Below are 288,358 nucleotides of genomic sequence, written 5' to 3'. Positions count from 1 at the left end.
GCACATAGTTTCTAAACCAGCAATTTCACTGTTATGTGACCTTAAAAAGTATTACGCATATGTACAGGAAAACAAGTATGAAAATGTTCATAGTACCTTTGTTTTCGGTAGCAACCACTTGAAAACAATCCAAGTCTATTAACGTGAAAATAGACAAATAAACTGTGGTGAAGTCATAAAATGGAATGTTATGCAGCAATGAAAAAAGTCACACCTGATAAAATGAATGAAAGCATACTGTTGAGTAAAAGAATATGTACAGGGTGTCATACTAAAATATGCAAGATAATACTTGCATATAATATTTAACAGTACACACTTATTTAGTATAAGTATGAAAACATATAGAAGGTGTCAATCAATGTTTAGTGAGTCTAAGGTAGGCAGAAGTTGCAAGGCAGAGTTGTAATTCAACACCAGCAAAAATCCCCAATTTGAGGTGAGGTAATAAAGGAAATTTTTTTAGTGCAAAAAGAGCTCAATTGTGATATAGCACAGCTGTAAAATAGCTCAATTGTGATACAGCACAGCAGTGGAAACAGCAGGAGTGTGAGACAACCCCTGGGCCTGGTGGCTCCAGGCCAGTGCCTTTTCTGGCTAGACAGCTCTGCCCTGCTCTTGGCTGCTCTGCACTGCTCTGCTGCTGGCCAGTCCGCTTTGAACTGCACTGGTGTACTCTGCTGTGTGCTTTGGCCTGCTCAGCTCTGTGCCAGATTGCTCTGGCCCCCACTGGTCTGTCCTGCTCTGCTCCCTCAAGAAATCTTCTGTCTTTCAGCTCAGCCAAGGAGATGCAGTATTTAGTCTTCTGAGGAAAGGGGAAGTGTGCTCCCAGAGTTAGAGGAGAGCTGGCTTATATGGACAGAAGTCCCCACAACTGGTCCCTGTTGGTCTCCAAAAGGCACTGTCCTAACTGATCAAAATAGAGCCACTCTACTGGTAGAGCTACGCAGCTCCGACTGGATGGGAAAAGCCTCAGTCCCACTGGCTGAAATAGGAATCTAGAACCTCCTTTGAAAGGGCCAGCTCAGATGGCAGAAACACAGTGCAGGCAGGCAGTTTAGTTCAGGCTTCTTCCTACAGAACAGTTTGTGTGAGAGGCCCCTGTGTAGAAACAGCTACTGGCTCTGTTTTTTTATTTTTTCTTTTCTGTTTGTTTGTTTGTTTGTTTTTAATTTGAGCCCAGTTAGCCAGCCACCAGGAGCCCTTCCTAGTGTTTTCTTTCTCAGGGTTCACAAATGTTAAACAACACACAGCATAGTGGTTACTTGAGGCCTGATCTCACACGATGAGACCATGAAGCCACACACAAACGGGCTCCGTCTGTATTGGTAATGCTTTCTTTGTTTAACTGGGTAGTAGATACAAGGGAAAATAATGTATTACGTTTATGTTTTTGTAAGTGTGAAGTATGTCATAACATAAATGGGTAAGCAAAATAAAGAAAACACCATGAAACTACAAACCAGAAAAGGAAAAAAGTGTGTTGAACATTACGGCCTAAATGAGCCTAAATGATTATGTTGGCCTAGTTATAGCTTCGAAAGGTAGATTTTAGAAGAACTAACAAAAAATCTTTCAAGAATAAACAAGGGAAAATGTTATTTTTTATTCATAAATCTTTGTTCTTATCAATCTGGGAGAGGCTCTTTTCCAAAGAAGACAATCAAATCACTTATCAAAAGGATATTTTCTCTCAGTTTTTGTATCATTGATGAACATCACCTCTTAAGATACTTTCTTTTGTCCATGAAAAAATTGAATTCATTGCCAAAGCAACACCTGTTTCATGTAAGAACAACTTGGTTTACAGCAATACCCATATTTACAAAATGCATATCTCTCAGACAAAAAGATATGTGTTAGGATATCAATTATCCTCTCTCCAAAATTGTGGAATGGAAAGGAGTTGAAGCTGGAATACAAGGTTATTCCTCTCCTAGCAGGGACTCCTTGGAGAAAGGATTCATTCATTCCCTTAATTCCACTTTGGAGACTTCTGAAGTAAAGAAGACGTAACCGCAATAATGAGATCATGTATTCAAAAGAAATGCAGGCCACAACCAATAGAATGGTTTTTTTCTGTGTCGTGTTTTAAGAACATGTGTTCTTTGTTTTTAAAGAAAAAGCCAGCATGAGACGAGAGATGCAATTTTGGTTTAAGAGGTAAATTTTAGCTACATTAAAGTGGTGATCTAATACATAAATCCTATTGTCTATTCTCACACATACATATACATCATATAATCTTAACTATAAAGCAATATATTTCATGGTAAAAGCATATGTTAAAAAATGCATATATGTAAAAGAGGCAGAAAACAGAAGATATATGAATGTCTTCTTTGAGCCAACCTACAGAATTGTGCATGACAAGATAATTTCAGAAATTCTATTTTCTAAAAGTACTCAGATGATACATGATTGAAAACAACCTAAACAATTAACTCCTACTCATGCTTCAGAGTGAAGCTCAGGTGAAACCTCCCTTGAAAAGCTGTCCCTAACACCTCCTTCTTTCCAGAGCCCAGAGTGGGCAACTCTTTCAGCACCTGCCCAGGCTCCCCTCTATTGTGCAGTAACACCGAAGCTCCATAAAAGACTTATGTGTGAGTCTGTCCCCTCATTAAAGCACGAGTGCCTGGGAAATGATCTGTTCCAGGGTCCTCAGCAGAGCTGGGTGCCTGGCACTTAGTATTTACTCAACAAATGAATGTTCATGTCATCTTTTGAGATATATGTGTATTCCAGATCTGCATTCCTATGAAGATAAATCTAATTAGGATCTTATTCTTATCTGGGGAAAAATGTTCAAGCAAGGTAAGGAAAAAATGCCCAATTCTCAACAAGATGTCACCATTTTACATTTTCATTACCCTCTCTTCTGCTTCTCTAGCAGAGGGGCCCTCTCTGGCATAACCAGCAACAAACTGTCAGTTCTCTAATAGAAACAGCAGTTACTTTTCTACTTTCCAGAACATTGTGTTTAAAATATACTTTAAAAGAAGTTAGTGAAATATGCCAACGATATAAATTTACCTTGATGTATGTATATCTTAGCAACAGAGATATGACCTGATTCAACATTCATTAAAATTTTATCTTGAATAATTTTTGATATAATTTCCATAATACACCTGAATTTTGTCACAGTATGGAGAGATACATACAAAAACTCTGCATCTCAAAAAGTGGAATAAGGGATACATTGAATTATGTATTATACAAAAAGTGACAGATGGTATTATAGAGGATGCCGAAACACTGGTATTTATACAATAGCATTAAATGCATTTCTCTAGATAAATGAGGTTATTTGCAGGTATGACGCACCTAACCCTGAAATAATGGCTTATTTTAGGTTTGAGTGCATCACACAGATTATTTTAGAGGCTGCATCTGTCAGAATGAAACTGATGTGATGCAGGAATCTAAAAGATATCAAAAAGAATTCCATGTACACCTAGAAATGTGGGAATACAAAGAGAACATAGAACTAAAAGATAGATTTTCTCAGTGGTAAAAAGGGAATAAAATAATAATTGAACTTCAAAGAAAACTGAGAGAAAAAATAGGATTTGAAATCATGGATGTAAGGCACTTAAAAAGCATTCATTCCATGAATAAAGAACTCTACCCAAGTATGACAGTTGAGAGTTTACAGTAACCCATTAGTCAGTATAATTTATTTTAAATATAAGAGACCAAAATAAACCTCTGGAGAATGCAACTTATTGATTCCACACAAAATGCAAAATCATTCCACTTTTTGCTTTGTGTTTTAAAAACCCATCCTTTAAAAAAGCCAAGGAAGCCCTTGCTGGTGTGGCTCAGTGGATTGGGCGTCAGCCTATGAACCAAAAGTTAGCTGGTTTGATTCCCAGTCAGAGCGCATGCCTGGGTTGTGGGCCAGGTCGGGCCCCCAGTAGGAGGTGCATGAGAGGCAACCGCACATTGATGTTTCTCTCCCTCTCTTTCTCCTTCCCTTCCCCTCTCTCTAAAAATAAATTTTTTTAAAAAAGATATTTTTAAAAAGCCAAGGAACATAAATGAAATCTTTTCTTTGTAGCTTTTGTTATCCAATTTATTTCTCACTTCTGCTTTCAATTTTTTTATGAAGAAACTGAATTCTTATTTCTTCAAAGAGATTTTTTCAGCATCTAGCATGAAAAAACTACCCCCAATGCAGCCCAATGACCAACATTTTTCTTGTAACTTCAAAACTTTATTTGAAAATTCATGGATTATTTACATTGAGAGGAAAAATAGATATCAAAGGAATATAACATTTTTATCACATTCTTTATAATTTTTGCATTTTAGGAATTGTTTTCTTCAACATAAAGCCCATCTTGGACTCAGTCTGATGTTTCCCCAAGCCCTCTGTGCAGAGATGAACTTGACCTCATTCCCAGGATGAGGTTTAGAAGGGGACATTCTGCAAGTCATCAATCACTTACTGGTGTAGTAAAATTTACCCACTCCTTTTAAAGTGTAAATAAAACACCAAATTGAAAGAAAAATACTTATTTTGCATTTGTGAAAATTTTTGATGATATAGATTTACAAGTACCACTGTTTTATTTTAAATAATGATTTAAGCTTTATGAAACATGTTTTCAAGTGTATCATTTATGACAAATATCTTCAGAACAAAAATAATTGCTATAAAAATAAACCAGCATGTTAGCAAAGAATAAAACCCTTTTATGTCTTCTCTCTGGTTATCCTGCTTAAAATGTGATGCTAAATGCTACTCCTGGATACCAAGAGCAAAAAATCCAAAATAGAAAAGAATAAAGACAGAGATTTTATATATATTTATATATATAAAACTTTGAAACAAAGATTATGAATGCACTGATCAAGCTTCCTCATTTTAACGTGTTTGTATTTTCGCTCATGATTTCCCACAAACAGCTGAAAATCCTAGTGGAGTGCACAGAGTTATTTTGCACTTCTCAACTGCACTATTTCCTTCTCTGAATAAAAATGAAGCATGAAGCATTAACTTCATTGAGCAAAAATCTGTATCACAAGAATTCTTTCCTGTTTAAATAGACTTATGAAAATATACTCACTGTCACCAATCATCAGAGAAATGTAGGTTAAAACCATGATTAGATATTACCACACACATGTTAGAAAGGCCATCATCAATAAATCAACAAACAACAAGGCTGGAGAGGATGTGGAGAAAGCTAAGCCCTTTTGCACTGTTGGTGGGAATGCATATTGGTGCAGCCACTGTGGGAAGCATTTTGGAGATAATCTCAAAAAGTTGAAAATAACCCTGGGTGGTGTGGGTCAGTGGATTAAGTGCAGGCTGCGAACCAAAGGGCTGGCAGTTTGATTCCCAGTCAGGGCACATGCCTGGGTTACAGGCCAGGACCCCAGCAGGGGCCATGTAAGAGCCAACCATACATTGATGTTTCTTTCCCTCTCTTTGTCCTCCCCCTCTCTCTAAATAAATAAATAAAATTTAAAAAATTGAAAATAGATCTGACTTTTGACCCAGCAATTGCACTTTTGGGAATATATCCAAAGGAACCCAAAACACTAATTCCAAAGAATATAAGCACCCCTATGTTCATTGCAGCATTATTTACAATTGCCAAGATACGGAAGCAGCCCAAGTGTCCATCAGTAGACAAGTGGATAAAACAAGTACAGGACATTTACCCAATAGAATACTACTCAGCTGTAAAAAAGAAGAAAATTTTACCCTTTGCAACAGTATGGATGGACCTGGAGAACATTATTCTAAATGAAATAAGCCAGACAGAGAAAGACAAATACAACATGATTTCACTCACATGTGGAATCTAATGAACAAACCGAACTAACAAGGAAAATGGGGACAGACTCATAAAAGCAGGATGATAGCTGGGCAGGGTAGGTTAGGTCATGGAGGGATTAGGCAAAAAGGCAAAAGGATTCATGGACATGGACCGCAGTGTGGTGATTGCTGGAGAGAGGGGTGTATAAAGGGACAAAATGATAATGGAATAAAAATACAATAATGATAAAATATTACATGTTCTGTTTTTTCCATTTATTTTTTTATTATAGTAGACATGAATATTACATTAGTCATTAGACGTTCATACACCTCACGAAGTGATCACTCTGATAAGTCAAGTACTCATCCAACATCATACTTAGTTATCACAGAGAAAACTATACGAGAAGATTACATGGTCTAATTTATGTGTTGGGAACCTGTTAGAATCATTGGTGTGAGACCAATTACATATACATCAAATTGATTATTATAAAGCAGCAGATAAGTAAGTATGAAGATCAAAATAATTCTGCAGGGCTCTTTTAATAGCAATATAAACTGAGGCAGACATAAATTGGCAGGAAAATTACAAACCAAAAACATCCATCTTTACATTTTTTTAATTTATTTATTGTTAGAGAGGGAAGGGAGGGGGGAGAGAGAGAGAGAGAGAGAGAGAAACATCAATGTGCGGTTACTGGGGGTCATGGCCTGCAACCCAGGCATGTACCCTGACTGGGAATCTAACCTGCGACACTTTGGTTCACAGCCCGCGCTCAATCCACTGAGCTATGCCAGCCAGGGCTACTTTGTAATTTTTCGAATAAACAGTCAACCCTAATTAACTAGAGGATTCCATATATTTGAATTTACCTAATCACTAAAATTTATGTGACCCCAAAATGAATATTCACAGTGCTTTTGCAGTCATGCACAGACGTGCATGGAGTTTCAAAAAATCTGTCACCCAGCATGAATGCTCCTACCTGATATCAAACAAGGTGACTCTGTCTCTTGTTTCAGATCTCTTAGTAAACAAGTATCTTTTTATGGTCTAGTTGCTTGACAGTCTTCACATTTTTATACTTTTGGTTGGTGATTTCACTGTTTAAAATGACCCCTGAGCCCTGAGTGTAGTGCTGAAGGGCTGTTTAGTGATCCTAAGTACAGGGAGACTGATGTGCCTTGCAGAGAAAATATGTGTGCTAGATAAGCTTTATGCAGGCATGTTATAATGCCGCTGGCCATGAATTCAATGTTAATAATCAACAAGATATATTATATCCAGTTTCTTTAAGAGAAACACATAAAATATGAGTATATTTATCAGTTGATGATAATATGGCCAGAGGATCTCAGAAGCTAACCTTGTGTTTTCAGTGTCCACAGTGACTGTATGGAATGCATCTAATGTGAATAGTGAGGATGACTGTGCTCTGAACCACCAGTTATCTAATGGCTGCAGCTCCAGTAGGTTTTCCCTTACTTTTTGAGTCAGTTTTACTCATTTAAATATATTTTGAAAATTATCCATTTTATAAATTTGTTTTGCTACTGTAGAGTTTTTTTAAAATCTGTGGTTGTAGCTTTTGTATTTATTCCTAATATTGTTCAATTTTGCTTTGTTTTTTTCCTTGATCAATTTTATCATATTATTTGCCATTCTACTTTCAATAATTTTGATTTGGTTTTATAAAACCTCTCTATTATTCCTTTATATTGCATTTATTAACTGTTTTCTTTTAACTTTTTATTTTAACCTACTTGGGCCCTCCTGATTTTTCATTTTTTTAAGTTTGTAAGTTGACTATTGCATTTCTTTATTTGTCTGTTTTAGCATATAAAATTAATTATAAAAATTTTTAATGTTTTTATTTTATATTTTATTTTCTTATCATTCAGTTATAATTGTTTCATAATTCACATTATAATTTTCTTTTTGGACTATAAATTTTTTAGAAAGGATGTTTTCTGTTTGTTTTAGATTCCAGACATATAGAAATTGTGATTTCTTTTTGCTTCAATTTCTAAATCTATTGCATTGCAGTTATAAAATGAGGAATGCATAATAATGATTTCACAGATATTTATTTTGGGTTCTACTCTTGGCTCACTTTTCTTTTTTTTTTTAATCCTTATGCAGAGCATGCTTATTGATTTCAAAGAGAGGGAATGGGAGGGAGAGAGAGAAAAGCAGTGATGTGAGAGAGAAGCACTGATTGGTTGTCTTTCACCCAACTGGGGACCAAACCCACAACCCAGGCATGTGCCCCTTTTTACTGGTGACCTCTTGGTTGGCAGGAGGTCACTCAACCAACTGAGCCACTCCAACCAGGGTGGCTCAGTTTTGTAAATGTTCCAATTGTTCTGGAGATGAGTGAGCATATTCTATGGATACATGATTCTATATACATTTATAAAACATGATTAATTATGCTATTAAATTTTAAATATTCTCAGTAATTGTTTTTGTCTGCTTGGTCATTCATTGTCAGAAAAAAAGAGTATCAGAATCAACTGTTAAGTTTAGGGATCATCCTGGTTAGGTTTATCATTTGATTTGATCATCATCCACACACCAGAAGATTGTGGGTTTGATTCCTCTTCAGGGCACAGACCTAGGTTGCAGGTTTGATTCCTGATCAGGGCATGTGCGGGATGCAACCAATTAATGTTTCTCTCTAATATTGATGCTTCTCTCCCTTCCTCTATCTCTAAAAGCAATGAAAAAAAAGATCAGGGATCTGTTTGTTTATCTTCTTACTTATGTCTATAGTTTATATAAGAGGTCTGTCCAGAAAAAGTCCAGCCATTGTTAACATAAAGAGAATGGTTTGTGAGACATGGATATAACCTGGCACTCAAGGAGAGTGGACTGAAATGTGCATGCATGAACAATGATCATTTCACTGTACTAGTCTGTGGGGGTGGTAGATGCCATCGAGTGAGCACATGTACTGTGTGGCCATCACATTCAAAATGACTGAGCAAGTACAGCAACGAATCTACAATGAATCAACATGCTAAATTTTGCATTAAGCTTGAACATTGCTCTACAGAAACTATTCAGATGACTGAGAAGGCCACAGCTACGGGCAACTGATGAAGGCAGCTTCATCATAACAATATGCCCGCTCATGCATCACATCTCATGCAAAGTTTTTTGTCAAAACATAAAATCATTCAGGTGACTCAGCCTCCCTGCAGCCCAGATTTAACAACCTGTGACTTTTGGCTTTTCCCATAACTAAAATCACCTTTGAAAGGGAAGAAATTTCAGACCATCAGTAAGATTCAGGAAAATATGATGGGACAGCTGATGACAGTTGGAAGAACTGTGTAAGGTCCCAAGGTGCCTGCTATAAAGAGGACTGAAGCATCATTGTCCTATATACAATGTTTCTTGGATCTTCTTCAATAAATATCTCTATTTTTCATATTGCATGGCTGGATACTTTCTGGATAGCCCTCTTATTTTGGAAGTTTGTGTTGATTCTCATTTTAGATATTAAATGTTATCTAATATCTTTCAGAACTTATGGAGATGATCATATTATTTTTCTTTTTTGTACATTAACAAAAAATTTGGTAGAATATCTTTTTAACACTACCTCATCTTAAGAACTGGGGTTTATGAGGGTGAGTGAATCTGTATTATTTGTTTCTGAAACTCCCTTTGTTTTTACCATGGCAACTATGCTGGTTGGGTTATGAAACTTTATTTGAATAAGTTGTGTAATTTTTATAAATCACATACATGTGAAAAGGTAGTGTTTTCAGGGTACAGATTTTTACATGTACTTTATCATTATGTTACTTAGCTTATGCAAGAGCTGCAATGTGAAATAAATCCTCTTGTTACTAATGTCTTTCTACTTTGTAATTCCAACAGGTTTTTGATATATTTTGTTTTTTCAATTACTTCATTTATTTCTTGTTTTATTAAATATTTGTTTATTTTTCAACTATAGCTGATATACAATATTATACTAGTACCAGGTGTATAACCCAGTGATTGAACATTATCTAACTTACTAAGTGATCATGCTGATAAATATAGTACCCATCTAATACCTCATATAGTTATTATAATATTATCGACTGTATTTCCTATCTTACTTTACATCCCCATGACTATTTTGTAACTACCAATTTGTACTTCTTAATTCTTTCACCTTTTCTACCCATACCCCCAACCTTCCTTCCATCTGTCAAAATCCCATCTCCAGCCACCCTCCCCTCTGACAGCCACTAATTCCCTCTGTGTCTATGAGTCTTTTCAATTTTCTTTGTTCATTTATTTTGTTGTTTAGATTCCACATATCAGTAAAACTATACAGTATTTGTTTTTCTTTGACTGACTTATTTCACTGGGCATAATACCGTCTAGGTCCATCCATGCTGTCACAAATGGCCAGATTTTGTTCTTTTTTTATAGCTGAGTAATATTACATTTTATGTATATACCACAGGTTTTTTATCCACTCATCTACTGATAAACACTTGGGCTGCTTCCAAATTTTGGTTATTGTAAATACTGCTACAATGAACATAGGGGTGCACATATTCTTTCAAATTAGTGTTTTGGGCTTTGAATAAATCTCCAGAGGTAGACTAATTGCTAGATCATAAGGAAGATCCATTTTTAATTTTTTGAAAAAATCCCATACTGTTTTCTATAGCAGCTGTACCATTCTGCACTCCCCCCAGCCATGCACGAGGGTTTCCTTTCCTCCACATTTTTTGCCAACATTTGCCATTCATGGATTTATTGTTGATAGACATTCTGACAGGTATGAGGTGATATTTCATTGTGGGTTTAATTTGCATTTATCTGACAATTAGTGATGCTGAGTATCTTTTCACATGTCTATTGGCCTTCTGCATGTCCTCTTTGAAGAAGTGTCTATTCAGGTCCTCTACCCATTTTGTAAAATTGGATTGTTTATTTTTTGGTGTTGAGTAGTATATGTTCTTTATAAATTTTGGATATTAACTCCTTAGAGATATATCGTTGGAAATATGATGTCCCATTTAGTAGGTTGTCTCACCAATTTTTTGATGGTTTCCTTTGTTGTGTAAACACTATAGTTTGATGTAGTCCCCTTTGTTTATTTTTTCTTTTGTTTCCTTTGCTCAAGGAAATATATCAGAAAAAATATTGCTAAGAGAAATGTCAGAAATTTTACTACCTATGTTTTCTCCACAATTTTTATGGTTTTGAGTCTTTAAGTTTTAATCCATTTTTATTTTATTCTTTTATATGGTATAAGGAGATGGTCTAGTTTCATTTTTTTCAGAAGTGCCTGTCCAATTTTTCCAGTATTTTTTATTGAATAGACTATCTTTACCCTATCATATATTTCTGACTTTTTGTCAAATATAAATTGATCATAAAGGCATGGGTTTATTTCTGGGCTTTCTATTCTGTTCCATTGATCTATGTGTCTGTTTTTATTCCAGCACCACTTCGCAGCTATTTTTAAACTGTTGTTCTTTCCTCCTTAAAATATTTGTAAATTATTTTTCCCAGAGACTGTTTCATTTGTAACATGGAATTATGTGTCTACTTCATCTGTAGTATTCCTATAAATACAACAAATTTTATTTCAAAATCTGACAAATTCCTGACAAATCTAACCACTATTTTATAATTGTTCAATAACTGATTTTAAGAGGCTATCATGAATGTATTAAATTATCCCAAAGGGAAAGAAGGGTTACAGAGGCCAAGAAGTAAAGAAGTCATTCTTTTTAGAGCCTTTTTTCTAAAAATACAGGTAACTCCTTTGACAGGTAGCTCATTTTTTTATTCACTCTAGTTCTCTTCACTGTTCCATACCATATACAGAAACAGGTTCAGTCAACAATTGTGTTCAACTGTGCAAAAGGACAGTAGTTGATTAGTAGTTAAATGTAGTCCATAGCCAACTAATTGTGTCTATTTTTAACCAGTAAAATTATAAGGAAGGCAAGGAATTATTTGTTAATAATAATCCATATTCAATGTTGAACATAAATAGATTTGATTAACTTCCTAGACTGCTATAGATAGTTATACTCAGTTTGACCCAGAAATCACATCTGTTGGCACCCTCACTAGGCTTCTTATAATCACATAATCCATGTTCTGTGCTCGTATTTCTTTATAGTGAGCCTCTGTGTTTGATGTTACATCCTCTTTGACTTTTGAGAAAGAGAAGTCATCACCCTCTGTCAACTTCCTGCCACCTCTCTACAATTGCCACATTATACGGGATCTTCTTCATCCTAGACAGATAGTCGTTACTCTTTCTTTTCAAAGCCATTGTCTCCCCATAAATCAGCAAGCAGAAGGAATATGTGTGACAAAAAGTTATGTCTTCCCTAAAGCCCAACTGTACCAAATTGCTGTTGCATTTAATTGTCACCGTATGAAAAAATAAACCCCAGAATCTCTTGTCTATCTCCCTCAGCTTTGCCATCCAACTGCCTGTCAATCTATTTTCAGACAGGAATTTACAGTACTTCTTGTGAAGATTTCTTTACATAAATATTTTCTTTTCTTATTTTGTGCCACATTTTTCTTCTTATTTTTTAAACCTTGTTGCCCACACTGAAAAGCCCATTCTATCTGGACCCATTTAAAAACAATTCAACAGATGTTGCTCCCATCAGTGTATGTTTCTGTTTCTACACAAGAACAGAAAATTGGCTGAGAACGTCTTTGCTGACCTTCATTTAATGCCAGCACCATCGATACTTTCCTCAGAGTGCACCTTCCCATCCGTGGCCTCATGGTAAGCAAGTGTCATGAAGATACTAAATTATTTCATTTCATGTCACTTTTACACACATCCCCTATCTGGTCAGCATGTACAATGGTTGTTCTTTTATAGTGTAACTGTATAAAAATACTGTCACTGGATCTTTTGAACATTGTTTTGGGGGTTTTTGTTTGTTTGCTTGTTTGTCTTTTATATTATGTGGTGTTTTCCCCTAGTGTCTTCTCTGGACATCTGACTTTTCTGAAACAGAAATGATAATATCTGAAGAGAAATAATTCCTGGTGGGGATTTCCTCACATCAAACATTTACAAAAGCTTGATAATAGTATTTATAACTCACTGTACAATTAGTATTTATATGATTACAATAAGGGCTTGTTTCAATTTAAGAATATGTATGATGAGTAATTAAAAATCTATATAAGCATAAATTCAATTTTGCAGATATTTCATCAGTTCAAGTCGCTAAACATCCACATTAATTTTTTATATCATTTCACACATATTTATTCAGTTTCTACTGTTTGCCCTATACTTCAGCTAGATCCTTGAAGAAAACCAAAAAAAATGCCTGTAAGCTTCCTGCTTTTCAAGTGTCTGGCTGCTAGTCAGTGAGACATAAATGCATATAGTGTAAACAACTGAGAAATACCATTATCTGTTAACATTGTCTATATATGGAAGATTTTCATTACAAGGAACCAAAAAACTAATGTAGTTGCTCAAAGAGTCTGCCATTTGCTAGTTTCAAGGCTAATGTGTCCTTCAATGTAAAAACATGAAGCATGGTATAAAATGCTGCTTTTCTTTGGTATTTAAGTACTATATTTCAATATAGTCAATGTTTTAAAAACATTAAATGAATGAAAAACTGAATGAATATTGTTATAATTTAAATATGATTATTTCACTAATGTTCCATAAGAATCCACATAAGTACTACTTACAAAAACCTTTTTAAATATATGAATTAAAGTTTTACTTTTATCATTATTTTTGAGAACAGTAAAATACATCCCATTGACATTTAAATATTTCATATAATCAGGTGCATCATAACCAAATGGTAACCTTGCCTTATAGCCAACTCAGTAACTTCAATTTAATAAAATTAGCCTTCTACTCCTGAAAGTTCAAAAAAAATATGTTCACTCAGAAATATAAGGAACTAGATCTTTGAGTTTTCAGTGTGAACATATGGAAACTCTAGGCCTGCAAAAATTCATCTATCTTAGCTAAAACTAAGAGAGAAAAAGGCACATTTTTTAAACTTTCAAATTATGAAATGTATTGTTTTTGTATCATTAGAAGAGGTTTTCTTACTTGTATGTCTTAAATAGCTTAAGAGCTTATGATGTTGGTGATGGTTACAAGGATTTAAAACAAAACATTTGCCAGCAAAACATAAATGAACCATGAAGAGTGGACAAAATTCTGGCTGTATTCTCACAAAGCTGGATGGGGCTTTAGACTGAAGGAAAATGGTTGGATTTCAGAACTTTTTAGAAGTGAAACTTAAACACAAAATGAGGTCTTGATTCTAATGAAACAAATTGTTGTACCTCATTGCCACAGTGCCTGGCTGAAACTCTTAGGCGGGAAGACACACATTTTTCACTCAAACGTTATTTAAAATTGAATTCTAATAAAACACAGAGCAAAACCTGAAATATTCCAGGCTATAACTAGATGACCAGCTTCAGGAATGATAAGATTCCCACCTGGGATAGACATTGTATTTCTTGAATGAATTCGAAGAGCCAGTGGTAGTTTGGTAGCCTTCCTTTTCATCAGAGTCATATTGCATAATTTGAAACATTTCAACTGGAACAATATCACTAAGCTTTTCTAGTGGATGAATGAATTGTCTGACCGAGTCAAAAAAGTCCAGTGCCTTCATACTTAGGAAATGTGTTCCTATCACAAATTGTACTTCTAATCCAGAAAAACAGCATTCAAATGTTTTCAGTTAAGATGCTTCCACAAACACCTGTCAACATTATTGCAAAGCTCTCCTAGTATGTTCCAGAACCACAGTTTGGCCAACATCTCTATGGCAAATTGAGCTAAATAGAGTCAATGATAGAGAGTAAAGAATTCAGAGATGAATTCTCTGACAAGAAACCAGCCTACGCAGGGTCTTGTACACCCTTGAAAGGACCATTGCTTTTGCTGTAGTAGTAAAGGGAAGCCGTAGTAAGGTTTAGAGAAAGGGAATGACTTCATCTAACTTACTTTTTAAGGTGTCTCTCTGGCTGCTGTTCATTCAGCTATCTTTTTTTTAAAGATTTTATTTATTTATTTTAGAGAGATGGGGAAGGGAGGGAGAAAGAGAGGGAGTGAAACATCAATGTGTGGTTGCCTCCAGCATACCCCATACTGGGGATATGGCCTGAAACCCAGGTATGTGTTCTGACTGGGAATCAAACCGACCATGCTTTGGTTCACAGGCCTGCGCTCAATCCACTGAGCTACACCAGCCAGGGCCCATTCAACTATCTTTCAGTGGCTACCAGTAAAAATTAAATTCAGAGTCTTCCACCTGGCCTTCACTCTCCTTTACCTCTTTTCATCACTAATCACATTTGAACATTGTCCAGAACTGAAAGGACACATATGGCAAATTCAAACAGTATCAGTAACTGATGGGCATGTATTAAAGGGACTGTTTACAAGGTTATGTGAAACTAATAGTCAATGGAGACATCCCCCAGGTCTAGTAACAGCAAGGGGCTCTTACTACCACCAGATCTAGAGGGGAAAGGTGAATGGTGTTTACTGGAACCCAGAAGTATTTTCTGTAGCTTTAAGAGAGAATACCTTTAAGAGCCATGTCTTTAATCACAGAAATGCAGACAATCTGCCGCAACCTGAAACAAAACCCTTGTTTTGTTTCCAATGTGATTGATATATTAGGCAATGATTTGAGCATAAGTGAATTTCATGTTTGCTTATGCACAATTTCACACATGAGAAATGCTGGGTGAACAGAGAGGACTGCATAGGTGAACGGTGCAGTATAGGAATACACAAAACGCACACATGCACAGACCTCAAATATCTACCATCTCAGTTCACTGTGTGTGTTATGAGCCATGCCCACTCACATGTGGTATCAACAGGTTTTCTTCTAGCTCTAGGTAGTCCTCTTCTGCCACTTTATGATAACTCACATTCTGCAACTTTTCCAATGCCCACTTCTACAAGCAAACTTCAAGTCCTTTCCAAGATAAAGTGCCTTTATTCATTGTAATGTGTGTGTATTTTTAACCATTGAACATGTGTAAATATGCCCTACAGTTTTTATTAGGTTCCCATCTTTGTGCATATGTGTGTGTCACTGACAGATTCTGAGTACTCTGTTCCTAAACACATCTCTCCCACAGCCCTGTGGATTTAATCACATAATTTTTTCACAGTGCGGTAATTTTTAGCACCTCAGATGTCCTAGGACAACAAAGTTGATTGTACATACTCATATCTCATCACATTCCTCTTTGCAGTTTCAGCCAATTCTTCTTACTGGCCAAAACCAACACAATACTAAAGCACAGAAGCCCACTCATGTGCTCCACAAGGGTCAGCCTCCTGGGTGCGGGGAGGAGGAGAGTGGAGAGGGTGTCTGAGAAGGCAAACTGAAAGTGTGCAGCACAGAAACCTTCTTCAGTTTAAAAATTCTTTTTTGTTGCTTTGTTTTTATGTCTAGTGCCTTGGTATTCAAAATGTAACACCTTCTGAGAGCGTGTTAAAAATGCAGAGTATTGGGCTTCTCCACAGAACTACTGAATCTAAGTCTGCATAACAAAATCTCTCAAGTGATTCTTATGTACATTAAATTTTCAGAAACACTGTTCTTGAATCTTCTTATTTGGTTTTTCTGTCTCTAAGTCACTGGCCACACTGCCTTGCTATATCTTTTCTTAGTGTTTCTTCCTCTTCCAACTCAATAAAAAATTTTCAAAGTTGCATTTGACCACAACTGACCTGTAACCCAAAGAAATTTCAAAGGTGGAGTGAACTTGGACTTCAATGATATTGTTTCCAGCCTAGTAGCTAGCTCCAAGAATACTGCCAAGCTAAATAGTGTCTGTTTCCAAGATACCAGATCAAGAGCGTTAGAGTCAATCTTAATTTATGCTGACTCAAATACCAGATATTGTCTATCAGCTTGCAAGGAAAATAACATGGGACCCTTAGGCAGATCAAAAATTATAAACACGATTATAGGTATATGTATATTTTAACTTTTTAATATAGCAAAGCTTAAGAAATTTATCTGGCTACAAATTCTTCTTTGATTACATTCAGTATATAACTTTATCTTTCTACTTTATTTTCAATATCTGCCAATGGAAAGCAATATGATCTTCGCCTTCCATCCTCTCCATCAACTCTCCCAGAAGATTCTCCTGGTCACCTATTCTCAAGTCTGTAGAATTATGTTTGACTCATTTCTTTTTCTTGATCTCATTCTTAGAAGCCACATAATCATTGAATCTTAGCAATCCTTCTTTTTCAATGCCTCTTATGTCCTTTTCATCCTTTCCATTTCCAGTTCTCATTTCTTCGTTCATAACTCATCACCACTTACCTTGGGACACATGAAGAACCTCCCGGGTGGTCTTCCCATTTATTATTTTTTTACATCAATAAATATAGCCAAACCTCCAGGGATCATCATTGTCTCCAGAGTAAAATCCATACCTGCTCTGAAGCTCATGATTTCTGATCATTTGGACCCCAACTAGCATTCCAATTTTACAATGGAACCTGCACAGTGTCCTCCATGGTTCATCATCAACCACAGGTGAGGCCACAAGACTCTGTAAATACATCCCTGAGCCTACATAAGGAAAATGATGGAGAACTGGGCATCTAAACTTGTTCCTTTTACCTGTTCTCCTTAAAAGCAGTCCATTTACTTCAGACATGGTTTTCTAGGTTGTCCACCTCGATTTTTAATTGTTTTTGTCCTTGGTGCCAATTTTTCCAGTACTTCTTGATACCATGCTTCAAAGCACAGATTTTACAAATCATAGCTATACCTCCTTCAGGACTCAACGCTGGGAAACCTCAGCTCAAATCAGTACACCTAGACCCTTCTTTTCTGTTACTGAAAAGGAGATCTGGAAGCCTTATGTGCAGTCTTTTCTACTTCTCTATTTCTTTAAGTCTCCATGAATGGAAAATGCTCTCCTTTCCTCACTGAATACACAAATCATATTGACCTTCCAAGAACCTGCTGAATTTCATTCCCTCCATAAAGAATTGAATTCCACACTACTTCAGCAAAACCAGTTATTCCTCTTTTCTTCCCCTCCAGATACTTGTTTATTTTTACATGAGTATTTATTTACTGTTAAGATTCCTATGATTTTACAATATTGGCTGAACTTTTCCTGAATTTCTTAACTCGGGTTTATGGCTTATTAATCTTAGCAAAGCCATGGACATAGTCTAACTTCCTTATATGCTTTAGAGGTGTTGTATGTGCTCAGTAATACTTGCTGATTGAAGCCACAGTGACTTCTCTCAGTTGTTTAATGGAAAAATCTATTTTTTTTTCTTAATGGAAAAAATAAAGCCTGAGCACTGTGGAGGAACATGCAAATATCACAATACTATGCACATGCTAAGAGATTAACAATGCTTTTAAAAGTTGCCATTAAGGACCCACTTCAAGTCTACTTTTCATTAAATGTTAATCCCACAATTGCCTTTTCCCTGTCCATTCTCTGTAGTTTGTCTCCAGAATGCTATTTAACTTTAACCATTAGAGACCAGGTTAAAATGAACCCATTATTAAATTGGCACTGAAAAGTTGTTAATGCTGCTTTTTAGTGCAAGGCTTTCAATCTTAAATATATTAAATGTGTCCAATCCTTGTCTACTTTAGCTAATTGTTCATAACTTTTTTCTACAAAAACTATCATTTAAATATACATGCAGATATAGCTATATTTTACATACATGTTTATTTAATTTGTATGCATGGGTAAAATAGAAAACAGGTGGTTTCAAATAAGTTATAATAAGTTTTGGTATAATAAATGTTTCAAAAGAGTTTCCAGTATTTGGAATATTAGCTTTAATATTTAATAAATTTGAAATGGACCTGTAACATTAGTAAAGTTTATAACAAACAAAATATTGCTGTGGTTGATTTTTATTTAATTAAAAAATCTTATATACTGCTTACTAGGGGTGCGACACTGTTTTAAGTTTACAAATATTAACTCATTTAGTGTTCATAACTATGTCATGACCTAGGTATTATTAATATACCCATTTTACAGATGGGAAATCTGGCACAGCTACTTGATGGCAAAGACAGGGTTCACACTCAGACTGTTTGGCTTGTCTAGCCTTTTATCCATTACACATTGCTGCTTCTCTTGAGAAATAATGAAATAAGGTTATGGGATATCTTATATATACATTTAAAATGTTCCTCTATTTATATCCAAAGCCATTTTCTATATACAGAATATCATATATCAGAATATTTAAACATGACACATTAGAACTGCATAAACTCAACATTTAAATGAAGGGATCATTTTTTCCCATTATGCTTCTCATTAATCCTTTAAATGAATTTTTATTTGGATTTTAAATGTTGTTTTATCAATAGTGTCTTCTATATGGATTTGTCCACAGTGTAATAATGGTCTTAATTTAAATTTAAGTTTTATGTATAGTAAAGTGAAACATATGCATAATTATAAAGTCAAATAATTTTATAAACATTTTAATAGATGACAGTGCCCTGTCCCAACCTTTTTAATCCTTGATTTTGCTTTCCCAGAAGCAACTAGTTTAGAATTATTCTGTTTCCTCTAGAGTTTACCTCATCTTTAAGGAACCTGATTAAATTATTATTTCTTTTTTCTCATTTGTTTTAGGTTTTACCCATTGATATTGTGACAGATGAGGAGGTGTTGTACTTGTGGGGAAGCTTAGGGAGTGGCAGGCTTCCCTCTAAGGAAATGGTGTGGGTCTCAGTCAGTGTATTGGGGATCTCTAAACTTAGCACCTAATAGCTTCACCATTCTATTTTGTCTCTCCAAGGAAAATTTCCTACTCTCTTGTGGGAGTGGGGAAAGTGAGCAGTGGAATGAAGATATCGGCATGGGTGACCCCTGAGGGAATGGCAGTTGGGAAGTTTCACTGTTTACTAAGTAGTTTTTATTTAACTCTTTTATTTTCAGTACAGTACCAAAATTTTTGTCTGACATAATATCAAAACACCTAGACTCCTTCTTTTCTAAACTACCCAGAGCATAAATCTCCAGTCCACTATCAATGGTAAAGGAAGTATGACCACCCAGCAATGTTGAGAACCACAAAGTGTCTTTGGGAAAAAAAGTAATAAAGTTTTATCACATCTGGGATAAAACTCAAACTTCTCTTTATCAGGGTGATTTTCTAACCACCCAATCTATAGTAGATCTGAATCAATCATAGCTCTTTTCCTTCCCATCTTCCTCCATCCTTCCGTCCCTTCCTTGCCCTCTCTATTGGGATGTAAACTTGTTATGGTCTTAGAAACCACTCCAGCACCAGAAAAACATTTAGTACATAGCTGCCACTCAATAAAAACATTTCGAATGTTTGTTAGTGAAAAGAAAGCTCACGCATTGAACTCAAATTTCCTTTACCAGTGCTTTGCAGATGTTCTCTCTCGTTTGCTGGGGGTGAGAGTAGGCACTTCAGAAACTAAGGTTTCTTGCTTCTACCCAGATTCATGACTTATTGCTATGCAAATCCTTCCTCTCTAACATAAGGATGACAATAATACCAGCATCCTTGAGTTATGGGAGGATCTCCTGGCTACCACTTAGAACCCATTCCACAAGTGTGCATGTCCTGCCCTATCTCCCGTGATTAGGAACAAATGAACTTTAACTTCTTGATCCTATCTGTGTAAGTGTGAAGTGTGAGTCTTCTCAGTATTTTTTCTCCCTCTATTTGCCATTAGAGTTCTGACTTTCTCCAGCCCACTAAGGAAGTTTTTGTGTTGCTATGTTAGTTTTTTTGTTGTTGCTTTGTTCTGTGTGCTTGTTTTTTTTTTTATTTCAACACTGCAGATTTGGAAGAAAATTCAAGACATAGAAAGATTATAATTTTTCTGGTAGATTGTAGCAAGAAATACAATGGATGTAAAAAAAGAACCATGTTCTATAGTGCCCTGTGATAGTGAAAGTGGGAAAACAAGGCTCAACAGTAATTTAGGAGGGGAAGTCTGTTTTTAAGGGTTCAGAAAAAGAGAAATTGAAAGGACAGAAAGTCATGAATGAGGGAGTCCTGAGAGCTAATATTTTAAAAAGCTGATGCTTGTTACATGCTTACAATGAGCCAGTTCAATAAATCTCACTTATTCCTTATAATATACCTATAACATAGTATGTTTGAGATGTGGAGTTTCAGAGAATAGGAGATAACTTGGAATTTTTATAAGCTTTTCTGTGAAACATGGTTCCTTCCTTATATTATTCCACAGAAGTAAAGAAACAATAAAATTCTTGCTTACACAATACATCTCTAAAAGAGAGATTACTCTGAGATTGACCTATATGGTCACAACTTCAAAAGATTGATCAATTGTATTTTTATTTTTTTAAATGCCATTCTTTTTTTAAGATTTTATTTATTTATTTTTAGAGAGAGGAGAAGGGAAGGAGAAAGAGAGGGAAAGAAATATCAATGTACAAGAGATACATTGATTGGTTGCTTCTTTCACACCCTAACTGGGGAACTGGCTTGCAGCCTAGGCATGTGCCCTGACTGGGAATCAAATCGTCAACCTTTTGGTTCACAGACTGTCACTTAATCCACTGAGCCACACCAGCCAGGTCAAGATTAATCAATTTTATATAGATCTCTTATTCATTAGTATTAGCTATGAATACAACAGACCTACTATTTGCTATCCAATATTAGTTATTTTTTTTACTCTATAGGAGTGAAAGGCCTAATTTTAATAATTCTAAAAACCAAAAAACATCCAGAAGATTGACTCAAGTAAATTCTGGGAGTTATGCCATGGTCATTCTCTGTGGTGGGTACAAAATTGAAAACAAAAGAAAAAAGAAAAGTTTTGTCTTTTCAGTATTTTGATAATATAATTATTTTTATTGTTTTAAAGATTTTATTTATTTATTTAGAGAGAGGAGAACATAGGGAGAAACACAGGGAGAGAAACAGCAATGTGCAGTTGCCTTTCATGTGGCCCCCACTGGGGATCTAGCCTGCAACCCAGGCATGTGCCCTGACTGAGAATCGAACTGGCAACCCTTTGGTTTGCAGCCCATGCTCAATCCACTGAGCTACACTGGCCAGGTGATAATATAATTATTAAACTGAGGGAAAAGACTCTATATTTTAAAAGAAAGAGAAGCTACAAATTAAATTCAAATTTTATTTCAAATTATATATATATATATGTTAAAAACCTGCTGCTGGAATTAAATTAGTTTTCAATTAATTTCTCTTTCATTGTATTTGCTTTGAACCTGTGGAAGACAAAACTTCATTGATAATAATCATTTTTCTTTTAGGGCTACTATGCCTAGATAATAGTATTAGTATTTGACTATCCAGTGCTGTAAACAGATAGGTATATACACACCTCAGAGAATCAAGAAATATACTCTAAGATATATACTTGTGTACTTGGGTAGTTTCTTTGTGCTTTGGCTACCCACAGGTTGTCTTGTTTACATGATTTGGTTTCTTTCTTTCTTTAATTGAATGAGTAAAAAGCACTAGAAATTTTAAGGGGACAGCTATACTTCAGGCCCATATGTTATCTTATTAGGTTTGCCTTTTAAAGTGTGCTTAATTTCCATTTTCATTACAAAAGAACATGTCTATCTCCTTGGATCTCTAAACTTATGTGTCTGGGAGTTATTTTAATTCATATAAGTGCAAAAATAACCCTTTTTATTGCACCATTTTCAGATTACTGAGTATTTTCCTACCAGTTGTCTTTTCCAAATAATAATGAAAACAAAAGCATAGCTTTGCATAACACTCATAATTTCAAATAAATTTCACATACCTTGTCTCATTTTCTCCTTCCAAAGCTTTATGAGGTATGGAGGCTGGTATTATTTTCCACACTTTATAGATAATGAAACTGATGTACAGAGAGTATAACATACTTGCCCAAGGGCATATACCTAATAAATGATAAAATACAGCTATGACACAAAAAAATGTGTTTCTCTTTTTGAATCCACAAAATAATAAATCATGTGTGTTTTTCAAGCCTTAATTCTTATTCTAACCAATATTTTACTATTACATTGAACCAAATGTTTATACTAATGACTAACAGTCTATTTAACGGTAAGCCAGACTCTGTAGTTAGAGATGCCTCAATTACCTTCTAAAAGAGAGATCATGACAGAATTTAACTCATGTGAGTTATTATGAGAATGAACTCAGTTAATACAAGTAAAAGGCCCTCTTTGTGAACAAACCTGGGTTAGAACCTTGGCTTTTTTGTACTAGCTGTGCAAACCTGGGAAAGTTAACCTCCCCTTCTTGAATCTGAAAACAAAACAAAACAAAACAAAACAACAACAAAAAACCCCTAGCTCACAGACTCTTCAGAAAGTCAACTGCAATAATATATACAGAGCTCCAGTGCAGCCCAAGTATCGGGTAAATGGTAACTGCTGCTGCTGTATCCCAAGTATTAGTCCTTGTCAACATCGCCACTTGTTTTTTTTTATTTGTCTGTTTGTTACTAAGTGCTGTGAATCAGGATTTCAGTCCAGCATTCTCTTCATTGATTAACATTATTAGGGACTTTGGGGCTAGCTGTGCATCTCGACTGAAAAGTACTGAACTCCTTTTCACCCACTTTTCCCCCATTTTGCCCAGAGTATAGTGAGAAATTTTTCAGAAGCTTAGTAAGAATAATCCTAGATGTCTGTTCCATCTATTTCATTCCCACAGCACTTAGTCTGTACCTCTGTAACAGCATTTATGGTAAGTTTCTGTTTTTACTTCTATCATCTTGAAATCAGGTAACAGCCAGCAGGACTATGGATCCATCCGGGAGGGACCCATGGAACACGGCTCTGCACAGAATTTCAGGACCTCGTGTCCATGTGGCAGCTAGAGAACCACAAAGCTGTTACCAGAATCAGCCCCTTACATGAGTACACAGTGTATACTCTAAAGCAGGGTACCTAAAGCAAACAGAATAAAGTTAAGTGGCTGGAGACCGAGACCTTAATCGTAATAGGTCAGAAACTGATGAATCAAAAATTGAAACCCAATAGGATTGATTTAGTTTATGAAAGGAAGGTGAAAGTGGAAAGCTTCTCTGAGCTAGAATCTGAGTAGTGTCTGATTAGACGTTTCATGTACCCACTGGGGAACAGAGCACCGATGCACAGAAGGGAGCAATTATGTGTCACTCATTCTGGTCTTCTAGGATATGAAATGAAAAGCCTCCTTCACAGCCACGTCAATCCCACCTGCAGGTGTCTCTGAACTTATTACTGGAAACTTGTCATGTGGCCTTTTCCTCCCAGGGTATTAACAAGATTCTTTGCATTTGGTGGAGCCTAAAATTCTCCTGTGCATCCGTGAGAACAGGATGGGCTCTTCAAGCGGTCCCACACACTCCAGTGAGAAAGTCTCATTAACTGGATAGGTTTTCTGTGTATGCATTTTATTGCTATTACTGTTTTCTTTTCCATTTTTTACTTTGGGATATAAACTTCCGTTCACAGACCTCTTGTCATTTATTCCCTCTGCCCCTATGCCTATCTGGCTTACACTTCTTCCAACATGTCTAGGAACAATTCACCCTTTTAATGAAACAGCATTTCCCAAAGGTTTCCTTTCAGCTTTTCCTCTAGCTTGGAGACGAACTTGCATTTGCAGCACACAGAGCCAGTGATTACCCAAAGTAAAAATACACGCATAGTACATAAGCTATAGATCACTGGAACAGATGCCATCACGCTCAAATGTAATGGGTCTCAAGAGTAATTCTTTAGCTCCCATGATATATTTCTCCCTATAAATTGTGTGGGAATTGCCTCTTTGTAGCTCCTGCTCCCAGAGGGAAGAGCTACTTATAACTACTTATTACTTACTTAAGACTCATTCTCTCCTACTTGTTAACTTGCAAACCTGCTGTAGAATGTTAGCTTTAAACAAGATTTCAATCCTGTCTCTAGCACCATCACCCTCAGAGCATACACAGCAGATGCTTGCAACAGAATTCACCTCTCTCACGGGTGTTTGGCCTGCATAGTCACACATAACTGCCTTGATTTCTTGGCTTGTGACATTTCCTGCTTCTCTGATGGTATATGGAATTCAGAACTAGAAAAGACTGTCAACACAAGTATAAATTGACTACTGTTTTCTTGGTTACTTGCAGAAGAGAAATGGGTATGATGCAACAGTCTTACATGTATTAGAACTTGAGTTTGAGAGAATGGTGCTCAAAGAAACTCCAAGGTTTTAAGTCAGAAAGTACAAGTAGATACAGCCCACATACTATTAAAATTTTAGACAATCCTGAAGCTATTTAAATATCATTCTACTCGTCCCAGAGCTTTGGAGCCCCTAACACTAGCTGACGAAGACAGTCGTGCCAAATGGACATCCAAACTGAACAGTGTAACCCAGTGAAATTCTTCTGAGAAATTTGGAGTACATTTTTTTATCAGTTCATGCTATGTCATACTACAGAAAAATTGTAAGAGCTGCTGACTTATCAGTTGGTGTGTTGATTAATGGACCTATTGAATGTGGATATAAATGTCTACAATCTCTAAGAGATACCATAAGAGAATTTCCCAGTCACTTTGATTCCAGATGATAGGCAGCAAATTCATCACTGCGTTCTAATCACCTGTGTTTTAATTCTGTTTGACTTTCAGTTTTCATATAGATATGAGTATATGAATACATATTTCTCTTGCATATATTTCTATCTCTAATACTAAAAATAACTTACATTATACAGTTAGAGGACTTCTATTAGTTTAAAAATTAAGATGTTTTCTAATTTTTTAACTATCTGCCATTTTTAAGTGACAGGTACCAGTATTTTACTCTAGTCCTTCATGTCCTTCTCTTATTATTCTCTGTTCCGCTTTTCTCTCTCTTCCCAACCATCCTCACCCCCTTCTACTACCAACCATCCCAGCTCAACGAGACAGTGATGCCTTCCAACCAGCAGCAATCAATGAGAGAATCCAGCATTTCTGAGCTTCACCATCTCCAAACCAGAAATGCTCACTTTCCTTTAAAGAACTTATGTTAGAAAAACAAAAGATGCTCTTTTTAGAAAGATTTTATGTATTTGTTTTTAGAGAGAGGGGAAAGAGAGGGAGAGAAACATCAATATATGGTTGCTGCTTGCACTCCCCCAATAGGGGACCTGGCCCATAACCCAGGCATGTGCCCTGACAGGGAATCAAACTTGCAACCCTTTGGTCCACAGTCCATGACTCAAGCCACTGAGCCATACTAGTCAGGGCCGAAAAGATGCTCTTTTAACTAATGCTACAATTAATCTAGAGCCAAGGAAAAAAATGCTTTATAAACATTACCAATGATCTATTTCCACAAATGAACAGAAACAACTACTTTCATACCTAAATAATCTATTTACAATCGAAAGCTAATGTTGGCTGACATAATTAAGTAGTTATCACCTTACTGTGTGCTTGTTCTGTGTCAGGCATTGTGTTAAGCAAAATACATTATTTTATTTAATCCTCACTACAATGCTATAAAATCATTGTTAATAGCATTACCGTCATTTCTAAAATGAGGAAATTGAGATTTAGTATGGCTAAATAATTTACCCACAGCCAAAAAGTTAGTAAAATGTAAAATTGTGACCTAGATCAGACTCACTTTAACACACATGGTTCAAACCCATGTACTCTATCCAATGCCTTCAGGACTTTTTTTCAAGACTTTCAAAATATGTTTTGAAGTAAAAATGAAAATAAAATTTTTGGTAAATTGAAATAATGCACTTTCTTTTGGGCCAAATTCTATTTACAAATAGAGCATATTCTTCTCGTTTTCTTTTGAAACAGAGCTCCACAGAGATAAGAAAAATAAGAAAAATTACAATCATTTGTTCGGTCATATTTTAAAGCAAATTTCTGACATTATATCACCTCAATTGTTAAATAATTCTGTGAGTATGTCTACAAAATAGAGACATTTGATTACATAACACTACTATTATATCTAAGAAAATTAATGATAACTTTTAATATATAGTAATTGGTCCATATTTAATTGTTTTCAACTTATGGGCATTTCTATCCCAAGCAAGATAGAGGCCAAATGAGACTCATGTTCCATAATTTAATATTTAAAATGTTATAATAATTACTTAATCACTAAATAATTAATAATTTAAACTATATATCAAACTGATACATTATTAGATATATTGTTTTTCTTCTAAGTCAGCAAATATACTTTTATATAATAACACAATTTGAAAACTGTACAGGCATGATTTATATATGACTGAAATTTTTAAAAATATACATTTTTAAAAGATGCCAATGTAGTTGTTACTGCATATGTCCGAGTGTTTCTTGGTTAGGCACACTTGAATGTATAATAAAATACAGATATACATAATTTAGAAATTAGATATTTATTAAAGTTTATTTTTCTTGACAAAGTTTTTCTTGATTTTACTTTACCAGAAACACTGATTTTTATCATTTTGATTAACATTGCTTTTAATTGATGGGAATGAGTTCAATAAATAATGGCATTTCAAAAATATATAAAATTTTAATATATTTTATCAAATGTCACATTTTTTAATTAAAATTATTTTATGTTTTCTAAAGAAGTTAGTTTTCATAAAATATTTTGTCAACTATTAAAATTATAAAATACATAGTAAAATTAACAAATATTAAAATTTCAATCATTGCTTAAAGCCTGATATTTGTGTTTATTTCTTGAAATTATAATTAAGTAATTATTTTTTGATAAAACCATAACTATTCTCAATTCCTGCTTTTAATGTCTACCTTGATGCCAATGTAAAAAATTGGTGTCACACTTCACTTAAATTACCTCTAGGTCTATGTGTGAGTATATCAAGTTTCAGAGTTGCTATTAATGGCTTCTTATTATAAAAATGTCTGTCATCATGTGCAGCTCTTGTAAATTTCACACTATTTCATTAGTATCTCCAGAACCATGAATTAGAACAGGAAAATAAGCAAAACAAAGGACTCTCATCACTGCTGAGAAACAGTTCTTCATTATATTGTAAAATCTATTGCAGTCATGCTATCTGGAAGGAAGCATTTGACAAGTTAATTAATGTGTCTTTTCTGCCAATGAAGCACTTCTGCCTCTCAAATCCTTCTTGTACTATAAAGCTGTGTCAATTTCCGATGTTCATGCAGGCATAATCCTCAAGTCTTTACCACATTTGGAGGCTGTCTTCTATGATTTTAGGATACAAGACTAAAGACATGGAGAAGCTTTTCCCTGGGGCCTGAATAGAATTGGTCACAAGAATAGATATTTAGAATTATAGGCTCTGTCGTGCTAGTGCTGAGTGCCAGCTCCCAGATCTCAAGCCAGATCTTTGATTTTGTTTGTGGTTGTGTTTTGTATGTTTGTGTTATACGGGAATATCTGACTTTCTGGCCTAAGGAAGGCCAGAGTTTTGTCCAGTCCAAGAGTTTATGGGGTTGTAGATTATTTTCAATGTCACAGGAGCATCTGTTGAAAGTGCAGCCTACCCCTAAATCTTGGAAATGTCTCTCCATACTGTTTCAAGTTTAATCTAATCAGGACTTCCATATATGATTTATTTTTGTCCAATTTGTTTGGCAATGGTATGTAATATTTCAAACCCCGTCTTTACTTTGCTAACCTAGAAGAGTAAATCAGCTGTGGAGCAGCGTCCATTGGGTCTCATCCAACACTGGACAATCCGACTAAAATATACTTACACCATAAAAAAAGAAAGAAAGAAAGCTGTTCATCACTTCTTCTATGCAATTTTATTTTCCTTTATACCAGGAAAACTCATCAATACAAAAGCAATAAAAGAGATTTTAGGAATGGAAATTACTCTGAAGATTTTTCAAGCGAATGCTTGAAAAATAAATTTAAAAAGACACCCATTTCCATTCCAAAAATGGAAGACTTATTTTCACCAAAGGAAAACAAGTGTGTGTCAAATTGCTACTTAATCCTTGTACAGGCAGAATTCAATCAGGGCAAGGTGCCTGATCAAATTGCCATGATGATCTATCGAAGTTATAAATATGACAATTCCTACCACAGAAAGAAAAATGGGCTATCAATACATATGAGTATATGAGTATTGAATGTGAGAAACAAGTTACAAAACTGTCTATTCTGTTTCAGAATCTACATTGTATTAATGTAACATGAAAAGCTTCATGTTGATACAGAAATAATTCTGTTGAAATGTGTGCATGTATAATATGCATGATATATATACATAATGTTTGTATATATACCACAGATATACATACATACATATACACACATATATATTTACATATATATGACTATGTTTGGGTAGTGTACCAGAAATGTTATACAAACAATCTGAGTTATACTAAAGTACAGTAAAAGTAACAGATAAAGGCACTCATTTGTAAGAAAAGGCAAATATGTAAATACATGAAATTTGGAAAAAAAGATTACATAATTACATTATGCAATATTTGCAAAAGTTGTAGCCATGAATATGGAGACTTAATTTGTAAAGTAACATAAAAAGAATACATGAAACTACAGGGCTTCCTTAATTATCAAAAATATCTTTTGGAAGTTAGAGAAGTAGGAAATATAAGGCAGCAAAAAAAAAATCTCTTGTGAAACGAGCTAGTAACAATTAGGGCCTTATAAACAGCATCACCAGTTCAGAGTACCAAAATATTTCCTCTACATGTTTCCAGATTTGAATTTCAAGAAACCAGAAGGAGAGTATGAGTCATTGAGACACCCTGCTTCAGGATCCCCTTAGGTTTTAACTATAATAAGTCTTCACCGAACGTCATGATTGTTTCTGGAAGCTGAGACTTGAAGCAAAACGACATACAACAAAATCCGTTTTACCAAAGGTTAATTGACACAAACACAAGTTAATTTCCTCGGGCATAATACTTCTGATCACAAAAATATCACCAAACTTCTAAATAAAGACCCATAATGTGTAATATTAAACATTGCAATAAATGTGAGTTATACACACATTTAAGAAAGATTAATAAAAACAACTAAGATAATTATTTTCCAACCTTTTATTCTAGTTCAGGGTTGCAGGTGGCCAGAGCCTCTTCCTGCAGCTCGGGGTGCAAGGTGGAACCCGCCCCAGGCAGGATACTCTTCCAAAGCAGGGTGCACTGACACACACACACACACACATGCTCACTAGACTAGGACCACGTAGACACAGCAGTACACCTTATATGCACATCTTTAGAAAGTGTGGAGGAAGCCAAAGCACTCCAGTAAAAAGCACACAGAAATGGAAAAAAACGCACGAACTCCACACAGATAGTGACCCAGCTAGGTATTGATCCTTTTTTTCATCAATGTTATAATGAAACAAGGTTGAGTGAACATTATTCAAGGAACTGTTGTACTAGAAAATCCTACATTTTGCTACACTTGGAGAAGAACAAAAACATCTAATTTCCTGTAAACATTTTCTTGTGAGCCGGGGATTTGTAGTTGTTTAACTCCTCTGTTATATGTCTTATTTGCACCCACACCTGAGATCCTATGCACAAAGATGCTCAACATAACTAGCCATCAGAAGGATGCAAATTAAAACCACAGTGAGATACCACTTCACACAGGTCAGAATGGCCAACACTAATAAACCAACAAACAACAAGTGCTGGCGGGGATGTGGAGAAAAGGCAAGCCCAGTGCACTGTTGGTGGGAATGCAGACTGGTACAGCCACTGTGGAAAACAGTATGGAATTTCCTCAAAAAACTAAAAATGGAACTGCCTTTTAACTTGGCTATTCCACTGCTGGGATTATACCCTAAGAATCCTGAAACATCAGTTTAAATGAACCTATGCATCCCAATGTTCATAGCAACATTATTTACAATAGCCAAGTGCTGGAAACAGTCTAAGTGCCCACCAGTAATTGAGTAGACCAAAAAACTGGTATATTTACACAATGGAATACTATGCAGCAAAAAGAAAGGAGGAACTCCTATGTTTTGTGACAGCATGGATGGTACTGGAGAATATTATACTAAATGAAATACGTCAATTGGTGAAAGACAAATACCATATGATCTCATGTATAAGTGGAATCTAATGAACAAAATAAACTAATGAACAAAACAGATCCATGGGCATGGAAACATGGTGCTGACTGACAGTGACCAGAGGGCGGGGGGGGGGGGGGGAATGGTGGAAAGAAGGGGAAGGGACTAGACAAAGAATGTGTACGAATGACCCACAGACTTGGACAACAGAGTGAGGACTGACTGTGGGAGAGGGAAATGAGATGGGCAGAGGTGGGCAAAGGGAGAAAAACTGAAACAACTGTAGTAAAATAATAATTAAAAATAATTAAAAATAATAACAATAATATGGTAAGTGAAGTTTCTTTTCCAATCAGTTAAGAAAGTGGTGAGACTATTATCCCACTCTAATAATAACAAAAAGAAAGATAAGCTACAAAAATCACACTTTAAAAACTCATTGAAGAATTGAGGACACAGTAGATCCCTGGAAGTCTCAAACAGGCTGCCTAACGTCAGACGGGTCGCCATCTGACATCACCAGAGGAGGATCCGAAAAGAAAAAAAGGTGGTAAATACCAGATGCTACTGAGATGAAATCCACAATGGTGTCACCCATGACCTGTGATATATTCTTTCTTGCATGTAGCTTTTTAACATTCCTTTGTTGTCCACTAAGTTTGTGCATATTAAGTCACTGAATTTTATACTATAGTTTATTTCAGTTCACATATTTTGTCCTTCCCTTCTCTTACCCCATTTTGCCTTTTTCTTTCCTCTCAATGTTTTCATTTAAAATTTTATTTTCTCTCTTGCTACAACTTGTTTGCACTCCACACTCTTACTATTTCTCCCCCACCAGCTCTCAAAACGAGTTTTCTTGTCAATAGTGGCCTCACATCCTTTTCCCTGCTCTTAAAATACCGTGTTCTCTCTCCACCTTTAGCAATCTTTGGTCATGGGTTGTGGATAGGGTAGTTGTTGCATTTTTCCAATTTTATCTCTAGATCTTCACTAATTTTGTATTTCAAATCTCAAATGTTACCATTCCCTTCTAGTACTCTTTTTTTTGTTTCAAATTTTAATTTTGCCCTGTCTTAGCATGGTTTTTTTTCATTTTCTTTTCATCCTGCTCTTTTTTTCTTTTTTCTCCTCTTTTTTTTCTTTTTCATTTTCTTTTTGTCTCAAATTTTATTTTCCCTGTCTTAGCCTGGTTTTTGTTCCCCATTCTTAGTATTCCCTCTCCCTCTATTATCTCAAAGTCACTCCTCATTCCTCTAGACACCTCTTAAGCTTTTCTTTCTTCCTTTTTTCTTTCTTATTCCCATCCCATCTATATTAATTTTAGCTCATTTGTTGCTGATAGTTCTGTGGTGGATTTTTCTCTTTAATTTGGCTTCTATTTTTATTATCTAGTTACTTTTTTCTTCCTTCTTTTTCTCTCTCACTTCATTTTAATTAATATTAATTTATATTATTTTAATTTATGTTTAAACTTAATAGTATGTGCTTCTCTTTTCTTACTCCATTCCATCTTCTTATTCCTGTTTTTATCTACGATGTACATTTTACTTTCTCTCTTCACATTGCTCTGATTCCCAACTCTTATTAGTGTTCCTCCCTCCCTCTCAAAATCATTTTTTTCAGTAGCTCACCTCATATTCACTCTCCTTTTTCATAATAGTCTTAATCTCTTTATACTCTTATTAATACTGGTTCATTTGCTATTGATAGTGGGATTGCCGCGGGGAATTATTTTTGTGAATGTGGGTTTGTTTCCATGGCTTCGTGGTTTTGTTCTGGCAGCACTTGCACAACAGCATACAAGATGTGGTGGGTGGAGTGACCCTCAGTCAACCAGCTGGAGGGAAGAACCCACCAAAGAACAATCCAGCAGCAATCAAACCCAATTACATCCACAAAGCCAACATAAAAATGGCATGAAGGGCATCCCTAGAGTATCAAGTTCAGGAGATCAAGGAGACTGCACCACTGAATCTCACAGGTCTCCTACCATAGAAGTTCACACCACAAAGTCAGGGAGTCAGAACAGGTCAACTTAAAAAGCAGAAGCAAACAAGAAGAGTTTCCCCAAAAGTGGAAAAACAAAGAAACAACCCCCTATCAAAAGGGATACATAATGTTTTATTTCTGTAGAGTATTCCATTACACAAGGGAATGCTATGTGGCAGAAAGAATGAAGGAATTCCTACCCTTTGCAACAGCATGGATGGAGCAGAAGAGTATTATGCTAAGTGAAATAAGCCAGGAGGTGAAAGATGAATACCATATGATCTCACCTAAAAGTGGAACCTAATCAACAAAATAAATAAGTGAACAAAGTAGAACCAGAGACATGGAAATACAGAACAAACTGATAGTGACCAGAGGGGAGAAGGGAGGGGGATAACAGGGGAAAGAAGGGGCAGACTCAAGTCAAAGAACAAGTATAAAAGACCCACAGACAAAGACAACAGGGAGAGGTGGAGGCTTGCAAGTAGAAGGTGGGAGTGGGTTGGTCAGGGGAAAGTAATGGGGGAGGGATGGGGACAACAACTGTAATTGAACAACAATAAAAAAATACTGAAACTGGAAAAAAAGATTGAGGACATAACCTAAAACTAACTTCCAGGAATGCCAAGTCCTTCACACAAAAGAAGAAAGCCATGGCTGCTCAGTGAGAAAATATACCTTGAAAGTAAGATGCAGGTGAAGCATACATAGGGTAGAAGTAAGGGGAAATTAGACAGAGACTTAAGGAATTGTTAACAGTGATATGTAAACTGGAATGACAGATTAGAATCTGGAGAACCCTATCCACAGACCAAATCTGCATCCATCTGCAAATTCTCACTCATTAGTATTCACCAAGTGCAGGGAGTGATCACTAAAAACAGGGGGAGTGGTGGCAAAGAATGAGAGCTACAGAGATAGATCCACTAATGTGCAGGGCTTCTTCCAAGTATAAATCTCCCTCAGACGAAAGTTATTAGGGGAAGGAGTCAGAGATAAATTAATTATCTAAGGAAGTGGGAAAAGTCAAGGACCTCACACACACACACACACACACACACACACACACACATTTGCGGAAGACATCTGTATTAATCCTTACATTCCATCCTGTTGAGCTAGGTATGGCTTCAGAATCTTTTTCATCACAGCCCCTGAGACAGACACTAGTATCACAGTGAGAAACTCTTTGCCATCCTTGTTCTGAATTTCCATTAGTGTGACCTTGCTTGATCAAGATCCTGTAGCTATAAAGTGAAGGGCATAATATTTATGATTTAAATCAAGGAGTGAGGAGTACAGTACTAAAACCAGCATGGCATCTTCTAGCTTCAAATGACACAGAGACTATGTGAGTTAAAATGAATTACTGCTTGCTAGGCTTTGTGGGTGCATTTGGTGATGTAGGCAGAATGTGAACAGTGATGCATCATTATTTTCAAAACATGTTTATTTGTCCACCGCTAGCATACTGGAAAAAAACAGGCAGGATTTCTAAAATGATACTCAATTCTGTAATTCAATCAAATATCTGGATTTAAATTAAAACAAATATCCTTGCTTTTTATATTAAAGAGTTCTGTTTTTAAATAATCACTTTCTAAGCACTGTTTATTCCTTGGACATAGGTGTCTAATAAGCTCACCCCAAATTCAAAATGCTAACATGTATTGCTAATACAGAAAACTCAATTTTTAGAACAAAAATGATTATTTGTGTAGCTAACCAATCATCTCTAGTCTGATTTCTTGCCATTCTGAAATTCAAATTCTTTTTTCTCCAAGGTGACCGATTTAGTAGATAGTAGTAGCCCTCTGGTCTTCTCAACTAGAAACAATCCCCTTGTTGCAGATCAGTTACTCGTGCCAATAGTTGTTACATAAAAATGCAATGGCTGTCTGTGTTGATAAAGTGGAAAAGTCAGACGAGAGTGATTGAGTCAGAGAAAGCGATAATCAGAGGAAGGAAAAGTAGATCTGCCATTTGTATACTTGTACGAATTGTAGCAATGAACACCCAAGCAAGAGAGAATACATTCCATTTCTTAAGTTCTCTCACAAATATTAACAGATTTTTTTGTTAGCTGAAAGCAAACAACCAATGAAATTTTAACTATAGAGTTTAAAATTTAAGATATTGAAATGTACTAAGATTAGAGAAATTCATATTTCCAGATTTCTCTTGCCCTACTCATTACAATTGGAATCTTAATACAATCAATTCAACTCGAACAGGAACATTTTTAAAATGTTTGATAGCTCGATATTTACTAAAATATTATTAAGCTTATTAATAATACACTAAAAATCTGTCAAATTCCTTTAAAATGCAGGAAAAATTAAACTTTGCTGATTTTGGCAGATGAACACATATGTTAAGAAGCTGGCTTATTGAAACTATCCATAGCGATTTGATACCTTTTAATAAGGATCCATCAACTGACTTTAGATGTCCTCAATCTCTCCCTTTAATTTGGGTTTTTATGGCTCATAAACATGAGTATTTTCCTCTGGGCAAAAAAAGCTATATTCTTTGCCTCTTTGTAGTAAGTTTGGGGCACGGTGTCCATCTCTGACCTGTTTGTTTGCAGAACCGCCCTTTCCCAGGTCAGCTCTGCGCTGCAGGCCCTGACCCCTGCAGCCTGTCTTGCCCAGGCTTGCAGTAGTAGTTTCAAGCTAGATGTAGCAAATGAGAGCTACTGAAAGGATATTAGGGGAGGGAGAAGAGGAAAGACCATGATGGCATTAACACCAGTAGCTACAACCCCTGCAGAGCTCCAGATCCCACAAGACAGCCCCACCATGATTTCAGCTTCCAATATGTAAAGTGACCTTGACTCTGGTAACAGCCTACTCTGACTAGAGGGTGCAAGAGTTCACTGCTGTTGTTAATCCCTGAGGTGCCTTATTTTCCTTTGTTTGGTTTCTCAGTTCTTTTATCACTTATGTAATATCCCATATTACATTTCTTATAACCAATTGTTTATTTTGAGCCCTTAATGTAGTGCCTTTCTATCTGACTGCATTCTGATTGATAACGCCATATTTTCATGTTCTAACCAAAGTAATGCAAGCAGAAGTGATGAGCGCCATTTCCATTAGAACTTCCCATATGGGATCCTTACTCCTTTCCCCATTCAGCTGAATAGTAAGGGAATACTCCTTACCCAACTGGCACACATTATGTTTTGACATAAGCAGGAAATTCACACTTATTATGTTTCTGGGCTTTTAGGGTGTGTGTTACTGTACCCATCATTTACCTTAATTGATACAGATGCCTTCCTGCTTCTTTAATTCTTGAGTCTCTCTACTCATATACAGAAAATTATTTTTGTATAGATGTTTCCTAATATCTAAAATTAGAGTTTAATAACATTTACCAGAAATATGATATTGAATTAATTCTCCATAGCTATCTCCAGGAAACATCATTTAAATGGTGGAGTTACACATTAGTATATCTCATGTGTTCTTTAAGGTTAATCTTCCAAACTAACACATTGATTTAAACAAAATGAATTGCTTTTTTCTTATGTATCAGTAAGTGTAGATGATTCCGTGTTAGTAGGGTATGTCAGGGGCATTCGGACTTTTTTTTTTTTCATCTTATTTTGGAAGTCTTGTTTTCTTGTCCTTAGATTCATTGTCAGATATGGCATCTCTCCACACTCCAGCCTCAGGGAAGAGGGAAAGCAAGAAGCAGGTATGAAGAGAAAGGTGGAGGATTACTGAAAAACTAAAGCCACGTTATAACATACACATTTTAAAATCGTATCTTGTTGATTTCATGGACATGGACAACAGTGTGGTGATTGCTGAAGGGAGGGGATATAAGGGGACTAAATGTAATGGAAAATATAATAAAGATTAAATTAAAAAATAAAAAAATAACAAGCTATCCATTAGATGATGTACTACTTATAATCACAAGGGGAAGATGTTCCTGATTAAACTACAGCATAATGCTTTCTTATTATGCAGAATTTTTACTTTATGCTCATTGCAATCATTCTTCTAGATTTATTTATATAGACATTTTAGCACATGCGTGCTGCTCTGTTTGCTGTCTCTCTATGTATACAATAATTCTTTGTATTAAGCCTGACTCATAGAGTATTCTTCCTGATGATATTTCAGAGCCAATTAAATTTAATGTATATACTACCAACAATGTCAGCCATTCCATTGAAATGATGATATTATGAGCAGCTGTAGTCAATTTTCACATGAACACTGAATAACTACTAGATAACTACCGCTATCTGGTTAACAGTGATTAAGGTGCATCCCAAATATAAAGGTGTTCAAATGTTAAAACAAAAAGTTCACCTTCAAATGAATGAAATAAGTAATTATCAGGTATCACATGTGTGCTCCCACTGTCCCCCTCTCCACATCCACTCATTTCTGTTAGCTATGTCTCTTTTTGAGCAGCCCAGGTTTTGTGAAGAAGGAGCACATCATCTTCTTTTAAAAGGTTCAAATTCACTTTTGTTTTGTGGTGAATATTTACACAATTTTGATCCATTGTTTCCATTTTCAGATGCCACCTATAAGCATAGCAAGGTAGAAAGATATATGGTAACAGAATGGAAAGTAAATAATATTTTGACAGCAAAATATAGAAAGATGTGGTGATCAGCAATTGAGATTTAGAGGGAATGAGGAAAGATGGAGGAATATTTAAGATCACTAGATCCCTCAATATACACTGTGAACATACTGTCTAATAGTGACAAATGAAAAAAGCTTACTGTATTAAATTAATCTTTAAATTTAATCAAGAAACTGAAAAGGAAAAGCATGACTAGCAAAAATATGGGCTTGGAGCAAAGGAAGAAGAGAAACTAGACCAAGTAAACTGAATTCTTCATCTTGAAGTATGGGGGATTAACAGGTATAATATAAAGCTATTTCTTCTAGGAATTAGGTGAAGAAAAAGAGAAAAAGAGCTTTTTACTTTTTATTGTGAAGCCTCTATTGTTTTCAATTATTTATTTATTTTTATTTCTTAATTTTAGTGATTACATTTTTAAGTTTTTTCATTCCTTTCCAAGAGTAACTGTTTTTAATGATCATTTATTGTTTGCTCATTTTACACTTATTTTTGTTATTTTTTTTTACAAATTCTATAAACATTTAATGTTCTTCTTTATCTGATAACTCCAATCACTAAAGTCCTTAGAGATTATACCTGATTTTTGGTTGCTTGTTTGATTTTGTTTTTGGTTTTATTTGAATTGTGAGTTCATATTTTTTCATCTAATTTGGGGGCAGGATTTTCCTAAAGGCCAAAATTGGGTGCACTTTTCAGGGACACTCTTGACCTGGAACCTCATTAGGCTCATTTAAAGGTTTCTTCTGATCTCCGGTGTTGCAGTAAAACCCAGTCTTGGTCTCGTGTTTCCAGAGCAAGTCAGTGTATACCCAGCAATAAGATTTCCATTCACAGGCTTCAGTTTATTTTATCTTCAGCAACATCACTTATTTTCTATGATCCAGTGATTCAAGAAATATACTGAAAATGTATTTTAGCTTGAATTTTGTTGTGTCAGAGTGGGAGGGTCTTTTGTAATACTCATCAGCTGTATTGGTAGAGATAGGGAATATTTAATTCTGTAATGATTTATTAGTTATCTATCACCATGTTAACCAACTCAGTGGTTTAAAACAACAAATATTTATTAGCTCACAGTTTCTATTGGTTGAGAATTTCAGCAAGGTTTCACTGGCTGTTTCTGGCTCAGGGTCTCTCACAAGGCTGCCATTAAGGTATTAGTTGGAGCTTCAGTCACTTCAAAGCTGGCCTGGAGGGAGATACTCTTCCAAGCTCAATAACTGACTGAAGTTTTCGTTGGCTGTTAGACAAAATCATCAGTTCCTGGCCACATGGACTTTTCAACACTATGAAAACCGGCTTCCCGCGGAACAAATCAGAGAGAGAATAAGCAAGGAGGGGAGCCACAGTCTCTTTGTAACCTAATCTTGGCAATGGCATCCCATCACTTTGGCCATAGTCTCCTCAGAAGAGAGTCATTAAATCTAGCCCACACCAAGGACTACACAGGATTAGAACGCAGAAGTCACTGGGGGCCTTTTTATAAGCTGCCTACTAATAAGGGAGAAAATTTGGTATTTATATAAATCACTTGCCACTATTATATAATAGTCCTTGGGTCCTTTTTATTATGTAACTCAACTGTATTTCCCTCCACGTATCTCTTTCATTTTGTTCTATATGTCTATAAAACCATCTTTCCTCTATAAGTTATATTTTCATTATGCAACTCCTCTTCCATAAGGCTTTTTTTGGGGGGCTCTCAACTTATAACCTCTACTCTGTTTTCCTGATCTATTTTACTTGATCAACCTTATTTGGTCTTCTTCCTAGGCAATATTTTCTCCTTAATGTGGAATGTTCCTTGTCCCTTCCCTGCCTTTATTCAGGTTATTTAACATGCCTGCTTGGCTTTTCCTATTTTGAGCTTCTTAACAAATATTCTCATAATCTTTCAAGATCTAGTTCATCCCATCTCTTCTACCTAGGCTTTCTCTGCTTCCAGCTCAAAGTGATGTTTTATTACTTATATCAGTTATTTGACAGCTAATCACATACTATTTTGTGACAGTTTTTTTATGAATATTGCTTTCACCTTCCACTGATAATTCATGTAAATGTAATATTTTGTCAGCAAGATCATTAGTATCTCAAAAGCAGGAATTGGTTTTCTAGAATACTTGTATCAATCAAAGTGTACCTAGCATAGAAATGTCACTCAAAAAAACATCTGAAACATTGACTTATAGAAAAAGAAAATCAAACCTTCACCATTAAATCCCCATTTAACTACTAGCCACCTGAGGTATAACCTACCCAATATATCAACAAACCATTTTTTGTATTTCAACAAAATAAATTATTGATTATATAGGCAAATATGAGAAAAAATTCTATCAAACCTAAAACAACAATTAAAATTAATAATGAACAAAAATTGATGATGACTATGTTGCAAAGTTCACACACAATTAAAAAGAAGCTTTAGGGATATCAGACTTGATGATCAACCTTTGTGATCTTTGTTTTCACAACTGGAAGTGCCTAATTTTTAAGTGTAGGCATCCCTAAAGATAAGAGAGGAAAAATGAAGGGGCTAGTCACAGTGCACATAGAACATGAGTAGGAAATAACCATAGAGGATTCTAATTTATTGAAAAGAAAAAAAAACAATAATCCGATTCTCATTCAGGAAGCAAGGACCAGGCTAAAATGTTGGTAGTCAAGTTCCCTTAGATACGTAGTAAGCCAGTGTTACAGCCTCACTGGGACATGGGCAGGGATGGCTTGCATATCACCTCATTGTAGGATGACCCAAAGCAAAACAATAGAAACTGAAATGATAGGTTAGCCATACTTTAAGTTTAAAAGCTCCTTTTGAAGAGATCTTCACAAAGTCTAGAAAGTTTTCAATTTTATTTCTGTTATAAATTATGCTTGAGGAAGTCACAGCAGGATACTCGGGATCTAATGCACTTTAAGAATACAGAGGAACAGCACAAGGAGGAAAAGTAAAGTTTTCCCTTCCTGAAGTTTCACCTTTCTAGTTTTGAAAAAGAAGGAAACTCTGACTAGGTTACATTGCGTGAAGTGAGTTGTCCAAGCACAGAGCATGACTCACGGCAAGGCTAAGAAAAAAACATGGGTTTTATACCCTAGAAAACATTTATTTAGAATAAAATTTTAAAACCTATGTGTAATTTAAACAGTGTTCTTATAAATTTATTAGTGTCTCTCTGAAAAGTTTATTTTCTTTCTCTCTCTTTAAATTTAACTCATAAAATGAGAGCAGATAACAGCTAGTGGGGAGGTGATTAGGGGGTAGAGGGATTGAGCAAAAAGGAAAAAGGACTCATGGACATGGACAACAGTGTGGTGATTGCTGGGGTTGTGGGTGGGTATAAGGTAACTAAACGGTAACAGAAAAATACAAAAAAGATTCAATTAAAAATGTATGGTAAGCATTTGCAAGAGTGTTATGCTAAATAAGATAGCATTGACCTCAGCATATAGAGCCTTAAATAAAGAGAGCTGCAAGGAGAGGAAATGAAAATGGGGAGGAAAAATTAAATGAAGTTAACATTTATAATTTTGATACAGTTGAACTACTCTAAAGGCCATTTATTTTTGAGGACTTTATCAGGTAGTACAAAGAATTTAAGTTATAAGGTTAGAAAATGAGTTCAAGTGACTGGACTGCTCTGTGAGGCCTAGGTAAGTCACTTAGTCTGAAGGTTTAGGTCTTCTTTTTAGGTGTAATTAGCACGACATTGTATTAGTTCAGGTATACAACACAATGATTCAATATTAGTATATATCTGGAAATAATCACTACAATAAGTCCAGTTAACACTTGTCACTATACATAATTACAAAAAAAATTTTCATGATGAAAATTTTCAAGATCTACTCTCCTGCTACTTTTACATAGATACCTCATGCTAACCAATCACCCTAATGGAGCTCCTCTTGCTACTTCTGAATACATGATGCAATATCATTGTCTACAGTTACCCTGCTGTGCATTATATACTATGACTTATGTATTTCATAACTGGAAATTTGTACTTTTTGAACCCCTTCACCTATTTCAACAACCACCCTACTACCAACTGCAGACATCCATCAATCTCTTCTCTACAGTCATAAGCAATTTTTTTGTTAGCCTGGGGTTTTGTTTTGTTTTGTTAGATTCCATATATGTGAGATCATATGGCATTTGTCTTTCTCTGTCTGACTCTTTCACTTACCATAGTGCAGGATTTTATTCTTTTTATGGCTGAATCATATTCCATTGTATATAGTTACCACATTTTCATTATTCATTCATCCATTAATGGACATTTCGATTGTTTCAATGTTTTGGTTATTATAAATAAGCTTAAAGGTCTTTATCTATAATTTAGGTTACAATGCAGCCTAATAAAGACAGTGTATGTAAAAATCATTTGTAAATTATAAAGTCTAAATACATACTAAGCCATCTTTTATGTTTTATTTAAAATATAAAATGAAATTTTATATTTTTTCTCTAATGAAGAAAAAGGTAGGAGCTAGCTCTAGGCAAAACTATAAATTAAACCAAATTAGATTTTGTGTTTCACCTTTTTTCATTATTTCTCACCCATGTCTGCTGTTACTGTGAATATTCAAATGCCTTCTTCTATCACCTCCTCCCTTTTCTACACTCAACTAAGAAAATGTGTCCATATCTGTATATACATATTCCTGTATTGCCATGTACAGACAAAGGCTTTTGGAAGAACACAAGATCTTTCTCCTGGCAGCAGTTCATTAAGAGGCTCCAAAACATAGTGTCCCCTTTGCATATCCCAGAAAATTTACTAACATGAACAGACCATAGACAAGGCGAAACAGAAGACACATCATGGAAGAACAGGAGTTTGGGGGGAAGTTAAAAGGTTTTGCAGCATTACACCCAGAATAAAACACCAACCACTGGCATGTGTCCTACATCTCCTTTCTTTAAAAAGAAAAAGAAGATTTTATTTATTTATTTTTAGAGAGGGAAGGGAGGGAAAAAGAGAGAGAGAGAGAAACATCAATGTGCGGTTGCTGGGGGCCATGGCCGTCAGGTATGTGGCCTGACTGGGAATCAAACCTGCGACACTTTGGTTCGCAGCCCGCACTCAATCCACTGAGCTACACCAGCCAGGGCTCTGCACCTCCTTTCTATTTTATTTTTCTAAACTATTTGAAAATCATTTCTGGGCATATGGCTGTATTTGTAGGGCTCTCATTAACGTTAATGGAGTTCAACACTAGAATCACTAGAGTATTTATGAAACAAACTTGCCTAATATGAGCAGTATTCATTTTTAAACATGGAACTCCAAGTGGTATTAAATGGCAATTTGAATTAAAATATAGTTCAGACAGATTAGCATGTATATGTTGAATGATTGCCAAGCTATTTTCACTTTTGTCTGGGAAACATTCTAACTCTACGAAGATCAACTTTTTCTACAATATGCAGAAAAATTAAGTGAAGTAGTAAAAAGCAGCCCACTATAATCTGAGTGATTTATCCTAGTGATGTTATTAGATTTAAGCAACTTTAGACTCCAGTATTTTTCTGATTACCATTTAAAATGCATTTTAATAAAAACAACTACACACACCAACTAAGACTTCTATGCCATTCTTGTACCAAGGAATCTAATAGTAGTATTTATGTAGACTACAGGGGATCCAGCATTTTTTCCCTACCTTATATATGTTATTTCCAAAACCACTTGTTTCTAACCTAAAATATTATAATTTTGACAATAGTGAAATAGGTGAATACTTTGTCAATATGTTTATAAATTTTTCATGTACCATATATAGCAGGTTCTAATGAATATTTATGCTCATAACTGAAATTTATAAGTGATGATATACTTAACAAACTACATATCAACAATTATAACTTGTTCACTGACTTTCAATAGTCTTGTAGCACTTTTAAAATTTCATTTACTGTTGTTTATGTGTCCCTTTGTTGGAAATGTGCTACAGCTATCTCCAATAAAATATGCTTATATACAATAAATTCCCATTGACATTATGGAAGTTTTCATTTTTATGTAATATTCCACCATTTTTTAAAGAAATAGTTCCAATTTTTATTCATAAAATCAAAACAGCAAAAATAGATTTACAGAGCCACATGTCAACAACAACACACTAGGGAAACGAAACATTCCAGAGACATCTTAAGAAGTTTCAAAGGAATACACATCAGTCTAAAAATCTACAGTTAAACAGTGGTTGCAGTACAGGTTACATTTATCCCTGCATGCTCTCAATAAGTTCTTCATTATGTTTGCCTTTATCTTTCCCAGGTTGTCAAGATTTGGATTTTGCCCTGAAGTTTTGTTTTTTTTTCCCCCAGTGTTGGTCTAGATTTAGCCTGGAGATAAAACACCTTGTTTGGGTGAATGCCTTTGTAGACAGTTGTGCTGTTAGCATGCCTGCTCACGCTGCACCCCCTCGATGCAGACAACATATCTGTTTCTGTACACCTGGCCTACCTTGACAGTTTGCTGACCTTTGTAGTCTCCTCAAACCACCTGGACCTCATTGTCCTTGCAGATGGGAATGGAAAGGATGTTGTACTTCTGGTGCAGCTCCTTGGAGAATGAGATTGACAGATCTTCCTGTGCACATGAGACATAGTATCAAAGTGGTATTTAAGGTTTTTGCTGCAGTCCAAGGTCATAAAAGGGTTGAAGTTCATGGTGACCAACTACCTAGTGCTGGAAGTGTTCTATTCCACCATTGTTTTGACAGTTGTGTAGTTTCTCAAACATGGCTGGCTAAGTGTTACGATTTTTTATTTATTTCCAGTTGTACAGATTTCATAAGATCTTGGCAAGCACCCGTCTTTGTGAACTAAAATTCCTATGTGGACATTTTATTTGAAGATGTGAAACTCTTCTCCATGTCTTTCAAACCTCAGTCTTCCATTGTCCACATTCCTTAGTCCCCAGTTCTTCATGTGAAGATGTGAAGTCCTTCTTCTCCAGTTCCCTCATTCTGCCTCTCTGTCCAGAAGCTTTGCCATTCATCATACTGCCTGGAACCACCTCAGCATTGAATAAATTTCACTGCCTGCTTTCTTATCCTCTACATCAGCACTCCTGAGCTCTGATGGAGAAAATCACACAACTGCTCAGATCGATTCCAATTCCAATTTACTGCTTCCACATCCACTGGGTACTCACATCTGTAGGGCAAGCCTTCTCTGCCCTAGGCACCCTCTCTCTCTGTCTCTGACTGGCAATTTCAAATGTTCTCCCTGTTCTCACACCTCCCACCCTACCTCCTGATCTATCCCTCTTAACACAAAACCTCTCCTCCTATTTGCAAAGAGAGAAAGAGAGAGATTCTTTTCACCCTCCTTATTGTTGAGCTCTCCCCTCTCCCTTACCTGGCTGCTCATCCTGTGCCCTGGACCCCTGATGTCTGACCTCCTCACACTCAGGCCTTTCAATCACCTGCTTTTGCAACACCTCTGTTCCTCTTACAGTGTCCTTCCCACTAGCACTTACTATAGGACAATTGTGGTATGAATTAGGCAAAAAGTAGTGAGCATAGAGAGAAACTGGTGCACAGAAAAGGGAGAACTAGTCAAATTTTGTGTTTAATGTGAAATAATGTCATAAAAAACTATATATATAACTATATAGAGAATATATATATGTGTACGCATATACACATGTGTGTACATATATGTATATGTGTGTGAATATATACATGCATGTACACCCCTATACATATATATAGAGAGAGAATATATATACAAATTTTGTATTGTGTATGTGTGTATGTATGTGCATGTATACATAAAAGTTGTGTGTGTGTATACATAATACTCAATTTGTACATACCTACAGCTTGGCTTGAACAACTGGGGAAGTTTGGGATGCCATTTTCTTAGATTCACAGAGATCCAGCAGAAGGTAGATGTCTTTGCAACAGGCCAGATGAGTGCCCAAAGAAGTATGTTTTGACCACATGAATTTTATGACCCTAGAGCATGTCTCAGTGGAAATATTTAGTGAACAATCATCTGTGTGGCTCTGAGTTTCAGCAGAGAAAGCTGGGCTATAATTCTGGAAGTTATCAGCATACAGATGGTAAATGAGTCCATGTTAGTTAGTCCATTAATTCATACAGGGAAAATATTTAACATAAGAAGAGAAGCAGACTGAGGGTGTAATCCCCTGTAACTGCTTTAAAGGGATAGTCAGAGCCTGTTGATTGGAGACTGAGAAAGAACTGAACACTGTAGGAAGAAAATCAGAAAGTGTGATGTCACAGGAGTTGCAAAAGGGAAAACTGGGGGAAAGAATAATAAAAAGCATCACACGAATGCAAAGGGTCAAGAAAGAGTAGGATTAAGAAGCATTTATTGGATCAGTAAGAAATTGTTGGTGGTTGGGCAGGACTGTTTTAGTAATTTGGGGATGGGGTAAGATGTAAGAAATTGAAAAATGCACAGGAAAAGAGTAAGTGAAAGTAACTATTATGGGAAAGATCCAGAAAGTTTATGTTAAGATGGGTGAGATTTAGGATGGTAAGTGTTGGTGGGAAGAAAGTCGTAAGAGGAAGAAGGGAGTAGAAATTAAAAAAAAAAACAGAAAGGAGAGGGCCTGAGTGTGAAAGCAAGTTCTCTGAGGAGGTCATGTGTCTGGGGTCCAGAACACAAGTGGGGCCAGATGGACTTGGAAGGAGGGACAGCTCAGCAATAAGTAAAAGCTCCGCTCTCCTCCCTCATCCCTCCCCTATCTTTCATGCTTCCCTCTAGTTAGACTAGAAGGAGGTCTTATGTTGACAACGACAGATCAGGAGGTAGGGTAGGAGGTGAGGGGAGGGAGATGACTACTGAAATTGTCCATTAAAGACCGTGAGAAGGGATGCCTTGGAAAATCCTCTTCTAGATTAGTTAGAGTTTCTAGCTTGTCTGCTTGCCCTCTTTGTGGTCCTTCCATACTACATGCTGCAGCCAGGAATTTCTAACCTCCCGAGTATGACCATCACAATGTGGTCCCTGCATCCCCTCCCTTGCTACTACTAGCTCTGTCTACTATCCCAGTCAAACTGAACTCCTTGAAGTGCTCAGCATGTGTCCTATTCTCTTTCTCAAGTCTTAGCACATGTGGATACCCCTGTCTAGAATGCCTGGATCTGCCCACACATCCTGCCCTCTTTCTCCTTCTCCTATTTCCCCAGTTTTAATTTGGAAGCTATCACCTGCAGATCTTTCTGCTACATACTCTACCATGGGGTAGTTGCCCTCCACAGCGATCCCACAGTACTCTATGCTTTCTCTGTGTATTAGCACATGTACTGCATCATGATTTTCCACTGAGTTGTTTTACTTCTCCTATTAACATCATGGCAAGGCCAGAATAAGTGCTAAGTAAACAGTTTGGAATGAATGCATAATGAAGACATCCCTCAGATAGTATTTGTCATACAAGTGTTTATAATTTATACAAGATTCATTTTCAAAGAAATGTGAAAGAGAAGGCAAAATCTGTGTCCTCTTTAGACAAAGGAGTACTATACCCATTTTAAAGCAGAGAATCTGAACATGTGATAATTTCTCAGCATGAGGAGCAGACAGAGTGTATACGGAACCTGGACATGGTTTAAGACTGTTATACTCAGGAAGGTCAGGAACTGGACATCTCTTGCTGTTGTCAGTAATAAGGCCTCCCAACCAGTTGGGACAACAGAAATGCCAGAGGTCACAGTATATTGATGTGTGGCTCCTGTTGTCTAGTTTGGAGACTCTCTCTACTAAACATACATTAGATTAACAAAAGAGAGCAGTACAATTACCTTCTGCACAAATATATGACCATCGCTTTTGCAGGCAGCTGAAGATTCAAAATATGCTGGACAGCTTCTTAATTACATGTTACACTTATTTATCACTTACTAAAATATTTGAATTCTATTATTCATTTTCTTTCTCCATTTTAATATATGGAGTACAAAATTATTCAACTCAGTTTCTAAGCCAGACATAATTTTAGTATTTTCAGCTTTAAGGAAAGAGTCTAATAGCCTTTTGCAGCCCTTTTCCCCACCTTTCTCTTCTTCTGGTGACTGACCTTTCCTATCTATAACTCTGTCTAGAGCCTTTAGGTCTATTCAGGGATTATCCTGGTGACTTCTTATGTCAGTACAAAAGTGTCACACAGTTGTTGTTTTTTTTAAAATCATGGAAGTGCTATTACAACCTGGGCAAAAAAAGAAAAAACTGACACCTTCCTCACCATGCTGCAGAGATACCAAACAACTATCCAGCCTCTATCTTTACAAGTGATATTCTATTTTCTGCTGAATTGTCCTACTTGTCCAGCCTAACTTGTTGAGACAGAATAACTTACTACCTACCATTATGTAGAGTTGCCAAAGAACAAGAAACCAAGTTAAATTTGAAGTTCAGATAAACAATGAATACAGCGTGTCTCATTCAATTTTAGAATATACTTATACTAACAACCTTATACTAACACTTACTGATTATCTAAAACTCATATTTAGCGGGGCATCCTTTAATTTTATTGGCTAACTCAGACAACCCTAACTGTAAAAGCTGCGTCCAGGAAGAGACTACAGCAGGAAAGTCTAAGCTACCCAAGTCCAAGTTCAAGTCTGAGCCCAGCCTCCTCATATTCCTCTTGAGGGAATAGAGGTTCAGAGTTCAGTAGCTTGAACAAAGACACACAGTAATGAGACAGCAGAGCTGGGGGAAGTCTCAGTTTTGTCATTGCAGTTGTTAGCTAAAAGCCTTGTGTTCTCAAGATCTTAGTTTTTAAAAAGTGGAATTTTTTTCCAAGATGCCACTAAAAAAAAGATGGCCAAGCTTGGTTGACTGGAAGATGCTTACAAACACTAAGATAAACTAAAGGTCATGTAAACACCTTCCTAATTGATTTGCATGTAATACATTCCTAAGCAAACAGATGACTAACCCAGAAATTAAGATAGAGAGATGAAGGTACATCAGGAGGACACAGGAAAGGGAGTTAGTGGCTCTAAGTGTCTACATGGCCCTGGAAACAGAGAAGCCCCTGGAGACCCTAAAGTCTTCTCTTCAGAACTGCACAGAGGCTTTAGATCTTGGTAATGGGCTCCATGTGGCACAGCTGATATCAATGTATAGGCACATTGGAAAACAATCAACACAAAATCATGTACATGTCATTGCATTTACAAGTCAAGGCAACTTATTTGTGCTTGAAGGCAACTGTCTCTTTAAGGGCAAAACCTGGGCCTGCTATGAACTCTCACTCTACTCCCCCACAGGTAAAACATCATCTCTATGACTCATTATATTTTCCTAATGTGCAATGTGATTCTAAAGCTATAAATCTCAAGACTATGATTCTCAAGATCACCCTCCCTTGCCCCCGGGACTCCTGAAGAGTGCAGTCATTGAAGAAATCAATGGAAAACTGTTCTAAACAAACAAAAAAACAAAACAAAAAAAGGGGCCTCATCATGCACAAAGCTCAGAACCTGGCTGAATATATCCTACAAGTAGGCTGAAAAGATACAGCTTTCCTTAATCTGGAAGTGAGAATACAGCAGGTAGCCATGGGCTTTGGAACAAGAAGCAGCAGCAGGTTTGCATTGTGCTGGTGGCTCGAGCGAGGTGATAGAGACAGGTGCAAGGGAAAGACACTGTGCATAAACAGCAGCACTCAGCGGCTATGTAGACTGCATAGAGAACCTAGCTTGGAATTAGCCAGCCAAGCAAAAAGAAGACCCTGTCCACTAGTAAACATAATTAATAAAAATTAAAGAAGACAGAGAGAAATGGATTATGGGTTAAAAGGCATAGAAACAATAGGGCTGAAACTCAGAAGCCGTCTATAAAAAGAGGCAGATATGGTGTGCTGGAGCCAATTATGCCCTGTGCAGTGACAATGGGGAAATTTATACATGGGCATTGACAAGAGATTCTAATCATTGTTCTTTCTAGGACTATGACACAATACTTCCCTGCAAAGAAATAACCTAATACCTGTTGACTGACGTGTATAAGACATTAAAGTATGTGATATATTTAACAGTTTAGGTGGAGTGAGAGCCAATGTACAAGCGCAGCACCGCCCACTACCTCAAGCCCAGCAGACGAAACACGACAGGAGCGGTACAGGACCAACCCACTAAAGCTGCCTGCAGAGAAAATGGCGTGTGGCCAGAGGGACAAACCCAGAAGTAGAAATGGAAAGAGGAGTCTGCCATAATTTCCCCATATCTAGAAGCCCTACCTATCTAAATCTAATTTAGAAGAGAAATCTAAAAAGTTCCTTTCCAATTATGTTGATGCAGAGAAGAGAAAAAATATATGAAGTTTAAATAATATTTAGAAATTAATGCTCCAAAAGCATGTGTATTTTTTTGGTTTGCTTTCTGAATTTTCTTTTGAAAAATTCAAATCCCATCTTTGCAGTGAGCTAAAGAGTTTTGTTTTTAAACCTTGGTCTTGATAGCCTCAAACAAGGTTGCTGGAGCTAGGACAGGGAATGGGAAAGAGATGCCAAAAGAGGCAAGAAGGATGGCAAGGTAAACTTCACCCACTTTCAAACAGATACTAATAGCTATTTGACCAAGCACAGCTATACTTGGAATTTGCAAAACTGCCTCCAGCGGCTCCACAGGACACCCACACACGAGTGAAAGCCCCAAATGCAATAATGAAGCCTCAGACTGCATCCACAGGGATAGTGCCTGAATTTGCTCAACGATATAAAAATTGCTCATTAATTTGCTTTTCCTACAACTTCAAGATAAGGACAAACTTGAAGCAATCAGTGTTTGCATGGGCAAGCAGATAATTGCTTTTGCACTTTAGCAGGAGGTAATTGCTAAGCCTGTTCCAAAGAACAGAAGAGAAACACGTTTCTTGTATTTTATGTACCAGGAGTTTTGCAAATTCCAGATAAAGAATTTTTTAATATATTTTTTATTTTATTGATTTTATAAAGAGAGAGGAAGGGAGGGAGAGAGAGGGAAACAGCGATTTGTTGTTCTACTTACTTATGCACCAAATACGTTGTTCTACTCACTTATACATTGGTTGATTGTTGTATGTGCCTGACCAGGGATCCAGCCCACGGTTGGTGTATTGGGACACTGTCCTAACCAACTGAGCTCCCCAGCCAGGGCCCCGGTAAAGCATTTTAAAGACAACTGATTATGAAATTGCCCTGTACATACAAAAGAGCCTTCTTATTTTTGGCTTTGATAAAAATTATTTTATTTTTTACTGCAAATTTTATAGTCACTTTACAAAGGATATGTAAAAGACTGATGAGGATAATATCAGAAATAAGTTTATGGTATATTTGTGTGTGTGCTGGTTTTATAACATTGAGCTCATATGAAAGCCTTCTGATATTTCTTTGTAAAAATTCATACTTAAATCATAATTCAAGACAATATTCATTTTAAAGTAGTATATATATAAACGGTTTTAAAGCATAAAATTACCTTAGTAATCAATGAATTAAAAGCCTAAATCCTACAGATAAGGAAATTTAGCTGGTTGCCAATGGAAAATCCCAAGTCCACTCTTCTGGCTCTGAATCCAGTGTTCTTTCTAGGACTATGACACACTGCTTCCCTGAAAAGAAATAACTTAATACCTATTGAGTGAGGTGTATAAAATATTAAAGTATGTGATATATTTAACAATTCAGGTGCAGTGAGGGCAAAGCAGGTTAACAAAAAGCAAAACACTATGAGGCCTGGATTATCACGGCTCCTGTGTTCAGCAACCCAAGAGAGCCTCAGCTGGTGGTTTCAATTAGGGTCATCTGCAATCTTTATTCTTTCCCCCTGACTTCATGCTGAGTGATTCTGACCAAGTGACCACATTGGTAACTGTCAGACATGATGGTCTCTAAAATGGCTTCTACTGTAAAACACTCACTGCCCACTGTGTGGTCATTTTCTTATGCATCTGAGTACTTTCCTCTTCATTGACTCACCAGGTAATGGGTGTCAGAGATTCTGGATTGCATTTGCCTGGTACTTGCGAGAAAATATCCTACTCTCTTTTGGTGCATGAGAGGTCTTTGTACACACCAACAGAAAGTGTTTTAACTACATTTCTACAGGGACAACCTTGCTTTACACTTCCTACTCTTGACATACTTTTTTATGTTTTCTGGAACAATGACCCTTGGTGCATTACGTTTTTGTGTCAATTATTTTGACAACTGAAAGCAAAATTCAGAAAGAGGCTTCTAATACAACATCACTTATTTTATTTTTAGTTCACCCTGACTTGAGCTTAAAAACCACTTATGATTATAAAATTAAATAAATATTGAGAAGTTGCTGCATACAACAATGCAGGTGTGGCTCAGCACAATTCCCAAAGATGCCACTCACTTCATAATAGATGAGAATGGTGCCTGCTCCAGAGTTGTGTCAGGCATAGTCTGCATGGCCATGCATGATGACATCGCTTCCTTGGGGCTAATTTGCCTATATTTACAGAGTACAAGAGGAAATCTCATGTATTTTGCACTCTTCGCCAACTACTTACTCTTTTACCCCATTTTGCAAACTCTTTCCCTGAATCTCAAATATACAGACTCCATGAATAACAAAACCACAACTACTTGATCTGTGAAGACAGGGAAAACATTCAGCTCACACCTATGAAAAGTAGGGATCCAAGTGGGATGTTAGAGGTTCAGATCCCCAACCAGGAACACGAACAGACCACTTGCAGATTCAGCCTCACTTTCTTCAGCTGTAATGTGAAAGTAGGAGAACGTGACTTAATCTCACTTAGTTAATACAGTGAGGTAACGAAACTGAAATCATCCAACACAATCCTGCCAGCTACCAGAGGGGGCAAAGACTTGAGTGGGTATTAGAGATCCTGAAGGAATTCCCAGGAGAGACGTGAGATTTAGACCACTTGTTGACTTAAGGACCACTATTCATTCATTTATGTTAACCTAAGGGACCCAAGCAGAGCAGTGGAAACCAATGTCTTTACTTCAGGAGAATGGGAAAAATGTATTAAAAATTATAAGAGGCATATAAATTAATAATACACATATATAATCAACCTCACTTGTACTCAAGGGAATATAAATGTAAACATCACTGGAAAAAATATTCCCACCTCTCAAATTACCAAAGATGAAAAAATTGATGTTGAGGAAGTTGAAATGAGATTCTATACCACAGCACCAGCAGGACTGTAAATTGGCATCATTTTTGAGTAAAGCAAATGGGACAGAAGGATACTGGACTATTCAAAAGTTAGTGATCTTGGTCTTAGAAATTCTACTTATCAGAATAATCATAAATAAATTAGCTGGAGATGTATAGAGAAAGATATGCATGGAAATACATACACTTGGAAAAAGGTGTCCAAAAAAAAAGGAGTCTATCCCTTTAATAAAATTATGGTATATCCATCCAATAGAACTTGCAGAAAAGAAATAACTTTTTAGCCGAATATTAGATGGCACACAAAATCCACCCTACATAGTTTTAAGTGGGTTAAGCAGACCAGACTTCCAATTAAAATAGTCATCATATTGAGTGTACTTTGTAAAAGATAACTATAATCGCAGTAGTATAGGGCAGTAGCACTATGACTGGACTATTTTTCTGAAGTTCAGAAATAGGTTAAATTAAATGATGGTGTTGGAAACCAGGACAGTCATTACCTTTGGGGACTAGAAAAGGAGTAGTAAGTAGGAGGATCTTCTAGGGTACTTACTTCTTTCATTTCAGTCGTGGTTACCCTACTGGGTTCACTTTGTGATCATTCATTGAAAACACTCGCAGTTTAATTCATTTTTCTGTGTGTGTGCTATATTATAATAAAAAGCGATACATACATGATTTGTTAAACTATAAAGAAAAAGCAAGGGAATTCATGACACTGGTTAGAGCAATGCAACCCTACATAGGTTTCTAGTGTATTCATACTGTTCCACTTCTTAAATTGTGTGGCAGATCTACAGCTGTCTTCCTTAACATATGAAAACAAAATTTTAACTGCTACATACATGTATTTTAGAGCAAAAAGAAGTTTCAAAAATGTTCTTTAAAAAATAAAAGATAGTTTATAAAGCCTATTTATGTAAATTAGTCCTGTGTGTGTGTAAGACACAGAAAAGAGGCACACCTATTTTTAAATGTATTCATAGTAAAAAGCTTATGAAGATATACACTGTTTAGTCTTCCTCTTTAAAATACAGGCTAATTTTATGTGCATCTTTTTGTAGTTTCCAAATTATTTTTGACCATCATATTACTTTTGGAAACCTAAATGAAAAATAAAACTTTTTTTAAGATTTAAAAAACATTAGGAGCCATCTCTGAGAAGAGTCACTTGAGCCGTCAGTGGCAGAGCGGCCTATGGGTGGGGCCGCGCACGCGAAGGGGTGGGGCACAGAGGGTGGAATGTGACGTTTGGAACCTGGGCACCCCGCGAGCCCGCAGACCGGCGTGGCTGGTCGGATTGGGACGTTTGGACCCTCGAGTAGGCAGATGCTGTAGCTGGGAGGAGTCCAGAGCTTCGTCGGTCCCCGCTTGGCTGAGCCACAGCTGTGGAGGTAGGAGGAGATTCAGGTATACTCAAGTGGACTGAGCTTCAGGAGAAAGGTGGAGTAAGTTGGGGGAAAACAGCAGCTCCTGTCTTCCTTCTCAGGGGAGGAACCAAGAACAACGTTGCTTATAATGAGCCTAATAAGTAGCCAAGAAATCATTTTCTGTAGGTAGAAGAGAGGGTGTTTCAAAGTGGGTTCCCTGTCCTCTACACAGTCACACCCTATCCTGTTACCACTTTGAGGAAGCAGGGAAATCCAAGATTCTATTTGGTTTCCAAGTAACAGATTTTTTTTTGTTGCTGTTTTGGTTTTGGTTTATCCTTACATACCTTAATAACATATATAATTTGAGGACTTCTACCTCTGGTCAAGTGAAAGATGACTATTTCAGAGTCCAGAGTTTTCTGTTGTTGTTGTTAATCCTTTGTGATATAGGCTGTTGTCTCCTTAATTCATACTACTGTGGACTGTAGATACTGAATATCACTAAGTAGGGTAGAGAGACAATCTGAGCTCTCTCTAATCACAGAGCTTGTCTTCAACTGTGTATTATCAAACACCGTGCCTGGCACGAAATGTGTTCCCCGAGAAGTTTGATGTATGTGAGTGAGTAAATGAATGAATGAGTGTTTTTCACAAGGAGTCTTTTGATCTGGCAATTCCACTACTTTATATCCACTGATTATACCCTAAGAGTCCTGAAACACCAATCCAAAAGAACCTATGCACTCCAATGTTCATAGCAGCATAATTTACAATAGCCAAGTGCTGGAAGCAACCTAAGTGCCCATCAGTAAATGAGTGGATCAAAAAACTATTGTACATTTGCACAGTGGAATACTATGCAGCAGAAAGAAGAGTTGCCTTCCCTTCATGGTAGCATGGATGGATGTATTATGCTAAGTGAAATAAGCCAGGCAATGAAAGACAAATACCATATGATCTCACCTCTACGTGGAACCCAATCAACAAAACAAACAAGAAAGCAAAATATAACCAGAGACATTGAAATAAAGAGCAAACTGACAGTAACCAGAGGGGAGGTGGGAGGGGGATAATGGGGTAAAAAAGGGGAAAGATAGTCAAGGAATATATATGAAGGACACATGGACAAAGCCAAATGGGGGTAAGATGAAGGGTTGGAGGTGAGGATGGGTGGAGCGGAGCAGGAGAGTTTCTGGGGGAAAATGGAGACAGCGTACTTGAACAACGATAAAAAAAAAAGTTTCACATCCCTTGTCCATTAAATATTTATAGGTATCAGTAAGAGTCTCAGTTTTTGAAACACCAGCAAAATGTTTGCCATTTTAGTAAGCTACTAGTTTGAAATAAATAAATAAAAACTTACTTGTTATTGATAAATATTTTTGTTTAACCCCTTATTGTTAAATGTAATGTGCTAATAATGTTTTACAAACCAAAGGGCTTTGGAACTTTCAAATTTTACTGATAAGACCTCAAAAGCCATACAGGTGCTTTCTTTTAAATATTACTTACTGCAGGCTGGATGGACTGTTTTTCACCAAATGGAAAAAATGACTTCAATTAGGACCCAATGATAAATTTCACGGGATTTTTTTTCTTCATTTACGACAAGAGCTCAAGGATTTTTGTAGAGGGAAAGGTAAATAAAGGAAGAGGATTTAAAAAACACCCTGGTAGCACAAGATGGGCCAGAATCCTTCCAGCCACCCAACTCAGGGTGGTTTTCTGCATTGTCTTAGTTTGAGTAAGGAATGAGATTGATTCTGAGAGAAAGGAAGTCAACTGCAGGCAACACTGCGTTGTGTAGTATTTCAGAGAGTTTGAAAATCGTTTTTAAGTCTCTTTTTCAAGTTCATAGAACCAACCTAAACTGGTGAGTTGCCATGGTGTGCAACAAAAATACATAATCAAGATAGAACTTAAACTATTTTGTTTCCAAAGTGGACTTTTCACTGAAGCACCTTTTCAATCTGTTGCTCATCAGTGTTATTATATCCAAACGGCTAAAACTTCCAGTCTGGTCATTTTCAAAGATATTTCCAAAGAGGAATAATTTTAAAAGCCATTCAGGAAAAAAATACCCTTTTTTTGCTACCATTCAGAATGGAAAGTAACTACTTATGACAAAAACTGCCCCTAAATTCATAGTTATTTTTCTGAGCAGTGAAACCAGAATGCTGGGAATTGATTACAACTGAAAAGAAAACAACAAATGAACATGAATCATAATCATGAGATACAGGACCTTACAATGATCTCCAGGCATAAGCCCACAGTTTATTTATTATTCTTCTATAACTGCAGGTGAATATTTTCTGATTGAGACACATGATGACTAAAGGCCACATTTTTCTACATAGAATTTGACTGCAATTTCTTTCTTTTTATTTTCTTTTATGTGACACATCAGTTGAAAATAGATTAATTAGTAGGTACCCCAACAATGGTAGGCTATGGTAACAAAAGCCACACAACACCATATGCTCAACGGTTTTAAAATCTTTTTACAATGGAGAGCCCAGAATATTGTTATTCAACTGCTATAAAATATATTGAGTCATCTTCCTGGAAAGTAACATTCAAGCTGTAACATTTTGTACCCATGAAGAGCCTTGTTGAATCTTTTTCAGGTATGTTAATAAAATAAAATATTATAGAAGTCTAGCTTAAAGATCACTGAAGGAGAGGCTATAACTTACCACAGCTCTGGCTAAATTTAAAAATACACATGATGAATGAGCATAAGCCAGGTGTCCAATAGAAAGAGCATTTTTCTAATTGTCTAGTTTTAAAAAAATTGCTGAGTACTAATAACAGCCATAATAAAATGATGATAACAATAGCATAATAATTAACATTTATTGGACACTTACTGTTATCAAGTACCCATCTATTACTATTCTTAAAACAAGAGGCAGATATTATTACTATTAGCCACATTTTATAAGTGATGAAACTGAGAACCCAATGGCCATAAATGTTATCAACATCATTACAGATCCTCTATATGATGGGAAAATTGTTGTAAAGTAAGGGTGATAGCAAAGATTCAGCTTCACCTCTATACAGGCTGTGAGAGAAGTAGGTTTACAGTTAATAAGTATGCAAAACACAGACTTTATTCTTGTATTATTATTTAGTAATTATTATTTTCCATGCAATCAAATGTTAACCTACTTTTTCCCCACCCTGAATTTTAGAACACCTTAAAGAATATAAATGTGTTCACATATTTTATGATATGATATACATCTGTGTATACCTATGTATAGTTATTATGAAATATTCAGGATTCATGTGTTTGAACTACTAATATTTCACAAATTTTAGGCAACTTCGAAAGGTCATTGAGCTGATTTGACACTGGACAAGCGTTAGAATGTGTCCCTTTAACCTTAATGAGTTGAAGCTGAAGCTGAAGTCACATTGCAATCTAGAACTGCATGACAAGTGGGAAATTCATGTGGTTTTAAGTAGATCATTTAAGAGGAAATATTTCAGGAAGATTAGTATTATAATCACTGAATAGAAATAGAAATTACTAATAGAAATCAGAGCTCTTAATTTCAGTTCTTTTTCATGGTCGAATTAGTTCTATCTGGCTATTTACTTAAATAAGTTATATTAAATAATAAATAAGTGATAAAGCTAATAAATTGTTGATAAGTGAGTTAAACTTAATAAATAAATAATATATATTAAAGTTAAAATAATAAGATTTATTTACTTTAGATTTCCTTAAGTAATTGTATGAATACCTTTCAAGAGTGAGCATTAGTATAGGAGTCAAAATTTTAAAAGTAAGATTGAATTCCTTTTAACAAAGGAAGAGAATTATATATAACTCTTTTTGAGCTGGGATTTTTGAAACATGTTTGAAAATACAGACTTGGAAATGTTGGTTTGCTCTTCTTCAAGCAGCTTTAGCTTGTATCTGTTCAGAAGACAGCTTCACATGTTAGTTGAAAAAATGATGGCACTTCACCTGGTCTTTTATTTCTCTGCTAGAATAATTTTCCTTAGGAAATTCCAGGTTGTAGGTGTTCATCTGATTTTACATGGTGAATGCTTCAATGAATACTCTCCCACCAATTATCATTAAAATCACTATTAGCCAGCACAATTCAAGCAGAAGCATTCAATGCTGTCTTTAAAGATCAACTAAGTTATAGCATGAGAAGTCATTGTATTGTCACCTCCTTTCAAAAAAAAAGTGTGCTTCAAGTTGTTAGAATTCAGCTCAATTTTGTTAACTTGAAGCTGTGAGAAGCAAAATTATGACATAACAACTGCTTCACATCCATCTTCACAAACTTTTGGAAGCCTACATTTAAGCCGTGGAAAGAGAGGGTTACCTCCATACTGTTGCCCATCTCTGTGGTGGGCGGGAGAAGTGGAGACATGCTGGGCAAACGGTACAAACTTCCAGTTATAATATAAATAAGGTCTGAGGATATAATGTCTAGCATGGCGAGTGTAGTTAACAATAGTGTATTATATACTTGGAAGTAGCTAAGATCTTAAATGTTCTCATCACACACAAAAATGGTAATTATGTGAAGCAGTGGATCTGTTAACTAACCCCACTGTGGTAATCATTTTGCAGTTATGTGTATCAGTAAAGCTGGAGAAAAAGAAAGGATTGCAATAGTTCCATGGCTCCACAGTCACCTCCCAGCCTAACATTAACTAGCCCTTTACTTTTCGGAGATGATTGTGTTGTGGGGTGTGTGTGTGTGTGTGTGTGTGTGCGCACGTGTGTAGTCCCTAAGGGCTACATCTCCTCTCAGAGATGAAGAGGAATGGAGGAAGACATAGAATGTATCTGCATCTCCTTAGGTACTGGGAGCAAAGCTTAATTAAAGACTCTCAGAAAATTCAGACCTCAGTTAATTCCCCCATCTTTCATACTTATTAATGTAGTTAACAATGAAGGGAAGGAACATCATGTTAAAAAGGGTCATTACAAGACTGAGGGGCAGGACTAGCTGTACATTCAAAATGATGCCATTTATGAATTTAAACATTTCTACCTACGTATAGAATCCCTTCAGATATTAACCATACGTGCATTGACAATTCCAAGTATGTAGAAAAGGAAGGATAATCTATCACTTATAGAAGCATTATGTTCTCATGCAGTTGCCATTTATTCCCATTTTCCTCCCAGAGATTCTGCCATCTATGGCCCTTCACGTTACTCTGCTGTCCCAGAATCTGTTCAGCTAGTGCCCACATGAAACTAGTCATCTGGCCTTGTTCTTGTCTTCCAAAGGCAGGTGACTACCTCATGTGTTCAACTTGTATCTCCAGCTCCCTAATTCTCAATAGCTTTTTATTCTCCAGATCTTTCATATCTATAATATGCTCTTGGAATCAATGGAATGGAGTTGGGGCATGAAAGGAGGGAGGTGTAGTTTGAAAAAGTCCTTCCAGGAGCCTGATTCATCTCCCTCCAGGGTTCAGAACCCTGCTTCAGTTTGGGAAATTCATAGGAGGAGACGTTGCCCTAGGCTGTTACAAGTGTAAAGTGAGGGGAGAGGAAGACAAACGTTTGTTTTCATAGCAGAATTCACTGAGTTCTTAAGGCTCCATTTCTGCTGATGTTAAAATGTGGCAGTAGAGAGAGGGACTATTTAAACTCGTCACTCAGAAATAATTCAGTAATGATTTACAGTAGCTTCTTTGGATAAATATTTAATAAAATTGAGGCTCAAATTCTTTTTCATGTCTATTTCTCCAACTCAAGTAGTTACCTTTTTCTTGCTCTTCCCAAGATGGAGAACAGTAGAAACTTACTTATCTCCATGGCAACCGAAATGGGAAGGGGCCTTATGTCAGTGGTTTTCTGATCCACACTGGTCTCTATGGAGAAATCCTTTTCCCTGCCTTTCCCAAAGCTGAGTGTTGACTGAAGTAGGGTTGATCCTGAGGTCATTGATCTGGTTATCAGGCCACCATACTTACCAATGAATATAACACCAGTTGCACGAAGATGAGAGCAAGCCCAAAGGGGCTTTTTCCCTTACCATAACTAAACTTTAAAAAATTATCATTTCAGCATGCAACTTCCGCACGTCCAGTGCAGTGCAGGTTGTTTAGGCTCCTTGTGCCCTTCAGAAGCAAACACAGACAGAAAGTCTCTTCCACCTTACCCACCGTACACACAAGTATGATAACTCCTTAGCCACTTGTATGAACTACATTTTATGTGTTTTGTGTGGTTTTGCCCTCCCGAAGAGTTTTGCAAACAAATACCTACTAATTTATTGTCAAATTCTTTCCCTGCCTTAGTACTCTCAGAAAATACAGGTGTCTTAGGTAGGCGAGTAAAGGACATGCGTTTAAGAAACTCTTGTTTTAGGGAAACAAGTTTTTTGATATGTGAAATTGCAGGCTGTCTGGACCTTCAATTTTCTTAATGTAAACCTTTTATTGATGTATAAATGCCTTTAATAAAACACAAACTGTAAATGTACAACTCAATATTTTTTATTAACACACTTGTGTAACCAGCTCTCAGATCAAGAAGTGGTGATGCCAGTAAGTCCAGAACTCCCTCCTGGCCCATTTTACTCTTCTAACACTGCACGTTTGTTTTGCGTGCCTTGACCATTAGCTTAATAAATCATATAGTATTTGTTTTCTTGTATTTAGCTTTTTTCCTCAACATTTTATTCGAGAGCTTCTTCCTTGTGGTTGTTTGCTTGTAGTTTTCATTCATTTATTCCCACTGCCATATAATGCTTTGCATTGTATAAATATGCTACCACTTAATTTTCTACTGTTGATCGACATTGAGAATATTGTCAGCATTTTGAAGTTATGGATAGCCCCACTGACAATATTTCTGTCTATGTATTTTCTTGAGCATATGTATGCATTTCTTCTGTGCCCGTAAGGGGAAAAAATTGTCCACATAGAGACTATGGCAGGAAGTAGGTGCTACCGAACAATTTTCTAAACTGGTTGTACTAATTTGTATTCATATCATCGGTACATAAGAGTTTCAGTTATGCCATATATTTGCCAACATTTGGCACAGTCCATGTTTTTAATTGTTATCATTTGATGGGTTTGGGGTTATGTCAGCCTTGGTTTTCAATTTACATTCCCTTGATGACTAATAAAATTGATAACTTTTTCATAAGTTTACTGGCCATTTGGGGATCTTCTTTTGTGACATGTCTACTACTGTTTTGGGCCCACTTCTCTACTAGGTTATCTGTCTTTCTTGCTAACTTATAGAACGCTTTATGTATTCTTGTTATGAGTCCATGTAGAATGTATGTTTTGTAAGTATTTTCTCCCATTCCATGAATTCTCTTTTCATTTTCTTTGTGGTATGTGTTGATGAACAGAAATTATTATAATATAATACAACTTAATATGCTTTTTTGTCTTGCCTAAGAAATCTTTGCTTACCTCACAATCTTGAAAATAATCTATATTTTCTTCTAAAAGCTTTGTTGCCTTTTATAATTAGTTTTGCAGTGCATTTTGAGTTAATTGTTGTGTAAGGTAGGAGTAAAATTTATTTCAGTTGACTTTTTCAAGCACCATTTAATGGAGAGGCCATAATTTTCCCCATTACATGGTAGGATCAGTCTTAAATGAATGATAATTTGTGTATTTATCTACCTCTGGACTTTTTATTCTGTTCAAGTGGTTTCATTATTTATTCTTGCACTAAAACCACACTGACTTAATTATTATAGCTTTATAATAAGTCTCACTATCTGGCTGTTTACATCCTTCAGCTTTGTTGTTCTTCAAGTTTAAATAGGCTATTCTTAGCTCTTTGTATTTCTATATAAAATGTGAAATTTGTTGTTGTTTGATTTATGATGGAGCCATGGTCAATTTTTGTAAAGATTTCAGGTATACTTGAAAAAGAACATATGTTTTGATGTCTTTGGTGCAGGATTCTATGTATATAAATTTGGTCAACTTTACTACCTGTGTTGCTCAGAGCTTCTATGTCTTTAAAAGTTACTATTTTTCCTTTTCTTTATTTTCTTTTTCCTTTTTTGAAAATTAGTTATTGAGAGAGGTAAATTATTAAAACTTTCAACTATGAGTCAAGATTTGTCATTTTTTTGGAGAAATGTAAATTTTTGCTCTGTGTAATTTAAAGCCAACTTATTGATAGAATTGTGCTGTCTTTTCTTTGTATAGCTCCATTTTTGTTATAAAATATCCTTTCATGTCCATTGAAATAGAGTCAGAAAAGAGAAACTAGATTAAGCAGATTAGTATAGAGAATAGTTAACTTGATTAAAAAGTGGTTAACTATTAAAATAAGTAGAAAGAGAACTCCAAGGATTATAGACATAGAACCTGCAGCAAGCGGATTAATCCTTTTGGGGCTGAGAGGCAATAAATTAATAACTGGCACCCATTCTTTATGTCTAGTAATGCTTCTTGCCACAAAGCCTGCTTTGTCTGGTAGGAGAAGAGCCCTCCTGTTCTCACAGTTGATGTCTGCATGCTGTTTATTTCTGCATGGTTATGTATAGACAACCTTCCTGTGTCCTTATATTTAAGGGATATCTCTCGTAAGCAGAATATAGTTGGGGATTGTATTTATTTTTAGTGTGATAATCTTAGATTATTAATTGGAATATTAATACTGTTAAATCTAAAGTAACTACTAATCATTTTGGTTTATACTTACCATATAGCTACCTGTTTTTTTAATTGTTTTTCTTTATTTCTTGCCTTTTTCTGGAATTAATCAAAATACCTCATTTTCCTCTATATAAATTTGTTGTTACACATTCTATCACTCTTCTTCAATTTTTACCCTAGAAATTACATGAGTTCTTAATTTATTACAATCTAATAAAAATACTATTTTTAACAAATTCCTAATAATTTTAGATCATTGAATACTAAACTTTATTTTCCCTCTCATCTTTTACATTGCTGTTGCCATTCTTTTTATTCTACATATATTTTAGGCTTGGCAGAGACATGTCTGTTATTGTTTTATACCGCCAAATGGCAGTCAATATTTCTTTTTATATGTATAGTCTTACATATTTACTTCTACTATTGCTTTTCATTCCTGACTGCAGTTCTCTCTTGCTTCTTCTTCATTCTCTGTGGTGCTTCTGCGGTTCTCAACCATACTGCTTTTATACCCTCTCACTGTGTTCCACGTGTCTCTAAAGTTACTTTTTTTGTATTTTCCATTGTTTTACTTCTCTGCTTAAATCCAGATATTTTCTACTGACTTTCTTGAGTTCACTGTTCCTGCTGCCACATCTAAATCTGTTGTTTAATCCACATAATAGGTTAATTTCAGATACTGTATTTCTCAGTTCTAAAATTATTGTTTGACTCTACAAATTGCAATATTCTGATAAAATTCTTTCCCATCTCTCTCCAGCAGAGTTGTTTTAAATATAGAAGTTATTTATCAAACTCATATATTTAATCACCTGTGACTGTGTTTCTATTGTCTACTTTTTCTTTTGGTTTTTATGTTACCTTGGGAGTATTTGGAGGCATATTTGATAATTTTTTATTAAGTGCTACACATTGTATATTAAAGATTATAGAGGATCCAGATGATGGATCTTTCTCCATAATGGAGCCATCCTTCCCTTCACTAGGCAGATAATATGGTAGTTTATCTTAATCAGGGACTGTGCCATGTGGAGACTTCAGTAGCAGCTCTGAAGAGAATCTACCTCTAGTTCATCTGGTTCTCAAGAGTTTTCAGCTGAAAGTCTGATGTTTCTTTAAGACCCCTCTTCCTGTGGATCCTTGTCTTACAAGATTGCCAAAACTTTATATTGCTTTTCAGAGGCTTTCCATGTAGGTCTTTAACATTCTGTCCCACATAGCCCCAGAAATTATCTTTTTTTTTTCTGGTGGTAAACATTTCTGTCCTTGAGGCTCCTGAGATGTCTACCCAAAGCTGTGCTGGTTTTAGTATCACTTAAAGGTGCATCTCCTTTGGCGAAAAGCTACAATTCTCACCCTTCTCCCCATGCTGAATTGGCAAATGCCACCAGGATAAGTATAGCTGTAAAGCACACTCATTTTAATGCAAGAGGTGTACTCTCTCCACTTCTTGTCACCTCCCAGATCTCCAGCACACTCAGACAGATGATTGGGTCCTTTCTCCTGCTTTTCTACTTGTCCCCAAGGGCAGTGCTCATCTGATACAAACTACTCTACCCACAAGCAGAAGGTAACAAATAATTAAATAGTTCAAATGATATAATTTGTCAGGTTGAAATTGCCCATCGAGTAATTTTAAAAGTATGATACATATCAAATTTTTTTCCAAGCAGTTGTTTGGCTTCATGTCCTCTTTTTCTGAGATCAGTTGGAATGTATTAGTGAATGATTAATATGCAATCAGTTTTCAAATATTTCTCGACTTCATAAACCTGTAAATCTTTATTAAATGTCATTGAAACTTGCTTGAAAAAAGAAATTTAAAAATTTCTAAACTATTTTGATAGCTCCTCTATGTTGATTCCAAATTAGTATCTCCCACAGACAAATGCATTTCTGCAAAATAAATATTAGTGCTTACACTAGAAAAAGATTCAGAAGAAATCTTCAAATAATAGTACTAGAAAACTAAACAAGTAAGAAATTAAATCATTATTTTTCTTTACCTATTGTTTTTGATTCAAGGAGAAGGGACAGTGCAGTATGAATGGGAGGGGAGGTCCCGGGTCTGTCTTTGCCCTCTTACCTGCTTTTTATATTCCAGAGGAAAACAGAGGGAAGCTGACTACACCTTGAAATGGGGCTGTGTGTTTCAAACCCATAGAGTAAGAGGGGATCTGTGCTTTGTGCAGCCTGAGCCCTAGGCACTGGGGTGAAGAGAGGATGTAGGCTGCTTACGGCTCTGTGCCTTTCCCTGAGCAGGAAGGAAGCCGCCACAGTAGATCACACATTTGTAAACCGAGCCTGCTGGCTTCAAGAAGGAAGGCAATGAAGTCAAATTAAATATTAAGTCCTCTATGCAAAAATAACTTAGACCAATATATATACAAGACAAGTATATGCAAGAACTAAATAGTTCTGTTTGAAAGACTTCACAGTTAAATTATCTTTGGTAAAATACCAAACTTAAAATCCTGGAAAGATCATTTAAGCCCACTTTTGGCTCAGATGTTTATGATGTGAAGTGGCTTGGCATGAATAGATAAGTAGATAAATAGATCATTTCTATATTGCTCTATCTCTCTCAATCTCTATCTATCTATCTATCTCTTCATCTATCTATCTATCTATCTATCTATCTCTATCTCTGTATTTATTTCTGCTAGGTTCTATGGTAAAAGTGTACAACAATATGCCATTAATCCTCAGTCACATTATATTTAAAAATCCCATTGAACAGTTTCTCAAATGTTAAAGATGAAAGTTATTCTTTAACTTCTGAAAGGAGTCAACATTTTATGGATTGTTATGTTAAAATGCATTATAAACATATTAGAAAATATTAAAATGACAATGGTGATCTTTTTTATATGGTATGTTTGGAGATTAGGGACCTTCTATGTTTACTTTCTGCCTGTCTGTACCCCACTCCAAAAGACAGTTTACAGAGATTTACAAGGATCTTATGTGAAAATAAACCTCCAGTTCAGCTTCAGGGAAAAATAATTCAGAAGCTGTCTCATCCTCATAAGATGCCTCAGGTTCCATTTGTGGGATAAGAATGGCAGATATTAATTATTCATGCGTTGGCCATGTTGCACCCATTTTATAAACCATGCAGTGTTTGGGGGGGAGTTGTATGACAACAGCAAGACGTAGATCAGCAATTCCTGTTGGAAATGGATGTGCTTTTCTTTTACTAACTGCTTTCCTGATACAAATTTCTAAGGGAACAAATGTCTTGAGTTAAATCTTTAAGTAAATATTAGTTACTAACTTGTTTAAATTTAGAAAGAAAAATGATACATATGTGTGTATGTGCACATAAACAGCCTCACAATATAAAGCAAATCACCAATTATTGTAATTTGTTCATGATATAGTATATATACTATATTTGATAGCATAACAGCTCCCCTTGTGGAGAACTTATGTGCCAAATAATGCATTAGTACCCAACACATGTTGTTTTGTTAATCCTTCAGCCATCCCTGTGAGGAATGAGTTAGTGTTTTATGGATGAGGAAACCAAGAGCCATCAAAGTTAAGTAACTTACCAAATATTTCTTCGGCAAAGAAGAAATAGAGTTAAGATTTGAACTCATATCTCTCTAAGTTCAAAGTGTGTGTCCTGTTTTGTTATCCTTTTTTAATCCTTGAGTTTGGAAAATCCTTCCAGAGAAAATAGCAGCTCTGATCTCTTGCTCCCAAGCTCCTATGAAGCACGATCTATCTCCTTCATCTTTGTAATCCCCCAGACACAAGCTCAGTATTTTTGCCTAGTAGAAACTCAACAAGTATTTGTTGAGTAAATGGATAATGAATGTCTACCAATAATCCATCCTTATAACTTATTTTTAGGCGAGGTAGCATATAGACTGTAAAGTGTTTCTTTAGCATCAACAGCTAATGCAGCCTCTGCCTCTCTGGCAGATTGCTTCTCAGTGTCAGCCAAGGTACCAGTTTTACATTAGCAAAACAAATCATATGAATGCATTGGCCCGGGCCAGCATGGTCACAAGACCACTTCTATTAGGCCTCCCTGGAGCAGACTGACCATGAACATGCTTAGGGAAGCAGCAAAGCAGCGTTACCAAAAAAATAATGTTATGGAAAAACTTTGTCTAACATTTAATATTTTAAATTAATTACCATGATAATAACTGAACTTTGTTGATCACTTAAAATTTTTATTTTATGGTTTGGTGTTGTTTTTACTAATACTTTTCATGTCAAGGGGTTGGAATGGGAGAATCAGGAGGTAATGCATATTCCATACAAATTTTAATGCTTTGGACCTCTTATATTTCTAGTATAGCCCTCTTCTGCTTATTTAACATGCAAATTCCTTTGTACTACTTCAGACCTAGTAAATCAAAATCTGTGGGACCTGGAACCTAAGGAGCCTGAGACAATTCTGACGCATACTAACATAGGACCCATCTAAGCCTTCTAATAATACCATAAATTGGGAAGGGAAAAATCATCATTTGCAATCATCATAGTTAAGATTGGTTCAGGCAAGGATCGTCTGTGGATGATAAATCAAAAGAGGGACATTAGATGAGGAGTATAATAATTGCATGTTCTCAGAATGTCTCCCCAAAGACTGATGATAAGTTGCAATTGGAGAGATCTTTAACTACACTCTGAAAAAAACTAGATAACATTTTGACCAGGTGACAAAATTTGGCATCTCCAAAAAAATGCAAGTGGATGTGTGCCTTTGAATGTGGTACCTCAAGAAAGACACAACATCATTCTGTAATATTCTGACTGGGTACATTTTAACTTGGATGTAATCATGTGGAAATATCCAACAAACCCCAAATGAGGGAGATTCTATAAAAGAGCTGGCTCATACTCTTCAAAAAAGTGCTGATATATGTAAGACAAAGGCTGAGAAACTGTTCCAGAGTAAAAGAGATGAAAGAGACATGACAGCTATATGCTAGACTCATTATCCTAGACTGAATCTTTTACTAGAGGAAAAATTACTATGAGGACATTATTGAGAAAACTGACAAAATTAGAAAAGAGAATATAGATTAGATAATAGTATTATATCATTGTCAACACCAGTGGACTGTGTTACATTAGAGAAATATCCTTGATCTTAAGAAATATGCACTGAAGTAGTAAGAGGTAATGAGGCATGATATATGCAACCTACTCACAAATAGCTTCAAAAAATAACATAAGTTATTTTTTGTTATAAGTTATAAGTGTGTGTGTGTGTGTGTGTGTGTGTGTGCACGTCTGACCTCTACTACACACACACACACACACCCATATATCAGGGAGAGAATTATAACTGTGGCCAAAATGTTTAAAATTATTAAATATAGGTAAAAGGAAACTGAGAGATTTAAATATTATTCTTAAATAACTTTTCCCTAAATTTACAATTATTTCCAATAAAAAATTGTGTTTTTTAAGGATACATTTTCCACTTCTGGGTAAATTTAACTTCTAGACATGTTTGAGAACAACTAGTTAAGTAATTTAAAAGTAGCTCAAAAGGTAAGGAATCTTCACGGTTTCTGTTCATTAATTTTGTGAGTCTCAGAAAACAAAGTGCTGAGTCATCCAGTATATGTTTCTTCATTCAGAAATGGCAATTTTGACAACCATTTACCTTGTGTACTGTGGTGCAATGCAGTGGGGTGATGTAGAAAGAATTCTGAGAGCTGTGGAATGTGTTGAATAACAGTGATCTGCTCTGTGACTATAGCTGGTCATGTCTCCTGGCCAAGACTCCATTTTCTCATTAGAAAATAAGGAGATTAGATTGGACTATGTTGGAATCCTTATCATCTCTACCTTCCTACAATTCTGAGTTATAGTTTAAGAAGTAAAATATGAAAGTCTGAGAATGAAGAACTGTATCAACAGAATTAAAGAGATGATTAAAGTTAAAGAAAAAAATGTTTTTCTCTACACATCTATACAGTCTTAGCCTCTTTGAGAAAGACAGAGCAATGTTTACAAAAAAGCAGATGATTAAAATTTTCTCTCAGGAAACCCAGGAATTTGGCAGCCGGATTGCATTTATGTTTCAAGAATAAATGTAGCCAAAGGTCTCTGAAGTACATTGGAACATTACTTCCTTTGCCCTCATATTCCTGTCACAGCAAATATGTTATTGTTTTTACAATCAAATTAGATTAAGGATTCTAGGGAAGTATAGTTGTGTCCTCATGGACCATACTTGTAAAGGTAACAAGTTTTACCATTATAATTTTCACAAAAAGGTCTGATTTTTCTGAGTTGCTTTTGGTTCTGAATAGCCCATACTTTATGTCAACAAAGAATTGGGAGAATTATTTACTTCCTAACACAGACTAAAATAAAAGAGATCAGGGTAGCTGCACCATAAATATTGTTGGCCTAGAGTAGCAAATAAATACAGAAGAAAGGAATGAAGAGAGGGAGGGAGTGAATTAGGGAGGAAGGAAGGAAGGATGGAAGGACAGAAGGAAGGAAGGGAGGAAGGGAGGAAGGGAGGGAGGGAAGAAGGAGAAAAGGAAGGAAAGAGAGAAGAAAGGAGGGATCGAAAATTGCCTGGAGAAGCTTTCCATGATGAAGCTAATTCGTAGCTTGCTAGCTTATATTTAGTTGACTCCCAACTAAACTGACTTAATAAGCTTTTGTAATGTGGTACAGCAAGAAATAAAAAGATAATTTTGATTTTTTCATTAAATGTAGAGTAAGATAAGATACAATCTTTTCATTTGTCCAGTCAACAGATACTTATTGTATAGGTACTCTGTGCTGAGCACAGTCTGAATATATAGCAGGGAACTAGGGTACATTCTCTCATGGAACTTAAATTATTATGGAGGAAGATAAATGTGAATAAAATATACCTAAGTAAATATTGCTGTGATAAGGGGGAGGAAGATAGATGTAAATAAAATATACCTAAGTAAATATTGCTGTGATAATGGGTATGAAGAGATTTTGAATCAATAAAAGACTGAGGGGTGGTTACTTTAATTCATCAGAGAAGATTTTTGGGGAACAGACATTTAAGTTATGATGTGAAAAACAAAGGAGTGAACATTCCAGGCCAACTAATGCAAAGGCTCCTAGCTGGGAAGGAGCTTGTTAAGTTAACAGAACAGAATAAAAACCAGGTGGCTGGAACATAGACAAGGGAAGAGGGACGTGTGACAAATTTTTAGAGGAAGCAGAGGCATAAAGGATTTGTATCATAGGTGTTGTGGGCAGCCATTAGAAGGTTTTAAGTGAGAACTTGTTGGGGTCTGATTCTCATTTGAAAGGATGACTGGGACTGTTGTGTGTGAGGGAGCAATTAAAATTATCTAGAGTGAAATCATGGGGTTGTGCAGGAGGATATTGTCATGGATATGCAAAAAGGTGGATCTTTGAAAGAAACAGGCTACAGGGTTTGATGATGAAATGGAAGATGGTGGTGAAAGAAAGAAAGAGAGATAAGAAAGAGAAGAAGGCAGGAAGGAAAGAGGAGAATAGGAGGAAGGAAGGAAGGGGAAAGAGAGAGAGAGGGAGGGAGGGAGGGAGGGAGAGAGGGAGGGAGGGAAAGATAATGGAAGGGGAGGGGAGGGGAGGGGAGAAAGGGAGAAAGAAAGAAAAGATAGCTTATAAATTTCTGTCCCAGCCAACCTGATAGATGTGGGGTCATGTACTGCAAAGTTGAAGACTGGGAAAGGGGCAAACTGAGGAGATGGGAATTAAGGGATCTCTTTTGAGCTTGTTAGTTTTAGAATGCATATTAGTGCTTTCCAAATAGATATGTCACATAAACATTTGGCATTCAATTTTGAAATTCTGGAATATGTAAGGGCTACAGCTACAACCCTGGGAGGTAAAAGCACATGATAGTATGTGAAGTTATAAGCCTGGACACATTACCTAAGGAGAGAATATAGTTGGAGAAAACAAGTAACTCCAGCTCTTGGATGGGACAGAAGAGGAAGAGTTAACCCAGAAGACTGAAAATGGGTGGCCAGTGAAATGACAGAAAAATCGGATGACCTTGGTACTGCAGAAGGTGAGCAAAAGGGTCCCACAAGAGAAAGTGTCATCCATAAGGATCGCTGCCCCATGAGATCTGGCAGGTGAGAGCCACAAGATGGCAACATGAAAGTCATTGATGACGTGTCCATGAGCAGTCTAAGTGGAATGAATGGAAGGGACTGAAGCCTGGAGAGAATAGGTTAGGAAGAGACTGTGTGATGAAAAAGTAGACACAGAATATTTTTTAAAATTATTTTCAGTCACTTGGCAGTGGAGGCAACAGTGACGTGGGAAACCAGCTGGAAGGAGAAGTAGAGGAAAGGGAGTTTGTATGCTTGTTTGTTTTTCTTCAAAGAAAAGTGTTGCTAGAGCAGTGTCTGCAATAACAGGACAAAGCGAGAGAGAAGAGGTGATGTGGAAAGGTGTCTGTTGCAGGAGCACAGTCATTGAGAGGATGAAGAGATAGAATCCAGATGGAAGATTTAGCCTTTGAAAGAGCGGAGAGATGTTCTAGAAGGTTGTTTGTGTAATTACCTCACCTCTTTTAATTTATGTGCCATTACGTAAGACATCTCATCGGATTCTCATATGATTCTTGTGTATTAGGTCATTCCCATTTCTGAAGGAGGGAAAATGTTTAGAAAGGTTGGACAACTTCTCCTAGAACATACAGTTAATGAATAGTAAATATAGAATTCAAACCTTTCTTGCAACTCCAAATTTAATGCTCTTCCAACTACATAATACCATGATGAAACCGCCTCTCTAATGCTGACTCTGATGCAGCATGGCAGTTTTCACAGTGTACCAGGTACAAAGACGTACAGTTGCTTCGATACCATTATTCCCATTTGGTGACTCAGTGATCAGCAAATGGTTTGGCAATTTTAAGTTTGAAATCCCTGGAATCCCCTCATGTGGAAGCGTAATGTCTGCATCATTTTATTTCAGAACGTATTGACTGTTGGAATCTAATAGGGCCATACTTACATTTGCAACTAAAGATTTTATTTAAAAACATTAAAACCTAACCCTTTTCTCAACAGATTTAGTTCACATACATGCTAAGCATTAATTGCCAATTTGTTACCATTTTAAAAGGAGTCCCACCCAATAAAATAACAGTAAAGTTAAGTAACCTAGTTATTGAATTAATTTAAAAAGTTTTAAGGTAGAAGTACCAACGTTAATCTATGATGGTACAGTACACAGGAATTTATTACCCTGAAGTCCAGAATGCTGTGCATATTAGCCTTAGGTCTGGTAAACACTCTTGGTGATCACCTCCAGGTTGTTTAATCTCTTGGTTTCCCCATTAGTAAAATGAGGGTAATGACATTTATGCAGAAGTGTTTTGAGAAACAAATGTGATAATCCAGTGAGATAACTTTGTAAACTGGGAGTACCTGTTGGTTGTAATTATTATTCTTATAACACTATATGACATGTTTATTTGTGTTTTTTAATGAGCATTGTGCACCAAATTCACTCTCCCTTCTGATAATAGTGCTTTATGGGTATTTAGATAAAGGTAAAGGAAAATTTCTTGCATAGGGACACCTCCCAGGCAGCCTCTTCTGAAAAGCAAATCTCTAGAAACTGCATCAGCCCCATGTTCCCACGGAAGCATGTCCATCAATGCTACCACAGTACTCCCTGCAGCCATGCACGTAACTCAGTAACAAATGTGCACTGGGGGTCTGTTATGTTCCAGACTCTGTAAGAACTAGAGAGCAGTACAGAAAAAGGATTGTGGTGCATTTCCGCCTCAGCAACTCACAGTTTGAGAATGTCTCCTCTGTATGAAGTTACTTATCTATACATTGCTCCTGCTCACCCTCACCCCTATTACCAAATATGAGCTAGGGAATGCCAATACCCCTCTTATTCATCTTTAGTTTTCTTCATAATATGTAGCACAATACATTGCTCATAGTAGGTGTTCAATAAACAATTATTAGATGAAGAAATATTTTGTAGTGTGTTTTTAAAATATATTAAGGTATACTAGTGGACTAACAAGCAAGATGTTTTTCCTTATAATGTCTCTCTGGTTACATTTAACAGCAAGATAAAATTAGATCTCTTTTTTTTTTAAGAAAGAAAACCATGGCAACTGTGATGTTGAATGTTTCAGAGAGCACATTTTTTAAGGATGCTCTTTTTCTGAATTTCCCATGTTTGAGCTGCCTATTTCAATTGAAATTTTAATAAACAGTTTGCAGTACTGATAGCCATATAGACCACTGATTGTATCTATGAAGCAATAGAAACTCCCACATAGAACAGAATGCTTGATGAAATGCTTGGAGAAAAAAATACATGTATTAAAAAGCCATTGAATCAATTTTAAATGGTCCCCCCCAAAAATGATTGAACATTAACCTCTCTTTGTTTCTTGTACCTGTATTTATTATAAAACCTTGGAAATTTTTCTAATGTTTCATATCAATATTTGCTGGAGATCATTTTTTTTTCTCTGTGTGGAAATCAATTTTACATTGCTGTCTTCTAAATTAAAGAATGGACTTTTTGTTTTTACAGAATGTTATCAGTGAATACTGTCACAGTTTTCTCTAAAAGTATTTTTACTGAAGTAATGATTAAAGTGTAACTCAGTGCCTCAGGAACACTGACTAATATTATGTTAATCAACTTGACTACTAAAAAAAATAAAGAGGTTGATAGTTTAAATCTGGTTGGTACATGATTCATTTGAACTATCAAAGAAGAAAATGTACTTTATCCAGGACCAAATTTAAAACAAATAAAATTCTAGAAAAACACCTCAGAAACAACTGTTAAAAAATTTATAGGCCATACCTTTAGGAAAATCCAGTTTTGTTTCTCTTAAAATGTGTAAATTAACCTTAATTCATACCATCCATATTGATCAACATGTATTGAATGCATACTCTATGCAAACCACTAAACTAATGTCAAGATAGGTAAAGCATATTTCTGCTTTAAGAGAGTTTATTGGAAGAAATAAGTCATTCAGACATAATGGCAATGTACAAAATAAGTGCTATAAATGCCATTGGTATTCTGAGGAAGGAGAGATGGATAACTTCTGGCTAGGTTTGGACAGGTACAGTGAGGTGGGGACAGGAAGATGGAGAATTCTTAGTAGACAGACTGCATACGAGTATCTTTTGGAAGAAACAAGAATTTCAAATTGACTCCAGAGTCATCTACATAAGAAGTGCTCAGTAGATCTGGAAACACGCATTGGACTAGGTGGCAAAAGGCCTTGAAATCCAGATTATTTAAATGGAGTTTAATGATTTTTCAAAAGCTGTTAAGTGAGCAATTTCATAACTAATCTGCAGATGGGCACCAATTTTTACAAGGAACAAGCTCTAAATCTGAGGCTGAAGTTACTTGATTTGTGAGCAACATTGAAATATACTGGTTGGTTTGAGCCATGTTTTTCCAGCCTGCACATTTAGGCCACTTTTAGACATTAGGGTATTTTAGACATTAGGTAGACATTCTGGGTTGTTGAAGGGGCAACAATCCAGAATAAATACCCTATTGTTTCTCAGAAAAATTTGCAATAATTGATCTTCTAGGTGTTTGAAATGATATATTTTTACATACTTATTCCCTCTTGAGTGCTCTATCTTCCAGGTACATTTCCCCCTCCTCTATTATTGTTTTTTACACAAATCTGCACTGAAAACCAAAATTGTGATTTCTACAGAGATTTAAGGACTGATGCACAAATACTCAGAAGCCTGTTTCATAAAAACAATAAAACCTTCCTTCTTGCCAAGAAAAAAGGTGTGGGGAAGGATGGGGGACAGATGGGAGGAAGACTGGTCTGGGGGAGTTTGAAGGAAAAATAAGCAGAAGGTAGGAGGGAAGGAGGCAAGGAAAAAGATTGAGAGAGAGGGAGAGAGGGAGAGAACAACTACCTTCTAGAAGAAGTGGTTATAAAGATAAATTTATACATTTATATGTGTTTAAGAGGTACAAAATACATGTGGCAAAAATAGGTAATGCTACTGTAGGTAGGTAATGCTAAAAATGTTACTAGGTGCATTCATACTTCAGTACTCATTGGCTTCAAACCTCCTCAAACATGGTACTTGTTGCATTTTGATGAGAAAAAATGTTTCAGCACTCAGTGCTTGCTCCGGACTCATCACAGTTGCTGGAGCTGAGTCATGACACCACCCTGCCAAACTGAATTTCTTATAGGAAAAGTTCGTTTGGTATTCGTCAGTGTGGGCACTCATCCAAATTAACAGTGAGTACTGAGGTACCACTATATAACCAATTACAAATAGTCTGACACATTTTAGCCACTGGTGCTTGAAGTAGAGAGTTCAGAAAAGACACCTGGGACATGTCATGAAAAGTTTGGAATGGCTCACCCATTCCAGCAACATTTCCCGTTTATCTTTTTGCAGTCTATTTTAAGAATGAATATGAATCAGAGATCCTTAAAATCAAGTATCTTGAGCTTTAAACAGTTTTCAAGAGCTTCACATTTCTTTTGCTTCACAGATAGCATTGAACCAAGATGGGGATATATAATTTCTATAATATTCATCAGAAGCAAGCTGTATTTGGAATTTAGCCATACTGTGGTATATAAGTTTTACTCAAAAATGCATATGACACTTAAAAAATCATGCAATGCATGTGTGGGGTGTTGGGATTATGCTACAATTGTTTCTAAATCTCTGCTACTAAAATAAAGTTATTGGTATAGATGCATATCCCAAGTGTCCATCCACCAGACATCTTAATTCAAGGACTGAAGTTAACTTTTACTCAATTTATATATGGGACAAGAACATAAGATAGAGTGAGGGCCAAGGCAGATTTTCCCTCACTACTCCAACTAGCCACATTAATGGTCCAAAGATACATTGGATACCAGCAATTACTCCAAGAGAGTTAAAAGAACACACACACACACACACAGGGCCTTGATCAAAGTAAAGCTGTGTGGTTGGGGTCTGTGATTACCATTCCTGGTAATCTCCTTCATTGTTAAGCATAACACACAACTAATCAATGTAAATCACTGGGGAAATATTATTCTAGTACTAAACTTTTACAAATTAATATCCAAGATGGTTGTTACTGAAAGTATTGGAATGTGATCTCACTAATAAAATAATATAGACCATCACAGTAGATTTCTTGACATGCCCACATTTGACCTTAACCTTTTCTGATGACACAAATATGTAATGATAAGGAGGAAAGTGCCTCAAAGGCTAGAGCCATATGTTATTTTGTTTCTTCCTCTATTATCCTTAAGAATTACTAAGGAAGGGATCCAAAATGGCAGCAGAGTAGATACAAGTTATACTCACCTCCTCCAAGGACCAAACTGGAATTACACTAAATTATGGAATAATCAACCTGAATAACCAACTGAAGAATAGCAGAGTAGAAGTCTTATAACCGAGGATTTACAGAAGAAGCCGCACTGAGACTGGTAGGAAGGGTGGAGATGTAAAAAAGACTGTCCCGTCACCTGTGTGTGGTGGTTGAGAATATGGAAGGACATCACAGCTGCAAAGTTCCTCCTGAGGAGCAAGGAGTCTCAACTCCAGGCCAGGCTCCCCAGCCAGGAGCACCAGAGCTGGGAAAAGGAGCCCACATAACATCAGGCTGTGAAAAATCAGTGGGGATTCTTTGTGCTAAGGAAAGACAGCAGTCTGCTAGAAATCCAATAACCTCTTAAAAGGCCAGTGTACAAAATCACATTCTCAGGCACTCACCCACAGCAAAGCTAAAAGAAGGCAGCTCTAAGAAGACTAGAGTCATACAAGAAAAAAATGGGTAGTGTGGCTCTAGGGAGGGCCTGCAGGGATAGCCACCAAGGTCTCTCTGCTGAGTCCTTCCCTCATGCCACCTACAAATGCCATCTTTCCTGGGTCAAGCACTCCCCTCCACATAGCATTAGCAAGGGGGAATCCACTAACCCTCCCCACAAACACTCCATGTAGCTCCATCCTGACAAGTTCATGCCCTTTAGAGGACTCAGCTTATTGAGGTCAGCCTAGACCCATGATGCAGACTTTTTTGGAGGACCCGTGAGGAGGTCTGGGCAGACTCGGAATGTCAGAGATGCACATAGGAAGAGACTGAGTTGTTTGGCTATAGGATGGGGGCCATTAACTGCCCCCCCAACCCAATCCACACTGCATTCCCTGCGAGATCCACTCATTTTACACTCTTGACTCCCAGTGGACCCACCCTGCCATGCTTGCACCTTAGAGGAGTCAGATGGCTGCTGCCAGCCTGGGCTCATGGTGCAGACCTTCTTGGAAGGTTCTTGAGAAGGTCAAGGCATACTCTAGGAGAGATTGAGTTGTATAGCTCTAGGTTGGAATATCTTTCCCTCACATGCTTGACTACCACCACCATTCCTGTGCAGAGCCCTCCCTTCAGACAACTTAATCTTGGTCTGTTTTGGCCTGATGAACTTTGCTGGTCTCAACCTGATGATTCCCTGAGACTCTAATCAACCACAAAGGTAAACAGGTACCCAGAAGCAGGTGGCAGTTAGCCTTGATGTACCCTGAGAGGCCTCAGACTCAGCAGTGGTGCTGAGTTAGAATCTGTATCATTCTGGTGAACACCACTCACCCCTACCTGATGACTCACTGAGAACCTACCTAATGAATCTTGCATACTTCCAGAGGTTCATTTAGTGACTGAGCCTAACAGGCAGCCAGGAGGAAGAGGTGGATCTTGAGATGCTTTGGGCCTTTTGTTGACTTGACATCAGGCTTAATACTGCTAGAAGCTGACCTCAATGCACAGCTTAATCTCTTCCATGCATACCCAGGCCAGAAGAGACAGCCACAAACTATGGATTGCTTTGTAACTCCAAACAGCTGGCCACAAATAGCACCTGACATTGACCCACACTTGGGAGTCCCTCCCAAGAGGCCCCAGGAGAAACCCACCCAGTGGCAGGCTTTGGACCCCATCACAGCATGATGCAATTAGCTCCACAAGTGGCACACCTAAAGGAAGATCTTGACAGTCACCAGCTGCTACTGGGGTGAATTCCCTTTGTGGCATCAACACTTGCATGCAGCTTATAAACTGTGGCCAAGGTCAGTCCTCATAGCCAGGCTAAGAGTCAACCCATCCATGGGCAGACCAACATCAGTCAAGATTCAACTACAATAGGAGGGTTCACATACTCATACAAGGGACATTCCTGGAGCACCTAGCTCATATGATCAGGGTAAATGTGTCACTGAGCCCTACTAGACACCTACTATATAAGGCCACTGTGACAAAGCTAAGAGACATAGTAGATCTACCTAATACACAGGAACAATATGGACAACTACCAAAACAAGAAGACAAAGAAACATGCTCCAAACAAGGAACAGAAGAAATCTCCAGAAAAAGAACTAAATGAGATGCAGGCAAGCAACCTACTAGATAGAGTTCAAAACAATGGTTATTAGGATGCTCAAGGACCTTAGAGGAGGAATAAATAAACTCACTAAGAACTTAAAGAGTTAGTAAGCATGAAAAGTGACAGAGAGGCCATAAAAAAAAAGGACTAGTCAAAAATGAAAGAGTGTAATATCTGAAATAAACTAGAAGGAATCAACAGCAAGTTAGATGAACCAGAAAATCAAATCAGTTATTTGAAAGACAGGGTAGCAGAAAACACACAATCAGCTTGGCAAAAAGAAAAAGAAAAAAGAAAGATAGTTGAAGAGACCTCTGGGACAACATTAACCAATAACATCTGCATCATGCTGATACTACAAGAAGAGAGACAGCAAAGGATGAAAAATCTATTTGAAGAAATTATGACTGAAAATTTCCCTAACTTGGACAAGGAAATAAACATACAAGTCCAGGAAGCACAGGGAGTTACAAACAAGATGAATCCAGAGGTCCACTCCAAAACACATCATAATTAAAATGGCAAAGGTTAAAGATAAAGAGAATATCTTAAAAGCAGCAAGAAGGGACAGTTAGTTTCCTTCAAGGAAACTCCCATAAGACTGTCAGTTGATTTTTCAAGAGACATTTCAGGCCAGAAGACATTGCATATGAGATATTCAAAATGATGAAAAGCAGGGATCTACAACCAAGACTACTCTACCCAGAAAGGATCTCATTTTTAATGGAAGTAGAAATAGCTTTCTAGACAAGAAAAAGCTGAAGGAGTTCATTACCAACAAACCAGTCTTACAAGAAATGTTAAAGAGACTGTTTAAAGAAGGAGGGGGGAAGAGGGACATAATTATAAAAAATAAAATGGAAATAAATAGTTATCTATTAATAATCACTTTATGGTAAATGGATTAAACACTTCAGTCAAAAGGCATAAGGTAGCTGAATGGATAAGAAAACAAGATCCCATATATATACTTTCTACAAGTGACCCATATCAGAATGAAAGAATGAAAGTAAAGAGATGGGAAAAGACACTTCATGCAAATGGAAATGAAAAAAAAACTGGGGTTGCAATACATGTACCAGACAAAGGAAATTTTAAAACAAAGGCTATGTGAAAAACAAAACACATTACCTATGAGAAAGAAATCAGGTCAACAAGAGGATAAAACTTTCATAAATATTTATGTACCCAACATAGGAGCACCTAAATATATAAAGCAAATCTTGTGGATATAAAGGGAAAATCAACAGTAGTATAGCCATAGTAAGAAATTTTAACACTTCATTGACATCAGTGGATAGATTTTTCAGACAGAAAATCAACATGAAAACAGCAACCTTAAATGGTACACCAGACCAGAAGGTAATTGGTATCATCAGAGCACTTTACTCCAAAACAACAAAATAGACACTTTTTCAAGTGCACATGGAACATTTGCTAGGATAGACTGCATGGCAGGACACGAAACAAGTCTCAATAAATTTAAGAAAATTGAAATTGTATCCGTATCTTCTACTAAAATTGTATGAAACTAAAAATTAATCACAAGAAATAACACAAAAATATGGAGGCTAAATAACATGTTACTAAACAATGAGTGGGTTAACAGTGAGATCAAGGAAGAAATCAAAGGCACCTTGAAATAAATAAAAATGAAAACACAACAACCCCAAATCTATGAGACACAGTACAAGCTGTCCTAATAGAGAAATTTATATTACAGGCCTACCTCAAGAAACAAGAAGAATTTTAAATGAACAACCTAATCTTATACCTAAAGGAACTGGAAAAATAACAACAAACATAACCCAAAGTGAGGAGAAGGAAAGAAATAATAAAGGTCAGAATGGAAATAAACAAAAGAGGCTAAAAAATAATACAAAAGGTTAATAAAACCAAGAGCTGGTCCTTTTAAAAGATAAGACAAATAAACCTTTAACGAGACTCATCAAGGAAAAAAAGTGAGAACCCAAATAAATGAAATCACAAATGAAAGGGGAGAAGTAACACCACAGAAATAAAAAGGATTGTAAGAAAATATTATGAATAACTGTATGCCAACAAATTGGACAATATGGAAAAAATGGATAAATTCCTAAAAACATACAATCTTCAAGAAGAAACAGAAAATGTGAACACATCAATTAAAACTAACAAAATTAAAGCAATGATCAAAAACTCCCAACAAACAGAAGTCCTAAACTGGATGGCTTCACAGGTAAATTTTACTGAACATTCAAAAAACTAACATCTCTCTTACACTATTCACAAAAAACATTCAAGAAGAGGAAACACTCCTAAACTCATTTTATAAGTCCAGCATTATCCTAATTCAAAAAGCAAATAAAGACACCACAAAGAAAGAAAATTATAGGCCAATATCCCTGATGAACATAGATGCTAAAATTCCCAACAAAACACTAGCAAACAGAATTCAGCAATACATTAAAAAGACTACACACCATGAACAATTGAGATTTATTCCTGGGATCCAAGGTTGGTACAATCTCCACAAATCAATTAATGTGATGCATCACATAAACATAATGAAGGATAAAAATCATGACTATATTAATAGATGGAAAGAACACATTTGACAAAATCCAGCACCCACTTATGATAAAAACTTTCAGCAAAGTGGGAAATAAAGGAAACATATGTCATATGGCCATATGTGATAAACACGCAATTAACATGATACTTAACAAGAAAAAACCAGAAGTGTTTCTCTTTAGATCACAAACAAAAATGGGTTGTCCACTTTCACCACTCTTATTTAGCTTAATACTGGACATCCTAAAACAGCAATCAGACAGGAAATAAAAGGCATCCACATTGGAAAAGAAGAAGTAAAACTGTCATTATTTGCACATGATATGGTACTGTATAAGAAAACCAACCCTAAAGATTCCACCAAAAATCAACAAGAACTGATAAATGAATCAGCAAAATAGAATACAAAGTGAATATTCAGAAGTCAGTTGTATTTTTATATACCAATAGTAAACTATCAAAAAAAGGAAACTAAGAAACAATTCTGTTTATAATTGCACCAAAAAATAAAAATAAAATACCTGGGGACAAATTTAACCAAGGTTGTAAAAAACTTGTACTTAGAAAATTATAAGTACTGAAAAAAGAAATGGAATAAAATGCTTGTAAATAGAAGCATATACTGTACTCATGGATAGGAAGAATTAATATTATTAAAATGTCTATATTACCCAAAGCAATGTATAGATTCAATGCAATGCCTATCAAAATACCAAGGGCTGATTTCACAGAACTAGAACAAATAATCTAAAACATCTTCATAGTGTGGGAAATGTAGAAGCTAAAGAACTTATGATACAGGGACAAGAACTAAAGGGGGGAATGTGGGTGGGAGAGGGTGTGAAGGGTGGAGGGGAATGAAGGGGGGAAATGGGACAATTGTAATAGCACAATCAATAAAATATATTTTTAAAAATAAATAAAACATCTTCATAGAATGACAAAAGACCTAGAATAGCCACAACAGTTTTAATAAATAACAACAAAGTTGGAGCCATCACATTCTGATACTGAATTGTACCTCGAGGCCACAGTAATTAAAACAGCATGGTACTTGCATATAAACAGATACATAGATCAATTGAATGGAATAAAGAACCCACTGGAATGGGAATAAGTAGGAGAAAACTGTACTTGAACAATGATTAAAATAAATTTTTTTTTAAAAAAAGAACCCAGAAATAAGCCATACTTATATGGCCAATTAATGTTTGACAAAAGACACAAGAACATACAATGGAGTATAAAGACAGTTTAATAAATGACACCGGGAAAATGGATCATATACATGAACATGAAAAAAATGACACTAGGAGCCATCCCTTTTCAGTGAGGAAACTCATACTGACCATTACGAGCTTCCTAAACACTGTCGGCCAGGGAACCTTTGCCAAAGTGAGGTTGACCCGGCAGGTTCTGATCAGGACGAAGGTGACTGTCAAAGTCATTCATTGGTGGGGCTCCTCCAGACTTTTTTGAGAAGTCCACTGTATGAAGGGCTTAAATAACCCAAGTATAAAGTTATTTGAGGCGCTTTCCTCAAGGAAACATTATTCCTCGGCCACAGGACTGAGAGGGAGACCCCAGCCACGGTCCAGCAGCTGGTGTCGGTGGTAGAGTACTGCCACTAGAGGGGCATTTCCCACAGGGACCTAAAGCCAGAGCACACATTTTGAGATGCTGAGCTGAATGTAAAACTTGCATGCTTTGGCCTCAGTTGTGAATTTACCAGCCATAAGCTCAGCACAGTCTGTGGCACCCTCGCATGTCACCCCAGAGGTCTCGTGGTGCCAAACGTATGATGATTGATTGATTTTTGAAGCCTAGGGGTGGTTCTGTACAGGATGGTGACAGTAAGGTTCTATGAGGACATAGTCATTCATTGGAGAGGACTTTTGGGAACTGAAGCAGCAGATAACTGAGTAGGCACATCCATCTACCATACTTTAGGTCAAAAACTTTTTTAAAAATGATGCTTGACCCCAGCAAAAGAAGACTCTTGGAAGATATAATACAGGACCCGAGGCTTAACATGGGCCAGGAGGAGGAACTCAGGCCTTATAGAGAGCCTCCCTGTGATGACATGGACCCCCAGGTAACAGAGATAATGAGGAACTGGGGGTTAAGAGGGATGAGATCCAGGGCTCAGGGACAGGCAGAAAGTACAACAATTTCATGGGCATGTACCTAATCTTGAGAACCACGAAAATCAAGATGAAGGGCTGCACCATCAGGGTAACGCCCTGCCCCTAACAGCTGTAGTCCTTCCCCAACCTGTGAGGTTCAGCCTGCCAGTCCTCTCACCAGCCTGGAATTGAGGATGACTATTTCTCTATCCAGCCTGGAGTCAAGGGTCACCATTCCTTCACCATGGTCCTGGGGGCTCCCACTCCTCCCAAAGCAGCAACAATGGTGGTGGAGCCCCAAAGGGAACCAACAAGGAAAACTTCCTCTGTGCTGGGAAGCCTGATGTTGGGACCCCAACTTTTCCTTCTGGCACAGCCAGGGCTGGCAGAGGTTGGCTAGAAGGGTCTTCAGTTTCATACTAAGACTCATGTGCTGTAGGCCATCTACCAAGAAACAGCATCTCAAAAGGACAAGAGTCAAGCCATTATCATTTCTAAAATTGTAAACAACCAAGGCAGGGCCACAGTCAGACTCTGGGGAGGCCAAGCCACACTCTTTGCATTTTAAATGCTGAACTTGAAGGTGCTAAGCTCCAGGGAGGCCAGGCACATGGTAAGATCAGACCTAAACAGTAGCAGGTGACAGCAGTGACAGAAATACTCTCTGTGTGTGCAAGGACCCTGGGTGAGAGACTTGGTCCAGTGGACAACAGATGTGTGCAAACTGCTGTGGCATTCTCTGCTGGGGATTCACAGCAGGAGGCTTACAGGAAGGCCTGGAACCCCCTGTGGGTCAAGACGAGATATTGCCTTCCCTACAGATCCACCCCTCTGCCCCCGCCCAAATGAAACTTTAGAGACTGAATTGTTTTTCCTGGGGCCCCATTTCCTCCCCTATTCTTTTCTTCCATGTTTGTGAAGGTGCTTACTAAAGTATTCAGTTCTTTCAAATTTTGTAATAAACTTGATACTCCAGAAAGATGTATTGGATACTGTTTTTCACCCTCCTTGCGTGAAATTGGGGCTGTGCATCTTCAAAGGAAAGAAAAAAAGAATTGCTGGGTCTGACTTATTTCACTTAGCATAATGCCCCCTAGGTCACAAATGGTAAGATTTCATTCTTTCTTATAACTGATACACCACTACTTTTTTATTCACTCATCTATTGATGGACACTTAGGGTGCTTCCAAATCTGGGCTATTATAAATAATGCTACAATGGATATAGGGATGTATATATCATTTCGAATTATTTTGGGTTTCTTCAATAAATACCCTGAAGTAATTATGCTGGATTGTAAAATAGTTCTCTTTTTAATTGTTTAAGGAATCTCCACACTGCTTTCCACAGTGGGTGCACCAGTCTACATTCCCACCAACAGTGCAGGAGGGTTCTCTTTTCTCCACATCCTTGCCAACACATGTTTGTTGACTTATTGATAATAGCAATTCTGACAGGTGTGAGGTGATATCTAATTGTGGTTTTAATTTGCATTTTTCTGAGGACTGGTGCCTGAGCACCTTTTCATGTCTGTTGGCCATCTGCATGTCCTCTGTGGAGCAATGTCTATTGAGGTCCTCTGTCCATTTTTTAATTGGATTGTTTGGTGGGGGAGGGGTTGGTGTTAAGTTGTATGAGTTCTTTATAAATTTTGGATATTATCCCTTATCCGATATATCGCTGGTGAATATCGTCTTCCACTCAGTATGCTGTCACTGTGTTGATGGTTCCCCTTGCTGTGCAAACACCTTTTAGTTTGATGCAGTCTCATTTGTTTATTTTATCCATTTTTCCCATGCATAGAGAGACAAATACCATATGATATCACTTATCTAAAAAACAAAACAAACAAACAAAACAGAAACAGACTCATAGATACAGAGAACAAAATGGCGGTTGCCAGGTGGGAGGGGTTATGGAGGCCAGGTGAAAGGTGAAGGGATTAAGAAGAACAAATTGGTGGTTACACGGTAATCATAGGGACGTCAAGTAGTCACAGAGAATATAGTCAATAAAATTATAATAATTATGGTGCCAGGTGAGTACTAAACTTATCTGGGGAATCACTTTGTAAGTTATATAAATGTCTAACCACTATGCTCTATACCTAAAATTAATATAATATGAAATAGCAAGTGTAATTAAAAAGGGAAAAGAAAAAAAAAGAATTACTGGGTCTAAATTCACAGCATTTTAAAGGTTTTCTATAGGCAAACTGCTGTCTTTCAAACAAACAAATGAAAATAATCAATGACATTAACATAATCATAAGTTTTGAAAAGCTGCTCCAGACGTTGTTGTTAGTCAGGATCTTTTCTCACTGTTACCATTCTCAGCCTTTCTTGCTTGAATTTTGTTCTTCTGTTTGTGTAAGTCTGCCATTGTTTCTCCTATTCTGGAGAGCAAGGACGTGCCCTCAGGCTAGGAGGTGGTGAGTGGAAGTTTCAGGGACAAAGGAAGTAGCAATCCAGGTTCTGCTAGTGACCAACAGCACTAGGATAAACAACCTACCCTCTGTATCCAGTTTCTTTGAAAAACGTGGTGTGGTCTTGTTTACCCTACAGAGTTGTTTCTGGGACAGAATTTGACAGGTGACAGAGTTTTCAAAAATAGGACCAACCATACTACATAATTGTTAGATGTTAGGACTTTTTTATTTTGAAACTAATCTGGAAACAGAGATAGTATGCAGAAACTTTTGAATCAAAAGGCTGCTAGTTATTTTTTGAACAATGGTGATTTAGGAAAATGCCTTGTCTTCATATAGTATACAATATTAATGTCATTGCTACAAAAATATTAATACGGCAGAATCAAAGTAAATGTGTAGTTCCACATTAATGAAAGGTTGAAGGTCATGTCCTTGTGCTTTCAAGTGAGGTCTGAATAATAGTTATCTTTAAAATGGTTTAAACTTGAGCTTCTTATTACTACTAGAAGAAATACATTGAGAAAACACTGTGCTCACAACATTTCTGAAAGTTTTTCAGGGGAAGCAGCTGTGGTTTCTTTAGACTCCCAAGTCTATTATGCAGGTTAGCAGTATATTTTATAATGAGTTCTAGACCACCTGCCTTTCTCAGGAAATTAATATCGAGATGGATTTTTTTTTGTCTTTTTTGTCCTCAATGGCTGTGTATAAGGTTTTTCTATTTAGTGAGTTTGGGTACCCCATAAAATGTTCATTCAGTGTTGTTCAGCTATAGATGGTTATTTTTTAAGATGTTGCGTAAATGTGTTTTCAACAAATGCTTGGTGAATTCTGAGAGTGAAACACGCACTTCCTTAGTAAAACAGTCAGCAGATAAGATACATACAGTTTTACTTTAAGAACAATAAGCGCCTCTAATGAATAAAATAATGTTTTAAATAATTTTGACTTTAGTCTTAAACCATTGGAATTTCAAAATATTTTCATTATTCTTCTTCTTCTAACCCCTACAGGAGTTTCAGGGGAGAAATCAATGGATTCCGGCAGCAGTAGGAGTTTGGAGAGCACAGGAAATGCGGTCTGTCCTGATCAGCTGGTTCCCAAGATAAACACAAGCAAGAAAATGTCCTCTTTAGCAAACCCGCCCAGCATCCTGGAAATACCACAAGCAATTAAGAAAAGCTGTGGAGGTAAACAGGTAGAAATCACAGTCGAAAGAGTAAAAATGGCAAAGAGCATCAAAGAAAAACAAAACAATGATTTAGAGAAACTGTCCTTTAAAAGGAAGGCAGAAGGTGAAGAAAAGCCAGCTGGGAGGAAAGAGGCAAAGGTCATGGAACCTGACTGTCCATTGGTCACCTTGCCACTGCCTCACATCCCCTTGAAGAGCATCATGGACGTGGAAGTGAAGTTGGTTTATGTCGATGAAGAGGACGTGAGCTACGAGTTTGTGGAGGCCTTTACAGCCACTGGGATTCGGCCAACATGCCGAGAGGCTGAAATAGTAGACCCTTTGCACATACCTAATTTCAACTTCCTGCCTGAGATTGACAAATGGCTTCAGGTAGCCTTAAAGGACGCCAGCCTGTGCTACAGACAAAAGAAATACGCTGTGGCGGCGGGACAGTTCAGAACAGCACTGGAGGTATGGGATTAAAGGAAATATAGATGGGTGAGAGGAAGCTGTGAAGTGAAAGTTGTGATTACATTGAGCAGCTCTGACCATAGTGCAAGGAATAGTGATCATGGGGTGAGAAATACTGAATGATAGCAGGATTATGTGGTTCCCGGTTTACATAAAGCAAATGAGTTGTGCCTGCAAATTAAAATACCTGTGTACACTTGACATTCAGAAATCACCCCAAAAGCATACTTCATGCTTTTTCTCTGATAACAAACCTTGAAGTGAATGATAACATATATAAAAGTGCAATTGGTTTTGTAATTTAGATGTACACCTATAAAAGCCATAACATTTTATTACAGTGGTGGTGGGTAGAATATAGATTCTCTAGAAATAGGCAGTTAATGAGTATACAAATTGTCCTCTTTTGATGTAGTCTTCATGATTAAATGTAGCCATCTTTTTAGCATGAGCTGATAATTTATACAGGATGTTTATTAAACAAAATAAAACCATTTTACTTTATCATCAAACTTCATTTTCCTTCCCAGTCCAGTGAGCTTTATGAGTAATGATTTTTTTTCTCTCTGAAAGCAGGTAAGTTGGTCAATATCTTGGTATAAAGAAATAGCCTGTGGACTAAAATAAACTTGAAAATCACCACTAAAACACAAAAGAGTAGTAGGAAAAATTGCTTCATCTCATGACTCACTGAGCCTATAAAAGGATCCAAGTGTGTAACCAGAAGTCCCACTGGCCTGGCAAAATGGGGGAAATACATATTTCATTAACTACAAAAAAAATTCAGTGCATTGTCTATACATGCCTGGTGGCCACTGGAGATATAATAAATGAGGTGACACAGGGTTCCTTCCCTCTAGCAGTCTGATGAGGGAGACAAACCAATAAACAGTGAAACAAAGATAGTATGTATGAGTAACGACTGATCCACCACAGGACAGAGGGCATGGGCAGGAGTCAAATGTGAGATGTTTGTGATGTAGATTTAAAAAGTAAAGTATTTCCACTGTTACTGGCAGGTTAAAATGACTATATCTACAATGAATTGTTAGTGCATAGTACTAGATGGTGCCCCTAAATACTTAGAAAGAAACTCTAAGCACAGAAAGGGAGGCCCAAAGAGATATGAAATGATAAGGTAGAGCACAAATAGATACATCTATATATATCTCTGTCCATAAAGGATTATTTACACAACGAAAAGAAGAGTGATGTATTGTGTAAAAAATACTCCCCCACAAAAACACAGCTATCCACAAACCACTGAGAACCCTGAGCTGTCCTTTGAGCTAAAGACAAGAAGCCTCTGGCTGAGAAAGTGATGTTAGAGAAAGACTCAGGAGGACCTTGGGGCACCTCTGCTGGGGCCATTTTCAGCTATTGCCCCCCCCCCCAGGGAGTGCAGAGGGCATGGTTAAAGGTGTAATTTTATAGATTAAAAAAATAACCATTTGGGCAATGAAAAAAGAGAGGAATAAATAAGAAAGAATATAAACTTCAAATTAAGCCTAGCTAAGAAGGAAAAGATATCTGCATTAACTGGAAGAAAATAATCCGGTTTTTCCATAAAGCCCAATGTTTAAAACTGTAAAAATTGAATCAGGTTTTAATGACCCCAAGATATAATTGTACTGGAAAATACTTGTATTCTGACTCTCTCTTATGAACATTCATTCTCTACCTTCCATCCCTCTCTCTCTTTCTCTCTCTCTCTGCCCACCGCCTCCCCAAAGTTTTTAGGTAAGTGTTGGATGCTGACACTAATTACTGGTAATTAACAAAGGTAATTATTTTGAGACCAAAACTTAGCTTAGACATCTGGTCTAGCTTTTGTCTCATTATCTTGGGAATTAACTTTGAAATCTTACCTAGAATGTCTCTTAATAAGCCAAAGCTACTAGGAATAGCAAAGATTTTTAACCTCTTTAACCCTTTCTTCTCCTGAATATAACTTCTCCTAAGTTTAACTTCTTTAATACTTAGTGTCCTCAGGTATTATTTAATGCATCTCTCTCTTTTCCTTAGGTCGTAGCATGGTTTTGAGTAAGTGAGGATAGATGACAAAGACTGAGGCATAATGATAAGACTCATCCCTGAAGGATAGATGCATCAATGAATATTTCAGTGTGTAAAAGTTTAGGTTAGGTTTCACTGCAAGTGACAGGAAAAAAAACCATGAGTGTCTAAAGTAAGAGAGAAGTTTATTTTTTTCTCACATAGATGTAGGTAGAGAGGCAGAGAGGGGCAGGTACGGTGAGATCACCAGGCTGCCTAATCCTGTTTTGTCCTTTAAGATGTGGTTTTGATCACATGATCCAAAATAATAGCCCCAGTTGGTGTCATTGTATCCACATTCCAGACGGGCAGAGGGGAGGAAAGGAAGTACAGAGGCAATTTTGTCTCTGTAAGCATACTTCAGAGAAGTTGCACACACCATTTTCATTTTTCTCTTCATTGACCCAAATTTAATGATGTGGCCCCATAAGCCTCCATGAGGTTGGAAATATTGTCTTTATTCCACATGCTCCTAATATTCAGGAGTCCCATGACTGATGAAGAGGGGAGAAGAGATATTGAAGGATAACTAGCAACTTTCCATTAGAATGCTTGTTATGGGAGGCATTGTGAGTGTACAAAATGCTTGCCAAAGGGATGATATAAAGACAGCTGTTTGGATTATACAGAAGACTGATTGTGCATAAAGTTAACACCACAAAAAAGAAGCAGAAAAATAAAGATTAGGAAAGGCTCTGGAGATTTGTGAATATTTATTAATTGACGTGATAATTTCCAGTGCATCTAATAATCCCTTTAGGAACATACTGCTTATATGTTAGTTTCCTTGTGGTCTGACAAAGTATTAACTCATTTTGTTTATATAATATAGGCATTAACCAGATACATAAGTCTATGGTAATGTTTTATAATGATTAACATAAAATAGTGTGCAATGACAGATGACGACAATTTAGCTTCCAAAAACCAGGCAACTTGAATATTTTAGGATTTCAGACCACAAGAGGAATCTATTAAATGTGCTTACTGAAACTTATTTAGTTGTGTTTTCTTTGTACTGTGTAAAACTAAACCAGTTGTGTAGGTAAGATCAGTCCTTAGCTCTATGAGATTAACTCATAAATCTTTGTAACATTTTACTGAATTCAGTCATTCGCTCTTGTGTTCGTAGTCACCTCAGAAGTCACACTAGTTGGGCAAAGGTATAAGCTGAAGATAGAAACACAAAATCATAGTAAATTACTTTTTCATGCCTAGATGCTATTCCCTGTAATTTTTGGAAGACAAGTATATAAATTCACCCACCATAAAAATAGTAGGTTATCTATAAGGAGGTATGTAAGACACTGTCCTCATGTGGTTGTATTTGCATATTAGGTAATACACACTACTTTCAATAAATTGCTTAGCTGTTAGTAAAATGGAAAAAACTAGCTAATAAACATTTGTACTGCACTTTCATAGAAAGGATAATAGTTATTAATAAAAACCTACAGGAAAATTTAAAGGTGTGGGAATGTACTAATCAGGTTTTCTTGTCACTTATAGGAAAAACACTCATTCTAAAAGATTCTTCTAAGTTTGCGGCATGCAACCTAAACAATATCATCATTTCAACCTTACTTGTAGAATTGAATTCGAATTAGATCTATACACACCCTTCAAAATTCACAGCTTCAAACAATCCCACTGAGCCAGCCAAAGAAGACAGAACACAGCTTATTCCTTACCAAATGGAACTTTCAATTCTGATTTCATCATGTAGGAACCCCTTGAGGTACTAATATATTTTTTTAATATCTTGGTGCTTCAGTCACTGATCTGTGAAGTTAGAGTAATAACTCACATTTATGGAGCTCTTCCTACAGGTCAGATACTGTATTTTACATTCTGTGAATGCTTACACTTATTACTCCATTTTATTCTCATAACAAGCTTATAAGATGGGGCTATGATTATCCTTGTGTTACTGATGAGAAAACTAAGGAAGACAGGTTAAGTAACTTGCACGAAGGTAAACAGCTAGAATGGATAGAGGCAGGAGCCAAACCAGGGTCATCTGGCTCAGAGCTCACCAGCTTAACCACTCTGCCTTTGCTACACTAAGTGAGAGTTTGTTGGAAATCCAGAATTTTAGACTGTGCCAGACCTGCAGAATCAGGATCTGCACACTAAGAAGATCCTTAGTCGTTTTTGTGCGCGCTGCAGTGAGGAGCGTGGCGCCATGTGATATACCAACATGGATTTGCCCTCCAATTAAAGCTTTGCAGTTTGGTTCTGCATTTAAAATGCTGTAGTCCCCTCACTAATTTCATAGGAAATAATTCCCTTTTGAGCAGTTTTTTTCTATAACAATGGTTTAGAATTTTGGGATTTCAAGGGCCCGAAAGAAATTTTTTTTAATATTGAGGAGGAAGATTACCATTGTATTTGTATTGTGCAAGAACGTTACAAAAATAACCATCTATTACCATCATTTCATAAAAATATGGGGCAATTTGCCACCAATGAGATAGAAAGAAAATAGAAAGTACATATTCTCAACAAGGGTTTTTAAAAATAGATTATTTTAATTTTAATTTGATGAAAAGTTGACTAAATTTTAAAATTATTTTTATTTCTCCTTGTATCAATACAGCCTCAGTCTGAGAACCAGCTTTTGGGAATCCCTGTCCTAGAACTCAGTCCATTTATGGTAAACGCTAGGCATCCAGGACGAATGAACCTGCACACGGCCTTCTTATGAGATTACTTCCAGTGTAATGGAATTTGGTATGAGGCAGGTCCATTTGGGAGCCCATCCAAGGGGGTTTATTTAATGAAGTAGCAAAGATATCTCATTACAGGGCAGCCTCACCTATAATTGCTCTGCTGAGAATAATTCTGTAGCAGGTCTCTAGGGCATAAATATATGGACATCCCAGAAAGCTTAATTTAAATGGATTCTAACACAGATAGTTCTCAGTGCAACTTGATCAAGAAATCAAGAGTTCACCAAGTTTTCTGAGTGCCTGAGCTATCTTTTTGCACATCTATGGACTTGCGTGTGGATTTAGTGTGTACTTCTTAACTCCTGATGGGGTCCAGGCCCTTTTACTCAGGTAAACATCACAATAACGCCCAAGGGCAGGTATTTCCCCTATTTTACAGATAGAGAAACTGATGTTCTAAAATGTTTAATGAAAAAAAAAAAAGACTACAAGCTTAAGTGCCACAGCTAGTTTGGGGAAGGGCTGAGACTGAATTAAGGTGCCCTGATTTCACACCTGGAATTCTTACACTATTGTTTCTCATAGCTTACGGTGTGTAATAATTGCATAGGAATAGTGTTAAAAATGAAGATTCTGATGGGTTAGGTCTGTGATGGGAAACCAGATGCCTCATTTTAAAAACTTCTAAACAATGTCCATGCTGCTAATCCAGGGACCACTCTGAGTAACAGGGATTCATGCCACACCACTGGTAGGCTCACAAATGCCTGCCACTGACCCTCTAACAAGTTAGCAATGAGTGCTTCCATGTAATATCCAGCTCATACAGCCCCAGGTGGCCACGTGGGTCCAGAGCTGTGATGGACAGACACCAAATTTGGCGTTAGATTATCTGTGTTTCATGTGGCTTCTGGTACCAAATTGCTATGTAACTTTGGAAAAACTTGCTCAACCCCTGAGAACACCTTTAAGTAGGAATGATAACTAATGCCCAACAACAAGGTGCCATCACGTAGGGCTGCTTGAAAAGCATGATGAGCCCTCCACGCAGGTACAAGTTGTCATGTACTTCTCAAGTACCGCATTTCTCTGTCGCGTACATATTTAACTTAAAACTTTAGCACCCCCAAGGATTCTGCCTAATTGAGTGTTTATCAACATTCGTAATTGTTTTAACCCATATCCCTTTTTCCTTTTGATTAATATTAAAAATATATCATCTTCCTTTAATAATGTTTGAAATTCAATCGAAGCAAAAGGTCAAAATAATGCATTGCTTTCTACTCTATTCCCTCTTTCAGAAGCAATTATCTAAATCAAACACTAGTTTGAACTGTTAACTGCTTTTGACAAATATGTAAGCTTTCACTTTAATGCACAAATTGTGCTAGAAATAATTCACTTTTTCTTAGTTGTCAGGTGTAAAGTGACTTGAACTCTGTATGTTCAGGATTAAACATTTAAGATTTTAACTTGTTAGTTCCTGTCTTTGTTCAATGTCCTTTGTACAAGGACATCATAACTAATAAAGATTTGATGATAAAAGAGATTGCTTTAATGTTAGCAAATTTACATAGCAGGAAAATACAAAATGGATACTTCTCTTAACCTCAAAATTAAAATAATAAGATTAGATAGTTAAATAAAACAAATCTCTAGAAAAGCAGGATTTGCCATTATAAGAAAAAACTACTTTAGTCCCACTAACATTTACTGGCATTTGCAACCTGACATAGTGCTAGATACAGGGGCTGCAGATACAAATAAGACACAGTCCCACCCTCAGGAGCCAAAAGTTAGAGGCAAGGCATATGGTCCTGCCGCCCGTGTGCCAGGGCTTCATTTGCATTTTCTGGTTACATTTTTTCTTTTTAATTTACTGTTATTATTATTTATATCTTAAAAGGTTTGTATTTGAAATGTGTCCTTTAAGTAGACATAGAAAAGGACTTCTAACATTATTTCAGTGTCTCGTCATTAACTCCAGTGACCATCACACTGATTCTGGTGCAATTAAAAGGCAAAGATTTAAGCTACACAAAGGAGAGTTGATTTTGGTTAAAGGAACACAGTATTTTTCAGGCTGAGTATTATTAAGAAGAGATGGGGAATGGGAAGAATGTCTAAGGTGATTCCCCAATTTGATGGGCCCCTGTCACCCTGATGGCCTGGAGCCCCTGCGTGCCTACCATCCGACTCAGCTGACTCCTGTTAAGCCCTCTCCCCTTCCTCCACGTGAGCAGACACTGACACAGCAAGGAAAAGAGCAAAGACCCTGGTCTGTGCTCAGCACCCACAACAAGGGAGAGCTAATGGGATTAGATGCAGGGAGGAGGGGAAGAATCCAGAATGCGTGCTGCAGGGCCGGCACTGGCTACTTGAGTTTCCTGTAGAGGAGAAGAGTGGGAGAGGGGTGAGTAGGAGAATTTTCAGGATATAAGAGTATATACTATAAGTTGTATCACTGTACAAATGAAAGAATTACATTTGATATAAAAACATGATGAAACTCGTAGATTCTTCACATAATTACAGTCACCTGAGGGAGGTATTAAATATTACGTGAATGCCCAAATTTGCCCTCGGAGAGTCTGATTCAGTTGTCAGGATTAAGACAATGGCCGTGCCTGGGGCACTGCTATTTTTAAGTTTCCAGGTTATTGTATGGAGCAGCTAGCAGTTGAGAACTGCTAGCATAGAAGACACGCATCACTTCCTTCTTTAAAATATCCTACAACTGGTTATAGCCCACGTGTGCCTTTTTAAAAGGCATTAAGAGAACTAAAATCTAAACATTCGAAAGCTATTTAAAAGCATCAAGAAAAAATGTCATTGTCATGAAAATTTATTCTTTAGAAATTCACGCTTAAAATTATCTTATATTTACTTAAAAGCCAAATTACCTTAGTGATGACTTTCTTATTAACACTAAGAAATAGATTGTTATGAAACTCTACTCAGTGGTTAGTATATGTCTCTGAAATTTTGAATTTGTTTATTGGTCATGATCTCACAAAAAAATGAGTTATTAATCCATAGGAAGCTAACCAAGGTCTCTTTCCTGAGCAGGATTATTGCCATAGTTACAGCTGGTCGTTATGGGTTTGAGTCTAATGACAGTAGATATTGGTGTAGTTTTTATATATGGTTCACTTGGTTTGCAATGTTGTGAGTCAAACCCTGATCGACCCAGTCACTGAAGTCTTACACGACTTGTTTTTCATGTTGGCAATTCCCTGTGGCAGGTAGCACACATGCACACAGAAACACGATTCTTATCAAAATACTGGATAATGTTGCCCAGCATTTCTCCCACTATCCAACTTCCTAAATTTATTACAAGATTTCTAAAGCCAAGTGAAGTTCAAAACAGTAGCTCTCTCTCTTTCCTTCACCCCTTTCCAGCCTTCATACACAAAATACTGTGATATTTAAACAGACTCTGTAGGTACTGAGTAGATGAGATCCACTTGAATTTATTCAACAAATGTAACAGAGTGAGGTTGTGGCTTCTCTTTTGATTCATATGCTCTAGAAAAAAATTAAGAGAAAACTTTTATTTCAACATCTAATAATTATTTGTTTAATTCTTCTGTTGCCTCATTGGACATTCACTAAAATACAGAAGACTGTTTTCACCTGGGAGTTGATTCCGTTCCTATCAGAAAACAGGATGCAGTTAGGCATCCGATAACTTTTTAAAAAAGGGAAACAGACAGATTTTTATTGCACTGTCTCAGTGTGGTTTCCTTATTTTGTATGAATTGCTATGAGTACCTGTAACACTGGATTCATACATATTTAAGTGCCACTACCAAAGTATATTTTATATCTAGAAATAAGTGACTTCTGGAGTACTTGTTTTAGTCTATGGTGATGGTGGTGATGATAATGACAATGATGATGATGCTACTAACCTATAAACAATTAATCATTGTTTTTTGTGGGGTAAGTTATACCAAGAAATCAGCCACAAATTATTAAGTTACCACTTTCTCATTAGTTTGTATCAACCTGTTGGGTAACATGGGAGTAACAGCACAGTATGTGACAGGGCTTTGGTTCTGTAGGAGTGAATCAAGCTCTAGACAAAAGTGGTGCAAGTATACGGCAATTCAGAATTTACCATGTGTCAGTGATGGTTAATGGCTTTGTAGAATGAAGGTTTAGGATGGGAGAGGTTGGTGGAAGTTGTGATACACATTTATCAGCATGAACTCTGCAGCATGCCCTTTATCTATATTAACTCCTTTAATCCTCTCAATAACCCGGTGGGTTAGGAACTATTGTTATTCCCTATTAAAGAGATAAGAATGTATAAAGTACTCATGAAAATGATGAGAGGATTTGGGGTGAATTTAGGGATTTGACGGGACATCAAAAATAAATAGCTGAATGGAAAAGTGGAGTGCCTGGAGAGGATGGAAAAGAGTACCAGCTGTGAGAGGAACATTACTGGCAGGATGGAGAAGTGGAAGATGAAGGATGAAACAAAAAGACAGCCAAGAGATGGGTGGGCCAGGGGAAAGCATTATTATCACATAAGGGTGAATTAATAAAGCCAGATTCCAAATGGTCTGAAAAACAAGGGAGAGGAATTTTGTATTGAAGGCAATGGAGGCATTCTTGGATAGGAAAGTAAAAAGAAAATGTTTAAACAAGAATAATTGAGAATCAATGATGGAAATATTGAGTAGTTAGTACTTTATCAGTACTATGCTGGTTGTTATGTGAACAACAAGAAAGTACGAGATTTAAACCCCCAAATTATAGCTCTTTATCTTTGCTTATGTTACGTATGAAATATAAGTATACTTATTTTTATGGTAGACATTTTATTTGTCATAACTCAAGTGTTGATATTAGGGGGAAACAGCCAGAGGAATGAGAGTCTGAGGGAACCAGAAAGAGAAACCAGGGTAAATGGGAAGGAGGTGGCTGTTGCTAGGGTAGGAAGTACAGAACAAACTGGGGAAGAATGAAGCTGCAAGAGCTGGCAGGTTGTCAGGGGGCCGTGCATGCTTGTCACAATCTTGAGCATTATCTAATAGGCAATAGGAGGCCTTCCAAGAGGATTCATATGGCAACTGGTGAAGTCAGATTTCTTTTTTTTCTATATCACTCTAATGTATAGAGAGGGCAAAAATAGAGCTCAATCTCTGGGTAATAATCTATTACAGGGGTGTAAAATCAATTTAGTGTGTTGTGACCAGCATTGTGTTTAATTAAAATCTAGAATAGAATAGAATAGAATCCAATAGAAAATGTAAGTTCCTAGAATATTGAAAGATATATTTTACTTTGTGAAAACATGTTTCTGTCATGTATTCAGGTATATCTATATCCATCTATGAAAAGAAATATAGGTAGGGAGAAGAGAGAGAAATAAATTAATTATGTGTGCTCCGTAGATTTGTGTGTGCATGTTTGTGTATGTGGTATAAAATATTTCTTACCATAAATTGTGGTAGAAATATTTGAAAGTCTCTGGTTTAGAGGCAGGTTTAGATAGGAAAATACTGGTGACTGTTAGGAGTTTATAACTAGGATAACCTAGGTGGGAAAACTAAACGGAAGAACCAGTATAAGGAGGAGAAACCAAATTAAGGGAGGAAAGGAAGAAGGAGGGTGAGAAGGAGAGGAAGAAGAAAAATTGTCACACCTTGGTGGCAGGTGAGAAACAAAGAAGCATTCCTAAATTTCAAAGTGCCACCAACTCAGAAACATGAGCCCATTTAGAGGTAAAGTGGGTGAAAGCAACTTTGGCCATTTCGTGTGAAGGCTGATGGCAAACTCATTAGAGCAGTGTATTTGTTGGCCAAAGCCATGTAGGAAGCATAGGGAAGAGTTTATGATCAAAAATAGACACTGACGAATCATCCGTACCTGAAGTATAGTAAGAGGGATGAGGAAAGAATCCTAGAGAATGTGAACAGTTAAGAAAAGACTATCTTTCAAATTAAGAAATGAGACTAAATTAAGAGGAAACTCAAGTAACTCCTTACGGACTAGAGGCTTTGGGAAAATGGCTAGTTACAGAGTTTCTAGAGAAAGCACTAAGAGTGAAAAATAATCTGTTTGGCCCTGGCTGGTGTGGCTCAGTGGATTGAGCCTGCAAACCAAAGGGTCTCTGGTTCTATTCCCAGTCTAGGGCACATGCCTGGGTTGCAGGCCAGGCCCCCCAGTAGGGGGCATGTGAGAGGCAACCACACATTGGTGTTTCTCTCCCTCTCTTTCTCCCTCTCTTCCCCTCTCTAAAAATAAATAAATAATTTTTAAAGCATCTGTTTGGCCGCCAGAGGTCTATATATTGAACAATTTAAGTGGTTATCTCTGCAACTCACCTAGGAAGCCTTGCTTCCTCAAAAACAAGATAGGACACACTTTAGCTTAGCAAGCCTGGGGATGAAATAGTTTGAACCTGAAAAAATAGTCTAACCATGCTCACAAATCCCATGTTTAGAATGTGGACTAAAATTTAACATAATTTGTACCTTGAAATTTTACACACTGGTACAATTAGTCTTTGTACTCATTATGTTGTTGAGCAAGTGATACAATCCCAGTGACCTCAGTTAAAAGAATAAACAATCATCTGAAACACCTGATTTCATTGATTGTCATCAAGGGCACACTGTGCTTGCGGGACATGGCCTTTCTGAACAAAGCCCACTGCCAGAAGCAGAGGTGGGATTGGGAAGGAAAGAAATGGGCACAGCGTCCAAAATACTTACTTTCAAAAGAAGAAAATGAGACAGTAGTTCAAGGGGAATGTAAAGTGATAGGCTTATTTTCACTTTTTAAAAGAATATGAACCCGGAACTTGATTACATTGAAAGTGCCCATAGAAAGGGAGAATAAAAGTAATGAAAAGGCAGTTGGCTGTGTGTGAAATCCCCAAAGCAGCATGAAAGGATCGGGGTCTGGAGTCAGAAGGGAAGGTCAAACTGAACACATGGAAACCTACTCCACCGAGATAGGAAGGAAGAGGTTTTATGGGTAGCGGGTACGTTGAGAGAATTCTTAGCTTAGATTGTTTTTAATTGAGTTAGATGCATTTTAGGACTTTGAGAATTGAAACTGAACATGGAATAGACAACAGAGACAAATTAGACAAGGGCTAAATAGGACTAATGCAGAGGATTAGGGACCTCCCCAAGAAGGGGGACAGGAAATCTGTAAGGGCAACAAACTGCAAAGTTATGTGATTTTCTAGTGTGTCCCTGAAAATCCAATCGTTTTGACTGACTCAGACTTGAGGTTTTGGTGAGAAGGATGAAAGGGCAAAACTACTGTCTTTAACGGACAGAACGGTTTTAACGGACTGGGTGGGTCTGGGCGGGTAGGAAAAGACCAAAGGGAACTGTCAGACTGAGATCACAGTGCTTCAGGGACTATAGGTTAAAGGACGGAGGCCAAGGGAGTGAAAGAGCTGAAAGTTAGGTCAAAAAAAAAAAAAAAAAAAAACCAACACTGGCGTATAAGATTTGAGATACAAAATTCCATGGGATTGAGTTGCAAAATTAGAAAAACTGAGGCATTAAGGAGTTTAAAAAAAAAGTGAGAGGCTAGGATGTTAGTGGATGATTGTGGAATCTTCTGGAGCTGGGTGTCCGTGGTGGCTCAGGACGGCCCTGGAACAAAGCGCAAGGAGGAACTTTTTGAAGTTGACATCCAGGTGTTAACTTTTAGTAAATGTGGGGACATATCAGCAGCCTGGAAGAGGAGAGGGTAAAAGGACTAGGTGATACAGCATTCTGCTGTGTGGTGCTAAGGGACAGGAAGGACAAAAACCTCTGCCTGACAGAGGCTATGAGGACCATGGGCTCCTTGGAGGCTCAACTTAAACTGAAGAAGGTAGACAGAAGATTCAACCTCTTGAGTAACTGAATATGGTGACTGGTTTACGATGGGAGGGACAGGCACCTGATAGTGGCAGCAGTGAGAGGGGTCAGATTTCAGAGGGGAAGCCACAGAGCACAATAAGAATGAGATTTTGGGCGTGTGTCATTCAAAGAGCAGTTGTAACAGGCTTGGGGCAGCAAGTATGAATTGTCCCTCTCCTCCATTCTGGCTGGTCAGTGGTCTAGTCCAGCTTAAGGTCATGTATGACCCACTCATGCTCAGTCTTCATGGAAAGCTCAGCAAGCCTAGTATGAAGGCAAAAAGGAGGAAAAAGGTTTCCATGTACAGCGAAGTGTAGAATAATTTTCTTTTTTGTTACTGTGTCCTATTTTCCTTTGTCAGCATAGCACTAATCAAAAAACAGTAAGGGTTATTACAATTATGTGAACTGGTACAATGATAAATTGCTTTTACAATACACCTTTAAAGGTAGTCAGCAAGGTTGTTTGTATATTTTGGCATGTACATTTATATTTATTGGATTTTCTTCTTGTTATTGATATTTGAAATATTACTGAATAATTGTTTATGACTACTTAGGAGGAAACATATCAATACATGTAATGATAATCACATTTTTTAATGAAAAAATGTCACCCTAATTTACCTTCTTTTAAAAATTAACGTAAAAATTTGATAAATTTGAATTCTCGATGGCATTGTTAGCACACCGTGTGTGGGTGCTGTTTGGGTGCCCTGTGCTTTCAGCACGTTCCGTTTGGGATGTGTCCTGCAGCCAGGTTTTGGATATGGGTGATAATTATTTGTTGGCATGAAAAGTTGTGAACACAAAGAAATAATTTTTTTAAATACCAAGCAAAACAGTGAGAAATGAAAATTAAGAAAATAATTATGATTCGCACTTACTGATGCCCTCATAAGGTGTGAATGTGGACAGCTGGTAACTTCACATTGGTTAGTTCTTTTGTTCTTATTTTAATCATTTTATAACTTTTGAAAGTTCACTCAGCAACGGATCAAAATGAGATACCCCAAATAGTTGAAAGCAGCCCAAGCTTAATACTAATCTCAAATTAGGAGTGAATGGATTGTGCCCTACCATTTGTATGGGTTATGGGAACAGCAATCTATCAATGGTAGCCACTTAAGCAAAAGAATTAAGTAAAATATTATGCTCTCTAACACTGAGAACATATGTCATCTTAGAGTACAGGAAGCTATCACTGGCACTAAGGGGCCTGCTCAGCATTTCTGGCTCTCACAGAGGGTTTCTTTCACAGATACTTTCAAATTGAGTTATTGTGCATTCCCTCCACTCTGGTGTCATGAACGCTGAGGGTGCATTCTAAAGCAGGTCCCACCTGCTAAATGATGGATTTAGGCAGAGTTCTCAGAGAGGGCATCCAGAAAACGCGATGTTACACATGGGGATGCCCATTTAAGGCATCACACAGTTGCTGCCGCCACCACTTGTTAAAGTAGGCTGTCAAAGAGGAATGTGAAAAAACTAAAACGAACGCCAAGAGACCTAGCTGAAGCCAGAGAGAGGTGTAGGTGGCTCTGCTAGGTTTTTGACCTCCACTTGAGTGCTTCCTGGTGACAGTTACAAGCACAGCGGAATCCTCAGCTCACTCATCGGCTCACCCACACACAATGTGACTTTCAGAAGTGGGAGCTGTTCTGTGCCACTTACTGCTTTTATTTTATATGTTTAAATGTATCATTTATCTTTATATAGGTAATATATTCACATAGCTCAAAATTCAAGACATACAAAGTTGTATGCATTACAAAATCTCTCCACCCCAATCCTGCAGCCCCCCCCCTTTTCCCTCTAAATGGGCAACCATTGTTTATCTTGATAAATATAAGCAACATGGGAGTATATAATACCCTTTTTGTAACTCAATTTTTTTACATCTAAATACATGTTAGAGGCTGGTCTCTAGCAGTGTCTGTCACATTTCCCCTCTTTATTATTACATCATATTTTACTGTATTAAAGATATATATTCTCCATTAATGAACATTTGAGGTAGTATTGATATTTTTTCTTAGAAATAGTGCTGTAACTAATAACCTTGTATACATGTCATTTTTCACAAATGCAGGCATATCCTTAAATTAGAATCAAAGAGTTGGCACATTTAAAACTTTAATAGCTATTTACCAAGTGAGAGACCCATCAGCTATGTATGAGAAACTGTTTTCTTTTGCTCTCACCAAAACAGTGTATTATCAAAGCTTTTTATGCTTTTCCAAAATAATAGGTAAAAAAATCAGACTATAAGACGGATTGCATTTCTTTTATAAGTTGACCATCTTTTCCTTTGTTTTAAGAGCCATTAACATTTGCTTTTTCTCTATAATTTTACTTCCATGTCTATTATTTCACCCCAAGATTCTAATGGGTTGTTGGTGTTTTTCTTAGGAGTATAGTGGTTTTAAATTTCAAACAAGTCTGCAAAGATCCTTTGAGGCAAATAGGGTTTTTTTTTCCTATATAATTCTAGCAAATTTCTGCAGAGTAGAAGAAAACTTCCCCTTTTAATTTGTGTTGGATTATAAACTTGTAATAGAACCCAATTACCATCCTTGAGTAGTGCCAGGACTGACCTGAGTGGCCATTCCTCACAGTGTGAGGTAAATGTCTCTAAAATGAAGTGCATGCTTATATTTTCAAGAAACGGAATAGTAATTAAGCAATAACATTTAGAAAAAATATACCCAGTCTATAAAAATCAGAAAGGCCTTTATTAGTTGTTAAGTTCTTGTACAAAAGCATTATTTCTCATATATTGGGAGACTGTAAAATCTTTGGCAATTTAGGAGTTAGTTGAGATTGTAACATTTCGGATTTGGGTATTGGTCCTAATGCACCAAGTCTAGCACTGTCATTTCTCCTAGAAAATCCTGGGGCAAAAATATGGTAGACGTCAATAGCTAGCTAAAGGTGGATTTTACATGAACTGTCTCTTTAACAATGCATTTTATAGGTAGCCTATGGTAGCACAGTTATATGAATCCTGGGTTAATTTTTCCTTGTTAAATTTTGCTGAAAGTGTTACATTTTAATTAGTGTTTGGTATAAACTATTTATTTCAAATAGGAAAATCATTTGATTCCCCCTACTACATATTTACTGTAGAACAAGAAATATAAAGACTGTCAATCATGGTTAAGTCAAACATGATACCCAGTTTAGAATTCTCTGACTGCTGACAGTGATTTGCTAGAAAGACTATTTTTCTTCCATGACATCAAAAGATCAATGCTGAACTTTGAGTATCAATTATCTTCAGTAATACTGTTTTTTTAATCTAAGATTTATAGATAGATTATAGATCCATAAGTAGATTTTACAATTTTTTCTATTCATTCTTCATCTCTAGGGTGTAAAGGAAAGCAGAAATATGGGGGGGGGGGTTCCACTTTCATACACACACACAAAAGTTTTCTACCATTGTCCTGAAATCACTTCCATTCAAATTCTTAGAAGCATGGTCTTAACTGCAGTTCACTTTGTTGTGTGTGTACTTCAGTCAGGACTTATTATGTCATTAGTGTGTGCCAACAGCCTTCTTACCACACCTCCTTCAGTTCTCACACCCACCCAAAGAAGTAGGACTATCATTATCCCCATTTTTCAGGTAAGGAAACTAAGGCTTTGGGCAGTCAAGTAATTAGCTTAAGATCACCTTCCCAGTGAGTAGCAGAGTCAGAGCTTGAACTCAGGCCTATATGATTCTAACCACATTGTCTGTAACCACTACATATACTGCCTACTTGGCAGGGAAGCCCTTTTTCAAATAAAATCTTACAAAGAACCATGAGTGATAGTCAAAATATTTTACAATCAACATAGCCAAATCACTGAACAATCATAAAAAGGGCACAAACTAATCTGAACAGATGCCTACAACCAGTGGGTGATTCTGAGCTCAATATATTTACAAAGATAAGATGAAGCAGTTCTGAAACTACTCTAGAGAAGTGTGACTCGCCCTATGGCCTGCCCGTCACATTCTTTTCAAAGAAGCTCATTCTATTCTTTTTTTAAGTCTATTTTATTGATTATGTTACTACAATTGTCCCATTTTTTTTCCCTCCAGCATTCCCCCACCTTAGTTCATGTCCATGGGTCATATATATAAGTTCTTTAGCTTCTCCATTCCCCATACTATTTCTAACCTCCCCCTGTCTATTTTGTACCTATCATTTATGGTTTTTATTCCCTGTACCTTTTCCCCCATTCTCCTCCTCTCCCTCCCCTCTGATACCCTCCGTATGATCTCCATTTCTGTGATTCTGTTCTTGTTCTAGTTGTTTGCCTAGTTTGTTTGGGGGGTTTTGTTTGTTTGTTTGTTTTTTAGATTCAGTTGTTGACAGTTGTGAGTTTGTTGTCATTTTACTGTTCATAGTTTTGATCTTCTGCTTTTTCTTAGATAACTCCCTTTAACATTTCATATAATAAGAGCTCAAATTTTACCTTATCTGGGAAGCACTTTATCTGCCCTTCCATTCTAAATCTTGGATGTAGGTCCTTGCTTTTTTATGACTTTAAATACTTCTTTCCAGCCCTTTCTTGCCTGCAAGTCTTCTTTTGAGAAATCAGCTGATACTCTTATGGGACCTCCTTTGTAGCTAACTCTCTCCTTTTTTCTCTTGCTGCTTTTAAGATTCTCACCTTATATTTAATCTTGGGTAATTTAATTATGCAGTGTCTGGTGTGTTCCTGTTTGGGTCTAACTTCTTTGGGACTCTCTGAGCTTCTTGGACTTGTATGTCCAGTTCCTATACCAGAATGGGAAGTTCTCCTTCATTATTTCTTCACATAAGTTTTAAATTTCTTGCTCTTTCTCTTCTCCTTCTGGCACCCCTATAATTCAGATGTTGGAACATTTAAAGTTGTCCCAGAGGTACCTAAGCCTCTCTTCATTTTTCTGAATTCTTGTTTCATCATTCTGTTCCAGTCAAATGTTTATTTCTTCCTTCTGTTCTATATCGTTGATTTGAGTCCTAATTTCCTTCCCTTCACTGTTGGTTCCCTGCATATTTTCCTTTATTTCACTTTGTATAGCCTTCTTCCTTCATTTTGTGACCAAAATCAATCAATTCTGTGAGCACCCTGATTACCAGTGTTTCGAACTCTGTATCTGATAGTTTGGCCATCTCCTCATTGCTTAGTTATTAGTTTTGGTATATTCTTTTATTTGGGCCATATTTCTTTGTCTCAGCACACTTGTTATGTTATGAGGGGAAGAGCCTTAGGTATTCACCAGGGTGGGGCAACCCAGGTCACTGCATTGTGATGCTATATGTGAAGAAGCATTCAGAGATAGCACAATGCCACTTGCTTGGCTCTTGCCCCACTTTCAGTCACTTCCCCCACTACTCACAAGTGAATTGGGCTCTTCTGGCTCTGTTTCCTGGGTTGGTGGGTTTGTGTACATTCTAGGACCTCATGGGTCCCTCCAATAGACTCTCTTATGAGACTGGTAGTTTCTCCCACTGCCCAGCCCCCACAGGTTTTTAGAGCCAGAAGTTTTGAGGCTCCAGTTTCCCATGCTGGAACTCTGGGTTGTGTGATCTGACCCACTCCCTGGTTGTTCCTCCCAGCTTATCCACACACAAATGTGGGACTGCCTGGTCTACCAGGTGGTAACCTTGCTGTGCATCCTCTCTGCCCCTGCTGCCCATTTCCACCCCTCCTACCAGTCTGGATGAATGTTTCTTCTTTAACTCCTTGGTTATAAGACTTCCATATGGTTATATTTTCTGGAAATTCTGGTTGTTTTTGTTTTTTTAAATTGGTTGTTATCCTTCTTTTGGTTGAGTGAGGAAGCAAAGCATATCTACCTACTCCTCCATCTTGGCCAGAAGTCTTGAATTTCATTGTATGATTTGTCCTTCCAACTTCCACCTTACAGAAACTGGGATTTACTACTAAAAGGAAAAAAATCTCTCATAAAGCCTCATTCTATTTGTGTTACTTCCTGATCTAATACGAGATCCTATTCTTTCTGTTTGTAGTCTTCCTAAATAATTGGAGATAAAGATATAGATTCATTCTAATCCCTTTAAAATATCTGACTAGGCCTACTTCTAATTTTTCTAGTATCATTTCATAAGGAAACTTGTCTTTGTACATTTTAGCATACACCTTCTATAAAATATATGTCAGTTCTTCATGGTCATTTACTGAGTGTTCACACTATATGCTTACAATTTCCCATTGGCTCAAAATTACTTTCCTTTTTAAAATGTTATATAGAGAATACAATGCCCAAAATAGTATTTGGCTTTAAATATGTATGATTCACTTATTTAAATGGTTACCAGGTAAACCTCACAATGCGAGGGCGACCCTTGGATGTTGCTCTTACTGTGAGAAAAATCAGACAAAATCTAGAGGTAGGAGTAGAGGACAAGCCTAGCAATTGTGAAAACATGTATTGGGGGCTCAATACAACAGTCACTGAGCCAGTCAGTATTCCAATTTCTTTTTTTTCCAAAAGGTAGTTGTAGTGGCTTACTATACAAAGAAACACAGCTAAAATAGGAGCAAAGGAACACATGTCAACAAGGAAATCGAAAAGAGAAGGGGCAGAGGAAGTAAGATGGGAAAGAGGAAATTGAGTGAATCAGAAAAGCTGTTCTATGCTCCCTGGTCCTCCAAATAAGCATAAAGTGGTATTTTGGTGCTTACTAGTAGCCAAGGTGAAAAGTAAATGGAATGCATTTCCCTAGCTCTCATTTACTAATTTTAAGTAGTACCGATTCATAAGAAGGTAAGTCTTTTTATTATTATTGAAACTCTAAAAAAAAATTCTCATAAGAATCTGTGTAAAGAGTATCAGCATCTTTTGAGGTCACTGATTTGGGAGTATAAATATAATTTTAGGAGCATGCTATATGCAAAAGCAATGGCTCTGTTTTTGTCTCAGATGCATAACTTTTCCAAGGTTTTATCTTGAGGTGTTTGCATGGAGAATATGATCTTAATACTTATAGTATCATCATGCACATATTAACCTCTTGGAAATTTTTATTTCCTAATTCATGACACTCAGCACATTTTTATCACATGCCTGTTCTGTGCCAGACACTGTGTTAGGCTCTGAGGTTATAATACAGAATATTCACGTTCTCTCCCTTTATGAAGCTTCTGGCTCAGAAATGAAAATCAAATGTGGTGTGTGTTCCAGTGAGGGAAGCATAAGGTGCTGTGGCAGCATACGATGTTTGACAGCATCGACAGCAGTGGTCCCTAGATTTTTTTTATTTCATAAATCAGTACATTTTTTTAAATGGGGATCAACACAGATTGCCAACATTTTATTAACCAAGAAAATATATTTAAAGGAGAAAAAGGGGAACTTCTGCCTTCTAACAGACATAATTTCATTTGAAGGACAATTTAAATAAAAAATATAGGAAGAACATAGTCTTAGAATGAAGGGTGGGCTTTCACCAAAAAGACAATAGACAAAGATAGTCATCAATCTTAACCCAAAATATATGTAATGTTTTAGTTGCAGAAAAATTACAACAAAACCTGGTTTTAATTAGAGTATATAGAAAGTGCTATAAAACGTATGGTGCTGTGGTAAGGAATAACTAGAGAAGGCTACTTCAGAGAGAGAGAACAGGGAACTCTACTTAGAAAAGGTAGAGCATTTATAATGAGGCCCAAAGGATGAGCATAAGTCAGATGTGCTACAAGAAAAAACCCAAAACTTTCCATGTCAGAAATGTTTAACATTTCTCCCTCTGGAATACTGTGCTATGGTTGCTATAAAAGGTAACTGCAAATGTAGTGGCTTAAACAACACAATTTATTATCTTGGAGTCTCACTAAGTAAATGAGACTCACTAGGCCTAAGTCCAGCTGTCTTCAGGGATATGTTCCTTCTGGAGCCTCTAGAGGAGAATCTGTTTCCTTGTCTTTTCCAGCTTTTAGAAGCTGCCTCCATTCCTTAGCGCATGGCCCTTTTTCTCCATCTTCAAATCCACAGTATAGCATCTTTAAATCTCTCCCTGACTGTGACACTGACTCTTTTGCATCCCTATATGACATTCAAAGAGCCCTTATGATTTCATTGATCCCACCCATGTCATCCAGAATAATCTCCTTATTTTAAAGGCAGCTGATTAGCAACCTTGGTTCCATCTGCAACCTTAATTCTTTCTTGCCATGTTACATAATATTGAATTGGCTAAAAAGTCCATATGTTTTTTTCATAAAATAAAAGACACAATTTTTTGTTTTCACCAATAATTTATTGATTTGGATATTTTGAGTACATCAGCTATCTCCCATGTGGTATAACATTGTTTGTTCTCAGTTAATGTCTCATTGTGATCACTATCAAATTCAACTGGTCTACCAGACCGTGGAACATCATCCAGCAATAAATCTTCAGCACGAAACTTTGTAAATCACTTTTGACATGTTCTATCAGTCACAGCACCTTCTCTGTACACTACACAAATTTTTTTTTGCATCTCAGTTGTGCTTTCACCTTTGCTGAAGTAGTAAAGTATAGTATGCCGAAAGTGTTGCATGTTTTCTTCCATTTTCAGTATTATAATAACTACACAAAAATTCACCAATTTTGATAAGTTTCTTGAAGTGCATGCTGATATGACAGCTGTCACAATACAATCTAACAAAATTGTTTTGAATTAATTTGACAGCTAAGTGCCACCAAAGCCATATTATGGAAAAATACCAAATGGACTTTTTGGCCAACCCAATATATTCACAGGTTCCAGGGAGTAGGATTTAGACATGTATGGGAAGCCATTACTCTGCTTGCCGCACCCTCTGCCTAATAGAGACCAGCGTATGTGTTAAACTGCTTCCTTCTGAACTACTGGCTTGTCAAGGACCGTGAGGGCTGTACGATATTACCTTCCTTGCAAACTAGCAGGACAGGCTGCAAGAATTCATAGATGGCAATAGAAGACTCCTGGGTCACAAACAAAGGATTTCATTACTCATGGCACAGCAAGTGGCATAGCCATCATCACATTTGCATCAGCTCCCCTTTCAGCACCAAGTCCCACGGGGAGGACACAGGGGAAGTCTGATGGATGCCTGCATTTATTGTAGACTGTGTTGCAGGAGGCGAACCTGAAGCTTACAGAACCTGAGTCACTTATGATGGTCAGTAAGCATGCCTCTCTTTTATTCCAGAGGAAGATACTACCTCTCTCTTCCAAGGTTGTTCAATATACCAACTTTCTTGAAAAGATAATCCAGAACAAAAGGCAGTTACTACCTTGTTTTCAAGATGTGCAAAAAGCTAGAGACCCTTGGAAAATGGTCCTCCAATATCTTTATGCTGGATCTGTATTGAGTAACATAGTCTACAGTTTCTCAAATGCAGGGCTAGTACTTTGAAAATCGTTTTAAAATGAATTGGTTTAAACTTAAAAGATTTTGTTTTCTCATTTTAAATACCATTTTTTAAAAATTATTTGTTCAACTTAACGTCCATTTATTTATGCATTGCATTTAAATATGTCTTTAGTGCCTTCTCTATTCCTTGTTATTGTTTTATCAGAAACTTCTATATGAAGCCACATTGACTTTTTAGCTAATTTAATAAACAAATTACTAATGCAAAAAGACAACTTGACCTCAGTTCATAATGAGAAAACAAATATTAGCAAATTTTCTAATTAAGGCCCTGATACAAGCAAGTAATTATGAAGGAAAAACCAGGTGCTAATATCCCCTTGATGTGAAATGTCATTCTGTGAAAACAGTGACTGAGAGAGGGCCTTCACTCAGAAGTGGAAGACAGCCAAATTCATTTCTGCATATTAAATTAAACCCATTCTGAAAGCAAGGAATGGCTGCAACAAGGTACAGAAACAAATGATTGTATAAACAAGTGATTACATTTGATATTAGATGTGTCAACCGTTATGAATTTATTAATGGGTCTACTCCTTTTTCTGACATTCTCCTAGTCATATATTCCTCTTTAAGAGCAAAGAAAGCTACAAGGAAGATATTAAACAAGCGAATAATAAAAATGAACTAAGTCAGAAGAAAAAAGAAGTAGAAGAAAAAAACTCTATCCTCTCTGTGCAGACGTGATGGTAGTAGATACATATCAATAAGACATATTGTTTGAGCAACTTTTCCCCCAACATTATGATGTCAGACCAAGGGAAAGGGGGCAGACTTCATTCATAAAAGAGAGCTGTTCAAAAGCCAACTAGATTGTATTTATATTCTACTTATGCGCTAATTAATCTTGCCACTTAATTTTTTATCCCATTAATGTTTCTGAAAAACTGAGGTAAAGCACTATCCTACTTTTACCATACCCTTGTACTGTATAATAAATTATTGCTCCTATGTTAAATTTATCAATATGAATATGTTGACAAAAGAAGCAATTACAGATTGCCAAGGAGCATGACAAACTACAGCTTTCCTTGACAGGTAAAATGCTTCAGCAATTCAGTGGAAGGCATTAAGGAATTGCTATCAGAAAACATGAGTTTTAAAACTGGCTCCTTCCCACCCAGTGTCAGTGAGCTAAGCCTCAGTTTCCTCATTTGCAAAGAGAATGTGAACATGTGTTGCTTTATCACTGATCTCAAGGTGACATGATACAGTATTTGTGGAAGCACCTGGACTCATGTGTGTCACTTTTTTTATTTATTTAAAATCTGGATTTCATCCTTTTGTTTTATTTTTATTTTGGCATTTTCTTTGAGAGAGTTCTTTAGCACCTGTTAACAGTAGACTTTTTAATACAAAGTACAGTTGGAAAACAAGGAGTGTGATCCACAATATATGTCCAACCTGGGTCAGAAATCTCTGAGCAGGTCTCACAAGCCCAGCCAAGCCTTCTGTCCTGCTCTGCAGAAAGGGCTGACTCGGGGAGGAGCCACACTGCTGCAGTTGATTGGCACTTCCCCATTTCCTCTGACCTGCTGTCCCAATATTTTCCCTCCCACTCATCATTCACCCTTGAATACCTTTCTCACTCTCCATTACAAGGCTTACCATAATATACCCCTGAGGGTGAGGGCTCCTCATCCTTGCTTATCCTGTTCCCAACATGAACTGCCACCACCATTCCCCTTCAGATCCCCTGAAAGCACAGAGAATCCCCTCCTCAGTGCCTTCACTGGCTGGATTGCTGCAGAAACTAATGGGTCTTTGTCCTTCTCTTCACTGATGGCTGTCATTGACAGAGGCAATCATGCTCCACCTCAGCTGTTAACTCTGCAGCCTCCTCTGTGCCCTGGGTTTGTCCCTTAGCTTCCTTTAGGTCCTAATTTCCTCAGCTATCCGCAGATAACATTTCAGTAGCTAAGCTGAAATAAATCGGCAGGAACCATCCTATGTGGCCTCCTGCCTCAGGAGGGAGAGAGAAGGTGCCACACAAGATGTGTGTTTTCACAACCTCTTTCAGTGTTTCCTCTAATTTCTAGTCACAGCCTGAAGTGAACTATTGCTCTGAAAGTAAACTCTCCCCTTATGTCCAAACCAATTGTGGTTTGAGTCTTATTTTGCCTCTTTGATCTCCTCTGGAGAACTTGTCTCTGATTTGGGCACATGATAGAGGGAACCTCAAAGTTCAAAAGTCATCTGATCCAATTACACATCTATTTTTTAAAATACCATCACCTCCAGTGGGTTGTGCAGTCTAAAAGAGAGTTCACTTCACCATAGGTGGTCTGTCCATCCTTGAACACCTCTGACCAGAAGAAATGCTTCACCTGAATTCACTGAAATTTGCTTTTCTGAAAGTTCTGTCCTCTTGTTATACTCTCTCCCATCAGCATGTCACAACAGCTTCTGCAGTCAGCTCTCACGTTCTCACTGCTTCGGCAGCACCAAGCGCAGGCCCCTGAAACACAGGAGGCTCTTAAGAAACACTTTGAATGAATGATGAATGGATGGATGAATGCATTCATAATGCATTCATAATGAAAAAGATCTCTTCTACAAGACAGCACTTTTTATCTAAGACATTTATGAAATATAATCTGGGTCTTCAGGCTAGAAGTATTGAGTTCTCATTAGGAAACTTTTCAAATTCAATACAATATGTCTAAATTCAAAATAACAAAAATATTAAATTTCTTTTTATGTATATAGTTGTACATAGGAATATGTACATTTGTTTACATTATGAATAAATAAGTGAATGAATAAAGCAGTTATTAAGTTTTAAGAAATATGGTTTGGCATTCAAAATCTACTCACTGCTAAGTGGTTTAATATTATTAAATTAATTTTTATGTTTAACAGAAGCTTTATTATAATATCATTAAACTATTTTAAAAGAAAAATTTGGATCACAATTCTACTAACCTTCTGCAACTATTACCATTTTTCTGTTTTTCACTACCTTGTTCATATATAAAAATAACTTTGTTATGTAAGTATATGGTATATATTTTGCATTGTACTTTTTTCACTTAAAATTATATTGTTCATGTTTTTCATATTATTATTAATCTTTATTACTATAATTTCATGGGCTTAATAGTATCCCATCTATTTGATATATCTTAACCATTTCCCAATTAGTACTGATGTTTCCAGGTTTTTGCTTACAGAGAATGTTGTTAGGAATATTACAGACATGTAAATGTAATATTAAAATATTTTAAAATATTTGAAATGTTAGAATATAGATATTTTAAATATCTTGCTGTATTTAAAAATATTTCCTTATATTATCATTTAAAAGGATTTTTCAATTTGTATATATATGACTTTTGTTTATATGTTGCTATTTGTTCCTAGTTTTATATCAATGTAGTAAAGCGTTGAAGCCTATAAAACTTTGACTTTAATTAGAAGTACTTATTAAGCCCTAAAACATTATAAGTTTTATAAATGTCACAGGTATACCTTGAAAGATACAGTTTCATTTTTAAATGACTAGGATATTTTATATTCCAAAATATTTATAAATACCTAATTAATGCTAGGCACTATGCTAGGCACTGGTAATACAAAAGTGAACAGGTGCGTCCCTGCCCTTAGGGGGCTTAAAGTCTAGCAATGAATAAAGAAAAAAAGATAAACCATTATAAGTGTTATGGTCGAATGGTCCACGGCACTACTACCCTTAGACCTAGGAGCCCTTACCCTTTCCCTTGGCTCTAGGTTTCAGAGAACCCCACTCTGGCCCTCCTCCACCTGTGCCCCTTCTCATCAGGCAAAGAGAGACCGTGGTCACCTGGGGGGCATCCTGGGCATGCCCATCTGGCCCACAACCCTCACTAGACCCCTGTCTGGGTAGCAAGGATACCAAAATTCCTTGACCAAAGGGTTCAAACCCACTTCTAGGGCCAGAGCAGACTTTTCTAGATCCAGCCTCCTGAAACTGGAGTTTGTATGTATGTCCCTTGGTGGATGCACAAACGATGCTGAGAGGTAGTGAATGGGGTTTGAATGCATGATCTGGGTGTCCCCACACACATAGAACAAGATGTTCACAGTTCTGGATGAAGGCAGCAGTGGAAGAGGAAAGAAGAGTAGCCAGACTGAGAACAAGAAGCGGGGGCCACTTCTTTCCAAAGTGATATTCTAGGACAGATCTCTGAACATCCTGAAAGTTTTAATTTGAACCTAGTTTTCCAGGTGGTTTTGAGGATATATTTGTCAAGGTAGGAGGATGGAACATATTTTATTTAATGGTATGTTAACTTGATATATAGCTTTAAAATATTTAACCATATGGAATGTGAGCCTTCATTTGTATCCTTGCTCCAGGCCCTACAAATGTTGGAGCAGGCTTGGTTGGTACAAGGTGCTATGGGGCCACCTAATAGAGACCTACGCTTATATGAGGGTGTGTAGAAGGCCTTTCAGAGCAAATCACAGTCAACAGAGTAGGTTCAGCAGAACAGGCTCAGCCATAGGCTATTATTCTACTTATGCAATCCACCACATTCCTGGGCTAAAGGTGAAAAAGTTATATGCTCTTCTTAATAGATGCCCAAAATACCTTTGATGAAATTCAAGAAAGTCATTAACTCTTAAGATTCTAGAATAACAACATACTTAGCATTATAAATGGTATTTATATGAAACAAAATACTGACATCATTCTTAATTGTAAGTACTAGCGGTATTGCCTTTAAATTTAACCAAAGACACGAAGGCAACTATCATTCAATTATTTTACATGGATCTTAAATTTACAACCCATTCATTCTGGTAGATGTTAATTTTTTCCCGTTTCTGGTGGCATTTTCATTTACTCCATCACTTCTTTAAGTCTTAACCTTCCGATTTGATGTCATGTTGGCTTCTGGTCTATACCCTTTTTCAAGGCATGAGTTCTATAACATTACTACCTGCTTGATAAAACACGCTTTTATTTCTCTCAAATTTTTCTCTTTCAAGATTCAACAGATGCCTCCATTTTTCTCTTTATGATTTTTTTATTTGTTTGGTCAACCATTGCCTGGAGCTGGTATTTAGACCAGGAAGCAGCTCATTATTCTCCCAAATGGTCCCTGTGTCTCGATTATTAATCCACATCAGCTGGAGGCAAATAGCATCCCCTACACCCTCCAGTCTTAACGCATAATCAGGAACTTGGCAAAGGAAGAGAGCGGTAGTGGAAGTTCTGGCATGGCTGGCTATGAGGAACCAGCAGTTAATCGAATATAAACAAGTCAGATGGCATTTTTAATTTGAGTAACAATACAAGTCTATTTTAAAGTTGTTTTCCTGGTCACTGCTAGGTATCTGTTAGCTACTGTGTTTGCAGATTCCTTCTCTCTCTCTCATCCTCTTTCTCTCTCATATTTCTAAACTAGAAATTCCCGGATAAGATTTCGATATTTCGATATTCGACATTTGATGAAGGACTGTTATTAAACAATGACTCATGGAAATGCAGGATAGCTTTAAGAAACAGCAGTTTGAATGTTGCTCTCTGGCTCCTCCTCAAGTTTTATAATAGAACTCCTGAGAACCGGCCTGCTGCCTGATACAGCATTACATTTTCCGAGAAAATATCTTATTCCGAGCTTGTATGAGTCTCTTCTCCCCCACAATTTGGGACCTGCGATAATTTTTTGGATGTCAAGCACACTTATGCTTCTAGATTAACTAGAAGGCAGGACATTAAGATGCTTGCTTTTTATCCTCTCTCAAGTACCATTTTGTACGTTCTTAAGTCAGGAATTTCATTCAGAATTTGTCTACTGGCTGGCAAGATCAGAAATTGCCTAAAATTGATTCTTCCATTGTTCATCAAGTATGATTTTAACAAAGAAAGAGATCTCTAAGACTCTATTTCCATATGACTCCTCCTTTCTAAAGGGTACTTTGGCAGCTTCTGGTACAAGGATTCCTGGTCTGGGCCTAGGGAATCTCTTACCTTACGGCAATGCCAGAATGCAAGACTTCTGTCCCCTTCCAGACTTCTTTCTGCTTTAGAAAATCAAGTCGCAAACAACCCCATACACTGGGTGGGTAATCAAAAGGAGGAAAGCTAAATTTGCAAATAATCCCATGACTCAACACTGATAAACATTGTTGATACTTTAGGATAATGAGTGGCATGCTACAGTGTGGTATGGTATAGTATAAGTAATACATGACATAATTATTTTGAACAACTATTTATTATGTAAAATTCAATTTTAACTGAGTGTCAGGTATTTTTATTTTCTAAATCTGGCAACCCTATAATAGCTTTAATCCCCATGGGCTGGTTTTCTTTTACATATGCCCTCACTAATAATCTCACATTTTCAAAATTAAGAACAAGTAAAAGAGCATTTCAGGAACAATTTTGTTCAGGAAATTGATAACGTTTTGCTACTTATGCACCGGGTGGAAAATTGCCTCCTTTACTAACTAGTAATATGTTAACAAAGAAAATGAGTGATTTTAATTTACATTTTTGTGTTATTGATTGGGAGTAATAGCTCTAATATGTACTAACTAGCTGATTGGTGTACACCAGTTATTTTAGATGACTCTGACTACTAAGTAATGAAGCATTTTTATTTACAATTAAATAAAAGGCAAAGTTAGCAAACTAAAAGCTTATAAAGAGAAGATAGGGGAAATTCATGTGGAAAAGATGTAATAATATCATTGCTTTTTCTTCCCTAATGTGTAAGGAAATAAGAAATAAAATTTTTGTAACCCTCTATAAAGGAAAGTTTCATTTTTGGGAAGAGGATTGCAGATTGTTTTATTTTATTAATTTAAAATGTTTGGGTTTATTTTAAATGAGAACCTCATCATGGACATGGTTTTTCTTATTTATGTTCACCATAATATTGTCAACTATGCACTCCTTAAACCTAGAAGTGATTTCAAGTCATAATGAGATTGCATATAATATGTTTGTGACTTGTCAAGCTCCCAAGAAAAACAGAGAATGGCACCTGAACTATATCAACTGTCTGTATCAACTTGCTGTCAGCCTTTTGACAGTATTATATTTCAGACAGTAACTTGATAAAGTTTGGCACCCAGAGAAATTTCTTAACAAACTAAAGCATTTTCAGGGTGACATTAACAATAGACACTTTTAGGTAGCACATGCCGACAAGAATTACAAAATGAATATATACGGAAACCCTTTCCAAGTTTAATTACCCTTGTAATTAGTGTAACCATAATGGACAGAAAACAATGATGGGAATGCTTTCTTCCACTTAAGAGCAGACCAAATTCCTTTTGTTTGTCATCACCAAAGACAAGAGTGGAAGACAGTGGGAAAGGTTGGACACTGGAAAGGGTCTGCAGCTGCTCATTGGGTGTTCATGGAAAGTGACATGGCATCAGGGCTCGCTGGGAGCCAGAGGAAGATCTGCAATATAATTAGGGGAGAAGCAATTGTCATTCATCTGGCTTGTTCTGACATCACTTCTTGGCAGTAAAAAGTGACTAAGATAATATGCAAATCTGACAACTGGGAAGTTGACGAGTTAAAGTGGATACTTGATATCACTTCTCTTTTCTGGCCATCAGGCATCCGTGCTATGTTGAATATTATTTTCAATGTTGAAATGATTTATATAGTCAGGATCACTTTGGTATGGTCCACAGTAAATATGAGATGGCAGCAACTAACATCAGAATTAATGCACGTTTTTAGTTGATTCGCTCTTCAAATATATTTAACAAATTGGTAGGTTTTTATCCAAGAAATTCCCTATCCTAAAAACATGATGTGTTCAGCTCTTTTTTCCTCAATACATTTGTCATTTTACCTTGACCATGCTGAAGGAGGTCATCAAGAAGATGTGACCACCTGTTGACTTCAGAGCTGGACCCAGGCAATCAGAGGCCCACCACCACCTCCCCTGTCCTTTACACCCGCTATTCCCACAGTTGGAACTGTTTCGAGGGTGCAACCCTGAGAAATTAAAGTGTTGTTGAAACTGTATGGACTGAATATGTGACTGAATCCTCTTAAAGCCTTCAAAGTTTCAAGATACTAGAGGGTGGTTGTGGAGATCTACTCATCCTGTGGTCGTCCAAGAAATCTCAGAGTGGTCTGTGTCTTTCTTCAGCCTCTCCTTGCCCTTTGTGCACAGGGGTCAATTTGTGAACCAATAGCCATGACCGATAGGGGGTAGGTTCCTATAGAAAGATCTGTACGTTTCTTGTCTGGGAGCAAGTAGTGTTAGAACTAGTGCTGTAATAGCCAGTGTTTAACTACCAGAGCATTTACAAATGCAACGGTTAAAAGCATGCCCTCTGAGCTCTGAGCTGTGTGAGCCTGATGCAAGCTCGTTGTTCACTATAGCTTTGTGGCCTTGGGGAAGTTATTTAAGCTTCCTAAGCCTAAGTCCTATCATCTATGAAGTGAAAATGGTATTAGTACCTTTCTCATATGGTAATATAAGTAAAGAGCTTTGCACAATTCGTGGCACATGTAAATGTTCAATAAATAATTACTATTATGACTATAAGAAATATCACTATCAAGTTTAAGATACATTATAGTATAATCCACTATGGAGGTGTGACCATCATCACATTTCCTCTTGATTTTTCTCCTCTCACATCTGACTAGCTGGAATATTGAAGTAGAAATATTTTTTTCTTTGATGCATTTTCTCCTAGGAGCTACTGTTGTTAGCAGCATATAGGCAAACAGGAGATGGGAAGTGATGTCTTCATGTTAAACCTGTATTTCTTAAGCAATGGTCAGTATAGAAACTTAGTGTGTATTTGGGTGAAATCTTCCCCTTTCTTTCAGAAATGAAAAACATTTTTACAGAGCCTTTAGGAGACTCTGATATGACAGTATTAGTTGGTAAGAGAGAAAGTAATCGTTTCCTTCTTGTGTACTTGAACATAGAGCCATCAAAGTAAGTTATCACCTGTTCTCACATCCCTTAAAACCCTGATTAGTTTTCTAGCAAAAGTACTTCTTTCTGTTATGTCTCAGCACCAGCTCTTAGAAACAGCATGCCTGCTTTTACATTGAAACTTCAATGATTATGCTTTAAAGTTTTATTCTTGTATGGAGGAATGACCTGCATGTACTATAAAAACTTATTTTTGTCTGCATAGATCCATAAATATTGCCTTAAATTCCCTTCCCAGAATTCAGATCCTCTTATCATTGCTTTTATACCTCTTTCTCCTAAAATATTTAAATTTGAAAAACAATACTTTAAAAAAAAAGAGCTCCCACCCCTTCCACCATTTTTCAACTAAACTCATGAGAGAGGATGAAATCTAATTTATAATATCAACTACATAGTTGGAATCAGAAAACAAACCTTGTGAACAAAACATTTCAGAAGAAGTGTTCAAAGATGTGGGGAAAGCACCAAACTTGAAATCAGAAGAAATATTTTTCATTTCCTGCTCTGCAGTTTATGAACGGTGTGACCTTGGACAGGTCACTAATTCTGTTCAAATCCCAGTTTTATTACCCACAAAATGGGAGTCAGCGCCCACCTGACCTGCGTCTTAGAGCTTTAGTGAGGAGAAAATAAGATAATGTATAGGAGTGTTATATCAATTCCGAATCCCCATTTCAACATTTTTAGCAATACAGAATTAAGTCTTCAGCTGCTCTTCAGAAATTCCTTTTAAAGATTCCAAAGAGCTTGCTGCCTTTCATAATCAGGACTGTGCACAGCCCTGCCATGGTGGAGGGCCTGGGCTTGTGGCTGCCAGGACCGTCAACCCCACATGGTCTTTCTTTGAACCTTAGAATACACTGATAATAATTATGCAAAAACATACTGACATTTTCCTGAAAGATTAGTGAATAATTTTCCCTTATCCTATTTTTAACAGCAAACTCTTAAAAAGTCACAATATTGACTAATATATTCCTCTCATCTACATCATATAATATATTCTTCAGACTTTTTATTATCCTGGGTGGCTATAAAATCTCAGCTGTTTAAAATGATGTGTTTTTTTCAGATTTATAACATTCCATAAAAATTTTAGGTATAAAAACTATTTTCTACCAAGCTAAAACTGTCCCAGCCTCATGGGTGTTTCTTTTTAAAAAGGTGTTATTCTCTGTAGCATAACATCAAGGTGTTAATTTAAACATGCATTTCAAGAAGATAAATATCCATTGGCATTGCTAATTAAAAATTTTTTTTGGCTAACCAGAATTTTATTCCTGATGAAACTGTGGATTAAATGACCCCAGAACTACATTCTTTCTGGGACTAGAAATAGAAATTTCTTGGCATCTGCAAGCATTAAATTCCTGTTCGCTTTAAATATGCACATTAAACATCTCTGAAATATTTAAAAGAGGCATTTTAAAAAACAGTGAGACATGCCTGGATTTGACTGATTCAAAAGTAACACAGGTAACCTATAAATTGAACCAGCTCATATCAATAATACAATTGTATTATTATATTATAATTCAATTATAATTGTATTATAATACAGTTATAACTAAGAGGTAAGAAAGATGGAATTTGCCTTAGGACAGCATTTCCCAAAATGGATTACACAAAACACTCAGCCCTCAAGGTGTTCTTTAAAAAAAGAATTGGTTGCACAAACAAGATTCTGTGGTCAAACAAGTCTGTGTGCCAGATGATCTCCTATGATATCTGCAATATGCATTAGTATGTCGCATAGTTTTAGTAGCCCTACAGTCAAGCGTATCACAGGCTTATTTGCTCTGAGAAATTTTTTGATATAACACCTCAACATGCTGTAGAACATACAGTTTCAGAACTGTTTCCGTCCTGAAGGAACCGGTGGTACTGAAAGGACAATAACAGTAGAGATCCAGAGTTTTATCTCGTGTCGTAACCCACACTGTCCACCTTCACACCACTGTGGGTGGAGGAATTTGGAAAAGAAATTCTTAGAAAAATAGGTCTGTTTCTCTGCTTGAAGCACATTAAGTTATTGGTCTCAATTCTTTACTCCACACCCTCATCAAGTCCTAGTATTTATTACTTACCTCCTCACCCTGGCCACTCTCTCAGCCCTTGACTTGGGCTTGGCCTTGTGACTTGCTTTGCACAATGGGAATGTTAGTGGATCTGAAGTAAACAAGGCTACTGCCTTTTCTATGAGAAAAAAAATGTCTCAGATAGCTGCTGTTACAAGTCTTAGTTAAACTAGAGTTAATTATCATCTTAGACCCTTAGACCCAAGCCTAGCCAAACGTAACCTAGATTGGCCAAACTTAGACAACCTGCAGTTACGTGGGTAAGAAATAATTGCACATGGGTAAGAAATAATTGCACATCGGTGTGTGCCAGAGAGTTTGGGAGTAGTCTGTTTTGCTGTGACTTCATAGCAATCGCTGACTTATGTACTACTCCATAGGAGTTTGCTACAAAATAATTAATGCTGCTATCAATACCCACAATAACTGAAAGAGAAATCAAGTGAATGGGAGTAAAATCAAGTGATGTATCACAGGGCAATGGGTTGTGGATTACTGGTGTTTTATTGCCCTTAATTCTTAAGTTCTTGAAAAATATGTCCTGTTAAAAGCATTTAATTTTTTGATATCTGACTTGTTTTGATATGCTTTCCCAAACATTTCCAAAGAAAACATACCCTCCCAAACAGCCAGCTTTTCCTACCTAAACAAATCTGAGCTCTGAAAAAGATTTAAATAACATGACTATTAATTGGAAAATAAATCTGCAGTTTATATATTAAGACAAAAGATCCCACGAAATCCCAATTATTATCAAAAACCCTCAAAACATTCATTTTAATTTTCTTGATGATCAGCCAAGCAGATGAGGGAGTGAGTGGACCAGAAACTCCCCAGCCTAAGGAAATGGTGGTTCTGGCTGATGGTCATCACCCACCAGGCTGCTCAGTGCACCCAGCCGAGGCCTTCATCACTGGGCACCGGACAAGCACACCTGTGTTCTGACAAGAACTATGCTCCCTTCCCCACTCTAGCACCTCCACCACATGTTCTTTTTCTCATTCAGAGGCACTATTTAGCCATTCTCTCCATTTCTACATGTTCTAGCCTCCTCCGCTTCTTGAATTAGTCAACTCTCTGTGTATAAAGTGGGTGAATGCAGAAATTAAATGATTCGTGTATGTAAAAGTTCCTCACCTCATTGCTCAATAAATGCTTCCTATCTCTCTTTCTTCCTGCCTATGCTATCTATCTTACTATTTTCTTAATGATAGTCCAGTGAGATATAAAAAGTTATTATTATTAGATATATAGATATAGATATAAATCTAGATATAGATATATAGCTATAGACCAATCAGTATACGAATGTGAATAGAGTGGTCATAAATAAGAAAGCAAGAAGCTGTTGGCAATAGCTGTTTTGACTCACATTGATCCTTCTAGGATTTGACAGTGACGAACACTAATGGCCCGCTGAGGAGCACACTATCTGAAGAACATCAAGTCTAGGCAGGGATGAGACCCAGATCCGGTTTTGAATCTTAGCTCTAGAAATTATTATCTGACAAGTTACTAGCCTCTCTTAAACCAATTTCCACATCTTTGAATAGGAAGTAATGATATTTAAGAAGATACCATCTAAAGGATGATATCTAATGGGATACTATACTTAAAGGGCTTAGCACAATGCCAAACACATATCAACACTCAGTGAAAGCTAGCTGTTATAGTATACGAACTAAGTTTGTATGGGATAACATAGTTACTTTATAATATGAATAACTACCTTAAAATAAACGTGTGATTAACATTATCTTTATTTTAAAATCACTACCTTTATGACCTGATATTCAGGGACAAGAAGAAAGATTTATTCTATTAATTCATTTCACTCCTGCCACATATCTAATCTGCTTTGCACATCAGATAGCTGGAGTTTAGGGGTATCCTGGAAAAAAACTGAAGGTTAATGTGTATCATCTACATGCTTCAGAAAATAAGAAAATTACTGGATGGTCATATCAAGGTGAAACACAGGAATGAACCCACTGTGGCCACACCTCTGTTTGAAGGCTTCTTGGGGAAGGGGCGGGGGGAGACTGAAGCACAACCATTTTAACAAATAGGAGTGGAAGTGATTAATTACTTTTTACTGTCATTCAACAGCTTGTCACCCAGGGAGTAACCTCATTTCTTCAATTCCCATAAATTTAATGGAGGTCACATCATAGTCTACTTGGCTGAAAAGCATTGCTTCTGAAATCCTGATGGTACTTTTAAGTCCACTGATGTGTGAACATAATTCTCTGCATCTCTTAGCTTCACATACTCTGTCTCTCCCATGGAGACACTTTAGTCGATCTATGTGGCACCATGTAGAAAGTTACAAGTAGTGAGGTCTCTGATTCATTCCTCTTTCATGCAAGAAGATGAGAGAAAACTAAAAACCAATGGGAGTTATTCTACAGTATAGAGCTTCTTTCCATTCTGTTAAGAGAATATAAAAAGATATTTATTATAATTGAAAACTACTACTTATGAGACCTTTTCCATCTGAACATGGAATCTGGTATCTAAAAAGAAATTTAAAACATCACATTAAAACATTTACAAGTAAGAATGGTGGTTAGCTGTTGTGCCTAATTCTCATCCTACCATATACATTAAGCCGCATAAAAGTAAGAGAACTGCAAAGATCTGCCAAACACCAGATTAAATTTCAAAAAAGAAAACCCAAAAAACAAAGCAAAAAAAAAGTTCCAAGGAAGAACAGATAATAAAAAATTAAAGTATTACCTGTATCTATGGCATGCCCATAGACACAGAGACACAGGCTTTTTGCAACTAGAATGCAGCAGTATCCAATTTTATTCGAAGACTCATTTCTGGGGTTTTCAGTGCTATTTCATCCACTAATTTCACTACTAATGCCTCTCCTTTTATACATATGTATAAAATGTTAATTCCTTTAACATTTGGGAAATGGAAATTAATAAACAGCAAACAATCCATAAGTGATGAAATATTATTGACTAGTAAATATTCAAAAAATGTCTAGTCTTACAAGCAACTAATAAAAACAGGTAGTAAAGTTTTAAAGAATAAATACTAAGCCCATATCTTCTTAAATAGTTTTGGCAAAAGAGATGGAAATAAAACCTATGAATATTTTCTTCAGTAAAACAGAGAAGCATACAATAAACTTATAAGAAAAACTAAAAGAAATGAGTTAAGTATTCAACTAAAGATATTAGTTGAAGATCTACAGAAAAAAAATAACCCTAAAAAAAGAATGAGGCAAAAGAAAAAATATAATACCAAAGTCAGCAGAAAAAACAAAAGACTAGTGAATTAGAAAGCATGATGGCAGAAATCATAAATTAATCTGAAAGCTTTTGTTTTTAGAGAAAAATTATCAAATTGGCAATTCTACTAAATATACTATTGAAATTCCATTTACTATCTAGTTTCTCCTCAAAACAACTGCACCTATAAAGGCTTCACTGCATTTTCCCTTTAACGTAATGCTTTTAATTTGTCCATGAATCCTTCAAAAATATTTTAGGCTTCATTTTGAAATAAAAAAATGAACACCTAATATTATCTTTCCTAATTCAAATTCTTCTCACTGATATACTGTATCACGTATGTAGTTTAAAAGTTTCTATGTCTTTATCTCCACAACTTATTTCATCAAAGACTTGGTATGTAGTTTTAGACAAATACAACTTGAACAAAATCATTGTTCGACAATCAAACACATTTATACCACATTAAAATCCTTCATCTTCTGGAGAATTAACTTAGTCTTTAAAAATGTCTGCAGAGAAATTTTAAAATTTAGTGAAATATCTGCACTGTTTTTACAATCCTTTTGTCAGTATTTTGTCTACAATTACCTTTAAGTTCAACATATTCTATAAAGATTTTCCTTACAGCAAAGTTTGTTCAAAGATGTACCCTTTGGCAAAAACAAATAAAGTAATATTTGATAAAATCAAGAAACTTCTCTGTCTTATAATACTTGATTGATAAAACAAGATTACTACTAATACATATAAAGTCTACCCAGCAGACTGCCTCTTTTCCATTTTAACGTGAATTGAAAAATTATCTTTGTCTTTCAACACTGTCTTACAGTTTGGTTTCATGAAGTCCTCACTTTAGTATGTTAAGATTGATTATTTTTATTTCTTTTCTGGCCTTGAATCTCATAGAAGTAGAAAATATTGCAGACATTACAGAATAAGGCATTTATCCTTCACTTTGTTCAGTGTTCATAGACATAGCCTTTAATATAATCAAACCTGAAGGTTGGCTTCCTCTTGCTATGTAGGGTCTCAGTGTCCTCATGGAAGTGAACCCTTGACTGCTCCCTAAGTGGCCCACATTCATCCCACAGTAAGTGTGCCTGGGAAAGGAAACCTGTCTTCTCCTCCACATTAAAGAGGAACACAGACAGGAAGGGGCAAGGAATATGTACAATGTGCAGCTCCTTCTTTTATTTGTTCATTTCTTTCTATAAAATTTTACATGCAGAGTTCAGGAGGTTTGAGTGTTTAAGACATGAAAAAAATAATCTTGATTTTATTTAGGAGATAAAATTAATTAAGAAGGTCTGGAATTTAATACTGTGACATAATAACAAACAAAACTTACACAATTTCTACTTATTTGTTTCCTACTGATTTGGGTTTAGAAAGAGCTATGCCATCCAAGAAAAAATTTTAAAAATATGGAATGTGTCACAAATTTGTGTGTCATTTTTGCACAGGAGCCAGGCTGATCTCTGTATTGTTCCAGTTTTAATATATGTGCTGCCAAAGCAAGCACCAAAAAAAAAAAAACGTTTTTTTAAACTCTCTGTTTAGGTATTTCTGGATCCTGTGGGATTAAATTGGTAGAAGAGCAGAGATGCTATCTCAAGCATCCATGTTCAAACTACAATATTTTCTTAAATTATAATTTAAGGTCTGTTTACAACCACATTGACAATGGTAAGGTAGGAATTTGGAGTAATTACTGAATCAGTGTTAAATGTTTGTCTCTTTCATATCCAATTTTATTTTATTTTTTTTATGAAGCAGCCAAAGTTAGCATTGACTGAGGTCTTTATGTTTTATCTTCCCTTAATAGTGTTTGCTGTTTTGTTTTTCAAAAAAATTGAAAAAAAGTGTTTTATAATATGTACTCTGAAGGTCCTTATCAGAATATGAATAACAGTTGAATCTTTTAAAATTTGAGAGGTATTCTTACATTTGATCACATGTATGTAGTTGTTAAAGAAAGACAGAAAACAGGTCATATATCTAAAGAGCTCTTGTTACTAATAAAAAGATTAACATAATAGACAAAACAAGAAATAGAAAGGAATATACACAGAGCAAAATAGCTGAAATTTATGAAAAGTTTTATCTAATACACATTAAATTAAAGTCAGTAATTTTTGTCTGGTAGTTAGTGGTAAACACGCAATAAATATTTATTGACCACAGGAATGAAGTAACACTTTTCACCTATCAAATTGGAAAAGAGTTTCAAAGATAGTGTGGGTTCTCAGAATTGACAAGATATCAGCAAAAGATAATATAATTAGGTAATGACCCATTCAAAGTAGGGATGTTAAACATCTAGAGTCTAGATTCTCTGTTTAGCTTATAGTTTTTTTTTAATAAAAGTAAGAAGAAGAATACATTTTAGAACAGAACATAGCTAATTCTCGACCAAATTGCACTTAAATAATTGCCAATAATCTTAATGTAAATAGTAAGCCAATGGTATTTAGGACATAAGAAATTTTATATTAAGGTATAGATGGATAGGTATTAACTTCAAATATTACTATCCCTGGTGAGAAAATTTCCCCAAGTATATACATAAATGGAGAGAGAAAACAGCAAAGATACAGATACCCTAAACAAGGTCGCTAAACAGAAAGTGGGGCTTCCCCTTCCCCAGCAGCCTTGATTCCAAGGAACAAGGAACAGTAGGAAAGTCTGTGGGGAAGCAACGGTGCTGGTCTTCCTTGTCATATTATTGACACTTCTTAATGTTTAGGGTTCTCAAAAAAATACTATTTTTTCCCTACAGTTTATCCATAGTGCCCAGAAACCATTGACTTCCTGGAATTTTTATTAAAAATTCCACATTCTTGCCATGTTTTCAGATATTGTGGTCTCTGCCAATAAATTCTAATAAATTTTTACTTCTTTTCTTTCAGTAACATTCTAAAGAATATGATTCAGACTCAAATTAATCACCGATCATTTTAATGGCTCCTAGGAGTTTACTTCCGATACCTCTTATTATATTAAATCAAACTTGATAGTGTGCTATATCATTGCTCAGCTGGGTTTTCATAAAAGCACTGGTATTTAATATGATTTATACCTGGTTTTCTGTTAATATCTTTGCTTATTGTGTGCTTTATTTTTAAAACAGACATTCCTAGCAAATGGCACTTATTTAAAATATATCATACTTCTAAAATATTTTACAGGAAGCATTTTACAGTAAAATGTTTTTTATGGTCACATAATAGTGAACAGAAACATTTTACTTAATTTATAATCAAAATATTAATACTTATAGTTTGGTTAAAATATATGAACATATATATATGTTTTGATTATTTAAAGGATAAATTATATCCCAAGACTATTAGGATATTTAAAGTATTGTATTTTTTTAAGCTCTGCAGCAAAGGGGCAGCTCTTGGAAAACGATTTGAAGCACCTGCCGAAGATATAGCAAGTGTGGCAAGTTTTATTGAGACAAAGCTTGTTATTTGCTATCTACGGATGAGGAAACCTGACCTTGCCTTGAATCATGCACACAGGTAAAATGAAATACTAATAACCACAAGTAAGTATTATCTATGCAAGCAGAGGGTATTATGTGCACCTGTATTATCAATTTCCATTCCACTTAAATTTAAGAGAAAACAAAAACACATTTCTTCATTCCTTGATTTATGTTAAACCAGACAATTCTAGATACGACAAGGAGCATCAAAGCCTAATGAACGAAATAGACATAAACAACTATTTCATAATGTAGGGCAAAATAAAAATGCAAATAACTGTAGTAGCAAATTACTAAAGGAAGAAAGGAGGGAGCAAATAAGGTAAGTAAGGGAGGTGACATTGAAGAATGAGAGGATTTCCAAAGTGCACAAGATACAGAGAATGCTGGAAGGGAATTCCGACTGTGAGGCATGAGCAAAGACTGAAAGTCTGTCATTTATTTTGGGTCACAGCATAGCTACTCAAAGGACACTATGCAAGTGTGAGAGCTGTCTAAAGGTGTGAGACACTTTTTATCTATGTCCTTCAAAATTTATTTTTCATATTTCTATCACTCTTCAGAATTCTGTATTGTTACATTATCCTGTGACTTTCTAGATTCCCCAGGCCTGTCTTTTTTCTATTAAAAAAATTCCTCTTTTATGGCCTATTTCTTAAAAGCCTTGCTCTTCTTCTCATGGGTAATAATCAGTTTAATCTACAGCAGAGATAAAGTGATTCTGTTATGCCTTTCAAATAACTTTTTCCTTAGAATCATGATGTGTCTGTCCCTCCCTGCCTGACTTAGAGTAATTTACCTAGAACATTTGGCTTTTCCATCTTCTGACCTCATATCCTGTATTCTTTTGGATATAAACAACACCACTAATACCAACATGAAAGAAAAATGCCCACCCTGTTAAGAACCACTAGGAAATATAACTATCAGTCATATCATGGCCTTTTATGTAAGCAGGACACCTGCCACTATGGTAAAAGTCACTTACATCCCCACAAGGATGTGAAAGTTCCACCCAAGATTCTTCACACCCCTAAGGAGACCTCAAGCTTGTAGGACTGATTGACATGAAGGACTAACAGACAACAAAATCACTTTGCAATTCACAAGATAACCCGCTTGAGAGAAATGTTCCTGCTTAAATAAATTATAGAACCTAAGGCAGATTCTCTTTGACAATTAAAGAAGATTCAGATGTCTATATTTTCTGGAAACATTTTATGCAACCAGTTTCCAAACCCTGTATCAGGACATACGATTTGTCCAAGAATTACATTCCATTTCCATTTAAAAGAACCAATTTTGGAAATGTAATGTGTATTTCAGTATGTCAAGGTATTGGAATTTCTGGGCTACTTTGGTCACTTGTGAGCATCTTGGGAAACAAACTTGAAATTAGGTCTAGCCTAGGAAAATCTATGGGTATATGCAAACAATAAAGTGTTGAAATGCGGTAAAAGTAATTATTCATTGCCTTCCTCATGGCTTTTGCTACACATTAAAAGGTCTACTACCAATATAGCCTACACTTTAAGAAAAATATCTTCTGGATATTCAAAATAGCATGATGAATTTTCAAATCACATATAATAAAAAAAGTGCTCCAGTTGGTGTGGCCAGGTCAAAATTCTATTCAGGGTTCTAAAAATAAGAAATAAACATGATGAAAGATTTCACTAAAATCCAAATATAAGAAAGAGTTAAATGCTGCAGTGCCTGAGGATGCAAGGATTACCTTCTATAAATTCACTATTTATACTTAAAAACTTTTGTTTTAAAACTGACTGCTCTTTCAAGACCTTGAAAGTTGCTGACAGGAGAACATATAATAGTGAATAATAAAGTGATATTCCCTGTGTGCTAGAATTAACATTTGTGTCTTTCTTCCTATTGTCAAATAATTTTTGCTTGTTTCTAAATTGAACATTAAGTAAGAAATGCAAATCAATAGAGGTTAAATAGTCAAGTCATACAATTAATAATGCACCAAGTAAAATAAATCTTTTTGCTGGGCTTGTATATTGCAGAAGTAAGTGCATAAAATTCTAATGTTAAAATATTTTCAGAGATCTCAGATTTAAGACAGAATTGAAATACAATCAATAAATATATTTCTAAATTAATTAATCAGTGTACAGTCTATAAATAGCTTACAACAATTGGTGATACTTTAAATGTAAAATTTTGCTTTAGTATTATTAACACATTGTGATGATTGATACTAATCATGGATCAAAATTAAAATATTCCATTTTGCATTTATTTGCATTTGCTGAAGCATCCTTTCTTTAATTTTATGTAAATATGAAGTCTACTGCATATATTTCAGAGATTTATTAACACAAAAATTAGCTTAAACCATCATGTAGTCTGGTTTCTGATAAAAATTAGTGCATGTTGTTTTGTCATGTAGAAGACTATGAGAACCAAAACTTGCCAGTTTAAAGTTCAACAAAGGTATCTTTTAAAAATAACCAGCTGAGGCCCTGGCTAGTGCGGCTTAGTGGATTGAGTGCTGACCTGTGAACGAAAGGGTCACTGGTTTGATTCCCAGTCAGGGTACATGCCTGGGTTGTGGGCTGGGCTCCCAATGGAGGGGAACTTGAGGGGCAACCACACGTTGATGTTTTTCTCCCTCTCTTTCTCTCTCCCTTCCCTTCTCTTTAAAAAATAAGTAAATAAAATCTTTAAGAAAATAACTAGCTGAGTATTGGCATTTAAAATATGATAATAAGTGATACAAAGTCTCTAGAAATACTTATTAACAAAAATAGTTTTTCCTTTTTCCTAATAACATATTCAAAGTGACTAATGTGGACATCTTTTTTTTTATTTCAATCAAACATGATGCCTCAGTTCATCAATCAAACATGTCAAATCTGTGCTCATTTCATCAAACTAGCATCATTGTTTATCAGTAGGCGTTTCAAAAATTCCTAAGACTGATTTCAATTACTGCTCTCTGATCAAGAGCAGAATTATATTTTGTATGTATATAATTGTAAAGATTCTAGTAATACATGTCACTCTTTTGCATATTTCTCACCTTTAGATTTTGGTTTGTTTTTGTTGCAGAATTTTGATGCCACAAAGTAGCAAGCAAAATGAAGTGGAAATAACAAATATGTGGAAAAATTCTATTTTCAAAATTGTTTTATAATGGTAGCATCTATATTCACTCATTCATTCAACAAATATTTATTGACTTTCTACCAAAAGCCTGTGCTAGGCAGTGGAGAGACAATTGTAAACAGGAAATATATGGTATTTACACATAGTATAATGTAGCAAGCAAAGTTAAAAATGAATATTAATAAAACTATGAAAATAGAGTCTGATAAACAAAGAAATAAAGAAATAAGCATAATACATAAACATAAAGAAATAAACATAATTTCATGCTACAGAAGCAATGTAGTATATTGAATCAGAGGACGGAGTCTTGAATCTGACTGCTAAGGTTTAAATTCTGACTCGCCTACTCAGTCTGAGTTTAATTTTTTACAAAATTGGGCTATAATGATAGTATCTACTTTATATATACTGTCTCACAATGTTTTGAAGAAATTAAACACAAACCCATGGATTTTTTTTAATGACTCTTCCAGCCATGAAAGAGTCATTACCTGTCTTCCTGCTGTATAAAACTATAAAACTGGACAAAATATCTAAGACACCTGTTTTCAGACATTGGACAATAATCATAGCAGGACTTTGGTCCTCAAGAGAAAGGAAATATACATTGTCAACCCCACAATTTTCTCACTTTTTGCTTGGTTGTTTTCCTGCCTTAATTCAGGGAGATAAATGTCACGTTAAACTACAGTCTCACTGAGTTGAGGATGCAGAGATTAGAATTCGAGGCTGCCAAAAAAGGCTGTAATTTGGGAAGTTGGCCAAAACAGAGGTAGCTGTGTGAGGAAGTAGTGGGTAGAAGTCCACATGAGGCTTTACTGCAGATCCTTTATCAATGTGAGTAGTCAGACTTCACATAGCAGAGGTTTCCTACTAAAGGTCTAGGTGCTAACTGGAAATACTACAGAAGCTGCAGTGATAGAAGATGTTGGTGTAATAGTGCAAAGAGGCCTCACTGAGTGCCTCAGACATGCAGTTGAGACCCGAGGAAGAGGGCTGTGCTTTCTTGAAAAGGACTATACATTAGGATTAAGATCAAAGCCCAAATAGACTTGCCCTATCATACACTGAAACCAAGCATGACAAGAACAAGATTTTTCATCATTTAAATTGACAAGTAGAAAAAAAATTTCAACAAGTTTTCTGGGACAATTGCATAACCCAATTTCCTACAAAATTCAATCCAAAATGTCCAGCATAAATTTAAAAATTGCTACACATGCAAAGGAGAAGGAAAATGAAACTCATACATAAGAAAACAAATAGTCCAGTGAAATTGACCTAAGAATACCCAGCTGTTGGAATTAGTAGAGGGTTTTTTAAAAGCTTTGAAAAATTACCTCAAAGACTTTGAGGTAAAAATAGTTATAATAAGTGAAAAGATGATGAAACTCTAGCAGAAAAATAAAAACTATAGAAAAAAACAAACAGAGTTTTTGCATAGATTGAGAAAATATGTGAAATAAAAAATTGTACTGATTGACCTTAACATCAAATTATACACTGCTAATGGTAAGCTTACTGACCCTTCACACAAATCAATAGAAACTACCCAATATGAAGAACAGAGAGTAAAGAGAGATTTTCAAAAATTAACTATTGCCTCAGTGCCCTGTCCTTGGGAATGTAACAAGCAATCTAGCATACATGTAATTGAAATCTCAAAATGAAATGAAAGTGAATAGTGCATAAAAATAGTTACTGAAAATTCCCCAAATTTGGTTAAAAAAAAAGGAAGATCCAGTTATCTCCAACTGGGATAAATACAAAGAGAACCATATCTAGGGACATCATAATGAAATGCTTAAAAACCCAAGATGGAAAGAATACATTAAAGACAGCCAAGGGAAAACAACACATTACATAAAAAGAACAATGATACAAATAACATGTGACTTTTAATCAGAAATAATGAAGACCAAAATACGATGAACAACTTTAAAGTGATGGAAGATGTCAAATAAATGATGTCAAACCAGAATTCTATTATTTGGCAAAAAAATTCTTAAAAAATGAGAGTAAAATAAATATATCCTTATATAAAAATAGAAGTTTTAGAGCTAATCTTTAGCAGAGCTACACTCTGAGAAATAATAAAGATATTTCAAGCTGAAGTAAATGACAATAAATTGAAATTTGGATCCACAAAAGTGGCAAATAAATAAATAAATACGAAATACTATTTTTCTTAAAATTTATTTAAAGAAGAACATTTTGTCATATCATCTAAGTAAAAATAATAAATAATAAGATTACATTATTTCAATGGGAAATATTTGACTACAATACCACAAAGGCCTGTAAGAGGAAGCACAAATGGAATTTTATTACTAAGGTATTTACATGAAATAGTACAATATTAACTCTAAGTAGTCTGTTAAATTAAGAATGTATATTGTAATCATTAGAGTAACTAAAATAATGTAAAAGTACAGCTAGAAAGTCAATAATGGACCGAAAATTATATACTAAAAATATTTAAGTAGCTGAAGATAAGTGGGACAGGAGTAATGAAGAAACAATAATGAGTGGAATATTGGAAGATAATAAGATAGTAGAGTTGAACCAAACTATATGAATAATTGTATTAAATATACATTGATTTAACATTCCATTTAAAAGACAGTGATTGCCAATCTAGATTAAATCATAAGATTTAACTATATGCTATCTAGAAAAAGACATAGGTTTAAAGTAAAGGGAATAAAAATGATATAACTTACAATGAACATTTAAACCTGTTTTTATGTCAGGTTCACCTGTGTTAATATCAGACAATGTGGACCTAAAGGAAAAGAGTATTACCAGAAATAAAAATAAGGCTCAATAAAATTTCAGAAATGAGAAATTTGATGGAACTTTTTCTCTAACCACAATGGAATTAAAGTAGGAATTATTAACAGTAAGATGAATAGATATTTTGTCAAAGAAGACATACATGTGGTCAACAGATATATGAATAGGTCCAACATTATTAATCATCAGGGAAATATATATCAAAATAATAAGATTTCAACTCATACATATTAAGATTGCTAATGTCAAAGAGAGAAGCAATAATAAATGTTGCTCAGGGAGTAAAGGAAATGTTTGTCGCACCATTGGTGGAAATGGTAATAAGTTTAGCCTTTATGGAAAATAGTATTGAGGTTCCTCAAAAATTTAAAAATAGAACTACCATATCATGCAGCCCTTCCACTACTGGATATGTATCTAAAGAAAAGAAGTCAGTACTTTGAAAAGACATCTGCATTCCTGTGTTCAACATTATTCACAGTAACCAAGGTGTGGGAGCAACCTAAGCATCCACTGATGGGTGAATAGATAAAGAAAACATAAGATGCACATACAGTGGAATACTATTCATCCATCAAAAGTAGGAAATCCTGCCATTTGTGACAAAATTAATGAATCTAGAGGACATTACACAAGTGAAATAAGCCTGCCACAGAAAGACAAATACTGTCTTCTCACATATATGTGGAATCTGAAAAAAGCTAACTCAGAAACAAGGAGTACAATGGTGGTTGCCTGGGCCTGAGGAGTGAGGAAAATGGGAGATGTTGGTCAAAGAATGCGAACTTTGTTATAAAATGAGTAAGTTCAACTTTGTTATAAAATGAGTAAGTTCTGGGAATCTAATGTATAGTACTGTATTATGTACTTGAAATTTGCTGAGGGTAAATTTCATGTTCTTACCACACCAAAAAAAAAAAAAAAAAAGCAACTGTGATATATGTAATGTGATAGATGTGTTAATTAATTATGATAATCATTTCATAATATATACATGTATCAACCCATTGTATTTGACACCTCAAATATATTCAATTTTCATTTGTCAGGTATACATCAATAACACTTAGGGAAAATTAAAAAATAGATGAGCAAAAATATAAATAAAATTTGGCCATTAAATCCAGTTGCATTATGTAAAACAAAATAATTCTCACACTCTTAGATGAACTTAAACAAAACCACAACATTGATAATGAAAGAAAACATTTTTGGTACCGTATTCTTGATATGAACCAATGTATGTTATTAAGTCTTGGTACTGCTTGTAGAGAGATAATGATAGAAAACACAAAAGAGAAAGATGCGATTTTACCTGCAGATATATAACCCAGTTACTTCACAGTATCTTGGTTTGGGAAAACGTGTAGATGACTGTTTTTATTACATTGCCATTCATTTCAGAAAGACTTTACATTACCCATACTCATTTTACTCATGAAGGAGGGGCTTGATTTAGAAAATCCCTGTTTCTTCCTAGTTCTAGCCTTCTGCAATCAATGGATTACTGATTGTTCCTTCCAATTGAATGAAATAAGAACAATCTAAAGACACATGAATTCATGTTTGGATGAGCCTGTGAGTGTGGAGAAAACAAGGGAGATCATGGCATTAGCATCTTAAAGATATCTGCTTGGACTTTTTGCAAACTAGCCACTTTGCTCTTTGAGAAGTAGTCGTGTTACAATACTGTACAGGTCATTAGTACCTTTATATGTCTCTTGCTATTTTACCCTGATGCAAATATATCTACCTATAAAACATTCTTCCACTGAAAACTATATTAAACACTCCCAACATTTCCTTTTAATTTTAAAAAGAATATGAACATGCCAATTTCTGTGGAACGACAGAGATTATGTTCATTATACCATACCTCAGAGAATAGCCACAATACCTGTCTGCAGTACAAAGTTGACCAAGTTAAGAAATACTTCTCAAGACAGAACAAAAGCAAGCATTTATTGAACACCTACCATGTAGCAGGTATGAATTTGGCATTTCATATGCTATCACAGTTAATCCTTCTAAAAATGTCTTGAGGTTTTTCTTACTACCATTTTCCAGATAAAGGAACTAAATTCCAGCAAACCTATGAGATCACAGTAATTTTTCTATCTTCTAAAAATTCTGGCTGTCATTTCATTTCATCTAGAAAATTATATAAAAATCACAGCATATTTAAAATGTGGAGGGGTTCCCTTACAGGTTGAGATTGCAGTGGGAAGTAGTGGGCATCATCCTGATATCATAAAATCTAGACTCAATTACCATTTTACTGGTTGTTTTCAAAAGATTTGCTTTCCTCATGTGTGATTTGTGAATAATATTTAGCAAGTCTACTGAAAAATATTGATTCAACACAGCTTGTGATTTGTAATACAAATCACAAGACTAGCATATATCAACACTTCCCTTCCTTCTTTTTACCTAAAGACCTGCCTCTCCTTTGTGACTGTCACATAAACTAATAAATAATAAGTCTTGCAAGGTAAGACTTAATTGTGTAAACAAATTTTAAGTAAGGAAAAAGAGAATGAAAATTAGAGCAAATAAATTCCCCCCAAAATAATTAAATATAGTCACGTATTATCCAAGGAATACAGATGTATAAGTGTTTAAGAGTCATCATCTGCTTATGTTAGCAAGAATAGAAGCAGGACCTTGATGGTTCATTCATCTTATTAGAAGTTGTTTTTTTTTTCCTGAAGAAGAAGGAGGAGAAGGAAGAAGAGAAGTAAGAAAGGGGGAAGGAGGAGAAACAGAAGGACAAGGGGAGGGGAATAGAAGGACGAGGAGAAGAAAAGGAGGAGGAAGGAAAAAGGGCGAAGGGAGAGAAGGAAGAAAGGAGGAAGGGAGGGTGGGGAGGAAAAGACAACAGCTGCATTGATGAGAGGAAATTTTTAAGAAAGGAAATGTAGAAAAACAGATTGACCCCCTCTAGAGTTTTCAATGATAGGCAGGTTCTAAAACTGAATCAGATTCCTTGAGTTGCCTAAGTTGCAAAAGATGTGATAAAAGGATCATACTCTATTTATATTAAATATATTGACAAACTTTCAAGCTTTTATTTGTATTTTTCACTATACAGAGCTCGTAATAGATTAATTAAAATAACTCCACCTATGGCATTCTTATATTGCCTCCACTATACTTTGCCATTCCTTCCACAGCTCTTCATCCATATATTCATTATCTAACTTTATATTCAAACTGAATGCATTTTAGTTTACAATCATCTTGCGCAATGCTTTATGTCTTGTCCTAGCTTCCATTCTTTCTCTTCTAACAATTTAGTCTAGTCTTAACTCTGGTGTCAGTATCCATTTGGCTTTTACCTTTCCTTTTCTTTAATATAAAAAATGGTTTATACACGAGGAAGCAGTATATTAATGGAATGGCGTGGTGGTGTTCTTACACAACAATACGTCTGTCTGACTTTGGAAGGTAAATCTTCCAGTTTTTGTTGGCTTGCTCCCCTGCTTTTGATTACCCTGTTGTTCTTGAAAAACAGAACAGGGGGTGCTCGTGCACAGCTCACATGCTAAGTACTGCCTTCAAGAAATGTTCATTTTGATCCAATCCTCCGAGATGACAAGAAGGCTGCACAGACACTCCTTGTGGGTAGGTTTCTTCCTATATTATTGTAATACGATTCTATTATATTTGTTTCCCACTTTCTAATATACTGGCTCTAAAATCCATTCTGATGGGTTGAACAAATCACTTATCCTTTCTGCAACCTCTTCCTCTGTAAATTCTCACTGGGATATTAAAAACATTTGTGTACTTGAAATATTCTAAAGCATGTCAATTGCTTGGCCTGAGGTAAATACAAATGAGAACAGAAGAAATGTGTTTGGTTCTGCTTCTTGCAAGGTCAACTGATTTTTTTCAAGTTCTAAATTTTTCAGAATTGATTCTGTAAATACAAATAAAGAAAAAGCTGTAAATTCCCTTGTAATGCAGTTAAACAAGGTTCAACAAGCAAAGGCCTGGATTTGAGTTCCTGCAAAATCACTGACTAGCCTTGACTTGCATGAATCACTTAACTTTTCTTTGCCTCAGTTCTGCATTTCTGAACATTACCTTCCTTAATATTTACAACAGGGATCAAATGATATCATAGATGGGAAAACGTTTTGCAAATGGAAAATATTTGTGCAAATCTTAACTTTAAGCTCAACATTGTATTTAGTTTTAAAGACCTCAGGTGACCAACCTGAAATTTTACACAATTCTAGATTTCACGAACTTCTTTTCATCATGAGCACATTTGCAGCCGGTGTAGCTAATGCTCACCAACAAAGTGAAAACTATTTCGTTGTCCCCATGGGGATATTTGTTTTTAACCTCCTAATTTACTATCTTTACATACAAAAAGATTTCCGGCATGGAGTTAGAAAATGGAATAGGTCAAGAGCAGTACTGAAGCTGAAGAAGTGTTAGGAAGTACAAGAAGTTGGTGAATACTGAATGTTCAAAAATGTTAAGAACAATTAAGGAGTTGTTTGTTAATTGGAGAACTACCAACATTTCCAAATTTAACCAATACTGTTTTAAGGTACTAAAGCTTATTCCCAGGATAAACTACAAAACTGACGTTAGTGTCTTATTCTCAAAGCAACTTTCCTCAATGTTTTTCCACCCTTTCTGTCCTAAGGATATTTTCTGGGCTATTTGGCATGGAGAAATCACACATAAGCTATTACATGTAGGGCTACATGTAACGAGAGACAAACTAGAAGCAGACCAGTTTTTATAGAGCAGATAAAAAACATGGCTTAGATGCCAGCCCCTATTCATTGTATAGCTCTTGTCGACCTGTCTTTGATATTTAAGTTTCCTTTTTACCTTTTTTCCCAGGTAGAAATCTCTTGTTGGGTGTGCCCAACTTGCTCTTACTCTAATGTTTTTCCTTAGCTGACTGCCTTACAAATAAAGGTGTCATTCTACTATTCATTTTACTTTATATAATGTATGAATATGTACTTCACAAGTAAGGATATTTTTGTGGATATTTTATATTATTGACAACATAGTACTAGCCTCAATTAACATTTTGCAAATCCTGGGGCTATGCTGGTACTGCTGTATTTACCTAAATTCTTTCTCACTTCCTCTGCTGTTGCTGTGGCAAGAACTCTTCATGTTTATCCTCATGTTTGGCCTGTGACTTTTCCTTATTTTTCACAGCTTATTTTCCTTAAGCAGTCTTAAGAGCAGCCATATGTTAAGTTATAATACCTTTTGTTTGAAAAAAAAAGTCTCCCTGATGGCAAGCACTGCCTGTAACTTGGCTCACCAGTTACACTGTGACATACATTCCTTGGGAATCTTCCTCACTGGAGGGAATGCAGACCATGTGCCTTTTCTAGGTTTCCTGAAGCAAAATAATTTTGTAATTGAATATAAATGTCCTTATATTACTCTTGTATTACCAAGTATTGAGCTTTTGTTAGAAAACATGACTTTCAAGCTGAAGACAGTAAATTTCACAGTAGTATTTGATTTTTTGTTTCTTTTTGGTGTTTCATTGTACGATGTTAGGCAGATAATAGAAGTCTAATATATAACTTTGCTATTTATTTAACCTTGATCTTTATGCATTTTAGACTTTTAGATTCTGTAAGCTTTCTTCCTAGAGCCTGTTTAAAACATACAGGCTCTGACAAAGTAGTTTTTGGATTTTGGAAAGAAAATAATGTGAGAATCACATTGAGAAGTCACCTGTACAGAGACCAGAAAAGAGAAGGGGTATTTTGGTTTTAAGAGAGAGGTCAAACGGATGGTGTGTTATAATGCAAATTATTAAGCAAGCACGATCCATGTGCCTCTTCATCTTCATTTGCACAGTCAGAGCCTTCATTCCAGTTTTTACCATTTACTTGTCCTCAAGCTGGTCTTATGATCCCACTTTATTTTTTAACATTATTGAAGATCCCACAGAGCTTTTACTTTATGTAGGTTATGTCTCTAAATATTTACCACGTTAGAAATTAAAATGTAGACATTTTAAAATATTTATTGATTTAAAAATAATAATAAAACCATTACACGTTAACATAAAATACATATTCTATACAAAATGCATGGCATTATCAAAGGAAACTGGGTTGCCATATCTGATTCTGCATTCAATATGTTTTAATGTGGTTGAACTATATGAAGAAAATCCATTCTGACTCAGATGTATATTTAGAAAAGAAAGAGAATGCTAATAGACTTTTCAGATAATCTTGAATAATCTCCTTTGATAATACACCAAGACTTAGCAAGGGGTATTTTCTTAAAGATTAACTGCAATATAGATTCTGAAATCATATCAATTTGTGCTCTGTTACATTAAAAGACATTTGGTCTCCCTTACACTTTGAATAGATTGTTTACCCATGCATGAGTTAGTAACATCATATATTGGTTATTTGGAAAATTATGCATCATTTGCAAATTTCTGTTATGCAGAGTTCAGTTATGCAATAATAAATTTTTTAAATTGCATGTTAATATCACCACTCTCATCACAAAAGTCTTTAAGCATTGGGTAACTGTCAGCTCACAGTGAAAGATGCAAGTTTCTCAAAATTCTAATTTTTACTTGAAAGCTCAAACTTTTATCACTGGCAATAAACAATGTCAGTTGTGTTCCTTTAAGTGACAGGCACACATTTTATTTTTGAGAAACGTCTGCCAGATTCCAAGCCTGAGAATCATAGTTTGTTAGTTCTTCTGAGTAAAAGGTGGTGTTCCATGGAAACAGTGACTAAGTCAGCTCACAAATGCAAACACTGGTGCAAGCACTGTCCTCCAGACCGCCATTACACGTTGTTGCGCTTGCGAGAAGTGCTCTATGCATATGGCCCATCTAGCCATGCCGGACACTAAAAAAGACAATTCCAAATCTCTAGGGTTGAGATTTATAATTTGGTAGGGCAAGAAGGGGGTATATTCAATTAGTAAGGAGTACACTCAGTGATTACTAGAACAGTTTGCTAATCGCTGATTTGATTTCTGAAAAAGAGCCTACAGTATTACATACCATGGCTTTTGTAACATTAGTGCAAGCATCAATACAGTGAAAAAGGAAAGTAATGTCTTACTATCATTATGAAAATGATAACATTGTGAGCCCTCTGAGAGTGGCTAGAAACCCTTGGGATTCTGCAGGCCACACTTGGAGAACCTCTATAGTTCATAGACTCAGTCTCCTCCCAGCTTTTGTGTCTCTCATCTTTCTTCAGATTGTTGCAATGGCTGCCTTCTTAAAAAAATGTTTCCATCACATGCTTGCTTAGTAATCCCTGAAGCATTAGTAATTTCTTCCATAATATTAAAAATCCTTTAACTAATGAATAGATTCTTAATAGGTTCCTGCCTCCACTGATAGTCAGTTTATTACTGTAGTCAACCAAAGTTACATGGACGTTTTTAATATGGTTTGCCATCCTCTGTTACCCGGTCACTTGGGGGCTACTTTTCCAATTTGAATTTTCTACCACTCATCCCTAATTGTGAACATTCCAAAGTGCAGCTCAAAATTCACTTCCTACTTATGTATTTCCAGGTTTTATATTTTCTGCCATTGCAGACCCTTTTCCTAAACCTTTTGTTCTTTTCATCTCCTTTGTATGCATCTAAGAATGTAACTCCAGTCTCAGTGCATTTATTGTTGATTATGTATGTATTTTTCTGGTTTTTCACAATTGGGTCAATACTCCCATTAGGGAGCTCATTGCTTATTGCCTAACATAGCTCTTTAAAGAAAACAAGCACAATATATGCAATTGTCATTATATTCATAGAACTGGCAGAACTTTTAAAGAAGTTCATAAAATGTGTTCTTTCCAAAGTACTGTGCTATGACACTTTACTTGGTACAAGTCACAACAGGTTACAACTCAATACTTTGAGCCAAAAAGAATAGATATATTGTAGAATGTCAAGTGGTAGATTTAGTTATCTTTGTCAGTAATGAAGGATTCATAAACACATTAGAAAACCTTCTGTATTCAAAGAGAAACCATTAAAATTCTCATAAATAGTAGACTTCCCTAATTAAAGTCACTTTAAGTAATGGTGATTTGGGTTATAACTAAACATTGAATCCAACAATGACAGCTTTTTCCATAATCAAAGTCCATATCCAATTCCAATTTGATTTTAAACTTGCAAACCATAGTATATAATCTAGGGGTTTAGCCAGGATGGACACTGTATACATACAATGCCCATTGTGGTATAATTCTGCTAATTCTGTTAATTTAACAAAGGGAATTCCAAATGCTTCATAAACCCTAAGAGTTACATTAATGTTTCTCCTTTGGTTTAGGAGCTATAGGGGGGCTTTTACTAGATAAAAAATATTCTTACCTGGATGTCATTTATTAGTCTCCAAACCAAAAAATAATAATGTTAATATGAGCTATTTTAATGCTTGATAATATATAAATAGTTTTGATCATGCTATCAAAAATCCCTCTAATTCTCAGACTCTAAAAAAATAAGCATTTCATTTCATTGTGTCATGAAACTAATAGAATTCATTACATTTTATTTCAATCCACTTTAAAAGTTCTTGCGTAATTGCCTATTGAATACAGCATAAATAATAATAGAATGTAAGAAGACATTTATTTCTATATAATATGCCTACTCAACATATTAATTTAAGTTTGAATTCACCCTTCTGGCTCTTTTCTTTAAAAACTGTACGGTGTCTGGAACATGGTTTATGCTCATTAATTATATCTGAATGAATCATTCTGGTAGGTTAGAACAGAGGGAAATTTATTAATTGTACTTTTCAAAGTAATCATTCTAAAATGCATCCCACCCAAGCAACACAGAGAACAGAAGAAACATGATATGTGTCAAGCTGTTCTTGAACCACCGCCATTGCTAATCCACCCCCCGCCCCCTCAATGTTACATAGACAGATGAACAAGTCTTTACATCTACATCTTTGGTTTCTGAATCTTGATAGCTTTTCTGTAAAAGAGTTGATAGCTGGTATTTGGTTCTCAGATCCTGAAGAAAAGATTATAGGGCCAACACTATTATTTTTTTAAGAGAACATGTCAAGAACAAAAAAAAAATGAAAATGTCAAAAGATAGGTTGATATACTATATTACTTAAAGACTGTTTTGTTGGAAGAACTGACCAAGTGATATACTAACAGCTTTGACTGGACAGTATTTGGATTACAATGTAGATGAAAAATAAATGGGGATTCATTTCATGTTTACTCTGTCCAAGGATCTGACAGAGAAAAAAATGGGAAAGCACAATTACAGTCTACAAACATGTGGGGATATTTTTCTGTTTTCAAATTATGAAAAACAATTTTGTATTGGAAATTTTTCTCAAAAGCCCTACTTATCTATCTCTATATCTTTTAATTACATAAACTGTCTTTTATTCCTCATCACATATGCATACAGTTAAAGAATTATGAGATTGTATAGATCAGACATTCAACTGGGATATAAGGGCAAAAATCAGTGGAGAGAGGTCCTTGGTAGGTTCAAGTCTCAATAGATGTAGATCTCATCAGAGAATCTTAGAGAAGATTAGGGTCTTTGGTGTCTCCTTTGGAAAAGTATGTTCAGTCACCAGGTAACATTGTTTTATTCCAGAAACATTCACTGAGTGCCTATTTGTGTCAAGTATTTGCTAGGTGTGAACTTATAATTTTTGGTGAGCATTACTTCCTATTATGGAGAGGTCTCCAACTGATACAGGTTAATTAAGGTAATAAAAAATAAAAAATATTCTCCATTGCTCAAAAAAGCATATTACTGCACACTTCTAAAGATCCAGTAGCATGTAATACTTACTTTTGGTGATTATTTGATGCATTTAATTGATGTTATTCATGTTTTTGGAAGATATGGAAGACCAAAAAGTGGCTTCCTTCTAAAGTTTCCTATTATTTGGTATTGATGACCCATTAAATTTGTTATTTGAATTCTTAAACCTTCATTTCATTTTCCTAAGCAAAGAAATCTCATACTCAAAATGTTAAGTAAAATATACTTAAACATAAATCCTAATCAATCTTTAGTGTGTACCTATTACTAACTCTATAAAGAAGACAATATAACATCTCCCTTCTAACTACATATTTTTCAGTACTGTGAAAATAAAACAATTTTAAAGTATTTATCCCTCTGAATCTTGATCATGTAAAGAAATAAGCTATTTTATGTTCAATTAAATAATTTATATGTTTCATATTTAATATTTTTCATATATAATTAATCATAATGGGGGGGGCAAAACATCAAGGATGATAATTGAGTTACTCCCCTGTTTGGTTTCTCTTCTCTAAACTTCTTCTGTGCCATGTACAGGCTGAATTTCAAAAATACGTGAGAATAGTTTCTTCTTGCTATTTCCTCAAAGAGCTAAGTTCCACTTTTATGCTTTTGCAAAAACATTCTTTGCCACTGTTTTGGCAAGGCTATGTGCTTTATTCGACAACAATCTACCATAATTTTCTTATTTCAAAAACCGATGCCCTTAATTCTAATTTTATGCTCTAAAATACTTTATAAAATAGTTCCATTTCTCCCATGCAAATTAAATCAGGCCATTCTATTGTTCTCTCTTGCTTGTCAATATAAGATATTTAAAGTGAGCAATAGACTTCTCAATTCTCAGTAGGTTGAAGACTGTTGTACTTTATTTTAGCTTTTAATTCTAATCATCAATCTTTTGCAGTGAACCAAATGACCAAATAAGACACAATCACTAAGACTTCACTGGATTCTTGTGTAGTGAGAGCAGTATTGCAGGAGTTTTCTTTACATTCCCATTCCTTCCACCTACCCAGAACTTAGGTTACTAAATTGAGATTTAGTATTATGCCAACAACCCATGCTGAAAGAAGCTCTAAAAAGCAACCGTATGGAACACTTTCTGATTTTTCTGTAAATCTGTTACTGAGGACAGATTGTTTCATTATAGCGCATCTTTGGATAAGGTGATCTTTCTGATTATACTGCAAGAAATATTTGAATTGAGCAACTGGCTTGTTTAAAACAAACTATATACCCTCATTTCATTAGCTACCATCAAATCTAGAAGAAAATATGTATGTAGTCCATCTCAACCTGTCGTGGCCACCGACCAGCAGTGACCGCAGAATGCTGCAGGTGGCTCATCGAAACACAAGAAAAACATACATGTGGACAACTGAGTCCAGTGGAGAAATAGGGACGAAACGGCCACTCTGTCTACTGGAGAGCGCCCTGGCCACCCTCTGTAGGGCAGAATGCCTCGTTCTCCCACCCGAGCAGGCTTTTATTGGGTTTGTTTACACAGGAATTCAGGTAAGGCTCATTAATCATTGCCAGGAAGTAAGGATCAAACAATAAATAACAAAGAACTCTGAGGGCCTATTTTGAGTCAGGGTCAGATAGCTAAAGAGCTGTAAAACTTTGAGGAAGAAACCTACTTCTTACTTGGACCTTTATTTCATTGAGCGCATTCTAAACAAAGCAGATTTCACAGGATTTTACATATTCTTTCTTAGGCCTGATTGCCCAGGGAACCCGCCCTTTCCAGCACAGGAGTACACCGCCCTCTATCATTGTTTCAGGCTTAGGTGGAGCAAGGGAAATAAGGCAGCCAAGAAATTAGGAGGTTTTTCACAGACAATCAGGACTCAGGCTTTGTCAAAGCCAAGGGGCAGGGGTCCATCACCCCCTTTTGCTGTAGCCCCCAAAGTTCTTCTTTGGGGGCCTCCCACATAAACGTGCCTGTCTTAGATCATTCCCCCCTTGCGGAATCTTACCCGTCATTGGCTAATAGATCAAGCATTGGGGGCCAGGCAGGGTGAACTAAAAGGAACAGAAGCAGCACTCTTGCCAGGGAAGTAAACTTTTGTCTCCTTGCTGGCTTACGGTCCAAGGTTGTTCCCTCAGCCTTAGCCTTGGTGGGGGTTACAGCTTCTGATACCAGGCAGAGAGGTTCCCAACATCAACCAACCTCTTAGAATCTTAGATTTTGTGTTCTGATCTCACCCAGCCTTCATCTTAACTCTCCTACATTTAATCTTGCTTTTCTTATTCTTTTTTAAATTTTTAATTATGACAAAACACACATAACATAAAATTCACCGTCTTACCCATTCTTTAAATGTGTGATTCAATAATGTTAAGTATATTCACATTGTTGTACGACCAATCTCCAGAACTCTTTTCACTCGGCAGAATTAAAACTCCATACTGTGAAACAGCAACCCCCGATTCCCCTCTTACCTCAGTCCCTGGCAATCAGCATTCAACTGATGTCTCTATGAATTTATCTACTCTAGGTAACTCATATAAGTGAAATTACACAGCCTTTGTTTCTTGTGATTGGTTTACTTAATCTAGCATACTGTCCTGAAGATTCATCCATGCGTGGCATGTATACAAATTTCCCTTTTTAAGGCTAGATAATATTCTATTATATTAATCAATATATCTTACATTGTGTTTATCCACTCAACTGTTGATAGACACTTGTGATGCTCCCAACTTCTAGATATTGTAAATAATGTTGTTACGAGCATGGGGGCACATCTTCAAAACCCATGTTTCAATTTGGGGGTTCATATACAGAAGTGAAATTGCTGAATCATAATGTAATTCTATTTTAAATATTTTGAAGAATTGTCATACTGCTTTCCCTAACAGCTGCATCATTTCACATTCCCATATACTATGCACAGGGTTCCAATTTCTCCATATTCTTACCAACTCTAGTTATTTTCTGTTTTTTGATAGTCATTCTAATGAGTGTGAGGTGGTATCTTATTGTGGTTTTGATTTGCATTTCCTTAATTAGTGACTTTGAGCATCTTTTCATGTGCTTATTGGCCATTCGTATATCATCTTTGAAGAAATGTCTATTCTAGTCCTTTGCCTGTTTTCTAATTGTTTTTTATTGTTAAGTTATAAAAGCTCCTTATTTATGTATCTATACATTAACCCTTTCTCAGATATATGATTTGCAAATATTTTCTTGAATTTTTTGGGTTGCCTTTTCATTCTTATAGTATTTTGATGTAACCCAATTCATCTATTTATTCTTTTGTTCCCTGTGAGGTATTTTTACTTTAACCTAAGTATTCTATAAACTGCCTTAAACTCTTTCTAGAATGGAATACAAATAGATGATAATGTAATTACTCACTTTTCAACATTAGGCATTTGTCATTTTTGTATGATATTTTAATACTTTGGACCTTGTTATGAACTCTTTTTATTTGTTAATGGCATGACTAGAACAAACAGTACTCTTGTATGTGAATAAAAATTATCTATGTAGGGAGAAAGTTTTCCATGGGTCTTTTGCTTTTTTTTTGCATATTCTTTGAAAAAGGCTTTTGCTTTTGCTCTAGACTGTGGAAGGTGGGGGTTGGACAGGGCAGGAGAGAGTAATGGGGGAAAAATGGGGACAACTGTAATTGAACAACAATAAAAATATATAAATAAATGAAGAAAAAGATAATGTAGTAAACAGCTTTGGAAGAAAAGTCAAGTCTGACTACAGTCTTGGAAGATGGAGTTAGTGTCTCCCTCTAGAGTTGAGGATAGGCATGCTTACAGCTGAATACAAAAGATTTGCATTCCATTAGCTCAGCATTCCTCTCCTGTAATGCAACCCACTGCACATGAAGGTGTCACTTGGCCTTCTTTTCATTGCCCTCTGGAAATTGTAGCAGTACAACAAAAGACTGATACACTGCCTACTGCCATTGCTATGACTAAGAAACTCTCCTTTGTCTCTGGTCCTGGAGGTCCATGTCTTCTATGAGAATCCATCAAACTATGTCAGACTGACTTGTTAATTTGCAAGTAGAGAAAAACTCAGACCCTTCACAGTGCTCAACAATGTATTATAAGGGATTTAGGTGATTATACTTGAAAGTCATTTAGTCTCATCTCCCACACAGTCAAGAATTTCTTCTACACATCCTGACAGATGGCATTCTAAATGTCACTTAAATATTTCTAGTGATAAGAAACTCTCCTCAAAACCTGTTGCATCATTGATTAATAAGTATTTCTTTATGTTGAACTAAACTATTTACAACATTATAATACTAGTTTTGGCCTGGCCTCATCTGGTATTAGACAGAATAATTATATAGAATAAAATAATAGAATAATATGGTAGGTCTTTGTGTTTGGAATTACTTAGTCTCCACTAATTTTACTTAATTCTCTAAATGTATCATTTTCATTCCATATTTTTCACACAGTGACCTTCAGATGCACTGAACACTCTAGAAAAACTCCAATATAATGATGATCCTCAAAGATGATCTAAACTATACATTCAAGGCACTGTATGGCTAAGGGGCAGCTCAGTGAAAATGTCATATATTATTTGGACCCAATACCTTTGATTGATGTAAAATTTTATTTACAGTTGTTATAATTCTATCATATTGTTATATTTGCTCGTGATTGGTTTCAATATTCAGACTTTTTCCACATGGTCATACTCAAGCTGTGTTTATATCTATGAAACTGATTTTTTAAAAATTCATAACATAAGGTTTTTCCTTTTAGCCAGTCCAGATCATTTTGAATTTAGCTTCCACCATCAGTGATATTAGTTACTTGTTAGGTATGATTTACAACTATGCTGTCTGAAAATTTTATAGGCAATCTTTCAATTTCTCAAACCTTAGTTACTAATGGATGTGTTATCCACAAAAAGGTTTAAGAATAAGCCATTAAATTCCTTTTTTCATAATAACCCAGACCATCCTTCTAGAGTATTGATCAGTTGCTCAACCACTTACCATCTACTGAATGATGCCATTATCCAGCATAAATGTCACCACCTTATCCATAAAGATATCATGTTTTGGCAAAATTAAAATATTCCATATTTCTGGAATTCTCTAGATTTACCAACTATTTCTAAAACTATATGTTAGCACTTTCCTAGGAGAATAAGAGGAGTGTCGTTCAGGAGGATGAATCAATGTGAATGCACTCTGCTAACGACCAAGCAAGATAAAGCCTACTGGACTCAGGCATCAATAAGAAATTGTTTCCCTGATCTCTACTCTCAAGTAAAACTAAAACCTTGGATCCCTGAAGGAGTGGCAGCTAACATTCTTATTCACAAAGTCCAGGCAAAAATCCATGACTTCTGGTGTAGAACTAGAAGTAAAACATATTTGTCTCCAAGGAAATAGATAGAAAACTCTCCTGCCTCCACTGCCACTTTTTGGCATCACTAGAAATATCCTGTACCTTTATCATGGTGATAACTATAAATCTGTCAGAATGCATCAAACTGTATACTTTAAAAAGGGTGAATACTACTGCATGCAAATTATACTTCAATGCAAAAGAATTAAATAAAGTTTAAAACAAGTTTATTTTATAAAAATTAGAGACTATATGTAAATATGAGAACAAAGAACATGAAACCAATATTGCGTTTTAAAAAAACTAAATTTTGATGTGGTAATAGTCACTAACAAAATTCAGATATAAAGCGATGGTACATCTATACAATGGAATATTACTCAGCCATAAAAAAGAATGATATTTTGTCATTTGTGACAACATAGATGGGCCTACAGGGTATTAAGCTAAGTGAAATAAGTCAGTCAGAGAAATGCAAATGCCATATGGTTTCAGAAATATGTGGAATCTAAAGAACAATATAAACAAACAAAACAAAACAGAAACAGATGAATAGATACAGAGAACAGACTGGTGGTTATTAGAGGGAAAGGGAATTGAGGGACTAGGTGAAAAAGATGAAAGGATTGAGAAGTATAGATTGGTAGTTACAAAATAGTCATGGGGATGTAAAGTACAGTGTAGGAAGTATAGTCAATGGTATTGTAGTAACCATGTATGGTGCCTGGTGGATACTGAAAATATCAGGGGAACACTTTGTAAAGTATGTGACTGTCTAACCACTATGCTATACACCTGAAACTAATATAAAATAATATTGAATATAAACTGTAATGGAAAAAAATTAAAAGATTTTTAAATGAAAGTAAACAGGTACTTTGTTTGGAAAAAAGTGAGTGTAAGAATATCTCTCAAAGAACTTGAGTGGAAAAAAGGTATCTATCTGGAAGTTTTATTTAGATCATTGAAAATCTTATAAGTTCACTTTCAGTGGTTTCTAACTAATGATGCCTTACAAATCAGAAATCTATTATTCCTTCCACATATTATTAAACATTAAATGCAACAGTCCATTTTTTATTACTCTTGATATATCTGAAAAGCAAAGATACATAAGACATATTCTCCTTTTAAATTGTAGTATGATCAGAAAATAACAATAAAAATTTTAAAAAGAAAAACTACCCTGTATAAATCAAGCAGTGTTATCCTACATAAATTTTCAGTCAAAGAGAAATTAAAATCTGTAATTGGAGGCTAGCAAAAAAAAACTATGAAATTAAAGCATACTCCATCATTTTTAAGGATATGATCATAGCTAAATTAGTTTTGAAAATTTATAACTATGAAATTTTTATTTAAAAGAAAACATATATAAAATGAATAGTAAGTAAGGAATAAGAATAAAATAATTTTTAAAAACCCAGAGAGGACAATAATGGATTAACAGATACAAAAGTAGATATGAATGAATTGGAAGACAAAAAGAACAATAAAATGAACAGCTAAATCCAAATTAGTCTGGTTGAAAGATTAAAAATTACAAAGCTCTGGCAACTCAATTCTTGCATAATGTTTTATAAAAATGACAGTGTAATAAAAAATATTCTGGTTGTAGTTCTGTTTTGTTATTCACTTCCTTTTTTAAAGGTTTCATTTATTTATTTTTAGAGAGAGGAGAGAGGAGGGAGAAAGGGAGGGAGAGAAACATTAATGTGCCAGAGAAACATCAATCAGTTGCCTCTCTCACAAACCCCACCCGTGACCAAGTCTGCAATCCAGGCATGTGCCCTGACCAGGAATCAACCCAGTGACCTTTCACTTGGTGGGATGACACCAAAACCAGTCAGGACTATTCACTTTCTTAATTCTTAACTTTAATACTATGTTTATTGATTTTAAGCCTTTTTTAAATCATACATTAATTCAAATTATAGTCCACAAGGTTATGCTCATAGATTCAAAGTGTTTTGAAAAAATGAAACATTTATTTCTGATATTAACTCTGGAAACATGATAAATTTTTCTCAAGTCAATTCATAATCAAAATTATCAGTGAAATGTTGAAGCATCCCTAGATAACCTTACTTATATCAATTTCTTTTTAAAAAAAATTTAGCCTATGTAGTAAAAGAAGAAAAGAGATGTAAGTGTAGAAAAACAGTACCAACATCATTATATTCAGGTGATGTTAATAAAGCTTAATAATTGCAATATAAGTCATAATAATGAAAGTATTTTTAAAGTACATAGCCAACTGCTAACATAAGTTAAGAAAGAGCTTCTGCAAGATGGTTTCATAAATATACATGATTTACCTCCTCACACAACCACATCAAAATTATAACTACACTATAGAACAACCATCATTCAGAACCATCTGAAATTGAGCTGAATGGAAGTCCTACCACTATAGAATTAAAGAAGAAAACACATCGAGACTGACAGGAGGGGTGGAGACTTGGAATGGGCTGGCCCCACACCCAAGTACCTAGGCATAAATTTAACCAAGGAGGAAAAAGACCCATACTTGGAAAACTATAGGACACTGAAGAAAGAAATAGAGGAAGATACAAAGAAGTAAAAGTACATACCATGACATATATCAGAATAATTAACATCATTAAAATGTCCATATTATTCAAAGCAGCCTATAAATTCAATACAATTCCTATTATGGTATCAATCATATTTCATGGACCTAGAACAAATATTCCAAAAACTTATGTGGAGTCAAAAACAAGCCTGAATAGCCTCAGCAATCTTGATAAAGAACAAAGTTGGAAGAATACAATACCCGGTATCAAACTATACTACAAGACCACTATAATCAAAACAGTCTGCACCATACACCATACAACCTACACCATACAGCAAAATAAACTCAAAATGGATAAAGGGCTTAAATATAAGTTGTGATATCATAAAAATCTTAGAATAAAACAAAGGCAGTGAAATTTCAGATATCTCTCATAGCAATATTTTTACTGATACACCTCTTAGAACAAGGGAAATAAAGGAAAAAATAAACAAATAGACTGGATCAGATTAAAAGCTTCTTTATAGCTGAAGAAACCATTACCAAAATTGAAAGGCAATCAACTGTATGAGAGAACATATTTGCCAATGATACATTGGACAAGGGTTAATCTCCAAAATATGTAAAGAACTCATACTACTCAACAACAGGAAGACAAATAATCCAGTAAAAAATGGGGAAAGGACTGAATAAACACTTATCCAAGGAGGACATACAGATGGCCCATAGACATAGGAAAACATGTTCAACATCACTAGCCATCAGAGAGATGCAAATTCAAACCACAATGAGATATCTCCTCATGGCTGTCAAAATGGCTATCATTAATAAATCAAAAAACAACTGCTGGAAAGGATGTAGAGAAAAGGCAACCCTACTGCACTGTTGATGGAAATGCAGACTTGTGCAGCCTCTGTGAAGAATAATATGGAATTTCTTCAAAAAACTAAAAATGGAACTGCCTGTTGAACCAGCAATTACACTGCTGAGAATATACCCTAAGAATCCTAAAACACCAATTCAAAAGAAATTATGCACTCCCATGTTCATAGCAGTGTTATTTATAATTGCCTAAGTGCCCATCAGTAGATGAAGAGATAAAAAAAAACTGGTTCATCCATATAATGGAATACTACACAGCAGAAAAAAGGGTAGGAATTCCTACCTTTTGCAACAGCATGGATGGAACTAAAGACTATTACGCTAAGTGAAATAAGCTAGTCAGGGAAAGACAAATACCATATAGTAGTAATATGAACAAAGTACATAGTAGTTCTACCTACTACATAGAAACAAACACAGGGAGGTTGCCATAATGAAAAAACAAAGAAACATGGCCCCCAAAAAAGGAACAGAACAAAACTCCAGTAAAACAATTAAACAAAGTGGAGACAAGTGATCTACTAGATGCCGAGTTCAAAATACTGGTTATAAGAATGCTCAAAACACTTAGAAAGGACCTTAACAGCATTTAAAAATCAAGTCAGAAATAAAGGATACACTAATTTAAATAAAGAACAATTTACAGAGAATCAAAAGTAAAATGGATAAAGCCAAGAATCAAATCAGCAAATTGGAGCATAAGGAAGAAAAGAAAAAAAACAACAACAACAACAAGCAATCAGAACAACAGGAAGAAAAAAGAATCCAAACAAGTGAAAATAGTGTAAGGAACCTCTGGGACAATTTCAAGTTTACCAATATTTGCCTCATGGGAGTGCTGGGAGAAAAAAGATAGAGCAAGAAATTGGAAACGTATTGGAAAAAATGACAGAAAACTTTCCTAATTTTGTGAAGGAAATAGACATACATGTCCAGAAAGCTCAGAGAGTCCAAAACAACATGAACCCAAAGAAGCCCACACCAAGACACATCATAATTAAAATGCCAAAGTTTAAATACAAAGAGAAAATCTTAAAAGTAGTAAGAGAAAAGCAGCTGGTTACCTACATGGGAGCTCCCATAAGACTGTCAGCTGAAACTTTGCAGGCTAGAATAGATTGGCAAGAAATATCCAAAGTAATGAAAAGCAAGGATCTGCAACCAAGATTACTCCTACCAGCAAAGCTCTCCTTCAGAATCAAAGGACAGATAAAGAGCTTTCTTGACAAGATAGGCTAAAGGAGTTCACGACCTCCAGTATTATATGAAACATTAAAGGCTCTTGTTAAAGAAGAAGAAGAAGAAGATCAAATATTTGAACAATAAAATGGCAATAAATACATATCTATCAAAAATTGAATCTAAAAAAGCAAAATAAACATGGAGAACAGAAACAGAATAATAGATGAAAAGAATGTTCTGACTGTTGCTACATGGGAGGTGGGTCATGGGGATGGGTGAAAAATGTGAAGGGATTAAGAAGTACAAATTTGTGGTTACAGAATAGTCACAGGGATGTAAAGCACAGCCTAGAGAGTAGAGTAGCCAAAAAAACATATATATGCATGTCCCATGGACATTGATATTGGTGTGGAGATTACCTAATGAAGTGGGGAGCTGGAGGGAGACAAAGAGGGAAAAACCTGGTGCAACTGCAATAGCATAAACAATAAAATATAATTTAAAAAGAAGTTAGGAAATATAATGGAAAATTTTATTTATATTATGCATGTATGTAGTGGTTCTCAAACTTGAGTGTACATACAAATCACCTGACAGTCTTGCTAAAATGAAAATTTAGTATGTTTGTAGGATGTGGAATAAAAATTTTATATTTCTAATGAACATCTGGGTGCTCCTGATCATATTTTAAGTAATAAGATATGTATGCACACACATGTATGTAATATAAATATAGATACATATATTCACATGTATAATTCTCATATATAATTTTAAAAATTCAGAATTAGCAAGAATAATATTACTAAGTTTTTAGAGAAGAGTATTTGAATTAAGAAGAGAAATGTCACATTCCTGGATGGAAGACAATAGTACAAAAATACTATTCTTCCTACAAATTAATCTAATGCCTTTATTTAAACACCAGTGAAAAACACCAAATGCTGTATTTTGTAGCTTTAAAAATGAAGATTATAAAATTCATCGGGAAAAATAAATATGTCATATTAGATAACAAGTTGTTTTTAAAAGAGGACATTAGGCAAGTCTTTCCCGTCAGGAAACTAAAGTGTATTTTTAAATGACAATAACTAAAAAAATTTGTTTGTGTCATAGAGTCAGACAGATCAAAAATGTGAAGTACAAAGACCAGCCATTGATCTAAATGCACATATTAATTTAGTATATAATAAAATGGCATATCAAACCACTGAGAGAATAAGTTATTTGACAAGTGAATTGAGACGCCTTGAATAATTACCAAAATACACATATTCTGGTCCCACAACATTATGACCGGAGGACTTAAAACAAACACACATGCATATATACACAGTGATGTAAACTTTAATATAAAAGATAAATTTTAAAGTATTAGTAAAATAAATAAAAAACATAAGATACACCACAGGGTCTGGATTTATAAAAAAATAAACTTTTGTCTATTGTAACATTTATCATTCCATATAATCCTTCTGCTAAAATAGGGTTAGTCAATCAAGGGAGTGATCATGGCCCATTACTAACAATATCTCCATTCTCATGGCAAAAAATTGATGACTTCTGTAATTTAGTGATTTACTCCAACATGATTCTTGTTTTTGCCAAAAGCCTTATCTGCATAGCTAAATCAGAGTTATTTCCTCTGTGATAAAAATCAGACCATTCAGCACAGAGATCTTTCTCTAATTATAACCGTAGGATTTTTGTTTTTGTTTTTGTTTTCACTACAGCCCCAGTCAGATTGTCCATTTTGATCATAGATGGCCTCCTACAGCTCCCCAAATGGCATCAAATGATAAATGACTAAGAAATTTTTAAAGGCTAAATCAACATTTCTTCTACAAGTTATACACAAGATAACATACATCTTTAAAAAGGTATGTCATTTTAGAAAGCATCACAAAAATTAATAAAAATGTAAAAACTAGGCTGCATAATTACCAGTAGGACTTTCTTGCCAAGTATCTACCAGGACATATTATAAGCACACAGTGAATGCTGCAATAATTGTAAGAGTGAAGAATAATAAGTTGCCAGATGTAATATTTTAGTCCAAATTTCTAAACATTCTTTTGTAATTATATCTCCAACTCTCTGGGTAGACTGAGTCCAGGTTTTCTTTGGGTTCCTCTTAAGGAGTGTAGGGTGATGTTATGGTTAAAAGAACCTGGTTCAGTCTAGCAATAGTGATTCTAAACTCATGTCCTTCACTATATTTCTTCAACATCATAAAAAGCCTTGAAATTACAAGCAATTTTCTTAAAAATCTTTTTTTAAAAATCACACTGAGACAGTGTTTCCTTCACCAACCTTCAATTACCCACAAAAATCTCCTCCTCCACTTATATCAAAAAGCTACTTTAATGACTCTTCCTTCCCTCCTTCTTCTCTCACTGAACCCTTTCCTCACTACTACTTCTGCCTACCACTCCCCATCCTTCTATTTTGGTCAAAAGAATTTTGGCAGAGCAAGACTTTTGGAGAACAGCTTAGCAAAGCCAGAACACTACATCATGGGCAAAAGATGTCAGACTAGAAACATCCACTCACTAAGGATTTTTTAGGTGCTTACTAAAAATGCATAAGTGAAGATATGATTACATAGTAAGAAGAAAGAATTATTTGATGTGAAAGAAAAAGTTCTGATTAGATTTGGAAGACCCAGGCCACTAGACAGAGCTCTACTCTTAGACTGATCTACTTTTACAAGATTATTTTTATAGGGATAAAACATATAAACATGCTTTGTAAACATATTCTTTTCTGATTAATATAAAGAATTAGTTTGGTATTGGTGTGGAATAAACTCATACAATAGTTTTTACACTTCCATCATTTTAATCAGAAATCACCAAAGCAAATAATTTTTGTTATTGGGTAATTAATGTATTAATTTGTATAAATTATTAGTCATAAAGTACAGTGAACTTCACTAAATCAGACCCATTTAATTCAGAAATCACCACAAGAAAGGCAGTAAGGTATAATGCAAAGTGCTGTGGCTAAAGATGGAAAACACAATAAATTTGAAACTCTTTGACTAACTAGTTATATCTGATTTTAGAGAGGTCCCTTCACCTCTCTGGTTTCTGTTCACTGGTGCTTAAAGTAAGCTTAACTATTTAATCAATCCATCTCCTCACAATTCTATAATTTTACATGGGCCAGATAAATGTTCCTTTTCTAGTTTTTTCTTTGCCCAAGCAATATTTCTGGGATTGGAATTATTTTTGTCTGCATTTTTTTTAAATTTGGAGTTCTTAACTAGCCTTAATAGGTCAAATGAATTCCCTAAACTTTGGCAATTATATGTATTATTCTGGACAGAAGTCTATAGCTTTCATCTGATTCTCAAAAAGCCCTGTGAATCTCTGAAGAAAAGATTAAGAACCACTTTAATAGTAACTTCCAAAAGATTCTCACCAACTTGTTTTAAAAACAGGCTAATAAGAACATTGCTTAATAATCCCATGTTAGTTCTGAAACATTTTTTACCCCACATCAATAACATAATACACTGTTAACATAAACTACATTTCAAGTTTTCACTAATACTGTCTCCTTAATCGGTGATGGGCCATGGTCTACATCTGTCTGGTTCACCTCATTATGTCAAATGTCTTGAACAATGCCTGGCAAGGAAAGAAAATGTCTACCAGTTCATCTCTAGGAGAAGAAGGCAGGTGGGGAGTGATCATCATCTCCTCTAGGCTTGGCCTGAGGCTCCAGAACTTTATGAAATGCTAGAGGAATAATCAAGACTTGTTAGTTGAAGAGAAAAATGGAAACCCAAACTTAATAAAGGCCCTAGCAAAACTGTCAAGGTCAAGACCAGAGTCCTTAAGCACTATGGGGTTTCTTCATTCCACTACATGATCCAACTGGGGGAAGATGCAGAAACTAATTATGGAGTGCAAAAGAACATGTCACCCAAGTTCCAGTTCCTTTCTTTGAAAGAAAATTCAGTAGCTAGCAACCTTTTTCTTTGTCATAGGTAGACATACCATAAATAACCTGTGATTTTTGCCTGATTTAGTAACATAAAAAAATAAAATAATGACATGTAATATAAGTTGGCTTCAACTTCTTTGTTATTGTCATATCCACAAAAGACCTCCAGTGCTATAAATAAAATTGCTTTCATCATGCAAATTTCATTAGCGTTTCAATAACACTTGTTTATTTGTCTTCACTGACAATTACAGGAAGAAAGGGTTTCATTCATTAGTATCTTTTAAAATATATAGTATATAAAATTGGATGCATGTTATTTCATTTCTATACACTTCTGGTAATTGTGTTTTAAAAATCTAATAACATTTGCATTTCTTTTATCTTTTTACAGGAGCATTGTTTTAAACCCAGCCTACTTCCGAAATCATCTTCGTCAGGCAACAGTGTTTAGATGTCTGGAGAGATATTCAGAAGCTGCCCGGTATGTTTGTTGTAACTTCTGTGAAGATTTATTTCAAGTTAAACTAATTTTATTCTCAGCTTCTGGTAATACTATAACAGAACTTTCCATTTCTCTCATGGACTATGATTTTACCAGAATTATTGTCTTATAAATGTCAAACCAACAATTATTGACTATTATTTTTCTTTAATTAAAGCTATTCTATGTTCATAGCTCTTGGTAAAATTCAAATTTTCCAGACATGAGCTCACTGATAATGATGGTAAAAACTTTCATGGAAGACTAGAAATGAACTTGACCTCTTGCTCTAAAGAACATTCCTAATCCTGGTTGTAATGGCACAACTGGGACTGTCTCTTTCTTGACTTCTGGAAATGAAATCCAACTACATAAAAAGGACCCCAGGATCCCATTTCTAGAGGAGATGACATCAGTTGTAACTACAAGGGTCGTTGGATGTCCTGAAGTATTTGCCTCTTGAATCCAAATATGTTTCACAAAAACTTAGTGAAATAACTCTTAATATTCTCATTCCCAGAACCTAGAAATATGGCAAAAAAAGTCCAAGAATTGTGAGACAGCCTCATTGCTATATTCAGAGTTTCTACTCGCCTGTGACAACCAAGGCTATTTTTCTTCCCGGGTCAAGTTCATCATATCAGACTTCCCCTCTTTTTTATGAATTCTCTCAATTTTAATTTCCCAATGTATATGTACATTGTTTCTTATTCATCCACTCTACCAACCCAAAAATTTAGCAAGTGTAGATGGTTTCTACACTTAATCCAAACGCAACTCCTAGGAAGAAATTTATACTATATAAATGGGGAAGGGAGGCCAATGCTGCAGGTGGCAACTGTCTTTAGAACATTTGCAAATAAGACTTTCTTGAAAAATTAAGTTTAAGGAGTTTAAGTAGGTAATAAAATGGTTCCATAAAACTGATAGCAGGAGACTGACATGAATTCTTTTTGTGTAAGATTGTCATAGGAGTTAACCGAACTCAAATGAATGATGGATATGGAAAGCAGAATTATACCCAACAAGTCTCATTTTGCACTCAAACAACCAACATGACCCGACATCTATTTACCAATGTGTTAATGTCCACTTTTAAAAATTAAAATAGGCCCTAGCCAGTGTGGCTCAGTTGGTTGGACATCTCCCTGAAAACCAAAATGTCACAGGTTCAATTCCTGGTCAGGGCACATGCCTGGGTTGTAGGTTTGGACGCTAGTCAAGGTGTGTATGGTAGGCACCCAATCAGTGTTTCTCTCTCTTAATGATATTTCTCTTACTCTTTCTCCCTCCCTTCCACCCTCTCTAGAATCAATAAGAGAAAAAAATTACTTAAATAGGTCTTCATCAATTACTTCTTATCGGTTTCTTTAAAATTTTACAGTTCCCTGTAAAACAGGTTTTCTTAAGAGGTAATTTATTAATATGTCCTTATAATCTAATCAAATAATCAATAGAAGGTTAGGTGCAACTTCAAAACTAGACAGCAACTAGTAAAAAGCTCTCGATAGTATGCTGGGATCAGCTTATATAGACTCTAGGAAGCTGTAGGAGAAATTAGCAATTCTGGGAGAATTTACAGTATGGAAATTAGCAACCATAACAAATCCAGGCTTTTTTGGGTTTGGAGTAGAGCCAAGTTAGCAGCATATCATTAATTATAACCTAATTGTATCGAGCCTAATTGAGTTAAAGTGGTGACAAAAATTTTATGGATCCTAAAATAAATACACAAGAACTTAAAAATTAAGAATTTCTTAGTATTTACCATGTAAAATTGGTACTGAGTGTTCATTGTTTTTAATATGTACATATTCCTGCAGTGATATAAATGTATTTGTTTAAAAACATTTGGTGAATGACCTGGCAATACTCCTTGAGAAAGTTCCTGGTAGTTGCTGGTTATAATAGTGTAGACTTTCCAACAAAGTAGCAAGTACAATTACTTTCAGAAACACGTGGGTTTTTTTTCAATCATGGTTCCCTTGGTTGTCTCAATGTACAGTATTATAGCCCTCAATAACAACACTGATTGTCTTTTTTTCCCCTAAGAAAAAGAATGCTATAGACTGTGAACATGAATATGTTAGTGTTTCTTAACTGTCAGAGTTATAATGTAAAACAACAAGTATAAATCAGCATATAAAACATTCCTGTTTATCATTAATTTCTTAGGAGATCTGGCTAGTGTGGTCCAGGTCTCCTACAAGCACATTGTATTAAAATTTATTGGAAAAATCAACACATTAATGTTCTTTGCTCTAAGATGTCAAGTAGTCATGTTTCTGAGATTGAGAAGCACTTACCAAATGCAAAAAAAATTCCATTTTTATGTGACTTAGAACATCTTAAAACAATGATTCCCAATGAAACGGAACATGTCTTTCCTGATCCAACTTAGAGTTTTTATAGCCGTTCCCTGGAAATTAGGCTACGCTTTCCTGAGCCTAACCATCTCTACCTAGAAAGGACTTCCTAGTGACACCAGTGAAAAATTCCCAGGACAGCCTCATGGAAGTTCACATTCTCCGCCAAAGAGGCTGGAGGAAATGGTACTCCTGGTGGTTGAAGGCAAGGTATCAGTTAGTATTACAAAAATAGGAAGGTCCTTTTATTTTATGGGTCAATATCCTTTCAGGAATATCCTACTAGAAGAAAAAGCAAGAATATAGAGATGGTAGAAAACAGAACAAAAATAGGGATATTTTATTTCGGTTTAGGTTTTGCGAGGATGCTAGTCACCCTTGAGGAGACAACTGGCACTGGTTGAAGTGATGAAAATCACATTTTCAGAAAACCAGTCTAAATCAAGATTGTTGTAACCCGCCAAGAATCAAGAAACCTCTGAGGCCTTAACTGAAATAGCGAGTAGCCTAGCTCTTTAGTATCTCTTTGTTTCTATGCATACAAAAGTGTATGGGATTAAGTAGAATGTCTTTGCTCAAATCGGTTCCTCCTCCTCCAACACACACACACACAATCACATCATTTGGCACCATCTTCATAAAAAAGATGGTAAGACAAGAAAAAATATGCAGAGATAAGAAACAAACAAACAAAAGCCAAGACTGACTATTTTGGGGTAAGAAATAGTGACTCATAATAACACGAGTGGCATAATGTCTTTCATCTCTGTATGCTCAGTGTTTAGCACAGGGCTTGGCACATGCCAAGCAGCAGCTTGGGGTTTGCAGATTAAATTAGCTAGTTAGGGATAACCGTTTAGCTTTATAAGCGAGTAGATATTACATGAAATTGTTAGTGCAAACCTGGTTAAAAGGTAAATATGAAAGTGTACACATAGTATTGTAGTTAAAGTGATAATGTTATGCCTCCTATAGTGAAAATCCATAAGGCAAAAAAATAAACAATATCATGCAGAATCTCTAGTTAAAACCATGCTGTGTAAGAGGTAGCATAAAGAAGGCACAACAAAGCCTTTTTATCCATCACTGATGAAGAATTAGCCACATATTTCTGCATACATGACCTAGACAGAGGGTTAGTAGAGCAGGAATAACACATTCAAATGCTTGCAGGCCCAGGCAGATGGTGTGCAAAGAAGGCCAATTTAAAGGGTGTCTTAAGAGCTACAGAGAACTGAAGATCACTAACAAGAATGACCATACAATTTATCCATCAAACTGGACACTTATAATAGTGATAGTGGGCACCACTAAAAATTATACCAGGAAAACAGGCACAAACCAGGACTCCAATGAGCCTACCGGCTATGTGATCACCCTACCTCTGGCCCTCCCAAAGGGAATGTCCATATTGCAGCCCAGCTAACACAACTGTATAAAAATGTAGGTTCAGTGTTGCAGATTTTTGAGTCTTCCAGAAATAATGTAATAATTCAGAGCTTTCCAAGAAATTTCTTGACTTTTAAATGTTGTCAATTATTTTGAATTTTTCAAACACAATGTCATCTTAAGAAAGTTAAAGTGGTCCCATTGGTGAAAACGTAATTCTCTGAAGACTCCATTTGCCAAATGACCAATTTACAGAACTCACCAAGTTTAAAATTTATTAATAATTTATTTTGAGAAAGAATCTTATTGAATAATTAATATGAATACATTTTCTTATGTATATATTTCTCATGAAATATCTATCATATAGTTTTTTTCAGTTTGAGAGAATTTTCCATTTTTCAAAAGCCAGTCATAGAATGGCTTATTCTTATGGAATGTTCTTTTTGTGTATATGATTATTACTCTACTGCTCTTGAATATATTCTATGACTATTTTCTTTTTATGACTATAACTGTAATTTTAATATAGAAGTTTAACAGTTTATACTTATATCTTTCTAATATTTTAAGTGATTTTTGTAAATTTTTAACACTTTATCATGTTTAGGATTTTCCCCCAAATTTTTGGAAGTGATCAAATTTACCTATTTAATAAAATACATTTTAACTCTTTATAGCATTTACAATGATTCAGATCTAACGAGATGATTTTTACAGCTCTCTGCTTTGTCCCTGAAGCCAGACACAACACAGCCTCAGCTGTGCATCCCACAGGGGGCACTGAAGAACAGGGAGGAATTGAAGGACCCAGAAACCTGGAGTCCTGGCTCCTTTTACATTTATCTATAGCATAACTAAAATTTTTCTAAAGAGCTAAAATAAGCTAAGTTTTAGTAAATGAATGTTTACAAATTTGATAAATTGGTCATTGACAAATTCATTATTTTATGAATTCACCTTTGAAGGCTGGATCAAATTTTGTCTTTCAGTTCTCAGTAAAAACAGAGCTTCATGGATTGAAAATTGAGCTTCCTCCTACCAGCAAGAGAATTTCTTCCCCTGTCAGTTTTGTGCTAGGTCATTTGGGGCAACATTTTAGTCTAAAACCAGCAGTCCACTATTAGAAAAAGATGGTATTTTATAGCATGCAATGGCTGTAGTTAATTTATTATCTGCAGCAAATCTGATCTGTTATACCTTTAATGTTGCAATTTTACTTAATATTATATATGTAATATTGTGAGAAGTAGATTAAATAATAAAATATGCAGTCTAAAATTTTCTTATCTTCACCTTCTTAAAGTAATGCACTAAATGACACACTGGATTTCAAAGGTATTGAAATATGTGCCTTTCAGGATAGCAAAAGGTAAATTGATAAGATGCCACCAAGGTGTATCAGTTTGTTGGTTGCTACACTAAGAATTTTCTCCCTTGTAGATAGTTCTCAGCTTTCCCACTCTCACTCTTGATCTCTGACAGTGTCTTCTTTATTTTGATTTTACCATTTTGGCTTGCTACTCTCTTCTCTGTCCTTGCCCTTGGACTTGTCTTGTCTGGTTTCATGTTCCCTACCTCTTTCTCAAAAACGCATCCCTTCTTGTGAGCATCCCCTTCCTTCTGATCATTAACAAGCAATTCCCAATACATTTTGTTTAGTCTGTAAGCCCTTAGTCCTCCTCGGTGATTGCCATTGATTGAACTGATCAGTGATTACGTTAACTTTATTTTTGATATTCTGAGATTTGAAACTACTTAATATGTTTGAATTCTCTGGAAATCTACTCTCTAGGTGAATGTAGAATGAAAACCTCAAATGATAAATCCCTTGAAAAAGTGATTATTTTAGAAATGTACACTCAACATGCTTAAGGTGTGAGATGTTTGAGTTTTGATTTTTGAATGAAGATTGGTATAAACACTTAGGGTCTGCATGCTTATATATTCTATATGCTTATATACTTTGTATGATATCTCAGAGTTTTTGTTTGTGTTTTATTTACATCAAGCAACATTTTCTATGCATGTAATCCAAAACACAATACTTAAGATATACTGATTTATGGCTACCCTCACTTACAAGCCAGATAGTAGAGATTAGTAGGGGTGGGGTTTGAGAATGATTTGAGGGTTTGGTTTTGTTGTTTCCTTGTAAATGCTGATCCCTGAAAATTAGAAATAATGCATCTATAAATCTCAATCTGCCCCCAAAAAGAGTGATCTAAAAATAAACTGAAAGGTGTTCAGAAATCTGATAACATAAAACAGTGAAGTCGCTGTGGATAAGCAATCACTCAGGAGTAATGCTATAACAGCAAACAGCAAGAAACTGCGTCACCTTTCTCGGTGTCATGGAATTCTATGATTTTAAATGAGATTATCATGTACCTTGCAAGGAAGGAGAATATATTGACAGGTAGACTCAAGACAAGTGATTCTGAAAAGATGATAGTAGTGTTGGGATTTTATTTAACTTAGTTTTGATTCAAATGGAAGTGTAAAATCCATTCACTTGCCATCAAGTTGCTAAAAATACATTGCAGATTTTTTTGGGTTATGCCTATGAACAGAATAAGTGAAGACTGTAGCCTAATTTTTTATTCTTATACTGTCCATCTGCCTGAAAAGCTTTCTTTCTCTTTCTTGGAGACAATGTGCCTTTGTCTGAACAGCTTTGGTGTGGGCTGGCATTAGTTGGTCACACATAACCTGTGGCTGAAGGCTGGTAGATGACATGATCCTTCTACCATTAAGTTACCTTCCCATTCCTAGATGTGAAAAAGCTGCATGTGCACTAAGCATTGTACAGTGTTGCTTCTTGGTGTATGATTTCTGAAACAGACATCAGTAAAGACAGATTTCGTCATTTCAAGTAACTTAGAGTAAACATCTGACTACAAGACTACAGGAAGCTCATGCATTTTTTATGTATGTAAGCTGTAGTGTTTGTGATTTCAAGGGGAAAAAATTAAAACTAAGGTATGCTAAGGCCAAAAACTAAAATAAAATAAAATAAAATATTCAATAAAATAAGACAAAATATACTAAAGCCATATCATATATGTCCCAAGGATTTAAAACTGAGGACTGATAACTGTCTAATTTATTATCTTATGAAAACACTAATCGTAAGGTTATAATAATATTTAGTGGCTTAAAAGTAACTCTGTTGCCTTAAGAAAAGTTCATTGTTTTGAATATGGTCAAAATTATAAATAAATTATTGCAAAGATACATTATCTAGTATAGAGAAAAATGTAACTCAGATTCTCAAAAAGAACATCCAACAATTTGTTAGAAATAAACAAACACTGATTGACTTTGTAAATACCTCCATCTTGCTGATGTTTACCTTGATAAATATTTTGCATTTCCATTACCTAAAAATATTTCTAAAGTTGTTTAGAAATGCACAATTCTTGGACTGTGTGCACTTTCTGTAAAGATTGGTCTAGAAAACATATGATGTTTTCTAATATCATAAACTTTGAATAAAAATATGTACTATTGTCATTGTTTTTGTTGTTAACGTTTAGAGCTCTTTGAAGATAGATGAAGCTACCTTAAAAAATTACATTTCTCAAAATTGAAACCAGAACACATTGGGCATTCGTCTAGGTGAGGTATGGCACTATAAGAGGCAAGACTGCACCCCGAGACTCCAGGTCCTATCTTACTTTGAAAGTCAACATGTCTGTGTTTTTGGAAAGCAGTATTAATACATGGGTTGAGGGGCAAGATTTTGGTTGGTTTAGGAACCAGAGGGGCAAGAATCTGACTTTAAAAAAACTTTGTGTATGACTGTATCAAAAGTTTTAGCATTCTGTTTCCATTCTGCATGATAATTGCAATTATTCCTGAAGGGAATTAGATTTTGGAGGCCCCTGGGGTGGGCTGGTGGAACTTCACACAACAGAGAAAGACAAATTCAGGTTACCAGGTCTCGACTGAAATTCTCTTTCTTTTTTCCTGTCCTCATTTCTGTCAAAATAGCAATACCCTGACAAATGATTAGACTGGAAATCCTAACAGCACACCGATAAAAACTCTGAAATTCTTCACTCTTTTTAAAAAAATACTGGCATTGGTTCAACACTATATTCTGTACCTAAATTTGTATTGATCACTAATTGTGAAAATTGATCATAAGTCCAAAGTTTTGTTTCTGTGTCTGTCTGCTAAAGAGGAATCATCTACACTAGAGGATTATAGTCAAGCCAGAAAGGCCTGTGTTCTACCCCCAAGACTACAAATGACTGACTCTGTATGACCTTGGGCAAGTGAATTCAGTAAACTCTTTCAGTTTCAATTTCCTCAACCGTAAAATGGAGATAATAATACTACTTTATAAAGTCAGCCTGAGGATTAAGTGAAATAATGAATAAAAACACTGAATGATGTGCCCTCATGGTAAGCCCTGTTATTGCTGCCATTGTTGTTATTACTAGCTCTGAAGGACTATGTTTAAAACCCTAATACATTAACTCTGAATTAATTATGTTGAGTGAAAATTTGCTGTAAACATTATATTCCTAGACTACCACCCCAACTTATCTCAATTTTAACAGCCATAATCTATGACCCTCTTTACTTCACCAAATTTTATAACAGATGCTGTCATGCATTATGCTTGTTCCTCACAAGTCTAAGAAATGTAACTGGCAAAGAGGTTACATTCTGCACATTGTAGTGACGAAACTTCAGCTAGAGCTTGAGTGACTTATCAAGGATAAAACCACTGATAAGCAGCAGATCTGGAATTTGAACTTAACTTTGGCATTGTGACCCTGCCTCATGCACAAAAGAATACACTTGATTGTCAGACTTCACAATGGCCATTTGGGTGCATTTGAAATTATATTGTCTTGTTGTTTACATTTTCATTTTTTATTACTAATGAGGCTGTGCATCTTCAATATATTTATTCCCCAAACATGTTTTCTCTCCTGTGCAACATTCATTTACATATTTATCTTTTGCTATTTTTGTATTGAGTTGTTTATCACATTATCATTGAATCATAGAATTCTTTATATATTTGGGTACTAATAATTTTTGATATTATATTTTGAAAGTAATTTATTCCAATGTATGACTTATATAATCATACTCTTCATAGTATCTTCTGATAAGAAATAAAGCTAAAGACTTGATTTTAGTTTAATTAAATATAGTCAACTTCCTTTATAATTTTCACTGTCTGAATTTTAAGAAATTCTCTCCTATCCCAAGCTCATCAAGATAGCCTTCTATGTTATTGTGAAAGTTCAAAATTGTTTCTTTTTGCATGCCTTCATGGTGGAAGGGAAAGATTTTTCTTTTATTTTTCAATTACAGTTGACTTTTACTATTATTTTCTAATAGTGTAAGTGTACAGCATAGTGGTTAGGCTGTTTAATTTACAAAGTGATGTGCTTCGATAATCTAGTACCCACCTGGCACCATACACAGTTACTACATTATTATTGACTGTATTTTCTGTGATGTAATTCACACCCCATGACTGTTCTGTAACTACCAACGTGTATTTCTTAATCTCCTCACCTTTTTCACTCAGCCCCCAACCCCTCTTTCACCTGACAACCATCAGTTTGTTCTCTTTATCTATAAACCTGTTACCTTTTTGTTTGTTTGTTTACTTCATTCTTTAGATATAGGTAAAATTGTATGGTATTTGTCTTTATCTGACTTATTTTACTTAACATAATACCCTTTAAGTCTATCCATGTTGCCATAAATGGTAAGATTTCATTTTTCTGTGGCTTAATGGTATTTTATCATTTATATATACATTTTCTTTATCTAATTGTCTACCTATTGGTACATCACTTGTGTACATACGTTGGTTATTTTAAATAACACTACAATGAACATAAGGGTACATGTATCTATTTTAATTAGTGTTTGGGATTTCTTTGGATAAATACCCAGAAGTAAAATTTCTGGGTCATACAATAGTTCTATTTTTGATTTTTTGAAGAACATCCCTACTACTTTTCATAGTGGCTGCACCACTCTGCCTTCTTACCAACAGTGTACTGGGGTTCCCTTTACTCCACAACCTCACCGGCACACATCGTTTATTGATATTTTTATGATGGCCATTCTGAAAGGTATGAGGTGATATCTCGTTGTGGTTTTAATTTATATTTCTGTGATGATTAGCGATGTTGAGCATTTTTCCATATGTCTATTGGACATCTATATGTCCTCTTTGGAGAAGTGTTTATTCAGGTCATCTGTCCATTTTTTAATTGGATTGTTTGGTTTTGGGTGTTAAATAATCCTCAAATTTATATGGAACCACAAAAGACCCTGAATAGCCACAACAATCCAGAGAAAGAAGAGCAAAGTTGGAGGTATCATGCTACCTGATATCAAAATATATTATGAGGATATAGTGACAAAGCCACATGGTACTGGCATAAAAAAAGACACACAGGTCAGTGAAACAGAATACAGGGTCCAGAAACAAATCCATACCTATAGAGTCAATTAATATATGACAAAAGGGGAAAAACATAAATAGTGTTGGGAAAACTGGGCAGATACATGCAAAAATTAAAAGTATAACACCTTTACTCATTATATTCAAGAATAAACTCAAAATAAAGACAAATATAAGTCCCCAAACCATAAAACTTGTAGAAGAAAACGATAGGCAGTGACTCTGTAAACCTGCTCTAAGTAATATTTTTTTATATATGTCCTAGGGCAAGGGAAACAAAAGAAAAATAAGCAGATGAGACTATGTCAAATTAAAAAGATTTTGCACAGTAAAGGAAATCTCAACAAAACAAAGACAACCTACTGCACAGAATATATTCACCAATGATAGATACATCTGATAATGGTTAATATCTAGAATTTTTAAAATTTCCTTTGACTTTAAAGTTTTGACCCACTAGTAATTGATTTTTAAATAAGATATGAGGTGAGGTAGGAACCTATTGTCATATTTTCCCTGAATGGATAGCCAGTTATCATGACATCACCTTATTAAATTATTTTGCTATTGATCTCCAATGTTGGCTCTGTCTACATCAGTTTTCCACATATGAATATGTTGATTTATGGCCTCTATTCTATTCTTACATCTATTTGTCACATTGCCAAAACCACACTACTCTATATAGGATGGTTTTATAATATGTCTTGATATAAGGCAAAGCAAACCTCCCTAATTCTTTTCCAGGAATGTCTTGTTTATTCTCAGACTTTTAAAAATATTTTTGAAAATGTTTATTGTATTTATAGAAAGAGGAAGAGAGAGAGAGAATCAATGTGAGAGAGAAATATTGATTGGTTGCCTCTTATATGCACCCTGACCAGGTATCAAACCTGCAATTTAGGCATGTGCTCTGACTGGGAATTGAACCCCCAGCCTTTTGGTCCATATGACAGCACTCCAACCAACTGAATCACACTGGCCAGTGCATATTCTTGGTCTTTTGTTCTTCCGCATCAATTACAGAAAGTGTGAATTTGAATTCCAAAGCAAGATAGTGAAAATTCTGGTTAAGAATTCCCAAGGAAGACTATCTTAACTTTTCTTGTATTCTGCCAGGGTCTGAAGCCAAGACTGCCGTGTCGTTCCACTGTTTTTCTCTGTAAGAGTACCCCTAGTTCCTTCACTGAGTGTGTTATTTCTTACAGAAACTTTTATGTATATGGGCTGCTATTCAATCGTTACTCTGCTCAGACCAGAGGCTTTGTCTCCCTTTCCTCATGCATTTGTCCTGTTAAAAGAGAGTTACTAAACTGATGAATATTAACAGAAACCTGGCAGGGAGGGAAACAACAGTTTCAGTACTTTCTTACCAAACCCTGTTTACTTACATGACACTGTCCATGCATTTTTTTAAAGGTTCATTTGACACAAGAGTCAACCAGAGGGTACTCTCTATGCCAAAGCTGAGACACTTTGAGTAATGAAGTAAATATTGATAATATCAAATTATAACCCATAGAATTAAATGAATATCTGTATGTATGAGTCTATACTAATATAAACATAATTGAATAAACAAATATATGGGAAACAAATGCAGAATACATGAGAGAAAATCAATATGATCAAACACCACAGCAGTAATTATTGCAGGCAAGATCCACTACAGGACTTCTGCTTTCCAGTCTGGCATATAAGGAGTATAGAAGTCACACCTCCTTTGTAAGAAGTAAACAGCTGGACGAATTGAAAAATCAACAACTCTTCTTAGGTGCATAAGAAAAGTGAGGTCACAGGGTAAAGCAACTGTCCCAATATTGGGGATACAAGACAAACAGATGCAAGAGAATCACCACTTACTGGAGGATAAATCTCTGAGCAGAAACCACATCCCCAGAAACCAGGGCTGGGGTAGGAAAATCTGAACTGTATTTGACAAATTACTGGAGGTTCAATGTGAGCAACTCTGAGAGCTAAAAATTCAACCCTGTCATAAGGAAACCTCAACCCTTTTGTGAGTTTTACTTCTAGGAGTTTTAGCAGTTTCTTATGGTGACTCTGGGAGAAAAATCCCCAAGCTTCCATGAGGAGGAGAGGAAAAGGAAACACTTTGAAATATATCAGAACATTCTATTCTTCTTAAGGAGGCCTGCGCTCTAGAGAAAGTGTTTCACCACAGCCAAACGTACCTGCAGAAAAACAAATGCCCAATTCTAGCTCATTCTAGCCTTCCAAATGGGAGAAAGGAAAACCTCAACTCCAGTCCCCTTTAGCCATCCCATCATATTTAAGGCAGGAGGAAAAACAAACTGAGAAGCACTGATGAAGTTCACAGTTCAGGGCACAGCCTCAACTGACATGAATAATATGTTAGGATCTAATCATAGGACTTTAGGATGCTTCCTCTCCTCCCACACCTTACCACTGCATTCCTAAAGGCCTATTTACTGCAGTTCCTTTTACCCATGACATCATGTTCATCTTTCAACCAAAAATTTACAAGGCATACTAAAAGGAAAGGAAAGGGAGGGGAGAGGAGGGGAGGGGAAGGGAGGGAAGGAGAGGAAAAACAGTTTGAAGAGACTGAACAAGCATCAGAGCAAGAATCATATGTGGAAGGGATGTTGGAATTATCAGAACAGGAATTTTTTAACTACACTTAATATACTAAACGCATTAATATAAAAATAGTCAGTATGCAAGAACAGATAATAACATAAGCAAAGAGACAGAAATTCTAAGACAGAATCAAAAAGTGCTAGAGATCAAAAACCCTGTAACAGAAGTGAAGCATGCCCTTGATGGGCTCATTAGTGAATGTGTATGGTGAATTATGAATCTCTGGGCTTAAGGATATGACAGTAGAAACTTCCAAAACTGAAAAGCAAAGAAAAAAAGACTGGAAAAAAACCAGAATAGATTATTCAAGAACTAGGAAAACCACAAAAGCTATAACACACATCACATGTAATGGAAATACCAGAAGGAAAAGACAGGGAGAAAGAAAAATAAAAGAATAGAAATCATAACCTTGTCTTCTTTCAGGCCACAATGGAATTAAAACTAGAATTCAATAACAGAAAAAATAAGTGGAAAATCCCAAAATACTTGGATATTAAAAAGCACTCTTCTAAATAACAAGAGTCAACTAAGAAATCTCAAGAGAAATTTAAAAATGTTTTTAACTAAGAGAAAATGAAAATACAGCCAATCAATATTTGTGAGATATGCTGCAAAAGCAGAACTGAGAGAGAAATTTATAGTGATAAATGCATGCATGAGAAAAGAAAAAAATCTAAAATCAATCTAAGGTTCTATTTTAGGTAACTAGAATGATAAGAGCAAGGTAAGTCCCAAGTAAATAAAAGAAAAGATATAATAAAAAGTAGAGTCAAAATCAATAAAATTGAGAACAAAAGATTAATAAAGAAAATTTAAAAAGCCAAAAACTGGTTCATTGAAAATTCAACAAAATTTGATAAACTTCTAGCAGGGCTACAAAAAAAAAGGATCAAGAACACAAATTACTGTTATCAGAAATGAAAAGAGAATATCACGACACATCCCATGAATATTAAAAAACTATTAGGCTACTTCCAGGCAGGATGGTGGCACAGGTAAACACAGCTTGCCTCCTCACACAAACACATCAGAAGTACAACTAAACTGTAAAACAACCATCACTCAGAACTGTCAGAAATCAAATTGAATGGAAGTTGACAACTACAAAATTAAAGAAATTACATCCATCCAGACTGGTGGGAGGGGCAGAGACACAGAACAAGCTGGTCCCACATCCAAGTGGGGTAGATAAAAATTCAGGAGAGATGTCCCAGGAGCAAGGAGTCCCAGCCCCACAACAGCCATCCCCCCCAAGTCCACGGTTCCAGTGGCTGGAAGATTAAGTCCCTATAACTTCTAGCTGCAAAAACCAGCAGGGATTGAGTCAGTGGAAGAAACTTCTGGAGTCCCAAGTAGTTCCTCTCGAAGAGCCCACACACGAACTTACTCAGATTTACTTCTTCTGAGCTCTAGCACCAGGGTAGTAGCTTGAAAGGTACCAGTGGCATGCAGGAAAAAACTGAAGTGTCTGGCATCAAGGCAAGAGTTGGAGGACAGCTTTTTCCGAGACAGAAAGGTGGGCAGAAGCCATTGTCTCTTTTTTGAATCCTCCACTGACAAAACCAGAGAGCCAGCAGACAGGTGCCATATGAGAGACTCCATCAGCCTGGCTAACACTGTCCTGTCCTGGAGATCCCCTGAGACTCTGTCCCATCCAAATTACAAGCCCACCTAAGCTGCTAACAGTGACATAAATAGCTGGTCTTGGCTCATGCTTCACAAGTTCCTAAATTTTCTCAAACAAGCAATAGCCAGCCTCAGTGAGCCTCCATCCCATGTATCTCTTGCAAAGTGGCACCAGGCCTGGCACTAGCAACAGCCAGCCTAGATTCACAGCCTGGCTTCACCTGGGAATCTCCAAGCCCAGCATAAGTCTCCAAGACATGTCAGAGTTCTATAAAGCTCATGCAGGGTGGCTCTGGGTAGAATACAGATGAAGGCTGACCTTGGCCTTGCACCACCCGGGAAACTCCAGAGCCTGTGCAAGCACGTGGACATCTACAGACTACACCAAAGCGCCACCATCCTGCTCCTGCATAGCTGATCCTCCACAGAGGTTTGTGGTCACAACCAGTCCTTGCAACTGATTGGCCTGGGTAAATACCTCCCACTGATCCACCAACAGCAATCAAAATTCAACTACAAGGGGAGGGTGTACTCAGCCCACACAAAGGGCACACCTCAAGTACTCAGCATAGGTGATAGGGGAGGCTGTGCCACAGGACCCTACAGGACACCTACAACATTAGGCGACGCTACCAAGACAGGAAGTCATAGCAGCTCTATTTAATACATAGAAACAAACACAGGGAGGCAGCTAAAAAGAGTAGACAAAGAAGCATGGCCAAAATGAAAGATCAAATGAACAGATCAAAACTCCAGAAAAAGAACTAAACAAAATGGAGATAAACAATCTATCAGATGCAGAGTTCAAAACACTGGTTACAAGGATGCTCAAGGAACTTAGTGAGAACCTCAACAGCATAAAAAAGATCCAGTTAGAAACAAATGACACACTAGTTGAGATAAAGAACAATTTATAGGGAAACAACAGTAGAATGGGTGAATCCAAGAATCAGATCAATGATTTGGAACATAAGGAAGCCGAGAACAACCAATCAGGACAACAAGAAGAGAAAAGAAGCAAAAACCAAGGTAGCATAAGTAACCCCTGGGACAACTTCAAGAGAACCAACATTCATATCATAGGGGTGCTAGAAGGACAAAAGAAAGAGCACGGAATTGGAAATCCATTCAAAAATAATGAAAGAAAACCTCCCTAATTTGGTGAAGGAAATAGACATGCAAGTCCAGGAAGTACAGAGTCCCAAACAAGAGAACACAAAGAGGCCCATTCTAAGGCACATCATACTTAAAATGCCAAAGGTTAAAGATAAGGAGAGAATTTTAAAAGCAGCAAGAGAAAAGCAATTAGTTATCTACAGGGAATTTTTCCATAAGACTGTCAGCTGATTTCTCAAAAGAAACTTTGCAGGCAAGAAGAGATTGGCAAGAAATATTCAAAGTTATGAAAAACAGAGACCTACAGCTAAGATTGCTCAACCCAGCAAAAATATCATTTAGAATCAAAGGGCAAAAAAAGAGTTTCCCAATCAAGAAAAAATAAAGGAGTTAATCATCACTAAGCTATTATTATATAAAATGTAAAGGGACATTTTTAAGAAAAAGAAGATAAAAACTATGAACAATAAAATGACACTAAATATATATCTATCAACAGTTGAGCAAACCAAGTAAATGAAAACAGAGACAGAGTCATGGATATGAAGAGCATTTTGTTGATTGTCAGATGGAAGTGGGGTATGGGGAAGTAGATGAAGAGGTGAGTTGATTAAAAAATACAAATAGGTAGTTACAGAATAGCCAGGAGGATGTAATGTACAGTAACGGAAATGGAGTAGCCAAAGAATTTATGTGCATGACCCATGGACATGAACAATGATGAGGGGATTGCCTGAGAGAGTGGGGGATGCTGGGTGGAGGGGGACAGAGGGGGGAATTGGGACATTGTAACAGCATAGTCAGTAAAACATAATTTAAAAAAAAATATATTAAAGGAATGCTATGAACAAATCTATGTTAACAAAACTGTTAATCTAGATAAAAATGGACAAATTACTCAAAAGACACAATCTTCCAGAACTCACACAAGAAAAAACAAATATGCCTGTATTTATTGAATAAGTTAAATCAATATTTAATAATGTTTTAAGACAGAAAGCACTAGGACCAGATACATTATCTGATGAATTCTATCAAACATTTCAGGAAGAAAGTATGCCAATTCTCCACAACCTCATTCAGAAGAGAGAACTAAAGAGAATATTTTCTAACTCATTTTATGAAGCCAGCATCACACTAATCCCAAAATAACACAAAGACATTACAAGATTAGAAAACTGCAGACCAACATCTCTCATGAATATAGATGCAAAATAAAATGGAGTAAAGGTAACCTTTAACAATGGGGTTGGAACAACTTAAAAATACACATAAAAAAGAATCTACATTAACTCAATGAGAATCATAGACCTAAATTTACACCACAAAGTTATAGAATTCTTACAATGTAGAAGAAAATCTAGGTGGTTTTGAAGCATGGTGATGCCTCTGTAGGTACAACATAAAAGATAAGACCAATGAAAGAAAAGATTAATAACTGGACTTCATTAAAATTAAAAACTTCTGCCTTGTGAAAAACATTGTCAGGAGTATGAGAAGACAAGCCACAGGCTAGGGGGAAGTACTTGTGAAAGACGTATCTGATAAAGGATTATTATCCAAATATGTATCAGACTATTGAAACTTAACAATAAGAAAATAAACAACCTGACTTTTAAAATGAGCAAAAGACCTAAACAAACACCCCACAGAGAAGATACTGATGGCAAGCAAGTATATGAAAAATGTTCAACATTATTAGGGAACTGTGAATTACAATAGCAAATGTATGCCACTAAATACCTATTAGAGTAGCCAAAACTCCAAAAGACTAGTAACACCAAAGACTGGAGGGAACGTAGAGCAACAGTAGTTCTCATCCACTGCTGATTGGAATGCAAAATGGTACAACTGCTTACGAAGACAATTTGGTAGTTTCCTACAAAACTAAATATATGCTTCCCATATAATACAGTAATCACACAGCTTGGTATTTATCGAAATGAATTTAAAATTTATGTTCACACAAAGCCTGCCCATAGATGTTTATAGCAACTTTATTCAAAAATGTCAAAAATTAGAAGCAACTGAAATGTCCTTCCGTAGATAAATAGATAAATCAATTGTGGTACATGCAGACGATGGAATATTATTTAGCTCTTTAAAAAATGATCTATCAAGCCATTAAAAAAAGGGAAGAAATTCAAAAGCATATTACTGCATGAAAGAAGCCAATCTGAAAAGGCTACATAATGTATGATTCCAGCCATCACTTTGGAAAAGGCAAAACCATGGAGACAAGAAAAAAAATAGTGGCTGCCAGGTGCATTACCAGAGCACCAGGATTTTGAAGGTAGTGAAACTATCTTCTATGATACTGTAATAGTGGGTACATGTCATTAAACATTTGTCAAAATCCATAGAATGTACAGTACCCAGAATTACCCCTAACATAAATTATAGACTGAGTGGTAAAGATATGCCGATGTAGGGTCATGTATTGGTTATAACAAAGGCACCATGTGGGTGGGATGTTGGTAGTGGGGGAATGGTGGTAAGTGTGTGATTGTGTAAGGACAGAGAATGTGTAGGAGATCTCCCTACTTTCTGCTTAGTTTCATTGTGAACCTAAAACTGTTCCTAAAAATAAAATATTATTAATTAAAAAAATTTTAATTTTAAAAATAAATTTTAAAAATGATCCACTAATGAATACCAAAATCAGCTGACAAAACTTTGCGGAGAAATATATCAGCATAACCTCACAATATCTCTCACAAATGTTTATCAATTGGAAAGGAAAACCTAGTAACTTTTTGATGAAGATACAGCAAATACCACCTTAATCAAGTGCTCAAGGTTAATGTCACCAGTAATAAAACAATGAAATTATGTACCCTCCAATGGCATGCAATGAGTATCCACATCACTTCTATATTATCTTTCCTAAAATGAATAAATTTAATATAATCATGAGAAAATATCAAGCAAACTGAATCTAGGAGACATTCTACATAATAACTACTCAGTATTCATGAAAAGTGTCCACTCTATGAAAGATAAGGAAAGAATTAGGAAATGTCAAAAGTTGAAGGACAGTAAGGAGAGACAATACTTAATGTATTGTGGAATCCTTGATTAGGTCTCAAAACAGGAAATGGGCATTGTGGAAAAAAACTGGTAAACATTTTAAAAATCTGTTACCTAAAGAAATATACTGGAAGGCAAAGTAGACCAAATGTGTGTTATGTGATCAGCTTTCATTTCTGTCCCTTTTCTATTTTAAAAGTTTTCCTTGAAGCATGCTGCAGTGTAGAAAATAATAATAATAATAATAATATAAAAATATCTAAGATACTTAATGGTAATATACCAATACTAATTTTCCATTTTCATTCATTGTACTATGGTTGTCAAAATTAGAGAAAGCTAGGGGAAGATGGGTGTAAAGGTATGCATTAATGATATGTTCTATTTTGTAATTTTTCTGTAAATTTTAAATTGTTTCAAAATAATTTTTTAAAAACATCTGTTTGTTATGTTTGTTTTCAGTTCATCTTGTTGAAGAGTATCAGCTGTTCTGGGTATGGTTTCTCTGATCATCTATCTACCATATTCCCAAATTTAAAAGCCAACACTTAACATTTTGAAGACATTTTTATCATCTTTCTCTCCCAGCCTATTTTGGGATATCCTTTGCCTGCTATAATTTAAGAACATGTTCTTTTTCTACATATTATATCTCCTAAAGATCCATCTGAATTTTAGCTTCTGAAGCTTATTCTTCTATTCTTTTATACTTTTCTTTAGTTACCTCAATCATAAAATCTGGGGCTAACTCCATTAGAATTGGAGCTAGATGATCAAGATTGGCAATCCGATTTTATCACTTAGAATTGTGTCGGCCTTTAGCCTCTGTGGAATGGGAGTAATAATAATGGCAGTGCCTGGTCTCATTTCTTCGGAAATTGTTAGGAGATTCAACTCTCTCCATTCCCCTTAATCCCTGACATCACACTGTCCAGATTTTTTCGAATAGGGTTAATTACTCTTTTTTCTATACTATTTCTCTGTCTTGTCTTTTTACTACTTGTGCATATTCTACATCATAATGATTTCATTAGACATCAGTTCATCTTGGAAGACCAGGGAGTTCTTGAAAAGAGAGAACTGACCAATTCACTGTTTTACCTTCACCACCTGCCTTCATGACTCAGTTACATTATTCACAGTATAAATACTTGTAGAATTGAAATTAGAATGCATTTGAAAGCACATAATACACCACAGAGTGCTCTGAAATGAAAGATAAATTATTGCTACTTAAATTCACACTATAACACACTGACATTTTAAGTCAGCGTCGTAAAAAACAAATTCTCCAAAACAAGGCTTCTTACCTAAATTCATGTAACCTCGGTGTCAAAATCTTGAATCTAGTAGTAAAGTAAGTAAGATCACCTTAAATCAGGTGTCTCTACATACAAAAACAGAATAACAGGCAAGCTCCTTATTCCATAACTTTATAAAAGTCGACAAAAGGATTTATTGGGAATAATTTGACCCAGGCTTTATAATAAAAACTTCATGATTTTCACTCTACAACTTATATGATTTGAAATTCCACCTGTGAACATAAATCAAATTATAATAATGGCAACAACTCAATATACAGCTTATATCTCCACCTGCATAAGACTTTATGTTTCCCCCAACTTACCCGGGACTCACACACATTCCAAAAAAAGGATGGAGTGGACTAGCGTGATATGAAGAGGTTAGTTGTTAATGCCAGTTTCTAAGGCCTGTACATAGTTTTGTGTATACAACCTGTGTACAGATATACTCACAAAAACGTATCATTGTAATCTTTAGTGTACAATTCCATAGAGCTATTATATCCATAGACTTTTTCTCAAGAATTTCCCTGTTTTGAAAATTTCAGCAAATTAAGGACCTGTTCTTTTGGCCCTTCCCACCCATCATCATCATTCCACCTCCTGTGGATGACTTTATCAGACTAATTTCTCCTTAGCCTTCAATTAATTAACTCAGTTTTTTCCTTTAAGGCCTGGAGGGCCAGCCACACGCCTGGCAGATGTTTGATTTCTTTGCCATTAATCAGGGAAAACCTTAACTAACATCTTTCTCCCTTTTTAAAAATAGGTTTACAACTTAAAATGATTATTGCTGATTTTACTGACTTCATTCTTTGCCTGTGGGCTTAAGCTCATTAAATAAAATGGCAAGCAGGCACTGGGCACTATTTAAATTTCCATCTTCCCTTTGGGTTTTCATCAATATTTTGAAACCCAGCTAGGTTAAGTGCATGCATAATGTGACCTTGTTTTTACCAGGGTTTTGTTTCAGCCTCAGTCTCCAGGCTCCTCACCACAGAACAGGGAACAAGCCCCGAGTCAGGGAAGAGGGTGCCTGAGGGAATCCTCTCCCTACTAGGTTAGTCTGAATACTTTCTTAGGGATCTCATAACATACTTTTCCTAAACTTGTTGTGTTCTAAGTGTAATTGCTTAGAAGAGTATCTTTTTGTCATGAATCTTTATCAATTGACTTCTGTGTGAAAGATTTTGTTTTCTTCAGATTAAGTTCTGTAAAGTCTTGACTCTGACAGTCATTCCTAAATCCCTGTTTCTCCCTGGGGCATGAATGACCATTGTCTCTTTAGCAAAGCAAGCCCAGCCCATTGATGGGAAGAGTTGTTTCCTGAGTTAGGGAGAGAGGACATGGATCCATTTGTACAGGGATTTGAGACTGCCTGTGTCTCACATTTGGTCATCCCCACAGTAGTAGAAGCATCTCAGAAGTATATGAACAGGGTTACCATTACATCTGCTCTACCAAGAATCCAGTGGATAATATGGGTACGATAAAAAGTAGAGTCTTCCCTACACTCACCATGAATATTTATCCTTATAATGTATCTAGTCCCCCTAGACACCATCACCCCTACCAACCTTAGACACACCTTACACACCACATCTTCCTTCAAGAGATACACTTATTCTCTTCAGGTTTTTGATAAATTTATAATTTTATCAAGAAGCTCTTACTGTATAGGCTGCTCTTCTGTGAATTGGTATGGTTTGTTTCATCGTGCCTACAGAACTGTTTATTCCTTTTCTTAACAACAGCTCACATGAAAAAAAAATACTCACCAGCTGTTATTGCCTGCAAAATTAAAAACACAAATAAAAAATAAGACAAACATCATGCAACCTGTAGTTTAGAAAAGAAAAGAGCATTGTCTCGCCTACGTTAAATCCCCTTCAAACAAACATCTAAATAAACAGATGCTGTATTTGTACTGTGCCCCAAAAGAAATGTAAAATTTTTCCTAAAATCAATATAGCAACCAGCTCAAGGATGCAAAAGTTTCCCCTAAAAGTGAAAGGGTGATTACCTTGTAAATTCAACATTTTACTGTTAGAATCTAGCATCTGGCTTCTAAGTCTTCCATGTATTCTGTCCCAAAGGTTAATAATGAAAATACTACTTATAACTTGTACATATTAAGTGCTTGATAAATAAATAGTTGTTTGCTTTGAATAGGCAACTCTCTAGCTTTTTAATTCCCAACTCTATGACTTCCCTTAAGCTGTTCAGATCTCTACTCCCTCTTTCTTTTTTTTTCCTTCAACCCTGTTTGCATTTTATTTTCATCTAGGAACAATGTATAGAAATTTTACTTTATGTTAATATAGTCGTTTGTGTGTATTGTATAACCTGTGAAGTAGTAAAATGTTTATTAACCAGGCTTTTTATTCTAATCTATAAATTACGAGCTACAAAATGAATCTTTGCAAAGCACTGTTTCAGCACAAAAATTAGGGTTCCTATGGATTGCATGTCCTGATAAATTCAATAAAAAAAGTCATCCAGCAAGTGTATTGAGGATAAATACATGTATCTCTAAGAAAATATATTTCATAGAAGAAAAATGCACATGTAGTGATATATGTGTTTTTGTCCATAGAATCTTCGGCCAGGGAAAAAGTTAAACATGATTTAATTGGAATTTATTGCAGCCTACTATACATAATCAGCACTTGCCAGAAAGAAGGAATAAAAGAAGAAAACAAGATTCCTGCCCTTCAAGAGCTTACGACCCTACTCAAGATAAAATAAACAATTCTCTTGAGAGAGTATTAAACAGTTCTGTCTGGAAGAAGTCCAACAATTGTTAATATAACAAGAACAGCTTGTGTGACATCTAGGTAACCGGGCAGCCAAGGAGTGTGGATTGGAATATGCGTGCATGAACAATGACAACTTCACCGTACTGCAGTGGGGGCAGTAGAGAACATTGAGTGAACATGTGTACTGTGTGGCCATCACATTCAAAATGAGCAAGTAGAGCAACGAATCTGCATCAAATTTTGCATTAAGCTTAAAAATACCTCTGCAAAATGTATTCAGTTGATTCAGAAGGCTTTCAAGGACAATGCAATGAGTGCAATGCAAATAAAAGTGTGGCACAAAATGCTTAAAAGATGGTCAAGAATCTGTTGAAAGTGATCCATGTTCTGGAAGGCCTGCAACAAGTGGAACACCCGAGAATGTTGAACGTGTACAGGCTGCAATCAACAAAGATCAGCAACTGACAGTGCAAGAACTAGAAGCTGATCTGGAATTCCAAAACTACTGTGTCCGAGATTTTGACTCAGGATCTTGGCATGAAATGTATCGTGGCAAAATTTGTTCTGTGTCTTCTGCTACCACAGCTAATGACTTGATACAAACCACTACTGATGAACCAGATTTCCTCAAGAAGGTCATGAACAGAGATGAATAATAGGTCTATGGCTATGATCTGGAAACAAAGGCCCAGTCTTCTCAATAGAAGTCACCTGGTTGTCCACTCCTAAAGAAGGTGCGGCAAAGTTGCAGCAAGGTCAAGTCAATGCTAACTGTGTTTTTTGATCGGGAAGATGCTGTCCATCATGATACCCCTCCAGGCCAAACAGCTAATAAGGAGTACTGCCTCAATGTTCTTCTTCAGTTGTGAGGTGCAATGAGACAAAAACAGCCACAGCTATAGGCCACCGATGATTGACAGCTTCATCATACAACATGCCTGCTCATGCATCAAGTCTCATGCAGAGATTTTGGCAAAACACCAAGTTACCCAGGTGAATCAGCCCCTCTACAGCTCAGATCTCCTGCCCTGTGACTTCTGGCATTTCCCAAAACTAAAATCACCTTTGAAAGGGAAGAGATTTCAGACCGTTGATGAGGTTCAGGAAAATATGATGAGATGCCTGATGACGATTCCAGCAAAGGATTTTGCAGAGTGTTTTGAACGGTGGAAGAGATGCAGGGAGAACTGTCTGGAGTCCCAAAGTGCCTACTTTGAAGGGGACTGAGGCATCATTGCCCTATGTACAATGTTTCTTGTATCTTTTGTTATCTTCAGTAAATGTCTCTATTTTTCATAGCGCTTGGCTGGATACTTTCTGGACAGCATTTAAGCATGGAGGATGACTATGCAACGTGCATTTGTGCTCCGAAACAGCTCTCCTGAGAGAAATACAGAAAACCACATTATTTATCACCTGAACCATGCCAATTTTGATAGTGAAAGAAGCCTTATTAATTACCATGGAACAACAGGCATACGTGAGGACTATCTTGGAAAAACCTAGGGGTATGGTCACCCTAAGCATGGAGTCAACAGTGGGGGTGTCGCAGTGCTGACTACTGTCCCCTGAAGTTTTCTCCTGCTCAAAACGACCTTTTTTTCAACACTCTCAAAGTGTTTATCCATTAAGGCAGCCTAACGTGGAGGGAAAGATGAAGGACAGATGACCTCGAGCAGGTGGAGATTGCTTTTCTTTTCCGTCCTCCTCCTGCTGGTGACTGTCTCTCTTCTGAATGTTCCAGTTCTTGTGTATCTGTGATGGCTAGCCATGCACATTTGGGCCAAGATGTCTGTCCTGAGAGATGTCCTAAGTCTCTAAAGCTTGACTGCCCATCCTGGTCCAAACAGAAAAGCAGATCAGGGTCACCTAAACCTGCTTCCTCACCAGGAGGCACGGGCAAGACAGTTTCTCATAGAAGTGTTCTGGCTGACCCCATCACTTTACCCACAGTGGACGAGATCTCCGCACTTTATTTCAGCCACTCGGACGTAAACTCTGCGATCAACATCTTTGTGTAACCTTCCAGCCTGATACTACAGTGTCCTTCATGAACCAAGTGGTCAATAGCTTTTGCATGAATGAATAAATAAATGAATGAGGTGGTAGTTATGGCTAGATTCAAAAGAATATAGCTAATGGATAACAACTATTACTACCTTCCCTTACCTACAGAGAAATATTTCCAAAGAAGCACCAAAGTCCTAGTTTAGACATCATAGTTTGCTTGCCCAATGCACATTTTCTTTTCTGGAGGAATAAATCTCAAAATATTTAATGTAATTCAGTGGAAAATTTGGTTTCATATATAGAATCTCATTTTAACTTTAACAGCACATCTGTGCCTCCCTTCATTTAACAAAATCATCACTAAATATTTATTTACCAGCTACTATGTGCCAGTCACTGGAAGCTTGGGAAACAGCAATAAGCAAACTTCTAAAATATCTGCCCCTATGTATCTTTCAATTGTTTATTCACTTGATGATAGTGTAACAAGAGCCTGCACTGTGCCAGTCTCTGGTGATTCATGAAGATGAATCAGGTTTGATCCCTGCCCTCCATAAAATGATACTATATCAGAGATGCCTGTAAAGAATACCAAAAGCTAATCCACAAGGGAGAGTTAAAGGACTCTCAGAAATGTGTAAGTGAGGTGTTGTGATGGGCAGAAGACAAGAACGTTTAAGAATAATAAGGGTTAAAGAAGACTAAACCAAGAAAGTGGCATTCTTGTTGTAGGCTCACAAAACTACACTACATACATTAGTTCCAAGCTGCTATGAGTTTTTTAAATGCAAGAAAAAACTTTAATAACAGTGAGAAAATCAATACGCTTTTGAGGCAGTCTAAATAAGCCTTTTTTTGAGTATAAGCTTCTCAATGAAGCCATGTGCATTTCATTTTTCTAAATATCAATGTTAGTGACTGGGCAGAATAATAATTTGCAAGTTAACACTTACTGAGCACATCCCAGCATCAAGCATGGCTTAATGTGCATTCCATATAATAGAGCATTTCACACACCCGACAGTCCTCTCAGGTTAGCAACTATTATTACCCGCATGGTTATATTAGGAAGGCGAGGCACAGAGAGGTTAAGTAACATGTCCAAATTCATACAGATAGCAAGAGGAGAGCTCAGCTGCAATGTCTGAATTCTCCGTCCCTGTGTTGTGTTGCCTCTCTGTTCATTTGATTAAAATAACTTATTCCAAATTATTAATGAACTACAATACCTTTACCTCCCAGGAAAACACAAATGTGCAATACCATTTAATACCTCAAACCAAATAGGTGACTGATGGGTCACTTTATGTACTTCGTGTCATTGCAGGGAACGTTTGGGGGGCAGGAGATTTTTTGATGCCTTACAAATTGCCTATTTATTTCTAGATGTACTGTTGCGTTGAAAAATTTAGAGGAAGCATGGATATGCTTCAGTGAGGGAAAGTAATGAGAAAGGGAGAAGCTGAATCCTGTGATACTGACCTGAGGCCAGGTGAAGGTGGGTTTCACTGTGGGGATCTTTGGTGGCCATGATGCAACCAGAGTCCATTGGAAAGAAAGGAAAGAGATGCCGAAACAAAAGCATAAACTTTTTTAAATTTCATTTTTCAATTACAATTTATAGTCAATATTCTTTTGTATGAGTTTCAGGCATACAGTGTAGTGATGTGAACTATTTGAAGACATCTGGAAAAGTAAGAAAGAAAATTGGAACATATTATAATTTTGCCTAATGTCCACCCTGAATATATATCACTCATAAAATCCAGCCAATGCTTAAATGCTGCTTTTGTAGTCTTCTGTTCTCTTCTAAGAGTCAGCCAGTCCTTTATGGCTGAGCATTTAACACTTGGAGAACAAACTCTTTATTGTATCTTCTTCATGAGATTTTCAGAAAAAAACGTTTTGTTGTTAGCGATGGTGGCGGTGATGGTGTTTTGTCTTGGTCGTTCTCCTATTCGGATTAAATTGAAATGTGACATACAAGATTGTTTTAAATATCAAATTAATCTTTGACCTCAAGTGTGCCATGTAACAATTTTGATTATGTTAATAAAAAGGCAGTCCCCAGACATAAGGTACTTCTCCCCCAGGTCTACAACCAACCGATTCTGACCTCCTTTCACACCATCCCTGCTCTCCAGTACAGGCACCATGCTTGCCTGAGTTGAGAACATCTGACTCAACTTCTGACTCTTACCATATCTACCTTCATTTTCAGGCTAATTATTATTATTATTAATTAACTTTTATATTTATTCTATCAACCTAAAAGTTGTGGATTATTTCATAGATTTCAAATTCCTTTGCATATAATATTACTTACACACATACCCATTCAGAATATAGGTATTGTTAAAGTCATCTCCATTTCAGAGCCCTAGCTGGTGTAGCTCAGTTGATTGAGCGTGGGCTGCAAACCAAAGGGTCGCTGGTTTGATTCCCAGTCAGGGCACATGCCTGGGTTGCAGGCCAGGTCCCCAGTGAGGGCCACATAAGAGGCAACCACATATTGATGTTCCTCTCCCTCTCTTTCCCCCTCCCTTCCCCTCTCTCTAAAAATAAATAAATACAATTTTTAAAAATAATAATACAAATAAAATTATCTCCATTCTAGAACTGGACCATAGAATGCTAGGATTAAATGATTTGTCCAAGATCAAGCGTATCATAAATGGGTAAGAGGCAGGACTCCATGGCCTAGGTTCAGCCTTCACATAGGACCGAGCAAACAAGCCTTCCTCCTTCCCTTCTCTCTTTCCCCATTTGGTGCTCAGGTTAGTGGACCTCAGGAAACCTTTTGTAAGATATACATACTCTGTCGGCACTAGATAGTCTTTTTCTGGCTCATCTTTTTTTGTTCCATTTGGAAGCCAAAAAATTATCCTGCTCAAGACTGAAAAGAAAAATGTTCTTGACAATATGGTCTCAACTAAGAAAGGTTATAAAGTAAAACTCAACCTAAAAAATATTTTAAATCGGTTCCATCAGCTTTTAAAGTGCCTGTGTTTGCTTTCAGAACCTCTGTAAACATCTCCGAGTGGGTCTCAGCCCCTCTTCCTCTCATGGGAAGTGAGAGCGGGAGTGTGGGTTGTCACAATGCCTGGCAAGTACTCTTGGCATGTAGAGTGCATACCCAGAGATGCTGAGCCTCCCGCAGTGCACAGGACAGTCCCACACGACACAAAATGTAACTACTTAAAATTGCCCAGAGTAATTGCTATTGAGAAACACTAAAAATGAAACCTACTTCCATTCTGTTAAAAATTCAGATTTATTGCCTTGACTGGTGTGGCTCAATGGGCTGAGTGTCACCCTACAAACTGAAAGGTCACCAGTTAGATCCCAGTCAGGGCACATCTTGGGTTGCAGGCTGGGTCCCCAGTTCGGGTGAGTGCGAGAGGCAACTGATCCACGTTTCTCTTGCACATTGATGTTTCTCTGCCTCTCTTCCTCCCTTCCCCTCTCTCTAAAAATTAAAAAAAAATTTAATCAGATATATTATCACTTTACTCTTTTTATTTAATTAGAAAACATTGCATAGCCATTAAACGTATATCATTTCAGGAAGCTGCACTTTAAAGGGGTGCCTCAAGCCTGCCTTGAAACCCTCACCAGTGTCTGTATACTTTGATTCAATTGGAAAACTGATGACATGTTCAAAGGACCAGTTTGCCATATGGGAGTCTATCATTCTTTTCCTCATGCTCTTCCTCTTACCTCTTGGTCACAGACTCTTGGGAAATAGGCAGCAGAGTTTATGGCTGTAGTCCAACTACACAATCTCCTAAAAAATCAAGATGTTTTTATCAGACTGTATAATCTCTTTATATTCTGGACTTTGCCTACTCAATCATAGACCAGGAGATGGAATGGCAAGCAGTAAAACCGTGATTTTTTCCTTATTTCTAGAGTGTAACAACACAGTCAGTTCTGGCTGCACTTGCTGTAAGCTGTTCCTCTGCCGTGAATGGGTTTATTTTCTGCTCTGTTTCTTCTTTCCAACTGCTTTACATTTCATATTGGCTGGAGAGACTGCTGGTATGAAAGCAAAATTAGACTCAGGATTGCCTGTTTCTACACAGCCAGACTCATGTCTAGCCTTTGTCCCTCTTCCAGATGACCTTCTTTAATTTCTCCTAATGGCATTCTTTGTTTTCTTTTGTTGTGTTTTCCCCAATGTTCCCCTTCTTTTGATCCCACAAAAAGTTGGATAAACTTGAGGAGCGTGTTCAATTAGAACCATGTGTTCTGGATATACCAAAGATGAGGGCGCCCTCTGCTGGTGAAGTCATGTTCCGAGGATGGGGCCTCAGTTCTTGATCATGCGGAGTGACCTGGGGCTGTGGTGGAGCAGAAGGCCAGTGGCTGGAAGAAACAGTCCCTAGAAGAATACTCCAGAAGGAAACTTTCAAGAACAAACACTCATAAGGCTTCTCAGGTTTACCAGGCTCCATCAACGCTCTTTAGAGTCAGGGAGCCCATTATTTAACTTGATGCTGGTCTGTGATATCAGTCAGGCTCCACCGAAGGGTTTTCCCGCTGGCTTCAGGCCAAATACATTATTGTTTTCTTGTTATTTATCATCTTCTTAAGAATAAGATATTAGTTCAGTCATCCGGAAATGGAAAGAATTCATTTTTAGGTTTTTTGCTTTTCTCACAAGATTAATAAAATGTGGTAACTGGAAACCACCCCTAATATCTGACGGGCTCACCACAGGACCTGGGATGTTACCATACTTAAGGACTCAAATTCCCTATCACATGCCTTTGTCACTTGACTGTCTTTAGGAATGGTACCAATATCTCACCTTCCTACTTGCCTACCTTCGCGGCCTTGTGCAGGCTCACCCACTGTCGCTCAGAACTCCTGCGGGTGGCTTCCCTCCTCCAGGCTTCTCACCCTCAAATGCATCCTCTGAGAGTCGCTTCCAGTTCTCTCACCAAAGCACAGAATGACCCACGTCACTCTGTACTTAAAATCCAAGTCCCTTCATGACTTCTCCTCACCGCCCTTGCCTACTTTAAACTCAGCAAGATGGTCCTGTTGGGATTTCCCACTCTTTCTCCTGCTTCTAACCTCTGGACAGAATGGCATCCTTGTAAATTCAACACTGTACTGCTAGCATCTAGCATCTGGCTTCTAAAATCTTCCATGTGCTCTGTATCCAAGCTGTACCCTAGGCCTAGAATGTCCTTCTCAGTACTGTTCTCTATTTGCTGGACTAAATCCTGCCAGTATTTTAGGCTGAGCCAAGTTCTCATGTCCTCTAGGTCCCCCTCCCTGAACAAACCCACCGACTCACCTGTACTAGTGCATGTATCAGTTATTTCACTTCACTCATTACGACATAAGTATCTTTGTGGTTGTTTGCCTCCCCGTTAGACCTCAATGATAAGAAATGGCTTATTTACCTTAGATTCTCCAGGTTTGGTAAAATAAATGAATTTGTGAACTATGTAGATATGAGACTTTACAAAAATGTACCCAAACCCCTTTCTACATCTGTGTGCCCTATCAGGACATGCAGAAGAGGCTCCCCACACCCTCTTCTTCATCCTGGAGAGCAAGCGGGGTCCAGATATCAAGGGACAGGGCTTATAAGCCCACGCCTGAAAAGCAGAGTAGAGACACCCCTAGAATGTTCCAAGTGCTGTCAGAGGCTGTCAGTGTCCCTGAAAGGTCCCTGGGAGGTCCTCCTCAACATGGAATCCAGACCAGCGGAGAATTTAAAACTGAAAGTTCCCATGTTAGTCTTCCTGCCAAACACCTGTCAATCGTTCCCCAAACTCTGCACCACAAAGTCCAAACTCATCTGCCTGGAATCCAAGGCAATACGATAACACGTCCCCAACATAAGTGTCTGGCCTTTTCTCCCTCTCTTCTCTTCCATAAACACTCCGTCTCTCCTCGGATTCTGCATTCACACTTTCCACCTTCAATGCCCTTACAGGTGCTGTGTCTCTGATAAGAAATTAATTATTTAATTAAATCGCTTTTCTTTACCACCACTCTAAAATTAACGCTAACGGTTTTTCAGCTCTCAGCACTGAATCAGTCCATTGGAGCCAAAAGTAATCATTTCCCCCTTTACAATTATATAGCACATACACTCTGTACTTCTTAGTGACTTAACATTTGCATAGTTCTCTGTCTGTAAATCCACCTTATATTTCATTACTCTCTTCATATATGGCTATCACATCAATCGTCAAAAATTGGCAGCTCATCGAGGTCAGCATCATGCCCTCATACTCTTTCATCATGCCGTGACTCCAAACCTTGCTTAGTGTAACAGGCATAAACACTTGTTAATAATTTTGGTAAACTCATTTTGGGACTCCACACAGAAAAATACAATAACCAAAAATAAATTCAAAGTGTTGTATATAATCTGAGATGATTCCTATTCATCTAGGCCTCTTCAACCAGACATATGAGTGTATTTTCCTATAGAAGTAATAATGCGTCTTTTGACATGGCCAGGAGAAGAAGAGTAGACTGTGCCAGATTAATAAGCTTAAGAAGACTTACCTGCTGGTGAGACAAGCATGGAATGAGGATAGGGAAAAGGAACCAGGCATCAATAGAGAATAATAATTAACTCCCTTGCTATTTAATCAATCGCAGGAATATAGTTTTTGTATAGTGCACCTGTGATCAATAGTTTGTCAAGATATTATATCAGGGAAATCCAACAAAAAATAGTGAAGTCTTGTAAAAGAGGCACAGAAAAAACAATGGCAATATGTAAGTAACACAGAATCATGGTTACGAAGCCGAAGTTTGGTGACATATTTGCTTGAATCCTGACTTTGCCACCAACTTTTTGAAAAAAAAAAAAGCCTCCTCAATTTGAGGAACCTCAGTTTTCTTATTTCACAGGTTGGTTTTAAGAATTCCAAGAGATGTTACTTACTATATACATGGTAATTACTCAGTTAATTTCAGTTGCTGTTACAATTATGAATAGTAATACTATCACTGTTGTTATCAATTGAGAATATGGGGACAGGCAATGTTTGAAACTTCAGACTAGTAGTGAAGGCAGGCACTGAACTTCAGAAAAACTCTCACTGATTCTTGGACAATCTCGAAAGAGCAAACATGGCCACAACCCCAGCAGCAATCAAAATCTGAAAATACAATCAAGGCAAGAACACAGTAACTAGATTTGACCTGCAAAGGTAAAGACTTTGTCTCAAGGACAACTTTCAGCTATTAGAATTGGCAATTAGGCAAAGAGACAGGCTTCTTAAAAAAGTCCAGAGACCAAACTATAACTTCTTCAATGCCCATCAACTACTGAAATCATGGACCCAAAGCATTGTAGGGGCTCAGCCTCCTGATGAACATCAAATGACTAAGGGTAGTGGAGTGGGAGGAGAAGATGACCAGGGCAAAATACAAATAAAAGCAGATATAAATTATTGAGCACTGTATTGGCCTGGGTTCCTCAGAGAAACAAGCCAATAGGAGATACATGTGTGGAATTGACTTACACAGTTATGGAGGCTGAGAAGTCCTAAACTCTGTAGTTAGCAAACTGAAGACTCGGGAGAGCCAGAGATATAGTTCCAGTCCAAGTCCAAAAGCCTGAGAACCTGGAGAGCCGATGGTATAAGTCCTGGTTCAAGTCTGAGTCCAAAAGTGGGAGAAGACGGACGTCCCAGTTCAAAGACGATCAGAAAGGAAACTCTCCCTTACTCAGCCTTTTTGTTCTCTGTAGCCCTTCAACTGATTAGATAAGTCATGCCCACATTGGAGAGGGCAATGTTCTTTAGTTAGTCTATAAAATACAAATGTTGTATCACCCAAAAACAACCTCACAGATACACCCAGATTCATGTTTAATCAAATTTCCGGGCAAACCATAGCCCGGTCAAGGTGACATAAAATGAACCATCACAGGCACCTCGTGGGGACCAGCTTTTCTGTGAGGCCCGTGACTGGCAGTCTCCCGAGGCTCACAGTCGAGAGCCTCAATCAGGGCCCCAGTGCTGACGGAGATGTTGTGTGTCATTCCGTCTAGCAGCCACTGGCCACGTGTGGCTCCCCAGTGCTTGAAATGTGCCGTGTGTACCTGAGAAACCGAATTTTTAATTTAATTTTAATTCATTTAAATGTAAATAGCCACACGTGGCTAGCGATTGCCATATTGGACGACACAGGGCAAGGGCCCAGATCTTGAGAAGAAGCGGCCAGAAGAGAAATTGAGGGAACATATTCCAGGCACGAGGAACCACACACACAAATGTTCCCAGGTAGGAAAATTCTTGTTTCCTTTTGTAACTGAATAAGCCACACTCGGCTGGAGAGTGAAGGAAAACGTGTTGATGAGAAAAACAAAGACAGCCTATTAGGAGAATAGTGGGCCACAGTAGGAGCTTGCGTGTTATTTGAGGAGATTTACATTTAATTTTTTTTAAAGATTTTATTTATTTATTTTTAGAGAGGGAAGGGAGGGAGAGAGAGAGAGAGATAGACAGACAGACATCAATGTGTGGTTGCTGGGGGTTATGGCCTGCAACCCAGGAATGTACCCTGGCTGGGAATTGAACCTGGGACACTACATTTAAATTTTTAAAAACACCATTGTGGCTGATTGCTGTGTGGAAAATATGAGAACCTAAGAAAAGATGCTGTGTATGTGTGTGTGTATTAGCTTGAGTAAATTTGTGTTTGGCTCTCCTGGTCAGACTATACTCTCTTTAATCTTAGTGTGTGTTTGTATTCAAAAATAATATACACTTTGCATCAATATAAATTCATCTAAAATTAACAACAAGATATATATGTGTTCTTGAGCCTTTTTAAGTACAGGAGAAAGGAAATAATCTTCTAAATATGTTGATAATAAGGAAGGATTCTATAGTTATCACCACCCAATAGACATACTCTTAAGTACCTATACCAGCTACCTAATGAAATAGCTGCATGCAAAGACATAAGATTATTCTTAGACTCTTGGGAGAGGTTAATTTCCTATTGTAGAAGAAAGATCAGAAGGAACTTAAACAAACTGAAAAGACAGTCATGAAACTGACTAATGTCTACAAAAGGGAACCCAGAGAGAAAGACTAAAGCAAGTAATTTTAATTAATTAACCTAGGAACAAGAAGATTAATAAAATTTTGTGAGGCTATGTAGAACCCTTGTTCAGAGAGTAAGGTCTTTCTGGATTGAATTAACACTGGAGAGAGCACTGAAGCCTGCAAACTAGAACTGCAGAAGATGCTATTTATGGCTATGAAACTCTGGAATCAGTGAGGAAGGCAGAGCAATGTCCTTCTGTGGGGATCTTTAAAAGAGAATAGGTTCTCATCAGTCTCATTTGAAAGGTTTAAGTGTGATCCTGCCTAAAGGCAAAGTGATGAACGGAATGACTTTTCAAGGTCCCAGCCAGTCAGCCGGATGAGACTGCACAGCTGATCGTGGGCTGTGATTTTCTTTTGTTTACCCATATCTTATTGTTGTACACCACCATGTGGCCACGCTGAGTAAAATGTTATAAACTTGAGTCTGAACATAGGCCTTGAGAAATGTCAATGGTACATTCTTATACCCCTAGGACCGCACAGTCTGCTTTGAAATATTCAATGTGTGAAATCATTTGGCTTGAATATCCTTATACATCATGATCCTTTATGGCATTAATTTGGAAGACAAAACTAGTACCTATCTTATTAATAATAACATCAAATTCTTTGAATGTATATTTGCCATTCTACAGCAATGGAATTTGATTCCCAACAAGCTCAGTTTGTGACATAAATTTTTTTTTATTTTAGATGCAAATATATTTAAAAGCCAGATTCTGACCCTTTTCTATTTAACAAATGTGTTAAGTAAATTAAATGTGACTTCAGAAACAATTTTATAAAGTGAATTCAAATATAGTATCAAAATAATAGATTTGCTTTCAGGGAATGAGTAATTGTTGACACAAAACTGAAGACATGGTAAAGTAATTATAGATACAATATATAGGCTAAAGTGTTTCTTGGTACCTTTCCTCTTTAATTTATGTAATAAATACATAAGCATCCATTAGCATTCATTCAGCTCTCATATGACTCAGTGTTGCATTGGATTCTTTTTTTTTAGAAAAAAAATTTTTTAAAGATTTTATTTATTTATTTTTAGAGAGGGAAGGGAGAGAGAGAGAGAAACATCAACGTGCGGTTACAGGGGGCAATGGCCTGCAACCTAGGCATGTACCCTGACTGGGGATCGAACCTGCAATGCCTGGTTCGGAGCCCGAGCTCAATCCACTGAGCTACACCAGCCAGGGCCTGCACTGGATTCTTTATCGAACAAATCAGACTGGCAAAGCCCACCTGTCACTCCATTCTGAGGCCAGCTCCACTACACAGGCATCTGTTAAACACAGACAGGGCGGGGCCCTGGGGCCAGACTGCTGACGTCAGGGTCCTAATCAGCTTTGTAACTCTGTAGGCCTCAGGTCCTTTGTAACAAGAACTAATTTTTTTTAGTTTAAGTAAATAAATAAAATAATGTTTGATCATATTAGTGAACATATATTTGTGAACATATATTTGTTGTGTGACTACCACTGTTCTGAGCACAAAATTCCTGCCGTCAAGGAGCTTTCAATGCAGATAAGAGCTGATAGCACACATTTTAGGCTGCGTGGGCCCTAGAGTCTCCCGTAACTACTCAATTCTGCCACTGGTGCACAAGATGTGGGCATAGACAGTACACAAATGAAGCACAAATGAATGAGATTCGCTATGTTCCATTAAAACTTTCTTTACAAACACAGGTGGCAGACCAGCTGTGACCCATAGGCCACAGTTTGCTAACCTCTGCCTTAGAGGAAGAGAGCAATGAACACAGCAATGCTGAATCATACAATAAACACCGTGTGGGATGGTGATAAGTACTGCGTGTCAGGGTAGCCCTCACTGGGAAAATAACACCCAGTAAGAACCTGAAGGAGGAAACCAAGGGCGCCAAGGGATGTCTAGGGAAAGAACATTCTAGGACAGGAACTGATGAGTGCTAACTCCCAGAGGCAATAGGGTACCAGTTCATTTTGTGGGACAGCAAGGTGGACAGTTTGTCTGGAGCAGAGTAAGTGGCTAATGAGATCAGAGCAGCAGCATGTGGCCAAATGGAACAGGACTCAGATACCATTGTAAAGACTTATTTCTACTCTGGGTAAGATAAGTAGCCTCTGCAGTTTTAAGCATAGCAGTGTCCTGCTCCAGCGCACCGATTTTAATGAGATCATTCTGTCTTCTGCATTGAGAGTAGACAGATAGGGAAGCAGGGAATCCAGTTTGGAGGTTGTTGCAATAATGCAGGTGAGACCTGGTGGACCAGATGATAATGCTGGAGGTGGCGAGCAGTGGCAGGATTCTGGTACACATTAAAGGTGACCTGACCAGAATTTTATCTTAGATTGGATAGGAAATGTGAGAGAAAGAGAGAGTCAGTGAAGTCTCCAAGATTTGAGGTTTTTTGCCTGAGAAATTGAATAGATGGAGAAGACGACTAGGGACTGGGGAGGGGAAGTAAGGAGGGTCAGCATCTGAGGTGTGGAAATATTAGGTATCTGTCAAAGGTTCAGAAATAGCCAGGTTAAATTCAAGGAACCACTAAAGTGGAAATAATTAGTAAAAATATGGTACACGCACCAAAAAGACAGTTTGCAAACTGGGAACACTCAAACCAAAACATGGAATGAGGCTCAGGGGTGTATCGTTACAAAGCAGCTGATATAGGGAGAAGGCAGTGCCTGTTTATTCTGCACAGTGATTGGTTATAATATTAGAATTTTTTAAATGATAGGGGTTTAGTCAGTGGTTACGGCATATCAATCTTGAAAACGAGCTGAAGTTACGCTTACAATTTCCAAAGGCATAAGTAAGAAATGACCCACCATCAAATTAGTCTTGAAAAATAAGCTAAATTAAGCTGTGTTTATATGGCTATACTGGTTTTATCTGCTCAGGGAATTTTCAAGGTGAGTCTCTGTTTTTGATTTTTACATATCTAAGTAGAGATGTCAAAAAAGCATCTTCTGTAAGAGTCTAGAGATTCAAGAAGAGACTTAAACTCAGGGTATAAATATAAGAGTGGTCAACCTACCAATGATACCTGTGACATCACTAAAGGAGTGAGCACAGACAGAAAGCAAAGAGGTCCAAGCATTGTGCCCTGGGCCCTCCAAAGTTAGGATAATCCAGGGCGATGAGGCGCCAGCACAGGAGGCTGAAAAGACAGAGCTGTGGGAGCTGAGTGAGGAAGTGTATAGTGGAGGCAGGAGCAAGCAGTTGCATCACTTGCACTCTGAGTGCATGTGAAATGAAGACTAAGAATTGAACTCTTGCATTGTGCTGCATGGAGACCTTGAGTAGCACGCACTAGAGCAGTTTCAGTAAGGCGATGGGAATGAAAGCCTTGCTGGAGTGAGTTCAGGAGAGAAATTAGAGATAAGGAGTGCACACAGCTTTCTCAAGGAGTTTGCTTGTTTGTTTGTTTGTTTGTTTGTTTAGAAATAATTAAGATGGTAACTGGAAGGGAAGTGGACCAAGAGAGGTCTTGAGATGTTTTGTTTTAAGATGGTAAAAAGAACAGCATTTTGTGTGCTGGTAGAAAGGCTCCAAGAATAAAAGGAGAAAGAGAGAGGAAAAGAGAGGGAAAGAAAAGAAGGAGGAAGGGAAGAAGGGAGGGGAAGGAAAGAAAGAAAGAAAAACAAACGAGAAAGACAGAAAGAGAGAGAGAATGTTTCTGAAGCAGTTTCCATGGCTCAGCACGCCAGGCTGAGGTCTGGTGCAGAAGTGTGGGTGGGTGGGTTCACATTCTGCTCTGCAAAGAGCTTAACATGGTACTTAGCATTTATTAACGGCTCAAAACTGACAAATTAAAACATCAACTGTCAATTTAAAAGGTTTGGCTAATATGATCATGCAGTTCCAGTGCAGCTACAACATTCGGTAGATTAATGAAAGTAAGTTGAATAGAATAATGACAATGAAACAAGAACATTTAGAAGCAGCAGTGAATCACACTGAGGAGCATCCAGGATATTGGCGTAAAGAAAACAGAGATAGCCAAGGGAAAGTAGGAAGAAGGACAGGTTACTGCTTACATTGGTTCATGACGTGAGTCTGCCAGAACCAGCAACCCACAGGTACTTGACTCCTTGTAGATGCTCTGAGTTGACTGTAAATTCAGCATGATAAAACAAAAAGCCCACCTGTCTCTTTCCTCACATATGTCACAGGACATAATTTTACTTCCATGCTCTTTCCATGCTCTTCCACTGATTTTTACACTGATTCATAAAGGCTAAGCTGTAAGGCAGAGCTATGACAAGGAGCTGGACAAAGGAAGGTGGGTGGTAAAGGTGTAACTCTCATTTCCATCAGGAGGAAAATGGGCTTGAAGTAACTGCAATCTAAGTTGTGTTTCCAATATTTACATAGCTTTCTGCCTGGTATTGAAACAGATAATAATACTTAAGAAAAATATTTCCACAAGCATGTAGCTTTATGAAACTATGTTTTGTTATTTAATGTTAGTGCAATTTTTCTTTTTTCTTTTTATTAAATTTATTGGGATGACATTGGTTAGTAGGATCATATGGATTTCTAGTGTACATTTCTATGGTGCATGATTGACATATTACACTGTGTGCCCCCCACCCAAAGACAAATCATCTTCCATCACCAGGTATCTGACTTCCTTTACCCTTTACTACCCCCCCCATCCCATTCCCTCTGTTAACCATCTGTGCCTATAAGTTTTTGTTTGTTTGCTTTTCTTTTTTGTTTATTTGTTACTTTCAGTTCTATATCCCAAATATGAGTGAAATCATGGTTTTTAACTTTTCCTGGCTGACTTATTTCTTAGCCTGATATTCTCAGGGTCCACCCATGTTTGTCACGGATGGCAGTATTTCATCTCTTCTTATGGCTGAGTAGTGCCCATAGTATATATGTACCACATCCTCTTTATCCAATCCTCCATTGAAGGATGCTTCAGTTGTTTCCATGTCTGGGCCACTGTGAATAGTGCTGCAATGAACATAGGGGTGCATATGTCTTTGCAAATAAATGTTTTCAAATCTTTCAGGTAGATACCCAGAAGAGTGGTTGCTGGATCATATGGTAACTCGAATCTTAACTTTTTGAGGAACCTCCATACTTTACCATTTTACTGTTATAATAATTGTGCTTCACTGAGGACAGCCAACAAATTTCAATGGATCTTAATTCCTCACTTGTTTCTTTTTTTATTTTAGTTTTCAATTATCATTTCCATTCACTGTTATGTGGCACTGGTTACAGGTATAGAGCATAGTGGTTAGACAATCACATACTTGGCAGGGTGATGCCCCTGATATTCCAAGACCCACGTGACACCACACACAGTTGTTACAGTGTTGTTGACTACATTCCTTATGTTGTACTTCACATTCCTGGGACTGTTTTGTAACTGCCAATCTGTACTTCTTAATCCCTTCACCTTTGTTACCCAGTCTCGATTTAAATTTGGAGATGTGTTCCTTTGGAAAAAGACTTGGGACCAGGAGTAATAAAATCATACTTAAGAACATAGCAATTAAACAGCATAACATTACAGAAAAAGTAACTTTCAGAAAATAACGCTAAAAATACTAAAAATTCTAAATTTACCCTAGTAAACTCAAAACAAAAGGACCAGGAGCATTAAAAACACAGGAAATCCCTAGAAACCCACAGTGGCGGTTTCTCCTTCTCTTTCACAATTGTTCCAATACCAACATGACCATCACTAACATTGAAGAAACTATCAATTTAGCTTTTACTTAACTCAAGCTACCGGGTCTATGAGCCAGAATACCTTCTACTTTTTTTAAAATGTTTCAAAACTGTAAAGCTTCTTTCCTGAACTCAGCACAGTAATTTTAGCACAATGTGTACATTGTCCCAGAAAAGGAAACAGTAGGCTGAAATATTTGAGGGGCCTGTGGCTGGACGGCATGGAAGCAGGTTTCTGACTATTGACTGACAATTATATCAAGGTTGGCCACCTGTTGCTCAACCTAGCAATTTGTTTATCTTAGAGGCAGACAAACTATGCCAAACCTGGCCCTGCTTATTTTTGGAAATAAGGTCTTATTGGAACACAGCCCCACGCATTTGTTTACTGCTGCTTCCGCAAGACGAAGCTGAGTTGTTAGGAGACCACATGGCTCACAAAGCCTAAAATATTTATTATCTGCTCCTGTACAGGAAACATTTGCCCACCTCTATTTACCTACCGGCTGCTGTCCGGTTCACCCATGTTTGTTGAGCACTGCAGGGAAGCAGGAACCAGAACGCAGCCAGTCCGCACCTGAGGGCCCCCGACTCCTGCCAGTGCGGTGTGTGCTGTCCTTGAGAGTGAGATTCGTTACTGATTGGTTTTTTCATGAAGATTTTTCACAGATTCTCCCAATGCAGAATTTATTAAATGGATTTCTACTAGGTGGCAGGCACCTATATATCAAGGAGGCTTTCACACTAGGTAGGGAAAAAAATTTTCCCATACTAGGTCATGGGAAAAAATTTTCCATGTGATTCTATCACATTTCAGATATTTGAAATTCACTTTGCCACTCCCTCATCTATGGCTTTTGCACCTTGTTTGCTGCTCCATACACATTCACACAACATCAAAACCTCCTAGCTCCCTTTGTCTTATTAAACTAGAGCTTTGAAAATGTAAAAGGGTTCTTAAGACATTAGTTATTCTTAAATTATTGTCATTGATTTTGAAATGTCAATGGACAGATTCTTTCCAATACCCCATGTGTGAAAAGAAAAATATTGTGTGAAAAAAAATCTGCCAAATGATGGTGTTTTTTTTTTCATTGTTAATTTTCAAAGTCTCAATTTTTCTCAGTTCTGAGTAAGAATCTAAACATTTTAATTCTTTCTACACAGTACCATAGTGAGTTTATGGCTGCTGTGATTTAGACAACCTACATTTAGGGAAGGAAAATTTCTAATTCAATTTAGAATAATGTCAAGAAACGACATGTATCTGCAGGCAAAGATAAGAAAAACATTCAGGGGTACACAGTGATAGCTGTACTTAAATAAATAAACTTTTGGTACTAGTGATTAGGTACACAGGATTATTATATGTTTAATTGGCTAACGTGACAATTTGGAATTACTTCTAGTCACATTTAATTGGATTTGGAATCTCTAGAGAAAAGAAATAGAGAGGCCTAGCAGAGAAACAGTCATAAAAGTAAACTGTGTTTTCAAAGGGTGCTAAGCAATGAATTAATATCCATTGCACAATAGTTTTTAATATCCCCTCAGCTTAATAAGACTAATGTAGTGGTGTACACACTAGATACTAAAACCAATACGTACTAGATACTAAAACCAATTCAATTAAACACAAAGTATTTGGGGAGGAGAGTGTTTGTAGAATTGGAAATTTTTTATTTTCAATTTTAAGGAGGCTAATTTAATCAAAGGTGAAGGATCTTTAACTCAGGTAAAGCTTGAGATGTGCTTAAATATTACCAGTATATAATAGTTAGCTATAATGCTATGCTAAGTTTAAAGGCATTTTAAAGTCCATAAAATGTGTTATCTCTAAATGTTTTGAAGCTTAGTAAGAGGCAACCAAAACAAAGCATTCTCTTATCATCTTTAAATACTATTCTTATACTGTACAAACAAATTCTAGAAGATAAATGGCTAGTTACTTTTCTTATTGTAGTAGTTTAGCTATTTAAAAAAAAAAACACCCCACCCTGCCAGGTGGCTCAGTTGGCTGGAGCATTGCCCCCACACACCAGAAGGTTGCAGGTTCAATTCCCAGTCAGGATACATACCTGGATTGTGGGTTCAATCCTGGTCAGGGCACGTACCAGAGGCAACTGATCGATGTTTCTCTCGTGCATCGATGTTTCTCCCTCTCCTTGCCTCTCCCTCTAAAATCAGTAAAACATATTGTTGTGTGAGGATTAAAAAGTACCTACTTTCTACATTGAAAATTATGCCTTATGCTTTGCTTAATGTTGGTCCAGTCAAATTTATGCATTACAAAATCTTCTTCCTCTTTATTTATATATACTGCTGCTATGGTTTTCCTTTTGTCCTATAAGTTTTTTTAAAAAACATCTGTCATTGTTCTTAGGAGTGCCATGATTGCTGACTACATGTTCTGGCTTTTTGGAGGAAGTGAGCAGTGTATAAGCAAGCTCATCAAACTGTACTGGCAGGTAAAAACTGATGTACCAACAAGGGAGGAGGAGCCTGACTCACTTTCAGAATCCAGATGAAGGACTGATGCTTAAAAGACTGCTGAAAAGGGCAGCTGTGGGCATATCAGTCAGAAGGACACTATTCAGTAGTAATATATTTATAATGAAGTAGATTTTCTGAAACTAATTTTAAGGGCAAAATTCAAGGTTGTTAACCCTTGGCTCATACTTCAGTTTTACAACCAAATATAAATTTTAGACATCCCAGGAACTGTTTTCCCGGGATCCTGCTATAATGACATGATCCTTTAAAATATGAACTTTGTATTTTCATAGATTCTTTTTCATCTATGACCTGTAAAAGCAGATGTTAGAAACAATACCAATTATAAAATAAAGGAAGACCCTGGCCAGTGTGCCTCAGTTGATTGGAGCATCGACCTGTAACTGACAGGTTGTGGGGTCGATTCCTGGTCAGGGCACATACGTAGATTGTGGGTTTGACCCCTGGTCTGGGTGCACATGATTCCTAGTCTGGTTACACACAGGAGGCAAACAATCAGTGCTTCTCTCTTGCATCAATGTTTCTTCCTCTCCCTTCCTCTCTCTCTAAAAAGCAATGAAGAGAATGTCCTTGGGTGAGGATGAAAATAAAATAATAAAGGAAAATGCATAGATCAGTTGTATTTGTTGGGCAACATTTAGGATTTAAAACACTTAACCAAACTACAGACCTTATCATTATTCAAAATAGCAGCAAGAAATCATACAGAAAGTCAGTTAGATGTCAAAAAGAGAGTCATAACTTTTTAGAATTGTAGGAGAATTGTGAATGTTCTGGGTCACTCTCTGTCACAACGTGCACATCTATTTTTGCCCAATTCTCCTTCCACAAATTGTCCATGACTTTCTTCCAAAATATATCCAAAAGGAAGATCTCACTTATCCCAAGAAACATCTAATTTGCAAACTATTAAATTGCTTTCTTCACAAAGTGGATTTCCACTCCCTTAAAGCTTCCATCAAGTGGCTCCCAGTGGGGCCACACTGACCAAATCAATGGAAACCCATTTACAAATATTTTTTTCCAAATATCTGAAAATCAACTACAAAACCCACCTCCTTCCTTCACATCTGCTCTCCAAACTATGTGAGGCTATTCTTCCTTTGTATTTAAGATGGTTTAATTTAATTGAATATGAAACACTGGAATCAACTCAGGTAAAATCTGCTAAGACATTAATATAAAAGTGAGAAATAATCATCAACAGTCCTCTAATACTTCCTGATTTTTCCCGCATTTTCACTATGGTGTCTCAGCTTCAGGTTTTCTGTATCTCTACCATATGTTATCTTCAGTAGACAGTAAAGTATTAGGTTTACCTCCTACAAATAATAAGAATTTAAATTAGTCTTACTTATAATTGAGCTTGTAACTATTTTTTTAAAGTTGACTTTTAACTATGTATAACTTGAATCTTAAAAAATATTAATTTGCTGATAAGATTTAGGCTTTTCTAAGGAATCTGGAACATGCAAAACAGTAGTAGTTGCTTATAAGGCATGTAAGTAAATAATTGTAAAGTATTGCTAGATTGGAAAACTAAGCAAATAATATGAGCTATAGACATAGCAAAGGAAGAGGACATTTTATGAAAGAATTTCAGAGACTTCTAAAGAGCAGTGGGAAAGGAGTTGAATCTTAAGATGAGATCGTAGTAACGGGCCTGGCATATATTAGGTCCCAAATCAATGTTTATTTTAGTTTATTCATTCATTAAACAAACATTATATTGGGTTCCTCTTGTGTTTTCTATACTGGACTAGGAAAAAAAAGGTCCAATATTGGTTCCTAAACAGATCAAAGAGTGTGAAGCTGGTTAAAAATTTTTTTGTTTCCTTTACCTTTCAAAGAGCACTAATTTCACTATTTACCTCAAACTAGGAAAATAAACTCCACTTACTAATACATACATGCATGTTTGCTAAATAAAAAAAGTAAACAAGCACTATTATGTTACCATTCTGCATTAAGAAAACATAAAAAAAACATATCTCCCTTTAGTGTCTGCAGGAGCTGCAACTACAAAATAAGAGAGGTCTACTCTTCATGCCCATTTTAGCACTAAGAATCTCACATTTTTAGACACAACCAAACATGATGTCACAAATTCTAAGAAAAAAAAGTAACTATTAGAAATCGCATCCTGTAGATAAATTCTATACACTAAACCCCTCTAAGTCCCAGTGTCACCACACACCCATTTTCTCACCAGTTACATTTTTCCTTCTGCTAGCCAACCTCTCCTGCATCTTAATTCAAATACACACATCTTCCCCCATACCTTGTTCTGTTGTAAATAAAAATGGAGACTTGGAACATTGCCAAAGAGTGCTCAGTCCATGCCAACTTTAAAGGCAGGGATGCCCCACTACCTGACTACCATGGCAACCATTCTGTTAAATTTATTTGTTTGTTTGTTTGTTTATTATTATTGATGCTATTACAGATGCCCTCCACTTTCCCCCTCTTTGCCCACATTTACCCAGCCCCTGCCCTTGCCCCCAGCCCTTACCACACTGCTGCCTGTGTCCATGGGTTGTGCTTACATGTTCTTTGGCCTCTTTACCTTCTTTCATCCAGCCCCTCCCTCCCCCTGCCCCTCTGACATCCACCAGTCCCGTGTACCCATGCCTCTGCTTGTGTTTTGTTCATCAGTTTATTTTGTTCATTAGATTCCACATATAAATGAAATCATATGGTACTTTTTTCTCTGGCTGGCGTATTCCACTTAGCATAATAATCTCCAGGCCCATTCACGCTCTCACAAAAGGTAAGAGTTCCTTCTTTTTTATAGCCATATAGTATTCCATTGTGTAAATGTACCACAGCTTTTCATCCACTGATCTACTAACGAGCACTTGGGCTGTTTCCAGATCTTGCCTATTGTAAATAACACTGCTATAAACATAGGAGTGCATATATTCCTTCCAACTGGTGTTTTGGGATTCTTAAGGTATATTCCCAGAAATGGGATCACTGGGTTAAGAATGCCCCAAATGTCGCAGACTAGGAATTGTATTTGCATGTACATTCGTAGACATTCATTAAACCTGAAAAAACACAGCAGCTGTTTTCACTACCTTTGTTAGTGGAGAAGTTGGTATATAGCTTCCTATCAACCCCATAAAATCCCAGTAAACTCTGGCCAATTATTCTCTCTAAAGGTTTTAAACGGGGAGTAAAAAAATTCAGAATGTAAAAATCTGAGAACCAGTCTACACTCACTCTCACAGACTATTGACTTACAAACGATACACGTAAAAGAAGAAACCCTTGCACTGGAAAGCTCAAGAACTCCTTTCACATGTATTAAGGACATTTTTCATATCAATCAAGCAAGAAAAAAGGACATAAAGCTCTATACTATATGACAGCTCACACTGGGATATATCACTTTGAATAAAAGTGTTTGCACATGTTATTTTATAATAGTGTCACCTCGTCAGAGCTCAAAAGGACTGGAAATCACTTGTCACGAGATGATACTTGTAGGCATGCCTCTGCAACCAGATGCCATCTTCTGATACCAGCCACCTTCCTCCTCTTTTACAGCTTGAGACCTCATTACAATTCCGAACTAATTAACAAAATAGAAGGCCCTCGTCAAGCTCAGAATTAGCTGTTTTGAAGCCCTTTTGTATTTACATACTGCACCTAAAGTAATAATAATATTCCAAGAAGAACTTCATAGCAAACTCTAATCCCCCTCCCAAGCCCCTTGCCCCTTAGATCCAGGGCTAGATGTAATAGCATCGGGAAACAAAACTTCCTCCTTCCACTCTTCTTTCCTGGTTTTGTTTCCCCACCTTCACTTTCAGCCATGCTTCCAGCCACCCGGGTTACCTAGTGTGTGGCTTTATCTCCTGCAATATGAGGACCCAGGCCAACCCTGGTCTGCACCACACAGCAAAGCAGTGAGGAAAGGCAGTAACAGCTAATTTTGTGGCAGAATTTCCATGAAACGAAAGCAGAGGAACCCCACTAAATAGGCAAGCTGCCTAATAAGCTCACTCCCCACCTTAATTGTTCTGTTTAATTTTTTTCTTTTTTTGTTTGTTTGTTTTTTTGAGTCACAAACCTCTTCAAGAATCTGATTCAATTTGCAGTCATCCACCTGGAAACAATACTCATAAACACACACACAAAGAAAAATGTGCTTACCCTTTATCTCATTGCATTGAAAATTGATCTCCTACACATAGAATACCAAAGCAGCATTTACAGATTATTCTGGCTTTCTCACTCTTGTGAGGTTGTGCAGGTTTTCTGGGATAAGAAATTGATATATTATATTTGACATCTCACCAATGTCAGCATTTCATTTTAATGGCAACAGAGCTAAAAACCCTGATCTCAAAGTCTTGAATAGCAAATGGAGTCAGAGCTCCTAAAGCTCACAGTATCTCATATGGGTAGGCTTGCATCAAAAAAACACCCAAATTCACATTACATTATTTCCTTTGTCCTCACGTCAATGAAATGATTTTTGTTAAGCCTATATCATCAAGGCTGTGTGTGTCAGCAATGGGTTTCATTGTTCAAGTCATCTGAACAAAAAGTGACCTTTATAACAGATAAGCCATTCATTCACCAAGCATTTATAGACTTTTATACCTAGAAACTCTCAAGACTTTGTCAGTCTCCCCCTTAGTACTGGAAAGTTCATGTTGTTATTTGACTCTAGCCACCTCATTTGAAGTGACAGCTTGACCAAAAAAAAAAGCTCATAGCTTTTCAGCAACATCTCCAATAGTGAGTTCAGTATTTTGGTCAAAAGCTGTGTCTCATTTATCTAAGATATCAGCCATTAAAAAATAAAAATAGTACTGGAATGAACTCACTATCAATTTATCCTAAAATGAGTTTTCTTTTCTCATAAAAACAATATAAAGAATTAACCTAACCAAATTTCTTCTCTGGATTGCCAACAAACTTCTTTAATAGGAAAGAACCTTGTGGTGTATGTATGCTCTTGTATCTTGATAAAGATCTACCAAAAGGCATTGATTTGAGTTCTTGGCTCCAAGGAATTCGAAGACTTTGACAGCAGTAGAAAGACCTCTTTGGGGACTGTTGGAAGGGTTGCTGACACCAACACTGGCCCGGGTAGAAAGCGTGACAGGTGGAGCATCTTTCCTCAGTGAAGTAGCAAAGGCTGAGGCAGTGCCAACATCACGGGTTTTCCATCTGTGCAGAGAATACCAAGACTTTCCATCCAATTCAAGTTGTACTTGGCACTGAAATGTTCACCGTCTTAAAGATATCAATGGCATAAATGGTTTCCAAAAAGGGCTCACCAAAAAGGAATATTTCTTTGGTGTAATTATTCACAAGGGACAAAGTCAGGAGTTGGCTGCAGTGAGAAACAAGGTTTTCCCCAATGCCGACCTGGAGGAAGATGGTGCCACCTCCAGGCTCCTGAAGCCCTTCCTTGGCTTTGGCTTTCAGCAGTTTCACGGCCACAAGTTAAAACTCTTGCACTGCCCATTCTCTTGGAAACAGCCCTTTTTCTTTTTGGTATTGGGACTCACAAGAGACATTTACTGCTTTTAGCACTCAAAGCGAAAAATAACACCCAGAATGTCGGTGTCATATAGTGCCTCCTTAAACTGCACTGTGGTCATTCAAGCTTGAAACCTTTCCAATCCAGTGTCTCCAGATGCCTCTGAAATTGGTGGATACCTTTTTTCTTTACTCTCAAATTGCATTTGTTACTGTACTCATTCAGCAAATATTTATGAAGCACTTATTAGTGATGATATGTTAGGCACTGTGCTATGTGTTGGAAATATATCAGTGAACAAAAGAAACATCACCCTGTCTTCAAAGAACATATATTCTGACACAACATATTTACCCAGGAAAACAACTGGTACTTCCATTAGACACCACCTCTTCTTGATCTGTTTTTTTTTCGTCAGTATCATCAAAGTGAACTGCAAAAAGCAGTTCAATATGTATTTGTTAAATGACTCAGTCAACTGATTTAAATATTGGTTTGACATGAAGCTCAAGCCAATAATGTTCAGAGTATTCTGAAATAGTTATTTTGTTTGCAATTTCAAAATTCAGTGTTTATATGAATTCAACAAGTATTTCTCTGTGTGAGTATTAAGTTCACGATTGTAAACAACTTTTGTGCTTTAGTTGAGTGTGGGATTCCCCAGAATACTTGGAGAAGGTTGTAGATTTCCTAGAGTCTTTTGTCTCATTGATTTCTGTGTTTACTGGTGTCTCCATACAAATCCTGAGGTCTTAGCTATTACCTTTTTTCAAACATAGCAATCAAGGCAGCAGTAAGCTAATGGATTTCTCTGCACTAACCAGAGAATGGTATAGTATGACTTACCAATGAACATGAATTGATCCCTTATACTAATAATTTAGACCAATATTTTTACTTCAGTTTTGTTTTTATTCTTGATATTGAAAAATATCCTAATATTAGTCATATACATGGTAAAAATGTATGATATTTCAACCTCAGAGTAAAAATAAGATCTTCAACATAAAATTAGAGGCAAAGTAAGGTCAAGGAAAGAGAAAAAATTTTATTAACTTAAAGAAAACAACTACATATTCTGGAGAAGAAAAATATGTTCTCTCTAAAGATTTGCTTCCGCATGAAAAATTCTTCCAACGAAAGGAACAAAATAGAAATACCATATCAGCCATTTCTCTTAAAGGCTTGTGTTTAAAGTCTATTTATTTATTTGGCCTTGTCAGGCAGAGAGCTTATAAAATATTTGGACAAGGAATGTCTAAAAGCAACCAAGCATTATACAGTGTGGGGTGAAAGTAGTTTACAATTGTGAGTATATGAAACAGAGTTTATTCTTGTATTGCTACTTATTAATCATTGTGTAATTTTCCACTGGAAGAACTTTAAACCTACTTTTGTCCCCACCCCACACCCCATAGTATTTAGATTTGAGATGACTTGAGAAATACCAAACCACTCACCTAAAAACCTTTTCCCTAACAACTGCCATGTATCGTGCTTACATTCCCACCATTTGGCATTGAGTCTCTCTTCATCTTCAGGCCAATGCAAAAGAATTTTATCTGGAAGTTTTTAACTCATTAATGGGTGAATCATGAACGAAATTGTGGGAATCAGTTTATTTGAGTCTTAGTCTCTTTGGAAACATGGAAACAGACTCCTGAGGGAACAAGATGAAAGAAAAGGTAAACTCTGATGAGGAAAGGTGAGAGAATGCACACAAGCTGTAATGAGGGACAGTGACAGAATGTTTTGGAACCTAGAGAATGTAGGTTTAGCAGGTGAACCTGATGGAAGCAGTGGATATCGGTGCTTAACTCTGTGAAGTAAAGAAAGCAAAAGAAATATAAGCAGTGGGAAGAGCTTAGGCTTGAGATTCACAAGATGCAACTTCTAATTCCTATGCCAGAATTCAATTTTGGGTAAGTCACTTCATTTCTGTATTAGTCAGCTACTGCTACAATAATGCTGTGTAACAAATCACTCTAAAATTCACGACTTATGATAATAAGCAAGTTGGTTGTCTTGGACTTGCCCAGTCTAGTCTGGTCTTGTCTAGACTTGGCTAGGCTTAGCTCCAAGCTGCCAAAGGGCCCAAGTGTGATCCACATGCTTCTCATTCTCCTTTGGCAAATGACCTAATGTCTGTTTATCTTTTGGAAAATACTCAGGAGTCTAAGAGAGAAAAAAAAAACCATATTCACATTTCAAGCATCTGCTCATGCTATGCCTGCTAACAAACCAGGGTGCCAAAGCAAGCCACGTGACCAAGCCCAAGGGCAAAGGGTATGACTCATCTGCTCACTGCAAAGCCATGACAATGGTACAGATATGATATTGCTGTAGGTGGGGGAAACTGAGTCCTGCAACTCAATCTACACCAGCTGTAGACTTTGGTCTCTGCTTTGTTATAATGAGGAAGTTAGCCTCAGTTGGTGGTTTTCAAACACTGGTCTAGTGACCGACTATATCAGAGTCACTTGGGAAAATATTTAACATATTAGATTTCCAGAGTTGGGTGATGTCACCCAAACCAAATTTGTCTACTTCCTCCCAACTAGGTGACTCTCATGCACAGTCCTGGGCTAGATGGTCTCTAAGGCCATTTGCAATTTCTTTTAATGTTAGTGATCAACTTAGCATACCAAAGAGTCCATCTAGGGCTTCCTTAGGTGCAAAGGTAGAGTATCAGATGACCTGCACAAGTAATGCTGCCTCCCTGACAGTGCAGGTGAGATAGAGCATAAGCCCCAGATTATCCCCGAAGTCTTTGCGGGCAACCTGTGCTTTCTATTTTTAAAGGTAAACAACTCTTATCCCCTTCTCACCATGATGTAAGTCAGGTTTTCCTGCACACATCCCATCCCCAAAGCAAACCCCCTGGCTGCTTCAGGAGCCTCTCCTGCATTCTAGACAACAATGGGCATTGCAAGATTTTTCAGTCAGTTGCCTCCAAAGAGATCATTCATTAAGCTAAGCAATATTAAAATTCTCACCTTATAAATTCTCATATTTTTTAGTTAAGAGGCAGACTAAAGAGGACGTGTCCAAATTGAGACGAGAGGTAAAGGAGAGCTGCTTTTCCTAGGTCTTGGAAAAAGATAAATGTAGAAATGGATTTCTCATCTAATTATTCATTCCTGTTTATATATTCTTTAATGATATGTTTCCATGGTTACTAGCGTTGTAAAATGCTGCCTGTGTTTCATTTTGCTTTGATGCTATTTGAAGTAGTATGCCAGTAAGGGAGGTTCACTTTTAAATGCAAAGATGTAATTGAGGCAAATATTTGATCCAAGGTTGAGTGTTCCTATGAAGAAGATAGTGACCGTGACATTATTTTCTGTTTGTATAGTTTTGTGTAGTTCTTCTATTGATGTTCTCCGAGTGTCCCAGGCATTAGCAAGGCAGAAAGGAAGGAAGGGAAGGAAGGAGGGAAAGAAGGGAAGGGATGGGTACATGGAGGAACCTGAACCCTACACATATTAAACTCAGGTACACTTCAGTACACATTATATGTGTTTGGTGACACTGATTTTCCTAGACTGTCAAGTAGGTAAGGGTGCTTTTTACCTGACCTATCTATCCCTCCCTTTTCCCCACACTGTCCCTCCTCCTTGACCCCACAAGTTCATGCCAAGAGCCAAAGCTTTCTTTCAAAAATGAAACCAACATTTAATGACTTCACCCCATGTGAATTTTTGTCACAGTGCCACCTCATCAGAGGTTGTCTGACTTTGAAGCCCCAATTGTCACAGAAGTAAAAGGCTTTGTCTCCTGCAAAAACAACGGGTATCCAGATAATGTAAGAATGTGGTGACAGTGCTTCAAATGTTCTCTGCAGGAGCAGCACCCTTCACCTGTACATTAGCCCTCTATGTGCACATTGACAATTTAAGCTCCTTGGAAAATGGTGACATCATCTCAATCAAGAAAATTAATCCTTAACCACTCCTGAGAAATATTTACTTATTCTTAAATGGTGCTGGTTTGGTTTTGCAGTCACATTAGTAGGTGATAAGGGAACCACACACCAGAAAACAGTCAACTTTTCTTCCCAGCCCCCTCCTAAAAAGCTTTTTGGGTTTCTGGCAGTTGTTAAGGGAGAATAAAAGCAACCTCTAAATTTCTTTTCATTTTCTCTCGTTTGAGAATGATATGGGTTTCAGAGATTTAAGGCAATTTGGGCCTTTTTTTACTTGAACAAAGTTAGGTATAGCTATTTGATTTCCAGGAGCCCTGAGACAATTCTGCCAGGTTGCCATGAGATTACTTTGTTTGCACAGAGGTTTTCCTTTCATTTTAAGTTTGTGAGCATGTTGATTCCTTCTTTGTTTTTGTTTGCATATTAAAATAAAAAATCGTTATAATTAAAATCAAAATTAAAGGGTTCTATGGTTACTTCTTATATTTCCCATAGATTTTTATGGGTTATTGATTTACAAACTTGCAGAGAAATTGAGGTCACGTTTTTTAGCAGATATGAAATAACTATTCCATGAAATCATGAAATTTTTAATGCTGTGTTCACTCAGGTGTAAGATAGTTTATAAAGCTCAAAACTTTGACTGTTTTTGTTTGTAGTCATCCATTCTTTTGATGGTACTGCACACCTATTAAAAATAAATTCTCCTCTTTTCTTGAAGTCATACAATTGCATTTTCTCACTAATTATCAAAGACTGCTTGCTGTACCTGTACTGTAGTTCCTGGTTCAATCATTTTCTTTTTCATAACCTCCCCTCTTCCAATAATAAGACTTTGGCACTTTAAAGAACAACCTTTAACATATGGCATGATTTACTTTTTCTCTGGATTTTTTTTAACAACACAGCTAGGTGATGGGCATTAAGAACTTCATGGTTCATGGAATTTTAGCTCTTTTCTTTTTTAAAAAAACCTGTCTTTTTTACTAAATGTATTGGGGTGGCATTGGTTAATAATGTCATATAGATTTCAAAAGTACATTACTATCATACACGATCTATATATTGCATTGTGTGCCTGTTACAGAATCCCCACCAATGCTGTTCTGGAACAGCTGTGGGGGTCGATTGCCCACCGCCTAGAAGCATGACTCCCAAAACAAGACTTTGGTGAAAAAGGAAAGGGGCTGTTTAAAGAAAGGTTATACAGATTTAGAGTAATGGCAGATTTCTGCCATTAAGTCCCACTCCCTTTAAAAACACCCAGAAACATAGTTCTGCCTCCCTTTGACAAGCCGGATCAGTTCCAGAATAGGCCCGTCAGAAGTACCGCCTTTCAGAACGGCAGATGTCTGCAGCTCAGCATTCCCAGTCCCAGTTCAGCCCCAAGCATCTCTCACAAGCCCAGGTGGGTGGGCAGGTCCCTCACAGCTCCATCATCTCTGCTGCCTCGCTAGACTTCTGGCTTTCACCTCCTCTCTCTTACTCCAGACCAAGTGGCTCTCCCTTTCTTCTCTTTCCACCTGTCTTCGTTTAAATGCTTGGCCCAGAACTTCCTGCATGACTTCATATCTGGCCTCTCCTATGATGTGTTAGAGTCTGCCATTTTTGCCAGTTCCCCCATTTCTTTTACCTTCTTTGGGTTGTCATATTTAGTCAGGGCAAAAGTTCCCAGTAATGAACGGACATGCAGGGTGGACATCCGCCCCCTGCCTCTTACTCAGGTGCTATAGGACCTCCCCCAGCTATGTTCTGAATCCCTGAGCATTTTCGAAGTCATATACACAATTTGCCCTGGGCAGCAGCCCTCTTCCCTTCAGGAAGGCATGGCTATTAACTCAGCAAGGCTATGCAATATATCTGTTTTTCTTCTTTTTCCTTTTCTTGTTTTACTTAATTGTTGTTCAAGGATGGGAGTAAAAAACAGAAAACTGTACTTGAATATATCTTAAATGCAGTATCAGCCACTCTCCCTCTTCTCCCAATCAAGGATTGTGGGGGCTGTTCTTTCACTTTCACAGAACCCTCGCTCTGCACCTCATTACCAGCCCACCACCCAAAGTCAAATCATCTTCCAACACCATAGAATTGGCCCTGTTGACCTTTACTGCCTCCTACCCCTTTCCCTCTGGTAACCACCATACTATTGTCTGTCTATGCCTCTGAGTTTCTGTTTAACTTTTAATGTAAAACCAAAACTCAGGATATTAAAGTAACTGTTGAGCTAACCTATTTTATCCCAGAAAGCATAGGTGCTATGTTATATCATGCAGGCTAAACCACGAGTCAACAGCCTACAAGGGACAATAACCTGCAGAAAACCTTGGGCTTTTTCAAGCCCAAACCTAAAGGGGTGGAAAACATGATACTAAGCATGACAAGTCTCATTTTATCCCTTCTTCATCAAGTGAGACTTGGCCTGCTTCCACATTCATACATAAGACGCAAGTCAGAGGTAAAACTGAAGACTGGACACAGATAACTTGGAAATACAGTGGCAGGTCTCTTGAAGATAGCACGTCATTTCATTCCTCACTGACGCATTTATCCCCGTCCTGAGACATCTTCTGATGATGGGAAGTCACATGCAGGAGGACGCCTGCCCCACAAGGTCATGCTCGTGCAATCTGTTGCTATATGAAATATAGAGTCCTCCGGGAGGAGCCACAGCCTGGAAAAGATTAATAACAGTCAAATGAGAGGAATAAGAATGAAGGAGAGGTGGCTGGTTGCCACGCAAAGTTGAAACTTGAGGAAGAAAAGAAATTATGGGGCTGTACGAATATACCCGAGACAAACTCTGAGTAGTAGACACTAGCACTACACTTTTCTACATGGCACCGTAGTCCCTTTTACTGGACCCGGACAGTGCGTCGTCCCTCCTCGGTGTGTATACCACCAGGGTCACAGAGCCACTAGCTTCCAAGATGAGCTGCTCCCTCACTGGAAGACTGCTTTAGAGCTTTCTTCTCCTGCTAAGGATTCCATTTCTGCCTTGTGAAGCTGTGTACAGGAGTCCTTCTTGTATTTGGGATCCTGCCTTTGTCCCGAACAGGGCTGTGGACCTCGTTTACACATCTGCCCAATATGAACAGCTCAGAGCACCAGGCTCTGACTGAGACAGATCTGACTTGAATCCCAGCTCTGTCACAAAGCAGCCCTGTGAATCATTGCATATTGTATAATAGAGACTCAGTTTTTCTCATCTGTAAAAGGGGATAACGATGCTTGTTTTTCTAGTGTTGTCTTAACAAATAAAGAGAATAATTTGTCTACAGCATTTACCCAATGCACAGTGACCACTTATTAATAATTGAGTTTTACAGATTAATCAATGAACTAAAAGAAGTTTACAGGGGCAGAGTACAAGGGAAGGTTGCTTTCTGATGACAGAAATGTAGTCCCTGCAACTTACGTCTTGTCTTCAAATTAAACATCCTTGAATTCTTTTGATTTTTTTCTCCAATACAAAATTTTTCAAGGACATTCTTGACTTTCCTTTCCACTCAAAGTCATCTTGTGTAGTAGCCCAAAAGACAAAACAGATGCTTTGTGGGAAAAGCAGTACAAGTCTGGCAACCAAGGTCACCAGGTTCTTGTCTGAACCCTGCCATTAATCGGCTGTGCACACCAGCAAACCACGACCCAATCTAAAATCGTCACTCAGGAAACACCATCAGAAACAACATACAGCTAGGGAGAAGGGATCCCTGCCTTCCCATAACTGGACAAAGTATAGGGTGGGAATGCACAACAGCAGAAAGGGTCCCAAACTCTGCTGACATTCACCACTGAACGCCGAGCCTGCAGCTCATCAGTAATACCCAGCTGTGCTTATGAAATAATTACAGTGATGGAGCTATTGATTCCTGTGATGCTTTTTGGTGATTCATTTTAAGTCATCAAGAATAAAAGCTCTGCAGCATCCTAAAGAGTGTGGAGGCTGCTGAAACCCACACTTGTAACTCCGAGTTTCTATCAGCTGGTGTTTCTCTAATGTGCAAGCAGAAAATTATTCAGGGTCTTTAGAAAAAGAACGTACTTTAAATTCTATTTATAAATTATATGTGCTTTGCCACTAACTAAGCTAGACCGACCCAAGCATATTCTTTAAGTTTTGCTATCAAGAAGGCTTTCATTTAATTTTTGTAAATGTTTCTCTTTGAGACAGGCAAGTTAATTGATAGGATATCCTAAATCTAATAATGAGTGGTGGTACAAAATAGTCTTATTGTGACCTGTAGCTGTGAAGGATGAATATTCTGTTTTGTGTTAACATTAATTTGTGAAGATGACCTTGACCCGATTTAGGTTTGATATGATGTGATTCATTTGTTTCTCTGTTAGAGTTATAGTCAAATTTTGTCTTTGAAGACAGGATTAAGGTGCTCAGAGAAAAGGAAAAAGGGAAGTAATACTTATGCTCCCAAATTGACAATCTAATTAGAAGAATGAAAAAAGTCTCTCAGCGTAAGAGAAAGCACTGGTTTAGGAACGGGGTTCTTGTGTTGCTTCCATCTCAAAATTTCGTGGCCTCAGGTGTGTCAACAGAACTCACCCCCCTCAGCTTCCTTGATCGTAAAGTTGAGTGATTTTAAACTACCTTAGATCTCCTTAGTTCTGTGAGGAAATTACATGGAAATAAAATTTTGCTGCAAACTATAAATGGTTAAAAATTAATACAGAGTAAATTTTACGCATTAAATTCATGTTATTCAGCTAGTGGAAGCATTGTATATATAATCAAAATCTTACCCCTAACCCTAACCAGATTGGATTGTGGACAGTGGTATATACACACACACTGTATGGGTATATATACATAAATATATATTCCATATATGTATGTGTATATATAGCATTCACATATACTGCAAAACTAAAATACTTCAGAATTTAATATTATACTTATTATGATTATTTTTAAACGGGAAAGGTTGCCAACTAGAGAATTCAAAACAGCTCTGTAAAAAATATGCTTAACTTGGTATGCAATTTCATATAATCTTTGGTAAATTCAAGACAATGCCAATATATGCAAATAAAAATTTATGTATATTAATTTAAATTGCATGAAAATATAATTTTCACATCACTGGGCTGATAGATGTAATGACCAACTGCCAAATAATCCCTTATTTTAGAAAAATGCAAAACTTATGTTGAAAAGTGTTTAATAAAAGGACTGGAAATTCAAGGTAATATTTCAGCATGAAAATGTTGATCAACAAGGCAAGGGCAAACATTTAATTATTACTTATTGTGTTCTGACATATCCTGATATTAATAAACTCATCATAAAATTGTCAATTCTGGATGTTACCTATATGATACGGTGACTAAGCTTATAAGGAAGCCTCGAGGTCGGATGTTCTGTTTCTTTAAGGGAGTCTGCTCCTCAGGTTAATTCTAAATTTCAAGAAAAGAAAATCATCCATATTAAACCCACATATGTTTAAAGAGATTACTTTGAAAAAATATTGCTCATAATATTTATAGTTCCATTTTCTAGAAAATTTTAGTTATCATTCAAACATTGTATCATTATTAATGCAATAACAAAAAGTCACATTGGCCACTAAAAGCAAAAGGTTCCCATCTGGATAATTTACAGTTTGCAAGTATAGCATTGTTTCTTTTTAATCTACTAACGTTAACTTCCAAACTAAAACAATACAATCGTAACGTTTGTTCACTCAGAGTACCTACTTACATAGACTTAATGAGAATTAAAGGAAAGAGGATATGTGAAAGCATTTATCACTGCTAAGTCAAAGTTATTTTATCTCTTAAAATACCAAGTTTTTCTCTGTACTTTCTTTATAACACATAAGACTTAGCAGGAAAAAAATAGGATTTTGAATGAGATTTTAATTTTTATTTGTTATTATTTGTGTGGTAGACTAACTGCTACAACAAACAACTCCAAAATTTCAGTAACTTAAAACATAAAAATTGGTTTCTTCTGTGCTAGTCTATGTGGCTCAGCTGGTTGGAGCTCCCACACATACCTAGGTCGTGGGCTTGATCCCCGGTCCGGGCATGTAAGATTCAACAAATTAATGCTTCTCTCCCATAGATGTTTCTCTCTACCATAGATGTTTCTCTCTCTCCCTTCTTCTCTCTCTGGATGCAATCAAAAAATGCCCTTGGCAAGGATATAAAAAGAAAAAGTTGATTTCTCCCTTACAATGTAGTCCAGTGAGGATGCTTCTGATTGGTTCTCCTCCAGCCAGTAATGTGGGAACCCAGACTCCTTCTTTCTTGTAATTCCATCTTTCTCTGTGTCCTGGGACTCCTTCCTTTTCCCACAACTGATGGGGAAAGGAAATAGAGGATCATACTAGGCAGGATCATGCATGTGGGCTAGGCCTGGAAAGAGGACCATTCCCGCCTACATCCCATTGGCCCAGTCTCAGCCACAAGGCCACACTAACTATGCAAGAATCTGAAAAATGCCTAACCATGTGCTCAGGTTGTATATACATGCCTGTTCTAAAATTCTACAGCACTCACATGCACTGTGGAACTAAAGTAAATTAAATATTTTAGAATTTTAAATTATATTTATTATGAAAGCTTTTAAAAGGAGGGTAAAACCCAGGAAGTAAAAAACATAATTTTCAAAAGACAAAGTAAAATATTCAATGTAATGTTTGAGACCCAAATTCTAAATTCCATGAAATAAGAAGCTCCTCATCCTTAGAAAAGTCACTTAAGCCTCTCCAAATCACAATTCATCTCCAATTTAGTGAATTGGGCTGGAAAATTCACAAAGTTCCTTCCAGATGTAATCTTGTGAGTAAGGCAATTTGCTGCAATTATGATCAACCCTGACATTGGGAGTATTCAAGGAATAATTTGCTAATAACCTATAATAATTTGATCACATTTTCCAATGAGAAGTGACAGGATTCCTGTTTACTGAGACACCATCACTGGATACAGAGTTAAAAGGTTACATCTTGCTCAAGTCCTCCAGCAAAACCACAGGGGAAAAATTCCTAATCCCATTATGCTGAAAATGTTTGACGTTTACACTTTGTGCCTGATTTTTCTTGAGCACCTTGAGTGCTCTTAAAATTTTACCAGAAAAAAACATACCCTCTTGAGTCTAGAAGGAGATGAATTTTGTCTCCCTTTTATTTGTCATCTTTTCCCTCTACTTGGATTGCTTTTTCTTTACCCTTGATAGAGTATCTCTCTTCCCCTGTCTCTCCCAGTGTCTTGTTATATAGTTTTCCTGGGCGAGGTGATTTCTGAGGTAGCAAGTGGCTCTTTTTGCTTAGCTGAAGTACCGGGATAAATTATTTTAAGTTACTGTATGTAGAGGAAATGAGCTGCCAACATATACTCTTGGTTTATGTTAGTATAAGCTTTAAAACTTGATAAATGTGAGGATAACAGTGGAAAGTTATTAGGACCCCTGTATTCAACATCTAATTTCAAAGTCTCTGTGTGTATATGTGCGTGTAGTAACAGAGGGAGCTACCACACACACAGTATAATTAACAGCAATGTACACTGAACAGGACATGTGGGCCAACAGTCTTCCCCATTCTCTGTACACATGCAACACTTACTGACACTAGAGAAACCCATAGGTTGGGAAATAATGACTTAATTGCAGAAAATTTTTGTCAAATTGAAAACTGTCATTTCAGATCTGCCTTCATTTCTAGCACATCTACTTTTTACAAGCTGTAATTCCTCATCTGGTCTCCTCCTCTATTGTATTTTCAAATCAAGGAAAATGTTTGACTAATCATAAAAAGTGAATTAAAATCTATATTTTGATATCTATAATTATTACTAAATATTCTAGTTTTTATCAATCCTAAAATATAATTTTTCAATATACATAGAATGGACTCTTCATGAAAGACAAGCCCCGCTCTAAATTACCACCACAAAATGAAAACCTGACATTTTGGTATCTAACTCCAAACTCCCATGATTTTAATAAAGCTAAATTTCTTTCAAAGTTGTTTCATGAAGGAGTTATTCAGTGATGTCCTAGAAATATATATATATTGAAGATATATATATATATATATATATATATATACCCCATTCTTCTGCAAGAACAATGTGAGACAGGTTCAAAGTCTCAAGATTGTTTATCTCTAGAAGAACAAAAAATATTAATTCATTAAAGCACAGCAAGAATGTGTCAGGACCTGGCAAAAGCATTTTCTGTATCCTCATTCCTACTTCATTTTCAGTTTTTATTCTTGGGGCTATAAAATTTCCTTTGAGAAACTACCTCCATGAAGAATTCAATTCTTATTCTTATGCACACTCGGTTCACTCAGCCACTTCCTTACCCGTCTTCAAGATAGAGGGCAGGAGCCATGAGAGGACACCATTTCTACTGGCTCCGAGTGGGAAGAGAGGGAGGCTGCACTCCAGTACGTATACTCCTAAACAGAGAGCCCCGCAAAAGCCTGAATGCAAAGCCTTGCAGATCAAGCTGCAACACAAAAACCACACTTCTGCCACGTGCAAAAAAGCTGGTGTAGGCTCTTGGGCACGATTCTTACTGTCTCTGCTGTGAGATGGCTTAGCAAAGCTACCCTGCAGAAGTCACTTAAGCTGCCAGCAGTTGGAAAAGAAATGAGACAGGGAAAGTGTTTTCTTCTATCCTGGTCTTACTGGGATACTGTTAATGTCTTTCTGGAAGAAAACTAGAGAATTAAATCCCTTCACTAAATTTTTTGATCCAGAATTTAAAGGCACTCAAAGAGACCATCAGAAATGTTCTTTGGGTGTTAGGAACTCGTATGAGCTGAACTGTGTCCCGCAAAGTTAATATACTTAAGCCCTAGCCCTGTGCTGGGATTGTGATTGTGTTTGCAAGTAGCGTAACTAGGTCAAAGTGAGATCTTTGGGTGGGCCGTAATCCTAGTAAGCAGAGGAAGTTTTTCACACAGATGAAAAACTATGTAAAAACACAGGGAGAAGCTACACAGCCATTGGGAAGGAGAAAGACCTCAGACATCAACCCTACAAACACCTTGATTTTGGACTTCTAGCCTCTGGAACTGTAAGAATATGTGTGATAGTTTGTTAAGGCAGTCGGAGCAAACTGGTACAAGAACTAACAGTTTACAAAAAGCAATAAAATCAGGCCCTGGCTGGTATAGCTCAGTGGATTGAATGCGGGCTACAAACCAAAGAGTCACCTGTTCAATTCCCAGTCAGGGCACATGCCTAGGTTGCAGGCTAGGTCCCCAGTGGGGGTCTTGTGAGAGGCAACCACACATTGATGTTTCTCTCCCTCTCTTTCTTCCTCCCTTCCCCCCTCTCTAAAAATAAATAAAATCTTAAAAAAAAAGCAGTAGAAGTCAGATCATGATCTTAGAACTGAAGTTTAGAATAGCCTCTCTCTTCAGCACATCATTCCATGTGCATCTAGGTACAACTACTCGCTTTTTTGGTCTGGACAGACCATCCCAGGATTGGTTCCAGTGGTGGACATATGTAAGCACCAATCTGGAGCAATATTCTCTACTCAATCTAAAGAACCTTCATTTTTGCTGGAGGACCAGAAACACCTTGTTTAACTTCTTAATCCACATGTCTGAATTCCACTCCTGTGTCTGCATTACCCATGTTAGACTTCCAGAGTCGGCATCTAGGCCTCAGCACCCAAAACTTGCTGCAGACACACCATCCATCACTTCCTTGTCTCAGCGCTGCCCCTGGGCCTGGTGTCACAACTGTACTCTTTGTTTCCTCCCAGTTCCTCCCACCTGGAAGGGACAGGACTGTGGGCAATGTAAGTCCTTTCATTCAGCCAGTCAGCCATTTACCCCACAGCAAATTCAAAATGTAAATGAGAAAGTTTATGCCATTTTCTAATTAGAAAGGAGGATCCTTTGCATCCAGAAAATTCCTGCAAAGCTGCTCTTTCACACACAGTGCAGATAACCGTAGAGGCCATTGGAAGTCATCAAGGCCTGGAGTTGGTAATGACTAAATTAAATTAGGCTTCTCAATTTAAAATCAGTAAAATCAACTGCTTACTGCTTTTATTATCAATCAGAAACATATTTACAAAATACTACGCCTTAATAATATAAATTGCTGGGTTTTTCTTTATTAGAAAATTCAAATCTATTATTTTTCCATATTGGTTTTTGGCACTCTCAGCTATCGGAGGAAAATGTATTCCTATACATAAATACAGATTTTTATAATATGCCTTAATGCTATTTTTAGAAAAATAAGATAACTTATTTTAAGAAAAATAAGTGGAAAATGAGATGACTATTCCACTTTTAGTTCAGTGCTCAAGCCTCATTAGAAAGCAAAGTTATAGGAAAAAAATAAAATCTTTTTTAAATTTCTTATAAGTTTCTTTTTGGTCTGTTTCAAATAATAATGGATGTCCTTAAAACAGGAAGTTCAGGATGATGTCAGGCTTTACCAAGAATGACATGTGAACAGAGAAAATTTAAAGAAATTCTTAAAACATAAATAGGCAAATTCATCTCAAACAGCTCTTGTGATCTGGAGAGAGGGGAACCTTTGCTGGGCGGAAGCTGAGAAGGCTTTTCTTGTTCTGAAAGGCTTTCCTGGGTATTGGAAGAAAAAAAAACCTGGTTTGTCTAGTTTGTCTGTTATTTATAGAAAATACTTAGATCTAGATACTCCAATTAGTGGTTTTTAAGTACAAGTTGCTCATCAATGTCTGTTTGTAAGATAATTATGTTAGACTTAAGAATTTGATTTTTTAAATCAAGTAAAAAATGACACCTTAGAAAATAGAATTTTTATTTTATCTTAAAGCAAGTTCAGTTTAGAGGTGTCTGTTTACAAACTTTCTTCATTTAATTGGTTTTCTTAATATGAAATAGTGTTTCCAGAACTAATTACAATTTCACTCTAATGAATATTCAAAATGAAAATATATTATCTTCCCAATACAGTATATAGATTTTTAAATCATCCATAAAGGTGATTATATTATTTTACATTCTTCAAAAGTCATACGTTGTTATTGATACCAAGCGGGTTGTTTGCTTCTTCCCAGGCCATGATTGAAGAAGCCATCACCAGAGCGGAATCATTCTCCGTTATGTACACACCATTTGCAACCAAAATCAAAGCTGATAAAGTAGAAAAAGTAAAAGAAGTTTTCACAAAAACTCATCCTGCCTATGTGGAATATATCTACACAGGTAAGATTCAATATCTTCAAGTTATCAGGGGATACTATATTTTCATTAAAACAAATAGAGAGCCATTTTCTGCTTTATTTATGTATTGTTTCAGTTTTAGGGGTATGGTGTTTTAATCCGAGGAGTATAAATGGGAAGTGATTTCAAGGCTTTAAGCAGGTCTAGCCCTAGGGGTCTACTGCAATATTCCTGTACCGCCATGTTTCTGTATTTTAAAAATGAGGGATAAAACCTAGACATGCTAAGATTTTTAAAAATAAAGGAATAACCTTTAGTAAAAATACCACCTTTTCCCATATCCTTCATCAGTAAACTAGATGGTTATAGTATTTTCTTGAAGATGGTTCTTTTTTCCAGTGCCTGCTCCTGCTATTTCTGTTTCCTCTCCTCCATCTATCTCACACCTGAGACCTCCCCCCTTCCCTCCGTGCTTGGATCACTGGTGTCCAAATGAGATGAGATGTGGGTAGCCACATACGGGGTGAGGACACTTCCTTTTTCCTCTTTTTGTATTTGGAAGCCATTTGCTTTTATTCATTCATTCAAAAATACTTTTTACTATCCACTACATACCAACTGTCATTCTGAATTACAACATGGATTTTCTGTTACTAAATTAATAGCTCTTAACAACAATTACCATGTTAAGCAAAATCTCTAAATGGGTATACCTAATATCACACCCTCTTGTTAATGCCCCTTCATGCCTTTTTTCAGGGCTCCGAGGGCCAGTCACTGATTTATGTGATAAATAATGTCCTCCATTAGTGATCGCTTTTAATATGCCTTGTACTCTACATTCATTATCTCTTGGTACTCCCATAACTTTTGAAGTGAGTAAGATGATTCTCATTAAGAGACAAGCAAACAACGATCAGAGAAAACAAATGGCTTTTTCAAAGATGAATAGTAAATCAGTGGGATTTAAACCCATGTCTTTTCCATTGAGCTACATTATTTCCACCTGGTAGGAGCAGAGATAAAATGGAAGCATTAGGTGTAGGTCCCATGGAGTCCGTTATTTCCTACTGTACCTCAAGCTCTTCAAAAGAAACACAGTAAATAAATCTAACCAGTGGTGATTAGTGAATCCCTAAGGAACAATGAGAATTTGAGGGCAGAGAAAGGGAAGAGAAGCATGCCATGCATGCTGTCATAACCATGGATGCTTATTTATTGCATTTGAGCTCATGCAAGGGAGCAGAGAAAAATGTTTTAGAACTTACGTTCTTTTGTTAATTGTTATAAATCATTTATTATTTTATTATGGATACCTTAACAGGGCTTGGAGGAGCATTAATAGCAAACAAAAGTCATGTCCATCTAGTGTCATGGAAAATGAATCAGATTCAGCTATTTCCATTTCATTCTCAGCTCCCTTTGGTAATGAGGAGAGAGACTCACCGAGGAGATCACCAGTTTGCCAATCCTCTACTGGTAGAATGAGTTTAGTTATATTTAACTTACTTCACAGAGAAGGCATGAAGATTAATTGATACTTAGGAAGCACTGTTGTTACTGATAGTTTAAAAACAATAATAACATTAATGAGCCAGATTCATGACTCATGTAACTCTATCAAACCTGTTATCAAGATTAATTATGATCGGTTGCAAGATGACTCATGCTGAAGGATATTATACTTTGGAAGAGAAGATAATGAGAAGTTATTAATGAATGTTTCTATTATTTTATAACTGCTAATTGCTGGAGTATGACAGCTCTATATAAGAACTTAGAAAAGACACAGCTTCTAGAGAAAGAAAGGGAAATAGAAAAGGCAACGTAGACTTTTACATTTCTTTGGGACTGGTTAGGGTCTTTGCTCTGTAGCACCTGCTCCTTGGCTAACAAGGCTATTGCACTGATGACCTGACTTGCCTCTGTTGCAAATGATTAAAGCGTCCTCCCCAAAGCCATTGCTGGAATGATGGTGAAGCCCGTGTTGATAACAGGATGTGTGCAGTCTTAGTAGAATGGCTTCTTTTTCCCCAGGTAATTCCAAGGTGAATTAAGGTACAAAGCATAAGAGGAGGAAAGGTGAAGTGCTGTCTTTAGCATCTGGATATCTTTCACAGGAGGTGCAGGGTGGCAGTGATGGCAGGCATTTGATAGCCAAAGGCAACAGATAGAAAGTGAGTCACACAAGGGAGATGGGGCCTGGAAGAGGAACTACCTTGTTTTGTTGACACTGACCAAAAACCAAGGTTTTCCTTCTATCCACCTTGTAGATAGAATTTAAGAAGCTTCTATCCTGTCAAAAATTTATTCAGGTATATATTTCAACAAATAGTCACATAGTGGGTGTGACTGGACAATCACATGGCAGACATTTAAAATGTAAGATTCCTTTTCTTTTACCTGTACATATTCATCTTTGGTCTTCCCAGATATATTCTATCTCATCCTGTGCAGTCATTTAGTCTTTCTTCAGTTAACTATCTAATCAAATTCAATAGCTTTCTTCCCCCTGGAAGAAAGGGGGATTTTCTTCTCCCCCTGGTCTGGTTTCAAGTTTCACAGGACTCAGAATGTACCCAGTGTTCAAAGGGGACAGCGGGCATGTGAGGAAAGAATCCCCTTTTGAAGTCAGGTGCAGGTTGACGTAGCTGCTGATTGCGTGGCTAGTGTAACTTGAGATCAGCTCTGTTGGCTTGAGCAGAGCCAATGATGGGCTCATTTACGTGACATATTAGATGACTCAAGGGCACCTATATGAGTTTGCTATGCTTCCTCATGGTGTAGATGCTTCTTCATGTATACAGCAACCACCCCATGACCCAAGTTGGCCCAATTTAGAGCCACTCTCAGATATTTCTCTCTTTGTCAGAATGCTGACTTGTGAACACAGTCTCCTTCTTAGTGTTACTCTAGAAACCCCCTCTATTCCGCTAGAGACTGGAAATAGTCCTAGCCCTCTCTCCAGCTTGCTGTGTTATTCTGCCATTTCTCTTCCCCTTTTCTTCATGCACCAGAATCCCAAGATCCTCTGGACAAGAAGAGGTTGTACAGTGAAGATGGGTGGTTTGTTCATCTATTCATACATTTATCAAACATATATTCCAGCCACTATTGTAGGCAGTGCTAGGATATACTTGTTCCTAAGAAAAGATATGACTTCATTAATTTAAACTTCAGGGTAAATATTTGACTATATCTTCTAGGTGATATTTTCAGTTTCAACCTAAGTTGTAACTGTGCAGTGAAAGGCTGACACTAATTAAAAGAATGATGTAGGAGAAAACAGAGAAGGTGGCAGTTTGGAAGTAGAAGTCCTTGTCACCAAAAGTAGCAAAATAGTGGCTAGCTGTTTGCCAAACTATTTCTCCCTTAATGCATGCAACTAGAATATATTCCAGCCTCCCTTACAGTTATGTGAGGCTTATGGCTGAATAATGGCCAATGGAATGTGGACAGAAATAATGTATGCCACCTCCAGGCCAGGCCCATAACACCCTACCTTACAGGACTCTCCCTAGCCACTGAATAAGTGGATAGGACGACAAAACTAAAGAAGCCACACCACAAAAGAAGCTTGAATCCCTGAATGACCATGTGGAAGGTTGCCCGTTGAATATCCACATGAGCAAAACTGTCTTTGACCACTGAGATTTGGAAGTTGTTTGTTAAATCAGGTAGCTTTATTCTAACTAAAACAGTGCCTTACATCACAACAAATAAGCGGCTTACTACACCATCTACAATGTACACAGTGAATTCATGTGAACTCAGTGACTGAATAAACACTCTTCCATATGCCAGCAATTCCATTCTCAGAAACACTGAGTTTGTGCACATTCTCTTCTACCTCGCATTCACTCATCCTTCTGCAGACAACTCTAGGTGGATGCTCTTCTATTCATGTGTTTGTACCCACCCAGAAAAATAACATTTCAGGAGAGACCCTGATGTCCCATGAAAGATACAACACCACTGGGTAGTTTTCATTGCAGCAAGAGAAATTGAAGCCATAGTAGGAATTTCTAAATTATAGAGGTCATCTAAATAGTCATAGTCTCTATAATATCATATAGATATAATATTATATCTGTAATAAGAGATGAAGGTCATAATATCTGTACCTCGAAGATCTTGGATCAGAAGTCAACCTATCAAAGTTTTCCTGGATAAGTAGCTATTACCATTAAAACTTGGAGACTAACACATTTAATTCTCCCAGCAGGGGCTGGCAGACAAGTCTCCAACCCAGAAACTCGGCCAAACTCCAGGTCACCTTCATCAAGCCCAGATAGCATTGAATTCATTACTCCTTGGTCACGTGACAGTGCAATGAGCCCAGCAATAGCTGGCAGAGGCGGTGGTGCTGAGCAGAAAGAGAACTCACTCATGAAAGAGGTCCCCCCCACCCCGGCAGTGTGTTCTCACTAGCCAGCCGCCAATTCATTTACCCTCATCAGGAATTTTCACATGAAAAACAGATTCAAAGGGGAAACGCTATAAAAATAAATTCACTTTTAAATGTATAAGCCCTAAATATGTTAATTTTTAAATCAAATAGACCAGCTAAATTAGTGATTTATTATGAGAAAGACCCACTTCAGGTAAGCGCTAGGACTATCTTGTCCTTATAACCTCTGTGAGAGTGAGGAGGGAGGGTTAAAATTCAAATCTGCCTTGTGGGACAACCAGGCTTGTACATTCCCAGGAACTTAGTGTGTATCCTTTGCTCTTTGGGGTATACAGTAAGACCCACTAAAATCTTAAATCCATCTTATAAGAGAGCTGTATTGCATTATGTTTCATGGAGAAAAAAAACTACCGAATTTTTAGCACTGTAGCTATTCATTTTTCTTATTTAAGGAAAAATCCAGTTTGATTCATGCAGAGTAGTCAGGGTATATAAAACAAATAATAATTCACAAGCCCCAGAATTATTATGTTTTCATTTATAAAGATTTTGCTTGAGATTCCTATTCATATATTCCAATGAAATAATGCAATTCTGTATAATTCTTATTCTTGCATGGTTGTATTTTAATAATAATAAAGTAATACAATAAGCATATCCTGTCTCCTCTTGATGAAAATGTCAAGATTTATTGGCTAAATAAATAAATATTCAGTAATGGATTTGTGGTTAGTAATGTTTAATAGAAAAGTTTTCTGGATAAGATATCAATTACTTTAACACTTAGGTGGATAGAGTCATATTTTGTCTTTCCAATGTAATTTAACTCCCAAGAGTGAATTTGTATGTTCAGAGAAATAATATATTGTTTTAAAATAGACCTTTAAAAATTGCTTTTCATTGAAATTTATAACATTGTTCTTGTTCAGTCATCATTTACCAGTAAGGCTAATACATTCTTATGCTCTCTAAAAGATGAAGTTAAAATTTCTCATTTTATTCTTTCTTCTTTAAAATACTATAATTTTATCGTGATCAAGAGTTTTCAAGATCAGACTGTTATCCTCCTTAAATGTTGCTTTCTCAAATTGAAACGATTATAAAATTAAAGAAACTATATCCCCAATATTATTATGAAAATGTTATAGCCAGATTGGTTATAAAGACTATAAATCACCTCATATGTGTACCACAGAATTCTTGTTAGAAATAGAGGATCATTCCCAAAGTAACAAAACCCCTCATATATGGAGCTAAAGTCTCTAGTCTTAAAATATTAAAGTGTTGATCCTCTCAATGGGAAATGTGGTATTCTCTGGCACTGTTCTGTCTTATGAAAGTAAACACTCCCCCACGAGCAGTTCACTTGCCCTTTGCAGCAGTCGGTCACAGCACTGTTTGTCTCCGGTCCCCATCATCTCACGCCTCTCACCTTCTCCGATTGATTTCCTCCTGGACCTCCCTGGCACTGCCACGCATTCTGCTTCACATGTTTTCTTTTGTGCTCTGAAGACAGGCAGGGTTGCATTTTGAAAATACAAGTCAATAATCCAAAAATAAGTTGAAGTAATATAAATTTTTAATGTAGCCTCTCAAGAACAATCAATGGGTTGGGGCAAAGAGCAGTTGGAATGAGATCCATGCAGGAAGCAGGTATCACAGATATTGTATTCAGAATGCTCAGTGAAACCTTGCAATACACTCACACACATATAGCAGTTTCCATACAAGTCTCCCCTCCCTACAAGAAATCCAGACACACTCCTCCAATTCATTCCCCCATAAAGTGACAGATTAGTCCCTTTCTAGTGTCAGTCTTGGTAGTTATACAGTTTCTTGCTTTTTTTATCCATCACCAGTTACCCTAGACTGCGTTTAAAAAAAAGCTTCATAACCATTTCAAAACAGACAGCTAACTTTAGCAGGTAAGCGAGTAGTGAGGTAAATGTGTTGGGATTTTGTTTCTCTTGAAATACTTACTTAGGTTGTCTAATCTAGCCACTCTGTAATACTGTAGCCAGTCATTAGGTACTCCTATCTAATAAACCATGCAGCCAAGCATGAAAATCCCTAAAGACGGGGCATCCTACCACAACCACATCAAATACACTATTAAACTACAAAACAACCATCATTCAGAACTATCTGAAATCTAGCTGAATGAAAATCCTACAACTAAGGATATAAAGAAGTCACATTGAAAATGGTAGATGGGTAAAGATGCAGAATAGGTGGATCCCAAAACCACGTGTGGTGGATAAACATTGGGAGAGATGTCTCTGTTGCAGCGGTCTCCCCTGAAGAACCAAGGTTCCCCACTTCACACCAGAACCCCAGCCCAGGGCTCCAGAGCTGAGAACAGAAATCCCCATCACTTCTGGCTATAAAAAGCAGAAGGGGTTGTGGCTGAGGGGAACAGAGGGCTTCTGGAGTCCCAGGCAGTTACCCCTAAAGAGCCCATGCACAGACTTACTCAGACTCACTCCCTCTGAATTCCATCCCTGGGGCAGCAGTTCAAAAGGCACCAGGGACATATGGGGAGGAACTAAAATATCTAATATAAAGGTGAGAGTGGAGGGGCAGCTTTCTCCCAGGCAGAAGTGCTGGCAGAGGCCATTATTCTTTTCCTGAGTTCCCCTGCCACAGAGTTGGCAGGCAGGTGTCATAATGTCTCCATCTACCTGACTCACACAGTACACCCCACCATTGTGATCCCCTGAGACACCATCCTACCAACTCATGGGTCCACCCAGGCTGTTTACAGTGTTTTTTTCCATACAAGTGGCCTCTCTTGGCTCATGCTTCAGACTTTCCTAAAATATCTCCAACAAGGTGCATCTGGCCTTGGTGTGCCTCCTATCTCTCACTAAGTGGTCCCAGGCCTGGCACTAGTGACAGCCAACCTTGGTTTACATCCTGGCTTTTCCTGGTACCTTCAAGCCCAATATAAGTAGCAGTCATCTGCAGCTCACTATTTAGTTCATGCCAGATGGCACCAGGCAGAACACAGGCAGTAACTAACCTTGACCCACCTCTCCTAGAAGGCCCCAGAGCCAGTGCGCCTAGTGGACAGGTTCAGACCATGTGAAAGTACCACCCAACCACCTCCAACAAGCAATGCACTCAAGGGACTAAAGTAAATCCTGATCTGTGGGGTCAGCCCCTGCACAGCTGATCCTCCACAGTGGTCACAGCCAATCCTTGCAGCTGACTGGCCTTCAGAAATCAAGGCTCAAGTATAAAAGGAGGTTGTACACAGCCCACAACTGGAATGCTCACATTGGGTGAATGGGGAGGCTGTGCCACTGGGCCTAGCAGGACACTGACTACATTAGGCCACTCTACCAAACCCAGCAGATGTACCAGCTCTACCTAACACACAGAAACATACAAAGACAGGCTGCCAAAATGATGAGAAAATTCTCAAGAAAAGAATAGAACAAAACTCCAAAAAAAGAACTAAATAAAATAGAGACAAGCAATCTAATAGATACAGAGTCGAAACACTGGTTATAAGGATGCTCAGAGAATTTAGGGGAGGAGTAGATAAACTCCGAACTTCAACAGCATAAAAAGGGACATGGAAACCATAAAAAAGAGCCAGTCTAAAATGAAAAGGATATACTAACTAAAATGAAAAATATTTTATAGGAAATCAACAGTAAAACAGATGAAGCTGGGGATTAAAACAGCAATTTAGAATATAAGGAAGAAAAAAAATGAACCAGACAACAAAAAGGAAAAAGAATACAAAAATAAATAAATAAAATAACGCTAATTTCTGGGACAACTTTTAGTGTATAAACATTTGCATCGTGGGGGTGCCATAAGGAGAAGAGAAAGGGAGGATGTGAAAGGAGGGGGAACGGGGAACATCTATAATAGTGTAAACAATAAAAAAGAAAAGAAATTGAAAACCTATTAAAAAATAATGACAGAAAACTTCCTTAACCTGGTAAAGGAAATAGAAATACAAGTCCAGGAAGTGCAAAGTCCCAAACAAGGTGAATCCAAAGATGTTCAAGCCAAGATATATCATAACTAAATTGCTAAAAGTTAAAGACAAAGAGAGAATCTTAAAAGCAGCAAGAGCAAAGCAGTTAGTTACCCACAAGGAAGCTCCCATAAGATGGTCAGCTGATTTCTCAACAGAAACTTTACAAGTCAGAAAAGATAAGCAACAAATATTCAAAGTTACGAAAAACAAAGATGTACCACCAAGATTAACCAGCAAAGCTAGCATTTAGAATCAAAGGACATATTAAGAGCTTCCCAGACAAGAAAAAGCAAGAGTTCAGCACCACCAAACCAGTATTACATGAAATGTTAAGAGCCTTCTTTAAGAAGAAGAAAAACATTTTTTTAATATTTTATTTATTTATTTTTAGAGAGGGAAGGGAGGGAGATATATATAGAGAGAGAGAAACATCAATGTGCGGTTGCTGGGGGTCATGGCCTGCAACCCAGGCATGTACCCTGACTGGGAATCGAACCTTCGACACTTTGGTTCACAACCCGAGCTCAATCCACTGAGCTATGCCAGCCAGGGCTGAAACACATTTTTTAAAGATCAAAAATATGAACAATAAAATGGCAATAAATGTACAGAGTCTGTCACAAATAACATCCTTTTTTTATTATAAGATCTTTTATTGTGAAATCATAATCATAAGAATGTAATTCTGTAGCACAACAATATCACACTCAGGCACACCATATGACATTTTAGGTGAAACATTCAATTAAAACTATAAATGATCACACCCATATTCTTACCCTACCAACTACACTCAGGCAGGCGTCCCTTCAGCCAGACCCTGCATATCTATCAACTATTGAATCTAAAAAAACAAAATGAATAATTGAACAGAACAGAAATAGATTCATAGGTATATAGAATATTTTAACAGTTGCCAGATGGAAGGAGGGTCGGAGGGCTGAATAAAAAAGGTGAAGGGACTAAGAGTATGAAGTAGTAGTAATGGAATAGTCATGGGGATGTAAAGTATAGCACAGGGAATATAGTCAATAATATTCTAACAACTATGTATGGTGTCAGATGGGTACAAGATTTACTGGAATAATCACTTAGTAATTTATGTTAGTGTCTAACCACTGGGGTGTACTCCTGAAACTAATATAATATTGTAATGTCAACAGTGATTAAAAAATAAAATATGATTAAATTTTTTAATTATAATAAGTAAAAAAATACAAGACACTTATGTAAAACAATGTCTCTACTTTCTCAATTTTAAATTCTACATGTGGATTTTGCACAGAATTAGACATTTGTATATTGTAGTGTTATCCTTTTTAAAATTTAGTTTTGCATATTCAGCTTTTGGGTCCTATTTACTTCTGCTTTAATACTTGGCTTGCTCTTAGTTTACACCTTAGTAGTGTTTCTTGATGATCCTGTGGCCAGTCCACAGATGATCACTGAGTTTCACACCTAAAACAGAGTATCACCCAAGCATTTGCATTCTTTCTTTTATTCTTAAAAACATTTACTGTGAAATATTACACATATAAAATATGTAAAACAAATACACATGTTAACTAATTATGACAGAACAAACATCAAGTCGAAAAATAAAACTTTACACCCTCTCCATATATCCTCAGCTGGCCTCTTCCCCATCTGAAACCACTCCCTGTCTCTACCAAGGTGATTATTGTCCTGATTATTAGAATAATGACTTCCTTACTTTTCTCTATAGAGCTATTACTTACCTATGCATTTCTAAGCTCTGAATTATAATTTGCCTGCTTTGAAACATTGCATATATGAAATCACAGAGTTACATCTGGCTCTTATTACTCAATCTTTTGCTTATGAAATTCATCCGTGTTGCACAAAGCTTTAGTTGGTTCATTTTTATTGCTATGTAGTATTCCATTATATGAATAGTCCAGAATTTATATATGTATTCTGCTTGACATAAACATTTGATCTATTTCCAGTTAGTGGCTATTATTAAAAAATGCTATTATGAACATTCTTACATATATGTTTTGCATTAAACAATATATCTGAAAGTAAAATTGCTGAATCATATAATTAGGTATGTACCTACATATAGGTGTATATATATAGGTATATACCTATTTATATTGTATGATTCAGTAATTTTACTTCAGCAATATATATATACATATTTATATGTATATACTTGCCCATACTTGTTATTTTGTTTTGTTTTTAATAGCCATTCTAATGGATGAGAAGTAGTGTCTCATTGTGGTTTTGATCTTAATTTCTTCATGATTAGTAATGTTGAGCATTTTTATGTGCTTATTGGCCATTTGCCTATCTTCTGTGAAGAAATGTCTATTCAAATCTTTTCCCATGTTTTACTTGAGTTATTTTGTTGTTGTTGTTGTTGAGTTGCAGGGGTTCTTTATGTATTCTGGATATTAACTCCTTATCAGATATATGATTTGCAAATACTTTCTCCCATTTTGTAGCTTGCTTTCTCACTCTGTTGATGGTGTCCTTTGATGCACAGGTTTTAAATTTTGATGGCATCAATGTATCTACCTTTTCCACTTGATTTCTGTGCTTTCGGTGTCATATTAAAAAATCATTGCCAATTCCAATGTAATGAAGATTTTCACCCATGTATTTTTCTAAAATGTTAATAGTTTTAGCTCTTATATTTACAGCTTTTGTTTATTTTGGGCTAATTTGTATACACAGTGTACGGTCCATCTCCAACTCCATTGTTTTACATGTGGATATCCCATTTTCCCAGAATCACTTGCTGTAAAGACCGGTCATTGTCAGATGCAGGGCTTTTATATGCCTACTAGTTTAAGCTTGAAAATTATCCCTGTCTTCTGGATTAGCCACTAATTTTTTATCTGCCTAATTAATCAATTTTTTTAAAATGTTAAAGTAATCAACAATGGTGATGGATTTGTCCATTTATTTTAATAGTTTTAATCAACTTTTACTTTTATCTTTTGACTTAAAGTGCATGCACTTTTAATATGGTTAAACTTGCCTTATCAATTGTATATTATTGTTAAGTAATTATATTCTTTGGCCTTACTAATGCTTTGCATATTAAAATATATTTGCCTGATATTAGTGTAAAAACACTAGTTTATTCTTATTAGTACTTTCCAGGAATTTATTTTTCACATTCTTTTACTTTCAATATTTTGTGCTTTTATTTGATATTCTCTTAAAAATAACACATAACTAAACATTTATTTATTTACTTATTTACTTAATCAATCTCTGTCTTTTAACAATCCCTGACTTGCTTAAGTTTTTCATCCAGTTTGTAAGTTTCTGAAATACAGAAATTTTTGTCTGTTTTGTTCACTGATATACCCCATTGGCTTCAATAGCACCTGGCACATAGTAAGTGCTAAATAAATGTTTGCTAATGTAGTTTATTTCTACTATGTTATGGGCTTTTTATTCCATGAGGTTTTTCTCTTCCTGACTTTCCTTCTTTTGTATTCTTCAAGATTTTTTTCTTTATTTTTTCTGTCTACAGGTTTACAAATATAATTTATGTTCCTGTTTTTTTAAAGATTGGGTTTGACATTTTAATATGCATAGGTAACAGAATTTAAATTTTCAATAATCATGTTTACTCAACGAGATACAGGTCTTAGAGTATTTTAACTAAAATTACCCCCCAAACATATATGGTAAATCCCATATTTTTATTCTAACTTGATTTTCCCCTTATTCCCAAAATTAGTTCTTTATAGTGAGAATTGTTTTCACATAGTCAACATTTATCTACAGTTATCTTATATACATGTCTCCTAATTTTTCTTATACTTCAGTCATTCTGAGTTCCATTTCATTCTTTATAGAGTACATTTTTAGAAGTTCCCATAGCAAGGGAGGGTCTGTTGGTAGCAAACTGTGTTTCTGATTGTCTAAAGTGTCTCTAATTCACCCTAGTTCTTGGATAACAGTCTGCTGAACATAGAATTCTAAATTGAAAAATTAACACTTTGAAGTTTTATTTTACTGCATCTGACTATATCTTTGCTGTTGAGAAGTCGATCTTCATTTCTTTATGGAAAATCTTTATTTCTAGTGCTTTTAAAATATGTCTTTGTTTGATATTATACATTTTAAGATGTATTTTATTATAATTATTTTTGCTTAGAAGTCACTGTGCTTCATAATTGAATTCTGTCTTTGCATTTTTTAATACTCCATTTAACTCTTATTATTCTTTTGCTTAAGAATTTTAACTGGATCTTTGTTACATCTATTTATTCTGCACATCACTGAAGTTATTTACTACACTTTCCATCTTTGTCTCTCTGGGCTGTTCATTTTACTTCTCCCATTTCTTGGTGACCATCTAAAATGTTTTACCCTCTGGCCTGAGTCCCTTGACTACCCCTCTTCTGCCCTCCCCCCCCAGACTCCCACTCCTATCAAGGTTTTCTTTATTCACCCCATTTCTTACTCACCACTAAACACTTCCCACCCAGCTGGGATGAGTCCCTTGAGTCTCCTCTCTTATCTCTCCCCATTCTCATGCTCATTGTTCCAATGCTGTTACTTCCCTGGTTGTGAGTCAAATAAACATTGAAGGGACTGGTAGTATCTTTACTGTTTGCATTATCTCAAATCTACCTTGGTGCTGATAAGGAACTTCCCCAGTATAAATACTGTACAACATATTAAACATCACACTTTGAAATCAACAAGAATTTAAAGTAAAATGGAAATGAACTATGAAAAAAGTCTTGTGGGAATTATTTGTTTCTCAAAGTTTAAATGCATGTCATAAGAGGAAATATACAGACACGTCTTGGGCAAGTAGCCCAGCAGCCTAAAGTGAAAATTAGGAATGTTAGTAACGAAAACCGACTTTTTCCACTTGCATGTATAACTCTGAATTTATAATGAAAGTCTAAGGGAAAATATAATTTATTATACAAAAATTGATTATAAAGTAGTTTTCTCATATATCAAATGCAAAAATCAAAACATGCTTTAAAAGTAGAAACTTTTATTATCTATAGGGAGGGACAATAATGATAACTGAGCTGTGAAGTTGCTACCCTTTGCTCTTTTCTTGCTGATGTGAATTTGTGAGCAACTTCTAAGATAGCATTGAATGGAGTACAAGAGAAAACTCAGGAAATGACTTGGAAAGAAGAAATGACAAAGTATTGTTATTACGAAGTCACTGTAGATGCTAAACCCTGAAACTGACCAATAAAAAAGAAGTCGTATAAAACTGACATGGTCCCATCCCACACTGAGCAATTGGGCCTTTAAAAATAAGAGTTTGCTCTAACTCAAAATGTCAGAACATTTTGTTATGGACAAAGGGCAGAAAAATGACATAAACACCAGGAAATGAAAAGGAAGTGAAACTTAGGGAAAGGTAATGGTAGAACACCAACGAATTTGCATTTTTCTAATAGAATTTTAAAAGCTCTGCAATGATTTTTTTTTAGATTTTATTTATTTATTTTTAGAGAGGAAAGGGACGGAGAAAGAGAAACATCAATGTGCGGTTGCTGGGGGCTGTGGCCTGCAACCCAGGCGTGTGCCCTGACTGGGAATCGAACCTGCGATGCTTTGGTTCGCAGCCCACACTCAATCCACTGAGCTATGCCAGCCAGGGCTGCAATGATTTTTTTTAAAAATTGCTTTGTAAAATTCATTTACAACCTGCTGGATATGGTTATGATGTGTCTAACAGAAAATACCTGAGATGATGGCATCTATGTTTTGTACTTGTAGAGAGAGCAAATTTTATTTCACATGTATTTAACTTCACAACAAATAAAGCTACCTTTCCTCTATAGAGATAAGTCTGCTGATCTCCAATTAATATTTCCTGGTTTTGCAGATGCTTTTCTGATGCTACCAAGAGTTTCACTAAGCCAGACTCTCTGTATTTTTCCAGTTTTTTGTGACTGAGAGTCCATATTTCCCAGAGAATAAGCTGCACCAAGGGTACAACCTGAATATGAAACTAATTTTTCCATCCAGGCAAAGCCACTCTGTTCATTTGAACATCTACTCCATCAAGTTACCTGTTACAAATCACTTTGCCTCATTCACTCTTTGCATGTTGAACAGAAATCACTTAAGATCTTGGTAAGATGAAGAACAAAGGCTATGATATTCTAACTTTAGGTACAAAGAAATAAGCTCTGAAGCTCTGAACATTTCATTAGTTTTGATTTTTTTTGAAGTTCTATTTTTATTTGGACCATTAAAAATTTAGGATTTGGAAAGGCTTGTTTTTATATTTAATTCAAATATTGATTGAGCACCAAGTTCTTGGGGCATAAACATAACTTGAAGATGTGATCTTCGAGAGGATTGGAACTTGTTGGGAAGGTAAGACATAACCCCAGGAAACATTAGGAAAGTCACTCTACACAGGGGTGTCCAACCTGCGGCCCAACACAAAACTGTAAATTTACATAAAACATTATGAGTTTTTTTGTGTGTGTGATTATACGTCCCAATGTATTTAATGTATGGCCCAAGACAACTCTTCCTCCAGTGTAGAAGTATAGCACAGAGACGCCAAAAGTTTGGACACCCTTGTTTGATGGTATAGATGTTCTTTAAGAGTTTAAAGGGCATAATGAAATATTCAAGAAACCATCCATAGACCAGATGGGACTTAAATTATGTATATCCAGAAGGTTGGTTGATCTATTGAATAAAGGAAAAAATGGGGAGAAAATGTGGGTGTTCCTGAGTAGAAAAATGCACAAAAAGTTCGAAAGCAGAATAAGCACAGGCCGGTACAACTTAGTGACATCAGCACAGCAGATGATAAGGTTTATACTGGAGAAAACCTGGGAATTAGGTATAGGTTGTGAAACAGATGCTCATCTGAGAGCCTTGACTATCAGGAAAGACGTCCCTGAAGTTCCCAAGGGTGGATGTGACAGTGACAAAGGCAGTGTTCCGGAACTACTCATTGAGTCGCAGTGCGGAAGTATATTGTCATGAAGTAAACACGGGTGGCAGTGAGGCTGAGGAGGAAACTTCTGTAAACCAGATGTTAGGTGATCAAAAATGTGACCAGGGTGGGTAATGATTATACAAAGAAAGGGGTTAATATGAGATGCATTACAATGGGCATGTTTATTAGTTTTTTGAGTCTCACTAAATGTTAGAAAATAGGAGGGGAGAAGTCATTGACAGCTTCAGACTTTTAAGGCAGAATAATTGGGGTGAGTAATAGCTGTCCTTGTAACGTATTGGTGAAAAGCAGGAAAGAGGGGGGTTGTGACGATTTTAAAAATCAATTTTAAGGACTATTTTTGCAGTGTCTGAGTGTTATTTTGCAAATAGCAACATCCCAGTTGGCATTTGGAAATGCTGTGTTGAAATTCAGTGACAATTTTCAGATGAGACTATAGCTTTGATCCCCAATTGTTTGGTTAGAAATAATAGCTAAAGTCACAGTAAGAGAAATTCCCCAAGAATGTGTGTGTGAAGAACATGTTAGTGAGCTGGAGACAGCTTGGATTATACAAAGCACTGAGAGAGAAGGTGGGACAGGAAAGGGAGAAACTGGAGTGCGAGAGTGCACGTGTGTGTGTGTGTGTAGGTAAGGGGTAGAAAAACAGAGACGGAGAGAGACAGAGAAATGGAGGCAGAGAGATGGAAAAAGAAGAGGTGTCCCTGAACTTGAAGGAAGTGACTTTACGGAGGAGGACCACAACAATGCAGAAGGTCAAAGAGCATACATGACTTGGGGACCTGAAAGCTGGTCAGTTTCGGCATTCTGTGGTACAGTGAAAGGTTTAATGAGAAAAGATACTTTATCTCCTTTTGCAGAGAGTTAGACATCTTGCATTTGGAAAAATTTGAAATATTATGTTTCTGTAAGAAATTTCATCTGCATAATATATCTTTGATATCATTTTTTAAAGCATTTGCTTCCCTCATGGTAAAAATTTAGAACTGTATCACACCTGCAAACTGACTTTTTTAATAATACGTTGGGTCATAGTCATCTAAATTTCATCTCCAATTGTGGTAAATTGTAAAAAATGCATTCAAGGATTTATTTGTCCAAAGTTTCCTTCTGGCATGACAGGAGCAAAGAAGACATTTTTAATCAATTCAACTTTTCCTATTCAAAGGACAATATAATCTGGTTAACTTTCATATCCATCAGAGGCACGGGGCTTTTCGGACGTAGGTAGAGGCTTATGAGCATAAAATTGAGAACAATTAGCACTTAAATTAATGTTACATGAGATTCAACATCTGGTAAGTGCTTAGTCATTTTGGGTCATAGACCACCTGCTAGGCTAAATGTTCACACAATTGCAATTTACTCTGCATACAAATGGAATAAGAATGACACTTCAAAAATATTTTTTCTAAATTTAACAGAATGTATGTGGGACCTCTCACATTTTGAAACTGGATGTTAGTAATAAATTAAACACTCATAGGGTGAAACATACGGGATCAAAATAAACAGAAGATACTGCTATGTTTGCAAGCATATTTTACAATAAATTAGCTATAATGCTAATGTTAGTTTCACTCGTCGATTTAATCACTGCCACTATTAGTATTGGTCTCCTGTTTATCCACCAAATATTTATGAGCAAAAAGATGTCAACCTCTCAAAGTCTTTATGTTATTTATATAATAGAGCTCTCAAACATCTGGATGTCTGTGGCAATAGAGCTGCACCAGAAAATGCCAAATCTCAAGATGCTTCCTGAAACCTACTAAATACACCAGTCCATGCACAATACATCTTAGTCTATTCTGAACTTCCAGACACTAAGACCTCCAAGATCACTTCAGTGTAAGCCTAAAAATCTTGGAAGTGTCCTCCCTCAGCAGAATTCCTTTCTAGTACTAAAGGTAGACTTCAGGGTATCTGAGATCCAGAGACTTCTATGTCAACAAGCTAGATATACTCCAGGAAGTCTGAATACCCATAAAACCTATCCACATCCATTCAGGGACCCTCTGGACATTCAGAGTTACCCAAGAAGACAACGACCTCCCTATAGGACAGCCGCAGACATCAGCAGCATGGTCTGGAGGTCCTAGGGCCTTCTACCTTAGGGAGCAAAACCAGACGAAAGAGCCCAACATCACCAGGGGGCAGCTCTAAACTTACTGGCTTTAAATACAGGGCTTCTCAGTAAATTTTAGTTAAAACAAAGTGTTCTACAGCCAAAGAAGGGTGGTCAGGGAGGGTAAATAAAAACTCATGGTTTACTGTGTCTATTTTTTTAAAGAAATATAGCAGATAAATAGTGGAGTCTCTTATGTGAACCATTACCATTTGAGTTCTGATTTGACATTAAAAATTGACATTTAACTATATTATAATTGAAAGATCTTTGGAATTTTATATTTTCCCCTTTCTGGCAGTGTTAAGTAGGAGGGCTCATTAACCTCTCTGTTCATCAGCCTTCATTTGACAAGTCTTTTACAATGAACCAAAGCCTTATTACTCAGAATGGAAATGAATTAAGTGAATCTGTGTTCCAAGACCCTGTGACTGACATTTGTCCCTGTACCAAAAGTAATCCAGAGCCAAGCAAGCAAAAGCAGAGAGCAGTGTTTAGGCCTGCATTTCTGGAGTTGGGAATCCTGCTTTGTCCACTTACGTGCTGTGTTCTTAGGCAAATCACTTCCTACCTGTGCACCTCAACTCCCTATTTGTAAAATGGGGACAATGTCACCAATTTTGTAAACATATCAAGAGGATTTAAAAAGACAACGCACACAAAATACTTAGAACAAGAGAAGGTAAAATAAGTACTCAGTAAATATTAGCCTTTATGGGCATTAAGGACTGAGTTTGTTTTAGAACCACTTTCATGACTCTTGAATTACTGCCCAGTCTAATTACAAAGTCCATACAGTTAGCATTCCAAATTTCCGTCTGCAACTAGGTTGGATGGTAACTAAATTCATTAGCCTTATATTTTAACTCTTACTTGGTAATTTCTCTCTTTCCTTTTACATTACATTATTTCCTTCCATTTCAAACTATGAACAGAAAAACCAAATTCTCCTGAAAAGAGTCACAGAGAAAAATATTAAGGCTATAAGCTGGTCCTAAATTTCCTATTTTGAATGTGGAGAAAGAGGACCATTTCTATGTCTTGTGTATGTTTATATTTTCAGAAAAAATATAAATAATCAAAGATACTTTTGACATGTCACCTATTTGACCTTTTGTTGAGTACATTTACTTTGTATCTTTAATGTTTGTACTTACTTTTTTCCAAGTACAACTTCTGAAATCTAGAAAAAAATACCCTGCCAACAATAATAACATAATGACATCTTTAGTTCTCTTCCTGCTGTATTTCAGATCTTCAAGGACACCATGTGTTGCCTCAGACAGTTGACTGGTCATCTTTTCCTCCCCAACAATATCTCTTGACCCTTGGGTTCAAAAACAAAGAAGATGGGAAATTTTTGGAAAAAGTGTCAAGTAGGAAGCTGCCAACATTTACAGGTAAATCACCTGGACTTATTACCCTTCAATAGTGTTATAAGGCAAGACTTGTACATTATTCAAGTCTTATTGATTACAAGGCCTAGCATGGAGTAGGACCCCAAAAATGCTTGTTGGGTTATGATTAACTCCTTCTGATCTTCTTTGTGTGTTAGTTAACAGTATCTGGAATTCTGGCTCCAGGAAAGCTTCCCCCAAGACCAAGCACAATCCTAGAGTGCTTACCTTCCTCACTCAACCATCTCTCCCACCCACACTACAGCCAACGTCTATTCATAGGGTATTTAAAGAATAGAATTTCTATTGTCCTCAATTAGCAAATGTGGAAGACAATTATGCAGCAGAACTATTTTACGGAATGAAACAACCTTAAATCACTTGAATGATCTGCTATTGTATTAATATCTGTTCCACTTCTTTCTTATGTAATTAACCAAGAGCTTAGGTCTTCTGAAGAGTATTATAATTAAATGATGTTCAGTAATTCTAGCTGAAACTTTAAAAAAAATCAAGAAAATATTCACAGAGCATTGAAGTCAAACTTGTGGGCTGAATGCATGACCAGGTTGAATTTATCCCTTCAGCTCTACCCACGTAATTAAGGATTTGTGTTTTGTCTGGCACTGTATCTTCTGAGGCTTATCTCTACTTCGAGCTACATTCAAAGTCCATGGGATCGGCACACTTGAATAATACCTGGGAGGAAAAAAAAACAAGAATCAGACACGTTTATGACAACATTTTTTCACAACTCAGAAAAAACATACTCTGCAGAGAGAGGTGAATTGTTACAGGCTGTCTCTCAGATTTCTCAATCTGAGCAAAATGAATAAGTGATCTCCTCTCAAGGGCGGTGCTCCTCTGCCTGTCTCCTCGTCGACCTTTCATTGTTGTGGGTGTAGTCTAGGGCCGGGACTGGTTTCTAGACTAAAGATTTCATATCTATTAACATTGATATATCTGCTTATAGCTTGCTAAAGAAAGCATTTTGAAATGAAAGTCTGGAAAAAATAGTGTAAAAGTTTATCATTACAATTTTTAGAACATAAAACTCCCTTCGGTCTGCTTACCAGAGAAGACACAGTGAGACAGATGGAGACCATGGGGAAGCGAATCTTGCCAATATTGGATTTTATTAGAAGCACCCAATTGAATGTAGGTATATGAGCGTTTTATATTTCTTCAATGTACAAATGTTAAACAATTCTAGAATTATGGAAAGTTTATAGTGCAAATATTTCAAGTATTGAAAGAATTTAGAAACTTTCACAGTAGATCTCATTTGCAAAACCAACCCAAGTTTAGCTAATGGTTTTATTCCTTTTATATTTAAAAATATTTTAAATGCTATGCTTTGCAATTTCAAGCATTTATTAGGTAGTGCTTTTTTAAAGTCTTTTCTTGTGCTTTCTGATATCTAATTTAAGGATGCAGTGAATTTCTCATTTCAACTCAATAAGAGTATTGAGTATTGCTCAAAATCTTAGCAAACACAGTGTTGCTCCTATATCATGTATTGGCCTATTGCATATAACCATCTTGTTACCTAGACAAGAATTCAGCTAGCACCAACACACCACACTGATAAAATCAGTGCTACTTTAAATATTGCCAATTGTTCTTTGTATACCCTCATGTAAATTATCTAATCCCTTTCTCTGATCCAAGAAAAATGTGTCCTTTCTGCTTTTCAGCCTTAAAAAGCCAAAAATAAGACCTGGATTATGCTATGCTATTTTACAAAATATAAGCTGTAAAGGAACTATTCATTAACAGGCTATAAAGTCTGCAGGTTTCTTTTTTTTAATACAGTAGTTCCCCCCACCCACCTACGCATCCAAGGTTCACTTTCCACAGTTTCAGTTGCCTCAGGTAAACCGCAATTGGAAAATATTAAATGGAACATTCCAGAAATAAACAATTCATAAGTTTTAAATTGCACACCATTCTGAGTACCTCACTTGCTCTCCTCACATAGGCATTGTATCATCTCGGATCATTCATCACAGGAAGGGTGAGTGCAGTACTGTATGATATTTTGAGAGAGACCACATTCACATAATTTTTATTACAGTATATTGTCATAATTGTTCTATTTTACTGTTAGTTGTTATTAATCTCTTACCGTGCCTAATTCATAAGTTAACTTTTATCAGAGGCATATATGTATAGAAAAAAAAGAGTTTATATAGGGTTTAATACTATAGATGTGGTTTCAGGCACCCACTGTGGGTCTTGCAACGTATCTTCCTGAGGATAGTGAAGGACTACTCTATTTTTCAAAAGACCTATAAACTGGAAATTTTAAATAATTTTCTTTCTGTGAACTTTGTCTTACATCATTGATTTGATGTCCTTACCTTACAAGAGGGAGCTAAAGAGGCCATCACAAACAACTTTACATCTACTCAACAGTTTAGAAAAGCTATAAATTCTCCAACATATTTACACGCACACCCTTACCAACCTCTGCATCCTAATTAGAGACCCACACACATCATCTTTGTCATCATCAGGCCCTTGCAAGCAATCAAAGGGTTGTTAACAAGAGCAATCACCACGTAGCATTATTGCCTCATCCACACATGGTTAGCCTAGCAGAGCCAGGGTGCTGAATGCTGTGGAGGTGACCTCTCTGTGCCCCGGGTGATCTCCAGCCAGCACAGGTCTCCCAGTGTGTTGTGAATGCTGCCCATCTAAGTTGTGATGGGCCTGCCTAAGCATTGTGCACTTCTTAAATGTTCTTAACTTGTTTTCTTCTGACCTTGAAAAGGACATTCCAGCTATTTGGAAATTTATGTATGTATATATTTTATGTGTCTATAATGAAATTAGCATCTAATTAATAACTCAATCTTCTTTAAAATGAGCCTGTACCACATTGCTAGCTGCAAAGAATTTATATTTGCCTATGTTTGCTTCTATGGAAAATGATGGTTTTTGAAAGATTATCTCAAAAAGCTTTAATAGAATTTAAGTGAGTGACCCCAAAGGTACCCAGGGACCACAAGTATATCCAAACATTAGCCCCTAGGTTTCTTGTTATATGGCCAACTACAGCTTCATAAAACTGGACTGAATAAAACTGGCTGCAAAGGTAACCTAGCTTAATGAAGCAAGTAATGAGTTGGTGAGTAGAAATTATTCCTACATGGTGTCATTAACTGTCACCCAAGCAGCCCTGCACAGTGTCTTTAACAGCCCCTGAGGTCTGCTTTTACTGTCAGATATCAAATGCCATCCACTCAAATGCTGAGGCATTACATTCTCCTTATTAGCTGTTACCCTACTTGGTGACACCTGTGGATGAAGACCGTAGTTCAAGGCTGTGCTTTGGCTGTGTAACCCCAGGGCAAGTCACTTAATCTTGGAGCTATTTTTTTCTCATTTATAAAATAAGCTGGTACCTACCAGGCCCACCTCACAGAGCTGCTGTGAGATCAAAAGTACATAATCCATTGTTGAAGCTACTTGGTAAAGTCTTACAAACTTTAGAAGTTTTAGTTATTTGTATTGGTTTTAGTTAGCTTTGACAAAAGGACTATTTTATAGACCTTCCTTTTGCTTTGTACAAACTGTGTACTTTGAAATGACACGTTCTTCCAAAATGAAGATTGTGCAAGTGTCCCGTGGATTTCGATTTTTTTTCTTAACTCACCAATGTGCTCAGTGTCACAGAGTTTAGGTATCTTTGTGCTTTGTGTGATAAAGGCAGGATTAGATCTGTCATCTCCAGCCGTGGAGTAGATCCGCTGCCCACAGTGAGGCACCCCTTGCCATGAGGCGGTAGGCACAGTTGGCAAAGGAAACAAAGGACATTCTGGAATGAGGAAGGTCTCTATGTCTCAGGCAATGATTCCCTTACACACTGGCACCAGTTTCCTTACATTGATGGATTGCTTTGCTAGGCACTCAACACATAGCCAAAGCAGAATGATTCTGATATTCTAAGGATTATAATCTAAAATATTCTACTACCTGCCTCTCTGGTGGCTTTTAACCCCACTGAACATCAACACCATTCAACCAGTAACTCTACTTCAATGGTATTTTTCCTTCTCTAGATCTTTGACCTAATTATTTCACGCGCTGTCAGATGCAGCCTTGCTTTTTCATCCCTTAACTTTGTTGGTTGCTGTCAGTTTCAAACCTTCTGTGCCGTGCTTCCTGGGCTAAGTGTTAAAGAGTTAAAATAATAAAATATCTTGCCGTGCATGAAGCCTCCTTCACAGGCTGACTTGCCCCAAAAAATGACTTAACTAACCATAATTTTAATACCTCATTAATTTTACTTTTAATTTCCTCCAAGTGAAGCGTTGAAAATGTTTACATATGCACATTTGAAGTGAACAATAATATGTGCTTCCTACCTCCTTTTTTGCAATTAGTGTTTCTGTATGTTGTGGATAGTCCAAATGTTTGGGCTGGCTTTTCAGCATTATTATACATAGTGCTACTTATTTGCCAAACATTTATCCACACCTGCTAATAAATCTAGGTGATTCTACGTAAAGCCTTCATTTGACCCTGCTATTTGCTTAACCTTCATTGTACCTGTGTGAGCTTCAGTGATTGCCACTTCATGACACTCTCTCCGGCAGCTAAAGAGCCCTTCGATCACTCCCGATGTCTCACTGGGAAGGCTGCTTCCCTTTAGATCTCATTCTTGCTAGCATTAGATGTTTAAGGTAATTCCTTCCTTTTCCATCGTTTCCTTCATTTTCTGAAAGCAACAGCATTAAAACATCCCTACTGGCATTATCTTAATTTTTATTTCTTTTCACTTCGTCTCTCAAAGACCCCTATCTTACGTAGGTAAAATATTCATCGGCAGTTTCCCGATAGCCAAAACTCCACTGGTCTTGAGAGGAGGGAGAAATTAGCAGCCAGCTATATTCTTTTCCTAGTATTATATTTGTATGGAGCACTTCCTGTCTGCTTATGCACCCAACAAGCAAGCTAACAAAGCACCCTTGCCTCCCCTATTTTTATTCTCCTAATGTTTTGGAAAATTACACTGATAGATTATGTTCCCAAGCAGGCTGCTGTTGTTTCTGCTCTTTGGAGTTGAGTCACTACACCATTTTCCTGCAACTAGCCCCAGTGTTCATATTTTAAAAAAGACAAAGAAAGTAATTTTTCTTCTGAAAGAAAGAAAACTGTTCCTCCTGCAACTTGCTTTCCTCTATTTGGCAGAATCCCACTGTTTAGCTACACGTTTAAACTGAACGGGTAGGGCAGCTGTTTTGTCAGTTCAGAGAAGGGATCCCAAACATACAATTTGCAATCATTGCTCCTATCAGTTTATAGATTTTTAGATAAATGATTAATCTGAAAGAACATGGCAGGGATAGAAGATGTTAGTCTAATGGCACAGATAGGAGTTAGGGAGAAACACAGCAAATACAGTGGCGTGGTGGTCAACCTTCCTTTATTAATAAGATTCTAGGAAAGTACCAGCTTCTAGAAGTCATTGTCAATTAAAATATGAGTTTAATATTTCAGGAAAAACTGGTTTCTAAATTCAAGGTGAAATTCAGATGTTGTTTAGTAATGCTAGTGATTAATACTATTTCTCCTTGGAAGATACATTTTAAGAAAAAAAAATATGGCTACTTTCTCTAATTTCTGGGGAAATCTATTTTATAAATACAAGGAGGGACCCAAAGAAACTGGAATTATTTTCGGGGGGGCAGATCCCTTGTAGTACAGGCTTCCCCCTCTAGGTGAGTGTTCTAGGAACCCCTCTGTATCAGTGCACCAGCTGGCATTGTTGTGAGAGGCTGCATTCGGCTTCAGTGAATTTTTCTGGGGAGTCTTTCAATGCTTGCCCGTTTCATGATGGATGATTTCATATTGCACCAGCCCACGCCATGCTGTGTTCAGCAGTTTTTGCCAAAACAAAGACATGACCCCCAAACCCCACTATCTCTATTCACCCATTTTTGCCCTGAGTGACTTTTTTCTTTTGTTTCCTGGATGAAAAAAGTCCTCAAAGGGAAACATTTTGCCAATGTGGAAAAAGTGAAACAAAAAATAGCAGAAGTGCTAAAAGGCACCAAAATTGATGAGTTCAAAAACTGTTTTAAGCAGTGGAAAAAAATCTCAATAGGTGGACTGCATTAAATGGAGAGTACTTTGAAGGTGACTGAAGTTTAATCATGTAAGAATAAATACACAATCTTTTATAAATAAATTCCAAGTTTTTAGGGCACCCCTCTTACATGCACAAAACTAAAATAGTTCTTGCTCAGATACTAAGATTTAAGGTAGTGGTTTGTTCTTCAACTTCTGTTTGAGATATCTGAATGTTTGCACAGGGAGGGGTTACCTACCTAAAATCCATAGAGAGAGAGACATATATCAAGATTACGATTCACTGAGTAAGGCCCAGGACTCCACCTAGTTAACCAGCAAGCCCAGTGAGCCTGGGTCAGGTGGTCCAGGAGAAGCCATGCCGTAATGTGTGCTGGTTCCCCAGCCTCCCTCCTCTGGGCACCAGGAAGTGCAGGCAATTGCCAGACTAAGTCTTTCTGTGACTTCCAATTCTCCTCTCCCTCCACACAGTAGAAACTCAAGGATTTTCTTTTAACCTGTTACAAGCCCCTTTATATCAGAAATGGTTCTTCTTAAATATAAATATGGGAATTTTAACATAAACTTTACCTCTCCTGTCATGCATTACAATTTATATTAAACTTTTTAGAGAGCCAATACCTCCTATCTTATGGCTGGCAATAGCAAGCACATAAGTACGCACCCTTATTATAAAATGCCCCATTTTGAAAAAGCCCAAAGCACCAATAGATGCATGGAGGTTTGTGGTGCTTACAAACGTGGGCAATAGTCTGTTTCAAGATGGATCTTGTCAGCTGCTGGGTTGGCCTTAGGAGTCAAAATAAGAGCTGTAATTGCATTACTGTTCCTATCAGCTCCACAAGAAAAGGAGCTGGACCTGAGGCCATACAAGAAGAACTAAAGATGAAAGCAGAGCTGAGGTCTGATGGAAGCCATAGGGGTGAACAGAATTTAATGTGCATGCCCTTTTCCAGGATTCAACTTGCATAAAAATATTCTTTTGTATAAACAAGGTAGTGGGCAACTCTTAGCTCTTCTGACACCTCAGTGTCAAAGATAAAGTTCCCCCAGTCTAAACAGACACAGCTTTCTGGGATCACCCCTGGGAAGATGGATCCCAGGTTCATTTCAGTGGCCTCTTCTCCCTTCAGCACAACTTCCTCGAGCAGGGCCACCTGCAGATCAGTCCTGCGAAGTGCTCCCTTCTATACACTGTCAGCTATTTGAAGGAAGAGTACAGGTAAGTCTCTAAAATGGTAGAAGGAAACATTTGTTAGTACTAGATGTAAATATATCAAAAGACATTAATATATTATAACAAACCCTGATTTCAATCCCCAGAGAAAGCTCTTTCTGTGGTTTTATTCTAAAACATTGTCTCTTACTGGGAGAGCAGGGGAGCTTCCCTGCATGCTCCGGTGTGATGGAGAAGTTGCAGTACGCCAGCTTCCTCAGCCAGCTGCAGAGAGTGAAGGAGCAGTCCCAGGTGATCAGTCAAGCAATGGCAGAGCTTGCGACCATTCCCTACCTGCAGGACATCAGTCAACAGGAGGCGGAACTGGTAAGTATTTGTTTTTCCCCCCAGAGTCAACAGGAAAAGTGATATGGTCTGAAACGAATTTGTCATAGTAAATGTAGTCTGAGTGCAAACTCCCCGACTCTCATTTTAATGAAGACACTGGAAAATGTAGAAAGGTGTGTCTTTTTCATTTGCTCACGTTCACGAGCTTCCTTTTTTTCAATAGCAGGAATTGTGTGATGTGTAAAAATGTGGGAAAGGTCTGATTATTTTATATTGTGTCAGGCTTTTTATTTTAAGTAAAGTTAAATTTTAATAAATTGCTTCTTAAACTCCAAGATATGTTAACATATGATTCTCTTCTACAGAAAACAGAGAGTACAAAAGAGTAATTGCTGTGTAGAAAACCAACCCTACAAAATAGTCTTTAGAGCTGTTGGCTTTGCGTGCGAGCGCGCGCGCGCGTGCACACACACACACACACACACACACACACTAGTACAGTTAGGATAATTATTTTATTGGAGGGGAAATGAATTTAGTCGAATGGCTGTATTTTTAAACTGAATTGGCCACTTAGAAAACACAGAAGCCGTCAAAAACTAGTTGAGGGCATCTCTCAAATAATCCTCAAACAGATATGTATGTTACAACCAAAATTAACAGTAGAAATGATAGCACCTTGTGTGAAGAGCAGTTAGTAAACAGTTTGCTGGCTGTTCATGGAAAAGTAAGATGTACCCTATATGGAGATCCAGATGTTTTATAGGAAAGGGCTCTTTGCCTGAAGGCTTTAATTGAACGTAGCTAAAATGAGTAGTAGACCTGAATCAAATTCACATAGCAAGGGTGAGAACAGCGCAAGCTGACCACCTATAATTTTCAGATAACTAAAAGAATCCTCCCTCTCTGATTTTTTAAAGTTAGAACAAATTAATCAAGAAATGAACTACCAACCTACATAATGCTCATCTGAACCTGTAAAAGTGTGTTAAATAAATACTTATGTTCAGAGTATGCACGTAAAAATAATCTGACTAGCCAAATAAGAACACTATGCCCACTAAAGACTGAAACTAGAAGGGGCAGGAGAGAAAATCTATTAGTCAAGGAATTACTAAGTCAAAAGTGACAGTAATACTTTCAAAACCTTTATGGTTGTGTGCAGTGGAACGCCTTCTAATAGGCTGTGTTTATCCTACCATTCATACGGCATTCAGGAGTGCAGTATGGAGCTTTCAGAGTGTATATTACAGCCAATTTTAGATGATTAATGCTCCTGGGAGATAAGAGGAAGCAAAGAAAATGTTAATTTAAGAAGCTGGCACAATGTTGATCCTGTCTTCCTGAAAAGCACATGCAAGACTTAAATGAAAAATACAGAGGAGCTTTCTGCACTTCGGTGTTCTTAACCACATGCCTGCAGCTTCGATTTTCTGAAAATACTTACATTTCAAAATATATACAAAGGGTGGCAGACTAGCTTTATTGACATCCCTTACTAACATATGAGTGCAATATTCCACTATCTCAAAAAACTTTGGAAAGCAGGATTTAATAGGATATTTGCATAATGTATACACCTACTAGAAAAAAAAATTTAATGTATATGAATGTATGTGTGTGGGCCCAATACTTAAAAATCATGTATCTTGCAAGATTTCATCCCCGTAAATAATAGATTTTACTTTTCACCTTCAGAGCATGGGCTAACCTAGATGACAAATCTTGGGAATGTCTTTGATGGTGCTGTGTCACCAGTGACCGCTCAACGGAAGAGTCCCAGTGCCTCTGCTCTGCCCTTCTGCCACAGCTCTGCCGCGTCTGAAGCTCAAAAAGATTATCTAAGGGTTTAAACTGTTTGAAGCCACAGTGAACTGAGTGGGCATTTGTTCTTTTTTTAGAGAACTTTCTTTTTTTAGCTTTGCTGTCACGTGGCTTCCTGTAGCTCCGCTGCCCTGCAGCTACCTAGGCAGCATGTGTGGGGGACTGTTCCTGATTGGAGTGTGGCAGTTTGGGGAAAGGGTGGAATTTTGAAAACTTGCCTTTGAATGAAGCCTACAAAGACAACTTGGTTATTTTGAAGTTTTAGAGAAGAAAAGAATAGTAAAAGAATTTAAGTGAGCCAGCTCCTTGAAGAGGCAATAAAACAGCACAATGTTAGAATTGTCCTCTGGTGAGCTTTTGCATGATGCCTGAAGTTATGATACATTAGCCTCAGGAGCAAATACTAAAACGCATTCATGTACTACATGCCATTTCCTGAGAGAATTAACTACCGCCTTCATTCTTTACAACCCAAATCTGTTTGTACAAAGCATCAACACTTACTACATTAAAACCTATATGTTTTCTACAAATTTTCAAGAAGAATCTTTTCATTGTTTCAATACTTTATATCTGCAATAATACTCTGTAATGACTGAAGCAAAGATGAGGTAGCAATGTTCATTGCCGGAAAGATGAGTAATAAAATCATCAGCGTACAAATGATTTTTTAATTAGGTTTTAATCTGTGTGTTCAGAGAAGTTATTTCTGTGTGAATGCCACACTGATAATTTTTATCTTGGTGCCACAGCTGCAGTCACTAATGGCAGATGCTATGGACACCCTTGAAGGAAGAAGAAATGATAAAGAACGTGTGTGGAATAAAATCCAAAAGGTAAAACTTCCAGCTGAATGAAAAAGATATATTCTTCTCAAAGAAAATGTCCATCTTGGGTCATGTCTGTTTAGAAGATAAAAAGAAACTTCTTCAAGGCTGTTTTATTCTTTGTTTTCTTTTTAAAATAAATGTAGTTCTCTCTCTCCCTCTCTCTCTCTCTCTTTCTCTCCCTCTCTCTCTCTCTCTCTCTCTCTCTCTCTCATAACCAAAACCAAATATGGGTTTTTTTTCACCTGTTCCCTCCAGTATGCTTCTTTTTCAGCAGACTGTAGTCATATGCTTTTATGGGTCTTCTTATCATGCTCATTTCCATATTCTAGTTTTATTATCTGCTTCTTCATTATTGGTTATTCTAGTTTTTTAAAAGCCCTTCCATCAGTGTTTTAGTTCGCCTCTCAACTCTTTCCCTGATTTTTTATCATTTAAGAAAAAATGTCTATATTTCAATAAGCCACAGAGAATATAGCACTTTGATGTCTTATTGGGAGGAATACCATACTGGTTGTTAGAAGCAGAGGAACATTCCTTCGTTGGCTACTGGAGTTTAAATGAAGCAGCCCTGAGATATATCTGGACCCCTATACTCAGGAGGCTTAAGTGATACCACAGGGCCCTCTGACCACACAGGAGTGAGTAACATCGAGTCTCCATTTCAGCTAAAGATAATATCATAATAAAGATAAAGATCAATCAATAGATTGATCAGAACCTACACTCAGTCTCCTCCATTCGCTGTAAGAACCCAAAGAGAACCGGTGTCGGGAGATATGAGAGGAGCAAACCAAAGAAACCTTCACTTTAAGAGACAGCAGTCAGCCAGCCAGGAGGGATTCTGGTGCATCTGAGGAAATGTGTCTTCTGAGATCATTCGGAGGCCTTATGCTGAATGCATAAAACAGAAAGCAACAGAACTCAGCAAATTTGTTGAATATTTACTATGCCAGAGAAAACAGTAGTTATCAAAGATATTGTGCTGGGCAAGACAAACACAGCCCCTGCCTGTATGGGCCTGACCATCTAGAAAAGAAGACAGTTATTAAAGAGTTACTTATAGGTTTAATGAATACTATAGTGAAAAAATAGATGTTCAATGATCTATAGATATGAATAGGAGAATATAATTTGGTTTGGGAGGTCAGAAATGCCAGAAGCGATATTTATACAACATGCAAAGGTGATGTAGTTGTTATCAGGAAAAAGGGGAGATTTCTAAACAGAAGGAACAGTTTGTACCAAGAATGCAAAGAAAGCATGGCACTTTCAAAAACTGACAAAGGCACAAGGAACATATTTCAAAATGAATTACAGAGGCAGACGTTAACTCACAGAAGGACTTGTAAATTATGTTAAGAATTTGGAATGTTTCAGAAAGTATATGACTGGAAAAATGCATTTGAGACATCTCTAGGGCCTCAGCGGGAGAACAGATTGAGGGACTACAGAAACGTGGGAAGTCACTTATAACATGGTGGCTGATCTACAGTGGAAGACGTAGCGATGGAGCAAGGCAGACCAGTATAAGAAATATTCAGGAAGCCCAATCAACAGGACTTGTAGTTCACTGGTTGCATGTGGGAATTTAGACAATAGAAAGAATTAAGAATGATGTCCACGTATTTGGCTTGAGCCACTGGGCAGGGAATAGAGAGAGGTTTGCTGTTGCCATTTACTAAGGATGAAAACACTGTTGGAGGAGCAGCATTTGGCAGAGAATCTAAACTACTTCAGGATCCAGTTGGGAGACAGAAACCATGCCAGATATTTGAAAGGGAATTTAATATACAAAATGATTAACTAGGTATGAGATTGTTAACCACATAACTGAAAAAGCAAAAGAGAACAATAATTTATCACAAAGGGAGTAATTAAAGGAAACATCTACTACCCATTAGGGCTGGGAAAGCAAAGAGAAAAGGTTGGGATCACTAAAACAAACTTGGAGAATCGGTCCCTACTGGGCCAACACTAAGACCTTCCACTAGGAGGCGCTGCTTAGCTGGTGCTAGTACAGCTGAACTTGGAGGAAAGCTCCTGAAAGGTTGAGACGCTAACTTCTGAGGGGGCACTAACCCACTGGTGCTAATGGAGGGATTGGGAGGGGGAAGGGAATGGTAATGAAGGTAATTCTGCAAATTGTGTAAAAACTAGATTGAACTGCTTCTAGAAACTAGAAATGAACATGTTTCTGGAGGAAGGAAGCTTTGCTGAAGAGATGCTCGCGAGAACCCCAAGCAGACAGAAGTCAGCTGCAAGTGAACAGGAAGCAGCAAGTCTCTCCTCTGTCCTTGGGATTCTCAGTGTCCCTCTATTGCCCCATGGACAGAGACTAAGAGCTGGCAAAATAGAAGCAGGGTTTGCTGAGTTCCAGCCCCAAGATCAAAGAACTGATTGCAAAGGATGGGTTTGGAGTTGACAGACGATAAGTTAATAACCGGCACAAAAGTGCACTGAACTCACAGTGCTGGCAAGATGTCCGAGAGAAATATAGAGTCCTGGAGTTCTGGGTAAAAGACTGAATAGAGGTGGAAATTTCTTAGTCATTGCCAAAGTGGTGTGAACTGAAATCTTTGAGTGGGTGATATGGCTGCGAAAGAACACAGAATGAGAAGAGAGGCTTTCGGAGAACATTTCCATCTTAAGAGGAGAACTTTACAAATGAGACTAAGAAGAAATAGCAAGAGGGATTGGAGCAAGGGGTAAAGCAAATCCAATTCTGATGAGAATCAAGCTATGTAATCAAATATTTCTGTCAGCTACAAAAATAATTTTTTACAGAAGAAAGATCAGCAACCTCCAACCCTCAGTTCCAAATTGTTCCAACCACCTATTTTTGTAAATAAAGTTTACTGCACATGCTCATGCAATTCATTTACATATTGTCTATGTCCTCTTGGTCAAGTTGAATAGTCATCACAAAGACCATAACAGTTTTACTACTGTATCATGGATCTATTGATTGACCAGACTCAGCCAGGTGGTTGAGTCTGGTCGCTCATGCATTGAACCAGGTGGTTTCAATCACTTGGAGTCATTTGAAAGCTACAATGGACTGGAATCTAGAATGGCCCACTTAGGTGGCAGACAGTTGACATTATTCCTGAGAGCCTTTATGTGGCCTGTGTATGGGGCTTACACTGGGTTCTAAGAGGAAATACTTCAAGACAAAGAAAATAGAAACCATTGGCCAATCCTCCTAAAGGTGAGGCCCAGAAATGGCAGAGCAATTTCCACCATAAATATTGGTCAAAGCAGTCACATGCCAGCCAAGGGTCACAAGGTTGGAGGAATAGATTGTACTTCTCTCTATGGAGGAGGGTATGTACATTCAGCAAGAGACTGAAATGATAGTGTCTGTCTGGGAGACAAGTTCCAGCAGCAAAGCCATGACTCTGTCTAAGCAAGAAAATTTACAAGCAAGAAGAAGTCTAGAAGATAGTCAAGTCAAGGCCACTGAGACTGAACACTGCTGAGCCACTCCACCCAACCACTAGGTGTCTAGAAAAACTGACTGGTGAGCAGCCGATCCTTCCAAATTAAAAGCCCTGGTAATGATCCTAGCTTTCTAAATGGAAGCTCCTGAGAGATCTTTAGGAAGACGTGAATGGGAAGGAACAGGGTGCCAAATTTTTCCCAAGGGCTTTTAATTTGGTTAATGTGACTCTACAAAGGATGATCCTATCACTTTCAGACAATTCTGGTAGCAAGTAAGTAATTTTCTTTAATTGCTACAGAGTTAATTTGCATGTGCAGAAAAAAATAATTTAAGAAAAAACTAATTGTACAAGCTACACTGTGTTTCAAGCCCACTAGAAGTTAATATCAGCATCGCCACCTCTGAGATCTGTTATCTGTAATGGAAACAGCTGTCGCACCTAATGAAAACACGTGAAATTTTCATCAGAAGCAGCAGAATTATTGCAGCACCGCCTAGTTCCACATAGTTATAGAGACTGTCAGAATCCCCATTACCTCTCACAGTTTCCAGAGCTCCACTTTGTTATAGGTCAATAAAAAGCCTATCAAGATGAAATCTGATTCATGAGCACTGACCTGCTGTCTTTATGTTTTTTCTGTGAGATTTTACCAAGAGCCCAGAAAAAAGTATGAGATCATTGTTTTTTCCTAATCCACTAGAACTAAAATGTTCTTTATAGAGTTTTAGGATATTGTCTTTTGCTTTGGCTTTACAGAGTACTATTTTCTTTCTGGTCATTAACTCTCAAGAAAGACATACATATGTTGGTTTAGCTAAGCCTATACAAAAATAAGCAGGTTGTGTCAAAAGAAACAGGTACATTTTCTTGTACTGGCAAGTCCCATGCCACAGCCAGACTCTTTATCACACTTTGCTTTGTTTTAGTTTATAGCAAGAATCCCTGAGAAACACTCCTTTGAATAGTTCATAAGTCCTGTTAACACAGCTCATTCATGCATTCATCAAACATTTACCTAGCACCTCCTCTGGGTCAGGCTTTATTATAAGCAACGCCCTCATGATGTTTGCATTCTCCTAGATAAAAGTAGGGAATACACTACCTAGGAAATCTGCAATGTGTCATAACTAATAAATGTGCTGGGTAGAGGAGGCAGGAAAAGAAAATGGGAAGTGCCAGGTGATTGCAAATGCAGTAGAATAGTCAGGGCAGTACACACTGGGGTGACGTGTGGAGAAACATCTGAAAGAATTGCAAACCTTGCAAATAACCTAGTAAAAGTCATTCCAAGTAAATGAAACAGCAAACGCAAAACCCAGAGACTGGACATGCCTGGCATGTGCAAGGAACTGCAAGGAGGGTGGAGCGGAATGAGTAAGAGCAATGGGAAATGAAGCCAGAGAGCAGAGGACATAATGCTTTGTCAAATAAGAAAACACTGTAGGCTGCTGAGCTGAGAATAGATTGAAGGGGGCAAGTGTAGAATCAGGAAGACTAGTTAGTAGGTTCTTACAGTGATACAGGGGAGTGATTATGATGGCTTGAACTCACGGTTGGATGGCATGAACCTTGAACCCAGGTGGTGGCAGTGGGCATGCAAAGTGGTGGGGCTGGGTCTATCTAGAAGAACAAAGGCTTACACAGAAGGAGGCTAGTGCAGTTAAAAAGCACCCTGAACTAGTGGTTTGGAAACCCAGCCTGTCGCAAGTAGCTCAGAAGCCTCTTCCTTTCTCTGGACCTCAGCTTTCTCACCTGTAAAACAAAGGTATTGAACCAGAAGATTCTAGCTCTGAATGAATTCATTTTTTGAAAGCCAGACTATCAAAATGAAAGAATAAGAGTTAATCTTTACTAAGTACTTAATAAGTGCCAACACTCTCCTCACTTCACATATAGCAACTCACTAATCCTCACATGAGGTAAAAGGTATAAGACCTAGGTTCTTAGACCTAAAAGGTTCTAGACCTAGAACCTAAGCTCTTTCTTGACAGAAGCCCACATTTTGTACTGCCTGAAAATTCCTGTTCTGTGTATAGCTGAGCATTCAGGTGTGAGGCCAATGGGAAATTACAATAACCTCCAACCAAAGTGGAATTTAGCCATAAACTTGACCAGCTTGTATGTCTTCAATTCTCAATGTAATGTTCTTCTAATCTGAGCCAAAAATGCCACTCAGAAATTTTTGGTTCAGTATACCTTTGTAATCCACCTATAAAGGATCCTCCTGTTCCGTTCCTCACTTTCCCATCTATACCCATAAAGAATCCAAAGCCTAAATCTCCAAGTCTTGGACCATTAATTCAGCTCCCATTCATGGGACCTTAGGCAAGTCACGACCTTCTAAGAAACATAATGTGTTCACATCCTTACCACCTTCAGAGTCTACAATTTTGTGTTTCTTGGCATTGAATCCTAAGGCCCATTGAAGCTTTATAAAAATAGCCTGAAGATAAATAGAAAAAGGAGTCTCTAGGAAGAAAATTCTTTTAAAAAATGCACCAACTGTTAAGTTGGAACATTCCTATTTCTTCTCACCAGAGAAACAGTTAAGCAACACTCTGGTTCAACTGAGAAAAGTTACTTGCTCTTCACTTACAAAGTCTACATTTTTGGACTGAGATGATCAGAATTTAATCTGTTATAATGAAGTTTTTTTTAATTCTGATATGCCTCTGGATCACTGATGTAAGACTAAATGAGAGAAATGAAAATGTTATTTTGAAAGTAATGAGAGAAATACTCCAGCATATAATCATGGTCCTGTGAATTTTCATGAAAAATAATGCTACTTTGAAATTTCATTAGCTATTATAATACAACATAGTACATCATAATCTTCAATAAATGTAACTAGTATAGTATAGGTGGATATCTTTAAATCATCCATATGAACTTATTCAAAATTATTTATCTTTTTATGTGCCTTTTTCATCTTGAAATCTTAACTTATAAATTATACTTGTCATCATACAGAAATGGCATTCATCGATATACTAATTTGGTTTTTTAGGATGAAAATGGGTGAGAATTGTATGTCACTTAGCAACTCTGTTCTGTTCAAGGCTGATGTAAGGCAAAGCAAGCAGGGAGAATACAAATCTGGGAGCTGGGCCAGGGGCAGTTGGTTGAGAAGGGAGAGGGAAGAGGAAATTGGAACATTATATTTACTTTCCACATCAGCATTCAAACCTACATCCTTCCAGAAACCCTTCTGAGAGAGACAGCACACGACACTATCATTCACCGGCCATCGTTCAGGCTGACTAACATGTGGTTAGGACAGGCGGTTGTGTCTCTCTGAAAGAACTGCCCTCTTTTCAAAGATGCAACAGCCGTACCACTCATTTGCAAAGCAGTTCTTCCAGCAATCAGGTTTTTCCTCTGTGTCTTGTTCTATAAAGGGTCTCTGCAGATTTATTACAATTTGATTATGAATCTTCTCAGCCTCTGGTTATGGGCTTCCGCATTAGCATACTCCCAAATTCCTTAACAGCGTCTGCTCTGAGCACTGCTAAGCAGTTCTGTCCACGTGTAATGCAAACCGTGGAGAGCAACCTAAGTGCTCTTACTGCTGACCATGCTCGGGGCAAGGCAAGAAAAAGCTCTGAGAGACAAGGAGGGAGGCAAAGCCCCTGGGGATAAACAGGCCAGATACAGGGAACATATAAATCACTGTGCTTCCTGGGATAAATGAGTCTGTGCCAGAAGGCGTACAGGCCAGCAGCTGCAGCGGAGGGGCCTCCACCAAAGCCCAGACAAACCTCTTATTGTGGTCACAGACTGAGTCCTGGGGCAGTCAGACCTGGGGGGAAGACAGCCCTCAAGTGTTACCCACAGCGAAGCCAGGTCTAGCCTGGGAAGTGCAAAAACCCGAAAGCCTTGGTTCTGGCCATCTCCCCAGCCACTGTGACATACCCCAAACCTTAATGGCACATTTTAACTATCATTTAAACCCAACAGCATCTTTCTCCTCTGACTTATAGGAAAAATTGTGTGGTTCATTTGTGAAACATGTTCAATAACTCCATTTGCTAATAACTCACTTTCCACCTGTGCTTGGCCATTTCTCCAACACTTGGGATACCTATTCTATATATTTCAGTGGTTGGAAGTATTGTCTTCTAAAGCTTTGAGGAATTGGCGGGAAATTTCTGCAGCAGAAATATTTCTATGTGAGAGCTGAATCTTAGCATGGCCTTCATCTAAGGAGCTTGTATCCAAAAGTTTTGCCATTTTTTAAGACTTTATTTATTTATTTATTTATTTATTTTTGGAGAGAGGAGATGAAAGGGAGAAAGCGAGGGAGAGAAACACCTGTGCAAAAGAGAAATGTTGAGCACACACCCCAACCAGGGACCTGGCCAGCAACCCAGGCACATGACCTGACCAGGAATTGATCTAGCAACCTCTCAGTTTGTGGCACTATGCCCAACTCACTGAGTCACACCAGTCAGGGAGAGTTCTGCCATTTTTAACAAGGAGTTCATCAAGGGGCAGACAAGCTAATTCCCACTGTGCTCATGTACTTAATAAAATACTGTTACTCAACAAATTATCAAATTATGCTAGTCTATTTGAAGCTTACTTTTGAGTAGCTATTGCAATTGAAACTATAGGAAAGTTTATCTCAAATTAATATTTAAATTAGTAATGTGAGGATGACAAATATTATCAGTGATTACTATTGATCTTTCAGTATGTGCGAAGCATTTCAACAAGTTATTAGTTTAATGTTGCAATAACCCTAGGAAGAAGATTTTATCTCTCCTTTGAAATATGAGGGAAAAGAGATTTGCATAATTAACCAGGGAAACAAGCCGAAAGTTGGTATTGACAGGGTTTGATTTTGAATCATATTATTTGGGTCCAAGCCTCTGTTTGTAATCATTAGCTAGAATGCTTAGGTTCAACCAAATGCAGCTACTTAAAGGTCAGTGGCACAAAGAATGTTGCCTGACCCAAGCTCAGACTCTGTAAGACACCAAGGAGACCACCTTTGGCTGTAGCAGGCATCCTGTGTCTTTCTCTGGACCACAGCTTACTGGCTCAGCCAAGGACTTACCCAGACTGCTTTGCAGCAGCTGCTTGACCAAAGCTGAACCTTGGTGCATGCTATGCCCCTGGAACATGCTGCTCTTACTCTCCTTCCTCACCGTCCCTCCCTTTGTAGATATAGTGTGTTTCAGCTAGCTTCGACAGCTCATCATTTTCCTTCTCCCTGCAACATCAGAACTTCAAGAGAATAGCTCAGAAGTCTAGTTGCTCCTGTAGTGACTTAATGTCACTCTAAGGGACACTCTCTAGTAAGTTATCTGAATTAGCATTCTGAAATACACCAGGGTCCCAAGGAAAACACAATTTTAGAAGTACATATTGCCATAACCCCTGCAAGCTTTACCCTCACATCACAGAGCCCTGAAGGCTGGGATTGGGCAGCACATTGTTAACCTCCTTTACTTCCTGTGATCTCCTGCCCATCCCACTAATTAGATAATATAGGGAGGTGACTAACACAGAAATTGAAAATGCTCATGTAACCCCAAATCCATTAGTATTCTTTTCTTTGTATACGCTTTTCAAAATGCATCTTTCAGAAGTTCAGTGAAATATTCTGTGGTGAGGGAGGAGAGCATATATCTCGATTGTATTTTGAACTGCAGAGTCAGTTTGCAGTACATTCAAAAACTTACTCTTTAAAACACCAAAACTGTCTTCTTTGATTGGTGCCCCCAGCATTTTATTGCATGTATTTTACACATTAAGTTTTGTGATTTTTTATAATTCTAGAGAATAACAGAATAACAGCTTCTGCCACTTGGTAGCTAAATGAACCGTAGGACATCTTCAATTCTGTATTGAAAGTAGGATTGATACCGAGTTCAGAGCAACTGACTTGTAGCTCATTCAATCATGTATGGTGTACTCATTATACCTTTCATCTTTTGGAAAAGGGCAAAAATGAAAGTGCCTTTACGTGTAGCCCTAAAGGAAGGTATGAGTCATTTGTTATTCTGATTATGACCGTCTTGAAATGGTGCATGTAGACGAGAGGACAAGACCATAATCTAAAACACATGCAAATGCTGTAAGCGCAAACACACCCTTTGCTCTTAGCATCGTCAAAACTCTGTGTAAACCTTGCGTGCAGTCTGCTAAAATGGTTTTGTGCTGGAGAAAAGAGGAGCGCGAGGTGGCTGGTGAAAAAGTGGCTGCGGACCTGTGTTTGAGAGATCCCAGCCTAGAGAAACAGGCCCTTTTCTCATTGAATTCAAAGGAATTTGAGAAGCGTTTAACTTCCCAAGTCCGCTTAATTGGAGAGAGGACCCCTGCAGCTTCACAGTAATTTACTTCATCATATTGTTAAAGATATTTAGAAGCAACTGGGAAAATGAATTTAAAAAAAACAAAGTATGTCTTCCTGAGATATGGGGCTCAAAAATAGTTGTTTAAAAAGCAATGATAGCAGATTTCCACTTCTGGGAATGTAGATTAAATATGCTTTTCCTATTCCTCCCATGAAGTACAACTAAAAAAGGTAGAATGAAAAAGGCAGACAAACTGGGGATATGGGACCTGAGGAATGACGTAGTGGTGAATTCAATGGTTTTTGTTGTTGCTGTTGTCGTTGTTTGCCTCACACATCCTGCACTTGTTGCTGCAGAAGCTGGTAACACAGAAATGCTAACATGTGCAGACCAAAACAGCCTCCCTAAAAGCCTGCTCTCTAGCCAAAGGATAAGAGAAAGGGAAGCCTAGCAAGACAGTAAGCTCAAGAAAGTAAGTCTTTCTACTCCAGCCACACACCATGGACAAAATTGCCTTCCAACCCCAACCCAGGTCAGCCGAAACCAAGTGAGGAGTAAGACTTCTACTCTTACTAGGCTATAGCGAGGTATCCCAGTCTCCCATCCTAACAGGGTGGTGTCAGAGAAGACCAAATATGGATCCTGCACTTCTGACCCCACTAGGTGGTGAGGCTCTCCCTTTCCTTTCCCCCCTGGTAGTGCATTGTCAGAGGAAGCCTAGTAGAGAGTCAGGATTTCCACCACCTGCCAACTATCACGAACACCCCACCTCAGTACTATGTCAGTGGAGGCCACATGGGAGCAAGGGATGAGGTTCCTCCCCCTCCCAGCTAACAAGGCATCAGTGGAAACCTACTGAAGAGCTTGAATGCTCATCCACCACCCAGAAGTAATGGGAAGCCCCTTGCTTAGGTGTCAATGGAGGCTGAGCAGGGAACTTAAACTTCTATCCTTACCTGGCAGTGCCTCTCCCATGCCTGTGACAGCAGCATTGGAAAGATCCAGCTAAACCAGAAGTTCTAAATAAGATCCAGTGTGTCATAACATAAGACCCAAAATGCCCTGATATCAGTCAAAGCCCACTCATCATACCAAGGATCAGAAAGATCTCAAACTGAGTGAAAAATGATAATCAATAGATGCTAACACCAAGATGTTAGAGATATTAGAGCTCTCTGGCAAAGATTTTAAAACAGGCATCATAAAAAATGTTTTAATGAGCAATTACAATTTACCAACACCTTAAAAGAAATTAAAAAATAGAGTCTCAGCAAAGAAATAAGAAGTCTCAAAGGAATAAAAGAAATAGAAACTGTATAAGAGCCAAATGGAAATTTTGGAACTGAAAAACACCATCATTAACATTTAAAAAACAACTCACTGGAGGGGCTCAACAGCAGAATGAAAAGGACCGAGGAAAGAATCTGTGCGCTAATGGTAGGACCCTGATATTACCCAATCCAAACGCCACCCATGAACCCTAATAAAGGCATGTGCTCCGGGTCTGTCTGTCTCCCTGCTTGTCCTCCTGTGTGGCCTTCCTTAACCTCCTGCGTGGCCCCTGCAGAGGATGCTGTGTAGTTCCTCCAGGACCTGCGGCTGGTAAACGTCTCTATTCTAATCTCCCTCGCAGTCTTCTGTGGAGCTGCATGTCACCACCAGCACCCCGTACTCTCCTTACCAAATGTTAACAGAGACATAAACAGTCTTCCACTCTTCTTCTGCTTTTTGAAGTTTAACTGATTATATTATATGATTTCATTTTCTCTACTTTCTTAAGATTATCAGCTATACTTCTATTGTACTTTTTTTAGTGGTTGCTCCAAAGGTTGTAGTATGCATTTATAACTAATCCCTGTCCATTTTTGAATTACAACTACATAGGTGGTGTGAATACTTTATATTAACAAAATAACCAGAATTTCTTTTTCCAGCCCTTCTATCATTGTGGCCATTCATTTCACTTAATGTAAGCATATGTATATGATATGTACATAAGTATACATAACCAAATCCATCATTGCTATTACTATTGCTCATTCACCAAGATCAGCCATAAAACACACCTTAGCAAATTTAAAATAATAGAAATCATGCAAATTATAACCATAATGAGATAAGTCACTACACACTTATCAAAACAGCTGGCATAAAAAACAGTGGCAACACGAAACGCTGATGAGGACGCAGAGAAATTGGACCACTCATACATTGCTGGTATAAATGGAAAGTGGAATAACCAATGTAGAAAACTATATGAAGACTTTTAAAAATACCCTCAAAACAAAGGGAGATCCACCTTGCATGCTGTGAGGACACTCCAGCAGCCCTAGGGAGCAGCCAGCAGCCATCGGCCAGCCGTGTGGGCCTCCCGGAAGTGGACAGAAGCTTCCAGATGCCTGATGTCTGGGCTCATCACTGCAGCCTCAGGGGAGATGGAGCCAGACCCACCTGAGTAAACCATTCCCAAATTTCTAACACTCAGAAATTGTAGGAAATAAATGTTCATCATTGCTTAAACCATTAAAAAAAAAGACTAAATATGCTCATAGGACCTAGCATTTACACTCTCAGGCATGCATCCCTAAGAAGTCTTATGTTCACACAGAAAGATCTATACACAAATGTTTATGGCAACCTAATTTGCACAACCAAACACTGGAAGTAACGTAGATATCCTTCAAAGGGCCGATAGTGAAACTGTGGTACATCCATACCATGGAATACTGCTAACCAATATAAAGGAGCAAACTGTTGGTACATGCAACAACCTGAACAACTCTCCAGAGAAACACGAAGTTATGGACTATATTATTTCACTTTTTCATTTTTTATGTTTCTATCCTTACCCAAGGATATTTTTCCATTGCTATTAAAGAGAAAGGAAGGGAGAAAGGAAGGAAGAGAGAGAAGCATCAATGTGAGAGAGAAGCATCCATTGGTTACCTCCGGTATGTGCCCTGACTGGTTGTGGCACACCCTGGGACCAACCGAGGACCCAACCCACAACCTAGGATGTTCCCTAACTGGAAATAGAACCCACAACCTTTTAGTTATAGGGGTGGCACTCCAACCAAATGAGCCACACTGGCCAATGCTACATGATTTCATTTATATAACCTTCTTAAAATGACAAACATAGAAATGGACAAGAGATTAGTGTTTGGCAGGGGTTAGAGAGGGTAGGGCCAGGAGGAAAATGGATGTAGCCATAAAAGGGCAACATGAGAGCTCTTCCTGGTAATAGAACTGTCTTGTATTTTGAGTTAACTTCCTGGCCATGGTGTTCTACTACCCTTTTGCAGTAGAAATGTTATCACTGGGGCAAACTACATAAGAAGTATAAAAAGTCTTTTTCTACTACTACTTGCTGGTGCATGGGAATCTACAAATATGTCAAAATGAAAAGCTTAAAAAATATATTCAAACCTTCAAACAATCTATGCCGTTAAATGTTGAAAAGTAAAGTTTTATTTTTTAATTATTTTATTTTAGTTGCTGTTCATGTACAGTTTTCTGCTTTTTACTCCCATCCCAGCCCACACCCCAGCCCTCCCCACCTCCCTCCCACTTCCACCCCCTCCTTGTTTTTGTCCATATGTCCTTTATACTTGTTCCTGCAAACCCTTCCCCTTTTCCCCTGAAATTCCCTCCCCTCTCCCTTCTGGTCACTATCAGCCTGTCCTCTATTTCAGTGTCTTTGGTTACATTTTGCTTGTTTGTTTATTTTGTTGATTAGGTTCCTGTTAAAGGTGAGATCTATGATACAAGTTTTCCTGGACAGAGTGGTAGCAAGGTTTTGTAATGTTCTTTAACTCTATACTGAACATAATAAAAAGTGGTATCATTAGGGACATTTTCAATTAAGAGTTGATAATACAGTTGAGAAGGATGTTTTTTGGTCATTTGGTAACATCTTGGTAATAGGTGCCTCAGATTTTACATTGTTCCTTTATTACTAAAACACTCAATAGCATATCAAATTCTCTAAATGAAAAGGAGTAATACATAGTGCTTGTTTATCTGTCTGGACGGTAGCCAAAAGCTAGAGAAAAATACTATATTGAGAGCAGAAACAAGTTCGTTTCAAAAACTGACTTTCCTTTGGAAATTAATTTCAAGCCTGTTTGAAAAACAGTTGTAATTCTAATTAAAATTAACATTCAAACCATTTCAGATGATAAATATTTAAAAGCGTTTGGTCTGGAAACTAAACTGGAACAGAGCAAACAAACCAATGTTATCAAATCCACTGTGGCAGAGTGAAACGTCGGTTTTGCCGAGAGGGTCTTGGTCCACACTGCTGATCGCTGGGAACACGTTCTCATTCTGTAACCACCCCTGCAGTTATATAAACCTGATATTTATTCCTGAAGAATCCGATGCTTATTCCATCTCCTTGTTTCTTACTTAAGAGACACTTTTAAAAGCTTTACTAAGAAGAAAAAAAAACCCTTCAAGCAGCCAATTCCTGAGGCGTGAACATGTACAAACAAACCCCTATAAACATGCCTAATGCCCTCTCCTTGATCCAGACTAGATCAAATCCAAGAGGGAGAACTGATTCAAGCTTAGCGTCTTTCTTCTCAGTATTATCTGCCAGTACTCGTGTGTTTGAGATTAACTTCCTCGCACCGCTGTTACTGGAAAGAAACCACCCTGCTTCCCGAGGTACATGCTTTACACAGGTACATGCCTGTGCAGGGGGCACCAACCCAGTAGTACGCATCAGACAGCAGGAGATGTGAATTCCAGAAAGCATCGAAGTCACGTCTCAAGGGAAAATTGTAACTTAATTGAGCTTCCTTTTATTTTATGGCGTAGTAATGACAATAGTTTGCTGGGGAAATGGAGTAGCTGGAACAGTTTATTTTCTCCCAGTGCCAGAGGCAGGAAACCTGAGACCCAGGTGACACCAGGAAAATCAGTCCTGTGCCTCCCCCGTGGCCTCCGGTTATTTGCTGACAATCTATATGGTACCTTGGCCTGTAGGAGCGTCCCTGATCTCCCCTTTCATCTTGACATGGCATTCACCCTGTGTGTGTGTCTGTGTCCGAAGCACCCTTCTCTATAAGGACATCAGCATTTTGGATTAGGGCCCGTGCCAACGACCTCATTGTAAATCGATTACCTCTGTAAAGAGCCCATTCTGAAATACTGGGAGTTAAGTCTTCAACTTATGAATCTGGGGGGAAATAAAATTCAACTTATCAAACAAGCGATGCTTGATTTTAAATGACTTCAAAAGGAAAAAGGCCACCTGAATCTTTATAGAGACTCTCCTCATCTGCCCCATTGGAATGACACCCTCTCAAAGTTCTGTTAGGCTGTGCTGCCCCTTAATTGTGACCATCTCTCACCAGCTTTGCTCATGTTGAGCTTCTTGCCATTTGTTTCCTTAGTTTGTCCCATTCCTAATTCTCTGTGGCCCTGAAATTCAGTTTCTCGCTTAGCAATGCCTTTGGTGGCGTGGCTAGCCTGCACACAATAATCAAAGTTGCTTCCACCCCAGCTCACCTGCCTTCAATTACCAAATGCAAATAAGCTGGATCTATGTACAGATGAAGGTAATAGCAATCCTCCTTCACAAGAAAGCTCTCAAGTGCACGGAGGGTCACCTGACCCCGCGACATCCCCACACTTTCCACCTACATCAAAGATTATGCTGAATATGTAAGATAGAAACCCATTTCATCGTAAAGGGTTACTAGAGAAAACATTTGAGTACATTTTAGCATGCCCATACCAAAAGTGACTATGAAGTGGTTGTATGTGGGAAAAAATGTTATTTTAATCTGTAACCATGTTGTATTTTATCCCAGAATCCTGTAGAAAATTCTAAATTTTGACATGCTGAGAAAAAATAAAATCATTAACTGAAAAATACCTTAGTACCAGTAAATAATCCGATGCAATTATGGGGTGAGAAAGAAAGGATGCTGTGAACTACCGTCTGGTGTTAAGCTGATCCATCATAGGGAACCTCTGGATGCAAGATAAAATTCTGATACATCTGGAGAACAATATATAGGTCTTATAGGTAACTATGGATGTTTCTATTAACCAGCTCAGTGCCTTTCATTTTAGGCAAAGTCACAACAGAGGTGGCTGGACCCCTCTCTTTTTCACAGTGCTGCTTCTTCTTGTGGTACAAGGCACATTACAACGTGTCCTCCTTCCACTGAGCACATTTCCATAGAGTGAATCCAGGCCTAAGCATCATCATAAAATTAGTACTTCAAAAACAGAATGGATTTTAAAGGTTTATTCAGTCCAGCCTCCAGCTCACACATGACTCATGAATACTTCATGTCCCCAAAAGAATCACCTAAATGTTTGCTTTCCAATTTCTGGTGATGGGAGTCTCCATACCTCACCCTGAAGTCCATTCCATATTTATGCAGTTGTGAAAGGCAGTTATACTTAACATTCACATATATCTAGTTTTTCACTCATTCAACTAATCATTCAACATTCATTGACTCAACCAAGTGTTATTGAGAAATCACCAGGCACAACAAAATGTACTACTGTCTTTGTAGAGAGCCTAGCCAACTATGAAGAGCTCTGCACAAACCTCAAGCCATTAAATCCTCACAAAAACCCTGTAACATAAACTATTTTTATTATTAATTTTTGTGTACACTAGGAATGTGAAAATTAAAATTCAGAGCTGAAGTCATATGACTAGGGAAAGACATGAGAATCACACACACCCTCTAACTCTTGAGAGCACTCTCTTTCCAGTGTGTTCGCCGACACAAAACAAACCCATTGCCTCTTTCTCATGACTTTGGCACCACTTATGGACACCACCGATACCTGTTATATTTCTCTTTTCCATGTGAAACACTTCCAGATCCTTCCACCTTCCTTCATGCAGTTTACAGTTCAGAGCCTGGGCACCTCCCGAACTGAGCATGGTCACCCAGTTGTGACATGACCTGAGCGGGGAAGAGGAAAACCATCACCTCCTTCAAGGCAGACACATTTTAAACACTATTGTCTACACTCAGATCAGTTTGGGGGGAGGTAACCAGGTAATACTGTCGGTTTCTATTGAACCTGTGGCTAAGAAGTACTATCAGAAACTCACTTCTCTCCCCTCCCTTCTCTGACCCCTCCTATTTCTGCCTTTCTGTAGCAGAAATTTGAGACCTAATCACAAGACTTTAGTGTATGTCAAACACCTACACTTAGCACAGTTACGGAGGCAGTACCCCTACTGGGGAGAAGCCAAAACCACAGTGATTAGTAGATAAAATTGCTTAGTTTTTTGTTTTATGTCACTTACCTATGAATTTTTTCATTCATTTATGTTATTTCCCATATATGGGGTATATACTTTCAGATTCTAGAATTAATACTATTACTTAATAATAGCAGTTCAGACCTCTATGCAAATATGACATGTAATTGTTTAATTCAATCTCACTAGGGCCCTGTGGAACTGTTGATAGAGGAGGAAACTCGGGTTCCAGGGAGTTCAGTAAGTTTGCCCAGAGTCACAAGCCAAGAAAGTGCCAGAGCTGGGATTTCAACCCAGATACACCTGACTTCACCAGTAGGCCAGAACTCTGCCATGACCCCTTTTTGGTCCTGAATAACAGAAAAAATCCTTCTTCTGTTTGTTTTCTTAGTACTTTTCAACTTCTAGAATGCTTCTCTCTCTTTTTTTAATTTTAATTGTTGTTCAAGTACACTTTTCTGCCCTTTATCCCCATCCCAGCCCACCCCCCAGTCCTCCTCACCTCCGTCCCATCTCTACCCCCCCTTGTTATTGTCCATGTGTCCTTTATACTAGTTCCTGCAAACCCTCCCCCTTCTCCCCGAAATTCCCTCCCCTCTCCCCTCTGGTCTAGAATGCTTCTTACATGGTAAACTATAAAACAGTGGGGTTTTTTTTTCTTTTCTTTTCAATTTGGAGTTTTGCCATCATTCTGGCTTTTACCCTAGGGCTAGGCTATCATATAGATCCATTTTTTAACACATTCCTGATTGTGTGGGCTTTTTTATACTTTGTATTTGTCACTAATCAAATTCATTCTTTTTCCCTGAAACCGTTCATCTACTTGTATTTCTTACCTCACTAAGATATGATCATTATCTCAAGTTAGAAACTTCACAGTCATTCCTAACTCTGCCTGCCTTCTTATCCCAACACAGAATTTTTCCTTGTCTGTAATTCATACTTTCTAAATGTCTCTTATCCTTGACTCCTGCCCTGGTTGTACTTTTCATATCCTATTGCACTGGCCTCCTAGTTGATTCACCGGCTTCTAGTTCCCTTGCTGCATTTCACTCCACATAATGATACCAGATTTATCTTTCTAACCATGTAGCTAAATATTTTCAACTTTTCACAAGCTGACCCCAGTGTGTATTTCCTTCTGCACGTCTCTATTCCCAGTCCCCTCGCCTGCCTACATCTGTGCCATAAGCGACTCATCCCTGTCAAACAACCCAGGTTCTTTCACAGCCTTGCTGGTCTGGATGCCGTTTCCTCTGTCTGGAATGCGTTTCTTACCCTTGCAAAGACCTGACTCCTGCGACCTCCGATGCACTTCCCTACTCCTGCAGACAGAATTCACTCTTCTGACATTTCTCCTAACAGAACTCTTCATACGTAGTTCTTATATAAACAGTTAGGCTTTATTGTAGTAATGTGTCATTAACTGCCTCTTCTACATGAATGCGAGTTCTTCATAAACACACATGTTGATATTTTTGCTCATCCTAGTGCAGTGACAAATACATAGTAGATACTCAATAAATATTTGTGTGAGAAGATGAATGTACTTCCTCTGAAATCTGGGCCTCTAGAAAATTTTTAGAAAATTTAGAAATTTCCCTATAACCTTGGTCTATTTAATTGCCTCTACATTTCTTCCCTGTTGATATTGTCTTTGTACTGTTACAGTTTTGAGACTTCCTGTGTTCTTAGGCTGTCCTCTCTTTTCAAGTTTCATAGTCATCTTTGTTCTGAACTTTTTGAATCTACAGTAAATCATGACTGACAGACTGTTGTATATAAGAATGGAAAGGTCCTGAGGAACTAGTTGATAACAGTTTCCTTACTTTCTGATGTGGAATATAGCTGATAGCCAAACAGCATGAGAGAATCTGGTTTCCTACTGAAACCATTAGTTCCCCTTGATCTGATAGCCTCAAGTTTTCCGCAAGCTCTTTTGGTCAGCTGACCATATCTCTGTAATGCCAAATCAGCAGTGGCCTATATAGATACACCAGAAAATGGTATCTGCCCACTTTGCAAATGGGAAAAAATAGATCCAGAATGACCAAGTAGACTACCCGATAGTGTTAAGCAAGTACCATAGATTCCGTACCAAAAGGAAAGTCTAATAGGGCCTCTGCTCCAAAAACTGGCTCATTTTCTTCCCTACATGCTTACATATTTCTTTGTGTTTTATGTCCCTAAGGGCTTTATAGAAGTTTCTATCATTTGCAATCTGCTCCTCTTAGTTATATGAATCTATTTTCTCTTCAACCAGCATTTTTCTTTCCTTGACTTAAAAAAAGAAAATAAAGAACCAGCTTTACTAAAAACATGTTGCAGCTCTCCTACACTTCAGTAAGTACAGAATCTAAAATTAAGTTACTCTCCTGCATATTGGGTCATTCATCTAATGGCATCCTCTAAAAGAATAGCCTCTGGATTGAAAAATGTGAGGGCCCGTCTTAAGACTGGACTAACTGATCTATGAATACAAATCATGGAATTTTTTAGCTTGGTGTGCCCTTGGAAATTACTAGGCTAACCCTTTTCTCATCAAACATTGGTGAAAACTGAAGCTCAGAAAGGCCAAATGACTTCTTAGGGGCCACAGATCAGGGTTATAAGCCCAGCTAAGAGCAGGACTCAACACTCCTACTCCTTATTCAGCACCCTTTCTACCCCTGGCTGTTTCAAGTATGGAGACCACGCTTTCTTATCACCTTGCCTCGAGGGTCTCAAAGCTCAGCCAAGCTAATAGAATGATGATGGCATATGGAAGCAGTGATTATTTAACCTATAAGAGAAAAGAGAGCCTTCTGATATGTTCCATACCAAGATCACTTTGGAAAGACACATTGGTTTCTAAATGTCTGCAGCTCTATTACCAGATAGGATGATTGATGAGGGCATACTACATCCTAGGTGCTGGGAATAGTTGACAACATGGACCTGGATCCTGCCTTATGGAGATTAAAGCCCAGTTGGGAAGACAAATATTGTATAAATCATTATCAACAATTAAGAAAAATTATAATATGCAAAGAAATGAATGGGTTGCTATGGAAATATGTTACTGAGAGACCCAATCTGGTCTGGGCTATCTAGAAAGACTTCCCTGAGGCACTGATGTTGAACTTGAAATGTAAAGAATATGTAAGGGTTTGGATGGGAGTATTCCATCAGAGGGCATTGCATTAGGTGGGCCAAGGATGCGAGAGTGCTACCCAGCTGTGCTCAAATAGCTGAGAGATGTACCCTGTGGCTGAGGCAGGTGGAGTGACACAATTGAACCAGATTGTCCATGGCTGTACAAGCCATTTTAGGGTTTGAGAACCTACTCATTTTAAGCAAGGGAACAATGTGATTGAGATTACATTGTTAAAAGATTGTCCCAGTATCATTAGGAGAATGGGTTGAAACGTCAGCATGTAGACAGACCAGGTAGGAGGTGAACACATGCCAGGTGTGAGACATGCATGTAGTCCGTACCCTAGACCGCACAGCCTAATTAGGCAGCACTCTCTGTTCCAGCAGCACAATTAAAGGAATAAAAGACAACAGCCACAAAATGGATAGTTTAAAACAATTATTTTTCTGTATCATTGAAGAAAGCTTTTTTGTTGTTTAAGACTGTAATTTTAAATTGTATTTAGGCTAATTGCAATCTATCTCTTTTCCTCTCTCTCTCGCTCTCTTCCCCCTCCTTCCTCTCTTTCTCCCTTCTTTTCTCTCTAAAGTTGGTACACATATCCTCAGGTGAGGATTTTAAAAAACATTAAAAATAAATAAATAGATAAATAAATAAATTATCAGTGCAGATAACACGAGCCATCAACTCAACTATTGAAATAACAGTAAAGTGCCATTCATTATGTTTGTTTTGATTGTGCTCTATGTTAACTTTTTGCTTATGATTTTGCTGTAAGTTGCATATAAATATGTGGAATACATAAAATAATGCATTGACTTCATGATAAGATGTAGAAATAATCTGTCACATTATTTTGATGATTGCTCTAATGATCAAACATCATATTCAACAATGTGCCTTTGGAGAAATTTACCTGCAGTAATTTTAAATTTTCAAAAAACACTGTTTGCATAAGTTATCTTATTTTCTTTAGAAAAAGACCAATGAACAGTTTACATCACCTGGGTGATATAAGACCTAAGAATAACATATAGATGAGTGCTACCATTTATTATTCTCTTTTGACAACCTGAATTATCTTTTTGATATTACAGTGAATGATAAATCAAGGGATTTAAAAGTAGAACTCAAAATTGAAAAATTGAAGTTGTAAGTGCTTTTATCTTAAGTAGATGATATGTTCATGCGCCTTGAGCTAACTTTATGACAATGGACTCTTCCCTGAATGACTTTAAGCTAGTATAATAAGTAGGTCTCAGCAGTCAGGGTTAAGTATGAATTGTTACACCTACAGACTTTCATGAGGGCCCAACTCAGCACATATGTAAATTGTTTTCTTCTACAGTTCTTTCTGGCAAATTGTATAATACGTTCAACTGTCACCAAATAATTAGTTTTCTTTGGAGAAAGACTAATTTATTTTTAAGAATTATTGATTTGTATTCATTATTTTATCTTACTTCCTGGGGTGTAGCATTTTTTAAGAAAGTGTATTTTTTAAAAATTTGCTGTTGATTTAAAAGAAATAGTTCTTATTAAGACAGTGTGGAATATTCATTTTTCTCCCTGGGACATACAAATAATGGAATCTCTGACTTCAGGGAAGTGAATTTTTTTGTTCATTCTTTTGGATAAATCATTAATTTTTCACCATTCACTTCTTTTTGAAATCCCTGGTATTACCAACCATTAAAGACAGTGAGCGATTCTCATGCCCAATAGGGAGGACTGAGTGGTAAAGCAAACTCCCACAGGCCTGCTTCATGTTCCTAAAACAGAGTGACCTGAAACGGAAACAGAAGGAGCCTTTTAAATTCCATCCTTTCTGTCTCTACCCGTTCTGTTCCAACGTGGACCTACATGTGCCGTTTAATTTTAAATACCTCACCATTTTCCTTATTCATACAAAACCCAGAAAAACAACAACCAATCTTGTATCTATTTCTTCTAGGTCGGACGAATTGAAGACTTTCTATACCAGTTAGAGGATAATTTCTTAAAAACTAAAAAACTGAGAACTGCTCGAAGGCAGAAAACAAAAATGAAACGGCTTCAAACTGTGCAGCAAAGCTAGTAGTCACTGGGGAGCAGGCACTACCACAAGACGTCCCAGAGAAAGGGACAATGGCCTCCCACCAGCCTGACTGCGACAGCTCAGTGATTAAGGCCTATCGGTGCTTCCCTTGGCTCGTCTTCAGCAAAGGCGATCTATATACTTCATTAATCTTGACTGGCAGCAATAAATGTTCCGACAAATCTGACTTGACTCTTGTTCAACTTCATCTTGTTTTTCTAATGGTTTATAAAATAACCATTGCTGCCTTTTTCGCTTGCCTTGTTCTTTCAAAAATGACTAAGGTATATCAGTACACCTAAGTATGGTTATAGTGTGTGTGTGCACTTTCATGCAGTTATTAAGAGTTAATCACACACCACATACAGACACGAACAGACAATGTAAATGCAAATTTTAAAAATTATAAAACTGATAATAGACTTTCCTGATTTTTATAGAGATAGTTATATATAGTTTGGCTGATGCTACCTGTTAAATTATCTCATTAAAATCTTGATTCTTTTCTCTGTATCCCCTATATCCCCTCCCCTTAAATGATTCAACACAGTGCTTATATTTGACAAGGTAGTTAGTTAGGCAACACCCATCACTCAAGACCTCAGCTGACACCAAAAAGTGCTTTTAAGGTAGAGTAAGGAGGAGGAAGTCAGATACAGAGGAAAATAGATAAGAAAACATAATTTTTTTAAGTAGTGGAAAAAATGAACAGGATCTCAGAGTACAGTGATGATAAACAGCATGAAAAGGAAAACAGGAAATAAAATCCTTAGTGCTAAATGATTCTTTATAAAATGATATTATAAAGGGATCAATTAATAATTTAGTCTTAAATGTATGTTAGATTTGTATAGTCAAAATTATGCAAGATATAAATATTTTTAAATCTTAAAATAGAATCTTAGTTTCCCGGGGGACAATTTGCTTATCTTACCTTTATCAAATAGTTCTCTGTTTTCCATCCAGCTCCGCCCAGAGAACACCATCACTGCCACCAACTTCCCTGGGGTTAGTTGTTAATACCATTGTAGTCAGTTAAAGACAGTGGAGTTTTCCCTCAGGTTAGTTATTAATATCACTGTAGTCAGTTAAAGACAGTGGAATTTTCCCTCAGGTTAGTTATTAATATCATTGTAGCCAGCTAAAGACAGTAGAATTTTCCCTCAGGTTAGTTATTAATGCCATTGTAGTCAGTTAAACACAGTAAGAGTTTTAAAAACTCCTTTTTAATTCTACACTCACACCAGCATGGCATCTCAGTTCTGTTCTCATACGTACTGGGAAAAAATTCCCATGGACACTTGAATCTAGCCAATTGTGGGCCTAAGGTAAGGAAATGGCTGTGCCTCCCGTCTGACCACTGATGCAGTTGCCACTTCTGATCATTGTCCAGGAAGGTCCCACTTAAAAAAGAAATCTTCATAATATCTTTAGGAATGAAGCTTGTCCACTTTGAATTTTAACTCGAGTGTTCAAATTTCATTTTCCAAAAGGATTTCTATGTTCTGTGAGTAACTGTTGTTTTTTGTAGTTGGGTTGGAATCTTAGCACTGCCGATTTGTTTCCTCAACTGTTTTCTGGAAGGCCTGTAATATTCCATCGCTGTTCAATCGCTTTACCTTTATTCTTTGAAAAGGAGGGTTCTCTCACTCCTCAGTGCCTAAAGATTGTAGTTGAAAAACACCATGTCGTTAAATCATGTCATTACAGATGACATAATTACAATTGTTAGATTATGGCTTCACTCTTTCATCATTTTCCCCAAATCCAATACTAAATACCATTGGTTATTTTGTCTGGGGCTTGGGTAGAGAAAGGAGGGCTGTTTTAGTTGGTCTTGGGAAGGATAACATGAAATGGAAATCCAAAACTTTCCAAAGAGACATTTTTCAGGAAAAAAAATGTTAATCACAGCTCTTCAACAGGTATCACATCTTCAGAATTCCTAACAGGTGCGTCAGGAACGTCCATGGGAATGGGTTTTGCTTGTGTGTTTCCAGCGGTGTCAGGCTCCTTCAGAAGCAATAATGCAGCGAAATTTACTGCCCCTGGTCTTCCATCCCTTGTTTGTTTTTTGAGTTGCCTACAAAGAAGAATTTATAAAGCAGCATGGTATTAGAAAAAAATCAATACTAGGAAAAGGAAAGTTTACAAAATACTTTCAGAAGGGTTATTTTATATCAGCTTCACAAGAATCTCATCGTGTATGCATTTTCTCCATTTTGCAATGAAAGGTGAGACCTTGCTTGATTCCAAGACTTGTTCTGTCCTCTACCTACTGTTTGAAATGTGGTCCACGGACCAGCAACATCAACTTCACTTGGGAATTAGTGAGAAATGCAGAGTTTGAAGCTCCTCCCCTGATCTATGGAATCAGAATCTGCATTTTTATGAGATCCCTGGGTAATTTATATGCTTCTTTTAAAGTCTGACAGTTGCTTCTTTGCCATATTGGAAAACATTTTCCTGTCAGCTCAAAGTTAACCTGACGTAGAAACCGATGATGTAACTACTCTTAGGTCCTGGCCACAATGAGTATCTTCAAGTATAATTTCTGTAAAGGTTTATTCACATAAAAAATTAAAGTTTCAGTGTTAGTGGGATATCTGCTCTTTTTCTGCTATATTCTTGAAAATATGTGGAATTTCATATTATATTTCTGTAATATTTTAGAAACATAAGCAAAACAAAAGAAAAGCATATTGGCTGAAAAAGAGAAGTGAGATACCCTCTATGATCAGACCAATTTAAATATTATTAATTGTATAGCTAGAACATGTCCTAAACACTTCTATAATCTTGGCTTCTTTTATGTTCCACTACTTCCTAGGTCCCTCCATCATTTGCTGATACGTCTGGATGGGAAACTCTGCTGATCTCTAATGCTAGGGGCAACTTGTCTTTCAAAATATCTAAAGAGATTCTTCCCCACTTGTCTTCTGCATTAGAATGATAAATTCTTTTCATAAAACATAAATTCTGAGACTTCCACTGGGCATTCTTCTGTAAAAAATAGTTCAAGTTCAGAAGCCCTTTCCCCAAAGAAGGAATCCCAAAGGAGGCCACCCATAACCACATGAAAATCATGTGGGGTTTTTTTTAGGTTTTCTTTTTAATTATTCCGTTACACTTGTCCCACTTTTTCCTCCATTGCTCTCCCCTGTCCCACCCACCCCCCAGCCCCATTCTCACAGTCAATCTCCACCCTGTTGCCCATGTCTATGGGTCCTTTATACACATTCCCCTTCCCCTTCTTTCCCTTGTCATCCCCCTCCCCTCTGGTCACTGTCAGTTTATTCTTTATGTCAGTGTCTCTGGTTCTATTTTGCTCATTTGTTTTGCTGATTAGGTTCCACTATAGGTGAGATTATATGGTATTTGTCTTTCATCACCTGGCTTATTTAATTTAGCATCATACCCTCCAGTTCCATCCATGCTGTCATGAAGGGCAGGAATTCTTTCTTTCTGCTGCATAGTATTCCATTGTGTAACTGTACCATGGTTTTTTGACCCACTCATTCACTGGTGGGCACTTAGGTTGCATCCAGCACTTGGCTATTGTAAATTGTGCTGCTATAAACATTGGGATGCATAGGTTCTTTTGGATTGGTGTTTCAGGATTCTTAGGGTATAGTCCCAACAGTGGTATTGCTGAGTCAAAATGCAGTTCCATCTTTAGTTTTTTGAGGAAATTCCATACTGTTCTCCACAGTGGCTACACCAGTCTGCATTCCCACCAACAGTGTACTAGGGGTCCCTTTTCTCCACAACCTCGTCAGCACTTATTATTTATTAATTTGTTTATCATGGCCATTCTGACCACTGTGAAGTGGTATCTCATTGTGGTTTTAATTTGCATTTCTCTGATGGCTAGTGATGTTGAGCATCTTTTCGTACGTCCCTGGGCCCTCTGAATGTCCTCCTAGGAGAAGTGTCTATTCAGGTCCTTTGCCTATTTTTTAATTGCATTGCCTGTCTCCTTGGTGTGCATTTGTGTAAGTTCTTTATAGATTTTGGAGACCAAACTCTTGCTCGAGGTATCATTGGCAAATATGTTTTCCCATACGGTTGGTTCTATTTTCATTTTGTTGATGTTTTCTTTAGCCATGCAAAAGCTTTTTAATTAGATGTAGTCCCATTTGTTTATTCTTTCCCTTATATCCCTTGCCCTAGGGGACATATCAATGAAAATATTGCTACATGGGATATCTGAAATTTCACTGCCTGGGTTTTCCTCTAGGACTTTTATGGTATCATGACTTATATTTAAGAAAAACATTGGTTAGATGCCATGAAGTAAGTAGGTGGCAGTGCCTTAACTGTGTGCATGTTGTTAGGGCTGAGACCCTCTTGCATCCTTGTCAAGGGACATACCAACCTTCTCTCCTTTCATACAACATGAAAGTCATGTGTTTTGATGCATGTCTGCCTTAATGCCAGGCACTTGATCATTCTCAATCATTCATTGATCATTCTTCAAAGCATTTTGGCATTGTTTGTTTGTATGGGTAAGGGTTTAGAATGTCACCCTAAAATATGCCACATTGGCATATTAATTTTTTTAATTAAAGTTATGGGACTAAGAACCTATGTATGAAAGACACTCTGATCTTCCTTCATTCCTCTTAAAGCAGGAGATAAATACCTCGCATGAAAGGTGCCCTCCTTGTGCCAAGAGGATAAGAGGCATCCTTATCCCCACAGACAAGGCACCTAGGGCTGAGAAGCCTGTATGAGCAAAGCTTGTTAATTCTCCATTTATGACTCTAGCTCAAACCCCTCTGCCTCATTGATTCTATACAAATTTATTGTTTCTCTGTGAAAAAGGTATAAAAGCTTCCTGTTCTGGTCACTTCTTTGAGTCTCATGTCTGGGTGGGACTCCCATAATACATACTCCCATACTACATACATAATTCCATTTGTTTTTCTCCTGTTAATCTGTCTTTTTATCACAGGGGCGTTTCAACCACATACCTATAATGGTACAAGGAAAATTATTTTTCCTCCCCAACAGATGTTTTTCTCAGCTTTTCAGTTTTAAACTTTTCAAACCCGTGGAAAAGTGGCAAGAATACTACAATATAACAGATACACCCTTTGCATAAAATTCCCTGATTATTAACATTTTGCTTTATTGCTTTCTCTCTGTCCCTTGTAGCTGTCTCTCTCTCTTTCTCATCAGGTAAAACCCATTTTAACACACACCATAGAAAAACCAAATTGTTTCCCTTAATTAAATTACTTTATCATGAGTACTATGCTAATCCCCGATTCACAGGTCTAAATTTGTTCTCTGCATCGAATTATCTAGCTGACCACAATGACTTAGAAACTGCCAGGGGAAGAGGCTATAGATGAATGGCACACACCGCACACTCCCCCCCTCACTGCTGGCCTTCCCATGGCATTGCTTCGATGGTCGCAGCAGCCCTCAGCGAGACCAGGGTCCTTGAAGAAGGAAATGCAAGTAGCAAAGGCAAGACACAGCCTCAGAGCTGCCAATTCATACTTTTGTATACCTGCAAAGGTGCCAAGCCGTTCTTCTCTGAGAGCAGGTGATGCAATTTTTAAAAATAGCCAAACATGACTCAGAACTCACATTGGTAAGTAAACGGCCACCTGCACAATGCTACCTGGTGTCCAGCATTGGGTGTATCTCTGAAGTGACGGCTCACACAGAGCCACCTGCGCTGCAGTGAGTGCAGCTTTCCAAGGTGACTCCTCTGAAGAGAGGCACACGCATGTGGGCATTTACATGCCCGTATGTTTGTTTAGGGAATATGTCTTTCCAGGCATTTCTCTATACATCTGATGGAACAGAAAACTGGATAAATTAAAAAAAAAAAATCTGCCCAGAAAGTAACCTGTTAGTGTGTATCACAAGCAGCCCTAAAGGAGTTTATACCTTTTGCTCCAATAATTTCACTTTTGAGAATCTAACCTAAAGGAATAATCAAATATGTATTAAAAGATGAGAGTTAAAAGGTATTCATCACAGGGTTATGTTAAATAGAAAAATAAAATGAACTCAACCAAAATTTCCAACATAGGTAATAGACTAAATCATTTATGACAATCTAACCAATGCTTAACCTAGTAACATATAAAAATTTTATGATGTGAAAAGAAAAAAGATATAAAACTATATACAGCATAATTATAACTAGGTTATAAAATATATGCATATAAAAAGACTGGAAGGGAATACAATAAGATATTAAGAATGGTAATCTTTAGTGGAGACAGTTATGGGTGATTTTATTATCTTTTCTTTAATATTATGCCTTAAGTGCATGTTCCTTGATAAGAAGAAAAAATCCTTTATTCTTATTTAGTATCACGCTGTAGAAAAATTTCAAGCCATAGGAGTTTTTCTTTGCCTGTATATATATTTTTTTCCACAAATTATATATCTATATATAATTTGCAGAATTATTTGTGTCATAAAATTTTCATGACCACCTCCACCAAATTTGTGGCATAAAATTTTTATGACCTTTGGATATATAGTCCAAAAGGTCACTTAATGAGTACTACACAGAGCACCAATTATGGTGTTTCACCTACTTTTACAAATAACAGCATGATACCATATATAGATTGTTTCTATCTCCCTTGCTTTTGTTCCTCATAACTTTCTCCTCTGATTATTTTGTTTCATTCTTTCCCTGTACTCACAGGATATCATCTCATAAAATATGAGATGATCACAGACCAGTCCCTTAAATCAAAATGTATTGAAAGTTGAGAGACCGCTGGCAGAGCAAGGCTTTGATTTACAGTGGCTTGATTCATTGAGATAGTGTGATAGAGTCCAAGTTCAATCAGATATTTCACAAGTTGCCTGATCTACTCAGTGGTTCCCTGGGCTCCTGGGACATGGATACAAAGGACTATTGTGCAGCCTTGACAAGTGGCAGATTGTCAAGATAGAATGTAATGACACCTGGGGACAGGCACCTATTTTTGACAAGCCATCAAATGCAGGAAAAATCAGAAAACAGACCCAAAGAACATCCCAAAAGTTACCAATGTAAGCATATTCTGCTTATGCCTTAATGAGAAGAAGCCAGAAACACTTAGTCTGTATGAGATAATTAGAGCTTGAAATCACTCTCTACATACCTTCTTTAACAAATGGTATGGGAACTTACTTAAAAACTTAATATCGGATATGCTTTTTTGTTATCATCTTCTATAGATCCAAGGCAGTGTGCATTAATGATCAAGATTTTAACTTTCTTTTAAAATAATGTCTGGGGAAGTAGAAAGGCAAATATTTAGTGAGAAATGGGAAGACTGAAACCCTAATACTGAGAGTAAGTCAGCCTTTTCTCTGAGCCCTGGGCTGCAGGCTCACAATTTTGAACAGCTGTGTCAGGCCCTGCTTCCTTAAAGCCCGAAGAGGAAAATTGATGTAGTGTAGCTATTAAATGTAAAGCCCTGTTCACAATACCTCTCACAGGCACCACTCAATTCAAGTTAGCTTATGGAGATGGTGAGCATAAGATAGAAAACAAAATAAGCTTAGATTTGGAAGACCCAAGCTTAAGTCCTAGCTCTTTTGTAAAATGGGATAATACTTCCTTCCCTACCTAATGAGATTCCAGTAAGTAGCAAATAAGATGATGAAATATGAAGTGATTTTTAAACTCTGAAGCAGTAACACCTTACTTTTATTGACAATTCACTATACACTAGGCATTGTCCTATTTGGTGCTCACTGCAAAGCTGCAAAGGGAAACGCATCTCTTTTCACAGGTGAGTAAGCTGAGGCCCAAGAGGAATAGTAACTTCCACATAGCTAGAAAGCAGCAAAGCCGGAGTTGAGATCCCAAGTTGGGACTTGATATTCTGCCTCTCTGTGTTTTATCCTTGATCACTGTTTTTAAGGCCTTGTGGGTCTCAGGTAACATTGGCATTATACATTCTTGGGGTTGCCTCAAAATGACTCCAGGAGATCAATCTGTGTCCAACAGAGTAGCTACTAGTCACACAGGACTATCAAGCTGCTGAAATATGCCTCCTGAAACCAAAGGCCTAAATTTCATTTCAACTTTAAATCTTTTAACTTCACTTTTTAAAGTTAAATTTAAAAAACTGATATTCAATTCAGTGATTGGAAAACTTTGAAGTATATTTGGAAAATTTGGGTATGAAAATCTACTTTTTAACCACAAATGGTATGAAATTTAAGTACAGATCAAGTATTTCCAAAGAAAATTTAGTGCCTGAATTGATTCTGTCAGTGTAAAATATATACCTGGTTTCAAAGATCAAAGACAGTATTTTAAAAACTAAAATATCTCAATAACAATTTTAAATTGATTACATGTTGAGATGATAATATTTTAGATATAGTCATTCAAAGAAAATGTTACTAAAAATTCATTTCATTTCACCTGTTTCTCTTTACTTTTTTACCGTAGTTACTAAAACACTTGAAGTTGCATAAGCCACTTGCATTATATTTCTACCGACCAGTACTGACCTGGAATAAAAGTCAGCAGACACTGGGAGCTCTCCCTTCTTCCTGGCACATGGGGCTAACAGGAATTTGGCCTTCCTACCCTGGCTATAAGCTACTGTGGGCTCCACAAACCCTGGAGGCAGGGCGATTGGCTTTCCAAGACACCCAACTGTGCAAGCCCTAGAGTCTACTGGTGTCCCCCTTAAGGAGTTTGCTCTCTTGCTTGCTCTGTAAGCTGAGCCATTGAGAAGGGGGTAGGTGCTGCCCCTGAAACATACACCTCCTACCGTGTTCCACACAGTGTCCTGCACCCAGCACTTTTCCATGGGAGCCATGTACACCATACCTTGCTGAACTTTGCTTTAAGCTTCCCAATAAAGACTTTCTAACCCCTAGAGCTGTAGAGTTTGCTTTGGCTCATTAGAGATGGTAACCACAAAGTAACCCACCTTGCACAACAGGGTCTCCTGGGGGTACTCAGAGAAAAGGATCCTGGGAAAAGACTAAACATCCTGCTAACAGGAAGGAAGACACTTGAAGAGCACTGAGATCTGTGGTCTTATAAATGTGACACAAGTGTACTTACCACAGGAAAAGCCAAGGACATAGTGGTTACAAATGTAACCAGTTATAGTCCCTTGAGTCATATTACCCCATAAAAACATAAGTGGCAGCAAAGTGAAATTCCCATACTAACTCACAATACTGCATTTAACCCAGAATAAAGCTGAAACATAATACTGTTCATATACTCCAGGGACAAGGGACTCCCTATCCACCTGCAAGCATGACAGAGAGCTACCTGTTGATGAGAAGATCCACCTCTGTGTATGCTAATTAAACATCTACTGAGAGCACCCAAGTATGTGTGAGGACATAAAAAAGACATTAGGGCAGTAATGTGAAATAACGTAAAAAGCACTGGCCTTTCATTCTGTGATCTGGGTCTCAGCCTCCTCATCTGTGAAACAATGACATTGAGAGCCCTAAGTTGCACATGCATTTTAATTGTCTAGACATTGTGTGGCACATACAGAGACTCTTTAATAAAGCCTCAGTGCCCTGCCTCTGAGAGATAACAGAGTGAAAAACAATCCCTGCCCTGAAAGAGTTAATGTGCTAGTGGGAGGGGCTCCTGGGCACCTATGGTGGGGCTGTAGCCAGGGGTGAAAGGGTCCCTCTGCAGCAGCAGCAGGTAGGATGGAGGGGACGCTGCTACTGTGTGCGGGAATCGGGGACAAGCAGAGGGTGACGTTCAGAGGTGAGAGAGAGCACCAATGACACCGAAGAGGTAAGACATTGAACTGAAAAGAACGAAAATGTAGAAATTGCTCCTTTAAAAACAAAATCACTCCCAGCTTGTTTTCTTGTAATTTGTGTTCCCCATTGATGTTTAGCACAGAAAACCAATTATTTGAGGTATTTAATGAGTTGTGCTTCAAATAATCACAATTTTAAACTAAATATGTTTGTGTTGTGCCAGAATTCTAGATCTTTGTGAAACAGAAACTTGCCTTCTCCTTTATGCTTTACAACTCAGAGTCTTTTATTTCTCAAAACCCCAAATTTGTCCACCCCACTCTGGATTCCCATGGTCACTGCCTTCACTCAGGCTTTCTATCATCTTTGATGAGTTGTGGTTATTTCTGGCTGGCCTCACTCTCTGAGTGTCTTCTCCCTCTCATCCCTCCGCCACGCTGTAACCAGAGCAATCTCTCAGAATCCCCCACGTGCTGGTGCTGGTCGCTGCACAGCTTTCACACCAGCAGCAGCAGCCCGTTCCTGCAGAACAGGCCAGATGACCTGGGCTGCACTGAGACTTCAAGACCCAGTCCTGCCCATCTGCTGAGTCGCCCTGCCCCAGACCACCTTGTATTTCAGTAATACCTGGAGTGGGACCACACCCTGACAATCTTCACCTTCCTTAACTTGTTCTCACTCCTTCCTGCACCCTTCCCCTTCTTCTCTGCTCGGCCTTCAAAGCCTCAGCTCAAATGTCACTTCTCCCTTCTCCAAACCAGGCAGCCTCTACCATGTTTTCTCAACAATCACACCACACTGTGTTCACACCACCAGCATAACTCTGCAAGGGGTATGCAACCTTTTGGCATCTCCAGGTCACACTGGAAGAAGAGTTGTCTTGGGCCACACATTAAATACATTGTGACACACAATCATACACACACAAAAATCTCATAATGTTTTAAGTTAATTTACAGTTTTGTGTTGTTGGGTCGCATTCATGGCCATCTTGGGATGCATGTGGCCTGTGGGCCACGGGTCGGACACCCTGCCTTGTACTGCATCGTATAAGAATGCATTGCGCACACACTGTTTTTTCTCCGTGACACCGTCAACTTCTAGAAGAAGTGACCTTTTTATCCCCAAGCCTTCTTTAAAGTGTCTAGGATAGAGTGAAATCTCTGAAAATATTTATAGAGGAGAAGAAAATTAAGATGGTGAAAGAGAAGAAAGATGCTTAGCAATTGAGTTTAAAATTTTGCACAATTGGTTTATAGCCTGGATCCTAGTGACGAAGCTGCTGGGCTGTGATGGAAGACAACCCACATTGTTTCTCTGAGTGTCACTCTCCCCATCGGCAAAACAGAAATAACAATGATAGATCTTAGCTCCCCGGGCTGTTGTGAGAGCAGGTGACTTGAAAGAGTAGCTGTAAAATTTCAATTTTGAATTGAGTCCAAGGTCATTCCATTTTTTAGATGTAGTTTTCAGAAAAGGAAAATTAGAAATTTGCTCTAAAATTTTCATTGAAAAAATATTCTCTTTTGTTGAATAATGATAGGAGATAAAACATGTCACAGTCCAACTCATCCTCCTTTATTAATGAATTAAGCCTCATCAAAAGGCAATAAAAAGGGTATAAGAGGCTCCTAAGTACCACTCAAATTTTTATCAGTCATTTTCCCTCCATAAAAATGAACATTTCTATTAAAATGATATTACATAAAAATAGAATTTTAATGTGCAGAGATTCTTTAAAATCACGAGACCACCTGGTAAAAGGCAGGCTTAAAATGATTTTTGCCTGCCTCCATAGAAATTAGAAATGAAAGGAACACTGAAATGAATACAATTAAGAAATGCAAAACCTAAATTGCCACAAAATAAAATGTGCTCCCCAAGTGTGGAAATTTCGGGACATCCAACTCAAAGTTGAGTAATTATTGGGTCCCAGTCAGCAGTGACCGTGGGAAATGAGCAGCTCTCCGTGCATACGTAGAAAGACCGCCGGGGCCACGCGGGAAGGCAGGGCCGCGAGTGAAGGAGCAGTGTGCAACTAGAAAATAAGGGTGTGACACCACAGCACAGTGCCGGCGGGGGTCACTTCCCACACGGGACAGGCCCGGGGAAAGGCTTACAGCAGGCAAACATGCAATGAAGTTCCAAGGATGCTCACTCCAGACAGAAAACAGGTCCTTCTAAGAATAGAAAAAGGATACATTTGGTAACTTTGATCAATGACTAAGTTTTCATATCATTTTCCAAATATGACTACAGTGATGAACAGAAAGCATTTCAAACTGAGACACATTGAGATGATAAGCATAAAACTGCATTCATTGTATCGGTAAATATTTGGGGGATGTGAATATTTATCTTGATCGTCTTGGGGGAATTTCAATTTAAAAAAAAAGGAAGAACGATGATTGACCCATGGACATGGACAGCAGTAGGGGGATTGCCTGTGGCAGCGTGGGGCAGGCTGGGTGGCGGGGGGCAAAGGCAGGAAAACTGGGACAACTCTAACAGCATAAACAATAAAACAATTTAAATTCTAAGAGATGAAAATATATGTGAGAACAAAATACTCAACAAACAAGATTCTTCCAGGGTACAAGCTGAGCACCTTGGGAGCTGCATCAATTTCACTTTTCCCCGGGATGCAGTTTAGGAAATCATCCTAAGGGTGTTTCCTTACACCCACCGCCGCCGGAGTGTACTGGAAGAACGGGCTCTCCCAAGGGACTGGGGAAGTCTTTTATAAAGAGGAAGAATCTAGCTCGACACGTTCCATGCACTTAAGAAATTCTGCAAGGCCACAAATCATCATTCCTATCATCTCCCTTTTGGCTTTTTCACCCCACTGACAGCACTTGACACTGGAAAAGCTGGTCCTAGTTCCCCAAGCGTTAGCTCCTTTGCTCTTCAACAGCTCCGGAGCGGCTGGTGGTGCAGTCATTTTCCAGATGAGAGAACTGAAGGCTCGGGGAAGGAAGGAAGGTCATACTCCTACAAAGAGGCACATTGAAGAGAAAAATCTAGGTCTTCCTGGTTCAAAGCTGCTGCATCTCCCACTACCAGTTTAAATTTCGTAATGCTTTTGGGAATGGCTCGATTCTTCGAGAAAGAACAAACCCCTTGGCAAGTGCTCCTAAATGTTTCCGGAGTCCCTCGGAGTAGCTGGTGCTATGTTTAATCACTCGGAGGGGAAGAGACCGTGGTGAGTTTCTCGTGTGTGAGGCATTGGCAGTGGGCTCAGGCTGCAGATGGGCAGAAGGAGGGGAGACCGGGGTGCAACGCTCCGAGCGGGGATTAAACATCCAAATCGGAAAGAGAACAGCTGTAGTCCCTTTACATTGCAGTTTTAAAATTCTGGGCGTAAAAAAGAACTATAAAAATCGCAAGTTAGGCTCTGGATCATAACAGATGAATAAGGGATTTATAATCTTTAAACTGCAAGGAAAATGGCTTACGTTTGTACCATTTCCTATTTTGATTACAATCATTGTCCCAAGAGTAGATTCATGTTGTGCCTTTTCTGATCCTTCCCGCAATCCATCACCAGGAGAAAACAGAACAAAAGACAATAAAAGCCTATGCAACTTCAGACCTTTCCATTTCGATTTTTATTGCCTTCTCTCCTTCCTTCCTTTCCTTTCTTCCTCCATCCCTTCCTCCCTCCCTTCCTTCCTTCCTTCCTTCTTTCCTCCCTTCCTTCCTTCCTTCCTTCTTTCCTTCCTTCCTTCCTTTTTTTTTTCTTTCTTCTTTTTTTCTTTTTTTTTTTCTTTCTTTAATTTGATTGAGCAGTCATTTTCTGCTGTGGCCTGTTAGGCACCTCATTAACCTGGAAGAGGGAGGTGGTCTGGACAATTACCTTCCAGAATATTAAAAAGGTTAAAGTAAAGCAAAAGCCTGCTGCTTAGTGCTTTTCATAAACTAGCTTGGGTATTAAATTCTGATATCTTATTCCAGGTTCCCAGCTTGTAATCATGAGAAATGCCACAAAGCAAGGCTCTTTCTAAATTGTTTTAAAATGACATTCTTCTTCTAATGCTGTCAGGTCATATGTAGTTTGTGTGTCAAAAAACCTTGGGGAAATGTCTACTCCTTGTCCCCTACAACACTCTACTTACAACTGAATGTCCCTTATTCCTTCATGGGGACTTTTTTCAGCTCAATTTGTTTTCCTTTGTATTAAAAGAACTTCTATAAAATTGATAAGAACCTTTATAACAACCTAAATTCTCTATTGTTCTAGAAGTCTATTGTTCACGAAATGCAGTGTGAAGACATCAAAGCTCATATGCAAAGAAAGAACGAAAACACCTTAGGTCCAATGCCTCTGGGCTCCCACCTGCCGTCAACTACCACGGCTGCAAGCAGAACTGGGGCAGCGCGCACCCCCCCACCCGTGTTACCGTGTGGCAGATGCAGTTCACTGGGGAACTACAGCGGCACCCATGCAAGAGAAATTTGTAAAAACACAAATCACGTTACATTTTTCAGGTGTTATTCAGATCTCACACTTGGGTACATTCTAGGATGACATAAAAATTCAGTAACTTCAAAACTGGAAAGGAAAAAATAACTTTTTCTTCTCTGTGTTACTTTTTTCACTCTTGGTCCAGTTAGACTGTCTAGCCTTTTATAGCACAGAAAATGGATCAAGCAGAAGAAACTGGTAGCATACCCACAGCTGACCTAACTTCATAGAATAACACTCTGATCTCCATCATTTATACTCCAACTGCCCTTGGGTAGTTGCATACGCAGGTGACATTTGGGACCTATGGGGAGTTTCCCCATGGAGGCTGCAAAGCTTGTGGTAAATTATACCATATCCAGGAGCTCATTAAAGCATTTCCACACAGTGTTTCATGATGGATAGGGCAGCCTCAGGAGTTCCAGTTGGATATATAAACTGCCTCTTGTTGTTTCATATTGTAATTGTGGTCATTATACAAATGTAAATGATATGAGCACTCTGTCTTCATTTGCATGTAATTTTGGCAAGCAGTATTTGAAAAGTGTTGTCAGCCACTTCTTTTGCCAATCACTGCTCTTCTCAGACAATAGATTAACTCATTCATTCATCCATTCATACATTCCACGAGCATTAACTCTGTATCTAATATGAAGGAGGAGGTATGCAGGGTTGGCAAGCATGGGATATACAAAAATAATAGAGACATAGTCCCTGTCCTCAAGGAGCATATGGTCTAGTGAAAAGAGAAATATAAACAGATAGATGCCAGTACTATTTGTTGGTTAAGTGGTAGGATTTTTGTACAAATAAAATTCGATGGCGGGAGACCCAAATAGGTAGGTTTAACAGAGATATTACTTGAGTTGGATTTTGAGGGATGAGGAGGACACTTGCGAATGAAGACAGCTCACAGGGCATCCTTGACAGGGGAGAGAGCGAGGGAAGAGCTAGAACAACTTTAGTTCTAGGCGAAGCAAAATATAATTAAGTAAAGGCAATCTACTTTCCATTGCCTCCCCTTCTCCTTCCCACAATCAAGCAACACAGGCAAACTCTAATACAAATAATGTGGAACTTTACTTCTGTTTCTCTCTACTTGTATAAATGAAGATAAGATTCTGTTACGAATAACCACAAAAACAGCAAGTAACCTGGGAACCAGGCACTTTCCTGTTACTATCTCCCTGATCTTATGTGTCTGACAAAACAATGAAGCAACATTCCCTGAGAACTGCCAGCTGACAAAGGCCTACATGCAATTAGGAATGAGTGCGTGTGCCAGGGCACAAGAAGTTTTCAAGGGGGTCAGTCAAGATTTCCAGCCAGTGTCCTCAGCTGTGCGGTTGTATTACACTCCTGTCCTGCTAAATTACTTGTTGTTCCTGAAATACAGAGCTGCGGTCTCTCAGTTGCATACAGACAATTCCCAGAACCCACTGCCAATTTCTACATGACCAAGTCCTTAACACTCAGCTCAAGAGCAACCTCCTTGAGAAAGCCTCCCCACTCTCCATGCTCTGGGTGGGTGCTGCTTCTATGTGCTCTTATAGACTCCAGTGAATATCTCTACCATAGTTATCATCTCCCACAAGACCAACTCCTAGAGGGCAAACTTTTTTTAAATATATTTTATTGATTATGTTATTACAGGCATCCCATCTTCCCCCCTTCACCCCCTCCACCCTGAACCCCACTCCCACCCACATTGCCCCCCCTTTAGTTCATGTTCATGTATCATACTTATAAGTTCTTTAGCTTCTACATTTCCCATACTATTCTTACGCTCCCTCTGTCTATTTTCTACCTACTGTCTATACTACTTTATTCTTTGTACCTTTTCCCCCCTCTCTCTTCCTCCAATTGCCCTGTTGCTAACTAGAGGGCAATTTTTTAAAAAAAATTTATATCCCTGGCACCTATTCAAGTGCTCAGTAAGTGACTGATAAATGGATAAATAAATAAAACAATCAATCATTTTATCTGTAGAACAAAGTGACTCAGGTTAGAGAATTTATGTTATGAATAATTTAGACGCAAAAGACAGAGTTGTAGCTAATCAACCCAATACTTTTTGAAGCACAGTGATATGTGGTAAAAGATGCAAAAGGGTGTGACTAATTTAAAGGACAACAAATTTTAGCTTCAGGTAGAACTTCCTAACAAATAGGTTTGTCCCACAAAAGAGTGGTCTGATTTCAGGTAGGCAAATTATGCCCACTACATGTTTTGATAAATAAAGTTTTATTGTCCATATCTGCTGTCACACAAAAGCAGAGTTGAGTAGTTGCAACAAAATCCTAACCCCTGCAAGATCTAAAATATTTACTATCTGACCCTTTACAGGAAACGTTTGCTGACCCCTGGTCTACTAATGAGGCTCTGAGATTCCCATTATAGGAAATATTTAAGTAGAGGGCTAGATCTGTCTGGGATGCAGAAAGAAAGAATATGTTCCTTTAAAGGCAGAATGGTAGCCTTTAAAGTTCTTCCCTCTGGAGAGGTCTATGATTATAGGCCTGCTTTTTTATGACAAAAATAATTTGTCTTTGAGGGACAGCCCTCTAACGGGCAGCGTTGCTAGTGGAAGTAAAGGAAATCATCGCCTATATGATTATGATTTAGGTAACGCCCCCATCTTCCTTACTCCAGCTTACTGGCACTCTAAATAATGAGGGAAATAGATTTTTGGCTTTAAGCATCACCAGGGCAATTTCATAGGAAGAAGTCACAAAGGATTCAAAAGCAGCCAAGGGAACAGTAACCTGACCTGCTTCTGACCACATTTTCCAATGGACCTAAAACTGGGATCTCCCTCCAGCCCACAAGTATGAATCAGGGGCAGCCCTCCGGCCTTTGCTATTCATTAGGAAGGGAGCCACCCCTGAGATTACCTCTCCTGATCGCCTGCTTCTCATTGACTCCCCTCAGCGGTGCTGGAGGTCAGGTCTTAAAGAATGCCTTTTCCTTCTTTGGCAGGCATATTTACTAGGAATGAAAAGATTCTCAAACTAAAGAAGCACTCTGGATGAAAAAGAATTCCTTTTCAGAAATCATTTTGTTTTCACACATTAAGACGATGTACGTGACATGCTTTTAATGTTGAACTAAAGCCATTTGGTGTTTATCAGGAGGGGGACATGTCTGTATGCTTCCATACTTTCACTTCCAGAGGCTGTAGCTTGCAGCAGGTTAAAGAAGGAGCTGCTGCATCAGGAGCAGAGATGCATTCCTGTGTCCTGTGACACTGGACAAGGTATTGCTGCAAAGATCTGGCCAGTCACAGCAGGTTTGGGGATAAGGCGTGTTCTTGCTCCCGCCACCACATCAGTAAAGCACAGTGGTGATCCTAGCACATTTCTGGTGTTACTAGGTATACTGTTCTACAGATAAAAAAGAGACAGGGGGAAGTCCCAGAGACTCCATTTTAAAGTGGGTACATGAGCTGTCCCTGAAGATGCTTCATCCCTACACCAAGCATTCCTAGTCCCAGAAGATGCTCAAAGATGAAGGCAGCTGAAAAGCCCCCAGAACATTTGTGGTAGGAATT

The 288,358-nt window shown here is 37.1% G+C and overlaps 1 protein-coding gene and 2 non-coding genes across 3 annotated transcripts; 1 reads left to right on the top strand and 2 right to left on the bottom strand.

Moving 5' to 3' along the window:
• Positions 1-86,192: 86,192 nt before the first annotated feature.
• On the top strand, positions 86,193-270,735 carry SPATA16 (spermatogenesis associated 16). Its single transcript, XM_028505287.2, has 10 exons — positions 86,193-86,814; positions 126,469-126,614; positions 156,625-156,714; positions 198,554-198,638; positions 219,151-219,298; positions 238,001-238,147; positions 239,190-239,302; positions 245,622-245,786; positions 248,324-248,407; positions 270,489-270,735. Exons 1-10 carry the CDS (start codon positions 86,203-86,205, stop codon positions 270,609-270,611), a joined length of 1,713 nt encoding a protein of 570 aa, XP_028361088.1. The 5' UTR covers positions 86,193-86,202; the 3' UTR covers positions 270,612-270,735.
• Positions 124,506-124,609, bottom strand: LOC114491181. Its single transcript, XR_003683994.1, has one exon. It is a non-coding gene; the product is annotated as a U6 spliceosomal RNA (small nuclear RNA).
• A 4,146-nt stretch (positions 270,736-274,881) lies between the features above and the next one.
• On the bottom strand, positions 274,882-275,011 carry LOC114491256. The gene has a single exon (XR_003684054.1). It is a non-coding gene; the product is annotated as a U6atac minor spliceosomal RNA (small nuclear RNA).
• Positions 275,012-288,358: the final 13,347 nt, after the last annotated feature.

Source organism: Phyllostomus discolor, chromosome 2, assembly GCF_004126475.2.
Source record: "Phyllostomus discolor isolate MPI-MPIP mPhyDis1 chromosome 2, mPhyDis1.pri.v3, whole genome shotgun sequence".
Lineage (NCBI taxonomy): Eukaryota > Metazoa > Chordata > Mammalia > Chiroptera > Phyllostomidae > Phyllostomus > Phyllostomus discolor.
This window is presented reverse-complemented; position numbering and strand designations above follow the sequence as displayed.

Coding starts and splice junctions, on each gene's coding strand:
- SPATA16 (XM_028505287.2), top strand. CDS start 86,203: ATGGATTCCGGCAGCAGTAGGAGTTTGGAGAGCACAGGAAATGCGGTC. Junction 219,299..238,000: donor TGTGGAATATATCTACACAG/GTAAGATTCAAT, acceptor GCTGTATTTCAG/ATCTTCAAGGACACCATGTG. Junction 248,408..270,488: donor TGTGGAATAAAATCCAAAAG/GTAAAACTTCCA, acceptor TATTTCTTCTAG/GTCGGACGAATTGAAGACTT.